Raw genomic sequence first — 264820 nt, 5'->3', positions numbered from 1 at the left:
AACATGTGTCAACTGAGTGTAAGTTATTGTGAAGGCTTCCAGTCAACATTAGGCTATCAGTAGTTAAGATTTTGGGGAGTGATATAGTTTGGATATTTTTCCCTGCAAAAATCTCATATTGAATTTTAATTCCCCACTGCTGTGAGGTGGCACCTAGTGGGAGGTGTTTAGATCATGGGGGAGGATTGATCCCTCATGGCTTGGTGCTGTCTTCGTGATAGTGAGTTCTTGAGAGATCTAGTCATTTAAAAGTGACCTCTCCCTGCCCCTCGCTCCTGCTTTCATCATGTGAAATACCTGCTCCTGCTTCACCTTCTGCCATGATTGAAGGCTCCCTGAGACTTCACCAGAAGCAGATCAGATGCCAGCATCATGCTTCCTGCAAAGCCTGCAGATCTGTGAGCCAATTAAACTTATTTTCTTTATAAATTACCTAGTCTCAGCTATTTCTTTATAGCAATGCAAGAAGGGACTAATACAGGGATTCAAAAGTTATACATGAATTTTCCAACTGCATGGGGGATAGGTACTCCAAACCCCCTGCACCATTCAAGGGTCAACTGTATTTGGAAACTATGGATATCTCTAGGTAGCGAAATTTGAAATATTTTTGTCTTGTTGCTTTTCTGCCCTTTCTGAAATTTCTGAGAACACAATGCTTTTTTAAATTAAAAATGTTTTTATGGTGCTTTTAATCTAAAAATGTAAAATGGGTAGACTTTGGCAGTAGAAGATATTTGTGAAAAGCAAGGGCTCACTATTTGCCTTGCCTACACAAATTGTCTTCCCCTGATTTCTGACAGGTTGCCAGTTCCTATGCCAGAATACCTTACTGGATTCTTCCGTATCATAAGAATCTAGCTCAGAATGTTTTAGGTGCAGGATATGTTTGGGCTAGAAGTGAGTCTTAGGTGAGAAAGACTAGAGAGAGAGAGAGAGTAGGAGCATTCTCCTACTTCTCACTGAGAAATGTGAATTGTCAGGTGCTCAAATGCAAAACATGTCATTATGTATTCACAAGTATGCCATTCTTCTTCCAGGAATGTGGAAGGGTTTAACTCCCACCCCCTCTGAAGTTAGGTGGACTATGTCACATGTTTTGGCTAATAAACTGTGAGCAGAAGTGCTATGTGTCAACCAGAGGTGGGAGTGAGTGTGAAGAGTCTGTGTGTAGTCTATTAAGTTCCCTTGCTGTGATCATCATGAATCTATGTGTTAAAATGGAGCTTTCATAGCCTTGATTTCTTAGTGACTTAGGATTGAAATCTCCTGTGATTCACCTTTAATATTTAGCATGGAGATAATTAAATTGGTTGTGTTAAAGTGCTATGTTTTAGAGGTTGTTTATCATCACATTACAGTCTAATTTTGTTGGATCAAAAAAAGCAAAAAATTAAAAAAGCAAAAAGTTAAAAAAGCAAAAATTATGATTTTTAGATATCATAACTGCAGACTTTCATTCACAAATCATTCACTGAATAATTGGTCTTTCAGGTGAATAGTTTGATTTATTTTTTAATGCAAATGGTTATCATACAGTGGTGAGTTAGGAAGAGATGCTAATCTTTAAAATCTCAGACATCAAATAGTTTATACTTTCAATATCCACCCCTTCTAGAGCAACAAGTGTCTAAGTTTTAACATTAGCATTCTCTGTGGGCCTTATTGTCACATGCAATTCACAAGACAATAGAAGTTGTTTCAGCAGCTTTTATACTCAGAGCTACCAACAGAGGTGTGGAGAACAGTCTGAATGCTTTGGTGCCACAGTCACAAAAGCCATCTACAAATGGGGCCACTGAGGATCTTTGAAACATTGACCTTGGAGAATGGATAATGCTTAGTGTTTTTATTTATTACTTCTTTACTTATTTTTAGTAAACTAATTAATTCATTTATGTTAAACTAGAAGGTTCCAAGTATGATTCTGTGACTCATGGTTTACCTGCTATCCTATTGTATTTCAGGTAAATTGTCACAAACTGCAAAGACTATTCTTTATTAATTTGTAAAGCATCTATTACTAAGGAATGTCATGCTCTTATAAAAAGGATAATTACGAAGCAACTTTCTAAGATTGGACACACTTTCCTTGGTATGTCTGATTTACTTTTTTTCTCTGCAGATTGATTTTTTTCCCATGTATAATATGATTTGGCTGTATCTCCCACCCAAATCTCATCTTGAATTGTAACTCCCACAATTCCCATGTGTCTTGGGAGAAACCTAGTGGGAGGTGATTGAATTATGAGGGTGGGTCTTTCCTGTGCTCTTCAGGAGAGTGAGTGAGTCTCATAAGCTCTGATGGTTTTAAAAATGGGGGTTTCCCTGCACAAGCTCTCTCTCATCTCTGCTGCCATGTAAGATGTGCCTTTCACCTTCTCCCATGATTGTGAGGTCTCTCCAGCCACATGGAACTGCAAATCTATCAACCTCTTTCTTTTGTAAATTGCCCAGTCTCAGGTATGTCTTTATCAGCAGCATGAAAACGGACTAATACATTAAACTGGTAACACAAATTGTGTGTTGCTGAAAAAATACCTGAAAATGTGGAAGTGACTTTGGAACTTGGTAACAGGCAGAGGTTGGAAGAGTTTGGGGGGTTGAGAAGAAGACAGGAAAATGTGGGAAAGTTTGGAACTTCCTATAGACTTGTTGAATGGCTTTGCCCAAAATGCTCATAGCAATATGAACAATAAAGTCCAGGCTGAGGTGGTCTCAGATGAAAATGAGGAACTTATTGGGAACTGGAGCAAAGGTGACTCTTGTTATGTTTCAGCAAAGAGACTGGTGGCATTTTGCCCCTGCCATAGACATATGTGGAACTTTGAAGTTGAGAGAGATGTTTTAGGGTATCTGGCAGAAGAAATTTCTAAGCAGCAAAGCATTCAAGAGGTAACCTGGGTGCTGTTAAAGGCATTCCATTTTATAAGGGAAGGAGAGCATAAAAGTTTGGAAAATTTGCAGCCCAACAATGTGATACAAAAGAAAATCCCATTTTCTGCAGAGAAATTCAAACTGGCTGCAGAAATTTGCATAAGTAATGAGGAGCCAAATGTTAATCCCCAAGACAATGGGAAAATGTCTCCAGGGCATATTAGAGACCTTTGCAGCAGCCCCTTTCATCAAAGGACTGGAGGTTTAGGAGGAAAAAATGGTTTCATGGGCTAGGCCCAGGGCCCCTCTGCTGTGTACAGTCTAGAGACTTGGTGCCTGCATCCCAGTTGCTCCAGCCATGACTAAAAGGGGCAAAGGTACAGCTCAGGCCATTGCTTCAGAGGTTGCAAGCCCCAAGCCTTGGTGGCTTACATGTGGTGTTGGTCCTGTGGGTGTGCAGAAGACAAGAATTGAGGTTTGGGAACCTTGCCTAGATTTCAGAGGATTTATGGAAACACTTGGATGTACAGGCAGAAGTTTGCTCCAGGGGCAGGGCACTCATGGATAACCTCTGCTAGGGCAGTGCAGAAGGGATATGTGGGGTTGGAGGTCCCACAGAGTCCCTACTGGAGCACCAACTAGTGGAGCTGTAAGAAGAAGGCCATGTCCTCCAGACCCCAGAATGGTAGATCCACTGACAGCTTGCACTGTGCACCTGGAAAAGCTGCAGACACTCAATGTCAGCCCATGAAAGCAGCCAGGAGAGGGGCTATAATGTACAAAGCCACAGGGATGGAGGTGCCTAAGGCCATGGGAACTGACCTCTTGCATCAGTGTGACCTGAATGTGAAACATGGAGTCAAAGGAGATCATTTTGGAGCTTTAAGATTTAACTGCCCCATTGAATTTTGGACTTGCATGAAGCCTGTAGCCCCTTTGTTTTGGCTAATTTCTCCCATTAAAAATGGTTGTATTTACCTAATGCCTGTACCCGCATTGTATCTAGGAAGTAACTAACTTGCTTTTGATTTTACAGGCTGATAGACAGAAGGGAATTGCCTTGTCTCAGATGAGACATTGAACTGTGGTCTTTTGAGTTCATGCTAAAATGAGTTAAGACTCTGGGAGACTGTTGGGAAGGCATGGTTGGTTTTGAAATGTGAGAACATGAGATTTAGGAGGGGCCAGGGGCAAAATAGTATGGTTTGGCTGTGTCCTCACCCAAATCTCATCCTGAATTGTAACTTCCACAATTCCCATGTGTCATGAGAGGAACCCAATAGGAGGTAATTAAATTATGGGGGTTGGTCTTTCCTGTGCTCTTATGAGAATTAATGAGTCTCACAAGCTCTGATGGTTTTAAAAATGGGAGTTTCCCTGCACAAGCCCTCTCTCTTCCCTGATGCCATGTAAGATATGCCTTTTACCTTCTTCCAAGATTGTGAGGCCTCTCCAGCCACATGGAACTGTAAATCCAGTAAACTTCTTTGTTTTGTAAATTGCCCAGTCTCAGGTATGTCTTTATTAGCAGTGTGAAAATGGATTAATACAATATATTAATAGTTATTCCAAAGTTCCAGAATTTATATGGCCTCAGTTTTGTTTTTTTCCTTATGTTTATAGTTTTATTGTAGCAAAAGGATACAAATCAGAATTAGCCAAAAGAAGCAATGTATAGGTCTAAGAGGCTCCCAGACATAAATCTTCTGGTGTCTTCTCCTCATGGAGTCAGAGATACATCACCCTCCTGGCACCCTCCTGCCTCCTGTGTAGCAATACACAGACTGTTACCATCCAGGGAAGCTTGCCAAAGCTTCATTGTTCAGAGTGTTTATTGAGGTTATATTATGTAGGCATGACTGATTGAATCACTGGCCAACATTGAACTCAGTCTCCAGGGCTCATCCTCTCCCTCATCAAGGTGATATCACATGGCTCAAATCTCCAACCCTCTAATCACATGTTTCATCTTTCTGGAGTAGCCACCTGTATCCTGAGTCATTTCATTGGCACAAACTATCTGGAAGCCCACCATAAGTCACCTCATCAGCATAAAGTATCAGAGCCCATTGTGAATAACAAAGACACGCTTATCACTTGGGAAATTTTAAGGACTACCTTCTAGAAACAGGGGACAAAATCCAGCCAAATTCTTTATTACGTATAATTCACATCACCTTTCCCTGTTCATCAATACTATTTCAGATCTTAATTCTTGGTAATGTCAATCACATACTTTTTCAACATTTTGATCTTTCAGTTCTTTGAATTTGTCTCCTTCAGTGATTTTGCCTTCCCACTTACCTTAATCATTAATTCCTATAGTCATAACTTAGATCTTGACTAATTACTATAACTTCTTCATAATTTCAATTTCATGCATCCCACTCTCTGACAATCACATGCTATATTTCCCTCTTTCTCCTCTAGTACCTGGACTCCAATAATTATAATTCTTTAACCCCATTAGGAACTTTAATCCATTGATCTTTCACCATTTCACTTCTCAACATCTTCATATCCTCTCTCCCTTCCTTACTTAGCTTAAATCAATTATAATTCCCCCTTGCACATTCCCTTGATACCATTTTGGCTTTCTTGATTCATTGTCCTTGCTGAGCCAAAGCCACATTCCTAGTTAAATCCAACCTTCCACTTGTTCCATGCCTGCACGCATGAAGCTGAATGTGGTTAGTAAAAAACACACAGTCCTACTAATGGGTTTCATTTTAACTCATGATCACAAACCTCAAGTGCAACCCTAATGCTGCCTAGTAACCATGCTATACATCCTTAGTCCAGGAATTGGGAGAACAAATGGATGATTATTTCACACTTCTTTTCATATCATACTTCTAATACTTTCCATTTCTTTCTCAGCTAAAGACTTTTCTTCCTACTTTACTGAAAAAGTTGAAGAGAACATCCATAGAATCCCATAGTCACATCTATAAGCATTTGCATTCATGTCCTCAGTTTTTACCACTGTAAGAGAGAAACTAGAATTACTTAATTCTAAAAACGCTTTCCTGAAAAGAGAAGCTTTGGCCACAATTACCTGGTCCAATTAATAGTGGCCCATGTGACCGTGTCACTGAACAACATATGGCTGATATGACCCATCTCTGAATGAGATGGAATATTCATTCTAAGAGAAGGAGGCTGACACAGTGCAATGTATATGCTTCAGATAGCAGTTGGAATACAGTATAGTAAGTTCTTTACTTAATGCTTCTCAAAGCTTTGTCTTCATCTTCAGCTCTCCTGAATTGGAATAACTCCAGTGTTCTACCCTAGGCATACATACTAAATTTGAGTGAAATTTCTTGAAGTGGAGTCTAAGAGTTTTTCTTGTAGCAAGTGCATTAATTGATTCCTCTATACAATAAAGTTTGCTCTATATAGTAAAACAGAGTTTGAAAGATTTCCAGTGGCAACCTTGAATCTACAAAAAGGATTTACTCATTCATGACTAGTTAACCAAACATTACATTAAAACAAATAATCTTCTAATTGTTTTGATTAATTAAAGCTTTATTGTAATATGTTTGGTTGATTGATTCTATTTTAAAGATTCTATTTGTACATTTTAGTCACACAGTGAGTGAGAATGAATATTTAATGACTGTTTTTTTATGAGCCAGGCATTATGCTAAGAGTGAAACAGTATAGAGTGAGCAATGTAGTCTAGAACTCAGGCATCCTTACTTTTAGTACAGTGCAATTTGTGTTGGTTTTGCCTATCTATGGTTTTTTTAATGTGTGTGTGCCTTTCATGCGGTTTTTAGTTCTAATATAATTAAAACTTCATTCAAATATTTTGATTTTATTATTTTCAGATTTTATTAGGGGTGTTTCTTTTTGTGGTATAGTAGAAAGATCACTAGCTTTGAGATCAACCTGAATGTGAATTCCATTTCTGCCACTTATTAGCTAAATGTCTCAGCAAATTTAGTAAGTTCTCTGAACCTCACCATTTTCTCATCTGTTAAAAGGGGATAATAATGCCTATATTATAAGGTAATTGTAAGGATGAAACAAATAAATGCTTACAGTCCTGTTTACTTTTTTTCTTATAACATTTTCAACTAATTTCAGTTTGTGTAGATTAATTTAATTTGACTAAAGGTATTTAAAATTTTCAAATTCCCATTTGCGTTTACATTTTTCTAATAGGCAGTTTGAATCAAAGAGGTGTTTTTCTGATTAATTGGCTGTCCTTTCTATTTGTAGCATGTAATATTGATTTATCTTCCTTTGTAAGGAAACACGTTTTAAACTTGCAAGGTAAGGAGCACTTCTTACTCAAACCATATCTCCTTCTGTAAGCAAGAGCTGTGGCACATGCTTCCAGAGGTGCAAAGAAGAGAGTTATAAGATATGAACTTTTTCCTCAGGTAACTTTGATTCACTGGCTGGGGAGATGATAAACAATTGGGAAGTTAAATAAAAACGGGATTTAAATAATATGCAAAGCAACTTTAGAAGAGCTGCTCCAGGTAGCACCTGAGTAATTGTCACACCACCATTAGCATGAATATCCGCTAATGCAACTCTCTAAAGAATGGTGAACCTTTGTGTGAAATAAAGGAATTCATCTGAGGCTGATACTGGAGCCCAGAATTACATTTTTCCCCCTCCTGTTTCCAGGGCAACCCGTGGAGGGCAAAGGAATACTGTCTCTAGTTATTTACCAATCTCTATTACAAGGTCATAAAACAGAAAACTGTACCTTCCTTCTTAATGTTGGAAATTATTCCTGAGAATAACATTGAAGTATGCAGTATTTAATCTTTATTTGTAATGGTCATACTAGGTAAAGAGAAAGAGGACTTAAACAATGAAGCAGATGAAATAATTCCTTTTTTTCCACTTATGGTATTAGAGCACATGATATAAAATAATGTGTATGCTTTGATACTAAACACCCTCCAGAAAAGGGTGAGGAAGCTGAATATGCTTACCCAGGTAAAGTAAAATCAAAAGTCAAGTAAAAGTTAAATTAATTAATTTTTTAGTCACCTAATTTGAATATGCCTGTTAATTTTTTGTGTTCTACCTTGCCACTAGTAATTTATTTTATTTTACATATTTCTCATCTTGTTTTTTTCACTTAGGTTTTGTGAGATTTGTATATGTGTGCTTGTATGAACTATATATCAACATTACCTATATAAAATCAAAGAAATATGAGGGAAGTCTAAAATATTAACATTAATTAATACAAGGGGTTGGGATTTGTAGGAGGATGAGAGAGAAAGGGAATTATTAACTTAAAAAAAGGTACTTTCTTGTTTGACATGTTAAAATAGATGCAGATTTTGTATAATTATTTTAAATTAAATAAAAGAAACAGTGAAAGAAAAGGGAATACAAAAACAAACGAAAGAAAATAATCTCATAGAATAAACTGGAGATTTTTTAAAGTAGACATCCTTACAAGGTAGAGTCCAGCCCCTTACAGATTGTGGCAGGTCCTAGGAGAATGCATTTGAAAATGATCTGAAAATTGGCCGGGCACGGTGGCTCAGCCTGTAATCCCAGCACTTTGGGAGGCCGAGGCGGGCGGATCACAAGGTCAGGAGATCGAGACCATCCTGTGAATGGTGAAACCCCGTCTCTACTAAAAATACAAAAAAACAAACAAACATAAATTAGCCGGGCGTGGTGGCGGGCGCCTGTGGTCCCAGCTACTCGGGAGGCTGAGGTGGGAGAATGCTGTGAACCTGGGAGGTGGAGCTTGCAGTGAGCCGAGATTGCACCACTGCACTCCAGCCTGGGTGACAGAGCGAGACTCCGTCTCAAAAAAAAAAAAGAAAAAAAAAAAGAAAATGATCTGAAAATTATCTCCAAGACATTTTGATTCATACACCCTTGCTATGCTTTCCCACTTAACCTTGCTATTCCCACCCTATGTCACAAGCTACTACTTACAGAAAATAAACCTTCTTGGTTAATTGATTAATATATCCTACTCCTTTATAACCTAGTAATAATATTTTATAACATTTTTCTTTTAAATTACTCTGATGCTGGTCACACATATAAGGGGTGTGTAACCATTGAAATCAGGGAACCTGTGTTCTATTCTTAGTTTAATATTTTTTTCTTTCTAAGAAGTTAATCCACATTTAAATTGTGTCTCTTCAAAAGGCAGTCTTGGTTGAGCCTTGGCTATGTGTTAGACTCTGAGGAAGATTTACAGAAGTGAAACATAAGGCTTGGTCACTGCCTTGCAGATGTCATGGGGAGATCAGACATCCAGTCTAAATCAGAATATCTGGCTTCAAACCTGGATCCCCTGTTATTACCTACCTGACTCTTTTTTCTAATCTCCAAAATGGATAAAATAATAGGTGTACTACAAACCTTATAAAGTTGTGATTTAGAACAAAAGGTGAAGAGGATAATATTAATAATAATAATAACAACAGTAATTTATTAAGCACTTAATGTGTAGAAGATACTTTGGTTAACATAAAATATCATATACAATATCTTAGGTAGTCCAAATATTATCTATGGAAGCAACACAATAATCTCATATACAAGTAATTATTATTTAGAAATTTTAAAGCACTACAAAATGTAGAGTGTAATTATTGTTGGTATTATATTAGAAAATCACAGAAAGGAAAACTATTTTCCTTGGGATTTAGAAATTTTGCCTTAGCAATTGAAAAACAAATCATGAAAGGCTAAGGTTTATAGAATATTCCAGATATATTGAGTAGTCTCATTAAAATATATATATATTTTACTAGGATATCAAACTGGTTTGCACATATTTAAATTTTAAATTTTAATAAAAAGTTTGAAGAGAACACACAAATCACTTTCACTCATACTCACTTCCTAAACTCCTGAAATCTTATATAATCATAGTATAATAATCAAAATCAGAAAATTAACATTAACCAAATACTAGTAATTAATTTACAGGCCTTATTAAAATCTCTCAGATTTTCCCATTAATGTTCTTTTGCTAGTCCAGGATCTAATTCTGAATCCTACTGATATGGTTTGGCTGTGTCCCCACCCAAATCTCATCTTGAATTGTAGTTTCCATAGTCCCAACATGTCATGGGAGGGACCCAGTGGGTTGTAATTGAATCATGGGGGCAGTTTACCCCATGCTATTCTTGTGATAGTGAGTAAGTTCTCATGAGATCTGACGGTTTTATAAGGACTCTCTGTTCAATTCTCATTCTTCTCCCTCCTGCCACCATGAGAAGAAGGACGTGTTCACTTAGAATAATGGCCATCAGCTGCATCCATGTTGCTGCAAACAACATGATTTTGTTCTTTTTTAAGGCTGCATAGTATTTCATGGTATATATGTACCACGTTTTCTTTATCCAGTACACTGCTGATGGGCATCTAGGTTGATTCCATGTCTTTGCTATTATGAATACAGCTGTGATGAACACAAAAGTGTATGTGTCTTTATGGTAGAATGATTTATTTTTCTTTGGGTATATACCCAGTGGTGGGAATGCTTGGTTGAATGGTAGTTCTGTTTTAAGTTCTTTGAGAAATCTCCAAACTGCTTTTCACAGTAGCTGAATTAATTTACATTCCCATCAGCAGTGTATGTGTTCCCTTTTCTCCAGAACCTCGCCAACACTTTTTTTTGTTTTGCTTTGTTTTTGTTTTTTTTTACTTTTTTTTCTTTTATTTTTTAGACAGGATCTCACTCTTTTGTCCAGGCTGGAGAGCAGTGGTGTGATCATGACTCACTGCAGCCTTCACCTCGTAGGCTCAAATGATCCTCTCATCTCAGTCTCCTGAGTAGCTGGAACTACAGGCCTGACCCACCATGCCGAGCTAATTTTTGTATTTTTCTGTAGAGTCAGGGTCTTCCCATGTTGCACAGGTTGTTCTCTAGCTCCTTTGCTCAAGCGACCCACCTGCCTCTGTCTCCCAAAGTGCTGGAATTACAGACATGAGCCACTGCACCTGGCTGACTTTTTAGTAATAACCATTCTGACTGGTGTGAGATGGTACCTCACTGTGGTTTTGATTTGCATTTCTCTAGTGAATTGTGATGTTGAGCATTTTTTCATATATTTGTTGGCCACATTTATGTCTTTTAAAAGAATTTTAGTAATTAGTTTTTGGAGTACAGATGGTTTTTGGTTACATGGATAAATTCTATAGTGATGAATTCTGAGATTCCAGTGCACCCGTCACTTGAGCAGTATACACTGTACCCCCCATATGTAGTCTTTATCCCTCACCCTTCCCACCCACTCCTCCCTGAGTCTTCAAAGTCCATTATATCACTCTGTATGTCTTTGCATTCTCATAGCTTAGCTCCCACTTATAAGTGAGAACATATGGTTTTTGGTTTTCAATTCTTGAGTTAGTTCACTTAGAATGGCCTCCTGCTCCATCCAAGTTTCTGCAAAAGACATTATTTTGCTCCTTTTTGTGGCTGAGTCATACTCCATATATATATGCCCACCACATTTTCTTTATCTATCATTGGTCGATGGGCACTTAGGCTGGTTCCATATGTTTGCAATTGTGAATTGTGCCGCTATAAACATGCATGTGCATGTGTCTTTTTCATATAATCACTTCTTTTCCTTTGAGTAGATACCCAGTAGTGAGATTGTTGGATCAAATGATAAATCTACTTTTAGCTCTTTAAGAACTCTCCATACTGTTTTCCATAGAGGTTGTACTAGTTTACATTCCCACCAGCAGTGTAAAAGTGTTTCCTTTTCCCCACATCCATGCCAACATCTATTGTTTTTTAACTTTTTAATTATGGCTACTCTTGCAGGAATAAGGTGGTACCTCATTGTGGCTTTAATTTGCGTTTCCCTGATGATTAGTGATGTTGAGCATCTTTTCATGCTTCTTGGCCATTTCTATATCTTCTTTTGAGAAATGTATATTCATGTCATTTTCCCACTTTTTAATGGGATTTTTTTTTCTTGCCGATGTGTTTGAGTTCCTTGCAGGTCCTGGATATTAGCCCATTGTTGAATACATAGTTTGCAAATATTTCCTTCCATTCTGTGGGTTGGCTGTTCACTCTGCTGATTTTTTGCTGTGCAGAAGCTTTTTCATTTAATTAGGTTCCATTTATTTATTTTTGTTTTTGTTGCATTTGCTTTTGGGGTCTCAGTATGTCTTCTTTGAGATGTGTCTGTTCTGGTCCTTTGCCCATTTTTTAATGGGGTTGTTTGTTCTTTGCTTGTTGAATTGTTTAAATTCCTTATAGATTTTGGATATTGGACCTTTGTTGGATGTATAGTTTGCAAATATTTTTTCTCATTCTGTAGGTTGTCTGTTTATTCTGTTGCTAGCTTCTTTTGCTGTGCAGAAGCTCTTTAGTTTAATTAGGACCCTTTTGTCAATTTTTGGTTTTGTTGCAATTGGTTTTGGGGCTTAGTCATAAATTATTTGCCACAGCCAATGACCAGAATGGTATTTTCTAGGTTTTCTTCTAGAGTTTTTATAGTTTTAGGTCTTACATTTAAGTCTTGAATCCATCTTGAGTTGATTTTTGTATATGGTGAAAGGAAGGGTTCCAGTTTCAATCTTTTGCATATGGCTAGCCAGTTATCCCATCACTATTTTATTGAATAGGGAATCCTTCCCCATTGTTTGTTATTGTTGACTTTGTTGAAGATCAGATGGTTGTAGGTGTGTGGCTTTAATTCTAGGTTCTCTAATCTGTTCCATCAGTCTATGTGTCTGTTTCTTTACCAGTGCCACGCTGATTTGGTTACTGTGCTTTCAATATTTTGAAATTATAAATAATTTTGCAATGAATAATCTTTTGCATATATGTTTCTCTTTTGTGGCAAGTGTATCTTCAGGGTAACTTCCTAAAAGTTGAATTGTTAGGTTAAAAGGTAAGTGCATATAGGTAAGTGCATATCTAGTTTTGTTAGGTATTGTCAAATATTTCTCCAAAAGGGTTGTACCAGTGATGTCTGAAAGTGCCTACCTCCCCAAAGCTTCACCAGCAGAATGCATTCTCACACTTTTAAAATGTTACTAATATTATTTTTGCAGATTTTAAGTTTAATTCTTCTAAATTTTATTGTTGTTAGACAAATACTTTGAGAATTCCTTACTTTTTAGGATCTCTCAGATAATTTCTTTGAGATTCTGTCAAGTTTTATTATTTTTTTGTCACAATCTTAAGGTTCTATCTATTCATTTACTCACTGACTATTCAAAATGTATATTTGAGGGCTATTTCCCATACAATGTGCTTGCCTTCAAGAAGCTTACTAACAGATAGGATAAGGTAAGCAAATAATTGGAGAATTATAACACAATGTAAAAAGTGCCTTATTATTTGAGAGGGAGTGGGCTGATGGAAATAAGTATAAAGTATTAAGGAAGCACAAAAGGGAAGTGTTTCCTCCTATTTGCAAGGGGTGTCCTGGGGGAAGCATTTTTTTTTTTTTCTGAGAAGATTTTTAATGGAATTAACCAGTGGAAAAAAGAAGAAAGGAGTAATTGGTGAGCTTTCCAGATACACACAACTCTGCATGTACAAGACCCTCAAGTGAAGGAAGAGAGAGACAAATACATTCTGGAACTGTCAAGGTTTAGTGTAACTGGTGTATAACATTCATGTATACACTCATAGATGTGGTGAAGTAAGAGAGAAGCAGAAGGAAATATGACCCAAGAAACATGTATAGAAACTTAAACTTCATCCAGAAGTCAAAAAGGCTTACTAAAAAGTTTTAAGCTGAGTAGTGTTATGATTAGAATTGTTATTGTGAGACTGACAATTCAGTGTTTCCAAGGAACTCAAGGTTTGTCCTCAAAGCATTAAACTACACTGTATATATAGAAATATGCTAAATCAAGTAGAAAAGTGTAGTGATGCTTAGGCCAATAATTGACAGTGATCTTAAGAAAGGTAGTCAGCAATCACAATAAAAAAAGAAGGGGGAATATCTTAGAGGTAGACTGTCTGTTTCAGTGGCTGAAAATGAATCTTTTTCAGAGAAAAGGAGCTGCTTTCGGTAGCTGAGATTTTTCAGTTGAATTTGAAGAACACTGGTAGTATATGTGTTGAGATCCAAAGCTGTCTATGCTTACACAGCTTAAAATTTACATTAATTCGATTTTACTGTTATGTTGCTTCATTAATGTGGTATTATTATTTCACTATCTTTATAAGCTTGATTTTATTATTTCAGAAAAGTTTTGCCCAGGGAGATAAAAGTTGCTGATAACTTTATCGTTCATTTCAAAAAGTTCCTGGAAGTCCATTTAAACATATATTAAACTACTAAAATTAAAGCAGCATTAAATAGCTGTTTACTAATCAAGGACTGCATTAAAACCCTTTTTTCAAAACCCTCCTCTCTCTCTGTCTACTAATACTAAAACATCTCAATCTTGACCCATCATAATCAAGCCCCCACATTCCACAGCAAGAGACCCACCTTAAACCAGATCCCCCAAATCCCATAAATACCCTATCTTTGCCCTTTCCTCTTCTGAGATACCATAAAGCTTCTTGTCAAGGTGGTGGCCTCTGTTACTGTGGCAAGCACAGTAACTCAGATCTGCTTTATCAACAGGTTAGTTTGATGGTGTTTGCAGGGAGTAAAATACCTATAAGATTCATTTCTTATTCCACCAACAAACGATGCATTTTGCATAAATGATAACCTATAGTTTGAAACCATAGGCCTAAATTAACAGTCCAAGAATATCTTAGTTAACTTTCTAAATTTGTCTCTTTCTTTCAATCTGACACATGGCATTTACAACCAGGGAGGCCTTGAGGAATGTCATTTGTGTGGTTCAGTCAAAATCATTGTTTTTCCAATTAGTGAATCTAGAAATGTATTATGGTTACAGGAATAAGTAAGTGAACTGTGTATCCCGGCCAATCAGCCTACATCAACCAAGAAAGACTTTTGAAAAAAGCTATATAGATTTTATGTAAATTTGGTATTTATGAGCACCAAACTTTTAGCACTGACATCTGCCTGAGAAGAAACTTCATTTACAGCAGTGGCAGAAATGAAGTTCACTGTGAACTAGTTTTGGATACCATATGCTTTAACAAGCTGAAGAGGAGGGGGGAAAGAGGCATTTTAAAAACAGATTTTTCTTGCTCTCACTGTGGATGATGTTGCATGACAACATTATGACATCATGGCTTACGCTATTTTACTTGCTGTTGCACCAATATAGCATCAAGGAGTGTAACAGCACCTTTGATGTAGAGTGCTTTCCTCCTATGGAACTTACAGCACTTCACAGGCATTTTCTTTCTAAACCTCACAACATCTCTCTAAGGTATTGCCAAACTGGAGACAAATTTCACAGTTTAATTATGTGGAACACATTGGTAAATATAGATGTGCCTTTTAGAAAGTTGCTTCAAAGTGTATTTTGCAGCTCACGAGACGTTTCTCAGGGTGTAAACCAGTGGTGTAATGTAAAGCTTTTGGCCCTCCCCCATGCGAGCTGGGAGGATAGACGTGCTTGGCATAACACTCACAGTGGCGCAAAAGGAAAGGAGGGTAATGCAGAAAAGGCAGGCTGACTATTTTGTTATGTGTCCTCCCCTTCTCTTCATGTCTCCAAGGCCAAACAGGGGTGCCTCCTATTCCTCCACCTCATTCTTTTCTTTTCAGCATCAAAAGTGAAAACTGAGTTATAAAACTTAATTTGTAATTAAGAGTCTGGTTAGATTGTTAGGACAGAACGAAAGAGTCCATTTAAAACACAAGGTCCGTTGATTGTAATCCCAGCAATCTAATCAGTATTTATAACATAGTTTTAATGGAAAAGGGGTTCTTATAAAATGGGAATGTAGAACATTGCAAACATGCCGTTGCCTGCCCTAATCTCTCCAGATCTACACAGTGAAAGGGAATGGGCTTATTCTCAGAATAATTCTCCCTCCCAAACCCCATCTTTTTCCTTCCAAGACCCTTACTTCTCCCAATTCCCTAGAAAAGATTACTTGATATGGAGCAGAGACCTGAATGTGAGTCCTAGTTGTGTCTTGTAATAGCTGTAGGAACACTGTCATTAAACCTCCCATAAATACAAATTCCCAGGTAAACCAGGATGTACACTCATCTGACATATACAGGAAACCTTTGGATGGGAAGTGCATGTGCCTAATTGTACATGGTATTGTGGATAGGGATGTTTGCACTGTAAGAATAAATGCAATTTATTAAAAAGCTTGCATTCTATGAATATCATTTATTGTCCACATACCTCTGGAATCTGTAATAGATACTTCCTATTTTCAAAACGATGTATAGCTTGCATTTCCCAAAATGTGATAATGTGGACAACTGGTGGTACATGAAACCACTTAAAGTGGTAGACAGCAAACATTAATTTTTTTAATCTATCAATCATGTTTAGTCTATAATTTTGAAAGTGAAAATTTTTGTTTTAAAATAAATTCACCTAGGTAAAATTTTGAATTGATTTAAAGAAAACAATTAAGCAGGCCAGGCACAGTGACTCACCCCTGTAATCCTGGAGGCCGAGGCGGGATGATCGCTTTAGCCCAGGAGTTTAAGACTAGCCTAGGCAACACAGCAAGACCCTGTCTTCTCAAAAAAAAAATAAAAACAAACAAACAAAACAACAACAAAACCCAGGTGTGGTGGTGCACACCTGTAGTCCCACTTACTTGGGAGGCTAAGGCAGGAGGACTACCTGAACCCAGGAATCAGAGGCTGCAGTCAGCTATAATTGTGCCACTGCACTCCTGTCTGGGTGACCTTGTCTCTTTAAAAACAAAAACAAAACAAAACAAAAAACAAAAAAAATTGAGCAAATCAAGCTATAATTGGATTATAGATGTATAAAGTTTGACCTGGAAGGACTGATATGTGGGAAGCCCTGCTTTATAAGACACAGCCAGAAAGAAAGAACACGCTACTTAATATTTGAATAAACCACACAATAACCTGTGACTTTCATTCAAGGAAAAGTGCTTTGCCAGGGTTGGAAATACAAAACTAATTGTGGCCCAAATTAGAGAAATAGAAAAGAAATAATTTCAGTTTGAGATTAGCCTCGGATACATTTCCTGGTAGGTCCTCGGACTCACCATAATTTTTGTATATTATTAATGTAAACTATATACGAAGAATTGACAAAAATGGGCAGAATTCTGTACATATGCCAGTTAATTCTTTGTGGGGACATTTTATGCATGCATGATTCTTTGAGAAACATGACGCAGGACAGAGAATGAGCTGGCCTTGTCTTAAGAATTTCAGAAATAAAGACTCCTCAAACTCTTTGAGTAGTTCATTTAATTCTGTGGTAATCAAAAAGTTCTTCTCGATTTCTGGCCCCAATCCCTTCTACTTTAAGTGCAATCTCTGAAGAAACAGAAAAATCGGGAAGGTTTTGCTATTCCACCTCTCCATATGTGGTTATAGAGACAATGACAGCAGTGGACATTCTAATCATCACCTTGCTTTGTTTACACTCAATTTTATTTTTGTTTGTGGTATCTGTCAATAAAAACATGAGCACTTCCTATTGTTTTTGTTTGCTTAAAAGGGGAGGTAATTTAAATAATGTATCAAGCTACTTGGTATGAATGATCAGAAGTGAGTCATTAGCAATTATATCCTTTCCTAAAACACATCAAAATATTTGAGGGATGGTCATTTACAGATATCTGTGTGCACTGGAGCTCAGAGTTTATAAAGGTTTGCAAGTATTTATGTATGATTTTATGTGTATTTTCAGAGTTATTTTTTCTTATGGAACTTTGAAAAATGAAGAGAATTAAGTTGTTTCTAAAAAGCCAAAGCAGCCTGCCATCTCTTTTTCTTTTCTGGGCTACGGTCCAATTTGCACAGCAGTTGCAAAGAAAAAGCAAACGCATCACTAGATTCAGCGAGAAATATTGTAACAGTATGTAATCTCTGTCAAGATAAAATTGCTTTGTGATTTACATTACAATAAATCCTGACCTTTACGTGCTGCAGACTAAGCTAATCTGTGAAGCACTTTATTTCAACATTGAATCAGCGAGTGCAGCTCAACCAAAGTGACTGTATTAGTCCCACTGTGGTGTGGTTAAAGAGCCTATATATATCGAAGCAGATTACAGAACATTGTTCTATGTGTACTATAATAAGTAGAATAATTGAAATATTCAGTCTGTTTCATCATTGTGAAATAATAGAATTATTTTAACCTCCCTTTTGTTTGCCTATTATGGGAATTGTAAGTAGCTACATTTAAATATCATTAGGGCCTGATTTAGATTGATTAGAATAAGGAAATTCAGAATTAAGGTTAAAATACCACATGACATTTCAGCCTTAATTCACTTCTTAGGGCTGTTATTTCTTTTCTTTTTTTAGTAAAATAGTTAAGATGTCACATGGAATTTCTCAGTAACAGCTTTGAATTTTTGGCTTTTTCCCTGCCCAAGCCAAGTCTTAGGCTCATCAATCATTGGAAAGTGGACTGTTCTCCAAGATATTATAAATTTAAAAAGTAACAAGAATTTATTGAATTTGGAAGATTTTTAGCCATCAATTCTTCAAATATTTTTTCTCTCCTCCCTTCTCTCAGTTTTCCTTCATGTATTAGACAACTTGACAGTGTCCCAGAGGTCACTGATACTTTTTTCTGTCTTTGTTTTTGCCTCTGTGCTTCCTTTGGATAGTTTTTATTGTTTCTTCAAATTCATTGATTTTTCTTTTTTTCCTCTGCAGTTCCCAATCTGCTGCTAAGACATATCTGGCATATTTTAAATCTCAGCTACTAAATTTTTCATGTCAAAAAAGTTTCATTTAAAAAAATTTCTTCCATTTGTCCCCTCTTTACATTCATGGTCACTAATTCCATCATCTCTGTTGTGCATGCAGCTTCTTGTGTCTGCTAATTATTGATTGGATACTGGACATTGTGATTTTGGTTTTGGGTGCTGGAAGTTTTGGTATTCCTTTAAATACTGTTGAATATTGTCCTGGAATGCAGTTAAGTTCCTAGGAATCAGTTAGATTCTTTTGAAGCTTGCTTTAAAATGTTGTTAGGTTGATCCAGAGCAGGGTTTAGTCTAGGGCTAATTTGGCCTCACTACTAAGCAGTACGCCCTTGAAGACCCTTCCTAATGCTTTGTGAATTATGTGGTCTTTCCACTCCGGCTGGTAGGAACACAGACTATTTCCAGCCCTGTAGGAACTGTGGGAATTGATTGGCCTAATGGTTTCTGCGGCTTCCTTATGTGGCCAGAGTTACTTTCTTCTCTTGCATGTACAGATCAGCAGTCAGCCAAAGATTTGAGGAGAACCCTCCACAGATCTTTGGAAATTTCTTTGTAGCTCTCTCCTCTCTGGTATTTTGATCACAAATTCTAGCTGTCTCAGCCTCCCTAAATTTCAACCTCTGTCTCTTCTACTCATGAGACCACAGGGCTTCTTTTTTCTGAGGACTGGAAACTATCTTCAGGTAGTAAGCTAGGGCAAATGATTCTTTCCAATATTTTTATAAAGTTTCTCATTGTTTAAGGAGGATGTCTCCCTGTTACTCTATCATGGTCAGAACTGATGTGTTAAATAACTAGAATTTAAAAGATAGTTTAAGGTTTTTATTTAACTATTTACTCAGCATTATTGCCAAGCAATGTGTCTGGAGACAGGAAAGTAATTGATAAGAAGGTTATTAAAACAAGTTAGGACACAATTAACTACAAAAATTTTTAATGCATATTGTCCAATCACAAAGCGATGTAATAATTGTAAAGCACATAGGGCACTGTAACCATGTCAGCTCCTTGAATCAGAATGTTGAATTTAGTCAGTTATATTTAACAAGGTGTTTTGTGTAGTGCTAGAGTGCTTTCCATTGTTTCTTACGGTAACTGTTGCTCTACTCTATTTTAAAGTTACATTGAGTGAGGTGAATAGTTTTAATTTTAGTAAGGCAAACTTTTTTTTGTCATTTTGTGTTTTTTTATTTTAGATTTTTCTAATAAATTTATAGAGTGCCTTGAGGGCAGCTCAATTTGCATTGTAGGGGGCCACCTAAGAAACTCACCTGGGACAGACCACACTGTTCTGCCTTGGAGCATTACGGCCTGAAAACAGATTTTGTTCCTGAGATACTTCACATTATAAATAGAGTTATCCTTGGGGCACCATATCAATGTATACTAGAGGGTCTTCTCATACATTTTGAGGGGAAAACAGCAGTTTCAATATCCCCAAGATGACAGAAAGTGTTCCTGATGCTAAAAGGATACTTTAGCATTTAGCCGAAAGATTAGTATTTTGAAAGGTCAGTTTTATAGTTCCAAACAATTTCAAAGTTAAAATATAGTGATTTTCTAGAATCATTTGCTTTACTGCCAAGAAAGAGTATGAAACTAATTGTTTAAAAGAAGATTATATTAAAATATTGATAAATTGATACAGATAATGTTACATACACACAAGCAATGTCTTTTGGGTTGCTATTTATTTTCTTATCAAATTTTAAAATACTGACAACTAATAGACAGTTATTACCTGGTTACTTAATAATATTTAAATTTTCTGTGGCCTAATCTTCAGATTAGGCACAAGAATATCTCATCAATCTTTTTTGATGTCAAGTAAGTCAACATATACCTCTAAAACAGCATTTTTATTTTTATTAGGAAGAAGCCTTGTTTTAGCTGGTGACACTTTCTGATGCTTTGAAGGTTTTGCTGTCCTCATGTCTGTCAGGCACTCCTCCACCTCTTTTCACACAAATGCTGACCCCACACATGCCTTGTAACTGTTGACATTTTCTCTGCATCTGGATCTGGGGGCTCAATGGGATGCCTCTTTTGTTTTAGACATTGATCTGTGGGTGTTTTTGCTTTACTATCATAATTGTCTTTTGTTTGTATGTTGAACTTTGGGAAAATTCAATACTACCCAACTGCCACCATTTTCTTCCCAGAATTTGCCCCTACCTTGACTTCTTAAAGCTTTCGAGATGGAAAAGGGACCAATCTTAGGGGCCTGCTGCAACCACCCAAGCGTAGAAATAAAGGAAAAATTCTGAGTCCCTTCAAGGGAAATTCCAGGCATCTAGCTAGCCCTGAGGAGTAAATGAATAACCCAATAAGTAAGAAGATAATAGTAACTTAAACAATAGTCATCCAACCAAGTCAGGGCCATAAGGTGTTTGGTTCCCCATAGAAACTAAAAGATAACATATTAACACACTTTCTTGATTTGTTTTTCAGAAACCAAGATCCCCATCGATGGAGAATGCTGACCACTGTCAGGTAGACCTCAGGCAAAAAGAAACTGAAGACTGAACTCAGGCTGTTTTAAATTTCTTCCCAAGGAGCCTGGAGACAGTCACACCTGCAGGCGACCAATCTTGCTAGACTCGTCACACTGACCCAGTCTGTTGTGACTTGCTCTCATGACTTGACTCTGGCATAGCACCACTTGATGATTAATAGTTTTCCTTATCTTAACAAATAAATGTTAACACCAAGCCTTAACATACCTTTCTGCTGACCCCAAGGTTTTAGACAAAGGCTTGTTCCCTTAGCCAGTTGCAAATCAGAGAATCTCTAAATCCACCTGGGACCTGTTAGCCCCTGCTTCAAGATATCCTCCCTTTGCAGAACAAGTCAATGTATAACCTCCACGTATTGATTTATGAGTTTGCCTATTACTTCTGTTTTCCTGAAATGTACCCCTGTCTTTAAAAACGCTTGTAAGCCACTGGGGAGGTTGGGTCTTAAGTGTTAGCTACCTGTTCTTCTTACTTGGTGCCCTGCAATAAATGTCCTTCTTTCTCTTCCTGCAAACCTTGGTGTTGGTATTTGGCTTTATTGTGCCAGGTGAGTGGATCCAAGTTTGGTTCAGCAACAGTTTTTTTCCTCATCTGTTAAAATAAAGAGAACTGAATGATTTCCTAATATCCCTTCCAACTGTAATATCTATTTGGACCTGACAAGACCCAAAATTGTGGAGGAAGAAGTACATGAAATATTACCTCACTATCATGTTTTCAGACCCTATATGTTTATGATTAAGTTGTTATCTGCTATATTATATTATATTTTGTCATCTGAGTCATTATTCATTCTAATATAAATTCACCCATCTATCCATCCATCCTAAGAACAAACACCCAACCACTATTATATACTAGCTTTGTTTCTTCAGGTACATATTCGATTTGCCATGCTATTTAAAACTATACATAATCACACTACAAATGTCATTACTAAGATATATGATCACCTAGGGAAACTTCATTGTTACTTGGAGGTGAAATATGAGTGTTATGGGATTTTTTTCTTGAGACAGGGTCTTACTCTGTTGCCCAAGCGGGAGTGCAGTGGTATGAACATGGCTCACTGCAGCCTTGACCTCTTGAGCTCAGGTGATTCTCCCACTACAGTCCTCTGAGTAGCTGGGACTACAGGTGCATGCCACCATGTCTGGCTAATTTGTTTATTTTTTGTAGAGATGGGATTTCACCATGTTGCCCAGGCGGGTCTCAAACCCCTGGGCTTAAGTAATCCTTCTGCCTTGGTCTCCCAAAATGTTGGGATTATAGGTGTGAGACACTGTGCTCAGCTAGGATTTTTTTTTTTTTTTTTTGATAAATGATTTCAGCTTTTTCTACGGAGGGTTTCTTGCCTGCCCCCATAATCCTGGATCACTCAGCATAATCAGCAAAGGATTGAGATTTCTCTACGATTTAGTTATCAGCTAAATAAAGCCAATAGACCTCATTATTTGACCAGTAGCCAGAGTATGAGCTTGGAAGAAGCTCATAAGTCCTATGGCAGGTCACTGGGGGGATATTACTTATAGGCAAGTAATATTTCAGAGTTGTCAAACAGTCTTGTATCAGGGTTTTCTAGAGGGACAGAACTAATAGGATATATGTATATATGAAAGGGAGTTTATTAAGGAGAATTGATTCACATGATCATAAGGTGAAGTCCTACGATAGGCTGTCTGCAAGTTGAGGAGCAAGGAAGCCAGTGGTGGATCAGTCCAAGTCCCAAACCTCAAAAATAGGGAAGCCGACAGTGCAGCCTTTGGTCTGTGGCCAATGGCCCAAGAGCCCCTGGCAAACCACTGGTGTAAGTCCAAGAGTCCAAAAGCTGAAGAACTTGGAGTCTAATGTTTGAAGGCAAGAAGCATCCAGCACAGGAGAAAGATGAAGGCTGGAAGACTCAGCAAGTCTTCTCTTCCATTTTCTTCTGCCTGCTTTATTCTAACTGCCCTGGCAGCTGATTAGATGGTGCCCCCCTAGGTTGAGGATGGGTCTGTCTCTCCGAGTCCACTGACTCAAATGTTAATCTCCTTTGGCAACACCCTTACAGACACACCAAGGAACAATACTTTGCATCCTTCAATCCAATCAAGTTGACACTCAATATTATTCATCACAAGCCTTATGCATGCAGCTGCCCACTCTGTACTATGAAGGCACTGCTCTGCTGAATAATTGTCAGAGAGACTCCAGCAAATGGAGGCGGAAGACACACTCAGGGAATATACAAGGCAATGCTTTCTTCCTTCGGAAAGATCCTGGGCCAACAAATATCAATCACCTACCTTTCACCACATTCCTTGAAATCATATAATTTATATAAGATGCATTTATAGAAAACCTACTGTGTATCAGTCATTTTCTTAGAGACTTTCTTTACCTTTTATTCTTAAGGTAAATTTTTCTTACAAAATTTATACTTACACATGCTTAACAAATCAAATAATGCTTCAAGACTCATAAAAAGCTAGCCCTTGTTTTATTTCTCTCTTCTCTTATTTTCTCCAATGGCTACTATTTAAAATTATTTGTAGCTGCTTATTTTAATGTTTGCTTTCATACACCTAAATAGAAGCTTATATTGCTATTTCTTCATTTGACAGTTTTAAATATTGTTTCTTGTATGTCCTGCTGTAGAAGATATGGTTTAGTTCTCTTATATTTGTATCTCTTTAACATATAGATATTTAGCCCCTTACTCATGCTTCCAAAAATTATATAATCATTTTTATTTAAATCAATGTTTATTTACATTGTTATGACTATATAACTATTACGTATAAATAATGAACCATACACTGTATTTCATTTCTGGTTATAGTATGCTTTCTCTAAAATTAAAAATTTCCTCTTTTTTTGCTTTTTACTTTTCTACATAGGTATCATTAATCCATCCCAATTCTTGAATAGAATTGGAATCCTGACAGTGTAGAAATCCCTTCTAGAGCCCTCTGTCTCCTGCTCTAATCCAGACTGGTTGCTCTTTATGCTCACCACACAGCTGTCATCTGAGATTTCCACTTAATTCCTGTTGGACCTTTCTACTGTGCTCCATTTCATGCTCATGCTTTTTCTGGCTTTTAAGTTCTTTTATTCTGCTTATGTTTTAGTTTGAATTATTTGTTTCTAAAGAGCTGTTTTCCAATTTATTATCCTTTCTCTCTTGCTAGTCTAGTCTATTGTTACACACATCTATTGATTTCTTAATCTCAGTTATTTTATTTTTCAGTTCTGGAATTTTCATTTGATGCCTTTTAAATATAGATTTCAGTTCTGATAAAATTCTTCATCTTGTCATTTTTTTCCCTTGAATATATTATTATAGCTATTTAAAATGTGAATTGATACCTCTAAGATCTGGACTATCTATCCATGGGGGGTGGGATTATATTTTTTATTTTTTTGTTTTTAGTCATTTTTTGTCATCCTGGCATGTCTGATAATTTTTTACTTAATGCTGGACATTGTAAGTTAAAAATTATAGAAACTCTGGATGATTTTATCTTTTTCAGAAAGAATTTTTTTTCCTCTGGTAGGCAGTTAGAAGATGTGAAAATCAGCAAATGCCCTGAGGAGAAAAACCACTGGTGAATATGAGGCTCGGACCAATGTATTTTCAATGTATTTTCCTTTTCTCTGCGATCCTGGCTCTCCAAGTCCTGGCTGCCTCAGATATTTCCAATGCCTTAAAATAGCTGTTTTCACCCAGCTTTTCTAATTGCTTTAGGTGGCAGGCTTAGGTGGAAAGATACATGATGGAAGTGGACCTTAATTGTTACTTCATATATGATGTTTTTATTTCTCCTTTCTCTGGAAAGTTTTAATATTTTTTCTTTATATTTATAGACAGCATACTAACTTTTCATGGTAGTGTATTTTGGTGTAGGCCCTTTCTCACTTATTAGATGAGAAATTCAACAGAACTTTTCAGTTTGGAAACCTGTGACTTTTGGGATTTGAAAATTTTTCTTGTATTAGTTTTTTAATGATTTGTGTCTCTCAATTGTTTATTTTTATTTTTTTGTTTTCTTTTTCTGCAATTCCTGACATTTTGACACAGCACCTCCTGGATGGATCCCTTAATTTGCTAACAGTTTTTTCCCTCATTTCAGTTTCTATGTCTTTTCCCTTTAGCCAGTTTATTCAGTCTATTAAGAGAAGAATCTTCCAATCTTATGCCTTAGGGGCTTAAGTTTGGCTACCAGTGTTTTGAGAGGTAAGTAGTGGATGGAGTTGGGAGAAAGGCTATTCAGAATGTAGACTTCCACTTTGTGCCCCTGTGTTCAACTGGGTACCTTGCCCATACATTCAGTTGTATCTTCTGTTCCTGAATGCAGAAGTCTCCTGGTTCATTCTCTGCAGATAGTAAACCTCAGTCTTCAGCACAGATGAAGGAAGGAGATCTCTCTAAAATTTTGTTTTAAGTCCCACTCTATCCCCATCCTTCAGGAATACTTCTGTTGTCAGTTTTTGAGACTTTCCAGGTTCTGTGGCACAATTAGATTGCAGACTTAGGTTTCAGCTTTCTCTGATATGTTATGACAATTACCCTTTATCCATTTGTTTTTCAGATTTTAAAATCATTGTCATCTTTTGTATTCTATATTCTCTCCCATTTTTGTTGTCCTTGTGGATTTACATTTAATTTTTTTCTTTTCCTTTTCTTTTTTAAAAAATCTAGAATTTTAGGGGAAGAAGCAGAGAACAGGTGTGTTCAATTCACCATACTTAACAGGAAGTTTTAGGTGCTTTATGTACATCACAAGAAATTTCCACAGCAGGTATTACAGATAAGGGAAATGCTGAAGTAACATAGTAAATGACAGAGTAAGAATTAAAAATCAGACTATCTGGCATTAAAACCCTCATTTTGGAATGACTTTTTTTAAACTGCAATTTCCAAGTTTTACTCACAGTATGAAAAAATTCAATATTTTCAAAACCAAGTGATTTATGAATTTAGGCATTTTTACAACATGCCATTACTTTCTTGATTGACTGGTATAAATTCTTATGTACTTATCACAGTATAATAAATTATACATTTTTGAAAACCTATTGTAATTTTACTCATATGTTTTTCATTGTAGCTTTTTGTCTTGTACTTGAAATTGCTAAAACCAAACTCTGGAGAAATTATTCCCTAGTTGAGGCCTTTCTCTATGTCATAATTATGTTTCCCAATAGATTATCTGTCTTTTACTTTACAGAGAATAAAGTTCCTTGCTTGAGGTTTGACATATTCTTTGCTAAAGTTAGAAAATTTACAGAAAGTTTCTTATTCTGTTTCCTTTGGGCTGTTCCAGAATTCCCTTTTGCTTCCTCTCTGCATATCTTTGACCCTATTTCTGGAGATCCATGAAAAAATTTTCCCCACATACTCACCATAAATTAATAATTTACTCTTATGAGAAACAATTTAGATTTGTGTGACAATAGTAAGAGCTTTTTCAAAAGATAATTTATACATTTTTCAACAAATGGAACATATAATGTTTGGAAAATTTCTGTAAGAAATATCCAACTAAAAATTGTGTTGGCTTGTACTTTCATATTTCTTCCTTTTTTTTGAGATGAGAGTCTCACTATGTTGCCCAGGCTGATCTTGAACTCCTGGGCTCAAGCAGTCTTCTTGCTTCAGCCTCCTTAGTAGCTGGGATTACAGGCACACACCACTGTGCCTGGCTATATGGTTTCATATTTCTATTAAAGAATGCAGAAGTCTTTGCTTATGGGAAAGTTTCACATGAGGAAATGGAGCTATGTTAGGCTATCTTCACTTTCAAACATCTTTGCCCCATGAGAGTTTTAAAGAAACATGTGTTCCCCCTTTGAAAGTGTCATCAACTTCAGGCAAAACCTTTCTTTGACCTCCCCCACCTCTTGCCTACTTTCAAGAGGTATGGTGGTTTATATCTGCTAAACATTTATAGGACAAGTATCCAGATAATCAGAGAGCTGAAACCAATGTAGAAGCATCAGATGTGTAATATTGTTTGGATTGAGAATAACTTAGGCCTCAGTCAAATTATTTCATTGGTCTTTTAGGTTTCTTGGTACTCTGAAACCTGTGCATTATTGTCTGTTTCAAAGGAATAAAAATGATTTTCTTTTGTTAAGTGTCCAGCAGAGTTTTTCACTATTTTTCAAATTTCTACTCCCTAGAAACTCTTTCACCCTATCAGATCAGAAACACTCCCTTGCTCTGAATCCCTACTGAGTGATTTGTGTGTTCAGTTTGCTCTATCTAGTTTTCCTATAAACTTGCACTTCATTTTTTTTTTGTGGTGATCCCTGAATGTTCCATGAAGTTCTGTATCCCTAGCTAGATTACAAGTTCTTACAGTTAATAAAAAAATGCCAAGCTGACATCATATAAAAATATTTTTAAAAAATATTGTTCTCCAGAAAACCAAACACTGCACGTTCTCACTCATAATTGAGAGTTGAACAACGAGAACACGTGTACACAGGGAGCGGACATTCACACACCGGGGCCTGTTGGGGGGTGGAGGGCTAGGGGAAGGACAGCATTAGAATACATACCTAATGCATGCAGGACTTAAAACCTAGGTGACAGGTTGATGGGTGCACTGAACCACCATGGTACATGAATACCTATGTAACAAACCTGCGTGTTCTGCACATGTATCTCAGAACTTAAATATAAAAAAATTTTTTCCCTTGAATATAGAAAATGTATGTTTTTGTTTTAATTTTATAGTGTGTGTTCTTTAGTGAAGGAACTGATGAAAGATCCCCATGTCTGCTCATGGTCAGCCATGAGTGGAGAGATAACAGGTGGCTGTCTGTCGGGAGTCTTATAAAATAGAAGAGTGACATTTAGGATATTCTCTCTGATATCTTATTGGTATACACAGACCAGAAGAAGATAAAAACTAACTAAATAAAAAGAAGCCATTTCAAAGTAGAGTAGTGAAATCCTAGGTAATTAAGTGATCAATTAGCAGAAAGAGGCATATTGAGGAATTTTCTAAGAAAGTTAGCAAAGGGAAATCTAGAAACCACAAAAGAATACATATATAGATGTATTATAAATCATGGTGACCTCTTCTACAATAAGGGCAGTTTCCAACAGGTAACTCTGGGTAAGAATTTAAAAATTGGTGTTAAAGCCAAGTGGAGAAAAATAAGCACGTAAGCAAGAATAGCTTTAAAATCACTCTGTTTCAAAGCCTTTTAAGGATAACAAAAGAGGAGCAAACGGGAATAAATCCCCGAAGGAAGAAAGGTACAAATATGATTAAAATTACAAATGTTAGAAAAAGAGGATCACAAATTAATGATATAATTTTTCCCTAAGTGTTGCAGAAAAAGAGATTTAAATCATTGGGAGGAATTCTCACTTTCTGATGTAGAAATTGCTTTTCTCTTTTAAATACATAAGTTCTGCAGAAATATAAGTTCTTGGCTCAAGCTTGGGTTTGCTTTCCCTTGCTTGTATGTCTTCCTCATGGCCTTTCATTTGGTCTGTGAGGAAAAAAACTCATCTGACCCTCTGCTGGCATGTGCGAGGACTTGATATTTTAGCCTAGCCTGCTGGGTGAGACATCAAACACTAAAATAGCAGCTAGTCACTCAGATGATTGAATAAGACATGGAGAGGTATGGTGCAAGCAAATGGTCACCAGTCCCTCCCATACAGCAGGATTCAATAAATAGTTGATGAAAGAATTAAACAAATGAATACAATTATAAATGCTGGAAGGAATTGTCCCAGAGTTGATGGGCACACCAAAACAGGTAATAAAAATAGCTATCATTTATCAAGTCCTTTTCACATGCCCAGCACTGTTCTGGGAATTTTTATATTTTCTTTAATTTGTAAATTAACTTCAGTAGCTAAATATTTTTTTCTCAATTTACTGATAAAGAAACCAAAGCTCAAAGATGTTAAGTGTCTACCCCACAATCTTCCAGCCAGTAACCAGTAGAATCAAGACTAAAATTCGAGTCCTTCTAACTGTAGAGCCTGAGCTGTCAGGCAATAAGATGCTACCTCTTCTCCTTGAACAAGACAAGTGAGGGCAGAACTTCTCTCCTGCTGCCTATAGAATGAACAAGCTTCTGCTGTAGCATGGTAGAGAGTTTGTTTGTTTTTCTCTGTCAGTGCTCTACCTGTCCAGTGGACATCTTCGTCTGCATGCACCATAGGTGATAGCGATTAAAAAGCCTAAAACAGAGCTCACTATCCTGCCTGCAAATCTTTTATTTTTGCTGCTGCTTCTTTTTTTCACCTCTATTATAGTTAATGGCAGCATGATCTACCCAGGAACCTATAAATTATTTTGGTCCCACAGACTCCACAGCCAACTTAGTCACTAAGTCCTGAGCTTTCACCTCTACAATATCTCTGGAGTCTGAACCCTCTTTCTATTCCTGCTTCTGATGCCTTTGTCAGGCACTCATTTTCCTCTCTTGTACTACTTCAAGAACCTTTTGATTTGTTTAATTGTCTCCCATCATTGCCATCTCCAATGCGACTTCTGCAATGCAGCTGGAGTCATTGCCCCAGTTAAAAAACTGCTGCCCTAGGGGAGAAATAAATCTCTTTTGCTTTCATGACCTCATTCACCATCTGTATGCTGAGAAATCACAAATTTATATCTCTAGTCAGATCTCTCTTCAGAGCTTCCACACTAATGTTTCCAACTCCATAAACAATACCAGCATCCACCCAATACCTCTGACTTTTTCACTCTAATACACACCAGTTGCAAATTCTGGCAGTTCTACATTCTGAATATCTCCCATTTCTGTCCATTTTTCTCCATTCCAGGTGTCTCTACTTTGGTCCAGTATTGAACTTCTGCAACAGATTGAGCAACTGAGGCAGCCATAACAATACCCTCCTAACTAGTCACTTTGTACCCATGTTTTCTCACTTTTAATTCATTTTCTTTCCACATATATTACATTTTGTCAACTTTAACATGCATTTTTTGTTTTCCACTTTAACTTTTCTAAAATTGGAATATGTCTTACAATTTATTTTGCATCCTGGTTTAATTAACAGTGTTTGCTTTAAATTAATCACACATAAAATAATGGTACATTTTATAATCAATGGCATCTTAGATTTGATGAAATACAATAATAGAAAAAACAGTCTTTCTGTATATGCTAATGCCCTACAAAGAACCTTCCAGAATTTCCCATTGTTTTTAAGATAAACTTCAACATCTTAACATGCCTATTAGGCTTTGCATGTTTGGTTCCTTGCTTACCTCTGTAGAATCATTTTGTTCTACTCTTCTAGTTATCTATCCTTCAGCCACATTCATCCAACAAATATTTATTGGGTGACTACTGTGTGCTAGGCACTATGATGATGTGTCAATGAGCCCAAGCAATGGACATAGCTACTGCCCTCAGTGCTGACCGGGTAGTAGTGTAGCAGGACAAGCTGCAGACAAAACCCCTCAGACACCGAGTTAAAGAAGGAAGGGCTTTATTCGGCCTGGAGCTTCAGCAAGACTCATGTCTCCAACAACTGAGCTACCTGAGTGAGCAATTCCTGTCCCTTTTAAGGGCTCACAACTCTAAGGGGGTCTGCGTGAGAGGGTTGTGATCGATTGAGCAAGCAAGGGGTAAGTGACTGGGGACTGCATGCACCAGTAATTAGAACAGAACGGAACAGGGCAGGGATTTTCACAGTGCTTTTCTACACAATGTCTGTGATCTATAGATAACATAACCAATTAGGTCAGGGGACGATCTTTAGATCTTTAAATACCAGGCCCAGGGCGTGGCGCCAGGCTGTCTGCTGGTGGATTTCATTTCTGCTTTTAGTTTTTACTTCTTTCTTTGGAGGCAGAAATTGGGCATAAGACAATATGAGGGGTGGTCTCCTCCCTTAGTAGAAGCTCTCCTGGCCTAGCTTGAATTACATGTTATTTCTTGGTTCAGGACCCTTAAGTATGCTAATCTCTCTCTCAGTCTCCCCTCTTTGCCTAGCTGATCCTTACCTCCTCCTCATCCCTCAGGGTTTATTTTACCTTGCCCTTTCCCCAGCTACCCCATGCAATGCCTTCATGGCTCCAGCACCTCTTTTCATGAAACTCACAGCACTTGTTTTCTTGGAGTCTGTCTTCATCTCCCCACTGTCAGGTCCATGAAGGCCAGGACTGCACCTGTCCAACTCATGGCTCTTGCCCCAACCCTTACTCCAATGCTTGGGCCACATTTGGGTCTCTCTAAATACTTATGGAGTATTTAGAGAGCTATTTTGAGAGCTACTTAGAGAGCTAAGTAATGGAATTGGAAACATAAATTCAAAATTGAGGTTTTGAATTCTGAGGTACTCTGAGTTTTCTACCACTCAAATGTATTATTAAACCAAAACAAAACACAACTAAAAGCCATCAATATATGGAATTACATGTGACGTTTTTGGTTGACAACTGAGGAGAGACAAAAGCATATTACCAATTTCAAACTGAGATGCACAGAAGTTGACATGAAATATGATAAATATTTTCTTTCTTGAAATAAGAGCTGTACTACTCTAGAGTTATAATTTTCATTACAAATCAATATATTGACCAACATTTGTACAACAGTTTTCGTACTTCATGGATTAGATCATATTCTTCCTCTGCTGGTTTTAAAGGCTTCCTCCTCCTTGGTCTGCCCTTTGTATTGCAGATAGGCTGCCTTTGTGCGTCATAGATGAGCTTAGCGGGTTATGTTTGTGAATTAGTTGTAGATTCACTTCTAAGACGTGAGTTACCCTAGTACTCCATACATAGCCTGCTGTTTTGCAAACATGAGTCCAGTTATATTCTGAGAAGGCAACTCAAAAAGCTCATTCGTGTCATGTTTTAAAATATAACATGTTTTCATTAGAGTTCGGAGGAATCTTTGCTTTCTTTTCTTTGCTCTAGATATAAATTTTTCTTCAATTATATATAACCTGGTTCATTATGGAATTGTATGCATCTTGTAATTGCCTCTACATTTATATTAGCATAATTTTTCTCCATGATAGCGAAGAAGAATTTGAGAAATAATAAAAAAACCCCTCAAATCCTTACCTTTAAAATGTTTCACAATAAGTACAGAAAGAACAACATTAGGCTTTCTAGTTACTGAATTTTAGCTCTCCTATTTTTAGCAACATCTCCCCAAATCCTTGGATGAAAGGGCTATAACATTTGAAGTATTACTACCACAACCTATAGCAACAAACTATTTCAACATAGGTATAATCAAAAGGGGAATTCTTATAACCATATTCATATTCAAAGATCTTGTGATATAAGCCAACCCCTGTGGGGGTATTGTTTTCAAACATAACAGGTTGACATTACATAATTATACACTGCTGGATATTGAAATATCGAAGAAGGAAAAAGTGCTTATGGTAGTACTCACAGCATGCTATTATGAGTATTCACATTACCCACACATCTTTAGAGCATTATTTCTAGTTACATATTACAGAATTTCGCAAAGATTTAGTGACTTATTTAATATCAATATTAGGTTTTGACATTGATGTCTTAGCAAGCACATGGAGGTGTGAACCTAAGACTCACTTCCACTCGGTAAAGGGGCTCTGAAGTGAACCTCTTCTCCATTGTTCTGTGTTCAGTTTGTTAAACAGACATTTCATATATGTATGTGTATCTAAATATTCAAAGTCCCATTCAATTATTCTTATAATTTGCACTTCCAATCTACTTAATTTTTTCCTTTATTGTTCTTTCCACATTTGATGATGACATTTTTCTTTTCTAAGATAAATTTTTCTCTTTTGGTCCCAATTACCATCTACTTCCATTTCCTGCTTCTTAATGTTACTTTCCTCCCATTTAATATCTGGATTGTAAGCAGCTTTTACCTTTCTCCATTTCAGAGGTCACGTTTCTAATCTTTCCATTTTTTCCCCTTACATGAACTTTTTGATCTATGTGGTGCACCATGAAATATAGTTTCATGGACATTTAGGCCCCAAATGCCATCTTTCCTGGAACTTTATCTAGTCTTTTTCTCAAGACTAGATAAGAGTTGATAATCCAGTCTCAAGACTAGATAAGACTTGATAATCCAGTCTCAAGACTAGATAAGACTTGAGAATCTTAAGTTTTTTTTTTTTCTGAGACTGATTCTCACTCTGTCACCCAGGCTGGAGTGCAGTGGCGCAATCTTGGCTCACTGCAAGCTCCGCCTCCCGAATTCATGCCATTCTCCTGCCTCAGCCTCCCAAGTCTCTTCTTTTTATTCTGTTATGTAGGTACAATCTAGTGGCTGCCTTTGGATTTCTTTCCTATCCATACCTCCCTTCTAAAATAGGTTACATATAACTGTAGGATATATCATTTCATATTTAATATGCTTAGCAATTTTGTTCTTTTCTTCTAATGTGACTTACTTATGGAGAATAAAGGAGAGACAGAAATCTAGAGCAAGAGACTGCAGGGCAAATATAATCTATATGGGAGGAAGCATTAAGGTGGCATAGAAAAATACTATTTCAGAGTAAATACTGGTAAAGCAACAAACTGGCAGCATGGTAGCCCATATAATGGCATAAAGAATAAGGGAACTACTCTGTTACCATCAATCAAAATCAACCAGTTAGTCAATCAACCAACCACACAATAACAGAATAGACTGTGACAATTAAGTGAGCTCAGATTTCAGTGGGTACATGGCCAATAAAGGTGAACCAAGACTTTTCATGATAGTTATGAGAGGATCGGAGGTCTAGGACTTTACTAGGCTACCCCTGATCATTAACTCTGTCATCTCTCCTTCTTAGATCTCTCTTGCTCTTTCTTTCTATTGGCATAAGCTAAGGCCCTAGATGCTAGGATGCAAGATGAAAATCTTTGACTGTCACTTCCTCAACCCTCTACCCAAGGAGCAGAGTCATGATCACAAGAGATTTCCAATAAAACTTTATAGATAGGAATGTAAAGTTGCAAAAGAAATTCAATTAACTTGGTTGGGTTGCTTGTTTGCTTTAAATAAATTATACATGGGGACTCCTTTCTAAGAGTACCTTTACTGGGCTTTAAAAACTTCTGTGGGTGTCATCTTGAGGTATACAACTGAAATCATTATCTTTCAACAGAAATAAAATTGGAAAAATCTTCTTATCACCAGAAAACTAGAAATACATGAAAATAGGCATCAAATAAAAATAAAATGTAAATACTCCGGAGATGTAATATGACTCTGCTTTATTCTCTTAAAATCTGCTCTTCACACCCTTTATGGCCTCTTTGGGGTGTTGGTGTTCATGAATAAAAATATTACTTTAAAAACAAAACAAAACTTTCTTTGCTCTAATTAGGCAAATTGAAAGCCTTCTGTTACAATTTATATTATTAAAATTTTGACATTTTCTAATGGTATAAAGCAAGTTCTATTTTTAACAAAGTCTTATATTAGAAACATGTTTTGAGGAGATTTACAAGTTCTAGTGATGCCTGAGTTTTTGTACTTATTACCTGATACCAAACATTATGGTGTAATAAAATAATTTTGGTAGTCCCTGCTTTCAGTTTAAGTAGTAATTGGCTTCTATATTGGTATGCATCCAGAATAATGCTACTTGTGATGGAAATGTAAAAAGATAATTATTAAAGTCACACACATAATAGAAATGGTCATTTCCTGGCAACAGAATCTTGACTGTAAAGTCGTCAAGCATGATTGTCCCATATGAAACGACTCGAAAGGATTCTAAAATCTGGGGATTCATGAACACCACGAAAATGTTCAGAATGACTGAAGCATATTTTGGAACAACTATAAAGGACACAGAATGAGTTCTGATCTCGATCTTCAGTTATTTCTCATTATAAACTGGTGATAATACTCAGAGTGTGACAAAGGGTAATTTCTCTGCTATAAGCCTGAATTATTTTTTCTTTCATAGTTTACTGGATTTAAAAAATCTTGCAGCATCTTTTCTAGCATATCTTTTTCTTGCATAGGACCTTTATTAAAATATTTGAAGTATGTAAGTTTATGCCAAATAAAGTCTTTTTTTGGAAATTTTGCTTTTTCCAAAATATCATCTAATGAATAAATTAGAATTAATTTTCTATTAAATTTTCTAAAAGTAATGGCTATTTTTTGCTGCAATTCTGTCTTACTCTATTCAAAGCATTTTGGGCCTGTGTTCACTCTGTAAATATTTATTGAGAACCTATGAGAAACAGGTATTATGCTAAAGACTATAGATATAACAGCGAAATAGAAACCATCCCAGCCCCAAGGGAACTTATAGGCTAGTGGGGAATCAAACAGAAAAGTAATTACCATATGCTAACGAGCTCAGATTGAGATAAAATGAAAGTGCTGTGGGAACACACAGGAAGGGCATCTAGTCTAGTCGTCTTCATAGATCAAAAAGGGCTTCTCAGGAGAAGGGACAGTGAAATTTAACCATGAAGGGTGAATAGGAGTCAGCCAGATCAGGTAGAGGCGAAGAGTGCAAAGATTCTTCCAGGAAGATGAAACAGCATGTACACTCTTAAACTGTCCAGGTTTTCTCTTCTTCATGAAAGAAGTACTAAAACTGATACCCTGAAATGCATGAAGCTTTCTCATTGCTGACATCCACTTAGTAACAGCAACTTGGACACATTGATGGACTAATCATTTGTATACAATACAATAAAGCAAACCTATGTCTGTGAGCTTACTTATATCTACCGAACAGGCCTACTCATTATTAAACTGTAGAAAATAAAAGAAAAATTGTAAGGAACATGATTGATAAGTTAGGATGGTGTTGGCTGCAAGTAACAATAACAACACAATCTAAATTGATGAAACAATTATGAAAGTCACTTCACATAATTGCCAGGAGTAAGGCAGTCTTCTTGTCATACAACAGCTGGGGCTAAGTCTTTAAAGCCCCAGGTTCTTTCTGCCTCTATGCTCTGCCGTATTCAGCATCAGCTTCATCCTATGCCTGCTTCCCCTTGCAGTTATCATTAGGGCCATTGGGACTATATGATTTCTTTTTATTTCTCATATTTTTCTTTCTTTTTGGAAAAATTGTATTTTCTTTTTAATTGACAAATAATAATTACATACATTTATGATGTATAAGGTGATGTTTTGATATATGCTTACATTCTAGAATGATTAAATTAAGCTAATAACATATCCATCACCTCACATATTTATCAAACTTTTCTGGTGAGGACATTTCAAATCTAATGCTTAGGCAATGTTGAGGTATATAGTCATTATTATTAAGTATGTCACCATTCCATGCAATAGATTACTAAGGCTTATTCCTCCTGTATAGCTAAAACTTTGTACCCTTTGATTAATATCTTCCCTTTCCCTATCCACCCACATCCCCCGGCCACTGATGCCTATCATTCATTCTATTCTCAACTTCTACGAGTTTGATTTTTTTATTTTCCATGTCTTAGTGAGATCATATTCACATCCAACAGGAGAGAGTGAGATCCCATACCTCAAGTATGAAATTAGATTGTTCCTTTCAGTCAGATTGGCATGACTTAGGTCATTTCCTACACTGGCCCAAAAGCAGTTTGAAGACTTACACAACGTTTTGTTTGCTCAATGGAGAGATAACACTTAGAGAGGGCAAGAGGTCGGAATATCCTCCCCTGAATTGTGGGGAAAAGGCATAGATACCTAAGGAAATCATCACTCTGTTGGGAAGGAGAAAGGAAAAATGGTTTTGGGAGGGGTAAGTAACAGTGTGAAGCCAAGTTGTTTGCCGTTTCTTCATATTCGTTAAATTCAAATGGAAAGCAATCTCCTGACTCAGAAAATAAAAAAAAAACCAAAAAACCCTTCCATATCATTGGGGATAAAAGGGCATAATTCTAATGGGTTCTAATTCTTTGAACTATGTGTGAATTAGTAAATAGAGATGAAGTAAATGTTGAGTTGTGGAGACCGCTGTCTTATTTTTCCTTCCCTTTACTTCCTGAATTATACTTATGAATTTCTACATTGGTTTCTGTGGTCCACATTTACCATAGAGTAGAAAGAAATTACAGGCATTTATTTAGCTGTAAAAGTATTTTTAGATGTTTTGTGGGCTGTGTATCAATTATCATGTAACATAGATTTAGGAAGGAATGTGCAAAATATATTTAGCAACTTTTGATAATATTTTAAGAGCATTTGATTCTGACACGTGCTATATAATTTATAGAGATGCAGGTTACATCATTAAAAGGTTACATATTGGGGCAATGACAAAAAACATTCTTAATAAAAATACCTTATTCTTGAAACATGGACTGAGAAATATTCCCTCAAAGGAAAAAATAGGTGATGATTGCTCAGGTTTTTCTTTTTAATTTATTTCTCTGTATTTTCTTCTTGTACTTCATATGCAAGTACAGTTTTGTGGCTTCTCATCATGACAAATAGATGATTGAACCAGAAGAAGTGAATGTCAATTGGATGATTGACCCTTATTTTTTATTCAGCACTATTCTTTCCCTCTGGCTACACAGGGTGGAGTGATGTGCTTGCCAGAGGCTGGACAAAGATAAACATATTCCCCTAAGGAAGTGGCAGAGTGCAACTGCATAAGCAAATGCAAAAGGTTTTTTTTCTAAGTTTCTTCAGGGCAACCTTTGATGGCCAGAACAGGAAATAAAATTAGTAGCTTAAATACTAGAAAATAATAATTTCTACCAAATATTTGCATAGTGACATATTTTTCTAAGTGTTTTTGTATACATTATTTCATATAATGGAGTAACCCTGTGATGAGGAAGGGCTGGTAATATTATAAGCATTTCACAGATTAGGAAATTAAAATGTATAGAGGTTATATGAATCTCAAGTAGAACAACCAGGCTTAGGAACTCAAACTTTTGGTTTGTTTCCGTGTGTGTGTGTGTGTGTGTGTGTGTTTGTTTTCTAGTAAAATATTTCACTTCATCTTTTTTAAAAAAGAGAACAATAAATACGAAAACAAAAAAAAAAAAAAAAGAAAAAGAGAGTTGAACAATAACAACGAAAACCCTGACATGTTAAACACACACAGTGATCAATTTCTAAAGAATAGATGTTTGCCGGATTAGGTGCTCTCCCAAGGTAGTAATTGTAAATTTGTAGAAATTGAATGACTTGGCTGGGCACAGTGGCTCACACCTGTAATCTCAGCACTTAGGGAGGCCGAGGTGGGTGGATCACTTGAGGTCAGGAGTTCGAGACCAGCCTGGCCAACATGGTGAAACCCTATCTCTACTAAAAATATAAAAATAACCCGGGCATGGTGGCACATGCCTATAATCCCGGTTACTCAGGAGGCTGAGGCAGGAGAATCGCTTGAACCTGGGAGGCAGAGCTTGCGGTGAGCCGAGATTGTGCCACTGCATACCAGCCTGGGCGACAGAGTGAGACTCCGTCTCAAAAAAAAAAAAAAAAAAAAATAAATAAATAAATTGAATGATTTGAAATATTTTTTAAAATATAGTATTTGCTTTTTTGCACTTTATTTCCTATCAGGCAGAAGTCTTACATACCCAGTGACAGTCTGTGTAATCTCCATCAAATGCATTTCTTATGCTTATTATTTCATACTCTTACCTAAGTCATTCCTCACATGGCAGTGTTTAGGGCTCATGTTACTTGCAAAGACTCTACTCAACGCCTCAGGCACCAGTGATGTGCCCTCTCACATTATTTAGAGGGAATCTGTTTTGGAAAGTAAGTTAAAGGGAAGGGGCTATCGCTGGGAGTCTTTGAAATCACATATGTCACATGGTGGTTACCCATTTCTGGAAGTTCCCTAGATACAATAAAAAATTTGATGATTGACACATAGTTGGCCCTCAATAAACAGCTCTAGATAGCTACTGAGGGTGCTGCTGGAGTGACTGTGTTATATGATTTTGTGCTTTCTGAATACAAAATAGATCTCTGAGTAAGGGATGCTTTTTGACAGCTGCTGATAACATCTGAGAGACAATTTAATTTGTCTTCAACTAAAGTAGCAGAAAATAAAAAAAGCAAACAGGCTACATTACTATCCCTGCTTATTTGATGAATATCAATAAATATGGATGAAACACCTGAAGGAGCACATGAATGCCTAGTTAGCAAATTTGCCAAATATTCAGACAATGGGTATACTACATGATTATGTTTGTGGAAAATAAAAAAGAAAGACACATAAATAGGCTAGTGAGAATGAAGATTCAGTGACAGCATCACACAATATTCATAAAGTATCTTTCATCTGAGTAGTTGAAAGCATTTTAAAAGTGTCCTTATGACACCCTTCTGGTGCTAGTAGGTGGTAAAGAAATATCAACTCCATTTAAATTAAAAAGGATGCTGAAATGGGAGTTGAAAAGTTAAGTGAACTGCTCATTGTCTTGGTTTCACATATGAGGCTGTGTCTATCTGTGGCAAATGTATTGTGTCATTTGCCCCAAACAATCTTTTTCCAGCTCTGTATAAATTATCTACCTGGCAAAAAGAAGACTGAAGCTGGGAGCAAAAATACACTTCTGTGGGTGTAATTGTATTCGTGGCCAAATAGAATTTGGACTTCTTCCATTAGCAGGAATGCCTGGTGGTAGTACTAACTTTAAAATCCTGAGTTGTCAACAAACAGAAGGAGCCCAGTTGAGCAAGATCAGAGAAGAAAAAATGGAGAGATGGGATAAATATGCAGGCACTTTCAAGGATTTAACCTAAGACTCTCCAAAGAGAGATGGATTTGTGGGAAGAGCCTTTCCTTGTGGCTGGGCTCATTTCTTTCCCTTTTCTTCCTCAACTATTATTCTTGCCCCCTTTTGCCCCTTGGCTTCTCCAGAAGTACCAGAAGTGAGTACTGGGAACAGCCAGAATCCAGAGTAAGTTTCTTCCCAGCCAAAGCTAGCAGTACTGACGGTGTTCCTTCTTCCTGTGGAGGACATTGAGCATTTCTCTGAAACACCTTGCAGCCTCATACTTCTCTTCATCTCGTATCTTGCTCACAACTGCCCCACCCTCGCTAATCCTTGACCTTGCACAAGTAATAAGCCAGGCATATTCCTGCCTCAGGGTCTTTCTACTTGCTGTTTCCTCTACTGGAAGTGTTCTTTTTACTGAAAGAATATTTTCATAGTATGTCTTCCCTTGCCTCTCAATATAGATTTAGAGTGACCAAAGATCCTATTTTGCCTGGGACTGAGGATTTCTAGGACGTGAGACTTTTCTGGGCAAATGAGGAGCCCTGGTCACCCTGTCTAAACAACAGCTCCTTCTACCTGGCTTGCCCCCCTTTACTTTTCCTCTCAGCATTGATCACGATCTAATATACTTTACATTTTACCTACCTATCTTTTTCAGTATCTGTCCCTGTGCCACCTCCTGCAATGTTATCTCCATGAGGGTGGGCGATTCTAAAAATTGTTTAAATTTGTTTTATTCGCTCTTGTGTCCCCAGTGTCCAGCATGGCTCAGGGCAGGAAATCAATAACAGATTTTTAAAACATAAATAAATAAATAAATAAGAACTTTAGAAAACATTAATTATATATGAAGAAACCATGTTGTGGGGTAGTATTTCCTGAAGTAGGTTATTGAATCCATAAAGTCTTAGTCAAGTGTAATTTGACTCTAAATATAAATGCATTATTTCCTAATGATGATGAGTTTCTCAGGAAATTTAAACAATGTTTTTGTTGGTATTTTAAAATCTAAGAGTTATTTATTTTAAAAATAAATGTTTGTAAAAATAAACTACTAGAATAGAATGTAGTATTATACTTTGATATCAAGTTGGTGGATAACTTGCGTGGGTTTGGGTCAACTGATTTTAATCTACTGGCATATACTTGTAAATGTAAATTTAATAGTTTTAATCCATGTAAATCTCTTATTTGCCCCCAAGAAAATGTAGGCATATGTTTAATCAACAAACATAACACATTTTCTATTAATATTCAGTTATTATTGACTGAATGAATAGCTGGATGACTTCAGAAGGCAAATATACAGAAAACCAAATCAATTATAATATCTTTGCTGGACAAGAAATCAGAAGTCAGGGGCTTCCAGATACTTAGGGTGACATTCTTGGGTGTCTGACTTTTATTAATCTTGGACCTAACCTGGGGAGCCTGACAGAGTTGTGTACTGTAATAGTAGACAGAGTTGTCTACTATTTGCAAGCATTTTAGTTGTCTCTCACATGTCCAAGTTGGTGGGGTGCTGTGGGTAGAACACTAGATTTCGGGGCAGAAGACCTGGGTCCTCATCTCTTCTCACAATTTAAGTCTCCATGTGGCCTTGGAAGATCACTTAACTTCTTAGAACCTGCACTTCTTAACCTGTGAAATGAGAATGTTAAAGGTTCACTCATATTACTACATTGCTGTAAACTCCAAATAGGAGTGCAGATGCTTTGAACAGCGTTAGGTTATATATTGGGTTCCTCTGGATAAACAGACCAATAGGATATACATATACATATATATGTATACAGATATATATATACACACACACACACATATATATGTATACAGATATAAACATATATGTATACAAATACACACACACATATAAACACACATATGTTAATACATATAGGAATTGGCTCACATGGTTATGGAGGTTGAAAAATCCCATCATATCGTTATCTGCCATCTGTAAGCTGAAGACCCAGGGAAGCTGGTGGTATAACTCAGAGTCTGAGTCTGAAGGCCTGAGAATCAGGGGAGCCCATGATGTAAAGCCCAGCTGCAAGGCGGAAGAAGAGATGAGATGTACCAGCTCAAACAGTGAGACAGATAAAATGAATAAATGCCTACTTCCTCTTCCTTATGTTCTACTGAGGTCCTCAACATATTACACAATGTCCACCTACATTGGGAAGGGCAAGATGCCTTATTCAGGCTATTGACTCAAATGCTAATCTCAACACATTTTGAACAGATTTCATAGAAAAGAATGCTAGGATAAGCCAGAGAAGAGAAGAGATCGGAAGCACCCAAAGTAAGTAAGTAGAGGGTTTGAGGCAGCTTGCTCAGCTGGGAACTGACTGAGAGCTGGGAGAGGCTCCTGCACATGAGGAAACAGTAAGAGAGAAAACCCTAGGGCTCCAAAATGGGGTTTTGTCATCTTGCCCAAGGGAGAAATCCTCGACCTACTAGGGAATGGGTCTGACATACAGAGCTGCCTAAAGATTGCACAGAGATGTTGCTCCAGAAAAGGCATCCACACAGAATCTTGTAGGTATCTGACCCTGGAGCATCTCAGCTGGGAGTCATTTTGATCCTAGAGACCGGGGGATCTACAGACGTGGCTGCTGCTGCTGCTGAGCTTCTCCAAAGAGGGAGAAGGGAGAACAAACATTCCCATTCACCCCTGGAAGGGTCCCTGCTGCCCTGCTGAAGGCTGCTGTTGAGACTGGGACATGAGTAGACCGTACTCCCCACAGCTTCTTGCCCACACTGTCTGCTTGGGAGGAACCCTGCCCTCCCTGGTCACAGGCCCAAGATGCCATTTTAAGAGTTTAATGCTGGGCTACATCCCACCCTCTGGCCAAGTTTGACTTGACATGGCTGCAGCCACCACCTGGTTGAGGTGAAACAAGGAAGCCAGGCTGTCCCTATGGGCTTCTGTAAGATTGAGACTCAAGAGAATCACACTCCCCACAGCTTCTTGCTCATGCTATTTGCCTGAGATGGGCCCTGCCCTCTCAGGTCACAAGCTGGCAGCTGGCACCATTTTGAGAGTTTAATGCTGGGCTGTGCCCCACACTTGGACTGAATTTGAGGCAATTAAGCTGTAGCTACCACCCAGCTCAGGGAGGGACAGAGAAGACAAAGCTCTCTTAAGCACTCTTAGGACAGTACACACTGCCATGCTACAGGTGTCTGTGGGACTGGGGACTAACTTGCCCAACACATTGTAGCTTCCAGCAACACCAACATGGACTTTTTGGGTCCCAGTGGGTTTCTCCACTGCCATCACCTACATGAAATACCAGTTGCCCAGAAGCCTGAGAACTCACACCACATACTGGGCCCACCACTCCCAGTACTGGGTTCTAAGAAAGCCACCTGGAAGCCTAAAATTCAGCCCTCCAGGACCCACTGACACCAGAGCCAGTGGAGGCTGACCTGAGGCCTAAAAACAGGCACAGTCAACCCACTGCTGCCACCACCAGGGCCTGAAGGCTGGTTCAGTTGGCATCCAAATCTTCAGCTAAACTTCATCACAACTTCAACTAATAACTGTACCCTAAGTCACCAAGGAAATCACACAGACCTTTGACTCTGTGTACTACTGAAGAAGTCATACAAAGATCACAGTACTTCAGGCACCCAAAATCAAAGCCAACGTATCTTAATCAACAACATACATACATCCTGAGGAAAAATTTCTCTCCTACAAAAGCAATTTTAAGAAAACAAAGATTTTGAGAGTTTAATGCTAGGCTGTGCCCCACCCAAAGACTGGAACAAAGATTGGGCATGGTGGCTCACACCTGTAATCCTAACACTTTGGGAGGCTGAGGTGGGTGGATCACTTGAGATCAGGAGTTTGATACCAGCCTTGCCTACATGGTGAAACCCTGTCTTTACTAAAAATACAAAAATTAGCTGGGTGTGGTGGCATGTGCCAGTAATCCCAGCTTCTTGGGAACCTGAGGCAGGAGAATTGCTTGAACCCAGGAGACAGAGGTTGAAATCATCAGAAGGACACAGGAAACATAAAAAGGCAGGCAAATATACCATCAAAAGAACAGAACAATTGTCATCAATAGATACCAATAAAAAAAATTCCTTGAAATGCCGGATAAATAATTCAAAATATTGATTTTAAATAAGTTCAATGAGATGCAAGAGAAATCTGAAAACCAATGCAAAGAAATCAGAAAATCAATCTAGGACATGAATGAGAAATTTACCAAGGAGATGAAGATCTTAAAAAAAAAGAAAAAACCCAAACAAGTGGAAACTCTGAAACTAAAAAATTCACTCAAGGAAATAAAAAAATACATTCTAAAGCTACAATAATGGACTAGACCAAGCAGAGGAAAGAATCTCAGACCTTGAAGACAGGACTTTTGAAATAATCCAGTCAGACAAAAATAATATAAAAAGGATTAGAAGAATGAACAAAGCCTTTGAGACATCTGAGACTATATAAAGCACCCAAACTTATGAATTAGTGGTGTTCTCAAGGGAAAGAGTGATTAGAAAACATATTTAAAGAAACAATCGATGAAAACTTCCCAAGTCTATCAAGAGAGACATTCAGATTCAGGAGGCCCAGTGATCCCCAAGGAAAGACATTGAAAAAAGACCCCACCACAACATATATTCAGAATGTCTAAAGTCAAAGTGAAAGAAAGAATTCTAAAATCAGTAGGAGAAAAGTGCCTAGTTACCTATAAGGGAAACCCCACCAGACTAACTGTGGACTTTTCAGCAGAAATCTTAGAGGCCAGAAGAAAATGGCATTTTTCAAGTGCTGAGAAAAACAATGTATCAACCAAGAATTTTGTATCCTGCCAGAAGAAATTTCATAAATAAAGGAGAAACAAAGTCTTTCTGAGATGAGCAAATGCTGAGGGAAATTGTCACTGCTAGACTGGGACTATAAGAAATACTCTAAATGATCTTAAACATGAAAACAAAAGTTTAGTATTCACCACCATGAAAACACATGGACATATAAAACTCACAGTTTGTATAAACCCATCACACAAAGGAGAAAGAGAAAGGAATCAAACAGCAACATGACAAAATTTCATCAAAACACAAAGGCAAAAAGAGAAAAAGAAAGAAAGAATTTATAAAACAACTTGAAAACAGTCAACAGTAAGGCAGGAAAAAAGTTTCACATATTAATATTACCCTTGAATATAAGTGGATTAAATACTGCACTTAAGAGACAGATTGGCAGAATGGATCAAGAAACATCATTTAACTATATGATGCCTACAAGAAATTCACCTTACCCATAAATACATATATACTGAAAGTAAAGAGGTGGAAAAAGAGATTCCACACAAATAGAAACCAAAAGCAAGCAAGAATAGCTATATCTATATCAAATAAAACAGATTTAAAATAAAGTATAAAAAGACAAAGAAGTTCATTATATAATAATAAATATATATGTACTCAACATCAGAGGACCCAAATTTACCAAACAAATATTACTAGATCTAAAGAAAGAGATAGATAGCAATACAACAACAGTAGGGGACTTTAACGCACCTCGCTCACAACACTAGACAGATCACTGAGACGGAAAATTAACAAAGGAACATTGGTTTTAAATTGGACTTTAGAATAAAATTTTTAAAAAAATCCAATTTGCCTCATGAGATAGAACAAATAAACTTGACAGACATTTACAGAACATTCTGCCCAACTATAGAATATACATTATTTTCAGCAGCACATGGAACATTCTCCAAGATAGAGCATATATTAGGCCACAATACAAGTCTCAACAGACATAAAAAAATCTAAATTATATCAAGTAACTTCTCATACCACAGTGGAATAAAGCTAGAAATAAATACTAAGAGGAACTTCTGAAACTATACAAATATAAGGAAATTAAATAACATGCCCCAGAATAATTGCTAGGTCAATGAAGACATTAAGATGGAAATTGAAAAATTTTTTGAAGTGAATAAAAATGAAAACATAATACTCCACAAAAGCTGTGGAATACAGCAAAAGCTGTAAGAGGGAAATTTATAGCATTAAATGCCTACATCAAAAAAGTAAAATGATCATGAATTAACTAACATTGCACCTTAAGGAACAGGGAAAAGAGAACAAACTAAACCCAAATTTATCAGAAGAAAAGAAATAAGGATCAGAGTAGAAGTAAATGAAATATAGACTCCCCCCACAAATCACAAAGCATCAATAAAATGAAAAGTTGGTTCTTCAAAAACCTAAGCAAAATTGATATGCCACTACTAGCTAGACTAACCAAGAAGAGAGAAGATCTAAATAAACATAATCAGAGATGAAAACGGAGACATTATAACTGATAACACAGAAATACAAAAGATCATCAGAGACTGTTTTGAACAACTATTCTTTCACAAACTAGAAAACTTAGAGGAAGTGACTAAATTTCTGGGAACACACAATTTCCTGAGATTGAACTAGGAAGAAATAGGACTCCAGAATGGGCCAATAATGAGTAATAATTTTAAATCAGTAACAAAAAAAACTTCCAAGAAAAAAAAGCCCATGACCAGATGGATTCATAGCTGAATTGTGGATACAAAGAAGAAACATATAAAGAACTAATACCAATCTTCCTGAAACTATTCCAAACATCAAAGAGGTGAGAATTCTTAACTCATTCCATGAGGCCCATATCATTATGATACCGAAACCAGACAAAGACACAACAACAAAAGAGCACTACAGACCAATAACCTGATGAACACAGATGCAAAAATCCTCAACAAAATACTAGCAAATCAAATCCAACAACACAGCAAAAAGATAATAAACCATGATCAGTTGGGATTTATCCCAGGGATGTAAGGATGGTTCAATATATGCAAGTCAATAAACGTGATATATTACTATTACATAAACAGAATTAAGTACAAAAACCCTATGATCATCTCGTTAGATGTAGAAAGAACCTTCAGTGAAATTCAGCAACTTTCATGATAAAACTCCTCAATAAACTAGGCATAGAAGCAACCTACTTCAACATAATAAAGGCCATCTATGAAAATCCCACAGCCAACATCATACTTAATGGGGAAAAGTTGAAAGCATTCCATCTAAGAACTGGAACATGACAAGAATGCCCAGTTTTACCACTCTTATAGTACTGAAAGTCCTTACCAGAGCAATCAGGCAAAAGAAATAAAAATAAAAGGCATCCAAATTGGAAAAGAAGTCAAATTATCCCTATTTGCTGATAATATGATCTTATATCTAGAAAACCCTGAAGACTTCACTAACAACCCTTAGATTTTAAAAATGAATTTAGTAAAGTTCCAGAAAACAAAATTTTCATACAGAAATCAGTAATGTTTCTGTTCACGAATAACAATCTAGCTGAGAACCAAGTCAAGAAGCAATCTCATTTACAATAGCCACACACAAAAAATAAACCGTATTTAACCAAGGAGGTGAAAGATCTCTAAAAGAAGAATTACAGGGAAAGGCCTACTGGCCTGGGCTGCTAGCGAGGCCATTGCAGCTCTGCCTTCATTCTTGGGCACTGCAGCTCTGCAGTTCCCCGGGGTGGAGCTCCCAGAGGGAGAGGCAGGCTGTCATTTCTGCTGCTCTGCAGCCATCACTCCAATTGCTCTCAGGCTCAGGAGGATGCGCAGTGACTAGGAACTATCTCGGACTCCAAGCACGGTGCAGCTGCCTTTCAGAAAAGTGGCCAGACTGTTTTTCACGTGGGTCATCACTTCTACTACTGCTCTCTGGATAAGGGGACCTGATAGAGGAAGGACTCCACCCACCCCCTGCCTGAGCTCTTGAGCTCTGCACTTCCCTGGGATGGAGCTCCCAGAAGAAGCAGGGAGGCTGCTATTTTTGCTGCCCACAGCTGTTGCTCCTCTATGCTTGGAAGGTAGCATCGCAGTTGCGGACAAATGCGAACCCCCATCACAGTGAAGGTGCTTTATGAAAAAGTGGCCAGACTGTTTTCCATATGGGTCCCCACCTCTGCTACTCTTCACTAGGCAGTCCCTCTCCACCTGGGACCTCAACACAATCACCCTACTCCCTGCTGAACACTTCAGTCAATGACCGCTCTGCATTTCTCTGAGGAGGAAATCACAGAGGCATCCCACAACCCCTTTGCAATTGTAGCTGTAGTACTTTTATTACTGCTCTGGGGCTGGCGAAGGAACAGAGAGCCTTGTCACTATGCTGGAACCTCCAGCACACCACATCCATTACATGGAGAGGAGCCCAGTGTCTCTTCCCTGTAAGCCTCCATCCCTGACTCTTCACCAAGCAGGACCCCCAGCTTAGGACTGCAGAGTAGCCACCCCAACCCTGGCTGACCATTCCCACTGTTAGTGGTTCTGTGTTTCCCTGGGGAGGGGCTCTGCGAGGCAACCAAAAACTCCTCTTCCACTGCCATGGCAGTGGTTCTGCCCCTGTTGCCTAAGGATTGGAGAAGAAACAAAGAGACTGAGGCCTTTACTCTCATTGCCAGCACAGCACAGTTGCCATACATAGAGGAGCCCTGTCTCTCCTCCCTGTGAGTCCTTACCTACCCACTCTTCACCAAGAGGGACCCACAGCTTGAGCCAGCAGGGCAGCAAACCCATTATCTGGCTGAACATCCTCAGTAGCAGCAGCTCTGTGTTTCTCTGAGGTGGAGCTCCCAGAAGCAACTGAAAGCCCCTCTGCCATTGCCACTGCAGTGGTACTACCCTTGGACTGGGAAAGGAGCAAAGACCCTAGTACTTTAGCCACACTTTCGGCAAGCCATGACCACCCAAAGGATAAGAGGTCAGTTTGTCTCCCTGATAAGCCCCTTGCCATCCTTGCTCATTACCAGGCAGGGCCACCTGACTGGGGCCTGCAATACAGCTGCCCCACCCTGGGCCAAATGCACTGACTGGCTGGAGCTCTGCATTTCTCTGGGGTGAATCTCAAAAGACAAGTGAAAGGCCCTCAGCCACAGTGACTGTCAAGGTCACATTCCTTGCTGCTCCAAGATGGGGAGGGAACATAAAGCCTGAGTTTGCACCATGGCTGTGGTGTGCAGCCCGGGAGTGCCAACCTGAGACCCACAGCCAGCACTCCAGTGGGAGAGGAGCCCACACTTTCAGAGCACTAAGAGGGAACATGGTTGCAATTGAGAAGAAATACAGAGGAGTCACGTGGCTGAGCAAGAGTCTACCTACTGGCCATTATGCTTAAACACCATCTGCTGGATCATGGCCCAAACATCAACACCAAAAATACTTTGCTAATATACATCCCCTGTGACACCAAGGACAAGAACTCAGCTACAAATAAAGATCTTGCACAAAGCCTCAGCCCTCTGAAAACATCCAGAAAAGAAGTCAGCTGACTGTACTCAAATTATACTACAGTGAAGGAACATCAGCTTACACAGATGAGAAAGAACCAGCACAAGAACTCTGGCAACTCAAAAAGACAGAGTGTTTTCTTTCCTCCAAATGACTGTACTAGTTCCTCAGCAAGGGTTCTTAACCAGGCTGAAATGGCAGAAATGACAGAAATAGAATTCAGAATATGGATAGGAATGAAGATTATTGAGATTCACGAGAAAGTTGAAACCCAATTCAAGGAATCCAAGGATTACAATAAAATAAATCAGGAGCTGATAGATGAATTGGCCATTATAAGAAAGGACCAAATTGATCTGACAGAGTTGACAAGGATACTACAAGAATTTTATAATGCAGTTGCAACTATTAACAGCAGAATAGACCAAGGTAAGGAAAGAATTTTGGAGCTTGGAGACTGGTTCTCTGAACTAACTCAGCCAGAGAAAAATAAAGAGAAAAGAATAAAAAAGAATGAACAAAACTTCTGAGAATTATGCAATTTTGAAAGGAGACCAAATCAACAAATCATTGGTATCCCTGGAAGAGATGGGTAGAGAGAAAGCCACTTGGAAAACATATTTCAGGATATCATCATGAAGACTTTCCCAGCCTCACTAGAGAGGCCAACATTCAAATTCAGGAAATGCTGAGAACCCCTGCAAGATACTACACAAAATGCCATCCCCAAGACACATAATTATCAGATTCCCCAAAGTCAAATGAAAGAAAAAATTGTTAAAGGCAGCTAGATAGAAGGAACAGGTCACCTACAAAGGGAACCCCATCAGGCTAACAGCAGATCTTTCAGCAGAAACCCAACAAGCCAGAAGATAATGGGGGCCTATATTCAGCATTCCTAACAAAAGGAATATTCAACCAAGAATTTCATGTGCAGTCAAACTAAGATTCATAAGTGAAGGAAATATAAGGTCCTTTTCAGACAAACAAATGCTGAGGGAATTCATTACATCATCATACCTCGCTTACAAGAAGTCCTGAAAGGAGTGGTAAATATGGAAAGGAAAGACTGTTACCAGCCCCTAAAAAAACAAAAACAAAAACAAAAACAAAAAACAAAAAAGAAAACACCTTAAGTAAACAGACCATTGACACTGTAAAGCAACCACATAAACAAGTCTCCATGATAACTAGCTAACAACCCAATGACAGGATCAAATCCACACATATCAATATTTACTTTGAATGCAATCGGGCTAAATGCTCCCATTAAAAGGCACAGAGTGGCAAGCTGGATAAAAAGCAAGAACCAATGGTATGCTGTCTCTACAAGACCCATCTCACATACAATGACCTTTATAGGCTCAAAGTAAAGGGATGGAGAAAAAAACTAGAAAGCAAAGGGGAAACAGAAAAAAGCAGGGGTTGCTATTCTAATTTCAAATAAAACAGACTTTAAATCAACAAAGATTAAAAAAAGACAAGAAGGGCATTCCATAATGGTAAAAGGTGTAATTCAACAAAAAAACGAACTATCCTAAATATATATGCACCCTACTTAGGAACACCCAGATTTATAAAGCAAATTCTTAGGACCTATGAAGAGACTTAAATTTCCACATAATAGTGGGAGACTTAAACATGCCACTGACAGTATTAGACAGATCATCGAGGCAGAAAATTGAGGCAGAAGATATTCAAGACCTGAACTCAACACTTGTACTAATAGATATCTACATTACTTTCCATCCCCCAAACAACAGAATATACATTCTTCTCATCACCATATGGCACATATTCTAAAATCAACCACAAAATTGGACACAAAACAATCCTCAGCAAATTAAAAAAACAAAAAAACTGAAATCATATCAACCAAACTCCCTGACCACAGGGCAATACAAATAGCAATCAATATTAATTAAATCACTCAAAACTATACAATTACATGAAAATTAAACAACCTGCTCTTACATGAGTAAACAATGAGTTTACTTTGTTATCAATGAAATTAGGCAGAAATCAAGAAATTCTTCAAAACTAATGAGAACGAAGATACAACATACAAGAACTCTGGGATACAGCTAAAGCAGTGTTTAGAGGGAAGTTTATAGTGCCAAATGCCCACATCAAAAAGTCAGATAGATCTCAAATTAATAACCTAACATTACACGTAGAAGAACTAAAGAAACAAGGGCAAACCAACCTCAAGGCTAGCAGAAGACAAGAAATAATCACAATCAAAGCTGAACTGAAGGGAACTGAGAAATCAAAAGCCATGCAAAAGATCATCAAATCCAGGAGTAGATTCTTTGAAAGAATAAATAAAATAGACCACCAGCTAGACTAATTTTGAGAAAAGAAGATCCAAATAAACACAATCAGAAATGACAAAAAGGACATTACCAGAGATCCCACAGAAATACAAAAAAACCTCAGAGACTACTATGAATACCTCTATGTGCACAAGCTAGAAAATCTAGAAAAAATGAATTAATTTCTGGAAACATATGACTTCTCAATATTGAGTAGAAAAAAAATCAAATCCTTGAACAGACTAATAATGAGCTCTGAAATTGAATCAGTAATAAATAGCCTACCAATCAAAAAAAGCCAAGGACCAGATAGATTCACAGCTGAATTCTGCCAGATGTACAAAGAAGAGCGGTACAATTCTTGTTGAAACTATTCCAAAAAATTAAGAAGGAGAGACTGCTCCCTAACTCACTCTATGAGGCCAGGATCATTCTGATACCAAAATCTGGCAGAGACACAACAAAGAAAGAACACTTCAAACCAATATCCTTAATGAACATAGATGTAAAAATATCCTTGATGAACATAGATGCAAAAATTATCAGCAAAATACTAGCAAACCAAATCCAGCAGCACATCAAAAAGTTAATTCACTACAATCTAGTAGGCTTGGTCCTTGGGATGCAAGGTTGGTTCAACATATGCAAATCAAAAAATGTGATTCTCCACATAAACAGAACTGAAATCAGAAACCACATGATCATCTCAATAAATGCAAAAAATACTTTGATAAAATTCAACACCCCTTCATGTTAAAAACCCTTAACAAAATAAGCACTGAACGAACAGACCTCAAAATAATGAGTTGTCTATGAGAAACCCATAGCCAACATCATACTGAATGGGCAAAAGCTGGAAGCATTCCCCTTGAAAACCAGACTAAGACAATGATGCCCACTCTTACCAGTTTGATTAAACATAGTATTAGCAGTCCTAGCCAGAGCAATCAGGCAAGTGAAAGAAAGAAAAGTCATTCAAATAGGAAGCGAAGATGTCAAATTATTTCCATTTGCAGACAATATGGTTCCATACCTAGAAAATCCTGTAGTCTCTGCCCAAAAGCTCCTAGATCTGATAAACAACTTCAACAAAGTTAAACAATACAAAATCAATGTATGAAAATCACTAGCATGTCTGTACACCAACAATGCCCAAGCTGAGATCCAAATCAAGAATGCAATCCCATTCACAATAGCCAGAAAAAGAATAAAAACCTAGGCACACAGCTAACCAGGGAAGTGAAAGATCTCTACAATAAGAATTACAAAACACTGCTCAAAGAAATCAGAGATAACAAACAAATGGAACAACATTCCATGAGCAGGGATAGGAAGAATCAATAGTGCTAAAATGGCCATAGTGCCCAAAGAAATTTACAGATTGAATGCCATTCGTATGAAACTACCAATGGTATTTCTTGCAGAATTAAAAAAATTATTTTAAAATTCTTATGGAATGAAAAACAAGAGCTCAAACAGCTAAGGCAAGCCTAAGCAAAAACAACAACAACAACAACAACAAAAACAAAACAAAGCAAGAAACAAAGCTGGAAATATCACATTACCTGACTTCAAACTATACTACAAGGCTACAGTAACCAAAACAGAATGGTACTGCAAAAACAGACATATAGACCAATGGAATAGAACAGAGTGAAAATAGCTGCACATCTACAAACATCTGATCTTAAAGCCAACAAAAACAAGCCAAAGGTAAAAGACTTACCATTCAATAAATGTAGATGAGATAACTGGCTAGCTATATTTAGAAGACTGAAGCAGGACCCCTTCCTCACATCACATACAAAAACAAATTCAAGATGGATTAAAGACTTAAATGTAAAATCTAAAACTGTAAAAGCCCTGGAAGATAACTTAGGGAATGCCATTCTGGACAGAGGCCCTGGCAAATATTTCATGATTAAGATGCCAAAAGTAATAGGAACAAAAACAAAAATTGGCAAGTATGACCTAATTAAACTAAAGAGCTTCTGCACAGCAATAGAAACTATCAACAAAGTAAACAGACAACCTACAGAATTGGAGAAAATTATTGCAAACAATGCATCTGACAAAAGGTCTAATATCTAGAATCTATAAGGAACTTAAATTAACAAGCAAAATACAAACAACCCCATTAAAAACTGGGCAAAGAACGTGAACAGACACTTCTCAAAAGAAGACATATGGAAAAAAGCTCAACACCACTGATCATCAGAGAAATGAAATCAAAACCATAATGAGACACCATCTCATACCAGTCAGAATGGGTATTACTAAAAGGTCAAAAAATAATAGATGCTAGTGAGGTTGGGTAGAAAAGGAAATATTTATACACTGCTGGTGGGGGTGTAAATTAGTTCTGCCATTGTGGAAAGCAGTGTTGTGATTCTTCAAAGAATTTAAAATGGAAGTACCATTCAACCCAGCAATCTCATTATTGGGTATATAACAAATATATATATTTCTACCATAAGGACTCATGCATGTGTATGTTCATCACAGTGCTATTCACAATAGCAAAGACATAGAATCAACCTAAATACCTGTCAATGGTGGATTGAATAAGGAAAATGTGGTACAAACACACCATGGAATACTATGCAGCCATAAAAAATAATAAGTTCATGTCCTTTACAGCAACATGGATGAAGCTGGAGGCCATTTTCCTAAGTAAACTAATGCAGGAACAGAAAACCAAATACTGCATATTCTCACATATAGGTAGGAGCTAAACATTGAGTACACATGGACACAAAGAAGGGAACAACAAACACTGGGCTCCTTTGAGGGCAGAGGGTGGAAGGAGGCAAAGGATCAAAAAACTACCTATCGGGTACTATGCTTATTACCTGGGTAATGAAATAATCTATACACCAAACCCCCAGGACATGCAATTTACCTATATAACAAACCTACGCTTGTATCCCTGAACCTACAATAAAAGTTTTTAAAAAATTAAGAAAAAGGAACCTAAGTTCTCTGTGCAATGTCTGTATCTCCAGTGATTGTGACACTAATTATTCAGTGGTAGTTGTTACATACTGGTGGTTGTTTTAAAAATTCTCATTTTTTTGGCTGGGCGTGGTGGCTCACACCTCTAATCCCAACTCTTTGGGAGGCCGAGGTGGGCGGAACACGAGGTCAGGAGTTCGAGACCACCCTGCCAATACGGTGAAACCCCGTCTCTACTAAAATTACAAAAATTAGCCAGGTGTGGTAGTGCACGCCTGTAGTCCCAGCTACTTGGGAGGCTGAGGCAGAAGAATCCCTTGATCCTGGGAGGTGGAGTTTGCAGTGAGCCGAGATCGCGCCACTGCACTCCAGCCTGGGCAACAGAGTGAGACTCCATCTCAAAAAAAAAAAAAAAAAAAATCTCATTTTTCAATATGGGGCCATTTTCAAGGAAGCAAGATTTTATACCATATGTAGAACACAAATAAAAGTTGCCATTTTTATAAGCAGGACAGGTATGACTTTTAGTTTGTAGACACTTTATTTTTTATATTAATTTGATTTTAAAATTAAAATATTAGGTTTTCTATTTAAAATGTGGATCACATGAAATCTTTGCCATCTTGAAGTAAACCATATATTTTCTTACTCAAATAACTATATTCCAGATTAGAATTTTTCACCCATTGATTTCTAAAGTACCAAAGCAGTACTTATTCTTAATATATATGTGCAAAGCAGAATTTCCCTGACCTATTGGCTTATGGCACACATGAGGTCAGATTAACACTGTTGCTCAAATTATGGTGGCTTTGAGCATGCATTCAAAGAGACTAAAGAACATAGAGTCTTATACTGAGAACACCTTAAAAGTCAGCTTTTCTGAAGATGACTTATCTCTTTCAAAAAGTTTGATGAATACAAATAACTTACTAGTTAAGAGCATGGAATCTGGAGCAGATTGTTTGGATTTGAATTCCAGCTCTATTGTTCACTTGCTATTCACCTTTAGCAAATTACTCATATGCTGTATGCCTCAGTTTTCTTATCTGTAAAATAGGGATAAGAACTGTAACTATCATATAGTGTTGTTGTGAGAGACAAATGAATTGATGTATGTAAAGCACTTACGCCAGTGCGTGGCACATAGAGGTGCTCTGTGTTAGCTGCCGTTGCTGTTATTATTCTTTTCCACCAGAATTCATGTGACTGCCTGAGTGTGCCTACTAGTTTTATAAATAACACATCTTGTATTGTTTTCAGCTGTCTGTTTCCACACTGCAGATAAACTTTCTGAGTCTAGTCTCCTTCCACTCATAATGCTTTCTCTGGTCTCAGATGGCTGACCTCCCTCAGCCTGCTAAGGGTTCTTCCATACTTTCTATTTGATCCCATGCATGGGCATAGATGCTTCCCTTAGTTTTCTACAATCTACCAGAGATCTAGCCCTTAGTTTTATGAAACTATTCTGAAGTCTCCTGGATAATACAAGATAAGAAAACAGAAATAATAACTTGAAATTAGAACTAGAGGAATTCTGAATTATAATAGAGACAACAAGAACAACGATACAACTCTCCACAGCCTTCAAAAAAACTAGAAGACCAAGAAAAATCCACAAACTGAATAAAATATAAGTTAGGGGAAGAACATTTGAAACAAGAAGAATAGCAGGGGGTTGACAAACAGTGTTGGATGATGGCAGGTGTTGTAGGAAAGAACTGGGAGTGAGATTTTCTAGCAGAGGCAGAGCACAAACAATGCCAGCAAATTTTCACCCCACCAAAGGAAGGGGCCCTCTGTAAGAACTGCTGTGGGTAGAACCAAGAACAAGGAGGGGAGAGCATTAGTGCTCAGAGAAGCAATGTGAACAATTGTAGACAGTGTAGAGAATAGGGTGGTAGTGAGAGATGATATTAAAGAAAATACTGGTTACAGAGCAATACAGTAGGAGATATATATTTCGTCTTTGTCCTAGTTCTTAGCACCTAGCTCCTAAAACCTCTGTAATCCCAAAAGTGATAAGAGTGTCTTTGTTTGCTAATGAGATGATTGGTAGCTGGGGACCCCTAGATATCATTATGGAGGGTAGTAACCAGAAAGACCAAGGCATGATTAGAGGGTCAGAACTTTCAGCCTCAACTCCTGACCTCTGGGGAGGAGAGAGAAGATGGAGGTTGAGCTAAGTATCAATGGCCAATGATTTGATCAATATGGCTACATAATGAAATCACCATAACCACCCCCCTTCCCCAGTGACAGGGTTTGGAGAGCTTCTGGGTTAGCGAACACACTGAAGTGCTGGGATAATGGATAATCCAGAGAGGGCAAGGAAAGTCTATGGACTCCCCAACCCATGCATACTTTGTCCTATGCATCCTTTCCAATTGGCTGTTTCTGAGCCTTATCCTTTATAATAAACTTGTAAAGTGTTTTTCTGAGTTCTGTGAGCCATTCTAGCAAGCTATTGAACCTGAGGGAGGGGTCATGGATACCCTGAATTTATAGTTATTTGGTCATATGTACAGGTGGCAAACCAGAACTTGTGACTGGCATCTGAAGTGAGGGTAGTCTTATGGGACTGAGCCCTTCACCTGCGTGGTCTGTGCTAACTCGTGGTAGTGTCACAATTAAATTGAATTATAGGACACCTAGTTGGTGTCCAGAGAGTGAGAGAATTGTTTGGTGTGAGAAAAAAATCCCCACACATTTGGTGTCAGAAATGTTTGAGTAAAAACAGCTCAGCTATCTAAGGCAGATTTCTTGAGCTAAGAAACTGAGAAAGCAACCTGTTATGGTTTGAATATTTTTGTCCTCTTGAAAATTTGTGTGAAACTTAATCCCCAATGCAACAGTATTGGGAAGTGTGGCCTTTGCAAGGTGAGTGAATCATGAGGATTTTATCCTCATGAATGGGATTAGGTGCCCTTTTAAAAGGGCTTGATGGAGAGAGTTTGTCCCCTTTTAACCTTCTGTTTTCTGCCATGTGAAAACACATCCTTCCTTCTCTTTGGAGGATGCAGCATTGAGGCACCATTCTGGAAGCAGGAAGTAGCCCTCGCCAGACAACCAAACCTTTTAGCACCTTGATTGTGGACTTGGAAGTGTCAAAACTGAGGAAGAAATTTTTATTCTTTACGAATTTCCAAGTTTCAAGTATTCTATAATAGTAGCACAAGTGAACTAAAACACAACCCTTACCTCTTTTCTCCCCTTTACCAGGTTCTTTTGATAATAGGTGAGCCAGGAAAAACTCATTCAGCTATGAACGAAAAAGTAAAAATGCTGAATTCAAATGAAGATGTTGTAAAATCATGAGAAAAATCAGAGCTCAGCAACAGGAGAAAACTCCCCAGAAAAACACTGCTAAGATTAGAAGAAAATCACAAACATTTTTATATTATAAAGGAAAGCTATATATATATATATATATATATATATATATATATATATATATATATTCACAGTTATAAAAATCATGGACTAGAAATAAAGGAACTCAAAAGAAGAGATGGCCAGAGAGTAGAAACATGAAACTGTGAATTGACAGAATTCAGGAAAGAAATGAAAGGAAAAGATAAAATTATTTCAGAAATGCAGATTAAATTACAAAAGGCACAAGTGACACCAGATATAAAAACACAATAATGACATGAGAAAGAAAATGGGAAAAAAGTAAAAAATAAAAAAATAAGAGACGGAAAAATGGACAAAGGAGATCCAGAAACATATAATTTAAGTTCTTAAGGAAGAAAAACAAAATAAAGTTACAGAACAAATATTTTAAACTACAATTCAAAGGAACATCCCTAAAATCACATAAGATTTGAATCTCTTGAAAAGGCATATCATATACCTAAGAAAACCAATCCAGAATCAATATTAAGATATAAACAAATAAAAGTATTGGACTTTAGAGAATAAAAAAAATTCTCTGGATAACTCCACAAGAACTCCAAGTTATGAGGAACAAAAACTAAGCTGCATCATACTTTTCGAAAGCAGTATTTAATGCCTACGGAACATTGTAGAGCCCTGTACTCAAGAAAAGAAGTCTGAGCCAAGCATTAGATACCCAGCCAGACACTCCTTTATGTGTACAGGTTTCAGATAATCTATGTACAACATGGAAGATCTTGAAGTTGCACTTTTTCCAACCAAAAGATGATTAAGGAAAGAAACGGCAAAAGAACCAATAATAAGCAACAGATAGACTTAAATATGTTATCAGTAGTAAGACAAAAGTAATAAGACAAAAGGATAAAAGTGACATAATTGTGTATAATTGTTAGATGCCTTGACAGTGTAAAAACTGAGGACTTGAGAAAAAAATGAAAGGAGAAGGAGAGATGGTAGAAAGTAGAATGAACTTGACTGGGCGCGGTGGCTCATGCTTGTAATCCCAGCACTTTGGGAAGATGAGGTGGGTGGATCACAGGAGGTCAGGAGTTCAAGACCAGCCTGACCACATGGTGAAACCCTGTCTCTACTAAAAATACAAAAATTAGCCAGGGATGGTGGTGGGTGCCTGTAATCCAAACTACTCGGGAGGCTGAGGCAGGAGAATTGCTTGAACCCAGGAGGCGGAGGTTGCAATCAGTGAGCTGAGATCGCACCATTGCCATCGCACTCCAGCCTGAGCAACATAGCAACTCCATCTAAAAAAAAAAAAAAGAAAAAAGTAGACTGAACTTAATAGTTGTCTCATAAGTAATAAGTGGAAGTAAAATAGGTAACAAATCAAGTAGCATAAGTGTAAGCATATGTAAGATTCCAAAAATAAACACTGTGAAAATAATTATTGATTAAAATTGGATAATGGAGAACATGAGGTGTAGGAAGGGAAGGAGAGGTTAGAATAAATAGAAAAATGGATCAAAGTGCCATCCTTTAAAATATCACCATGGCCAGATGTTTTCTAGATAATATTTCTATAAAATCATTAAAAGGCAGGTATTCTCAGTGCTTTTTAAGCTGTTCCAGTTAAAGAAAACACAGGACAAGGTACAGATTTATTTTATGAAGTGAGTATAACACTGATACCAAAACAAATTTTGTTGTTGTTTGTTTTGAGACGAGTTTCACTCTTGTTGCCCAGGCTGGAGTGCAGCGGCGCGATCTCGGCTCACTGCAACCTCCGCCTCTTGGGTTCAAGTGATTCACCTGCCTCAGCCTCCTGAGTAGCTGGGATTACAGACGCCTGCCACCACGCCTGGCTAATTTTTGTACTCATTTAATAGATACAGGATCTCGCCATGTTGGCCAGGCTGGTCTCGAACTCCTGACCTCAGGTGATCCGCCAGCTTCAGCCTCCCAATGCTAGGATTACAGGCTGAGCCACCGTTCCTGGCCTAATACCAAAACTATTAAAGCTCCATGAGATAAAAACTACAGATTGATCTCACTTCTAAATATTTATGCAATTATATTAAATAAAATATAAGCAAACAATATTCTACAGTTTATTAAAAAATAACACATCATAACCAAATGGGGGTTTATTCCAGCAAAGGAAGAATTGTTTTATATTAGTAAATTAATAGATTTAAGAGTAAAATTATATAATTATGTCTACGGATGCTGAAAAGACATTTGACATAATTCAATCTCCATTTTTAATTTATTAAAATTATAAATGAAAACTGATAGATTAACTATATATGTGTGTGTGTAGAAACATATATATAGCATATATACAAATACTTACACATGTACACAGATATGTGCATATTTGTGTCTCATTATCTCCAAAACAGCATACTACAAAATCAATAAGCACTGAAGGAATTCTCAATCAAGTCAGGAATAAGACAGTAACACTCATTTTCAGCATTACTATTTAAAATTATACTGGCAATGTTAGATAGCACAATTAGATAAGAGAAAAAAATTAAAATTATAAAAACAGAAAATGAAAAGGCAACCTATGAATAAATAACTAAAAAATCCCAAGAGAATCTATTAAAAACTATTACAAAGCTCAGAAAGGTCACAGGATTTGAAATTAACATACAGAAATAAATACCTAATAGACACAAAGTCAATAAGTTGGAAGATATCATTGAAGACAAGACCCTTTTCACAATAGAAAAAAAAGATTAAATACAGTACCTAGGTGAAACTTAAGAAATAGGAAAAGCTTATAAGCTTTTCTGTATATTTAAAGTAAATTCAAGTTGTTTCTTGTTACTAAAGAAAAATAAACAAGCAAGAAGTGTCCAAAACCCCAGCACTTTTTGTCTTGTTTCAGAAAAAAAAAAAAAAAAACCCTGTTGGCATTTTTATTCAAATTGCATGAAATTTATAAACCAATTTAGGGGCAGTATAATAATTAAGATTTTTGGTTTTTTTTTTTTTTTTTTTTCAGATGGAGTCTCACGCTGTCGCCCAGGCTGGAGTGCAGTGGCTCACTGCAAGCTCCGCCTCCCAGGTTCACACCATTCTCCTGCCTCAGCCTCCCGAGTAGCTGGGACTACAGGCGCCCGCCACTACGCCTGGCTAATTTTTTGTATTTTTAGTAGAGACGGGGTTTCACGTATTAGCCAGTATGGTCTCGATCTCCTGACCTCTTGATCTGCCTGCCTCAGCCTCCCAAAGTGCTGGGATTACAGGCGTGAGCCACTGCACCCGGCCTGTTTGTTTTTTTAGAGACAGATTCTTGCTCTGTTGCCCAGGCAGGAGTGAAGTGGCATAATCATCACTCACTGCAGCCTTCAACTCCTGGGCTCAAGCGATCCTCTTGCCTTAGCCTCCAAAGTTGCTGAGATTAGAGGTGCAAGCCACTGTATCTGGCCTGTGATGGTTAATTTTATGTGTCAACTTGACTGGGCTAAGGGATGCCCAGATAGCTGATAAAACATTATTTCTGGGTGTGTCTGTTATGATGTTACCAAAAGAGATTAGTATTTGAATTCGTAGACTGATCACAGAAGATGTCCCCTCACCAGTGTGGATGGACATCATCCAATCCACTGAGAGCCTCAATAGAACAAAAAGGCAGAAGGAGGGTGCATGCTCTCTTCTTGAGCAGGGATATCCATCTTCTGCCCTGGAATATCAAAGCTCCTGGTTTTCTAGACTTCAGACTCCAGGACTTATACAAGTGACTACCCCAGTTCTCAGGCCTTCAGCCTTCCACTGGGACTTCCACAGCTTCCCCAGTTCTCAGGCCTTTAGACTTGAATTGAATTACATCACTGGCCTTCTCCTTGTTATCTAGCTTGCATACAGCAGATTGTGGGCCTTCTTGGCCTCCATAATCTCATGAGCCGATTCTCATAATAATTTTATTATATCTATATCTTTATCTATCTATATATCCTACATATATAAATTCTCTATCTATCTATCTATCTATCATCTATCTAGCCTACATATATATGCGGAATTTATATATATAGGAATTTATATATATATAGGGAATTTATATATGTAGGATAGATAGATAAGTAAAGATATAGATATTCCCTATATATGATATAGATATTCCATACATTATATATATACACACACACATATATAAGGGGGATTTGGTTGCTCTGGAGAACTTTAATAGAAGGAGTGTACAAATCGTGAAAATTGAGAAGAAGTCAAGTAGTTTCCTCCCAAAAAATAAGCAAAGGGCATGAACAGACACAACCCAGAAACAGAAATACATGTGGTCTCAAATACACATGAGAAGATGCTCAACCTCACTCACAGCAAGTGAAAGGCAAGTTAAAATCACACCAAGGTGTCATTTTTCATCTATCAGGTTTGTAAAAACCCCAAATTTGATAATATATAATGTTGATAAGTCTATGAGAATGTTTCACACTGCTATGGGAGTGTAAAATGGTAGAATTTTATGGAGGAAATACGCAATATGCAATAACATAACAGGCAAGTTTTCATTCTTACCCAACAATTAGAGTCTTATAGATAAATCTGTACAAATCATTAGAATCTTTTTGTAGCTGTGAGAGAAAGTTCACTGTGTCAGCATATTCAGTCATGAGATTTGTCATTATATGGCACACAAATTAAGTTTTGTGAATCCTGTACACTAACGTGAAGCTGAAAACAGCAGTAGCCATTGTTGTTTCAACATCTTTGCCTCCACTAGGGCCTAGAGCACATGCAAACATTTAGGTTTCATCTTGAGCTGCTAATGGAGAAAGTGTTGAATGCCAAAAGGTGCCAGATACACCCTTTCTGCTTCATTTGTTTTTGCTGAGGGAAAATTAAACTTTGAGCAGGTGGATCTTGTAGTATCTTAAATGGAATGTTCTTTGCACTGCAGTTCAGAACTAAATTTAGTGAACTCACACACACACACACACGCAAATGAGAAATAGAAGGATAACTCGATAACTTTGTGCACACTTCATGCACATTTAGCCTACTTCCCAAGTGTGGGTGAAGCTGTCAGTGCCCTATCCACTTTCCCTTAGCACTCATCATTCTTGTGCACAAAGAATAATGGCCCCCGGCCTGCTGCCATAAATGTAGTTCAGCTTTTCGCACAGCCAGGAGCTCCTTTCAGTATGTCTTGATGCTCCAAGTTGCTGTGCTTGAAATACAAGGCCCAGTGTGTGCAGAGAAATTTTCACCATTCCAGTCATATGTGCTGTCTCAACCTGCCTCTCTCGTCCCTGTGGCTTCCCACTTCCACTTCTTTCTAGGGAAACTCCAGTCTTAGAACATTCCTGGTGTGTCCTTGCCCCAAATAATCACATCAGAACATAATAGCCCAACATTAGATTATTTTCAAAGTCTGGTTTATTGAATCTTAAATTATACCACGAGGGAGTTTCCTACAATACGCTGTAGTAAAAGGATTTTCAAACCTGGCTCTGCTTCAGAAGCACGCGTGGAGCTTTCTAAAAATATAGATGTAAGCCTCCATTCCCAGAGAGTCTGACTCCAGTTTGCTTTTATATCCTTCAAACCAGTATAATATCAGATATCTTTTCTGTAGTTCTAAGTCTTAGTTCCTAGTATTACATGAGCAATAATAATTAGACTTATCACACATCCTCGTCCATAAGGAAAGCAACAGTCAGCAAGTATGCTACCATGAAAACGCAAAGCTAAAAAAGGATATTTCTTAAAAGGAGAAAGTCCGCAGAGGTTGAACTCAGCCTTCTACATGATTTCAGTGAGCATTTTAGCTCTTTGGAGCCATAGGTTCCCAAACATGACTACTTAATATTTTATAACAAAATGACTCATTTTGCTATTTTTCCAAGGACAAAGGAAGAAGTGGTGTGTGATTTTCACATCTCAAAAGGCGTAAAGTGGCTTACAGTTTTGCAATGACAAATTTACAGATTTTCCTGTTACAAATATCCAAAGAACTTAGAGTCCGTGTAGCTCAAAGTACCCATACACCTTTTCTCCTAGCCATCCCAGGACAAAGAAAATGTCATGGTGCGATAACAGGGGTAGAGTTAAGCCAAGATGAAGAAAACCCTTCCCCATTACACAATCAACATCTTACCAACTTTGCCAAAAGTGACTCAAAACAAAAATAGGAATCAAATTTTTTAACGCTTGCAATCTTTAATAGGAGGAAGGAAAAGCAAGTAATATTGTCATTCACATTTGCTGCTGGCAGAATACTGCAAATTAAAAACAATCAAATGACTTTCTTAATGTTGAGGGCAAAGATTAAAAAAAGGAATACACATGATGAGAAATCTTACAAAATAAACTACTTCTGAAAAATTGAGAATATTTAAAAAGCCTTTTGGATTATCCTATAACCTGAAATTGAAGAAACGTTAATGACAAAAAGACTTGTTTTGTTATCTTTACCTCCACAATATCATGGTAAGCATTATAGACCAGTTAATCTCTACATAGTCTACTTATACCATAATTGATTTATTATGTGGTTATATTAGCTCAATTTCTTTTTATTTAGAAATTGATTAATCTCAATTTTTTTGTTTTTTAAAGTGTGTTTTATATTTTAAGTCTTTTATGTTAGAATCATTTTTTATTAAGATAATATTTTTTAAATAATTGAATATTTTAAATAATTTTTTATAATTTAAATTAGGCTTTCTAAAGTGTTACAAGTAGGCCACCGGCCACTGTGTCTTCTTTTGAGGCAGGGTCTCGGTCTATTGCCCAGGCTGGAGTGCAGTGGCGTGGTCTCAGCTCACTGTGACCTCTGCCTCCTGGGCTGAAGTGATCCTCCTGCCTCAGCCTCCCAAGTAGCTGGGACAACAGGTGTGTGCCACTGCAGCTGGCCAATTTTGGTATTTTTTTGTAGAGACAGAGTTTCACCATGTTGCCCAGGCTGGTCTTGAACTCTTGGACTCAAGTGATTCTCCTGCCTTGACCTCCCAAAATGCTGGGATTACAGGTGTGAGCCACCATGCCCGGCCGACCAGTGTATCTTAACTGGCTTGTTATGTTTCTGTGTTAGTCCACGGGCTAGACTTCAAAGAGTTTATCTCTCTCAGTTGAAAATTAAAAATCTATTTGGAAAAAGTTAGTCAAGTCTATCCCAGAACTTGTGTAAAAACTTGGGTAGTGGTGTCTCACATCATTGATGTACCTCTTTCATAATACCTTTGTGCTCTTCCATTTAGTTAATTTCCTTTCCTACTGGAAGCCAGTAAGAAAAGCATTTATGTCCAACAGAGACAGTACAAGACGAATTTATTCAATAGACAATTTTCTCCCTCCTCCCTCCCTCTCCTTCCCTTCTTTCATCTTTTACTTATTCATTTGTTCATTTATTTGTTCACCATACATAGTATCATAACTAAGGAAGAATACTTTGCTACTAGCCTATTCGTATTTGCCAGAAAGTTAGCAAATATTGACAGAAAGAGAAGGCATTTAAAAACAAATACGCATGCAACTTTGGATAACATTAATAAGGTATGTGTTTAAATGAAGCTTGTCTTCTCCAGAATATCTTATGATTTACTACCTCAGAGATAAACCTCATGTCACTAAGAAAACATCCAGATTCCACTGGGACTGAGTAACCATACTAGATTTCTGTTTCTTGCTTTGACTATTCTTAGAAATTTCATTAATGTTTAAGCTTTTAAAAATTTTACATTTCATAACAGTTAAAATCCAAATTCCAAGGTCATACCTGTAGAGAATTAATTGTTATCCTTTTTCTTGGGTGAAGAAATAAACTGGGACAAAGTGCACTGAAATATGGAATGTAATCTCTGGGTGGCAGCATGTATTCACCAGCAAAAAGTCCTTACTAACTAATGTTATTTCCATTTCTTTATGAATTGCTAAATTGGTGGGTCAGCATTATTCCATGGTGTAGAGTGTCTTGGTTATTTGACAACCCTCTTCACATACTTTTTGAACGGGTAATAAAATGTGAAATTGGTGATAACACAAATAACTGGAAATGCATATGACTGTACAACAAAATGCAAAGAAAATTGGTTGATTAATGCACCAATGTTAGTTTCTGAGACTTTCTCTAATGAAATTTTCTAACTTTAGTTACTCAAACATTCTTTTTTATGGTTTTGGAAATAGGCTCCAAGGTTATAAAAATTAACAATAATATTAACTTTAGGTATAATGGGTATGCCTCAATTCTGATTGAAAATTAAAACTCTTTGGAAAGAGGTACTAAAAACAATTAGTTAACATTTTCAGATATTAACGTAAAGTCCTATGATTATTAAAGTAATATAAAATGTCAAAAAATGTGATACTGAAAAGACCCTAGCATTATGGTTAATCCTAAAACCACTCTGAGATTTGAAAAAATGTGTTGTAACTGTTAAGGTGTGCAATTTTAGGCTGTGTTAGTTGAAGCATGGTGTTAGCCACGCTTATACACTTTAATAGGGACATTATCATATGAGAGTGTCAAAGAGAAACTGGGAAGGTATAGCGTCTGGAAAGTATGTTATAAGAAAACAACTGAAAAATCTTTGGTTTGGAACCAAAAACCTGGGTACGTGGAAGGAGTGTTTGAATATTTGAAAACCTATCATGTTGGGGGAAAAATAGACTTTTCTTTTTTTGGCTTCGGAATATTCGGTAGACAGCATGGGGCTGCTAACTGTTGAAACAGGGAAAAATTCTGATAACAATTAGATCCATTCAACAAGGAATGACTATTACTGTAACTCCTTATCACTGACTAAGGGCACTCAACGATAATCCAGATTGAATGATCATCTGTCAAGTGTTGTAGAAGAAATTCTATTACTAAAAGCCTCCTAGAGCCCTCTATTTCTTAAGTTTCTATATCTACTTTCAGATATTTAGTGACAGGCAAAATAATCAAGATGAGTGATTGCACTTTTACTTTTGCATTTGATTTTTTTTTTTTTTTTTTTTGCAGAGGAAGTCACTGTTTGGCACACTCAAATTGTTAAACAGGCTCTTTCATAATGTTTTAAAGTTGCAACTACTGATAGCCATCTGGTTATGAAACTAAATGTGTTAGACAAATGAAATAATAAATATCTATGATACCCTGTAGTCTGGATTTTAGGAAGGATCACTGACTTAATACTAAAAATCATGTACAGAAATGAATCATATTATAATAATAATTTGTTGCAACATGCTTCTGGCTTGTTTTTCACCAGAGTTTTTCATGCATCTGATACCTCACAAACACTTGGTTGAAATGACACTCAGATTATTAAGTCATGTTTATGCTTCTGCCAGTTATTTGGAGAGACTCCAATCTTCCCAAGTGTGTTTTCCCTAATTTGAAAAAGTGACTTCATTTTCAAATGAAGGATTTTTATGTGAATCACACTGTGGAATTATTTATCACTATAAGACAATATGTCTACATTACATTGATTTACTTTTATAATTAACATCTACAAATTAAATAGCAAATATAATGGGAGCTTATCATTTATGTTCATTGTTTTTTGTGTGTAATATTGGCTTATTTTTCATTTAGTCAACATTAAAAAGCAGTGGCCATTTTATTTAATTTTTTTCTTTTTTAGCAAGAGGGATAAAATGAAGGCAACAATAGTACTTGAATTTTTTTAGTTTTGTGTTGTTTTGTGTTATCATTGAGAAAGAAGGGTCCATATTGTCTTGAGAGAGAACCTAATATAGCTTTTATGTCCCCGACTACTATAGGTGCTTATTTTCAAAACAATTGAGAAATGATAGAAAAATACAGATACAACAAAAGGTTTTAGGGATTAGGTTAAAACTTTAAACAGAGGCCTTTAGGCATTCATTCTTGGACTGGATTGTATTCTCAGCAATTTATTTTAACCAGGGGCAATGGGCAGAGTTGCCCTTTATGCCACACTTTTATTCTCTATAGTAATAGGGCCTTTGGGTGAGGCCATCTACACATTCCATAATATAACTATTATTGACATAAATGGAGTGGAGCATACAAACTATCATTCATTGTTGAAGATCTTATGATGTTTGTCACTCACCCAGACTTCTTGTTTACAGTCTCTGTGGACACAGTTGGGGTTTTAGCATTAGTCTGACTGTATGTATTTTTCTTCCTCTAAATTGTAGTCATTCCCTTGTGAATTCAGTTCTACCCCTGAGGTTACATCTCTCATTTTACATTAGCAACACACCATTTCAAATATTTATATATTCAGGTTTTCAGCTGTCTAGGGAAAAATAGTGTATTATACACTTACCTCCTTTTTACCTGCTCTATTTTTTTATTTGAGTCCATAAATGCAGGCAGGATTGCTTTCCTTTTGCAATAAATGGAAGTAGGCATTAAAAAATATCATCCAAAAGATGAAACTTGGCCTGTTTAATTCATCGTAAATTTTGAGAAAGGCTTAAAAAGGACTGAATTAAAAACATTTTTTAACAGTCACATGATTCAAAATGAAAAACTATGAAACACTACACCATAAAAATCAGTCCTTCAGTTCTTATCTTGTACCTGCTCAGTTCCCAATCCCACAACGTAGCCACCATGAGGTTTTAAAATATGCCCTTACAGACTTTTTTCATGCATATATTTGCTATATAGATATTTTTCTTTACTATAAAACTGTCATTATATTATATATACTCTTGTATTTTTTAAAACTTAACAATATACTACTCAGATATTTTCATGATTATGTAGAGAAGCTTTTCATCCTTTTTTATAGCTACATAATATTTCATGTTTTGATGTGCTTATGACAACTGGTCTTCTGTTGATGAATATTTGTATTGTTTCCAGTTTTTCATTAATTCAGTGCACAATAAGTCACTTTATTTTTACATTTGTTCCACACTTGAATGATGATATCTATAGAAAAAATTCCATAGGAATTTTTAGGATTTTAAAAGCTTTGATTTTTTAAAAAAATCAAAATTAAAAAAAAATTTAGAATTTTAAAAGCTTTGATTTTCTTTTAAAGAATCAGGTTACTATTACTTCTTAAAGATTCTAAAAGATAGACACCATTCCCTTTTCCCTTTTTTAAACTTAGGCATGTGGAATCAAAAAGTTTTTTGTTCTTTTTCTAAATGCCTGCCCTAATCTGACACTTTTTTTTTTTTTCCTGTATCTGCATTAGGCACTGTGGGCCTCCCAAAGCAAAATCTAGCTGGGTCCAATTGAGTTTCTACGTTTTGAAAGTATCTTACTTGTCCAGAAAAGTACTTTTACAAACTGGCTCTCTGCTGCTACATGTCTCCTTGAATTACCATTTCATTGTTTAAGAACAGGTCCCTTCTAAGCATGAGAAAAGGAGTTCTTTATTCTTTTGCTAAATTGGTCAGCCAAAGAACAGCTTTTGGTGAATAAAAGATATTCTCATTTTAGCAAATGAAGGGGAAGTTCTATTCCCTTCAGTCCAATGCAAAATGTTGTTATTCCTTAAAAATGTTCTAAGTGCTCAAAGTGCTGGAAACTGTTCAGAACATACCACAGAACCCAGTTCCTCCCTACATTCAGAATGTTTACATTCTAAAAATGACAAGAGAGGGAAGGTTGGGAAGGTAGCTAGATCCGGAACAGATGGGCACATATGCCCTCTCTCCCTACCAAATGCAGTCCTATGGATGGCTCAACAGTTAATGTAGATTTCTCTTTACTAAGTTTTATAAGTAACTCTGCCGTGCACAGCCAAATGACTTGAAATGTGAAGATGTAATGCCTCTTTGCTGTGCCCTGCTGTTCAAATGTTCTCAGCTTTGACAATTTATCTTGCTGGAAAATGTCTTCAGAATGTCAGTCACTTCAGTTTTCATGCTTGCCATTTGCATGTTGCACACCTGCTGGTATCTTTGGTTGTGATCTATTGTTATTTTTCTGTGGGGGTGGGGAAGGTACAATATTGCTTTTGCAGACTTGGAGTTCAGTTTGAGTGCAGTTTGGAAATGATTCTTGTAAGCCTGGCTATTCTTATCACCATTAATATTATCTACAAATAAGGGTTTACTCAGTGCATGGTGAAATTTTAGTGCTACATTAGCCACTGGGGGGAGATAATTAGAAGTGAATGAAAAGACAGATTCCTTGTCTGTCCCAGAAGGATCAGGTCCCACAAATGATGATACACATAGATACATAGGCACACAGACTCACAAAGCAGTCCTCATAAACAATGTCATCTAGGCAAACATAGATGCAGATATTCCAATAACATTTAAATCAAAATATGTTAAGGGTGGTTGCCTCTGTTAAGGAGAGGGAGATGGGCCACATGAAGGGGAATAATAATCTGTGTTCTATATTCTTTTTTGTTTTTTTTTCAATGAGCGTATAATAACTTGCTTCAATGAACGTGTAATTACTTGGTTAATTAAAAATAAATAATTTAAAAACAGCAACAAAATAACTTTATATATAACATTTTATCAATTAAGATAATTGTGGCTGCAAGTAACAGAAAACTCATTTTAAAATTAGATGAAATAATAAAGCATTTTTTACTTGACATAGTAAAATCACAGAGTAAAATGATTTAAGGGCTGGATAATCCACTAGCTCATGATGTCATCAAGGTCTGTTTTTTTTTTCTCTTTCTGTGCTCTGCCATAAGAAGAGTTGTCCCCTCATGGTTACAATAATATTCAGAAGTTGGAAATGGGAAGAGAGTGCATCATTTCTCATGTTACAGTTTTCCCATATGTCTAAAATCTCAATTTCAGAAAATTTCAATCATACACCCTTCACCCAGCTTCAACAATTACAGATATTTGCCAATCTGTTTCATTTATTCCTTTTCTACACTTTTAAACATGATTATCTTAAAGTAAGTATTATATATTTTATCTACAAATATTTCAGCATGCATTTTAAGCACCTAAGGACTTTTAATTTAAATGTGATGCTGTTATCACATGTAATGAAAATAATAATTTCTTAAACTTATTTACACACTAATCTGTGTTCAATTTTTTTTCTAAAGAAAAAAATCCAAATAAGGTTCATACACTGCATTTGGTTGTTATGCTTCTCTAAACATCTTTTAATCTACAAGAGTCCTTCTCTCCTCATATTCTTGAAGAAACTAGTTTGTCCTGTAGTTTATCCTGTGTTCTGGATTTGGCTGGTTGCTTCCTTGCGATGATTTTAACCTAATTATCTCTCCTCATATTTCCAAACTAGAGATTTAAATATAGAGACTTGAATAGATTAAGATTCACTTTTGTTTTGTAAGAATATTTTACAAGTGATACTTTATACAGCCCCAAACTTCAAATTGGAGGACAGATACAGCCTTGTTGTTCTACTTTTAGTATACTAAAATTCATCTGTGGATTCAGAAGTTGTCAATAAGATCCATCCACTATAAAATTCCATCCACTATAAAGTTCCACATCAACTTTTGCATAATATTTTGACATCTATTGATGGTTGTTGCCTAGATTCACTGTTCTTTTAAGGGTTGCATTTTTTTAGTTGGTGTTCTTGAATAAAGAATAACTCTCAAAAACTATTTGGTTACTCAAAATACAGGAAAAAGAATAAATGCTTGATTCTTTCTCTTACCATTTTCTTCTTGCCTTTTTAAAAAATGACAAACCTTGCTCATCTATCCATCCACAGAGGTCTCCCCTTACTTCTTACAGGTGAGTCTTTTATTACATGCCCATTCCTAAAATAAGGAAAATGGAATTACCATAATTGGCTTGGACCAAACAAACCTAACTTCTTGGGGTTGGGTAGAAGGTGTCTTTTGGAAAGAACATGGCCAACTTAGATTTGAATGAATTTGAGTGCTTTAGTAATTAAGAGACAGAGAAATTGCTACTGAGTAGACAATGAAAATGCATGGTAGAACATTATTTTATCCAGATGTTACTGTTATCTCCTTGTCTTTTGATCATTACCAAATTAACTGAATTCATTCAAATAAACCTTACCTTTTACCTGCATGCTGAGTACTGTTTTTTTCTTTCTGTTTATTTTTATTTATTTTATCATTATTATTATTTTTTGAGATGGAATCTCCCTCTGTTGCCCAGTCTGGAGTGCAGTGGCGCCATCTTGGCTCACTGCTACCTCCAGCTCCTGGGTTCAAGCAATTCTCCTGCCTCAGCCTCCCGAGTAGCTGGGATTACAGGCGCCTGCCACCATGCCTGACTAATTTTTGTATTTTTAGTGGAGATAGAGTTTCACTATATTGGCTGGGCTGGTCTCGAACTCCTGACCTCAGGTGATCCACCTACCTCAGCCTCCCAAAGTGTTGGGATTACAGGCGTGAGGCACTGCGCCCAACCTCTTTCATTTTTTTGAGGCTTTATTTTTACATCTTAGCCAAATCCATTGCAACTCTTAATGGTACAGCTACCAACATGTGTTACTTGCTTCTGCTTCAATGGCTTGCTATTGCTCTATGAGCTCCTGGCCTGGCTCCTTCCTTGGGACAAATTTGAGTGCTGTATGCCACTGAGCTCTTGCTACCCAAGACACCTTGTTAGTATTTGAAATTTCTTTGTGACCTTTAAGCATAGAGGGACACTAGAAAGAAAATTTTTAGCATAGATGAGTCAAATTCCCAGATTATGGAATTTTGTCCCAAGTTAGCTATATTCTAGCCTCAAAGGGCTGGTGGCTTCACTACCAACTTAATGCCTTGCTAATTGCTTTGATTTTCTTTTCTACACAATATGAGAGTTATGTCTTGAATACCTAGGGTCAGATTCCTCATTGGTTTGCTCACATATCTGAAGTCATAAAAGATCAGACTAAGAACTGACTGTGAGGGCAATGGGTGACCAAGAAGAAAACTGGGTCGAACCAAAAGAAGTGCTCTATGTTGGTTTTCTGATAGATGAAACCATAGAATATAGTTTGGAGGAAAGCTAAGGTTATGGTCCAGAGAAACGGACATACATGTATACAAACTAAAAGGGTGAAAGGTGATTGTATAACCATAATTATGGAATCAATAATAGTTGCATACGAGGAGAGTTAGGAGAAAAATATCTAGCTAATTTTTATTGAGTATTTATGAAGTCCCAAGGCACATTCAAAACACTGTACATGCACTAACTTATGTAATAATATGCAACCCTGTGGGACAGGAATATTATTCCCATTTTTTCCAGATAAGAAAACTGAGAGACATAGAGAATAAATTACTTGCCCAGGGTCTCATAAAACTAGAAAGTAAATGGTGGAGCCAAGATTGTAATCTGAGCTTAAACCACTTGTGATATTTTAGCTGTACCCACAAAATATGGGGTAGAAACTGGCAACCAGGTCACTCAGGAAGCCAAGTCTCGACATTGTCTTGTGGTAGCATGAAACTTATATGTGCACCTGGAGGTGTGGAATCTTAATAAAAGACACTTTGCTTGGCTGAACGCCATCTGTTTAGGATGTGCTTTTCCTGATCTGGTTTCAGGTCTGCAGTGTATACTTCCTGTATATCTGACTGGCAGAACTATGATAATTGATGCATGAATATCCTCATCCTTCCTGGCTAGGGTTATGGGCTTATTTTTTTTTTTCTATAGAAGCATCTGACTTATTTCCAGCTAAGAAGAACCCCTCCTCTTCACACCCATAAGCAATAAGAAGCCCTGTGCTTTGAAGACTCATATTCTTATAATACTTTAGCTAAACAATTGTAAAAATCGTCTCATAAGCAGCTATGAGAATGTTCTCTTACAGGGTTCAGTAACAGAAACAATTAAAGTGTAACTTGTGAAAATAAGTGTGATTTTTTTTCCAGGTTACTCATCTCAGAAGAGTATCTTTTGCTTGCCCTTTGTCACTGGACACAGACACATGCTCTGGTAGACCTCTCTTCTTCCTTCCTCCAGCTTTGGGAAGTAAAATTTTACTTCTGGGGGGCAAAAAAGTAAAATTTTGTCTGCCCTGTTGGAACAGTCAGTCCACATGCTTTAACGCCAGATCCCGTGTCATGTAATTCCAAGGAACATCTTTCACACTGGTTCAGTCACAGACTAAATAGGAATTTGGCCCCTAGAGTTGTACAACATGGGGATTCTGTGTGGAGCCTTGGCCTAAAGTAGGCCAGCTAGACTCTACCTGAACTTTGAATCATGAAAGGAAAACCCATGAAAAAAATAGAACTTCATCATTTCTGGGGACCTTCCTAAGGTTTCTGAACATTAATTCTTGCTCTTGAGGTCTATGGTTGCCCTACTTCAATGTTTCCCAAGAATTGATTGTTCAGATTTTTAAAAAATCCTATGAACTATCCTGGCCGTGTGTGGTGGCTCACGCCTGTAATCCCAGCACTTTGGGAGGCCGAGGCGGGCGGATGATGAGGTCAGGAGATCAAGACCATCCTGGCTAACATGGTGAAACCCTGTCTTTACTAAAAATACAAAAAAATTAGCCGGGCTTGGTGGCGGGCGCCTGTAGTCCCAGCTACTCGGGAGGCTGAGGCAGGAGAATGGCGTGAACCCGGGAGGCGGAGCTTGCAGTGAGCCAAGATCGTGCCACTGCACTTCAGCCTGGATGACAGAGCAAGACTCCGTCTCAAAAAAGAAAAGAAAATCCTATGAACTATCCTATGCCTTCCAATAAATTACTTTTTATGCTTAAATTGGCCAGAGTTGGCTTCTCTTGCTTTCAACTGAAGAAACTTAACTGTATAACCTTTTGTATGAGTTTTATGGCTCACTTTTGAAATTTCTCCACATGTTGAACATGGCTTTGCAATGTTACTAAAGTAAATGTATCTTCACTTTTCATAAGCTCAGAACAATAAAACATTAGAAGGTATTTATAATGTTTGTAGATAGACATACTGTTATAAACATATATCATATACATAAACTTTTCCCTACAAAATGGCCATTTCATACAATTCAACTTATTATTATTATTATTTTTGAGACAGGGTCTTGCTCTGTCACCCAGGCTGGAGTGCAGTGGTGCGATCTCAGCTCACTGACCTCTCTGCAACCTCCACCTCCCAGGTTCAAGCGATTCTCCTGTCTCAGCCTCCTGAGTAGCTGGGATTATAGGCATGAGCCACCATGCCAGACTAATTTTGGTGTGTTGAATAGAGGCAGGGTTTCACCATGTTGGCGAGGCTGGTCTGGAACTCCCGACCTCAGGTGATCCACCCACCTCGGCCTCCCAAAGTGCTGGGATTACAGGTGTGAGCCACCTCGCCCAGCTGATTCAACTTATTAAACACACACACAAAAATTCATATTTTTCTTCTTTGCGTTTTTTCTTTCTGTACTCTCAGGGGCAATATGTGCTTGCCATAGAATAGATGAAAGTGAAGGCATGAAAATAATATCAAGAGGAGGAAAGTGTGAAGATAGAAGTTGGATTGGAAGACACTGAATGCTCAAAGAAGTAGCCAAACAAAGGGAAAGGGTGGCCTGGGCAACAAGGTGAAACCCCGTCTCTACAAAAAATATAAAAAATTAGCCAGGCATGGTGGCGTGTGCCTGTAGTCCCAGTTACTTGGGAGGCTGAGGTGAGATTGCCAAAATTTCAAGGCCTATTATTGATAATAACATGTGAGATTTGCTCTATTTACTGAGTGTCAATAATGAGCCAGGAACTAATTTAATCCTCCCAACAATCCTGTATGGTAGGTTTTATTATTCTGATTTTACAGATACGTGTGTAATCTGTAATTCAAAGAGTTTAAATAACTTTCCTAAATCCTTCTGCTAGTTAGCAGCTAAATATAACTGGAATCCAGGTCTTTGTTTTCACCCCTACCTCTCTCACCAGCAGCTCCCTGAACAGCTTTTCTTTTCATTCTCTTTCAATTTTCTCCGTACATGGCTCCTGAATGCCTCGTGTGTACAAGCTCTTTGCTTTTTTCTACTTGTCCCACACCCTCGTGATCTGCAGACAGTTAATCTTAACTTTTTCATTGCAAGGGAGAGAGATGCCTAGGAAGCAATGCTAGAATTTTTGGAACAAGGCAAAGAAACTAGAAGTTAATACATGAATGTTTGTTCGTATTGTATTTGCTTATGGATTAATCATCATCTATTACTGTTTGTTCCTATTGTGTTTACCTATGGATTTTTTCCCAATTCTAATTTTTACTGTTTTAAACTAATGAATGAGTTAAACATTTACCACTGCATAATTTGTACCTCAGTGTCTGTGTTTTCTATATATTTTGATGACTATTTTTGTTTATTCACTTTGAAGTGGTGAATAAATTAATGTTTCCATTCTGCATTTAACAACTTTTTTATAACCTCACGAAGTCTTTTGGTAACAGGCCATCCTACATCAAACCAAAGTGTCAAGTATTTATTAAGTGCAAATAAAAACGTGCTCACTCCTATAATAATTGTTACGAGGAAACAGAAGTCATAGAAGACTTGTTTCCTACTCTCATGAAGCTTGCAAGCCAGCTAGGATAATTAGTTAAGGGGAAAAAATAGTAAACAGTATGGGCCAATATACACTGAAGTATGAGATGGTTACTAGAAAAACTGTAAAAGTTTATAGAAGTGGGAGAATGATGGGGTTTGGGGTTGCCATGGGGAAGTGGGATTTCAGTTGGGTCCTTAAGGACATTATCACTTGGATGAACAGAGAAGAGATGAAACATTCCAGACCAGGGGAGCATGAGGAGAGGCAAAGAAACAGAAATGCATAATACCAGGGAATAATATAGATATACTAGATAGAAACCTTTCTATTTCTGTGCTTGTTGATTTAAGATTTGTTGCATGCCAACAATTGCCTTTCTATGCCATGTACATTTTGGTATCTGTCAATCACAGTTCTGTTGCATTTCATATGATATTTCTTATTTTAACTTGTTTTATTGTTGTATATGCTACTTACTTTAGACTTTATTATTTTACTTCATGGTAATGAAATAATACATAATTTTTTGTTCATAAATTGTTTCATGTGTATATCCCAGCACTTAGCTCAATACGGAACATATAATTGGTACACAGTTAATGCTATTGGTTGTATATGGGTATAGGAGTGTTAGTCTTAATCATTTAAAAAATTATTCTCTGAAGTCACCTCTTTTATATAATCCAAGCAGTATGAGAAAACAGGCTCAGGTGTATGGCACCATCCTAGAGATTGTAAGAGCAGATTGAAATATTTTTTCTCCTGTGTCTGCGAAGAAGAGGAAAGGTGAGAGCGAGAAAACATTCCATTACTTTAGAGAAAATGCCAGTGAGGATCTAAGTGTGAGAAGCTTTCCAAGTGATAGGAGGGCTCATGGCTTTGCTTCCCATTTGGTAACACTGCAGTGTTGTGACAAGATCCTAGATACTGTGGCAGACCTGTGGGTGGCCTCACTTGCAAGCATCTCAGAGACGTGCTCTCCTTGTACTAGGCCATGAAGTTAAATTTTGTTTGGAAACTGACTGGTTTATACGTCTCTTGGAAAGTAAGCATATTGCAGGTATTTATTTCCAGCACAACAGCGTCATTGGCTGTAACTAATAAATCCTTTACACTGAGACCAACTTTACTAAGTACTGGCATGGGTAGGAAATGCTCCTGGAGTGAAGACATTTCAAAGACATTTTAATACAGTGGCACCATGCAGAGGGCATTAATCTTTCTTGTGATTTCCTCTTATTGTAACAATGGAAAAGGCTTCTAATGTGCAAACCTCGTTAAATCAATCATCTTGGGAATTTACATGCACAGTGTGATAAGAGCAACAACTTTCTCTACCTTTAGGCAATTTTCCGTATGTTTTGAAGTTGGGATTTGGGGAAAATAAGCTCTTTGATGGATTTATGATTCAGCTTCAAATGTAATATTTGAATTCCACTTTATTAGCCAGAAGAAATAGAAAGCCCTAAACAGCTAATAAAGTATGTTTCATTTTTAGATAATATTTATTGTTTACACACTACTTTGGACACTCCCTTTATATCTTTAAGCTATAACTACACTGACGGAATATAATAGGAAATGTTTTCATTTGGAGCAAGGAGCTGTTTGTTCATTTCTTTATTTCTTTATAATTTTCTGCTATTTTTATTTAAGAATTTGACTGCTGTAAAAATTTGACTGCTGTTATTTGACAAAACAGTTTTATAAAGATGATTAGAAATGGTGAGGAAAATGTTTAAGACAAAGTGTCCTTAGAGTTACAGATTTTTGCCTCGATTTAACTTTTTCCTGTTTGTATATAGAAAAGTACATTGGAAAGGAACACTAACTTCCAGAATATTTTAAATTTGGACCTAAATGCACATAGGTTATGCCTACACAACTACAACATTAGCAGTGGCAGGTGGGAGTGACAAAGTTGTAGGAGGCACTGTTTTAATGCTAGATTAGGATCGGCCAGAGGAAATGCATAATTAAAACATTTGCTTTAAATCACTCTCTGCTGCTATATTAGGGAAAGAAATTGATTCAAAATGTTAACTTTGACTTGCTTTTATTAAATGCCATCCATTTTTACTTGGTGGCTGGAGTATGTCTGGGCATTTCACAGCTTGATGGATAGTATGGGAAGGTCTAAGAGTACACAGGAGTGCACTGGTACCATTGTTTACGAACAAGTATCTAAAGTATCTTAGAGTTAATTTGGTTAGTGTTTATATTGCTAGATCTCCAGTGAGCTCTGCCTGAACTATGTATTCCAGGAATATCTAGATTGGATCTATAGACTAAGTGGGGAACTCTTGCTCTGAACTCAAGAATTCCACAAATCAATATCATATTGAACCAATTTTTTCACTGCTTTCCTCTGTCCCTGGCTTAGTATTTTGGAAGTAATATTAACTCTTTCAGAGACATTGATGCTATATCTATAGCAAACAAGTGCTTTCTTTTTGTTTTTCGGTTTCTTTTCAGACCTAGAGCCAACAAGACAAGTGCTTTCTAATTGTGTTATACTGCCTTATGTTGCTCTATTGCAGTATGAATTGCACTCATAATGTAGCATTAAGATGTTGAAAACAGGAAGAAAAGAATTTACTGAAACAAAAGGACTGTATTATATTATAAAGGATTATATTCAAAATAAAATCCAGTTTAGTGTCAGAAAACTTTAAACATCAAGCCATCATATTTCAAAAGATATATTGTATATATGTTTGTATGTATATAAGCAAATGCATATATACGCACTGAAAACATTTTGCAAAAACTGAGATTATATTCTGTATTCTCAGAAAGGGGAGTGTAGAGTCATTTAAAATGTCATAATTGTGAGATTTCACATCTTAAAGGATCATGTATTCTGTAATCATCAAACATTTGTCAGACTCTTGTTTTCCCCAAAAACCATGGTTTGACTAAACCCTGTAGCCTTGAAAAAGAAGTATAACATTGTATTTCTGTGTGGCTAAAAGCTTACATGACGTCTAAGTAATCTTACATTATCTATTAGTTGACAACTTAGATCTCCCTGGCTCTGAGGAAAGTGACAACTGTGGGAGTGAAGTAAGCCATTGAGATAAGAGGTTATCTAAGATCTAACTGAAGAGTGGGCCTTTTTCAGATGTACTTTATTTGTAAAGGTGGTTTACATGTAGGTGGTATCATATGCATTTTTAAAAAAGAATACCATTTTCTTCTTCCTTCTCTTCCTCTTTTACACCTTTCTGTCCCTTATCATCTTGTCTCCCTTCCATAGGGTTTTGACCTAATACTTCCTGTAGGCTATTCTATGGCTTTCCTTGGCATCAAACCTTAATGAAAATTTCCTTGGTGACTGTCTACCTATGAACTTGAGTTACTCACAATGCAGCCTATCTTTCTTTGATATTCTTCTCTGGGGGAACTGAATGAGAAGGTCTCTATTCTCTAGTTCCTTGGCCTCTGTATAATTTTGAGATTTGAAAATTTGAACTGATGTTTACCTGATCACATTCAGGAAGCTGCACTAAGAGCTCTGGTTCTTTTAAGAAAGCTTCCAGAGATTATTAGATAAATGAGCAGAATATGTCCCTGAACACTGATGCTCTTATAATAATGTGACTAAAAAAGCAAAAAGCAGCAGTCCCCTCAGTGGCGAAAGGGCTGGTTTCTTTTCTCACCTGTGCAAAGAGCAACTACAAAGCAAGACCCCTACTGGGCGGAGGGGAAAGTACTCCAATGTAAAGTACTCTTATGTACAATTCAATTACAGATGAAGAGGAACGTGAACAACGTCAAACCTAGCAAGGAGTCGAGGGAAGAAGGCAAGGATTTAGTAAAGGCTTGGAGACAAATGTGTTACAGTATTTTTTATTATATTATATTATGTTATACTATATATTATACAGTCTTCATTATTATATTATTATCAATAAAATATTATATATCACATACAATCATTTTATACAATTAAATAAGTATTTTGCCAAAAAGTATTATGATAAAACTTTATATAAATAAATGGTGGCATTATTATTGTATTATTATTCCTTCCCTCATCACCAAGTGTGCTCCTCGTACAGGAAACTTTCAAATGTAATATAGAACATACTTGCTCCAAGCATATAATTCTGATTTAAAATAGAACCAGAACTAATTGTGTAAGAGTGTGTCAATGTACAACAATGGAATTTTAGATTTATTTTAAAAGTGGAGCACAATCTGTTAATAATGTGGTCTTATTTCCATTCTTCCCCTCTTCTGTGAGAGCAAAGGCCTTGGCACTCCATTCTTGGCTTACTCATTCCCACCCATTCTACTCCTGTCATCACACCGCATTGTTCTCACCACATCTCAGCTCCATATAAGGAAAGGCATGCCTTCACTCCCACCCTACTCTGTTTGCCTTGTCACCCTGGAATATGTGTTCTGCTCCCTGTTGCTTGTCTATTCTGGTGCTTTCCCTAGTGATTGATGCTGGCTTTCTGTATTAGTCTATTTGCATGCTGCTGATAAAGACATATCCAAGACTGGGAAGAAAAAGAAGTTTGAGGCTGGGTGCGGTGACTCACGCCTGTAATCCCAGCACTTTGGGAGGCTGAAGCGGGTGTATCACAAGGTCGGGAGTTCAAGACCAGCCTGGCCAACATGGTGAAACCCTGTCTCTACTAAAAATACAAAAATTAGCCCAGCATGGTGGCAGGCGCCTGTAATCCCAGCTACTCGGGAGGTGGAGGCAGAGAATTGCTTGAATTCGGGAGGTGGAGGTTGCAGTGAGACGAGATCACGCACTCCAGCCTAGGCGACACAGCAAGACTCAGTCTCAAAAAAAAAAAAAAAAGGGAAAAAGTTTTAATTGGACTTACAGTTCCACGTGGCAGGGGAGGCCTCAGAATCATGGCAGGAGGCAAAAGGCACTTCTTACATGGCAGCATCAAGAGAAAATGAGGAAGATGCAAAAGCAGAAACCCCTGATAAAACCATCAGATCTCGTGAGACTTATTCACTACCACCAGAACACTATGGGAGAAACTGCCCCCATAATTCAAATTATCTCCCACCAGGTCCCTCCCACAACACATGGGGATTATGGGAATACAATTCAAGATGAGATTTGGGTGGGGACACAGAGTCAAACCATATCACTTTCACACATTTGATCAGTATATACAATATTTTCCAGCATTCTCATGAACTCAATTTGGTATCCGTAAACTTCCTCCCTCCTTTGTGCCTTTAATCTTTCATACCATTTCCTTCATTAGGTTTTCCCATTTAGTTTTCAAATAAAACCAATTTAACTAGCAGATCTCCAGACAAATGGCTTAGGCTTGGAGTCCACCTTGTGTCTGCACCATGCTTGTCAGAATCTTGTGAGTGGCATTTCCAAACTCAGCTCTTGAGAAATTGATAATTGCCCTTGAATTGTTAAGAAGTTAAGCATCTTAATATTGTTGAATGACTTTGGACTGATTGATAAAGTTGGGTGTATGCTGCAAATGAGGGGTGGGAGTGCTTGGCAGTTCTCCAGAGAATGTTAGATATTGGGAAGAACACAGAAGGAAACTTGATACAATTCAGGAATTTGTAGAAGGGTTATGGAACAGTGTTGGGTCCTGAATATGGTTGAATGATGTTCAAAGTTGCTCCCTACCTGGAAGGAGCCAAGAAGAAGAAGAACTTGGTTAGGTGACGGGGACAGGATATCTTTTAGTGGCTGCTATTATATCTTTGAGTGAGGGAATCAAAGGTGACTAAGACCTATCCTTAAATAGCGAATATTGTTGTATTTTTCAAAGAACGAGTGCCATCAAAGAAGCAAAGCCAAATATAAACAACTACAGTTCAAAGCACAGTTTAAGTCCAAGTGGCTAAGCAAGAGAAGGAATCTTCACAAGGAGCCAAGATTATTAACAAGCATAAACCACAGTGAAGATGGCAGGAGGGGAGGGGTTAAAAAGGGATGAGATAGGAATGACTCCAGAGCTCACAATTGGATAGCTATTACTGTTTATTCATTTACTGTAAACTTGGAAGTTAAAAGCAATTGGAGAAAACTCAGGAAGTAGAAGTTTGTAGAAGCCAATCAACATGGTTATCTGACTTTTTTCAGAAGTCAGACTGTTAAACACTTCTGTTCAACAGGGCAGAGGAAATAGAAGAGAATAATTAGAAGTTTTAGGCTTTGGAATTGGCCTGGCAGATAGAGAGTTAAAAGGGTTGAAGTGGGGTAATTAAAGAGATTAGTGAACTAAAAAGACCATGCTTAAAAAATGAATTTCTGATTTGCTGGGAAGACTAGTTACTAGGAAACAATTGCCATGATGGAGCTAAATGAAGTAGGCTGCAGTAGTATAAATTCCTACCAAAGTTCTGATGAGATATTACTTCCTCTTATTTGGAATCAACTGTCCAAAAATCACATTCAAAATAACTTGCCCCTTTTCTTTGTTTATATTTTAAAATTTTATTTCTTCTTTTATGCTGTAAAGGAAGTTTGAAGCATTAACTTTTAATTTATCTATACAATGGAATATAGCTCTGTAAGAGGTTTGAAGATATGATACATGTGAGAAATGTACCTTCTACATTATTCATGTAACAAGCTGAGCTAGAAGAAATCTTACATTCTTGATCACTGTAGGACTAGAGCAAAAATGACTGGTTAGTCCAATTTGATGCTTGCCCGGTGACATCTCTGGGGGAGGTACATGAGTGAAAACCTGGAGCCATAAATGTATCACCACGTGGCTTTAAGGTGAACTACAGCAAATCAAACTTGCGGTTTCATGTTCAATTCAACCACAGCCTGTAGACCTGGATTATTTCAAATATAAATAAAGAAAATATGTGGTAAATTTCTAATCTGTGGGCTCATTGTAACTAGCTAATCTATATGATTCGGAAATAAAGTTTGGAGCTGAACTTTCTAGAAGCTAGTCTGTGTCAACTGAATATTTTCTGGATCCTGTCTCTACAATTTCTTACAATTTAAGCCTCCAGTCTACACAAGCAGCATAATTATATTTGGACCAGAAAGCATGGTATTCTTTTCTTGCAACAAACTTTCACACGTGAATTTTAGAGCTATGAAACTGTCTTCTTGTTGTTCTCAAAATGAGTATGAGCCATAAACAAATGGACAAACTACATGTCTAAAATGCCATTTCATGGACAAGTTTTAAAATTTACCATCTGCAGCCTACGTCTGAAGGGCAAATATTGCTTATGAAAATAATGATCTTTAGAGGTCTGTTTGGTCTCTACACATAGTGGAGTAATAGCCCTTAGGCTAGAAAGTGGTAAAGATGTTAACAGTTTAAGGTGGCCTTAAGTGGCAATGGACAAATTTGGACTAATATCTATTTGTGACTATTAAGAAATCCATGACTTTTATCCATCACACACACACAAGCACACAATCAGTGTCACCCAATTAAGAACGACTCCTCTTGTGTAACTAACTAAATTCCTTTGGCTACCAAGTCTATATTTTCTGCTTGATGCAGATATCTGGTCATTCCTTCCCAGGTGCCCGCTCTTTGTGTTTTCTACAGACTTTTCATCCTCAGTGGCCACCTGGTTTATATGCCTTTTGTTTGATTCTAGCTCCCATCTCCCTCGGTTCTGAATAGTTTTGCAGAGATCAGCATATTCTATTTCTTGCTGAATGCCTCTCTTTCTCTGAGTTACATTTTTTTTTGTACTCTCATTTAATCTTTTTCTTGCCTCTCTTCTAATTAACTCCATCGTTGCCTCCTTCATTATGCTTGTAATGAGGTCACCGAGGTGTTCCGAAATTTCTGCTTTTCCCATCTGCTTCAGGGTTCCAATTAGTTTCCTTTGGAAATCTGAAGTTTTGCTTAGTAGAAGCTTCCAATAAAGCTAACTCTAGGATGGCCTCTTTTCCTTCATCAGTTCAAATGAAAACTTTCAAGATTATACAGGCTCTCAATGGTGTAAAAGGCATCATTTTCTCTAGCATAGAAATGGAGTTAGAGACAACAACAGTTGAGCTACACAGAAAATTTAAATATCTTTTGAAAGAGTGTGAAGTCTGTTCTTCCAGATTGCAAGTAGATGCAGGTGAGAAATTTCAGAAAGACACTTTTATCCACACTTGGACGTGAAGGGTATGTAGCTAACACAACAAAATGAATTTTAAAGAAAATTTGCAAATAATATATTTTAAGGAAAAAGTTTTTAAACTTTAATATCGTGCTCCTAGAGCATCATTTTCATATAGAATTTTGCAACAGACCATTTTTTTTTAGCCACTGCTATGGACTGAATTGTGTCCTCCTCTAAATTCACATGTTGAAGCCCTAACCCCTAATGTGACTGTGTTTGGAGACAGGGACTGTAAACAGGTAATAAACGTTAAGTGAGGTCATAAAGGTGGGGCTCTAATCTGAGAGAATTTTTGTCTTTATAAGAAGAGGAAGATCGACCAGAGCTCTCTCTCTCTTCTCTAGGCATGTGCTCTGAGAAAAGGTCATCTGAGGACAAAGTACCCGTCTGCAAGCCAGGAAGAGAGCCCTTGCCAGAAACTAAACCCCGCTGGAAACTTGATTTTGCGCTTTCCAGCCTCTAGAACTGTAAGAAAATACATTTCTGTTGTTTACATCACCTAAACTGTGGCATTTTGTTATGGCAGCCTGAACAGACTAATACAGCCATTACAAGTAATTCTTTTATAAGAGAGAAGCACTTGTGTAGTTTGTAAAGCAGAACCTAAGTCTGCTTTATACAGTAAAATCTTACCTATATACAATAAGAACTTCCCTAAGTTAAGAAATATAGGAGAAAATGAAACCTTCATTTGTTGCTGGTGGGAAGATAAATTGGTATAGCCACTTTGAAAACAGTTTGGTATTTGCTCAAAATGTTAAACACAGAGTTACCGTATTACCCAGCAATTTTACTACTTGGCAGATAAGCAAAAGAAATGAAGGCATACAACCACACAAAACCTTGTATATGAATGTTTATAGCAGCATTATTCCTGATAGCCAAATAGTGGAAACAACCCAAATGTCTATCAAGTGATGAATGGATAAATAAAATATGGTATACCTACACAATGAAATATTATTTGGCTATAAAAATAAATAAAGTACTGGCATGCTACAACATGGATGATCCTTGAAAACATTATGCTAAGTGAAGGAAGCAAATCACAAAACTATATGTTGTATAATTCCATTTATATAAAATGCCTAGAATAGTCAAATCCATAGAGACAGAAAGTAGATTAGTGGTTGCCTGGAGCAAGGGAGTGCAATGTTGGGGGTGATTGCTAATTAAATGGTATGTAGAATCTCTTTCTGGGAAGATGAAAATGTTCTAGAATTTAGATTGTGGTGATTGTTGTACCATCCCGTGAACATACAAAAAACACTTTAAATGGGTGAACTGTATGATGTATGAATTATATTCCAATAAAGCAATTGAAGAACTGTACATATCCTTACATATACACATACACAGAAACATACAGCAAGAAAACATAAAATATCAATAAATGTTTCATATGTGTTTTCAGCTGAGTTTCTACTCACTTCTTTCGACATATATATATATATATATATATATATATATATAATTTTGTATACTGAATATAGTTTTCAATAACCAGAAAATAAATAAATATTATAAACAAAGTAAATGTTCTAAACTCTCCTGCCCTGGGCAAGGTTGTTCTCAGAGATTTCCCAACTAATAACAATGACAAGAACAACTCCTATCCACTCAAACTCTCTTCATCTATTGTTTACTATGTGCTGCTACCTGCTGGAAAGACAAGCTAAATAAAGTATATAAGCTCCTTGAGGATAGGGACTTTATTTTTATTCACTACTGTGAATAAAGAAAACTCTCAATTTGGTGAATGAATTAAAACCACAATGAGATACCATCTCACACCAGTCAGAATGGCTATTATTAAAAAATCAAAAAATAACAGATGCTGCTGAGACTGTGGAGAAAAGGGAATGTTCATACACTATTGATGGGAATTTAAATCAGTTCAGCCACTGTGAAAGGCAGTTTGGAGATTTCTCAAAGAATTTAAAATACAACTACCATTCGACCCAGCCATCCCATTACTGGGTATATACTCAAAGGAAAATCAATTGTTCTACAAAAAAGACATACACACTTGTATGTTCATCCCAGTGCTATTCACAATAGCACCTAAGTGCCCAATGATGGTGGATTGCATAAACAAAATGCCATACATACACCCCATGGAATATTACATAGTCATAAAAAGATAAAATTACGTCCTTTGCAGCAATATGGATCCAGGCTGGAGGCCATTATTCTAAGCAAAAATCACAGGGACAGCATGTTCTTATTTAGTGGGAGCTAAACATTGAGCACACATGGACATAAAGATGGAAACAACAGATACTGGGGACTACTGGGGTTGAGGGAGAGTGTGTGAAGGGTATGGGGTAAAAAACTACCTGTAGGGTACTATGTTCACTACTGGGTGACAAGATCATCTGTACTCCAAACCTTAGTGTCATGTAATATACCCATGTAACAAGTCTGCACTTGTATCCCATGAATTTAAAATGAAAGTTGAAATTATTTAAAACAAAAAAGAAAAAAGAGATGAATGAAGACATCACTGTATTTTCTTTCAGGCAGGTCACAATCTAGTGTGGTTGTGTGGAGTGCAAAAACAGGCAGTGGTTTACTAAGCATAGATACAGGGTGCTGTGGGAACATTTAGGAGAGACACAAAACCCAGGATAGGGTATTTAGGACAGGCATCTTTCGGAAGATAATTTTTTTTTTTTTTGAGACAGAGTTTCGCTCTTGTTGCCCAAGCTAGAGTGCAATGGCACAATCTAGGCTCACTGCAACCTCTGCCTCCTGGCTTCAAGTGATTCTCCTGCCTCAGCCTCCCGAGTAGCTGTGATTACAGGCATGCGCCACCATGCCCGGCTAATTTTGTATTTTTAGTAGAGACGGGGTTTCTCCATGTTGGTCAGACTGTCATTGAAATCCCGACCCCAGTTGATCCGCCCACCTTGGTCTCCCAAAGTGCTGGGATTACAGGCATGAGCCACTGTGCCCGGCCATGGAAGATAATTTCTCAGCTGAGTCCTGAAGAATGAATTGGTAGCAGGGAGGGAAGAAATTCTAGGCAGATAGAGTAGCCTATATCCTAAGACCCAAAGATGAGCTGGTGCATAGTCCACTCAAGGGATTTCAAAAGCTGTGGTTAAGTTTGGAGTGTTGAGTGAGTGTGGGTTGTAATGAGAGATGAGGTTGGAGGAATTTCAGAGGGTATAGATAATAAATCATAAAAAGCTCTACATGGAGTGATTTTATCTTAAGGCAATGTGAATCATTAGAAGGGTTTTATTTAGAAGGTGACTCTATTATGTTTGTACTTCTCTTGGTTTTGCAGACTATGCCATTTAAGTTCCTTTATTATGGTAGGTATTTACCTACAGGCTAGCCAGGACTAAGTTCAAAATAAAAAGAGAAGACTTTTTGGGTCTTTAATTAAAAATTCTTTTTTTTTTTTTTTGAGACAGAATCTCGATCTGTCACCCAGGCTGGAGTGCAGTGGCATGATCTTGGCTCACTGCAACCTCCACCTCCCCGGTTCAAGCTCTTCTCCCGCCTCACTCTCTTGAGTAGCTGGAATTATAGGTGTGTGCCACCACACCTGGCTAATTTTGGTATTTTTAATAGAAAGGGGGTTTCACCATATTGGCCAGGCTGGTCTTGAACTCCTAATCTCAAGTGATCCGCCCACCTCGGCCTCCCAAAGTGATTAGATGACAGGCGTAAGCCACCGTGCCCCGCTGTTAATTAGAAATTCTATTGCTTATGTGGCTCTCCCAGCTTCACTTCTTACACTGTTGATGAGGAAGTTGGGGTCCTAGTTGGGCCGGTGCTCTAGACTTGGTTGGCGGGAGCAGAGAGCTATGACTGTCAACGGAACTTCACTCTGGAGAGGTTTTACTGAAGGCTGTACTTTAAAGTGATCAGAGGCTCCAGCTGGTATTTCTAGCTCTCCCTAGATCTTCCACTGAGCAGATGCAGCCTCACCTTCCCCACTCAATATAGTTTTTGGTATTTTGGAGATCCTACCTGACAGGTGACTCCTTAGTTAAAGTTATAATTACTCTGGATGATATTTTAATTTTACCTGGCATTTTAAGCGCATAATATTTAAGCCATCTCTATCACTATCTTGGGTGGTAATGACGGTATTTTCTATGTATTTTGACTGGTATAAATAATGTCTGGCTTTTAACCTTATAAGCATTGTACACAATGAACCATATTCAAAGCCAAAATTATACACAACTAACCAGAGGTGGAATCATTAAATGCTTTCATGTGGGAAGGGAAGAATTCAGTGTAGAGAATGAGTTTGAAAGCAAGCTATTGGAGTGATCCATGTGAGGAACAATAGTGGCCTGACCTGACTTGGTAAGATGGCAGAAAAGTTGAAATGGCTAATGTATGAGCAAGTAGACATGGTAATGAATATGATGATAATAAGAATAGGGAACACTTACAAATAGCTTTGGTTTGTGCCAGGCAGTGTACTATGTTCCTTACCAAGGTTATCTTATTTTCTTTCTTTAATCCTCACAGCTGACTTTGTGAGTTACAGCTCTATCACTGATTTAGACACATCCCAACGTTGACTTGCATGGTGCTCTGACTCACCTTCTGAGCAATTTTAGCCATTGTCATACTGGTTTTCTATCAGTTCTGTCAACAGGCCTTGTTGTTTCTGACTTAGGGCCTTTGTGGATGCTGTGCTCTCTGTCTGGAATGCTCTGTACTCCCAGTCCCTCCAAACCCCAACTCATAGACATTTACCTAGTTAACATCTACTTTTAGATCTCAGATCAAATACTCCTTTCTCAGAGAGGCCTTCCTTGAGCCCCAAGTTCAGGTGAAGTCCAATTTTTTCATGATTTTATAATACTACACACATTTCTTTCCAATGATAATACCAGTCGTAAACTGATGTGTACTTAAGTGTTTAGTGGAATCATTGTTATTTCCTATACTAGGTTATAAAGTCCATGGGAATAGGAACTATGCTCAGATTTCAGTTTTATTTATTTATTTATTTAGAGACAGAGTCTCAGTCTGTTACCCCAGCTAGAGTGCAGTGCTGCAATTATAGCTCACTGAAACCTCAAACTCCTAAGTTCAAATGATCCTCCCACCTCAGCCTTCTGAGTAGCTGGGACTATTCGTATGCACCACCACACCTGGCTAATTTAAAATTTTTTTTCGAGACAGGGTCTCGTCATGTTGCCCAGGATGGTCTCGAACTCCTGGCCTCAAGCAATCCCCTCGCCTTGGTCTACCAAAGCTCTGGGAATTACAGGCATGATCTACCCTGCCTGGCTTATTTATTTTTAATCATCATGATATTTCCAGAATTTATCACATTGCATGGCATGCAGTAAGCATTCAATTAATGTTACTTGGATAGATTGTAAACTTGGAGACTTTCACTTTCCCTTATTTACTTTTCAAAATCTATTAGTTTACAATAGTTTCCTTATTGTACCTATGTCATCCCTTCACAACACTCAGAGTGGCCACAAGCACTCCAACAACTTATGCACTTTAGGCTGTCTCCAGAATGATGATACTCATCATATTTCTGTGACTTCCAACTTCTATCTGCCTCCTGGATTCACTCCTTTTCCTGTTACCAGCATTGCTCCAATGAGAACAAAGACTTTTAATTTTGCAGATTCATGATCAAACATGGAGATGTGTGCTTTTGAGTTGACCATTATTCAAGTCAAAACCTGGAGCAGTTATTTTTGAGCAAAAGGATGAGGAATGATCAAAGGCTTGGAATTTTTAGTGCAAATAAGGGTTGGTTCATGCATTTTAAAGGCATGACATTCATAATATCAGAGTGCAAGATGAAATTGCTAATGTAGAGAGCAGTACAAGAAGGTAGTAAGACTTTCGGCTTCAAAGGCAGGAGAAACCAGCAACTTGATCACTTTGTCTGCTTGAGAAAAAAAAAAGAGAGAGAGACAGAAAAGGAGACATTTTGAATTGGGTTTTCAAAAAGGCAAGAAATTACAAAATTGAACCCATTTTAAGATTTTCATTATGTAAAAAAATTGTATGTATATGTGAAAGGGAAATGACAAGGTGAAATAGTTTTTTCTTTGAAGGAAACAAGATTATAGGGTGAACTATTTCTTTATTTTGTTTTGATTTACATTTATATTGTCATACGACACATATATTTTTCAAGGAACTCCAAATCTTCTTTAAAGTTTCAAGGTATAATTTACAGAGTAGATCTACTATATGTGATGTTCCATGTTACATCATTTTAGTTAATCCCAACAATGACCCTGAGAGGAAGATGTTGAGCCGGAGGCAGGAGGAATTCTTGAGTCCAGGAGTTTGAGACAAGCCTGGGCAACATTGTGAGATCTCGTCTCTACAAAAAATAAAAAGTTAGCTGGGTGCAGTAGCACACACCTATAGTCTCAGCTACTTAGGGGGCTGAGGTGGGACAATTACTTGAGTCTGGGAGGCCAAGGCTGCAGTGAGCAGTGATCATGCCACCCACTCCAGCCTGGGTGACAGAGGAAGACCTTGTTCCAAAAACAAAACAAATGAAAAAAAAATGAAAGATAAAAAATTGCTTTAGAAGTTGAACAAGTTAAAAAAAAGAGATACTTTTTGTGTGTTGTAAGAGGTAGACCTAGGAGTTGAACCCTGCTTGATCTGATTCCAAGCTTAGTTTTAATCCATTGTCCTACTCTGCCTCTTTTCAGGGTAACGGGACACAGTCTTCTTAAAGAAGACTTTCCAAATTCCCTGAAACTGCTGAAAATATTTCTTCCTCTGCTGCTTTATTTAAATTAATGAGTTATTTCAATAAATAATTTATTTATTAATTATTGTTAAATATTAATATTTATTAAACATTTGGTGCACATATGCCAGTGATTGTTGTACTTTCTGCCTTTTTTTTTGTTGTTGTTGTTGTTGTTGAGATGGAATCTCACTCTTGTTGCTGTGCAGTGGCGTGATCTTAGTTCACTGCAACCTCCACCTCCCGGGTTCAAGCAATTCTCCTGCCTCAGCCTTGCAAGTAGCTAGGATTACAGGTGCCTGCCACCACGCCCAGCTAATTTTTATATTTTTGGTAGAGATGGGGTCTCACCATGTTGGTCAGGCTGGTCTCAAACTCCTGACCTCAGGTGATCTGCTCGGCTCGGCCTTTCAAAGTTCAGGGATTACAGGCGTGAACCACCGTGCCAGGCCATGTTGTAGTTTCTGAGTGAACAAGAGTGAATACAATGAATGAGGTCCTTACTCTTAGACTATTCTAGTAGAAGAAAGATAATAGATCTCAAATTAGCAAATAAGAAAGTTATGAGATCACAGTAAGTGATACTTAGAGAATGAATGTTGACTATCTGATTGTGATGACTTATTGGAGCCCAGAAGCTGCTTATTAAATAACATAATGGGAAGACCTCTCTGAGGAGCAAACGTTGAAGTTGGGATCCCAATGACAAGAATGATCCCAGCAGAAGAGCAAGTTTTTACCAAGGCCCTGTGGTAGAAACCAGAATATGTTCAAGTAATGGCAAGAGAAGACCAGTGTCACCAGCTCGTAAAAGATGCTAGAGAGAGACGCAGTTGGAAAAGTAGGATGTAGCCAGCTCATGAAGGGATTTGTAAGCCAGAGCAAGAAAAATGGATTTTAGTTTAATGGACATAGGAAGTCATTGGAGGATTTTAAGTGAAAAAATGTTATTCTTGCTGCTGTGTGGAAAATGGATTGTTGGGGAGCAAAAGAGTCGGGTCAGGGACATGAGTCAGAAGGCTATTGTGATATTCCCAGTGGGAGAAATGGCAGTGGTTTTGATGGGAGCAGTGGTTCTTAAATGAAAGTGTTCATGGGAATCACCAGAAGGGAGGGCTGAACAAGCTGATAGACCTGCTTCTTCCCCCTGGGGTCTGATTCAATACAAGTGGGATGGCGCCCATGTTCGCAGGTTGTGCTGATGCTGATTCTACAAAGGACAAAGGTGTTAGTAATGGAGATAAAAGGGGAAAGATTCAGGATGTATTTTAAAGTTGAGACTATAGAACTTGCCAATGGATTGAATTTAGGGAGTAAGAAAAGAAAAGAATCAACATTTAGAATTCTGGGGAAGTGCTAGAGGTGCTTTTTACTGAAATGAGGAGGTCTCAGGAAGGAACAGGTTTTGGTTGGAGAGGAGTAAGGGAAGAATCAAGATTTAATTGAATTAAGGGGAAATTATGAAGATGTTACATTTTATACATTTATACTGGATTGTATTAAGTAATTTTAGATGATTTATTAAGGTGATCTAATCTTTTCACTGAGGCAGTGGGGCTGGTACAGAGAACACAGCTAGCTTGAGCAGGTCCCAGTGAAGTGATGGAGGCCAGAATGGGGGCTGGAGCTAAAGAGGGCACATGGAGTCAGGAGTGGTAATAGGCACTTTCAGTCCCAGCTACCCTGGAGGCTGAGGTGGGAGAATTGTTTGAACCAAGGAGTTCAAAACCAGCCTGGGCAACATTAGTGAGACGCTGTCTATAAAAAAGTAATAATAAATAAAAATAAATAAATAAAATGAAGAAGGCACATGGGGGTGGTTGGAAGCTGTCTGCATGATTCAAGTCAGGTGGAGGAGTGAAGAGGAGTGACTGAATTAGAATGATGTCAGGAATAAATATGTAGGATTCTATACAATGGCATTATCTGATGTTTTTGTCTGGGACTTATGGGCTGCAATGTGGTTTGATGAACCAGGGCAGTTTACAGGATGAGTGGCAAGACATGAGCCTGGTTATTAATAATTACACATAATACTACTAACAACAACTAACCTTTATTGAGCGCATACACTTTTCTGGGCATTGCTGAGTGCTTTTCATAGGTTATCTAATTTAACTCTTACAATACCCCATGAGATAGGTGCCATTATTATTCCATTTTTATAATTCGGGAAACTGAGTCTGAGAGGATAACTTGCCTGAGGTCACATAGCTAGAAAAATTATAGAGCTGGGATTCATACTTTGTGCTGTTCAATATTTTAGAAAGTTTTTATCTGTACAAGTCTAAAACAGACATTTTGGGGGTACTAAAGAGCTCTTTTCTGCTTTGCTTACAAAATGTTTAATGTTAGGCTTTAGGCAAGAACATGCACCTCTGCCCCCCCGCCCCACTGCCCCTTTATAACATTAAAAAATCAAGATCCAGTAATTTTATCTGATAGCTCATGTTCCAGAATGTAATCTTTTATAAGCTTGAGGACTTTGCATGGTCTGTGTCTGAAAACAGTAACTTTTGCACATGATTAGCCTGAGTTTTTATTGCTATGTTTTATTTTAAGTGATAATAAATTAATTATATTCATGAAGGTGTTAAATTTGCTTGAGAGGATTTTTTTTTTTTTTTGCTTCCCAGAAAAGGGAAAATCCCCACCTTCTGGGATGTCAGTTTTTTTATCTGCTTCTCCTCCTTTCCCTTGCCTGACATCTTTAATCTCTTCTCCTATTTCTCAGACCTTCATCTTCCAAAATGATGTTTACTGGGAACATAGAGAACAAAAGATAGCCCAAACATACATCTCTAATGATAGGTGTGCCTTTATCTTCTGTACTCACTCTGACACTTCCCTGTGCTTATTCCACATCACTCTCCTGAACCTTGGCTGCTGGCATGATCCCTACACAGACAAGTGGGAGAATTAGACAGGCTCGCTTGGGGTACTAGAGAGATAAGAAAGATATTTTCTTAACACATTACATTTCATGGGATTTTTTTTTTTTCTGCCCAGAGAAGCGTTCTAGGGCTGTTCGCTCACTATTTTCCCCAAGTCTCTGAAAAAGTTATTCAATTGAAAACTTCAGAACCCGAACAAGGATGATAATACTGAGGACCCATCAACATATTATAGGCACTCTGAGGACAAGGAGATAGCTTTTATTAAAGAAATACATTTTCTATAGTACTATATTGTGCTATGTTGTCTTTTAGTAAGTATTATTCAACTTTTAAAATTTTGTAGAAACTGCTATTCTCACTGTGCAGCAAAGATCTACAATGTTTTATCCCTAGCTGGCTGGCCTTCATTTCTGCAGAAAGGTTTTTCAAAATACGCACTTTCATGCTTGTAATTTAAAAAATACTTTCCAAAAATCAGACTTTATTACATAAGCTTTGTGCTTTGAAGCAGTGTCATGGAAATATATACATAAATCATAATGTGTTTTGATTAGGCATTGATTTGAATTAAATGGAAAAGCAAGAAAATCCTGAGCTGACCTAGTAAATAAAAATATGATGTAATTGGGGTGCTTGGCAGAAATTCCTGTTCCTAAATGTTTCTTTAATAGTACTGATAGGTTACGACTATATTGGCATTAGCTGTTAGGAGTTGCTAATTTAAATGTAATCATGCCAGCAGTCAAGGTTCAGGAGAGTGACGTGAAATAAGCACAGGGAAGCGTCAGAGTGAGTACGGAGGATAAAGGCATGTGTATCATTAGAGATGCATGTTTGGGCTATCTTTTGTTCTCTTTCTATGTTCCCAATAAACATTTTGGAAGATGAAGGTCTGAGAAACAGGAGAAGAGATTAATCTCCTAATTTCCTGGAAGTAGCATCATGTTGTCACTAGTTAACAATTTATGTTGGAAATATTTGATATCTAGTTAAAAGTAATTGTTAATGAGAATGAGATCCAGGGAAGGTTGAAGCCAGAATTGGAATGGAATGGAAGGGCAGTTTTACGGAACTACTTTTTCATGGAGATGGACTGAAATGCGTGAGAGGAAAATACGAAGGCCTAACTGCCCCAGCTAGGCATGCCGAATCTCGCATTCTGAACCCTAACTCCACCAACGGATTTATTTGTTCAGTAAAACAAAGTAGGAAATTTGGCAGGAACTTCTGGTTAAGTATTTTGTCTGGGTCCTACACTTCTCTTGGTGCTACTGAGGCCCTCTCAGTTTTGAAGTTTATCTTGCTTAAAACCTCTGATGATAGGGAGGTGATAGGGATTTTAACTGTATTACATAACCGGCCTTTCTTCTTTGGCCAAAACAGTTTAACTTGGTTGGGGGGATGGAAAAGGGATGATTAATCTGAAACAAGGGCAGAAATGCGATGAGTTGGACCAATCAGATTCTCCTTTACTTATCTGAACTAAATGGAAAGAAGTAGGAGCTGAAGCTGAGAGGATGCTATGGTGTAAAGCTGGCACCATGGTGAGCCATAGGAAACCAAAGTGTTGAGGAAGCATACATTTTGAATAAGCAAAGGAGAGCAGTAATTATGACCACCTACCCCGGGAGAGGCTGATGTAGCCATTAAGTGGTTCTTTAAGCCTGTGGGTAATTTCACAGTAAACTTCCCTTCTCTTAAGAAGGCTCGTGTGAGCCTCTGTTGTAATCAAAGTAGCCCAACTAAAGTATTGCCTGAGTAATTTTTGCCTGGGATGACTTTGATGGTCAAATCCTGAAGTATGCCACCATTATGCCACCAAATTTCTAGAAGTAAGCAATTTCTAGATGTAGGATATAAGAAGCAGACAGCGCTATTTAAGAGGAATGAGGAATGTATTAAATTTGATGTGTTCAATGGCAATCTATTTTGAAAACCTCTCAGCCCATTTCAGTCTTCTCAGCCCACTTACTTCTCTGATCTAATCTTGTATGAAGATAAATTTTGAGACTATGCGTAGGTTTTTTTTTTTTTTTTTTAAGATGACTGCTTTTTACCTAGAGGGATGTTCATAAGTATAGGGAGATAACTATGGAATTATCTATAGGACTTGATCCCAGAAAGTAGATGTGAGTGAAATTTCACCCAGATTTACTTCACACACTACCATTCAATAACACCAGGGGCTACTCAAATTAAGTTTAAAACTTTTTTTTGGATTATTTTTAAAAGTATGTCCCATAGAAAAGTCTGCTATGGCAACATTTGACATGCCATCTATTCCTAACATTTTGGTTCCCACAAATGATTAGCTCTACCATAGAGTATGAAGAATAAATAAGAGCAAAAGATTATAAAATGAGACCATGTGTCCAAACATGCTATGTATGCCTTGGCAAACAGAATGCACATATTAAGACAAATCCCATCTAGCTTGCCAGATAACTGGGTCAAAGCTGGCACAAATAAGATTCCTGTTGGATAGAAAAGATAGGGAAGCTTTACAGTGGTCCCCTCGAAGTAGGGAGACTGTATAATTGATCATCCAGACTGAGACAGTTGAGAGTGGTAGGCACACTATTAATAATTACAGTAAGGTAATAGATGTAAAGTAAAAGTCTTCCAGGAAACTGATTAGATGGATACCCTAGAAGGAAGTCATTGATTATTTTCGCTTTAAAATTTCTTTTGTCTAATGGCCAAAGAGCTAAAAGTAGGTCCTGAACTTGGAAAGAATATTCTAAAATCCAGATTTCTTGAAAATGCCTACTGTTTAACACATTGGAGTTTTTATCTTTGGGACCATAACTGCCAAATTTTAAAAGAGTAAACTTGAGCATCGAGGCATTGCTGCAGAAATTTTACCCAACTTAAAGACAGTGCACCTTGTAGGACTGATGCAAGGAGTCTTACCTGCCAGGGTCGTTAGTTCTCTTGGCCAGGCACATCAACCCTGAAGGCTCTGGGCCAGGTCGTGTGTGCTAGAATTAGGTTTTTTTTTGGACTTGGGGTAAAATTTACATATAAAATTCACCATTTTAACCATTATAAAGCATACAATTCAGTGGCTTTTAGTACATGCACAATGCTGTGCAACCATCAGTACCGATGTTGGTACAGAACTTTTTTTTTTTTTTTTGAGACACGGTCGCACTCTGTCACCCAGGCTGCAATGCAATGGCACAGTCATGGTTTACTACAGTCTTGACCTCCTGGGCTCAAACAATCCTCTCTCCTCACTTCCGAAGTAGCTGGGACTACAGGTGCATGCCTCCACACCTGGCTATTTTTTTATTTTTATTTTTGTGGAATGGGGTCTTGCTATATTGCCCAGGCTGGCCTTGAACTCCTGGGTCCAAAAGTCCTCCCACCTCAGCCTCTCAAAGTGCTGGGATTATGGGCATGAACCACCACACCTGGCCTGCTTAATTGTTTTCTTTAAGTCAATTAAAACTTTTACCTAAGTAAATTTATTTTAAAACAAGTATTTTTCACTTCCAAAATTACAAATTTGACATGATAGATAAAAAAAATTAATGTTTGCTGTTTACCACTTAAAGTGGTTTCATGTACCACCAGTTGACCACATACCACATTTTGGTGCCACCAGGCCTGGTTACATTTTAAAATTTTTGTAGGTTGGTCTCAAACTTCTGGGCTCAAGCAATCCTCCCACTTTGGCCTCCTAAAGTGCTGGGATTATATAGGCATGAGCCATGGTGCCCAGCCCAGAAAATTTTTATTAACTTAAAAGGAAACCTCATATCCATTAAGCAATCACTCCCTAGTTCCTTCCTCTCCTTAGCCCCTGGCAACCACTGAACTGTTTGCTGTCTCTGTGGATTTGCCTATTCTGTGTATAACATATGAAAGAAATCATTCAATATGTGGCCTTTGTGTCTGACTTCTTCCCTTAGCATAATGCTTTCAGAGTTCATCCATGTTGTTTATCAATATTTCATTACTTTCTACAGGTGAATAATTGTATGGATATACCACATTTTGTTTATCCATTCATCTGTTGATGGGTATTTGGGTTGTTTCCACCTTTTGACACTTTTGAATAGTGCTGTTATGAACATTCATGTAAAAATTTTTGTTTCAAATCCTGTCTTCAATTCTTTGGGACATATCCCTAGGACTGCAATTGCTGGGTCATATGTTAAACTTTTTGAGGAACCATGGAATTAGTTTTATGAGCAGGATACCTTTAAGGGTATTCTCAAGGAGGTCGTGAAAGAGAGGCAGTTGTGGGTGTTTTATCGATGCTGAGAACCATTTCCTTAAAAGGTTGAGGCTCAGAGATTTTCTAACACTTGTTTGCCTACTCCTAAACTAGGCAGACTAAAGGAGGAAGCATTAACATCCAGCTCCTTACTCCACCAATGGATTTGTTTATTCAGTAAAACTAAGAAGGAAAATGGGCAGGAAGTTTTGTTAAGATTTTTCTCTGGGTCCTATATTTCTCTTAGTGCTACTGAGTCTCTCTCATTTCTGAAGTTTATCTTGAGTTTACTAATCTTCAACATTTACAAAAGCAGACATTACAGTATTTTTTATTTTGTATTTGCCAAATACTACTATTCCTCAGAAGCTGATTTTTCCATATCTTATGAATGTGTTATTTTCCTGTTTTTGATATGAAATTGCTAATTTAAAAAGAAACTACTTTAAAACATATGATATAAACACACTGCTTTTTTCTTTGTCTCCTACTATGCAATATTCCTATCTTTACGAAATTGTGTTTATTTTTTCCCACGAAATAGCTTATTTACTAGAAATAAATCCCTTCTTTGCATAGGAACAGAAGAACCACATGTCATTGGAAAGCTAGCAGATAGGAGTCTGTGATTCTGACTATTTTACCAATATTATTTCAGAAGTTTAAACAGAGGGTTGACTAGCTTCCAAATTAAATTGGAAATACTGTAATTTGCTTTGGTTTCTTTTGGATGAAGGGTCCAAGAAACAAGATGTATCCTGGGTGTTTTTTTTTTTTGCTTTTCAACTAATGAGTGGGCATGGAATACCTGGGGGAGTTATCCGTGCAATTGCCACCCATTATGTTAAATGGTGGTTTTTAATTGTTTCCTAGTTTCACAAAAATTTTCTGCCTTTTGGAATGTTCATTCAACAGATTTATTACTTATCAACAGAAAACATTCTATACATGTGTATACTTTTTAGCTCGTATATGATAAATTTCTTTGCTTAATTTAAATAGCTTTTTTGGGGGATGCATATATACAAAATATTGGAGCACATTAAAAAACACAATTTATAATCATGATTATACCAGGGCCAATTGATTATATTTCCATGCTCATTTATTACAGGACATCAGAGGAAAATATTCTTTACTTTATCCTCTATTCAGAGAATTTTATTTAAAATTTTTGTCTTTCCATTATTGTGACATTTATTTTGTGAAACAAATTAACTTCCCATTTATGCTCCCAAGTGATACACCTTTATTGATTAAATTAAAGAAATTCCAATTTTTCTTTATTTAATTTCAAACATTTCCTGTGTTATAAAACTGGCATGATCTATAAATATTAAAGTCAAGATCATAATTAATAAAATAATTAGAGGCAATGACAATGAGAGGAATGAACTAATGAGCAAGACTAGTGCAGGCAATGTTTCATGTAAAAGAAAATGTGCAACATGCACTAGAAACCTCACAGAAAGGTTATAGGTTGGCACTTTGATCAGATAATTAATCTTGATTATTTTAGAGACCCAGTGTGGTCTGATTGTATGTGTGTGTTTACTCTCCTATGTATATTTATATATACATTTTAAAATTCTACAGAATCAACAATAGAATGCAAATTGTAATTTGTTCAAGTTTTTTTCCCACCAGTTTTATTCAAACACTATCATTGTAAACCTTGAGGTCTGAACATAATACTTTGGTGTTAAATGTTGGAAAAAGGATGGTTAGCAAAGGAAAATCATCCTGACGTACCAGCCTCTTTGACTGGGAAAGAAATAAAAATAACCAAGAAGAGAGAACAGCAGCAGAGGGACAGCATCTGTTTTTAAGAGCTGCATCTCATGGACTCATTCATTAAAATCCCAGTGTGCCTAAGCTTGACTTCCATGAAGCTTTATTTTAACTGTGTTAGATTTGGAGTGGAGAGAAGAAAAGAGAGGGAGAGGTTGAGGGAGAGTGTCCCCATTATAAGTATTTCATCTGCTACTACATCAGATAATATCTACCATGGGAATTGTAAACTTTCAGGCATAGTGATATATTTTTGAACATCTGAGATACTACACACTGAAAACACCATGAAATAAAAATAATCTCTTCACACTTCCCAACTGGCTGTTTATCAACTTTTTCCTTTCCCACATTTGTGCATGAAGTGTCCCTTCGCAGCCAGAAACCCTGTGGTGTTTTTGGCTCTGATTTGGATAGTAACTTGCTTATTTTCAAAGTTAACGGCAGAAAGCAAAGAAAAATGTAGTCCATTAGTGTGTTACATTATGTAAAGAAAACAAGATTGCTAAATACTGCCATCCAGTATACTTTCCAAGCATTTATTTAAACCTTTTCATTTCAAATCAAACATCAAATCGAACAGCCCCCAAATATTAGAGTTAAAAAATGTGAAGTCTCTGGAGGTCTTAGAGGAACTCATCATTTATTTAAACTTTTTGTAAACCCATCCTCTATCCAGCAACCTCCAAGGGGAAACATATATATATATATATATATATATAAACATATACATATATATATACTTAACCACAGCAAATATTGAATATTGACTTTCCTGTTTTTCTTTCCTTTCCTCTCTCAAGGGAAGAAGTGTAGGGTTTAATTTTCTCTATGTGTGTATGAATATATGTGTGTGTGTTGCAAATTTAATAAGCAATGACAATAAAAGATGAGTAAAGTGGGTTGCTGGACAAAAATGGTATGTGATTCCACAACTTGCCTTGAGGTTCATCAGGTACAAGTTTTATAACAAAATCTGAGCAGAACATTTCAGTTTTGCGGAAGAGAGTGAAGCTAAATATATGCTGTCTGTCACTGGGCTATGAGGGATATGAAAGGGCTATTAAAGCAGATTTTTCCTCCTTAGGTAGAAGAGGCTCCTGCTAATATGCTATTTCAGAAGCAAAATTCAGTGCTAGTTTCTAGGCCAATAATTGCAAAAAATGTTTCATTTTTCTCAGTATAATTAATTTATGTACTCTTAGAATTAAAAGATATCTTCTCTCTGTTCATGTAAACCAAACAAATAATACCATATTTTCATGTACTAATTGTATATATAAAGGCAACTATGCACTTATTCTATGTATCTTTGTAAGTATATAGGAAATAGTTTAGACGAATACACCAGTAACTGGTAACAGTGCTTACCCTTGGGAACTGATTTGGATTTTCATTAGGGTGACCAACTGATAATTTAGAGTTCTTTGTAATGTTTGCTGTTTAATGCAAGTACATAAATGTGTCATTTGAGAAATCAAAAACTGGAATAATTTTAAAAGGAGTTTTTTTTTCCTAGGCTCTTGGCCTTAAATGGAATATCCAAGCTATTCAAGATAGCCTGTTATTTTTCACTCCAAGTTTTTGTTGATGGAGAGCTTCATTCCTAGTTACTCCTGTTTTCTAAACCCCAGGCTTGAATTTTTAAAAAATCTGTGAGTTAAATTAAGACAACCTATATATCTCTAAGCATTTCCCTTAATTCTGTTTTCTTTGTAAAAGATGAATATAAGTGAACAACGCAGGACATTGAGAAACATATCATGAAACGATAGGACGTTTCTGAAAATTTCTAAATAATAGCAACATTAAGGACAATTTCACCATCAGCATTCCTAATATCATGGATTTGTTTATGAAATAAAGTGTACGATCAAGAGTATCAACAATACTAGGGTTTTTTTTTGTATAAAGCATTTAGTTGTAAATATCATAATCCAAATGACTAGGTGTGCAGGTAAAAATGTAAAATGGATTGAGAGCTGTACAATGGGGTTTTCATTGTACATTTTATTGTACATTTCATCTGCACAGGTAGCAGTTACCTTCAGTAGTGGTATTTTTAAAACAGAAGAGACAACAACACAACAAAGTATTTATGTAATTGGGATAAAGCAGTCCCCAGGCTCTGCATGCAAGGACAGTCACACAGTTTTTCCTTTGCTAGGTTAAAGTAGGATTGGCTTAAGCCTCCACATGCCATGCTGGCCAGAAGTATAGTATTGCATACTTAGGGGGCCAGTCTGTTTCCAAGATTGTCTAAGAATTTAAGGGATTTTACAAACCCAGAGGAAGCCCTTCTCCAACAGTACTTCCAAGCACAGATGAGCCTTGTGTCAGCTTTGTGACTGGACTGCCATCAGTTAGTTTGCTTTTCACTGATGTGTTCTGCTGTTATTGAGCTCTGGCCTTCCTCCATCTGTTAGTCTATGCAGCAGAAAACTTTCCTGGGGCTCACTCAAGTGGTCCTTCAAAACAGGATGACTTCAATCCCTCAAAGGCAGGCATAGCTCTGGATATTCCTCAGTGCCTCCCCCTGCCCTCTCAATCACACACACACACACACAGTTCTTTTCCTTGGAGACTTGATTGCTGGGTACAATGCTCTTTCAGTGCACACTTATTGATAATCTCACAATTACCTGTCCATCTTTCCCTCCCATTAAATGAGAATATTTAATTTTTGCCTCAAGAGTTTAGTTGCTAGACCAGGCTTCATTTTTTTTTTTTAAAGAAATAAAAGAAATTAGGTCTTACTCTGCCATCCAGGCTGGAATACAGTGGCATGATCATATAGCTCACTGCAGCCCTGAAACTCATGGGCTCAAGTGATCTCATCTCAACCTCCCTATTAGCTAGGACTATAGGTGTGCAACACCATGCCTGGCTAATTAAATTTTTTTTTGTAGAGACAGGGTCTTGCTATGTTGCCCAGGCTGGTCTTGAACTCATGGCTTCAAGTGATCCTCCTGCCTCAGTCTCCAAAGCATTGGGATTACAGGCATGAACCACTGTGCCTAACATGATCCATTTTTTAAGAAAGGCCATTTCTGTTCTCTTGACTTATTCCCTAGCCTTCACTTATGTTTATGGGACAACTCTCAGTGCACCCCTAATTTCTATTTACTTGCTTGCCTGCTTTACTTACCATCCAGGCTCGCTGAATACCACTACCCTTGGTTGGTATGGCACAAAATGATATTTCTAATCTTTCTACTGTATTAGTAAACTGTTTAACATGATAAACTTCTTGAATTTCTAGTAATTGAGAATTTTAGGGTTTGGGTTCCATGAAACAAGTAATCACAAAGAAGACTATGTATTATTTAAATTTCATAACAAAATTTATGAAGAGTTTACTTATGTTGAAAAGGGTTATGTACAAAGGTAAAATTGAAAACCTTTCATCTTTTTGGGTATTAAATTTCTGATCATATTAGTAGAAAAAGAATCTCATTTATTGCAAACTTAATTTGTGCCACAAGGATCATTAGCTGTGATATCAGTGTGGCCACATCATAGTATGAGCAAATCATCACTTCCTTCTTTAGAAAAAAGTACAACAGTATAAAAATATGTTGGAAAAACAAAGGCTGTAGTTTTGGTTTACATATTCTAACAAGTTAAACCTGAAATATCGATATAATCTTAGAAACTCTAGTATGATAACCTCACAATAATTAAACATATTAAGGAGCAACAACTTTATATATATTTTGTAAATAACTTCTCCCAAGTTATATCAACACAGATTTATCAAAAGGATATTAGCATCAACTTAAACTTGATAATATTGCCCCTTTGCTGGTAGCTCTGTTTAGCTGACTGGGGTTTGTCTGGATAGCAATTAAGGCTCTCAGTTTAGAAAGCCTGATAAGGTTACCATCATTTCTAATAGCTATATTGTTTGGGCCATTGTTTTTGCCTATAGATAGTAATCCTCTTGCAAGGCTTAAACATTAATCTAATCTTCCCTTTATGCAGCCTCTAGGTCATCTTAGGTTGAATCTGTACTCATAATACTTTATTTGTGTCACAATATCCTATGACCCAAATCTTTCTTGAAAAGCTGCAAAATCCAAGAAATGGGGAAAATGGCAATATTATTAGTTGGCAATGGCACACATTTTCCTTTACAGAACTTTGAATTATGCCTTTTTAGCAGATTTATGATCACGCAGGGCACTGAGTCTTGCACAGCTGTGGTTTAACCTCAAGTACTTTTGTCACATTTTGTTTTTTTTTATAAAATGTGTTTCAATTCTGACATTTAGAAGATTGCAGCTTTGAAGAATTTGTGTGGACCTTCTGCAAGCATTTTATTTTGCTAATGAACTAAAATTGATCTCTGTAATTGAAAGATAATGATACTATTTGAGTGTAATGACTAAATACCAAGTGAAATTTTGCACAGATGAAATTCTACACAACCCTGGATATAATATGACTGCTTTATGTTAATTGTGAAATCACATTGTATAGCTTCTCTAAATTGTTTAATTACTAAAGTATAATAATAGATGAAATGAGCAGTGGGAAGGATGATAGACTGGACGCCTGCAGACTTGAGTTCCAATCTGGACATGTGAAACCTTGAGCAAGTCCCTTAATTTCCTTGGGACTCAGTTTTTACCTATAGACTTGGTAGAACAAGGTTATTTAAGGTCTCTTGCAGCTCTTCCATCTTTATGAATCTGAATCCCACCAAATTGATTTTTCATAGTCAGTAAAAAATCTGAACAAAGCTGAACTGTGAAATTTTTGACAAGCATTAACAGGATTGAACATGTTTTAGACGCTCAGTGTTCTGTAGGAGAAAAGAACAGTTAAGAACTACCCCCATCCCTAACCCACCCTATACATAACTGGTGTTTCTTTAAATTTGAAACTGCAATTTCCAGTTACTCTAAACTGGTTTTGTACTTCTTGTGGTAAGGACAGATAGAGAATGCTCCAACCTATCATTTCACAGGGCATGTTGCACTTTATAAACAGTAACGAACAGTGGGTTGGGTGGGAGATCTGGATCAGTTTGGGTGGTGTATAGTCCAGACTACACTAGATTTATCTTCGATACAGGCTCACAAATCTTACTGAGATTTTTTTCCCCCTGGGGAGTAAGAAAATAAGAGATGCAGAAAAACCCAACTGCTGGCAATACCAGGGAACCTGCTTTATTAAATTTTCCCCAGGGAGGTTCATTATTAAGCTCTGAAATATAAAATCTTACTATAAATGGCAGATGGGGACTTGTACTCTCTTTATTTGTAATATGCATATTTTACTAATTTCCTACTAAAATCAAACTTACCGATTCTCTCCCTCTCTCTCTCTCTCTCTCACACACACACACACACACACACACACACACACACACTTCTCTGTAGAATTTTGTGGGTGGACACGGAATATTAAATTGTACAGAGAATGTTCACATTCTCCTTGAAACAAAGATTAATGGAGGTTCTTACGTACCATTTGTATTGCCTTTGCATTTCTAGAGTCTATGTAAGATACCCGTGATGAAAACATCAGAGAGAAGATTTTAGAAACAGGTAAAACAGAGTTGCTGTTTTACCTGTTTACCAGAAAATATCTAGCTTTATTTTTACTGAGGGATAAAAATACTTTATGCACATACATTTGAAATGAAAAGGTATAAATAAAAATGCAGTTGTAGAACAGAAAACCTGAAATAATAGATTATAATTTATTTGCTTTAGTATTCACAGGAGGTTAGTTTTTAGCTGTTTACATTAATATTACGTTTTTTTTTGTCAGGTAACCTCTGAGTCACAATATTTGATCACACTTAACACTGTTTTTAAAGGACAGAATTTAGGGTTTTTTTTTTGTTTGTTTTTAATAAATAGTATTCTATTGTCCTGAAAAAAGAATGATGTTATCATAGGCTTTTGTTCTGAACAAACTAATTCCCTGTTTGCCACTCATAATTTTTTAAAAATTATGATTAAAACACTAAATAATTCAGTTTAATTTACACAGAGCGAAATACATTTTTTTTGCTATAATTCAGAAATGTCAAGCCATTAAAGGGTTTTCGTAGGCAGAACCTGAAAAAGAAATGAGAAAGGAAGCGCCTAGAATGGCAAAAGATGTTGGGATTAGGAGGCTATTAATGGAGGGCCTAGAAGAAATAACAGTGAACACAAAATGTTGGTTTAGGCATGAAGTAAGCCCAGGAACACACTGGATGCACCTGCAATCACAGCAAAACCTATGTTAGTTTTTCTGTGATTGGGTTGGCTTTTCTGAAAAACAGGGATAATGGTAGAAAAATAAGTATAAGGCAAAAGCACAGTAAAATCTGCTTGGAAACCATTTATATTTGAAAATTATTTTTAAATGAAAAGATTATTTTCTGTGAAAGTTTAAATAATATATTGAATCAGATTTTAATGTAATAACTTAGCAAAAAAAACCCAAAACAGGGATGTTACTTAGGGGAAGTCACCCTTAATGTTCAGGAAAAATGCCATTTAATTGATAGCATCAATTGAGATCAAGCCATAATATGAAATCAAATTTTTCTAGAAAACTGACAAAAGATAATTTACCTTAAAGTCTTATGTAAAAAGAAGTAATTATACTGTACTTCAATAAAAATGGGAGAAAAAACACAAGAACATCAAGGTTTATGTATATAATTAAAATCTTTTTTCACCATCAGTCATTTTCATTTTCCAAATTGATACTATTTTTAAAAAATTAAATATGTATATATATATTTGTATTTTGACGATCATCTTCATCACGGTCATTCTTTGAACCAGGAAAAAATGAAATTATATTACAACTGTGCGACCAGACTGCTGAACAGGTTTGTTGAATTCTGTGTTGTGGGCTTAAGAACCAGCACGTGCCCTGGCGAAGTTCCTCTTGAACATGCTCCTGTTCTTCTGAGTCGGTGATTCAGGCACGGATGAGTTCAAGTTCGTTTACACAGGGGCTCTTTCTTTCTGGCTCTTAGTATGTAAATTTGTGAATACTATATAGACAATGATGAATGGTACCTTGATTAATTAAGTCTGTGAATGCTATTTTATTTTAGAGACTAAAAGGGTAAACTTCTATGTTGTCTAAATGTTGTTGGCTAGTGGGGGAAGGGACCAGAAAACAAGGCCATCTTTCCTATATTTGGCTTCTAACTACACTCTGTTATGATTTAAAAAAACTGAAGCTCAGACATTATTTTATTTTTAGTGCCCCCAGATGCCTTAATCAGGGTGCCTTTTTGTTATTGTTTTTCTGCAAACTTCCAGACTTTTCATAATGTATTACCCGAACCCTCTATTAGAGAGATGACAACAAAGTAATGTGGCAAGTATTAGCCTGAGTTTGCTTTCTTCATCAAGAGAAAAGCTATTAGAAATAAAATGCCAGCAGTTTTTTCAAAAACTGGTTTAGAGACCGATAGTTCTCAAAGCATGGTCCCTGGACAAGCAAGCATAACATTGCCTAGAACTTGATAAAAATGCAAATCAGTAGGGCCTACTGAAGCCCTACGGAATCAGGAACCCTGGAAATATGCTCAGCAATCTGTGTTTTTACAGGCCCTCTGGGCTTGTGAGCTCAAGTTTGGGAAAGGATGTCTAGAGAGCAGGGTTCTTGTTTCAGTTCTGCCATTTTCTAACCATTAGGTCTTGGTAAATTCACTTAACTTTTCTGAACCTTTGGTTCTCCCATCCATAAAGTGGGAGATGATCAACAATGGCTCTTCCAGTTCTAACATTCTGTAAATCTGGGATTCTAATTACTTGGTGAAAGAAAATTCATTAGGGAAAAACAATGCCTAGACATCTGGCTACAGTGATAAATCTGATATTGCTCAGTTATATACAACTTCCACATGTTTAATGTACAGTACAGTGATCCTTCTCAATCCTCATTAATTCTGTGTCTTCCTTGTAGCTGTTACTGTAAAATAAAATGAGCCTGCTAAATAACTCAAGACCACTTCAATTGCAAATAAGTAGAATAGATAACAGTGATCTTACTTTTAATTGCTGAAGATGATATAAAGCATCAGTGATATTATAAAGTGTAATTCAAAAGTACACAACTTTCATTAGAAGACCTTCCTCCCAAATTCATCATAAGCCGAAATAATGCTCAGAAAGTATGTAATTAAGTCTATAAGCAGTAATAGAGTGATGTGACCCCTTTTTACATTCAGTAACATATTTAAAGTTAAAAAATGATAAACATAAATTTTACTAAAGATCTGCTGAAACACACTTCTAGTACTCTGATGGAGATTAGTTGGCTCAAATGGCCAAAGGGCAAATCTTTTACTGTAAGATTTTCTATTCTCCTAAAAGTAACTTTCGAAGTGCAACATGTTTTTCAATTCATTCAGAGGTATGTTACATGGTTTGGGAAGCTATAGCTTTACTGAAAAATGCTATATGTATGTTTTTGTTAGTATTAGATGTGAACATGAATATTTAGATCATATAAACTGGGATGCAGGTCTGCTCTAAGTGGCTATGAACCCTGGGTACTGAGAAGTGCAGGTGCTGACATCTTGTGTATTTTTGTAATGTTAATACTGCAGACAAATTAACCTTCTTCATCCCATTATTGTACTAATCTGAGTCATTATTTAAATGTAAAAAACATGCCAATTTTTAAAAGACACACCAATGATAAATCTGCTTTGACTAATGTGAAGTAACTGGACAGAAGATTCCTGATGTTAAAGAGAAAAATGCACACACAACACACCACACACATGTGACATGGGTATGATCTGACTTTCCTTGTCTGGGTCTGTTCATAATTTCATTCAATAGAGTTGAATACAATATACACTTGGTTGCTTTGTTTAAAAGCCTCTAGCCGTGTATGTTCTTGCTTTTTTCTTATACAATAGAATGCTAGTAATTGTAAGCTTGTTTATGATATTGTGGAAGCAATATGAATATGATAGTTTTTATTATTTTTGTAGCTTATATTCTTGGTTTATATAAATCAGGCAGCTATTTTAAAAAATATATTTGCAAGTGAGGTCTTGAAGAAGCTTCATATAAAATTATATGATGCATTTCAATTGAGGGTGACTCTTCAGTATTTTGAAGACAGTTATCATGTACTGTCACTTATAATAAATAATTGCAAATTGTTTTCTTTTGGCTTTAGGTGGACACCGAAATTCTTTGCCTGAAAACCTTTTAAAAATATGAAAACAAGACAAAAAATGGCTGGGTTTTCTTTTAGAGTGGCAATGTCATTTGTCCAGAAGGGGGAGCTCTCAGTCCGCATGCAGCGGAGCAAGGCAGACAGTCTGGTATCTTATCTGCTGCTTGGGAAATTGTCTGACAGGAAAATATCAACACAAACCATGCGATTTGCCGCTGGAGCACGCTGGACCTCATCTGCTTAAAAAGATGCACGGATATAGTCATCACAGTTCATAATTTAATAAACTGCTAAAAAAACCACACATTTTCATTTTAGCGACTTTGGTCTCACAACTAAATTCACATTGCTACAAAGACATTTGAATTTTGCACTAATATGTCATGAGCACTGCACCCATTGCAAATTAATGAGTCTCTGAATAGCACTGTGCATTTGTCATTTGAATTTATGCTAATGCAGTGAGGTCTCCTGGTGATGCTGATAGTCCATAGCAGCTGCTTGAACCACAAAATATATCGGCACTTCCCTTCTACTTTATATTGCTACCTCCTTTTTTGGCTTTTCTGGCCTGTCACTTAGGCAGAAATTCTGTAACTGGTTATTGATAGGGCTGCTAATTATCTGTGACTTTACACTATTGGCCTAACCCCCAACACTGAGAAGAAGTAATGGATCAGTGTTGAGAGAATTATGTACATCACATAGAGACAGTCTCAGACCAGGAGGTCAGGAGGAGTTCACTGAGAACCAATGGTATTTATAAAGGATGTTATATGTAAATTGGCAATATTTTTTCAGTGATATCATGTCATTTATATCAATAAATCAATCTAAGAAAGTGACTGTAATTTTTGTAACCGTAATGAACAGCATTTATATGTGTGTGCAAAAATAGAAGGGGGTCCTTTCATTTTTTTCCTTTTCTAGTCACATTGCAATCTGAAAAAATGATCATCAGGGATGCAGAGTCTTCATTATGGTTCTACAAACTGCCTGTTGGTCAAAGAGATGGGGTAACAAAGAATCCAGTGATGGGATTATTGGAGTAAGGGGAGGGAGAAGCGCAAATAACTATTTTTATGGGACAAGTTCATGACAAAGGGGTCCCAGTGTCTGTTGTTGTTTTCTTTCCCAAGTCTTAATTGTGAAATCAAATTTTTTTCTTAGATTAGTGCTTCCATTTGACATGCTTCTAGAAGTAAGAATGAGGTATGTAGAATTTATCCTAATGGATTCAGGAAATCAAATTTGGTGTTTAGAAATAAGGCAAAAATTAAGCAGAAAATTAAAAGCTAAAAACAAAAGTATACATCTGGATTATACATCTTATAGAAAACTGTTCCTGATTTTAAGAAATGCTTTTTCACCTAGGGCCAAATTTTTTTCTTTCAAATAAAAAATTTTAAAAGAGATAAACAAATATACATTCTGGTTAAAATGTAGCATGGTTAGCATTAATTTCCTAGGTTGTAAATGAAGCGGAGAAAAGAAAGAGTCAATTCCTGAAATACTTTGAGGAGAAAAACACATTCCAAGACTGATGTGTATAATTGTTAGTGATGTCAGGAAGTACAGAGTGTAAAAGTCAAAATGACCTGTTTATCTCCAGTAGTGCCCAAGAGCAAAAAGACTCATTTCTGAACAATGAAACTCACAAAAGAAAGAGGATTTTTTATCCTGACTCTACAGCCTAGTAAGCTGCTCAGAGCACAAGCAGAAGATGCAAACATTCCTTTTTATCTCTACCTGTTGGCCTCAACCTAAGGGTTAAAGGGCCACTCTAGAGAAAGAAACTTGACTGGGAAGGCAGCAAATAGATTCTTTACTACAGCTCCTCCGTTTTCCATCAAGGAGAGGAGACGTTTTCACTCTTCTTGGAAAAACTTTGAAATGTAAACTGTTTCGATTGATGGCTCCTTCTGGCCCTGGCAACTCTTTTTGGTAGCTGGTGCTCTTTCTGTAATACTTGTTAAAAACGACTCCGTAGCAAAGATGTTGTTTTTTATATGATTTTTTTTTAAGTCAGCGCATGTGTGCGTACAGACAGGCTCTCATCTTGCACGGCGGAGACTGGCAGGTGAACACCTACTCCTGTTGCCCTTATTCATTTGCAATACTTTATAAGATTAGTCTCTTTGAAAGCTGTTTTCAGTCTAAACTGTCAATCCTCTTCGAATGTGGTCCCTCTCACTGTGAATGACTTCTTAGAACTTGTGAGAACACTGTGGCCTGAAAGTCCCTTCCTAGCCCAGAGAGTCCTCCATGCGTCACTGATAACTTGCCCCTAAACTTTCTACAGTAAGGTTGCCTGGGGACAGCTTTAAAGAACCAGATACGCAGCTAAGGTATCATATGTTTAGAGCAGTCTTTATGTACACAATTTCTGCCACTACCCACATGATTTTAATCATACTATCTTAGGGTAGAAATTTCATTTTCATTCAGTTATCTATGAAATGACCTTGTGTACATAATTTTTAATATTCTTATAGTATTCTTAAGCTACATCCATTTGGAAAGAATTAAGGTGGTGAAATTGATCAATCTGCTTAAACCAATTGATTTAGATTGTGAAATCAGTCAAACTGCATAAACCAGTGTGAAAAATACCCATTTTAGTCTAAATGTTGATTGCTTATATTGATCTGCTAGACTTACTGTGGTTAAATTATTTCTTTGTTCTGTGCTAGTCAGGTTCATGAGTTATGTGTTCTTATTTGTTGCGGACTTATTTTTCTTTGTCTGATCATATTGAATGCATTATGCTACTCTTCTCTGTTTTGCTACTGTTGCTTTCCTGAAGGGGTATATTCCCTTGTATGCACCATGATGAGGAAAGCTCCGTGGTGACCTGTTTCCCAGTGAAGCCACCTTTTCCACTCTTAGTTCTCCCACTTGCCAGCTACTGTATCCACTCACAGCACACTCTGAGATAGTGAGGCTGCAAATCAATAAAGATTTGACTTATTAAGGGTTAAGCCAGGCACTGATTAAGTGTATGATCTTAAGTTCAAGAAGCCACACTGGCTGTAGTCCTCTTCAGCCAAATGGCTGCTCAGGTGCTTAGACGTAACTCTTTCCCTCCATTCCTATACATATACATGCATACATACGTATATATATATATATATATATATACACACACACACACACACACACACACACACACACACACGCACATATATACACATTCTCTCATATATTCTCATATATAAGAGTGTGTATATATATATATGATGGAATGTGTATATATGTATATATGCGCATATATATACATATATACACATTCCCTCATATATATGCACATATATATACATATAATGTGTATATATGTATATACATGTGTATATATACATCTACATACACAAAGTTAGACTGGAATTATACTCTGTTATTTTTAGTTTTTAAAATTACAGATAAATAAGAAACACTTGAGTAAAGTTATCAGAGAAGATTCTCAACACATGTTCAAATTATTTGCTGAAATATAGGTAAAGTTAATCCCCCCAAGTCAATATGAATTATTTAATTTCCCTCTATGGCACTAAAAATTTAAGTAACGATTTTATTTTATCTTAACATACAAGTACATATGTTCTTGGTGCGCTGTGATTCCTGTGAAGTATGTACAAGCCTTCCACCAAGGTCTCTGCCTTCAAGACACTTACAATCAAGTATAAAAACAACATCAGAAATAATATGAGGAATTAATATAACAATACATAAGTATAAAAAGTATAAACTATAAAATTTTTTGTATTAAAATGAAAAGCACTAGATAGTATTTACCTTTCAGAACTATATTCTTGATTTCTTATATACAATTCTTATATTTCTTTTTCAGAATATGTGAAAAACATTTAAATCAGAAAGTAAATGACAGGATGATTTGCAAGGTCAGTGCCTAGGTTCCTTTCCCCCACTCCTTTTTTCTTCTCCCTGGTCCTATCAGGGACTTAAGAGCTATCCTGAGATCCTATTTCCATTTCCAAGGCTAATGTTTGGGCCAAGTAGAAACCGAATGATGAGACCTTTTTGTAGACTCATGTGGAAGTCCTAGAATTACTGGCCTTTTTCAAGAAGTTTTCAGTACATTCCTGCCCTTACAAAACTTTTTTTCTTTATTACAATGAACTTAAGTTCACTGGAGAGAATTATGAAAATTCACTCTCAATAAGGCCTTAATATTAATTTGTAAGGTGAAAATAATTTATAAAAATTCATAAAGAATTAGATAATATCTAAGAATACTTCTAAGTAAAATTTCTCTTTTCTATGCTTCCAAATGATAGCATCATGAAGTTCCAATTTTGACTAATTTGGGGCCCTGGAGCATAATGCACAGATTTAAAAAATTCCTGAAAATGTTTAAATTGAAATATGTTTTGAGTTTGATTACAAAATTGTGGAAAGAAAAAAGTAATTCAACCCAGTAAGTTTTTTTTTTTTTTTTAGACAGAATCTCGCTCTATCACCCAGGCTAGGGTGCAGTGGTGCAATCTTGGCTCACTGCAACCTCTGCCTCCCGAGTTCAAATGATTCTCCTGCCTCAGCCTCCTGAGTAGGTGGGATAACAGGTCCCCGCCACCATGCCTGGCTAATTTTTGTATTTTTAGTAGAGACGGGGTTTCACCATGTTGGCCAGGCTGGTCTTGAGCTCCTGACTTTAAGTGATCCACCTGCCAAGGCCGCCCAAAGTGCTGGGATTACAGGCATGAACCACCATGCCTGGCCCCAGTAAGATTTTTATTTTAGGATGTGAAGACATAGGTAAGGAAGAGGCAATGGGGGTGAGGTGAGAGAGTGTGTGAATGAGAAATAATTTAGGAAGCAGAAGGGCGTAGAAGAAGGAGGGAAGTCGAGTATTTGAATCACTTCTCTTACGAGCCTCAATAAGTCTCTGGTATCATCTTCTAAGTTCTTTAACTGAGTTCTCTTTTACCGAATCACTCACCTTTCTGCTTCTTTCTGTTACAGACACAGGGATGTAAAATTAAAAAGCCTCTCGAGCTCCAAAGGTACAGAATGAGTTTGCACCATTCCAATTATGCATACTGTATGAGAAGAAAAGACATTTTAAAATCGTTGCACTTATGAGTGCACTGACAGAGAAATTATTGAAGTGTGGAAATTTGAGATTATCATCTAGCATTTATTTAAGGTTACTTGAGAGAGCTTTTAAAATCATAAATGAGAAAGGAAAATACTAAAATACTAAGAATATTATTTCAATAATGTCTGCATAATGTAATGATAGAACATTTATAGGGCCTGGTCTAATTCATATGGTGACATTCGAGTAAATTTTGACACTTTTTTTTTTTAAACCTAGAAGTGTTGCATATGAACTAAAACCCTGTAAGAGAATGCAACTGATCTTGGAGATATGGTCCATCACCCTTAATTTTTGGTTAGATGACTAGCAAACTTCAAATTCACAATCCTGGAAAGCCCATGCCACATCTCTCCCCTCCCCATGTTCCCTGTAGGGCCCAAATTAAGGGTATGGTCACAGCAGGGCAGGCACTTAGGAAGTACTTGCCAAGCAATTTCTTTTGCTAAAATATGATAATCGGCTTAGTAGGACTTGGTAGCTTAAAAAATTATAAACAGTATTGAAAAGATGTCTACATTTCTGCATCTTTCAAAAAAAAAGCCTTTAGAAATCTTATCTGGCACTATGAAAATAGACTCCACAGAAGATTCTTCTCCTTCCTCCTCCCACTCCCCAATTTAAATCAACTAATTAAGAAAGACTGTAACTAGAAGGGAATGATTAACTCATTAACTTAATCATTGTCATACTTGTGAATATGGACTTGTACCAGAGTTAAGAGGTTAATTAATTCAAATATATTGTCAAACTGCCTATGGTTTTCAAAGAGGCAAATTTTATATTCTATAGTTTATATGCTTAGAAGGCAGAACTCAGCTGTGATAAAGTTTGACATCAAAATAAGTTAGTGAAATTGTGCAGCAAATGGTAAGTAGAAAATAAAAATTCCTCTTTATTGCTGTTGCCAACATCCCTGCTACCTTCAATGCCACTGCCATCCATACTACTATTATCTTCACGTAGATTTTTATTTTTCATCTGGGTAGCTGGGAATTGACTTGCTTTGGCATAGGCTGTCTACCCAGAGGGAGTTCTCTAGAATTCTGTCTTTGGCCATCTTTTCTTTTTACTATTAATGTTTTCCAGCAATTTTATCTGTCTGTTACTTGCTAAGAACTAAAAATATGTCTTCAGCCCAGCTCTCTCAACCTGTTACCTACGCTGTTATCCATCAAATATAGCAGGCACCATGCTAGATACAGAGGATCCAGTGGTCAACAGAACAGGCGTAGCCCCCATCTTGGTGGCGCTTACAACCTGGGGAGAGGCAGTTAATAAATAACAGAAATAATGCATTGTGATTAGTATTCAGCATAGCACAGGAGACGGTGAGAGATTACCACTTCTCATTATGGGACTTGATTTAGATCAAGAAACTCCTCTGGGGAAGTAGCAATAATGTTAGAACCCAAAGAATGAGCAGGGGTAACCTGATGAAACGTTGGGAGGAAGAGAATTTCAGACAAAGACAATAGCACATGCAAATATTCTGAGACAGGAAAGAGTCTGGCAGCCTAAATAACTGAAAGAAGGCACATGTGCCTGCAGGATAGTGTGAGACAGTGGGTGATAGGAGATGAGGCTGGAGAGGAACACAGAAGAAGACTATGCAGAGACTTTGCTGGCCATAGGATTGAGGATTTTACTTTAAGAGAAATGCATATCCATCGATGGTTTTTAAGAAGGGGTGAAATAACCAGAGGTCTGTTTAAATAATATCATTCTAGCTCACTGTGAGAAATGTACTGGAGATGAGAGCATAATGGACACATGAGAACCCTGGTCTAGGTGAGAGAGGATAGAGCCTCAGAATAGAAGATGGAGATGGAGAGAATGACATAGATTCAAGATAGAATTTGGAGGTAGAATTAAAATTACTAGATCAGAGGCCTGTTGAACAATGTGTAGTAGGAAAGGGTTGGGAAAAAATCTCATTTGTCAGAGAATTCCCACCCCAGTAACTACCCACAAAATTACATAATAATTGGATGGGATAGAATATCTGGAGGGCTTCCACGTAGCGCAACTCCAGGGGGACCATCACAACCTTTCCACGCACTTGGTGTCTCCTGGAGTCATGCAATGCAATGGCATTGGGGATGTGGAATATTGAATTTCCTTTGTTTATAAAGATTATAAAGTAGGGTGTTGTATGGAAGACCCCCATGCATGCTTATGCTGGCTTGACTGGCTGGCTGGAGACTGGAACATATACACTGGCATACAATTATATCAGTCCCTAGGAAGGAGGCACCTTTTGCTAGTTTGTCTACCCCAAGCAGGACATTTAATAACTCACTCTCCAAAGAGTTGCTGTTGTGTAATAGGCATGCCTGAAGGAGAGATTATCTTCTATGTATGTGCTAGCAGTAGCTCTGTTTCCATTAGTCAGATATTTTACATGGGCCAAAAACACCTCATCAAACTACAAGATGATGACAGACAAGGCATTAGCAAAAATGTTTGTAAGTTGGGGATGACAGAAATCACAGGAAAATTATCTGTAGTACAAAGAAGGATCCAATTGTCAAGGTAGTAGATTCAGAGTCCAAAGCTCTGGCTATCTTTGAATATGGCAGTTATACTCACTTGAGTAAGTAGACTCTTTAAACAAGCCCCCAACATTATTACAGACTGCTTTCACCTAGGAATTCTGGATCACATGTCCCTAGTATCCACTCAAGTCTTCACAAGCGCTGATCATTTTTACCACCTGTAAGATACCTCTTCCTCTGCTAGCAGCAAATAAACCCAGAGAGATAAATAAAGAGAGAGAGAGAGAGAGAGAGAGAGAGAGGAAAGAGCAAACTCAGAGTATTTGTCTCTCTGCCTCCCCTTTCCCTTTGTTCTCCAAGTTTAAAAGGGATGAAAGTTTAGACACAAAATGCTGTTGTTTCTACTCTTCTACTCTTTTGATTTCTGAGTTTGGCCTCTGAGTAAAAAGCTAAGGAATCTTGATTAGATCTTTGAAATTCACAGTGATTCAAATCTCCAATTTAGGTCCCGACAATCCAAAGTAGAACAGAACATGTATTTTACCATGTAGTTGCTCCATCGACTGTCTTCATTACTGCAGTAAATGCACTACCATCAACCCAGTTGTCTAGGCCAGAAACCTGGACATTCTTACAGTCCCTCTGTCTGTTTCCCTCTCCTCATCTGACTGATCCCTTACACCTATGTCTTGAGTCCATCTTCTTTCCTCCATATCTATTGCCCAATGAAGACAAGTAAAATGATCTTTCTTAAATATATATATTTGATCACTTAATTCCCCTGCTTAAGATTCTTCAGTGATTTTTATTATCTTTAAATAAATCAAATTTATTGGCAAGTCAAAGTTTGTAATAATGACTGATGCCTCCCACCTACCTGTTTATTTTAATCTCCCATGATTCCCATTTCAGCTACCCTGAAATGCAGATTCTCATATATATTCTTCTCTTGCATGACTCTGGACTTTTCACATTATCTTCAATCTTCTGGATAACTCCAAGTCTTTCCTTGTGATTCAGATCAAACATTACCTTTCCTGATGAGTCTTCAAATAACCTCTGTCTTTGACTCAGTTACCACCTTCCTAGGTAGAGTTAGGGGCTTTTTCTTGCATTCTATGTTTGCCTCTACCAAAGAATTTTACTGTGTTGTCTCTATTGGATCATCTTTTTGTGTAGGTCGGGGATATAGAATAATGGTTAAGAATGGAGCATTGGAGTTGTGCAGATCTATTAATCAAATAGGTGATCAAGGCCAGCTTTGGTTTCTGTGTCTATTATGATAGATTATTGATTACAAAAATATAATGCAAGTAAAATGGATAACTGTGCCTGGTGCATAGTAAGTGTGTAATAAATGTTGTTTGCTGCTTTTCATGGTATTAGTAGAAATAGCTTTCTGTGTCCTTAGAAGATACTTAGTAAATGTTGGCTGGTTGAATAAATAAATCTATATCTAGAAAAGTTGGCTTGTAAAATCTTGAAGATAACTTGAATTTGTTATAAGAAAACTATCTGAAATTCAAAGCAGTTTGGATACCCAACCATTTTCACATTGTATTGCCAAGGACATGCATATGAAATATTCTGGATTTCATAACTTCCACTTGATTTTCAGGGTCAGGAAACAAAAACTGTGTTTATTTCATTTAAATTGTTGGTCTCACCTGACAATACTCTAATCACCATATAATTTTGAATAACATGAAGACTTTTGAAAAACATTTTTTAAGGTGTATGATTTTTCCTCTAGACTGAAGGTTCTATAACATGAATTCTCAAATATACAATTTCTACACAGAGCTTATTATTTATTTTTGTGTGTGAATCAGCTGATATTTGAAGGTTGTCTTTCTTTTCTCCTTAACTCTTCTTAACTCATACCTAATTAGAAAAGATTATATTTAGAAGAAAGTGTTTTCTTATCAATAGTCCGTATATCAATAATTAATGTAACTGTATCTTGTTTATGCACAGCAATACAAATCAATAAAGCAGGTTAGAGGTGTGAACAGCTCCTTAAATGTTTCTATATTGGAATTTTTAATGTGCTTTGATGTTATTCTTTGAATATTAAGTATAAATATTTGGATGTAGAAAAGACTTTGAGCCAAACAATGAAGTTATCCTGTAAACCACAGGACGGACTGCAAGTGTGCAAAGACCCATGCCTTGAGTGATTGAGACTTGGAAAACAGATTCTGAGGGTTGGAAGGGACCTTAGACATTGTTGAGTCCAGCTCTTTACAGAATGGGTGATTGTCTCTGAGAATCATGGGACTCTGTCCCATGGGTCATTGTCTATATCTTTTTGACTATTTCCAGTTTTGGATACCTCTAGCTCATGAGACCTCAGATAGCTCCAGTGAGCAGTTTAACTTCTTTTGAGCAAATCACTACTATCCCATAACTTCCATTTATTTGTCTCAGTTCTTCTCTGTGAATGTATTCAAAGTATTAATTTTACTTGATTATACATTGCTTAAAAAAATACTTTACATCAAAGATGGGTATTTTGTAGAGTAGAATATAACATTTCTACTAGAAATTCTGGAATTTCTAAGATAAAAATTAGGATTTCTTTGATGGGAGAAAATTAGGTAATTCTAAAAGTTTTCATCCCACTTCTTTGGGAGATAATTTTATTTTCTTAGGGAAGCAAACAATTGTTCAATTTGAGTGTGAAAAGATAGGCCCCAGGATGTGGTCTGGAAGGTGAGTCCTCTGCGTGAGGTGTTTTTTCTCAATAGCTTTCTAAGAGGGAGAGAGTAAAGGAGAAGTGATAGGGAAGAAAGAAAGCAGAAGGCAAGAGGTGAAGTGAGATGGCCAGAGGCCAGAGCCTGAAAAGAGAGTATGTACTATGGAAAAGAAATCTCTGTGAAGGTAATGGCAAAAGCGGTTAAGGAGTAGGGATATTGGGACTACATTTTTAGTTTTTTGTTTTTCATGATGCTTCCGTGTATTCCCGTCTACCTTCATACACATTCCACTTAACCTGCAGTTAAAATCTATTCCACACACTGCGTTTTATCTAGTAGTGCTTTTTATGATCAATATTTTGGAGAGAAATGATGAAAAAGAGGGCCACATTTTACAACTGGGTCAAGAGAGTGAGCAAGAGAGCAATAATACTACAGAGATCCTTGAAGATGTTTGGGGTTGGGGTTGACATTGGATTTTCTATTCACTATTTTGTGAGATGAGATCATTTTTAAAAATTTAAATCATTAAATGTAGGGGAGGGAAGCCCAAAAAGGGTGGAAGAGTTGAGGATACTTAGGCTATTAACACAGGGTCATGCTTTAAAAAACTGAAATCGTATGGTTGCAGCCAGCTACCCTTAATATATCTGGTTATGCTGTGGTGTGAAGTGGAGGGTTTATCTACCTGACTTCTCTTTACCGTTAATATTTTCTCTACTCTTCTGGTAGAAGCACTGCTTTTATTCTGTTGACATAACTCTTGAATATTGGTATTGAGAACCGACCTGAACGTAACACTCTAGATTTTTCTTTTTAACAAAACAATGCAGAGTGGGCAATTGTCTTGCTTATTTTTGACCCCTATACTTTAAATAACAAAGAATACAACCTAAATATTGCATTTTTTCTCAGCTCATGGCCTCATCTCTTGCATAGGTGTAAATCATTTGTTCAAATTGTAATCCCCTTGTTGGGTTGTTCTAACTAAAGAAGTCCTGTGGTGTAGGAGGAACACATTAAACTTGGAGTTGGGAGATCCTGCCTTGAATATTAGCTCTGCCAGTCATAACTATATAAATGATTGGGATGTCATATATTCTGAGTCTGAATTTCCTAATCTATAATATTCATATAAAAAATAATTCCCCTACATGCCTTGTGGACTTGTGGTGATTGTAAGATGTTATAATATGAAAATATCTTGTAAACTGTAATACTCCATACAAACATGAAATAATACCATTCTAATTATTTAATGAATATCTTTAAAGAAGTGGTGTGAGGCATAGGGGATAACAAAAGCACATTAGAGATGTTTTTGAAAACATTTATTTAAAATATAACCAGCTGGTCTTGGTATTATCCTCCTGGTGGTCATAACAGTAGTCTCCCTGGTGTGCCGTATTCTCTCAAATGTTTTAAATGTTTGCATGCAGCCATCCGTAGAGTGTCAAATGGTCTCTCTTTGACCAGAATAACAAAAACTCAAAGAAATGCATGACCATGAGGACACTGTGGCCTGTGAATGATTTATTGAGACTGGCAGCTCCCCAAAATGGTAACTGAGAGTAGCACTAAAGCCTTAAGTTTTGGTCACGTTCTCAGGTGAGAATGTGACCAAAAGAGAGGAATTGTTAAACAAAATTATGGGAGGCCATTTTTCTGGATTGAGCTCCTGCACTAGGCCCCAATAGACCAGACCAAACAAAAATGGAGTCTCTCATGCTAAATGCAGTGTAAACAAACTGAAACTTTAAGGAAGCATATAGATCTCAAAATACCATGTAGGTCTTCCTAAAAGCAGGAGACTCCATAATAATATGAAAGTCTCCTCCGTTCTAACACTTACAAGAAAGTAACCTGAAGTTACCAATCAGTTTTTTTCTATTGTTCTGTTTCCTTGTTCCCACCTTGCAAAACTGACAATTCTGTCTATTTCCCAGTGGGATTTGAGACCAAATAAGTCAATTTACAAAGGTGACAAAGTGATGTCAATGCCTAACGTTTTAGTCAATCCTGCAAAATTGAGATGTTGACCAAAACAGGATAATTGTCAAATTAAGTTTAACATAAAACTATCTCTGTACCTATTTTAAGTTCAGCCTAAAGGTTTCTGCATACATAGTAAACTGTAATCTAACTGGATGTGTAAATGACTGTAACTTACTTACTGTTGTACAATCACATAGTCTCAGCCAATCACAGGCAGCCAACTGTTCAAAGCAAGGTCAAATAAAGAAAATGCTGAGTTGTAACCAATCCAGTTGTTTCTGTACTTCACTTCTGTTTTCTGTATATCACTTTCCCATTTCTGTCTATAAATATTATCTGACCATGTGGCAGCCCTGGTGTCACTGTGAACCTATTCCAAATCTGGTGGCTGCTCTATTTGAGAATTGTTCTTTGCTCAATTAAACTCCATTAAATTTAATTTATCCAAAGTTTTTTCATTTTAATGAGCCATTGCCTAACACAAGGTTACAAAGATTTATTTACATGTTTTCATGTAGGGGTTTTATGGTTTTAGCTCAGGTTTGTTAAATAAAATTTATGAGAGGTCATGAGTCTGAACTGAGCTCCTGCATTAGGCCCAACAGAACAAACCAACATAGAGTTTCCAATGCTGAGACTCTATGTTATCAAGTCAAAATTAAGTCATCTATCTGGCCTTCCAAGAAATCAGGAGAAACAATAGCCAAATCCCTGTAACAAGCCAGTTTTAGCAGGCATGATAAGGAAGCCCTCTTTGCTTTAATTTTTAGAAGGAAAGCCACTTCATATTGACCAATTTGCTTTTTATTCTCTATTTCTGCTTTTCTCAGCCCCTTTCTGCCTATAAAGTCAAGCTTTCCTCTCTTCAGCTCATGAGAACACCTCATTCTATAAAATAGAATTCTAGAATCACAAATAAAAGCGAATTGAGACCTTTGAACTGAATTTGTTGCAATATTATCTTATGACATGTTCAAGTCTATGGGGTCTATGGGTATGGCTAATAGACCATGTTGTTCTTGGGAGTGAGGTAGATAGGCAGGCAATAATAGTATAGCTTCACTTACACACAAAATTAAATTAAGCTTGGGTGAACAGAGCTAATATCAATGGAAAATAATAACCCTTCACCCAGTTTCTAGAACGGAGCCATGTCTCATACTGAAGCCCATCAACTGAAGGGGATCCTGGGTCCTGAGAAAAGTATATTTCTTCCTTTGGTATATTCAGTGTAATTTCCTCCAATCCAATCCTAAAATTTGTGAGAGCAACTGTACCCTGAGAAAAGGGTGACCTGCCAGAGCTTTTGAGTGCTGTTAAATACAAGATCTGAGCCAACGCTGACACCAGGGCAGCTCAGACACGGTTATGGCTCTCCTGATAGAGTGGAGGTATACAAATGCTGGGTGATAAATGAAGTCCTGGCCCAAATTGTTTCACACTGGTTGCAGTGGGTCCACAAACCCAGTCTGTGGTCATTTTTCTGACCTACAGTCAAGATGAATATTCTTGGTAACTGACAGAAACCCACATTAGGCTCTAGACGATGAACAAAGAGCCATTATGGTAAGAGAGGACAACTGAAAGTCCTTAAAACTGCCTCAAGCCCAACCAAGATGGTAAATAGGAAGTAGTACCACATCCTAGGCAGAATGGTGAAGAGTGTGTCACTCTCAGAGACTTAAAGGTGATGGTCTCTATCACAGTTTCATTTAATTTACCAGTTAGGTCTTTGCAAAAATCAGATGGATTGTGTCAAATGTTAGTGGTCTAACATCACTTAAGCATGAGGTAATGCTGATCTCAACTGCTGTGGGTGATATGGAATCTTTACTAGAAGAGATCAACTTAGTCTTTGGCAGTTTTATGTAGCTATTATTTGGCAAATGCATTCTTTTCATCCGGAAGAAGGAGCAGAGTATTCCCTTGGCGCAGGCAGCGGTTCACATTCAAGGTCTTACTCAAGGACTAAGTTACCTTTTCTGCTTTGTGTCATGGTCTGAAGAGTCCTTGATCATCCTATTATTGAGCAGAGTATGATGTTGGCCCACTATATTGGTAATATCATGTTCCTTACACCTGGGAAGGAGGAAGTGCAAGTACTATGAATACCCTAGAGAAGGGGTCCAGACTACAACAATAAGGCATAAAAATTATTTTGAGTTGAAGGCATTTGAGTTCTTGAAATCTCTTTATCTGCCTAAAAGTAGAGCTTCCCAAAATACCTCAATTGTCATAAATCCTCACCCCTGGAACAACTGAGGAAGATTGACTCTGATTACCAAAGACAATGTCTCCAAACTACACCCAAGGAGACACAATCACAAAAACTATCATATCTTCCAATCTAGTCTCTATTTCGATTTCATAAGAGTCATTTGTTTTCCCATAATTCCCTTATCCCTCTCCTTCTTCATCTAATAAGATAGTATTTAAGTTCCAATTCTAACTGCTCCTTTGAGTTACATTTTTTTGTGAACTCCCATACGTACGTGTGTGATCAAAATCAGTTTTTTTTCTCTTAAAAAATAACCAGTTAGAAGAAATGGAGATAATATCTTTGACTTGTCAATGAAATCATTTTGCCTCTACAACTTTGTAACTCTCTCTGATTGAGTGAACCATCCAAAAGACTAATTTTCTGTACATTAATTCACATCTTCAATCAACTAACTTCTTCGGATAAATTGCATGTCCTTTTAAAACATTGGTGATTATGTCATACAATTTACTGCTTTAGCAAAGGAACTACTCAGAGTGGTGGGTAACTTTTTTTTTCTATGGGGAACCAATAATCATCAGCCAAGAAAAAAAAAGAGAGAAAGAAAAGACTTAACCCCCCCCCCAAAAAAAACCCCTCAAGCAGCTTAATATATTTTCTGAGAAACATACATATAAATGTCATAAATCATACAAAAATACAATTGTATATCATGTCCAGTGAAGAAATAAGAAACATTGAGACATTGAGGGAAAAGAGATATAGTAAGAAAGAGAGAAGACTTATTGGAGTAAGGGGTAAGAATAGGCCTTGAGAGGGAAGAGACGACAGAAAAAGGAAGGGTGGATGTAAGAACAGATTTTTTCTTCATTGTGTTTTAAATCCTTATGCTTTTTTGTTCTACTGCTTAAGCCTAACTTTCCTTTCCAAAAGCTCAAGAAACCATCTTTCTCCTATCTGACAGCTATCCAAAGCCATGACTGTTGTGTGGCTCCCAATACCTCTTTCTTAGTCACTCTACTGTTGTTAATAATCCATACCTCTTCCTCTCATCCTCTGCCCCGGCTGAAGGCCAAGCTTCTCCCAGTGCCCATACTGGGAACATGAGATACAGCACCTCCTTAAACCATCTCTCTTCTGGGGATGTATGTCTTGTTGCTTTTGCAGAGTTCATATTTCCTTCTTATACCATATATATATATATAATATATATATTTATATAATACATATATTATATATAATATGTATTTATATGTATATAAGGTATAAGAAGGAAATATGAATTTATATAAATGTAAGGGGTATAAATGCAAATTTGCTCCATGAATATATTGTGTAGTGGTGAAGTTTGAGCTTTTTGTGTATCCATCACCCAAATAATGTACATTGTACACATTAAGTAATTTCTCATCACCACATTCTCCTTCCCCCCTCACCCCTCTGAGTCTCCAGTATTTTTCATTCCACACTCTGTGTCCACGTTCACAGCCAGTCTTAGCTGGGCTTGGGACATACCTGCTCCTTTTCTGAGAATCTCAGAATGAAGTGTTGTACATGATGTAGGGACCTCAGCCATACAGTGAGAATTCTATTTAGGACATTTGCAAAAGTGGATAAGCTTATCAGTCAAGAAAGAGATGTTGGGTGGGCAATTACTAAGGAAGTTTGCCAGTGGCTTTAGTAAAATGAGGTTCATGACTGTTCAGTTTATTGTGAACAGTAAATAAATTCAGTTTATTTTCTGTATCCTTACCACCCCCTTGTCTATTTAAAACACAGCTTTGAGAGATAGAGAAAAAAGTGAAGCACCCTGGTTAATTTTAATGCAGGTAAGACCTTAAAGTGATTTCTTACCTTCTGTGGACTTTAAAGTCGACAATAATATGGCATGCACAGAATAACTCCCTAGATAATAAATCATTTTCCCATGAGATTGAAATTTCCAGAAAGCACAGTAAATGGCTTTTCACATCCTGTAGTCTGGAGTGAACTTCAGATGATGCCACCAAATTGGAGGGTTCATGCTACCTTAGTTGGGCCAAAACTCCAGTGAATGTCAATGGAGCCAGCACAGAGTCTACCTAGTCTAATACTTAGTGACTGCGTTTGACTGCCTCAGCAAGGCTGCTGTGTTGAAGCAGATTCCATTTGGAAATAGGCCAGATTCTTTGTGTCTCCTGGGGCTCTCTAGAATTTTATAGTGTATATTTATATTTGTATAATCAGCACATTTTCTAATTAAGTGGGAATTAGTGTGTTTTGCTAAGTATAGTTAAAATTATTGCACTTAAACATTGAACTAAAATATAGTAAAATATAACTTCTAAAATTGTGTGTAATGGTAATAATACATAGTGCTTACTGTGTATGAACACTCTTTTAAGTGCTTAACCTATGTTAGTTCATTTCATGCTCACAACTCTGTGAAGTTAATTTTTTAATTAACCTCAATATACATATTAGTATAATAAGCCAAAAAGAAGGTAAAAACTTTGCCAAATCACACAAAAATTCAAGATTATGCAAAAGCATATTTTTTTTCCTGGAAGCATCTGACACAATAAAATTCAACAGAAATTTATGTGGGCTGATATTTACAGGTGTTTTTGTAGGAAGAGGCAAAAAATCAGGAAATAGGTGAATGATTTAGAGGCTCCTTGAGTTGAGATTTAGTGACCAAGAAAGAAGGTTGGAAGACTCAGGTGGCAGTGTAGAAGGCAGAATAGAAATATAAAAGTGGAAAATTCAAGACAGAAGAAATATATCACTTGGAATTTTAGAGGGATAATCAGCAGCTAAAACAGTGAGTAAAGACGGAAAACATGAGGAAAAACAAGAAAAGTTAATTCAGAGAACTGTGTGGGCAGAGGAGAGTTCTGCTACTGATTCATACTTGAGTTTTTCAAAAAAGACAATTTTGATGTTCTATAGAACAATTGGTTGAAAAAGACTGGACTTTGCTGGTGCCCAAAGAGCACTAGTACAAATGATTCTTGCCTTGGGGAGGGGGGAGAAAAGGGATGAACTATTGAGGAACTTACCCAACCTATAAGACATGCACATGCATTTATATTGGCCATAAACATCACACATTTTAACCCATATCTCAAACCAAATGGAATTGTCTAAGAATGGGTAAGCAATCAATTGGATGCAAAAATAATACCTTTTTTAAAAAATGCCAACACTTTAAAATGCTCATAAGAATTTGATGGCCTATAATGTGTATATATTTTTTCCTTCAGAGCTATGGCTCAATCTTCTCAGAGCCAAAATTTTCTTTTTTTTTTTTCTTTTTTCTTTTTTTTTTGAGACAGAGTCTCGCACTGTCGCCCAGGCTGGAGTGCAGTGGCCCGATCTCAGCTCACTGCAAGCTCTGCCTCCCAGGTTCAAGCCATTTTCCTGCCTCAGCCTCCCTAGTAGCTGGGACTGAAGGCGCCCACCACAATGCCTGGCTAATTTTTTGTATTTTTAGTAGAGACGGGGTTTCACCATGTTAGTAAGGATGGTCTTGATCTCCTGACCTCGTGATCCACCCGCCTTGGCCTCCCAAAGTGCTGGGATTACAGGTGTGAGCCACCGTGCCCGGCCAAAATTTTCTTTTTCCAATATATATTTGCTAACATTACCTCCACTTTCCTGAAATAAACTCCACAGACAACATAAAATCAATAATGCTACCACTGTTATATAAAGGAAAACTAAATGAAAAGATTAATATTAAAATGATATGTATTTCCATATGTGAATGTTCTGGCAAACATTGTTTCACACATAGTGAGACAGTCAGATGCATGTCCCTATTTGAAGAATTCCTATGGATTTGATGGCACAACTGCAAACTGATACAGGTGTTTTATGCTAGAGCTCAAGTACCATACCTGGTGTTGCTGTCAGGGATGTGGTTTTCCAGAATAATGAACAACTTTGGGTAAACTTCCAAACAAAATAGAATACAATTTTCTGTCCTTTTCCACAGTAATTGCATTCCTGGAATATTATGGATATCAAAACTGCATAAAGCATACTTTGTGTTTATATGTAAAAAAGACTTAAATTGTAGTCTCTAGTTCATTATCTAATGAACGTCTAGCATGATATTCTCAAGTCAAGAGGAATACTGAATAATTTGTGGTGGTGCAAGGTGTCTAGCATTTCTGGGTCCCATCCACTAAATGCTCATAATAAATACCCTTCATCATTGTGTCAACAAAATAATTAAGTGCCTGATTCAGTATTGGGTACTCATAGTTTTTAGTCTATGAAAGCATTAAAAAATCAGGCTTTAATACCAGTAGTGTCTCAGGTTGATCGGAGTAGCATTTTCAGCTTATCAGTACTTTGCCTAGGCCATGAGAAAGCTATATAATGAAATATCCCAAAACAGAATGGCTCAAACAAAAATGATATGTTATTTTCCACAATCCAGTGAGTTAGTTGGTGAATTCATTCCTGTGATTGCCAGTTGACCAGAAGGCAGGGTGATAGCCAAAAATACTACCCACATTTTCAAATTTCCACCTGGCTAACTTATACTAATTCTTCAAATCATAGTTGATATATAATTTACCAAGGAAACATTTCCTGATTTCATAGACTAGATTGAATTTCCCTTGTAGGAGATTTTCATAGCATTCATTTCCTAGTGTTCACCATGTTTTTAGATGCTCAGTAGATGTTTTCACTGTCATACTATAAATTCTATGAGAACAGGTCCTGTGTTCTGTTCACCATTGTATTCTGATTGCCCTGTACCAAATAGTTAAAAATTGTTTTTGCGTTAAACTGCAATGAGTTGATTTGAAATTGAGCTTATTAATCAATTGCCAAAAACAGTGACCTAATCGTTTTAGAAAATGTTGGTATATTATTTAAAATGGTATTGTATCAATTTTAAAAAGTTACCCTTGGAAGATTAAGTGAAATGACTATTTCAGTCAACAGAATAATACCCGTATAATGTAAAGTACATTCACCCTTCAAAGAATTGTCACATCATTAAATTCTCCACTATTCTGCTAGATAATATTTAGAATATTCTTTGGATATGCATCCTTACCTTCTGGATTTCTAGTCACTTTCCATCTTATATTTCTTGGATATATTAAAACCCTGAATATTTTTCCCCTGGAGGATTTCTCCTCAGTTTTGAATCATCCTTGGTCTCATTGCAGCGTGCCCATCCCTTAATGGTTGATCCTTGGCCAGACTCTCATAACTCATAGTCACTCATAGTCTATTCGTGATCTTCCCAGATGAGAGTCTCTGTTTTCACCCACGTACCTAAGCCTATGTTTTGTCCTGAGCCCTAGGAGAGTCAGTGGCTTTCACAAAATTGGTAGAAAGAATGAATCTAGAACATGCCTTTCCGTATTTCCACTTTCCCAGTGTGGGCTCCTCAGGCAAGTGATATTGGTTTATTAACATCGATAATCCTTTAAAATGCCTTCTTATCACAAATTTCCGAGCCCTGTTATGGCTCTAGGACCACAATTTTGGATCCATCTGACTCTAGTTAATATAAAGTTTATTTCTTCTTAATTTCCTGTAATTCAGTTGACAGAGGCTTTATTGTACTATGATGTTGGCTTATCCAGTGCAATCTACTTGAATTAATAGTGGAGGTCTCCATCTGAAAAACAGGGGCCGGACTAGATTATTTCTAGAGCCCCTTGCAAATGCAGTATCAGAAATTCTTAAAGCCCTCTCACATTACTTCTTTTTGTACCTCTCATAAAAATTCCCTGAACTGCTGATGTCTTTCTGCCTCTACTTGATGCAGTACCAATTCTTATACAGGAAACTGGAACCTGAGAGAGTAAGGTGGGAGCAATGTAGGTAATTTTTTGATTTGCATGCCTGCATTATACATATGCTCAATCAGCCTCACAGTTTGAATAAGCAGTGGAAGCAATGCTATGTATGTGAGCTATTTTGAGACATTGAAAACATTGCATCTTTTTCAAAATTGGCCACGTCTTTTTTGATTCTCTTCCCACTCTGAACATAAAACAGGTGCACCAGTAATAGTTGGCACAAAGTGAAAAAGTTTTCACATTGAAGACTGATCATTTCTTGTAGTTCACTTTATCTTAGTCATCAGTGTTGATTCAGAGATATTAAGTATGGTAATAACTTGAAGCCAAATTAGTCAAGATTTGGCCAGCACTAACCAGGGTTTGCTTTAGCTGTGGGAGGAACTTGCAAAAGGCAATATTGATTATGTCTGGGATATGCCAATTATAATTTGACATTATGATTTCTGCTTTTTGTTTAACTTAGAAGCAGATTCTGCTTTGCTCTATTTGTGAAAGACAACTGGATGAGTAAAGATTACTACTTGCAAGGAGACTAGCAATTTATCCAAAATTGGAAACAGAGAAAACGGCATCTTCTTTTCACTCATTCTGACTCAAAATGGGTGTAGGTGAGAAATATTACTGAACAAAATTACCTAGGTAAAAAGAGACAGATGAAAAGAGTGAGAAAGCCAAGAGTGATTCTTGAGCTGAATTTTTTTTTTTTTTTAGATGGGGTTTCATTATGTTGGCCAGGCTGGTCTTGAACTCCCTACCTCAAGTGATCCACATGCCTCGCCTTCCAAAAGTGCAGGGGATTACAGGCGTGAGCCACTGCACTTGGCCTGACACTGAACTTTTAATTTTTTATTAATTTTTTTATTATACTTTAAGTTCTAGGGTACATGTGCACAACGTGCAGGTTTGTTACATATGTATACATGTGCCATGATGGTGTGCTGCCCCTATTAACTCGTCATTTACATTAGGTATATCTCCTAATGCTATCCCTCCTCCCTCCTCCCACCCCAAGACAGTCCCCAGTGTATGATGTTCCCTATCCTGTGTCCAAGTGTTCCCATTGTTCAGTTCCCACCTATGAGTGAGAACATGCGGTGTTTGTTTTTCTGTCCTTGGGATAGTTTCCTCAGAATGTAGGGACATATCCATGTCCCTACAAAGGATATGAACTCATCCTTTTTTATGGCTGCATAGTATTCCATGGTGTATATGTGCCACATTTTCTTAATCCAGTCTATCATTGATGGACATTTGGGTTGGTTCCAGGTGTTTGCTATTGTGAATAGTGCTGCAATAAACATACGTGCACACGTGTCTTTATAGCAGCATGATTTATAATCCTTTAGGTATATACCCAGTAATCAGATGGCTGGATCAAATGGTATTTCTAGTTCTAGATCCTTGAGGAGTCACCACACTGTCTTCCACAATGGTTGAACTAGTTTACAGTCCCACCAACAGTGTAAAAGTGTTCCTATTTCTCCACATCCTCACCAGCACCCATTGTTTCCTGACTTTTTAATGATCGCCATTCTAACTGGTGTGAGATGGTATCTCATTGTGGTTTTGATTTGCATTTCTCTGATGGCCAGTGATGATGAGCATTTTTTTCATGTGTCTGTTGGCTGTATAAATGTCTTCTTTTGAGAAGTGTCTGTTCATATCCTTCGCCCACTTTTTGATGGGGTTGTTTTTTTCTTGTAAATTTGTTTAAGTTATTTGTAGATTCTGGATATTAGCCCTTTGTCAGATGGGTAGATTGTAAAAATTTTCTCCCATTCTGTAAGTTGCCTGTTCATTCTGATGGTAGTTTCTTTTGCTGTGCAGAAGCTCTTTAGTTTAATTAGATCCCCTTTGTCAATTTTGGCTTTTGTTGCCATTGCTTTTGGTGTTTTAGTCATGAAGTACTTGCCCATGCCTATGTCCTCAATGGTATTGCCTAGGGTTTCTTCTAGGGATTTTATGGTTTTAGATCTAACATTTAACTCTTTAATCCATCTTGAATTACTTTTTGTATAAGGTGTAAGGAAGGGATCCAGTTTCAGCTTTCTACATAAGGCTAGCCAGTTTTCCCAGCACCATTTATTAAATAGGGAATCCTTCCCCCATTTCTTGTTTTTGCCAGGTTTGTCAAAGATCAGATGGTTGTAGATGTGTGGTAGTATTTCTGAGGGCTCTGTTCTGTTCCATTGGTCTATATCTCTGTTTTGGTACCAGTACCATGATGCTTTGGTTACTGTAGCCTTGTAGTATAGTTTGAAGTCAGGTAGTGTGATGCCTCCAGCTTTGTTCTTTCTGTTTAGGATTGCCTTGGCAATGTGGGCTCTTTTTTGGTTCCATGTGAACTTTAAAGTAGTTTTTTCCAATTCTGTGAAGAAAGTCATTGGTAGCTTGATGGGGATGGCATTGACTTTATAAATTACCTTGGGCGGTATGGCCATTTTCATGATATTGATTCTTCCTATCCAGGAGCATGGAATGTTCTTCCATTTGTTTGTGTGCTCTTTTATTTCATTGAGCAGTGGTTTGTAGTTCTCCTTGAAGAGGTCCTTCACATTCCTTGTAAGTTGTATTCCTAGGTATTTTATTCTCTTTGAAGCATTTGTGAATGGGAGTTCACTCATGATTTGGCTCTCTGTTTGTCTGTTATTGGTGTATAAGAATGCTTGTGATTTTTGAACATTGATTTTGTATCTTGAGACTTTGCTGAAGTTGCTTATCAGCTTAAGGAGATTTTGGGCTGGGACGATGGGGTTTTCTAAATATACAATCATGTCATCTGCAAACAGGGACAATTTGACTTCCTCTTTTGCTAATTGAATACCCTTTATTTCTTTCTCCTGCCTGATTGCCCTGACCAGAACTTCCAACACTATGTTGAATAGGAGTGGTGAGAGAGGGCATCCCTGTCTTATGCCAGTTTTCAAAGGGAATGCTTCCAGCTTTTGCCCGTTCAGTATGATATTGACTGTGGGTTTGTCATAAATAGCTCTTATTATTTTGCGATATGTTCCATCAATACCTAGTTTATGGAGAGTTTTTAGCATGAAGGGCTGTTGAATTTTGTCAAAGGCCTTTTCTGCATGTATTGAGATAATCATGTGGTTTTTGTCTTTAGTTCTGTTTATATGCTGGATTACGTTTATTGATTTGCATATGTTGAACCAGCCTTGCATCCTAGGGATGAAGCCAACTTGTTCATGGTGGATAAGCTTTTTGGTGCGCTGCTGGATTCAGTTTGCCAGTATTTTATTGAGGATTTTTGCATCGACGTTCATCAGGGATATTGGTCTAAAATTCTCTTTTTTTGTTGTGTGTCTGCCAGGAATCATGATGGTGCTGGCCTCATAAAATGAGTTAGGGAGTATTCTCTCTTTTTCTACTGATTGGAATAGTCTCAGAAGGAATCGTACCAACTCCTCTTTGTACCTCTGGTAGAATTTGGCTGTGAATCCGTCTGGTCCTGGACTTTTTTTGGTTGGTAGGCTATTAATTATTGCCTCAATTTCAGAGCCTGTTATTGGTCTATTCAGGGATTCAACTTCTTCCTGGTTTAGTCTTGGGAGGGTGTCTGTGTCCAGGAATTTACCCATTTCTTCTAGATTTTCTAGATTATTTGCGTAGAGTTGTTTATAATATATTCTGATGGCAGTTTATATTTCTGTGGGATCAGTGGTGATATCCCCTTTATCATTTTTTATTGCATCTATTTGATTCTTCTCTCTTTTCTTCTTTATTAGTCTTGCTAGCAGTCTATCAATTTTGTTGATCTTTTCAAAAAACCAGCTCCTGGATTCATTGATTTTTTGTGTCTCTGTCTCCTTCAGTTCTGCTCTGATCTTAGTTATTTCTTGCCTTCTGCTAGCTTTTGAATGTGTTTGCTCTTCCTTCTCTAGTTCTTTTAATTGTGATGTTAGGGTGTCAATTTTAGATATTTCCTGCTTTCTCTTGTGGGCATTTAGTGCTATAAATTTCCCTCTACACACTGCTTTAAATGTGTCCCAGAGATTCTGGTATGTTGTGTCTTTGTTCTCATTGGTTTCAAAGAACATCTTTATTTCTGCCTTCATTTCATTATGCACCCAGTAGTCATTCAGGAGCAGGTTGTTCAGTTTCCATGTAGTTGAGCAGTTTTGAGTGAGTTTCCTAATCCTGAGTGCTAGTTTGATTGCACTGTGGTCGGAGAGACAGTTTGTTATAATTTCTGGTCTTTTACATTTGCTGAGGAGTGCTTTACTTCCAACTATGTGGTCAATTTGGAATAGTGCGATGTGGTGCTGAGAAGAATGTATATTCTGTTGATTTGGGGTGCAGAGTTCTGTAGATGTCTATTAGGTCCACTTGGTGCAGAGCTGAGTTCAATTCCTGGATATCCCTGTTAACTTTGTGTCTCGTTCATCTGTCTAATGTTGACAGTGGGGTGTTAAAGTCTCCCATTATTATTGTGTGGGAGTCTAAGTCTCTTTGTAGGTCTCTAAGGACTTGCTTTATGAATCTGGGTGCTCCTGTATTGGGTGCATATATATTTAGGATAGTTAGCTTTTCTTGTTGAATTGATCCCTTTACCATTGTGTAATGGCATTCTTTGTCTCTTTTGATCTTTGTTGGTTTAAAGTCTGTTTATCAGAGACTAGGATTGCAACCCCTGCCTTTTTTTGTTTTCCATTTGCTTGGTAGATCTTCCTCCATCCCTTTATTTTGAGCCTATGTGTGTCTCTGCACCTGAGATGGGTCTCCTGAATACAGCACATTGATGGGTCTTGACTCTTTATCCAATTTGCCAGTCTGTGTCTTTTAATTGGAGCATTTAGCCCATTTACATTTAAGGTTAGTATTGTTATGTGTGAATTTGATCCCGTCATTATGATGCTAGCTGGTTATTTTGCTCGTTAGTTGATGCAGTTTATTCCTAGCATCGATGGTCTTTACCATTTGGCATGTTTTTGCAGTGGCTGGTACCAGTTGTTCCTTTCCATGTTTAGTGCTTCCTTCAGGAGCTATTGTAAGGCAGGCCTGGTGGTGACAAAATCTCAGCATTTGCTTGTCTGTAAAATATTTTCTTCTCATTCACTTATGAAGCTTAATTTGGCTGGATATGAAATTCTGGGTTGAAAATTCTTTTCTTCAAGAATGTTGAATGTTGGCCCCCACTCTCTTCTGGCTTGTAGAGTTTCTGCCAAGAGATCTGCTGTTAGTCTGATGGGCTTCCCTTTGTAGGTAACATGACCTTTCTCTCTGGCTGCCCTTAACATTTTTTCCTTCATTTTAACTTTGGTGAATCTGACAGTTATGTGTCTTGGAGTTGCTCTTCTCAAGGAGTATCTTTGTGGCATTCTCTGTATTTCCTACATTTGAATGTTGGCCTGATTTGCTAGGTTGGGGAAGTTCTCCTGGATAATATCCTGAAGAGTGTTTTCCAAGTTGGTTGCATTCTCCCCATCACTTTCAGGTATACCAATGAGACGTAGATTTGGTCTTTTCATATAGTCCCATATTTCTTGGAGGCTTTGCTCGTTTCTTTTACTCTTTTTTCTCTAAACTTCTCTTCTGGCTTCATTTCATTCATTTGATCTTCAATCACTGATTGATCGAACCAGCTACTGAAGTTTGTGCATGCATCACGTAGTTCTCGTGCCATGGATTTCAGCTCAGTCAGGCCATTTAAGGTCTTCTCTATGCTGTTTATTCTGGTTAGCCATTCGTCTAATCTTTTTTTAAGGTTTTTAGCTTCTTTGTGATGGGTTAGAACATCCTCCTTTAGCTCGGAGAAGTTTGTTATTACCGATCGTTCTTCTGTCAACTTGTCAAAGTCATTGTCCATCCAGCTGTGTTCCATTGCTGGCGAGGAGCTGCGTTCCTTTGGAGGAGAAGAGGAGCTCTGATTTTTAGAGTTCTCAGCTTTTCTGTTCTGGTTTCTCCCCATCTTTGTGGTTTTATCTACCTTTGGTCTTTGGTGATGGTGACATACAGATGGGGTTTTGTTGTGGAGGTCCTTTCTGTTGGTTAGTTTTCCTTCTAACAGTCAGGACCCTCAGCTGCAGGTCTGTTGGAGTTTGCTGGAGGTCCACTCCAGACCCTGTTTCCCTGGGTATCACTAGTGGAGGCTGCAGAACAGCAAATATTGCAGAACAGCAAATGTTGCTGCCTGATCCTTCCTCTGGAAGCTTTGTCTCCCAGCTGTATGAGGGGCATCCAGTTGTATGAGGTGTCAGTCGGCCCCTACTGGGAGATGTCTCCCAGTTAGGCTACTCGGGGGTCAGAGACCCACTTGAGGAAGCAGTCTGTCCATTCTCAGATCTCAAACTCTGTGCTAGGAGAACCACTACTCTCTTCAAAGCTGTCAGACAGGGATGTTTAAGTCTGCAGAAGTTTCTGCTGCCTTTTGTTCAGCTATCTGAAAGTTTTTTTGAGCTGAAAATTAAAGCAAAATATAAGTATTTGGAAGATTTTTAATAAGATTATAGTGATGAAAAAAGTAAAGAAAGTATGTCACTGAAAAAAAATAACTAGGAACTGAAAAGATGCAGAATGAGCTGATATGTAGGAAATGGATATTTTGGAGAAGGTACCACTTTGTGATCAATACAATGTACAGCCCACAACAGAGATGATATTCTGTCTGGGGTCATTGTGCTTTAATATGTATAACAGGAAGTTAAACAGGACTCTTCTCTCAGTTTTTGCGGAGATTTGAAGACATTCAGGGCTACACTCAAGAATGAATTGTGAGACTAATCTCTCATCTGAGAACCAAAGAGATGACTCTCAAACCCATGTTGAGGACCAAGAAAGTGGGGAGAGAGCCAGCCTTTTTGAGGAGAAATGTTGGAGAGAATGCTGAATGCTGTGGATACCCACCCCTGTGGGAAATATGGGTGTTGTTGGAAAGGTGTCTTCACCTCAAGTTTTGTGATAGGGATTCAGAGATTCAGAAGCTCACAGAGCTTGATGTACATTTCTTATAATCGGAGAACAGAGTGGACTTGTATCTGAGTCACATCTAAGTAAGTTAAAGCAGCCTTTTAGTGAAAAGTACTGCATTTGGAAAGTTTCTCTATGTGCTTCTTTTATGGGGCCGAAGATGCATGAATTGAAGCCATGGGAAAAATTCAGTGGGAATGTTAGCCTGGAGTCATTTAAACATGAGGTCCTGCAGAAGAAGCAGTTCTGTCTTATCTAAGAACCCCAGCGTAAGTGGCTAAGGGGTATAACACAGAGGTCAGGAGCACATAAGCATTAGGGCCAGCCAAGGTACGCACTGCCTTGGTCAAGGGAATTGCAGTTGGAGGTGTACAGCATGAAAATCTCCACCGAACCTACAAAAGCACCTATGAGAAAACAAGCCTCTTTAATTTTCTGCTGGGCCTAAAGATGATGGGACAGTTCATACAAGAAATAACTTTCCCATTTCTTTTATCTCTTCTTTATCTTGCCACATGTTTGGTCCTGGAAGTCTAAGAAATGAGCAGTTAAAGTAAGGGAAAAAGAAAAGTAAAGTGAGAGGAAGAAAGAGAAGAAATAGATCAGGTTTCATTCCTGAAGGCAGGTAGTTCGTTTGCTGCCAGCCTTAGCTGAAAGTAGTAAAACTTCTGTCTCAGCCTGTGATGTCAATTGTGAAGAAAATAAAAACCTTATATAAAAATAATAGAAATATATTGCAAGTCATAACCAGAGTTTTAAAAATTTTTAAATCTTCATAGTCAACATCATCATTATTATTTAACAACAGTCTTGACATAGAATAATTTAATATTCTTACATTTCATTTCTGTTTATAATTTTAGCAATGTGTTACATATGAAGGCAGAAATTTATTCTATATGTTGCTTCTCAAACCTTAAAAATTATTTTTGTTTTTATTAATGAAGAAAATATAGCACATATCTAGTGAATAATAGAGTTGGATTTTGGACAGGTCTAGCTGAATCCTAAATTTCCATTTGTAGAAATAGATAAAAGTGGGATTAAAAACCCCTGAAATGATTTCATGCAGTAGCCCATATTTTAATATTTTAACTTTGGTTGTTCACATTAGGCATACTTCCTCATCAATCTCAAATATATACCATACAATTTATTTTTGAAAGCCTAAATCTAATCACTTATAATGGAGTTATTAGTGATTTGATGATTAATTATAAAAACATAATATATTATTAACATATTAGTAAACAACATTGTTTATTAATAAAGTAAAAAATCTTAATTTTTTAAGACTACACATATTTTCCAATAAATGTAATAGGATTGTATGATCTATAAGAAATTCTATACTTAACTGTAACAATCACTGTTCCTGATTTTTTTCTGAGACTGAAATGTTCCTATTTTCCAAGTTAATGAAAGGAAGTAAAGAACGACTATTCTTTGGTCTTAGTCTCAAGTTGTAGACAAGTAACCAAAAAATGGGTTATTAACCCTTTCCAGACAACCAGCAGCAGTGTTGCTCTGGAACTCATGCTTCTGAAAGTTAACCAGTCGCCAAACTCCACAATGAAAGCCAATACCAATACACTCCTATTTCCAAAAATCAGCCAATCCCTGAACTTTATGCATTCCTTGAACCCAATACGAGATTGGACCTTTGCTTTGTTTGAGAGAGTGCATTTTGCACTATGTGAACCTGCACTAAATTCATCTGTTTCAGATATAGTTAAATGGTGGTTTCTTCCCTCAATACCTCTTTAGTCTTTTGTTAGGTGAGTGATGACTTCCAACTATCTATGACTAGAGGTATTGGTAAGGGACAAATAACCAAGAATTTATCTAAAAACCTGGTGAAAACCTCCATCTCTCTTTGCCTCTTAGTTCTCATCCCTCTCCTAAGGAGACCCAGAAAGACTTGTGGGAAAATAACTGAATAGACTAATTACAACTAAACCACACAAACTACTAAATGTTAAATATTCTTCGCCCATCCCCTTTTTTATCATTTTTCTATTACCCACTGATAATGGGCTGACATTATATAAGATCCAAGAGAATGGAAGTTTCCCCCTAACTTCAAAAAAGAATTTGTTAAAAATATGATTTCTTTTATTACATAAAACACATAAAACTTATGTAAATAAACATTTGGTTATTGATTTAACACTAATTTCATAAAGCCATGCAATTGATCTAAATTGCAATTTATGTTACAGAATATCCTTCTGCTTTGTATAATTACTAATGAGAAATTCTGGAATGTCATTCTAGTACTTTCCACCATCGGAGTAGCCTGGCTCCTGCTTGATGGAGAGTGTCTGGTTCATTAACAGTGGTCTGTAATGAGTACTTCGACATTGTGATTGTTCCTCTAGGGCTGCAAAATTCCTGGACCTGAAGAGCTAGGATGCTGACAGCATTTGGCATTGTATAATACCGCAAAACCATGCCCAAATCAAAACTACTGAGTTAAAATTTTTCTTAAGAATGAGGGAGTGAGATTGTCAATCCTTGTTGATTCCTATGAGGGTCTAGAAATAGAGCAGGCAGCATGAAATAAAGGCGTAAGTCTTGGTTGGGGAGTTTCTTCTTCAAAGAATATCTCCCTATGAACTGTAAGCTCAATACATTTAAGCATTTTTGAGTAGATAATGATTTCTTCTATAAGATCATGCTTCTAGCATATATACAATAGTGACTAGGTAAGATAAACTGAATGCTAATGGACAGTGGTATGCTGATGTCCCCTTTATTAGCTCATCAGAGTACATCGTTACATTTTCGGGACTTTTGCTACCTGGCTCACATCACTTTGGTAGCTTGAACTCTGCCATGATTGGGAATATTTACACCACAAAAATGGGCAAGTACTGAAAATTAATGACCCCCCACCATATCCTTTGTATTTAATTTTAGTTGTCTTTATTGGAAGGTACATTATGACACCAGTTCTTCTTTAGGAGGTATAGCAAAGAGACAGAATTCATATTTCTTTGTGGAATAAGGGTAACAGTGGACAGTTGTGTTTTCTGACTAAGTTGAAGTAGAATTGCTTACAAACTTAAAAGTGAGGTTTAAATGATTTAATACTGATCTGGGCTGTTTTCCTTTTTCTCTTCTTTTTGTGACTGCATAAACTATAGGTTCATTGGTACTAGAAGTGAGGCTTTAATGACTACGTCTTGATGAACTCACTCTTTCCCTGCATACCCTAGAGTCTTGGTTACTGTTACTAAATGTGAAATTCTGGGTCCTTGAGCAAACAAAGGGTTCTAGTACTTCAATTAATATATTTTCAGCAGAGATTGTCTCTCTTTTTTTTGTAGGCTAATCTCCTAGGAATGGATTCTAGGACGGCATCAGCATTGCCATAATAAATACGCATTTTATGATTACATCATTTGTGTCCTGTGTGATTTCTGAAAACTTTGGAGCCAGATTCAGTCCAGCTAGAACAGCAATACCTGAAAGAAAAACATACTTTAGTACTCTGTGGGAGGGGGTTTATGAGATTATGGTGGAGCTGGTGGTGTGGGAAGGCACTGACAGTACTTTGGAAGATTCATCTCCACAGAAACGTGGTCGGTTATTGATCAATGTTAAATAAAGTTAAATGACCATTTGGATGACCAGGGTTACATTTTTAAGGCCCTCTTTTTTTTCCTTTTGATCAATTACTGTATTCTGAGAATTATATTTTCAGAATACTAGGAGTTATATGTTTGGGGTTTTATCTCATTCACCATTTTAGTTTTCCTTGTTAATATAGCACATTGGTGCCCACCTTTAACTGCACATGAGAATCACCTGTGGAACTTAAAAAACAAATCTTGAGGCTTGGCCCTATTCCAGAACAGTGAAATTTGAGATCCCTTGAGAACCAGTGTACTGCAACGTCAACTCTTAATGGGGTCAAGATGTCTTTAGTTTGTTTCGTCATTTAAAGGGTTAATTTTTAGAGTGTTTTTCTAGCTATCACATATTCATATGGTTCTCCTTTCTTGTGTGTATGTGAAATATTTTTTTATCAGATGACACCTACTGGATAAGCTGTTGTTTTGTCCAGGACATCAGTTTTATAAGTTGTAAATCTGATAAGCGGTTGTACGTACCTTGTTTCCCTTGACATAAAAAAGAACCTATTGAGACATCAGCACATCTGGGGAAAACATGCTTTTAATATTTAGGTTGTTATTATTCAATTCGAATAACAAGAGATCAAACTTGATGTGTATCTTTAAAAAATACAGATGAATCCTTGTGGGTAATAATGAATCTGATTTTGAGAAGAAGGCAAACTAGGCAGACAGCCTTAAGGAGTTTTCCTTATTGCCATTTTATCACATGAAAGGAACTTTGAGGATATTAAAGCTTGACTCTTGTCTATTGACCGCATAAGACATAGAGCTCCTGTTAAACACAAACCCGGGTGCTTTGTTTTCATTTTTGTCCTGTTGGTTTATGTAACAGTTTGTTGATTAAAAAAAAAAATCCTCAAGACATGAGGTAAAATGAATGCCATGCTCTGGCAACTGGTATATACCAAATCAGAGGCAAATTCACATGAGAAAAGTGCTCGACAAAAATATTTCATCTAAGATATTTTCCAGCTGAGTTGCCTTCATGTTCTGTTCCCACCACATTCTCTGAATTGCACGGTGGAAAAGCTGAGACATTTAACTTATGCTCTGAAAGTACTGAGAACTTGGGCATAGAAAACCAGGTCATTTTTTTTATTGCTGTCTTTCTGCAAGACTTTATTTTTTTAATACTGTTTATGCAAGGGAAGGACAAATTTAGGAAGAATTTACTTTCTTTAAGCACTGTCAACTACCCTAGTTATATATTCCCACGCTGTATAACTTTGTACCTTGTTGTTATTGACAAGTTACATAGAACAAATGAAAATAACCTTTGTAGCCCTGATTTGGGTTTATGTATTTTGGAAGTGTAACAATAAACTAAGCCTAATATTGTAGGTAAGAAAACATTTATTAATAGCATATGTGCCGAATCAAGAGACAAATGTATTTTATTGAGAACACATTGCCTGAATTTTGGCTGTTATCAATGTTGATTATTTATTTCATGCCAACAATGTGTGCAGGTCTCTACGGTAAACGTAAAGTTTCTTTCTTAAATGCTTTCCATCGAAATTACGTATACAATAATTCAGCAGGACAATCCAGGCATGAAATGAACATGTTCCTGAATTCCTCTGTGTTTATATATTCTGTCTTCCTTTCTAATTTGGATCATGAACCATTTGGCAAGAACCATGCTTAATCTTATCGGCACTTATAGAATAGTAAGTGAAGTACATCTCTGCCAATTTATTGAAGAATTCCATTAGGAGACACAAAGCAATTTTACCAAAGAGATTGTATAGGATTTGAAGAAATCTGGACAGTTTTGGAAAACGACTGACATAGAAGAGTGATTGCTCATTTATGAAATATTTATTGACGACCAGTGATATGTAAGTCATCCTGGTAGACTCTACCAGACTCTGATAGGGGATATATGTGTAGTTTGTACTCCTAAGGAGCTCAGAGTCAAGTAGAGGAAATATACAAATAACAATAAGCAAGACAGCCAGACTAAGGCTAAGATTTACACTTATATTAATTAGTTACGTGACAGTAGGGAGATCATGTAGCCTTTCTGGTACTCAGTTTCCACTTCTTTAAAATGAAGGTATGGACTACTTTGTCTCCAAAACACGGCTTTGTTTCCAGCTCTTAAATAAATATTATTAAAAAGTGGGCACATTTATGTGATATACATTTCAATGCACTGAAAACACAGTTATTCTTTAGTAAGAAGTTAGCATCAAAAGCTGATAAAAATTTAGTGCATCAGTAAGACTGGAAAAGGCTGGCACAAGGATCAGAAGATGTGAGTGTTGGTAGAAAATCTCTACTATGGTTTTCTCTTTTCCTTTTCCTGCTGTGATCTTCTCTCAGATCCTTTCCTGGCTCTCTCCTTATCCCTCAGTTCTCTGCAAACAGCTTGCTTCTTGAGAGAATGCTCCCCTGACCAATCTATTCCCCAAAGTCTCCCTACCCACCTCTCTTTATCCTCACACCTTGCTTAATTTTTCCTCTTAGCTCTTACTATTATTTGCCATTGAAATATGTATTAGTTTATATAGGTAATTACCTGCCTCTCCCATGAGGCTGTAGCTCTGTTATGAGAGAAATTTTATTTATGTGGTTCATTGCTGTTTCACCAGCGTGTAGAACAGTGTCTGGTACATTGGAGTGAGAGCACTTTATAAATACATGCTGACAAAGAAAGTAAACTTCTTTATAATGACTTCAATTTTGAATAATACCCCTTCCACTTTTTCTACGACATCTATTTACTCACAGAAGTACTCCACTAACTAAATAGCTTACTCATTTGTGCTAGGCTTTGTAAATAAGATTTCAGTTTCCTCTCTCCCTCTCTCCGTCTGTCCCTCCCTCTCTCCGTCTGTCCCTCCCTCCCTCCTTCCTTTCCTTCCTTCCTTCCTCCCTTCCTTCTTTCCTTTTCTCCTTTTCTATTTTCCTTGCTTTTGAATTGTGGAAAGGAATTTTGAGTTAAGTAATAAAGAATGTGGAGCCCTTACTTTTCCTTAAATATCAAACTAGAAACCTTACAAGATTGAATTTTCTCATGAGTTTTGTTATTTCCAGCCTTTATCAAAACAGATATAAGGAAGAATTTTTGCAGATTGTTTTCCATTTTATTTTTAGGACAACCTGAACTTAAATGAAGATAAAATATATATCAAATACCAAAATTATATTTTTGGACATTATAAATTATTTGCGTCTGCTCAGGTCAAGCCAACAGATTTTACTTTTATTTTTGATGAATTCAAAATAAAGCATCCGTACAGTGAAAGCTGAACTGTAGCTAAATTTGGTTCACATCATGAATCATTAGAATCCTGAGACAGTCACATTGTCATCTGCTACAAAGTCGATGAGAGCAGTTACATAGGATGAGTTAACTATAAGTAGAATCTCCTTGGAATTCTGTAGGTGAAAAATGGTTTGTCTCTTTTTTGGGAAAAAGCACAGTTAGATTGCTTATAGCAAACTTCCATTTCCTCTAAAAAACACAAAAGAAGTCTAAACCAAATAAGTTAGTAGCTTATTTTAACCTAAATTATAAATTTATTGAAAAACTTAAATTATTTGAATGGAGTTAGAAAAAAAGAGAAGCAATCATAGTCATTTCATAAAGCATGTGTTTCTAGCACAATATAACTGTCATTGATTTATAGCTTATATTTTTGTTATATTGAGTTATATTTGTGTTTTTGCTTTTTATCAATTGTCAGTAGTATACCAAATTTACTACCAACTACAAAGAAATATTTATAGACATAAATTCAGATGTTCACATTTTGATTTTATGAATTAATATAATTATAAAAGAAAATACCTTAAACAGACAGAAATATCAGTTTTCATCTTTGGACGTAGGCATATTCTAACCTGTACTACCCTACACATGTGTTGCTGGTCTCTGCTCAAGACAAAAAAGCCATGGACAAAAACACTTTGTGTAATTTGGTACCATTTGCTACTTGACCCACTATTGTTTTAATGTGGCTCCTGGCAACGCAAGGCTTTGATGGGCTTTGTTCATGCTACAACTGGCTGCTATTAACATGAGAGAAAATAAAGGATTCCTGTTTCAAAAAATATGGGCTTCTTAATATTCACAGGCACAAGAAAGTCAATCAATATATAATATTTGTTTTGATCAGCATTAAACTTAGATATCATCCTTTTCAAAGCTGAGCAAATTAAATATAAATCTAGGTAGGTAGGTTTACACAACCAGAGTAATCATGTTTGTGCCAGGCAGTGATTGCATTTGTGGCTCTGTTCATTTTAAAACCAACGCATGGTTGAATTATCAATGGGACATTGGCCTAGCCTAGAATTTACAAAAGGAAAATTTGGCTCAGTGCCTCCTGGTTGCAGCAAAGGCAGATTTTATCAGTTTTTGGACTATTGGTAAGCACAGTAGAACAAGAATACTAAATAAGCCCTTCATTTTACTAGCTAATCACATTTTGAAAATTTGTACTTATTTGGCTGAGACCAGAGCAGCTCGACTTTGCTGGATATAGGCTGAGCCTAGGTTATCACCTGGCATGGCTACAGATTCCTCTGTACCCATCTGGGATAGATTCATAAACAACCCTTCTCAAGACATCTGCCACACTCACCCTTTGAGTTCCAAAGCATCAGCTTTTTCAAAAGTAAAGTACATAGTAGTAATTTGATACAAATCCAATTTATGTAAATTCATGCTTGGGATCTATAAAGAGTGTATCTGGTTTATTGAGGAATTTCAACCAAGTGTATTATTAACATTTAAAAATCCTTCCTTCAAGCATACTGTTAAGAATCTTTCCATCTGAGTTGCAGAGTCCTTAGACAATCCTAGGCAAATCCCATAACTTTCTGGGCAAATTCAGTTTAGTTCAGTTAAAATTTTCAACTCATTGGCTGATGTGAATTGTATCTCCATCCCTTCTTCCAGAGCAGGGTTGGCCAGAAATAAGGATGAGGGTGGGGTCTGTTTTTCATTCTTCTCACTCCAGAATGTTGGAAAGAATTGTCTCATACCGTGTGTCTTGAATGTCTTCTTTTCCTCTTTTGGCTGGGTCTAGATCCTCTGGCCTTGTGGGAAGGATGAGGGGAAAGGGCAGGTGTCCCTTAACTGGTTTTCAGTAAGTCATCACTGCTTTCTGACTTTCATTTTAGTGTCCTAGCATGGCAGGCATCTGAAGACTGGCAGTGGTTGGATGGCAGGAGCTAACTTGGTAGGGTTCTTTCAGCTGATCCTATCAGTAAGCCTTGAAGGAGCCTGTGTGTGTTCCCAGTGGTTAGTGAGTCACTTTAAAATGTGGAGGTATTGAATACCCCCTTTGCCTTAGCTTTGAGTCCTAGTTGCTCATTTTGGCATTACAGGGAAAACCAACATCTGCTAAAAATATCAATAAAATCTCACTTTATGTTCAAAATTTGAAGTAAAGGCTCCTCTTGAATTAAAACAACAATAACAACAACAAAAAAACTTCTGCCAAAAATTCCACAATTCAAATCTGGTAGGTCAAGTAGACCAAGTATTGAAAACAACTGTATTTTCCTTATTTCCAAATAGAGGTGACATTTGAGCTATAAAGAGTCACACTCCTATCCTTTGTAATTTGTGAATTGTGTGCGTTGAATCAGGCAAGGTTTTCATTAATCCTGTACATAAAATGTGACCACTGTATGTTTCTCAAGCATCATAAAAATTAGGGTGCAACAGAAGCAATATATTCTAGACATTCAATTCCCTGCATCATTTTATATAACTAGATTCCAAAGAGCATTTCAAATACACTAATTCACAAGTGGTGTGGCTGTAATGATTCTCTGACTCTAGCTTCAAAATGAATACTGTTATTGGTATGAATACTGTTATTGGTATAAATGTTAATTATTATCCACATATTTATTTATATAGTAATTTAGAAGAGAATTATTAGTTGTACTTGCTTATGTTTTGCTTTTGCCCATGTCATTTCAGGACTTTGAATAAGAGAGAGAATTTGATAAAAAAAAATAGATAGACTTGAATGAGACTTATAAGAGCAGAATTATATGGGGATTAATACTTACCCATGAGTAGAATATTTAAAGGAAGTGGTAAAATACTGGTGTGTAAGGAGGTTAGGAAACTGGTGTAAGAAGAATAAAGGTGAACTAGTGTGACACATTGGTAGGAAGAAGAGAGGATATGTAAGTCATATATCATATATACGCAAACGTATATGTGCATTTGTATGAGTGTGTTTTTCTGTATTTCATATTTCTGATTGTATTATGATTACACGGAAAGACCAGGACAACAAATATGTGTGGTATAAAAGAGTGTAGATTGTACTCTTTTGCTCCCTCAGTGTGGGAATTTGACTCCTCAGACTCTGTATGTGGGAGAGACGTGGACCTGTAGCCTCCCTCACTTGTTTACCCGTTAACCAAGCACTTAGCTATTCCTGTCACCCAAGCAGTTTTCGTTCTCCATGCTAGGTCTTTACGATGCTAAGATGAAGTTAATTTAGAGGTCAATAAAGTATCACCAGCCAGTTCACTATAATTCCCCTTCTCTTTTGAAAAGGCTATTCTGGCTACAGCTTCAGTTTTTCCTAACCTCACTTCTTCTCTGAGCCTCAGAGATTCCTAGTGACTTTTGTTGCTTTATGCATTTCTAAGAATGGAAAACTGATCATCTCTGACTTTCGCACCCCTGAGACAAGCTCAGAGGCACTGTGGGATCTCTGGAGTGTGGCAGGGAGGGGTGTGGGCAGGACTGAGCTTTCATTGGCCTGGCACCAGGCTGTAGGGCCAACCCAAAGGAGGGCGTGCAGGAATCCAGTCAGTGTGCAAGGGACTGTGTCCACTGGGCTTGATTTGGTTTGGCATCAGTTTCAAAGTGCTCACAATAATCTTTATGGCTGGGTGGGGGCACTCTGCTTCCAAGGAGCCCAGCCAGGACTTGGAAAAGAAAACGCTGCAGTCCAGATTCCAAACCAATAAGACTGAAATGGGCCCAGGAAAGCAAGGATGATCCTAGGGGGCAGGAAAGGAAGGGGAGATATAGTCAGTGTTGGGGGACTGTAGTTCAAAGGCAGCACAAGTGTTTGGGATTTCCCCCAGGAGTTTCTCACACCAAATTCAGTTCACAAGGATTAATATCTCTAAACTCCACTTCCCTGCTGAGGAAGTGATGCCTAAAACACTACCAAGCTTTGCTGGAACAGTCACAGGGCAGAGCTAGGGGTAGCAGAGACCCCTTTGTTTTTGTTCACAGTCAGGCCGGAAGCATTTTTAGAGGGCGTAGTTTAGTTGTGTGTGTGTGTATGTGTGTGTGTGTGTATGTATGGTGTGTATGTAACTTAAAAACAAAGTTTTTAAGGTTTTACATGGGTATTCTAATAACGTATACAATGCTTTATGAAAGAGACTGGGATATGTGGGGAAGTTCCATGGCACTGAATCCAGATAAGAGATTTAACTCCTTAAAGATTGAAACTCAGTGCCTTTACATAGAAAGTGGGAGTGAATTCAGAAGCATTTTCTGGTGGCTTCTTTTTTCCTTTTTAAAGGATGGTTTATTCCTGCCTTACAAATTTTAAAAAGTTGCAGAGGTTTGAATCTGTATTTTATTTATAGTTGATATCTACAGTTTTATTCTGAAATGCTTTGGCTCAGAGCTTGGAAAGGGGAGGATTTACAATTAAAAAATATACAGGAGTGAAAGCTATAAAGAAAACTCATGACAAAGGCACAAGCATTTGCATTTCATGTGTGTAAATGCCTCATAAAGTAATGAAACCCTTTATGGTATTTCCCCATATGAAACAGAAGTTGAAAGTTTCTAATCTGTCTCTAACTCTGCATTCTACAAAAATTTCATAAGGAACTTTTGGGTTTCTCTAAAAAGAGATGGAAGTATCTCTTTGGATCAGTTGTAATAGGAGGGAAAAATTAGTTAATTCTCTCTGTAGTGGTTGAAAACTGGAGGTTGCTGTAAGGACAAATGCATGCGAGTGCCATGCCAGGGCTGCTTGCAGAGAAACTCATATGCTTGGGTTCAGTGTTTGGCCTCAGGCCAAAGGCTGCAACTAACAGGAAAGTGTCAGCATCTCAATATAATTGCATGTCCCGGAGCCTATTATTGCACTAATAAAAATGCTTTTCAATAAATCTGAAAAAGGAAGAGGAAAAAAAAAACCAGGAAGAAAGAAATTGCCTGAAATGTTTTATTATATTTAATAAAATTCTCATTAATGGAAAGAGTAGCTTTCTGCTAAATAAATGTGCTTTAATTTTATTTTCTGATTAATTTGATTTGAAGGAAAATGTTAGTAATACTTTTTTTTCCAGTGTACTTTCTTAAAATTAGAGTAAAAGGCAAGTAGATATCATTGTGGGTGAATGTTTTTTGAAGGAGAAAAGGAGGCAGGAGGACCAGGGAACCAGAAGCCTAAGGTTTGGTTGGTAATTATGTCACTGATGGATTAGTGACTGGGAAAATGATTTAACCTTTCCATCCGCATATGTAAAATGTTAGTTTCATGCCTACAAAAATCTTTGACATACTAAGAATGTCAAAGGTATTTGCCATGTATACTATTATTTAAAATGGATGCAGTAGAGAGTATATTTACTCACTGACAGCTATCTTGATCACACCCAGTAGCACATCTGAGATATTTTTCTCTTATGTGTTTTTCAGATCAATAATGAATATTTGAGACATACTTATTTAAAAAAAAGCCACCTGAGTTTTCTCATAGGAATAAGCCCTAATAATTTCAGTGTATAAATGCAATCTATAAAGATTTTTTCTCTTATGCTTTCTATAAAACAAAGAAACACAAAAAAGAGAAATAATGATAACTAAATTTGTTGTTCATTTACAATAGACAATGTTCACAGTCATAAAAAGAAGGACAGGAGTGGAAATCTTTTTATAGTAAGCTTCTACCACGAACCAGATGGTTATTTACATTACCTTTTTTCTTAATGTTTAGGAAAATTTCTGACACACAGTAGGTACTCAACAAATACTAATATTTATTGGATGAATGAATGCTTCTTGTTTCTTTTCTTATTCTCAAAATAACCTTATAAAGCAAACCTTATCTACATTTTACAGAAGAGAGTGATGTGGAAAAGTCTAAATATTTGATTATGACCAGACAATTAACAAACGGAAGAGCCAGAATTTGGGCACTAATTTGTCTGTCTGTCTGGAAAAAAAAAACAAACAAACCTGACATCATGAGATCACCTGCTCACTTTGGACTCAAAGGATCTGGTTAGTGCCTTCTGTGCAAAAGCTATTCCTGAATGAACGCATGAGATGAAGGGAGGTGTTGAATGCCTCTCCTTGGAGGAGAAGCTAGTTGGCTGGCCTGGCTTGTGTTGGTCTTTTGGGACAGTGCCGAGCCACAAGAGCATTTCTTACACACAGTCGTGGATATGAGGAGCTGATGTATGAGAAAATGTCCATCATGGAAGCAAGGAAGGCTCAGGTAGGTGCTGTGAGTTGGGAAGCCAGGGAGGATAAAAGGAGAGAAGAGCAGGTGAGAGTAACATGGTTTGAGAGATGCTGGAGGGAGGCAACTGCTGCCCATGGCTGAGTTTTCCTGTGCTGACTACTACTAGCTTTGGTAATTGGTTGGGGGAAATAACGTTTTGGCCACAGTCAGTGGAATGCTGTCTAAGCCCAGTCCATCCTTCCTTGCCCTGCTTTGTACTGCCGCAGCTGGAACCAGTAAACATTTCTTCTTAGCTACCTGGCACAAAGTTAAGCTTTGTTGGTAAGAGGAGTGGAAGGACACTGTAGGAGAAAGGAGTTTGCCTCAGTCCTTTCAGCGTGTTTTTTCCTTCTTGTTCCTGCGGTGTATGGGAGCCAGTACCCAGGGATGCTCACTATTCTGCTTGTTTTGCCAGCACTTCAGTGGGGCAGTGTACCCCAAAGGGTGGCTTCTGGGTCAGTGTTGCCCATAGCACTGTTGATCTGATGAGACTCCCAGAGAGTCTCATCAGTGTACTCCAGCAGCTTCTCAGTGAGTTTCAGCAACACCTTAGCAAGTGGTTTCCCAGCGAGTCTTGTTAGAACCTCAATGGGCAGCTTCCCAGAGAATCTTATTGTTGCCTCAGAGAGCAGCTGCCTAGTGAGTTTTTTGGGCACCCCAACAGGCTGCTTCCAGCTAGCTCCTCAGCCATCTGGTGAGGTCTGACTCTAAGCCTTGGGGACAGCTCTCTTTCAAGATGATTCCCTCTTTGGATACCTTGTCTTAGCCTGGATGTTGTAGCTGATTCATTATCTGCTTTTGCCATGTTCTTTAAACTTTTCTTACCCCTTTGTAGTTAATCCTCTGCTACAAGTTAATAATTCTTTATATTAAATTTTCTCGTTTAAATTACTGGTGTGGTTTCTGTTTCCCTGCTGGACCCTAATCAATACACCAGATTGCCCTCAAAAACAGAGCCTAAGGCAAAGACCTATTGAGAATTGTTTATTTGGGAATGTAATTTTAGAGAGCAGAAGATGAGGACAAGGGAGTGAAACAGGAAGAAGGAAAAGCCAAGGTAAGAGTGAGTTATCAAGTCACACCAAAGAGGAACAGGTTTGTCAATCCCATGGGGCCTTCTGAGAAACTATATAAGATATCTCAGAACCAACTGATAGGGGGAAGAAGAGAGGAAGCCTTGGCTTCCTTCCCTCATTGTCTAAGGGGTTCAGAGTGAAGGCCTGTCAGATTGCATTCATGTGAAAGTGGGTGAAGCCTGCGTAGAACTGTTGCTACCACAGTAGTTAGCATAAGAAGTGAAGCTGATAGAATGTGAACTGGAGCATAAGTGTTCGGTGCAATTACCAAAATAAGAAATGGATCTTTAAAAATCTTTTTTCAACTATCTCATCATAAAAATTTGGCTACAATATCAGGGTCAGAAAATTAATTTGGTAACTAAAAACTTGTGTGAACTGCAATTTGGTTTCTTCATTTAAGATGCCTAGATAAGGCAGGAATGACAGTAATGGGAGATGTCTTGTATAAAACAAGCAAGGAACTAGGAAGTATGCAGTAATGTATATCATCTGCTTATGATACATTACAACATGCTATTATTGAAATTTACTAAAGGGAAACATTATATCTTACTAGGGCAAGAGGCCCAATAGTTCAAGAAATGGCATTTTCTCTGCCAAAGCAAAGAGGTCATAGATAACTATGGCAAGGAAGAGGGAACATTGTCAGAAATTCAGGAAATATCAAGAGGTAAGTCAAGTTGCTAACAATTTAGGATGCAAGTTAAAGTAAGCATCTCAGGATTTTGTTATTCTGTAGGTCTGGGACTGTGGATATGATTCAAGAGCAAAAACTACAGGTGAATTCTGACACTGATAGGGAAGTTGTGGGGGAATAATAATACCCTATATTCTGTTGCCTTTTCCTATAAACACCTCCCTATTTCCTCACATCCACTGTTCACTTTCCATCTCGACTCAGTAGGAGAGGGGTGAAGTTAGTATCTCCCTTGTACTTCCTCCGTGCCCCTTCCTGACCTCATGCCTGTAAGTTTCTCCGATCCTCATTATTTGAAGCCTGTGGTATTTGTTTGTAAGACAGGCTTTAACTTATGATTTCCATTTTCTAACCTATGAGCAAAATTTACAAGGTTTGTAGTTATTCTAAAAATATTTATACTTTTTGATTTACAAATATCCAAAAGTATTTTTATTTTAGAAAAATATTTTTTAAAGATTTATCATTTTTGAATTCCAGGAAGCTAGAGGTTTGTGTGAATCATGGAGAAAGAATATACACATTTCTGCAGAATGGTGAAATTTCCAAATAATGTAATAGTTGGGGTGGAGGGAAATTAGAAACTAATTTTGGAGACAGTAACAAGAATCAACATTGATTGAGAGGTCAGGCTTTGTGAAAATGCCTTTTCATTTTATCTGCATAGGAATGCTACCAGAAAGGTGCCAAAGAAACTAAGTGCAAAGGGGGCACAGGTAACATGCTCTAAGTCAAATAGATCACCCTGTCCTGGACTCCTATGTCCACAATCTTTTCTTGCTTCTGTGAAATCCTGTTGCACATTTTATATGTAGTATGTTTTTGGCCCTGTTGATATCCAGACTATACTGTCAAAATGTTTGTAAGCTCAGCCTCTTCTGTTAAACACAAGGAACCTTTTTTAATATCACTAGCGCCTAGTGATGCTAAAAGGATGACGAGTTGTGTGTGGAATGGGGAGAAGAGGATAGATTTGGTGTATTGATGCCAATTCTGTCACCAGCTGGAAACTTCAGGAAAGTCACTTAAGCTTTCTAAGTCTCAGCATCCTTAATTTGTAAATGAGCATAATACAACCTATCTGACAGGGTTGTGAGATGCTGTAACTCAGCAGTCTCCAAAGTGTGTTCTTTGGCATACCAATCTCAAAAGATGCTCCTCAGCAAGAAAACTCCTTGGTTAAATTATTGTGTGAAATATAATATGCTACATAAGCCCTTTAATGAGTCATGGTTAAAGTCAGCACATTCAGGAATCTGGAATGTCAGGCAAGGAAGAAGGCTGTTTACCTTTTAACTGAGTGTTTCTCATACATATCTGATTGACCATTCTATTACCAAACAAATATTAACATAGGTAGAAGAAGCACTGAGAAACGTGGCTGAATGACAGTAACACTTTGTGCCTGTGTTATGGTATACAGATTTTAGGATTTCATCATTGCGTTGAAAAGATTGTATGGCCACTAGGAACAGATGGAAATTTATTCAAAAATGTTAAGTAAAAAAGCAGCCAGGTGTGGTGGCTCATGCCTGTAATCCTGGTACTTTGGGAAGCTGAGGCAGGAGGATCTCTTGAGCCCAGGAGTTCAAGACCAGGCTGGGCAACATGGGAAGACCATGTTTCTACAAAAAATAAAAAAGTTAGCTGGGTATGGTGGCATGTCTCTATAGTCCCAGCTACTTGGAAGGCTGGGGTGGGAGAAGATCACCTGAGCCTGGGAGGTCAAGGCTGCAACAGCAAAGTGCAGAAAACTTTCATTTGCATTAAAAAGAAAAGATATATTTTCCTGTATTGTATAAAAGATTTTGAGCAGGATACAATAAACTATTAGTAATGGCTTTCTCTATGACACTGTCTGGAATGGAAGGGACTCATATACAGATATTTTTAATCTTTTGTACTATTTCATTTTGTTACTCTAAACATATTACTTGGCTAAAAACACACCTTAATTTTTGATGACTTGTGATAGATTAAAACTTTAAGAAAGCTTTACTAGTGGTAACAATTTGTTAATTATTTCTGGGAAAAGGAATTTTATGATCAGCAGGCCCGTTTTTACACTTGTTATGTGAGTTTGCCAGTTTGGTAATGTGTATAATAGTTTTGTACCTTGTTATGTGCAAGCTTCAATAAAGATGTCGATCTTTTAATTTAGAAGTCCGTTTCCAGATCTCCTACACTACAGAAACCAGTGCTAGAGACTTAGTAGTACTGACCTGTAGAATTAAGTTTCCAGTTGATTATTTGATCCAAAATCAACTTAATATATAATGCTATCTTCGAGACTCTTAAAATAATTTGCAAAAATGTTAGTAGTTGTACAAGATTTGCTATTTCCTGGCTTAAGAAGTTGAAATTACATTCAGGCTTAGAGGCTCACCAGGAAGATCACTCTGTGTAACTTCATACAGCTTCAAATCCAAAAGATTCAAAGTTTTACAAAATACATCCTATATATCAATTTCTTACAAGACGGAAGAGGTGGATTTGGATGTGCAGTGATCGATAATATAAACAGGAAAGAAAGAAAAAGCTTCTGTTCCTATTCACAACATAAGGAATGTAATTTGCAGTGTATTTCCAGTACATGAGATACTTAAAGCACATTTGGCAACACTTAGCAGTAAGTGGCAAATCATTGTTATGTCTTTCAGTACCCTACACACCCTCATCCTTCCGGTGTTGGGGCATTAGAACAGTTCTGTGGCTATATCTGTTCTGTAGGTCTTGCCAGTGTTTTGATTTGAATTTTGCCTTAAATCAACTGATCTGTTTTTAAAAACTTGTGCCTTGGGCATAAATGGAAGCTGCTAGTTTCATCTCTAGTAGGGGAAAAAAAGACACAAAAATGGCCTCTTGTTTTACAAGTATCTATCCATCCTTCCTTGGCCCAGCTCTTTGGTCTGATCTCCATTACTGATTTCCCAGTGGGCTCCACCCTCTGATCTCTAGCTAGAAAATTCACCATTTCTTAGTGGAGTGGATTTCCTGTTTGATATTCATCTAAAAATAAAGTCAGAAGGAAAGAAAGGAGAGGAAGTTAAGAAAGGTCAAAAAGAATACTCTTGGGGATATTTCTTGTTCCCAGAAGTGGCAGATTAGCATTTAAACCAACAATGGAGAAATCAGAACAGCAATTTCTTCAGGTACCTTTCTGTCTTCTTTCTTGTTCTTTTCCCAGTGCCTACAATTTGAGAACTTGTAGGCAACAAACAATGTTTTTTACCAACTTCAAACCATCACCACCCAAGAACAATGTGCTAAAAGCACCAAGTGGGAATATCAGTGATCAGTAAAAGAAAGTTTGTAGTTGGAAACAATTTGTTTTTTATTCCCTACATATGTGAACATTTGCTGAACAATTATACATCTCCATATTACAATAATGATTGTATTATTGTACAGTTATTGATATTAAACAATTTAAATAATTGAAAAGCAGAGATATGATACAGATAACCTTTATTAATTTGTTTTGCCATGTGTCAGGCACTGTTGGAAGCATTTTACACTTAACCATAATGTCAGCCCAATGAGATAGGTACTCTTAATATTACTTCCAGTTTAGAAGAGGAAAATGAGACAAAGGGAGGTCAAATAACTTGTCCACAGTCTCTCAGTTAGTGAGTGGTAGGCTAGGACTGGGTCCCATGCAATCTAGTTCTAGAACTAGTGCTGTTAACCATTATACAGCACAACATACCCTCTTCATGGGTTTAAAGAATTACAGGCATAACGCAGTATTATTTTAAATAAAATTTGCATATTTCTCATTAATTTTATATATTGTACCACATAATCTTAGAATAAAAAGAATTTAGCAGGAGGTTGCTGATAAAGGCTAATATTAATTGAGTGCCTGCTAAGTGCCAGGCTATTAATGTGCATGAAGAGGTGAGAATGGTTACTTTCCACATCCATTTGGATGCTTTGGTTGGCTTGAGGATGAGGGCACTTTCTCCATAAAGGGCTAGATGGTAAATATTTTAGGCTTTGTGGGCTGCATATGTTTTGTTCCTCCTCCTCCTCCTCCCGCTCCTCCTCCTCCCCCCCTCCTCTTCCCCACCTCTTCCTCCTCCTCCTCCTTCTCCTTCATCTTTTGCTCTTCCTATACCTTCTTTCATTTTCTTAAATTGTAGTAAAATACACATAAAATTCACCATCTTAACTATTTTTAAATATGCAGTTCAGTGGTACAAAATACATTCAAAATGTTATATAACCATCACCACTATCCATCTTCATAAGTCTTTTCATCTTGTAAAATTGAAACTCCATACCCATTAAACAATACTTCCCTTTTCCCTCATCTCCAAGACCCTGGAAACTACCATTCTATTTTCTGTCTCTATAACTCATTATTCTAAGGACCTCATATAAGTGGAATCATAAAGTATATTTCTTTTTGTGACTGGCTTATTTCACTTATCGTAATGTCCTCGAGGTTCATCTAGGCTGTAGCATAAGTCAGAATTTCATTACAGGGCTGAATAATATTCCATTTTACTTATAGATCACAGTTTGCTTACTCATTCATCTGTCCATGAACAGTTGGGCTGCTTCCACATGTTAGCTATAGTGAATAACACTGCTACTAACATAGGTGTACAAATATCTCTTCAAGACCTTGTTTTCAGTTCTTTTCAGTATATACCCAGAAGACGAATTTCTGGATCACATAGTAATTCTATTTTTAATTTTTTGAGGAACTGCCACACTGTTTCCCATAGCATCTGTAACATTTTATGTTCCTTTCAATGGTGCATGAGGGTTACGCTTTTTCTAAGACCTTGCCAATTATTGTTTTTTTTTTCTTTTTGATAATAGACTTCCTAATGAGTATGAATTGGTAATTCATTGTAGTTTTCATTTGCATTTCTCTAATGATGAGTGATGTTGAGTATCTTTTCATGTGCTTATTGACCATTTCATGTCTTTTTTTTTTTTTGAGAAATGCCTCTTCAAGTCCTTTGTCCATTTTTGAATCAGGGTTTTTTGTTGTTGTTGAGTTTAAGGATGTCTCTATATACTCTGGATATTAGCCCCTTATCATATATATGATTTGCAACTATTTTCTCCCATTTTGTGGTTTTCTTTTTTACTCTGTTGATATTGTCTTTTGATGCACAAAAATTTTAAATTTCAATGAAGTTAAGTTTGTCCATTGTTGTTTTTGTTGTCTGTGACTTTGGTGTCATATCCAAGAAATTGCTGTCAAATCCAGTGTTATAAAGCTTTTGCTCAGTTTTCTTCTAAGAATTTTCTAGCTTTAGGCCTTACATTTAGGTATTTGATCTATTTTAAGTTAATCTGGCTAACTAACCACAAGTAAATACAGTGTTAGGAGAGATCCAACTTCATTTTTTGCATGTGGATATCCAGTTTTATAAGCACTATTTGTGAAAAAACTGTCTTCCCTCTATTGAATGATCTTGTCACCTTTATATTTATAGGGTCTCATATATATAGCATTTGACTCATATATAATAAGAGTTTATTTCTGGGCTCTCTATTTTATTCTATTCTATTCATTTATATGTTTGTTTTTATGCCAGTACCACACTGTTTAGATTACTATAGTTTTGTAGTAAGTTTTGAAACCAGGACATGAGCGTGAGTCCTCAAGCTTTGTTCTTCTTTTAGAAGATTGTTTTGGCTATTCAAGGCCCTCTGAGATTCCACATGAATTTTAGAAAAGAGTTTTCTAATTCTGCAAAAATATCAGTGAAATTTTGATAGGGATTACATTGAATCTGTAGATTGCTTGGGTAGTATTGATAGCTTAACAATATTGTCCTCTGCCCCATGAACATGGCATGTATTTCCATTTATTTATGTCTTCTCTAATTTTTTAAGCAATATTTTGTAGTTTTTATTGTAAAAGTCTTTCACTTCATTGGTTAAATTAATTCCCAAGTATTTTACTCTTTTTGAAGCTATTGTAAATGGAATTTAAAAAATAATTTTCTTTTCAGATTATTTCTTGTTAGTATATAGAAATGCAACTGATTTTCATGTATTGACCTCGTATTCTTCTTTTCTGTATTCATTTATTCTGACAGCATTTTTGGGGGTGTGGAATTTTTATGGTTTTGTAAATATAAGATCACATGATGTGTCTTCAAAAAGTTCATAGAAAATGCACATGATGGAAAAACTACGCATGGTTTTCAAAATACTTTTCCACCAAAATAAACTACCTTGTTATAATGTGCCTGAACAGGCTCTAGTCTGAGGTGCTAAGGGGATAAGATAAATTTGTAAAAAGCTCCTATCAGAGCAACATGAATGCTGCTGAAATTGAAGCAAGAATAAATGTCAAATTTATGGTGAAACTTGGTTGGAAGAATGGTGAAATCACTGATGCTTTAGAAAAGTTTACAGGAACGGTGTCCCAAGGAAATTAGCAATTTACAAATGAACAACTAGTTTGAAGAAGAGACAAAATGATGTTCAAGAAGAAGCCTTCAGCGGCAGACCATCCACACCAATTTATGAGAAAAACAATTCATCTTGCCTTTGCCCTAATTGAAGAGGATACAGCAATAGCCAACTCCATGGAAATCTCAGTTGGTTCAGCTTACACAATTCTGACCCCCAAAATTATAGGTGAGCAACTTTCCACTTAATGGGTACCAAAACTGTTGCACTCAGATCAGCTGCAGACAAAAGCAGAGCTTTCAATGGAAATTTAAAATGTGTGGGATCAAGGTCTTGAAGGATTCCTTCAAATAATTATAACAGGAGGTGAAACATGACTTTCCCAGTATGATCCTGAAGACATAGCACAATCAAAACAATGACTTTCAAGAAATGGAAGTGATCCAGTTAAGGCAAAAGCAGGTCAGTCAAGAGCGAGGGCCATGACAATGTTTTTTGGGACTGTTTAAGGAATTTTGCTTGTTGACTTTCTGGAGGGTCAAAGAACAATAACATCTGCTTATTTTGAGAGTTTTTTTGGATAAGGTTAGCCAAAGATTAAGCAGAGAAACACCCAGGAAATCTTTATCAGAGAGTCCTTCATCATCACAACAATGCTTCTACTCATTCTTCTTATCAAACAAGGACAATTTTGTGAGAGTTTTGATAGGAAATCATGAGGCATCCACCTGACAGTCCTGATTTGGCCCCTTCTGACTTCTTTTTATGTCTTATTATTAATAAATCTTTAAAAGGCCTTTACTTTTCTCTAGTTAATAGTTGAAAAATGAAGGCATTTACATGGTTAAATTCCTTGGGCCCTCAGTGATATAAGGATGGACTAAATGGCTATTATTATCATTTACAAAAGTGACTTTTATTTGGTGGAGTTTATGTTGAGAAATACAGTTTATATTCCTTATTTTTATCTTTTAATTTCATTTTTTTTCCATGTGCTCTAAAAAGTCCTGTAGTACCATCTGTGGGCAGAGATAATCTCACTTCTTAATTTTTCCATTTGTATGTCTTTTATTTTATTTTCTTACCTAATTGCTCTGGCTGGAACTTTCAGTACTATGTTGGATAGAAGTGGTGAAGTTGAACATCTTTGCCTTGTTGCAGATCTTAGAGGAAAATCTTTCATTTTTTCACCATTGAGTATGATGTTTTTTGTGGAGTTTTCATACATAGCTTTCATTAGGTTTCATACATAGTTTTTATTATGTTTATTAATTTTCTTCTATTCCTAGTTTATTATTTTTATCATGAAATGCTGTTGAATTTTGTCAAATTCTTTTTCTGTATCAATTGAAATGATCATTTTTTCTTCATTTTGTTAATGTGATGTAGTATATTGATTGATTTTAGTATGTTGAACCATCCTTGCATCCCAGGAATAAATCCCACTTGGCATGACATATAATCCTTTTAACATGCTGCTGAATTCAGTTTGAACATATTTTGTTGAGAAGTTTTGCATCAGTGTTCATAAGGGATATTAGTCTACAGTGTTGTAGTCTCTTGGTCTGACTTTGGTATCAAAGTAATGCTGGCCTCATGAAATTAGTTAGGAAGTGTTCCTTCCTCTTCAGTTTTGTGGAATCCCCCAATTCTTCTTCCTTCCCACTTCCTTTTTGTGTCCTGATTGCAAATGACAGGGAACCTGGACCACTTTGTGATCCACACAGCTTCAGGTTTTCTCCAGCAGGCTTGAATACAACCAGAAGCCTAGAGTATTCCTAGGCACTAATAGAAGTATCTAGGATGTTGCCAAAAACACTGAAAGAAGCTAGTCTTGACCCTGAGCCAAATTCCTTAAACCCTCATATAAACTCCATATCCTGATCTCCATGCTTTGGACATATACTCAAGTAGAATACCCCTTTCCTCTCACTGTCTGCAGTGAAGATTGCTGCAGCTCTCTGTACATAAGTTCCCCTAATAAATGCTTTGAATTTATCAGCCTGGCATTTAATGCTTCTTTCTTTAGAATTCCAACTGGCCAAATTTTGGGGTGATCTGAGGCATGCCCTTGTGAGAACTTCCCCATCCTTGATTTTGGGGGAAATTCTAGTTGTTGATTGAGGGGGAAAATTTTTTGGACAAGTTTGAGAAGAGCTGGTATTAGTTTTTTAAAAAATGTTTGGTAGAATTCACTACTGTAAACATCAGGTTCAGGGTTTTTCTTTGTCAGGAGATTTTTGATTACTAATTCAATTTCCTTAGTAGTTACAGGTCTATTTATATGTTTTATTTCTTCATAATTTAGTCTTAGTAGGTTTTGTGTTGCCAGGAATTGGTCCATTTCATCTAGGTTATCCAATTTCCTGATGTACAGTTGTTTATAGTACTTTCTTATAAATCCTTTTTACTTTTGTAGAGTTGGTATTAACATTTACACTTTCATTTCTGGTTTTAGTAATTTGATCCTTCTCTCTTTTTCTTAGTCTATCTTTTTATATCTTTTCAAATAATCAACTTTTGGTTTCATTGGTTTTCTCTATTTTTTTTCTATTATCTATTTTAATTATCTCCGATCTAATCTTTTTTATTTTCTTCCTTTTGCTAGGTTTGAGCTTAGTTTGTTCGTCTTTTTCTAGTTTCTTTTTTTTTAAATTTTTTTTTATTATACTATAAGTTTTAGGGTACATGTGCACATTGCGCAGGTTAGTTACATATGTATACATGTGCCATGCTGGTGTGCTGCACCCACTAACTTGTCATCTAGCATTAGGTATATCTCCCAATGCTATCCCTCCCCCCCCCCACCCACCCCACAACAGTCCCCAGAGTGTGATGTTCCCCTTCCTGTGTCCATGTGATCTCATTGTTCAATTCCCACCTATGAGTGAGAATATGCGGTGTTTGGTTTTTTGTTCTTGCCATAGTTTACTGAGAATGATGATTTCCAATTTCATCCATGTCCCTACAAAGGACATGAACTGATCACTTTTTATGGCTGCATAGTATTCCATGGTGTATATGTGCCACATTTTCTTAATCCAGTCTATCATTGTTGGACATTTGGGTTGGTTCCAAGTCTTTGCTATTGTGAATAATGCCGCAATAAACATACGTGTGCATGTGTCTTTATAGCAGCATGATTTATAGTCCTTTGGGTATATACCCAGTAATGGGATGGCTGGGTCAAATGGTATTTCTAGTTCTAGATCCCTGAGGAATCGCCACACTGACTTCCACAATGGTTGAACTAGTTTACAGTACTAGTTTACAGTCCCTCCAACAGTGTAAAAGTGTTCCTATTTCTCCACATCCTCTCCAGCACCTGTTGTTTCCTGAATTTTTAATGATAGCCATTCTAACTGGTGTGAGATGGTATCTCACTGTGGTTTTGATTTGCATTTCTCTGATGGCCAGTGATGGTGAGCATTTTTTCATGTGTTTTTTGGCTGCATAAATGCCTTCTTTTGAGAAGTGTCTATTCATGTCCTTTGCCCACTTTTTGATGGGGTTGTTTGTTTTTTTCTTGTAAATTTGTTTGAGTTCATTGTAGATTCTGGATATCAGCCCTTTGTCAGATGAGTAGGTTGTGAAAATTTTCTCCCATTTTGTAGGTTGCCTGTTCACTCTGATGGTAGTTTCTTTTGCTGTACAGAAGCTCTTTAGTTTAATTAGATCCCATTTGTCAATTTTGTCTTTTGTTGCCATTGCTTTTGGTGTTTTAGACATGAAGTCCTTGCCCATGCCTATGTCCTGAATGGTAATGCCTAGGTTTTCTTCTAGGGTTTCTGTGGTTTTAGGTCTAACGTTTAAGTCTTTAATCCATCTTGAATTGATTTTTGTATAAGGTGTAAGGAAGGGATCCAGTTTCAGCTTTCTACATATGGCTAGCCAGTTTTCCCAGCACCATTTATTAAATAGGGAATCCTTTCCCTACTGCTTGTTTTTCTCAGGTTTGTCAAAGATCAGATAGTTGTAGATATGCGGCGTTATTTCTGAGGGCTCTGATCTGTTCCATTGATCTATATCTCTGTTTTGGTACCAGTACCATGCTGTTTTGGTTACTGTAGCCTTGTAGTATAGTTTGAAGTCAGGTAGTGTGATGCCTCCAGCTTTGTTCTTTTGGCTTAGGATTGACTTGGCGATGCAGGCTCTTTTTTGGTTCCACATGAACTTTAAAGTAGTTTTTTCCAATTCTGTGAAGAAAGTCATTGGTAGCTTGATGGGGATGGCATTGAATCTGTAAATTACCTTGGGCAGTATGGCCATTTTCACGATATTGATTCTTCCTACCCATGAGCATGGAATGTTCTTCCATTTGTTTGTATCCTCTTTTATTTCCTTGAGCAGTGGTTTGTAGTTCTCCTTGAAGAGGTCCTTCACATCCCTTGTAAGTTGGATTCCTAGGTATTTTATTCTCTTTGAAGCAATTGTGAATGGGAGTTCACTCATGATTTGGCTCTCTGTTTGTCTGTTGTTGGTGTATAGGAATGCTTGTGATTTTTGTACATTGATTTTGTATCCTGAGACTTTGCTGAAGTTGCTTATCAGCTTAAGGAGATTTTGGGCTGAGACAATGGGGTTTTCTAGATATACAATCATGTCGTCTGCAAACAGGGACAATTTGACTTCCTCTTTTCCTAATTGAATACCCTTTACTTCCTTCTCCCGCCTAATTGCCCTGGCCAGCACTTCCAACACTACGTTGAATAGGAGTGGTGAGAGAGGGCATCCCTGTCTTGTGCCAGTTTTCAAAGGGAATGCTTCCAGTTTTTGCCCATTCAGTATGATATTGGCTGTGGGTTTGTCATAGATAGCTCTTGTTATTTTGAAATATGTCCCATCAATAGCTAATTTATTGAGATTTTTTAGCATGAAGGGTTGTTGAATTTTGTCAAAGGCCTTTTCTGCATCTATTGAGATAATCATGTGGTTTTTGTCTTTGGCTCTGTTTATATGCTGGATTACATGTATTGATTTGCGTATATTGAACCAGCCTTGCATCCCAGGGATGAAGCCCACTTGATCATGGTGGATAAGCTTTTGGATGTGCTGCTGGATTCAGTTTGCCAGTATTTTATTGAGGATTTTTGCATCAATGTTCATCAAGGATATTGGTCTAAAATTCTCTTTTTTGGTTGTGTCTCTGCCCGGCTTTGGTATCAGAATGATGCTGGCCTCATAAAATGAGTTAGGGAGGATTCCCTCTTTTTCTATTGATTGGAATAGTTTCAGAAGGAATTGTACCAGTTCCTCCTTGTACCTCTGGTAGAATTCGGCTGTGAATCCATCTGGTCCTGGACTCTTTTTTGTTGGTAAGCTATTGATTATTGCCACAATTTCAGCTCCTGTTATTGGTCTATTCAGAGATTCAACTTCTTCCTTGTTTAGTCTTGGGAGAGTGTATGTGTCGAGGAATTTAACCATTTCTTCTAGATTTTCTAGTTTATTTGCGTAGAGGTGTTTGTAGTATTCTCTGATGGTAGTTTGTATTTCTGTGGGATTGGTGGTGATATCCCCTTTATCATTTTTTATTGCATCTATTTGATTCTTCTCTCTTTTTGTCTTTATTAGTCTTGCTAGTGGTCTATCAATTTTGTTGATCCTTTCAAAAAAACAGCTCCTGGATTCATTAACTTTTTGAAGGGTTTTTTGTGTCTCTATTTCCTTCAGTTCTGCTCTGATTTTAGTTATTTCTTGCCTTCTGCTCGCTTTTGAATGTGTTTGCTCTTGCTTTTCTAGTTCTTTTAATTGTGATGTCAATTTTGGATCTTTCCTGCTTTCTCTTGTGGGCATTTAGTGCTATAAATTTCCCTCTACACACTGCTTTGAATGCGTCCCAGAGATTCTGGTATGTTGTGTCTTTGTTCTCGTTGGTTTCAAAGAACATCTTTATTTCTGCCTTCATTTTGTTATGTACCCAGTAGTCATTCAGGAGCAGGTTGTTCAGTTTCCATGTAGTTGAGCGGTTTTGAGTGAGATTCTTTATCCTGAGTTCTAGTCTGATTGCACTGTGGTCTGAGAGATAGTTTGTTATAATTTCTGTTCTTTTACATTTGCTGAGGAGAGCTTTACTTCCAAGTAAGTGGTCAATTTTGGAATAGGTGTGGTGTGGTGCTGAAAAAAATGTATATTCTGTTGATTTGGGGTGGAGAGTTCTGTAGATGTCTATTAGGTCCGCTTGGTGCAGAGCTGAGTTCAATTCCTGGGTATCCTTGTTGACTTTCTGTCTTGTTGATCTGTCTAATGTTGACAGTGGGGTGTTAAAGTCTCCCATTATTAATGTGTGGGAGTCTAAGTATATTTGTAGGTCACTCAGGACTTGCTTTATGAATCTTCGTGCTCCTGTATTGGGTGCATATATATTTAGGATAGTTAGCTCTTCTTGTTGAATTGATCCCTTTACCATTATGTAATGGCCTTCTTTGTCTCTTTTGATCTTTGTTGGTTTAAATTCTGTTTTATCAGAGACTAGGATTGCAACCCCTGCCTTTTTTTGTTGTCCATTTGCTTGGTAGATCTTCCTCCATCCCTTTATTTTGAGCGTATGTGTGTCTCTGCACGTGAGATGGGCTTCCTGAATACAGCACACTGATGGGTCTTGACTCTTTATCCAATTTGCCAGTCTGTGTCTTTTAATTGGAGCATTTAGTCCATTTACATTTAAAATTAATAGTGTTATGTGTGAATTTGATCCTGTCATTATGATGTTAGCTGGTTATTTTGCTCGTTAGTTGATGCAGTTTCTTCCTAGTCTTGATGGTCTTTACATTTTGGCATGATTTTGCAGCGGCTGGTACCGGTTGTTCCTTTCCATGTTTAGCGCTTCCTTCAGGAGCTCTTTTAGGGCAGGCCTGGTGGTGACAAAAACTCTCAGCATTTGCTTGTCTGTAAAGTATTTTATTTCTCCTTCACTTATGAAGCTTAGTTTGGCTGGATATGAAATTCTGGGTTGAAAATTCTTTTCTTTAAGAATGTTGAATATTGGCCCCCACTCTCTTCTGGCTTGTAGGGTTTCTGCCGAGAGATCCACTGTTAGTCTGATGGGCTTCCCTTTGAGGGTAACCCGAACTTTCTCTCTGGCTGCCTTTAACATTTTTTCCTTCATTTCAACTTTGGTGAATCTGACAATTATGTGTCTTGGAGTTGCTCTTCTCGAGGAGTATCTTTGTGGCGCTCTCTGTATTTCCTGAATCTGAACGTTGGCCTGCCTTGCTAGATTGGGGAAATTCTCCTGGATAATATCCTGCAGAGTGTTTTCCAACTTGGTTCCATTCTCCCCATCACTTTCAGGTACACCAATCAGACGTAGATTTGGTCTTTTCACATAGTCCCATATTTCTTGGAGGCTTTGCTCGTTTCTTTTTATTCTTTTTTCTCTAAACTTTCCTTCTCACTTCATTTCATTCATTTCCTCTTCCATTGCTGATACCCTTTCTTCCAGTTGATCGCATCGGCTCCTGAGGCTTCTGCATTCTTCATGTAGTTCTCGAGTCTTGGTTTTCAGCTCCATCAGCTCCTTTAAGCACTTCTCTGTATTGGTTATTCTAGTTATACATTCTTCTAAATTTTTTTCAAAGTTTTCAACTTCTTTGCCTTTGGTTTGAATGTCCTCCCATAGCTCAGAGTAATTTGATCGTCTGAAGCCTTCTTCTCTCAGCTCGTCAAAGTCATTCTCTGTCCAGCTTTGTTCTGCTGCTGGTGAGGAGCTGCGTTCCTTTGGAGGAGGAGAGGCGCTCTGATTTTTAGAGTTTCCATTTCTTCTGTTCTGTTTTTTCCCCATCTTTGTGGTTTTATCTACTTTTGGTCTTTGATGATGGTGATGTACAGATGGGTTTTTGGTTTGGATGTCCTTTCTGTTTGTTAGTTTTCCTTCTAACAGACAGGACCCTCAGCTGCAGGTCTGTTGGAGTACCCTGCAGTGTGAGGTGTCAGTGTGCCCCTGCTGGAGGGTGCCTCCCAGTTAGGCTGCTCAGGGGTCAGGGGTCAGGGACCCACTTGAGGAGGCAGTCTGCCCGTTCTCAGATCTCCAGCTGCGTACTGGGAGAACCCCTGCTCTCTTCAAAGCTGTCAGACAGGGACATTTAAGTCTGCAGAGGTTACTGCTGTCTTTTTGTTTGTCTGTGCCCTGCCCCCAGAGGTGGAGCCTACAGAGGCAGGCAGGCCTCCTTGAGCTGTGGTGGGCTCCACCCAGTTCGAGCTTCCCGGCTGCTTTGTTTACCTCAGCAAGCCTGGGCAATGGCGGGCGCCCCTCCCCCAGCCTCGCTGCCGCCTTGCAGTTTGATCTCAGACTGCTGTGCTAGCAATCAGCGAGACTCCGTGGGCTAGGACCCTCCGAGCCAGGTGCAGGATATAATCTCATTGTGCGCCGCTTTTTTAAGTCCGTTGGAAAAGCGCAGTATTCGGGTGGGAGTGACCCGATTTTCCAGGTGCCGTCCATCACCCCTTTCTTTGACTCGGAAAGGGAACTCCCTGACCCCTTGCGCTTCCCGAGTGAGGCAATGCCTCGCCCTGCTTCGGCTCCGGCACGGTGCGCGCACCCACTGACCTGCGCCCACTGTTTGGCACTCCCTAGCGAGATGAACCCGATACCTCAGATGGAAATGCAGAAATCACCTGTCTTCTGCGTCGCTCAGGCTGGGAGCTGTAGATTGGAGCGGTTCCTATTCTGCCATCTTGGCTCCTCCCTATACTATCTTCTAGTTTCTTAAGTTGTAAAGGTAGGTTGTTTATTTGAAATCTTTGTTTTTTCAAATACAAGCATTTATAGGTATAAATTTTTCCCTCAGCACCACTTTTGCTGTAAATTTTGATGTAAGGTTTTTGTTTTTGCCATCTCTAGGTATTTTCTAATTTCCCTTCTGATTTCTTCTTTGATCCATTCTTGTTTAATAATGATTAACAACAATATTATGAGTTGAGTGCATTGTTTAATATCCAAAAATTTATGAATTTTTCTGTTTTACTTTTTATTGATTTCTAAGATTATCCTGCTGTGGTTGGAGAAGATTCTTTGTATATTATCAACCTTTAAAATATATTGAATCTTGGGCCAGGCACAGTGGCTCATGCCTGTAATCCCAGCACTTTGGGAGGCCAAGGTGGGCAGATCACCTGAGGTTGGGAGTTTGAGACCAGCCTGGCCAACATGAGGAAACACCGTCTCTACTAAAAATACAAAAATTAGCCAGGCAGGGTGGCAGGTGCCTGTAATCCCAGCTACGTGGGAGGCTGAGGCAGGTGAATTACTTGAACCCAGGAGGCGGAGGTTGCAGTGAGCTGAGTTTGCACCATTGCACTCCAGCCTGGGTAACAGAGTAAGACTCCATCTCAAGAAAAAAGAATTTTTTATATATATATATATGTATATATACATACACACACACACACACATATATGTATATATAAACTTAATTTGTGGCTTAACATATGGTCTATCCCAGAAAATGTTCCAGGTGCACTTGAGAAAAATGTGTATATTGTGGTTGTTGAGTGGAGTGTTCTGCATCTGTCTATTACATCTAGTTGGCTTATTTTATTGTTTAAGTTATTTCTTTTATTTACTTTTTTTCCTGGTTGTTCTATCCAGTCTTGAGAGTAAGTTATTAAAATATGTAGAACTTTATATCTCTCCTTTAAATTCTGTCAGTTTTTGCATCATATATTTTGAAAGCCTGTTATTAGGTGCATAAATGTTTATAATTGTTATATTTTCTTATTGTATTAAAACTTTTATTAATATATAATATTTTTGCTTTGTCTCATTTTGTCTATTTTGTCCAATATTAACATGGCCACATTTAGTCTCTTTTAGTTACTAGTTATATGAAGTATCTTTTCCCATCCTTTCACTTTCAGTCTCTTTTGTCTTAAGATCTAAAACGAGTGAGTCTTTTATAAACAGCATATAGTTTGATCATAAAAGTTTAGAAATTCTGTCAATCTGTCTTTTGTACGAAGAGTTTAATACATTTACATTTAACATTATTACTAATTAGAAGGGACTTATTTCTGTCATTTTGCTATTTGTTTTCACCATGCCATATATGTTTGTATCATATATTTCTGTCATTTGTTATATGTTTTCTACATGCCTTTTGGTTTTGTCCCTCACTTCCTGCATTATTGTCTTCTTTTCTGTTTAATTTTTTTTGTAGTAAAACATTTAAATTCTTATGTTTAAATTATTCTCTCATTTTCTTTTGTATATTCTGTATTTATTTCCTTCATGATTAACTTGGGGATTACATTTAATAGACTAAAGTTGTGATAGTCTAATTTGAATTTATATCAGTTTAACTTCATTCATATACAAAAACTCTGCTTCTTTACCACTCATGTTTCCCTCCCTTTTAGTTCTTGTCACCAAATTATATCTTTATACATTGTGTGCTCCAAAACATAGTTACTTATTTTAAATGCATTACTCTCTTAAAAAATGTAGAAAACAGAATGTGTAGTTGTTGCAAATAAAAGTTACAGTAATATTAGATGTTAGACTAATAATTTTTTTAAAAGTATGTCTTTTAAATATTGTTACTGTAGAGAACAAAAAGTGAAGTTACAAATCATTGTTGCAATAGTACTAGCTTTTATAATTTCTCATGTATTTATCTTTATTGAGATCTTTATTTCTTCATATGGCTTTGAGTTAATGTCTACTGGCCTTTCACTTCACCCTGTAGGACTCCCTTGAGCATCTCTTATAGCATAGGTCTAGTGGTAATGAACTCCCTTGGCTTTTTTTTATCTGGGAATGTTCTCATTATTCCCTCAATTTTGAAAGACAGTTTTGCCATATATGTAATTCTTGGCTGACAGTTTTTTCTTTTAGTACTTTGAAAGTGGTAGCCCACTGCCTCTGGCCTTCAAAGTTCCCCATAAGAAATCTGCTGGTTATCTTATTGGGCATCCCTTATATATGATCAATTGCTTCTCTCTTGCTACTTTCAAGATTATTTGTCTTTCAAAAGTTTGCTTATATGTGTCTTGATGTGGATCTTTTTGAGTTCACCATACTTGGAGTTTATTGAGCTTCTTGGATGTTTATATTCATATTTATGTCTTTCATCAAATTTGAGAAGTTTTTAACTATTATTTCTTCAAATATTTTCTCAGCTGTTTTCTTTCTCTCTTCCCCTGGGACTCCCACAATACATATGTTAGTCTGCTTAATGCTGTACTATAGGTTCCTTAGGCTCCGTTCACTTTTCCTCAATCTTTTTTCTTTCTGTTTGTCTGACTTAGTAATTTCATTGTCCTAGCCTTATGTTTACTGATTCCTTTTTCTGTCTGTTCAAATCTGCCTTTGAATACCTCTAGGGAAATTTTCATTTCAATTATTATAATATTCAGCTCCAGAATTTCTTTTTGTTTTTTTTTTAGGTTATTTAACTCTTCATTGATATTTCCATTTTGTTCACTCATCATTTTCTTGACTTTCTGCACATCTCCTTTAGTTTTTTGACTATCTTTATTGTTTTAAAGTGTTTGTCTAGTAAATCTGCCATTAGCCCCTTTTCAGGGACAGTTTCTGTTGATTGATTGATTTATTCTTTGAATGGGCCATATTTTCCTGTTTCTTTATGTGCCCATGATTTTTTGTAGAAAACTGGACATTTGAATCTAATAATGTGCTAACTCTTTAAATCAGATTCTCTTCCTTCTCTAGAGTTTGCCGTTTTTTTGTTAATTTTGTTAGTTTTATTTTTATTTTTATTTTTTGATTGTTGAAGGCAGTCTGTGTGCTAAGGATAAGCCTGAGGTGTGAACTTAAGGTCTTCTCAGGTCTTTTCTGAGTCTGTGCCTTTCCCTGGGCATGCATGGTCACCTTCTACTTCCCCCATATATGCAGTTGTTTTTGAATGTCCTGGTCCTTAATATCTGGCTCCCAAAAAAGGAAAAAGGGAAAAGTGAGAGGAGAGAAAGGGTGTTGGCCCTTTAAATCCCCTGGAAGTCCTTTCAGCTGGAGGATTGAAGGGCTTGTAGCAACTGGGGGAGATGCAATAATAATGGCCACCTACCCCTTTGTCTGCACCTCTGTAATAGAAGCAGCAATCAGTAATCAGAGCACAGATTCCTGATATTTGGAGGATGGGACACTTTTTGCTCACTCTGGCTCCTACAAGCTCTGTACTTGTTGATTCAGGAATAGGTACACAACTGCCTGCTGTGGGGCTGAGGGTGGGGGATTGGTACCTGCTACTGTGATAAGAGCTGAAACAGACCCAAATCAACAGCAATTTGTCTTCAAGCCTTATTCTGGAAGTTATAATTCTTCAATAGATTCTACAGTTCCAAACTAGTTATATTAGACAAATTCTGTCAATGCAATTGTTTTCCAGGTGGGGGAACAGATTTCTGGTGCTTCCTACTCTGTCATCTTTTTGAACTCTTCTCATGTCTTTCTACATCTTTTTAGAATTAAAAATAATTCTTTAGATTACAACAATACAAACTAGATTTGGCCTATAGGCCATAGTTTTTCCAGCTAGCCTCAAAAAATAATCTGAATTAGTTTGGTTATGTTGTGGAAAGGTAGAATGAGCTTCAGAGGGCAGTTCATCACAGTTGTTTCCATTTCTCTGAGACTTATGAGACCCTCTTTATATAAGATTTGTCCTCAGGCTTGTTGCTTCACTATTACAATGTGGCTTCATAGAGCAACCAGAGAGCCATACTTCCTTATGCATATTTGAGGGATGGTGTGGTGGGGAAAGAAAAAGTCTGTGTTTACAAACACAAAACACAAATCATAAGCATCACTGATTGGACAGTCTTAAGGTTTTACACATCTTAAACTGATTCCTGAGACTAGGAATTTATAAGTGTGATTGGCTTAGGCTTGAGTTGTGTGAACTTTTGAAGATTGTGTGGCAAGAGAGATGAAGTTACCTGTGGCTCGAGCTCATTATTCTGGAATGGACCCTGAGATTTTGCTTTTTTAATGAGTTTCCAGGTGATGTTGACAGTGGATGGCCTTTGGAACACACTTTGAGTAATAAGGCTTAACTAAACCTAAACAGCACGACTACTAAATATAAAAAAATTGATGGAATAAATATTGAGGAGATAATCACAATGCTAAAACTTTCTAGAAATATGTTTTCTGTAGCTGTTGAAAATAATACAAGGGCAATATGTGAATTAGGTGAGGTCTCTACCATCAGGATACGAATGATATCTATTGCCAAAGCTTTACATCAAAAGAAATTGTTCTTCATAATGAGGAAGAAAAATTTAGAATTGTCAGGCCAATCCTGGAGAAATGAATGGAAAGGCACATAGGGAGAGGAAACTAGGAAGAGAGACAAATATATGAACTACCTTATGTAATCACATTTTTACTTATGAATGCCTGTGAAAACTAAAAGAATATTGATTTTCATGTGGAGTGAAGCAGAGGTAATATCTGAGGAAGATAGAGGCACAAAGGCAAAGGATAACAATGTGTGTAATTGCCTCAAGAATTACTATAATTCTTAGGGGTGCCACTCAAAGAACTGGGGAGTTATCAGAAAGTTTATAGTCCAAAGAAAGCCATCCAATCTTTAACATTTGAGTTATATGCAGTATTTTATTTATTACCCCAGTGACATTGTAAGGTAGGTATTATTATCTGTTTTAAAATGAGAAAACCAAAGCTCTGAAATATTGAAAAACCTGTCCAGGGTTTCATAGAAAGCAGACTGGGGATTTGAACCCCAATTTGTCTAACCACAAAACCCATTTTCTTTTGGTTATACTAGTCATTAAAAAAATTGAACAAAACAAAACTTTAAAAAATGAAGTAGTGGATTTAGTGGTGGCTTGAGAATTTCTATATTGAAGAGATTTGGAGGCAACAACCTGTATGTTTTGGCCAAGGGACTTGTCTTGAGGCTGTGTTTGCATAGTAAGCATACTATTTCTACTTAGATTGTATAGTTACTTAAAATGTTTTTTTTGGGAGGATCTGTTAAAACCCTAACTCAGTTTTTCATGGTATCCCTGTGTGGGACCAATATTTAATAGAAATAAAATTCAATTTCTTTCTTGCTGTTTCTGAAGCATCTTGAAGAAACCATAAAAACCACTGAACTCTATGCTTCCTGTTATTTTTTACTGTATAAATGAAGAAACTGAGACCAGAAATTTAAAATGAATTGTCCAAGGTAACACACCAAGATAGAAGCAGTTATTCCAAGGACTATTCAATGCAAATGCTTAGAGAGAGACACATTTCTTCAGTTTGTGTTTACTGTGCAAATAAAAATTAAAACATTTGTCTCAAGTGTTGAAGTTCTTTGAGATTTGTAGAAAGTAGAATACTTGAGAATTAGAACTTACTTTCTCTATAGAAGCAGCATCATATGAAGCACATGACATGTATTTTTAGTTTCTAGTATAGTATATTTTATTTGTTTTTGTTTTATCTTTGTGTTTATTACATTATTATAATTTTGAAGGTTTGCATAGTTTTTAATCAAAAATGTTATTTTTTATTTTAAATATTTGATTTTATACAAATCCCATTTTTACTTATAACACATACTACATACAAAGGCCAAATTTTTGCCACCAAAATACATATCTGAATTTATGTTAAAATCAATGACAGATTAAAAGAAATTTACATAAGAATGTTTTTTCTCTTAATGTGCTACTTAAATCAAGTGACCAGTGTGTTACATTATTTTGATATCATAATTGTCAATTACATTGCTTTTAATAGGCAGTAGTTCCTTGTTATAAAAGTATCTTTAAAAAATATAGATGCATAAATTCATCTGAATTCAGTATTGACTCTGCCTCTTATTAGGCTTGTAGCCAAAATATGACTCAATAGGGTGAATACAGTAGCTGAAGTAATATAATAGCTTCACCCTTGGAAATCGTTTGGAGTAAAATGGTAACCACAAGGGCAAAGGGACATGTCTTAACAACAGTGCCTTTCATTGGTGCAGACGGTCAACTAAAGGACAACACACAGTGTTACAGGCTAGATGTGTAATTCTAATGGCTCAACTATTTGGCAGGAAGCATCATATACATAAAAATCATGAGACTAAAATAAAAAATATTCGTGGTACCCCAAATCTTGTCTCTAGATAGAAAAAGAAGACTATAGATTGACTGCAGACAGAGAGAGAGAGAGACAGAGAGAGAGAGAGAGATTGTAAGGTGATTTGGATTTCTGTAAGGTTATGCTAAATTATCTATTTTCCCCACAGTTTGTTTCCTTGAGTTCTGTTGCTCATTACTTCCCTTTCCCCACCTTTTCTAAAGAATACCTGAGTTTTTTAAATTCTTGAATTAGTGATTTGTATTTTTCATAATTGGGGAAAAGCTGCCCATTCATTTCCACCCCTCCCCTCTGTCCATGTATGTTAGAAACTACAATAAATAAGAGGACCTCATTTTCAGTAACACAAAATTTACTTACAGAATATAAGCACTTTTTATTTGAAGGTCTTATGTCCCAATGTTCATTTGTGTAATTCCCTAGTGATATAAGAACATAAATATAGGAGCATTTATTAAAGAGACGATGAGTCAGTGAATCTAGTGTGAAGAATGAGGTATAGATGAGCAGTTTAGAGTCTGGGTGATCTGTTTGATTTCTTCTGATGAATCAAGAGAAGTGGGAAGTGTGAATCTTAACATTAAGGACAGGATCCGAATCCAAGAACAGGGTGGTGGGGTGGTGGTTGACGTTTGAGGGGGAGCAACTGTTCATTATCAGAACATCTATCCAGGAAAGTAAAATCCAAAAAAAAGGTGGGGAAAAGGGAAATGTTTGAGAAGTCAGGAGTTCCAAGAGTATAGGATAATGGAGAGGATGAACAGGAGGGTTGGAGAATCATGAAGAGAAGTGGGCCTGTGGCTGGGACTGTGTGCGAGGTTAATATAATGGGCTGTAAACCGGGAGGACACCTTTTAGTCCAGTTCTTGTCATGTCCTGTGTACGTTGACCACATTTCCCTTTCCACTAACATTTAGCATTTTAATTTAGCTTTCACCTCTGTCAAAACTAAGTTACTAAACACCTTTATAATTTCATTCACTAATTTAAGTTGATTTTTGGTAGAAGAAGAACTCATTTTTCATTATAAATCACAAGACACGGTAGAAAGACAGAGGAAATCCTGAGTAAACAGAAATCTAGCAGGCAAACCCTAGGTCTATTTTTGCTTAAAGGAAGATTCATGTCATTTTTTATTACTTAGGGCAATATTTCTCAAAGTATGTCCAGTGGAACACTTGTGTACAATAAAAATTACTCATTTAAAATATGTAGACTTTTTAAAATTTAGGACTTCTTAGAACTATTATTATGCTAACATAACATTGTCATATTCAGTATTAAAACAATTTATTTTTTGATAATTTTCCTATCTTGAAGTTTATCAGAGGTATTAGAATCATGTTAACTGAATGTGGGAACATGAGGATAGAAAAACAAATATTTTCCAATTGATTTTGGTACTTCCTTTTTCCCTATTATTATTTCCAGGGGGATGCATCAGGACGATAATTCCAAGAGTTCAATGGTGAATTTCCTTGGCTTCCACTGAGGTAATAGTCGTGTTAGGTCACTCTGCGAAGAGGGACAATCTACTCTGATCAGACATCTGCAGAGCTTTAAAGGCTGTTGCAGCCAGAAAGCTCTCAAGAATTCTGAATCCTGGGGCTCCCAAGGTTCCACCTCTTTGGACCAACTGATCTTTCATTTTAGTTTATTTGTTAGAGACACTGGAAATGACCTTACCTCAGACTTCCTTTTCCATTCTCCTTTAGTAGGATCTTTGGATTTTCATCCTGAGAGATTAAATTTTTTAAAAATTATTTATTTATCTTTTATCCCATTAATAGACCAACACTAAAGCAGTAATGAAAAAGGAATTACTTTCTCCCCAAATTCACACTGCTAATTGGCTGACAAATGGTCCTCTGCTGGAGCATTTCCTCCAGAAGGGCCATCCCACCATGTATTCCAAATACATTTTGCTCTGTGAACTAACACTGTTAACAAGAAGCCTTTTTTTTTTGGTCCTTGAGAACAACAACGTAACACCTAATGATTGAATACAATTGAACGCCTTTGTTTTTAAAATGTGATAAAATAAGTTCTATTTTATACCTGACTTGATGGAAATCTAAATATTATTTCTTAGTAAAATTTAATCTATAACTTATAAATATGCATTTATTGACATATCCAAAAAACTGTAGTCACATACTACTTTAAAAATTGTATTTATTAGTGGGGAAGAAAGATAAGCCTCTACTTTTCCTTATTCCTTAAAAGTAAAGAATACCTTTAAGACTCTAACAGCTTTAATTTTATTAGTAGCTAAAAGAAATCTCGAGGAGAAGTGGATACTTTAAAAAAAAAAAGGAGCATAACAAAGGTGCTCATCTCTCTGAAACCTGTATTTTAGAAATGCCTAATGTTAGACATTAAAGGTTTGCATGTGCATCATCATATTTTATTGAAGTTGGTAATAATTTACTTATTATCTGCAATGGGTTTCTGAAAAATATTTCTCTTTCCATTAAGGATTTCATTTTCAGCATTTGCTTGTCAGTTAAATCCTCACATCATTAATGTAACTTCTCATCACAGGGAGAATTGAATATTCATGCATTGCTCAAATCACTGTTATTCTGGCCTGTTACTTTTTATTCTTTGTGAAAGTGGAGATTGTTAACCCATCACTTTACAGCTAAGGTTGTTACATTTTCTGAGACTGCTTTGGTTTGTAAATGTAACATTTTGTCATATTTCTACAGCAGGTAGTAATTTCAGCTTTTTCTCTTGACCAGGTCCAGGTAGGTCATTTAGCTGTTTGTTCTTTGTTAGCCACTTTATTAACTCTTTGGTAGTGTTCCAGACCCTGGATTCATGCTATTTCAACCCTTCATTCGGAGCGTTGCCTGCTTTTTTGCATGGTGAATAAAACTCTTGAATGATGATCATGCTCTCACGTGCCTGACCTATACCCAAGGAATTAGTTTTCTTGTCTGTGAGACACTCGAGGAGCATTTTTAGATGGCCAAACAGACTAGATGATCTTTTTTTTAAGCCCCTTTTTGCTATACGATTCTAGGATTCTATTTGTCTGTTGTTTTATCTCACTTGCAGTGAATCATCATTAATAAGACTAGCCTTCAAACCTTTTTTTTTTTTTTGAGGTCAGAAGCTACATTTTCCTTAATCTGTATTATGGCAGGATCAAGTCCCTCCTGGGTCCTGCTCCATTTCTGGGTCCCTGCATATATACATCTGCCTTCAGAGGCCAGGTTCAAATTAAACTAGGGCAGCAGAAAGAGACCTTATAATGCTGCCACAAAGTAAAAGAAGAAACAATGACTCTTTTTGCATAATAACTCACAGGAGAACTGATGACCTTTGGCATTTTAAAAGTCTGGTTGCCATTTAGCTGCTTGCTTCTAAAACATGATCATTGAAATCAGCTTTCCTTCCTCTTTCAGAAGGAAAAACAAAACAAAACAAAACAAAACAAAAAAACCCTAATGGGCCATTAACAAAACTTTCTAAAAGTCAATGAAACATTGGCAACTAGTCTAAAGCAGAGTAGAAGGAGATAAAAGTAGAATGACAGTGGGAAGCAAATTGGATTCAGAGACTACGGGACCTATCAGGAAGGAGTGGGGAAGAGGTTCTGGGGAAATCAGAGGATGTAGTGGCTGTAAATCTGCTGTGCTTGTTTAGAAGGGAGTGTGGCTGGACAGAGCTGAATGTGGTATAGAACACCAAAAGTGGATACTATGTTGGATTACAGTGCATGACTTGAGCCTGAATATGCTCGGGAAATTTATGAAGGTTATTGCTTGGTTAATGGTAAGGAATTATTTTGTCAATGGATTGTACAATTTTGCTTTTCTATGAAGGTTTAATAGGAGAGTTACGTTGTTAATATGCAATTAGTATTCATCTAAGAGATGTTTGTTCTAAAAAAAAAAACCTAGTGTCAATGATGAATGTCAGGTTTCATAATGTAATCTTCTAGAAGGTAAGGAGAGAGTATATTCTATAGGATGTTTATGAGACTCAGTTAATCCAATTCTGCCTTTGCATTACTCCTTGATAGCACACACATCGTTTCAGGCCACACTTAGCCATTTCATGGTTGATTTACTATCAGAGAGTTACTTGAGGAAGCCACAGGGCAAGAGAGAACCTAATTAATATTAAACATCAACAATAATTTGGGCTTGTTTTCAGAAGTTGCCTGATAAAGGAACATGCTAGCTCTGGGTTATCAGTATAAATTAATGGTGGCTTCTTGTGCTCCTGGCCAGAATCATTATAAACTGTTTAACATACAAATTATTATGGAAAGTATTTTTCATACAGTAGAGCTCAACTCATTCATTTCACTAGTCTAAGGATCCAATAATTTTCAGACCAACCTCAACAATCTCTCTCTACTCTCACTAAAATTTATTAATAGCAGAGAGCTGTCACGAAATCACTTATTGCAAAGACTTAATTACTTCTACAAAAGACGCTAGGGTGCTATTGTTTGTCTTTATTATCAAATAATTTAATAAAAAATTAAAATGCAAGTCTATTTATCAGGAAGAGAAGTACACTTCTTTGTACTATGACATCTTAGCAGTCTGTCAGATCCATACGCGTAGAGAGTACTCACACCGGCTAATTTGCTTTGGATTTATTAAGGCTCCTCACCAGTATGATGCTAAAACTTTAGAACACTTAAGTACAAGAGGAATTCTACACGTTACTAGGAACATATAGCAAAAGTAGAAAGAATGGCAAATGTCTTTATGGTTAAAACAAGTATAAGATTTTTAATTGTGTCTAATTTTTATGTCCCCACCCTCCATAAAAATCTAATAAAATTCCTTACCAAATTTAGTTAATATAACAAAACAGACTGAAATAAAGTTTATAAATGGCAAAGTATAATAAATGTTTTATACAAATGAGGATTTAACTATCTGAGGAGAAAAAAAAGCAACAGGCCAGAACAACAGTGATTTGAATTAGGCATGAATATTCAATTCTGCCTATGATGAGAAGTTACATCAGTAATGTGAGATTTTTATTGACCAGCAAATGCTGAAAATAAAATCATTAATGGAAAGAGAAGTATTTTTCAGAAACCCATTACAGATAATAAGTAATTTATCACCAATTTCAATAACACATGATTTCTGTATGGCGGCTAATTCATTATATGCAACTTGAGATTTGGTTGAACAATAGTATTTCTATGTAATTCAATTCAGCAATTCACAATTTGAGTGCCTACTATGTGATCCTTTGAATTTCTGTGGTATCAGCTGTAATACCTCCTTTTTAATCTATGATTTTATTTATTTGAGTCTTTTTTATGTTAGTCTGGCTAAAGGTTTGTCAACTTTGTTTAACTTTTCAAAAAAATGACTTTTTGTTTCATTGATCTTTTGTATTGTTTTCTTCATTTCAATTTCATTGATTTCTTCTCCGATCTTTATTATTTCTTTTCTTCTACTAATTTTGTGTTTGTTTTTTTCTTGCTTTTCCAGTTCTTTAAGATGCATGATTAGATTATTTAGTTGAAGTTTTTCTTCTTTTTTGATGCAGGCATTTATAAGTATAAACTTTCCTCTTAGTACTGCTTTTGCTGTATCTCATAGGTTTTGGTATGTTGTGTTTACATTATCATTTGTTTCAAGAAATTTTTCAACTTCCTTTTTAATTTCTTCATGGACTCACTGGTCATTCAGAAGTATGTTGTTTAATTTCCATGTATTTATACAGTTTCCAAAATTCCTCTTGTTACTGATTTCCAGTTTAATTCCTGATGTTATTTCATTTTTTTGAATGCTGTAAGATTCATTTTGTGAGCTAACATGTGGTCTGTCCTTGAGAATTACTCATGTGCTGAGGAAAAGAATGTATATTCTGCAGTAATTGGATGAAATGTTCTGTAAATATCTATTAGGTCCATTTGGTCTACAGTGACAATTAAGTCCGATGTTTCTTTGTTGATTTTCTGTCTGGAAGATCTGTCCAATGCTGAAAGTGGGATGTTGAAGTCCCCAGCTATGATTATACTGGGGACTATCTTTCTCTTTAACTTTAATAATATTTGCTTTATATATCTGGGTGCTCCAGTGTTGGGCACATATATATTTAAATTGTTGTATCCTCTTGCTGAATTGACCCCTTTATCATTATATAGTGGCCTTCTTTGTCTCTTTGTTTTTCTCTTGAATCTATTTTGTCTGATATAAGTATAGCTACTCCTGCTCTTTTTTGGTTTCCATTGACTTGGAATATCTTTTTCCATTCCTTTATTTTCAGACTGCATGTTTCTTTATAGACAATGTGTGTTTCTTATAGGCAAATGATAATTGTGTCTTGTTTTTTAATGCATTCAACTACTCTGTGTCTTTTGAATGGAGAGTTTAGTCCATTTACATTCAATGTTATTGTTGATAAGTAAGGACTTACTCCTGCCATTCATCCTTTGTTTCCTGGTTGTTTTGTGGTCTTCTGTTCCCTCTTTCTTTCCTTCCTGTCTTCCTTTAGTGAAGGTGATTTTCACTGGTGATATGATTTAGTTTCTTGCTCTTTATTTGTTTATGTATCTATTGTATGTTTGTTTTTTGGTTTGAAACTACCATGAGGCTTGCAAATACTATCCTATTACCCATTATTTTAAGCTGACAACAATTTAACACTGTTATAAACAAACAAACAGGAGAACTCTACAACTTAACTTTGTCTCCCCGCTTTTTAGCTTTCTGTTGTTTCTGTTTATACCTTATTGTACTATGTCTTGAAAAATTGTGGTGGTTATTATTTTTTATTGGTTCATTGTTTAGTCTTCCAACTTAAGGTAAGAATGCTTTATACACCACAGTTAGAGTGTTATAATATTATATGTCTTACTGTGTACTTACTATTAGCAGTGCGTTTTCTACCTTCAGATGATTTCACACTGTTCATTAACAATGAGCACTCCCTTACTGAAGTACTTCCTTTAGCATTTATTGTAGCATAGGTCTGGTGTTCATGAAATCCTTCAGCTTTTGTTTGTCTGGAAAAGTTTTTATTTCTCCTTCATGTTTGAAGGGTATCTTTGCTGGGTATATTATTCTAGGGTAAAGGTTTTTTTCTTTCAGAACATTAAATAATGCCATGCCTCTCTCTCCTGGCCAGGTTTCCACTGAAAAGTCTGCTGCCAGACTTACTGAAGCTCCACTGTATTTGTTTTTTCTCTTTTGCTGCTTTTAGGATCCTTTCTTTACCCTTGAACTTTGGGAATTTGATTATTAAATGCCTTTAGGTAGTCTTTTTGGGTTAAATCTGCTTGGTGTCCTACAACTTTCTTGTATTTGGATATTGATATCTTTCTTCAGGTTTGGGAAGTTCTCTGTCATTTTCCCATTGAATAAACTCTCTACCCCTATCTCTTTCTCTACCTCCTCTTTAAGGCCAATAACTCTTAGATTTTGCCCTTTTTAGGCTATTTTCTAGATCCTGTAGGTGTGCTTCACTGTTTTTTGTTCTTTCTTCTCCTCTGATTGTGAATTTTCAAATAGTGATTGTGTATTTTTAAATAGCCTGTCTTCAAGCTCAGTAATTCCCTCTTCTGCTTAATCAATTCTGCTATTAAAACACTCTGAAATGTTCTTCAGTATGTCAATTGCATTTTTAAGTTACAGGATTTCTGCTTGATTCTTTTCAATTATGTCAATCTCTGTGTTAAATTCACCTGATAGAATTTTGAATTCATTTTGTGTTATCTTGAATTTCTTTGAGTTTCCTTAAGACAGTTATTTTGAATTCTCTATCTGAAAGGTAATATATCTCTGTTTCTCCAGGATTGGTCCCTGGTGCCTTATTGAGTTCATTTAGTGAGGTCATATTTTCTAAGATGGTCTTGATACTTGTAGATGTTCGTCTGTGTCTTGGCATTGAAGAATTAGATATTTATTGTAGTCTTTTCGGTCTGGACTTGTTTGTATTGGTCCCTCTTGGGAAGGCTTTCCAGATATTCAAAAGAACTTGGGTGTTGTCATCTAAGCTGTATCTGCTTTAGGGGACACCCCAAACCCAGTAACACTGTGACTCTTGCACACTCATAGAGGTATTGCCTTGATGATCTTGGACAAGATCTGGAAGAATTCTCTGGATTACCAGGAGGAGGCTTGGGTTCTCCTCCCTTATGTCCTTCTAAACAGAATCTCTGTCTCTCTGTTCTGAGCCACCTAGAGCTGGGGGTGGAGTGACATGAGCCCCTCTGTGGCCACCGCCTCTATGACTGCACTGGGTCAGACCTGAAGCTAGCACAGCACTGGGTCTCACCCAAGGCCTGCTGTCACCACTCCCTGGCTACTGCCTAAGTTTGCTGAAGGCCCTGGGTCTCTACAATCAGCAGGCAGCAAAGCCAGCCAGGTGTGTGTCATTCCCTTCAGGGAGGTGAGTTCCCACAGGCAATGATTGAGTTTAGAGGTGCTGTCTGGGATTCAAGGCCTAGAGTAAAAAAACCATAGAAATCAATCTAATGTTCTAAGAATGTACTGCGGATAGGCTGGCACCCAAACCACAAGATGCAGTCCTTTCCACTTTTCTCTCCCCTTTCCAAAGGCAAAGGCAAAGAGCCCCACCCCATGGCCACTGCCACTATAAGCCCATGGGGAATACTGCCAGACTACTGCCAATGTTCCCTTAAGGTTCACAGGCTCTTCATTCAGCTTGTGGTGAATGCTGCCTGCCTGGGACTCATGTTTTAGGGCAGTAGGCTCTCTTTTGGTCCAGGACAGGTCCAGAATTGCCATCCAAGAGCTAAGTCTTGGAATCCAGACCCCAAAAGTCTGCTTGGTGCTCTACTGCCTGGGGCTGACCAGGTACCTAAAGTGCAACACAAAGTCTCCTTTACTTTTCCCTCCACTTTTCTCAAGCAGAAGAATTCTTGACCTATAGCCACCACAGGTGGGAATGTGCTTAGTCTTACCTGAAGCCAGCAAGTCTCAGGCTCACTCAACGTTCAGACCCTGAACGTTGTACCTGGGAATTGCTGCTGGCTATTTAGGGCCCAGGGGCTTTCAGTTAGCAGGTGATGAATTCTGTCAGGTCTGGGCCCTTCCCTTTAAGGTGGCAGGTTTTTTTTCTGGGCCAGGGTGTGTCTAGAAATGTCCTCTAGGAACTAGGGCCTGGAAAGGGGGCCTCACGTCTCTGACCAGTGCCCTACTCTGCTGTGGCAGAGCCGGTATTCAAGATGCAAGACAAAGTTCTCCTTACTCTTCCCTCTCTTATCCTCAAGGAGTCTCTTTTGGAGCTGTGAGCTATGCAGCCCGAGCTTAGGGGAGGAGTGATATCAGCACTCCGTTAGCTGCCCTAAGCTGTTGTGTCAGTAGGTTGCATGCTCCCTCAGTCCACTGGCTCTGGGTGCATTTCAGCACTAGGTCTTGCCTAGGAGTTATAGTCCTTGTGGCCTATACTTCCCTTCCAATTTTTTTGAGGCCCAGAAGCACTTTCGCTTGTAGTGGCGAGGCTTGCAGGAACTCAAGTTCCAACCACTGGGGTTGGCAATTCCCCTCTGGCTAGGGCTGGTTTAAGTGCTCTCTCCATGGGCAGGCATCAGCTGAGATTGGTCCAGTTTTACTTTCTGCTATAACAAGGCAGCACTGAGTTCAGTGCCTCACAATTGCTGCACTCTCCCTCTCCCCAGCACACAGAATTGCTCTCTGCACCATGTTGCTGCTGCCAGGGCATGAGAAAAGGGTGGAAGGACTGTTTCTCCTACCTCTTTAGTGCCTCTTTCAGTGATATGAATTTAAAACCAGGTATGGTGAGTGCTTACCTGATTTTTGATTCTTATTGAAGGTGCTTTTTTTTTGTTTAGATAGTTGTTAAATTGGCGTCCTTGTGGGGAGACTGATTTGTAGAGCCTTCTATTCCACCATCTTGCTCTGCCCCTTCAAGGATTAGTCTTTTACAAGTCTATAAGGCACATCTTGTGTCATCTGGCGTCTCTCACTCCTAACTTATTCAAAGTAAATAAATATTAATTAATTGCTTCTGTGTGGGAATGATGTTAGGAGCAAGATATGTAAAAACAAGTGAGACATGGCCCTTGCCCTTCCTTATCTCAAAGACTACATCATGCCTTTTTATTTGTTGTCAGATGTGGAAAACAGGGCAAGACTCTCCTGAGTAAACTAACAACCTGCTTAAACTGTGTTAACATGGAGATGAACCCTGAAAAGTGCTCTGTTGCTGAGTCCTGCTGCAGGGGACTCACATTTGCTAGTGCAGAGGTTTCCTATGGTCAACACATTTATATAACTTGCATCTTTCAGAGCAGATGGTGCCACAGACTCTTAGAGTCAGTTTGTGCCAGTTAATGCATCCTGAGCATTTCAGCAGTTCAAGACATCAGCTACATGGTGAGGCCTTTGGAAATCTGATCTTTCTCAATGGCACTATCCACAGTGTAATAAAAGAGTGTTCTGAAGCCTGAGAGGAATTTATGGCAGCAGTAATTTGGTGCGGCAGGAACTTATGATGTTATCTCACATCAGAGAGTTACACTGCTAGTTTCCTGGTACCATTTTTCCCTTCTCCCATGTTGATTCTAAACATTGCTCTGTTTTTATTGTTATTTTGGTTGTAAAGGATTAGAAAATGTTATAGTAAAATGTTCTAGGAACTATTGAAGACTGAAAGCTCTTGGTATGATGCCTGGTCCTTTATAGTATTAAACAATCAGTGTACAGAAACAAAAAAAAAGGATGTCTGTGCAATTTTGTTAGATATGAAAAGACCCCTTAGGAGACAAATTGGAGAATCAATGCTGCCTCTCTTTTAATAATATGACAAAGAGCTAATTCAGCTTCTTTAACAGAAACTCAAATAAGCACAATCCTTTCAAAAAGCCTTTATATTCAATGCAAAGAAAACGTGTCTTCAAATCCTAAGAGTTCGGCTTCCACTGCTTTCAATGGGAGCTGTACGTTGAGAGCCAAGGGCTAATTTTGGTCGATGTATTTTCCCAATAAGTTCTCTTGGGTGATCATTTTAGCTTCAGCAAAGTGTTTCCTCTAGCTATTAGAGACAGTGTTTAAAAGTTTAAAGCAATGCGAATAGGCCGAAATCTAAATCAATATTCTGTAGAACAAATAAAGAGAAAAGAGATTTAGGCGGCAAGCTCATGGAATGTGCTCCAGTTCCCTGGTAGGCAGATCAAGGCGATTTCAGTAACAACTTAAAAATAAAAGAGCTAAAAAAACAGACGTTAACAAAACTATTCTCCCCCCTCAGTGAGAAATGACTGGTTTGGTTTTCAGATCAAGACATTGGGGTCATGAAGAGAAATACCATCGTGTAGTGTCAAATAAGAACTGAAGGGCATAAAGGATTCAGATCAATAGGCAGGAGCTTATTTATCTTTCTCAATGCCAATTATTTTAACAGAGTTTTTACTGACTTTGTTTAGCTTTCAGGTATATTACTTTTGTTCATGGAGTAGTTTATATGGAAACTACATAGTATGAATTCTGTGTTTTCTTCTCTTCTCTACCTCTCCTTCTTCCTTTCAACTCCCTTCTCAGAAGTCCTCTTACAAATAACCTTTGTGGGGAGGACAGCTTCCCTGCCCATCTCCAGGGTTCTGAGGATTGCAAGTTATCTTTTGCCCTTTGAGAACCCTGAGTGATTCTACCTTTAAACTGATGACTGAAAGGAAATATTACATTGAAAGGACATGCAAAAGCAAGTTCATCACAGGCTCAGGTTATCATGACCTTTTATTTCTCTGTAACAACAATTTGAGATGTCATGGTAGACAAATCGTAGGAAAGCATAAGACCTTCAATATTTAAAAAAAGAGGACTTGGCATAAGATGGTTTAATTGCTCAGATGCCAAATGCATTTTATTATGGGGAAAGTTTACCATTTAAGAATATCCCATGATAACTGCAGCAATAATAAAAATAAGTAGAATTTGTAGAGTGATTTATATTCCAGGGCATATCCAGAGCATATTTTTCCATGGTCTCATGGACATCTAAAGCACTTTATAAAAAAATTCCCAAGTTTTTTTTTTCCTATTTCTTTTTTTTTTCTTTCAGATAGAGTCTCGCTCTGGCACTCAGGCTGGAGTTCAGTGGTGCGATCTTGGCTCACTGCAACCTCTGCCTCCCGGGTTCAAGTGATTCTCCTGCCTCAGCCTCCTGAGTAGCTGGGATTACAGGCACCTGCCACCACGCCCGACTAATTTTTGTACTTTTTTTTTTTTTTTTTTTAGTAGGGATGGGGTTTCACCATTCAGGTGAGTCTGGTCTCGAGCTCCTGACCTCAGGTGATCCTGGTCTCGAGCTCCTGACCTCAGGTGATCCGCCCTCCTCGGCCTCCCAAAGTGCTGGGATTACAGGCCTGAGTCACCGGGAACACCCCAAGTTTTTTTTTTTTCAAGTTATGTTCCCTATAGGTAAGTACAAAAGTCCGAAGAAATAATCTTTTAAAAAAGTTGAAAAAGAAATATATAATGAAGAAAAACTAGCAAAGTCTGAGTTACAAAGTAATAAAATATGAGAATTTTTTTATGTTATATATATTTTGCCACAATAAAAATAATGAAAAAAAATGCAGTAAGTTGGCCTTAAGTTACAGAGGATATACCATGGTACTATCTCAGAAGATTAATCCTTCTTGAATAAGTAAGGATTACTGAGTCATTAAAAGGTGTTCCACATTCCAATTCCACTCCCCTTTCTATTATCTTCTCCTGTGGAAACTGTGAGAATTTCTTGAGTTTCTTGACACTATTTCAAGATATTAATACTTTGCTCAATGAGAAAATGCATGTGAAAGTGCTTAACACTGTGAGTTTTTTTAATGCTAGATGATATCTTGTATCAGTCTTGGAATGCAAATCTAGTAATTTTTAAAGCTTTTAACTTGTGTGTGTGTGTTTCCTCTCAGATTTGTGTATTGTGTTTGGAGTTATGGAGGCTATATAAAAGTATAAAATTTCATCCTTGTCCTAGAGAAGTTTGTTACTATGATAGGAATGAAGATCTATACACAAATGAAAACTTAAGTTACAAGATAGTGTATGTCTGGAGCAGTAAAATTTTAGTAAGGAAATCAGAGGAATTCTTCCTGTGGGTCTGGAATGAGGCCTATATAGAGGATGCTGGAAGAATATTTTGGTAGAAGAAGAGGAGAAAGCACTGTTACAGGGGTGGGGTAAGGGGGCAGAAGTAATAGTAACAGGGAAAGGAGGAGGTAGACACCACCAGTTGAGATGTGGAGGCAATATTAATGAATGTGAACTTGATAGATAGGACTTGATTAACCCAACTGATTAGCTTGACAGTGAGAGACAGGACTAGCTGGAGTTCCTAGGCCGACTAGAATTCTTAAGCCTAGCTGGGGAAGGTGACTGCACCCACCTTTGAACATGGGGCTCGTAACTCAGCTCACACTTGACCAATCAGGTGGTAAATAGGGCTCACTAAAATATCAGTTAGGCTAAAAGCAGGAGGTAAAGAAATAGTCAAATCATCTATCATCTGAGAGCACAGGGGGAGGGACAATGATTGGGATATAAACCCCAGGCATTCGAGCCAGGAGTGGGCAACCTCCTTTGGGTCCCCTCCCATTGTATGGGAGCTCTGTTTTCACTCTATTAAATCCTGCAACTGCATAATCTTCTGGTCCTTGTTTGTTTTGGCTCGAGCTGACCTTTCACTGGCCGTCCACCACTGCTGAACGCCGTCATCACAGACCCGCTTTCCACCCCTCTGGATCCAGCAGGGTGTCTGCTGCGTTTCTGATCCAGTGAGGCACCCATTGCCACTCCCGTTTGGGTTAGATGCTCACCATTGTTCCTGCGTGGCTAAGTGCCTGGGTTTGTCCTAATTGAGCTGAACACTAGTTGCTGGGTTCCACGGTTCTCTTCCTTGACCCACGGCTTCTAATAGAGCTATAACACTCACCGCATGGCCCAAGGTTCCATTCCTTGGAATCCGTGAGGCCAAGAACCCCAGGTCAGAGAACAAAAAGCTTGCTGCCATCTTGGGAACGGCCACCACCATCTTTGGAGCGGCCCGCCACCATCTTGGGTGCTCTAAGAACAAAGACCCTGACTAACAACAGGACAGAAAGGTTTGTGTTAAGGGGCTAATGAGAGCCATGGTTGAAAAGGAGATACTGGCACATTTCTAGAAAGAACACTAAACTATGGAGTTTGAAAATTCTTTGGCAAGATAAACAACTAAGGTTTCTGAAAAGAAACATGACTCTGAATAAACATTTTAGACAAATAAATTGGGCAGAAATATCCAGAATTGGGGGTACAACTATTATCAGAGAGAGCAATTAGGAGGTGGCTGCAGGAATCCAAGCAGGACGTGGTAAAGGCCTAGACTTTTCCCAGCATTGTACAAAACCCACATATTTCTGTGTCTTGGGAACACAAAATTTCCTGATGTTCCCTGAGAGTCCATCAGTCTGTTACTTTAAACCAAATGGATCACTTAGAAATGTATCATAGGTACTGTGGATGTATCTATGTTGTTAACTAAAGAAATGAAGCTGTTGCCCAGGGGCGGTGGCTCACACCTGTAATCCCAGCACTTTGGAAGGCTGAGGCGGGTGGATCCCCTGAGGTCAGAAGTTCAAGACCAGCCTCACCTGCATGGTGAAACCCTGTCTCTACTAAAAATCCAAAAAAAAAAAAAAAAAAAAATTAGCTGGGCATGGTGGTGCATGCCTGTAATCCCAGCTACTCAGGAGGCTGAGGCAGGAGAATCACTTGAACCAGGGAGGCAGAGGTTGCAGTGAGCTGAGATGGCACCATTGCGTTCCATCCTGGGCAACAAGAGCAAAACACCGTCTTAAGGAAAAAATACAATGTTATGTAGCCCAAGTTAACTAAAAGTAGAATTATGCAAACTCAGAATGGCAGATTCACAATGTATATAATCCTTTTATATTTTAAGAAAAAATTACTACCTTATCTAGGAGGGAAGAGATTTTTACTTCAAAGTTTTGGGAGTCTCCAGGCTTGCCTTGGTTTCATCCTTTTGCTTTCCCCCAGGCCTTGGCTCTTCAGAGATTAGTGTGGAGTTCCTATTGCCTACCTCCTAAATTCCTTCCCAGAGCTGCTTGTCCGTGAATGAAGACTTCACGTTGCGGTTCTTGAGAACATACAGGTGCAGCCAGTCAATGTCCTGGCTTACAACTTGGTTAACTAGCGACAAATTGCTTCTTGTTCAGTTCACGGGGCTGTTTTTCTGTTTGTTTGTTTGTTTGTTTTTACAAGGCATTATTACAGAATAGAGGAGTTAGACAGGATCTATGGCTTTTCTAAATATTGGCAAGGTCAAATTCTACTGAAGTTCAGGATTTGAAGCAATTTGTGTGTATTTTCATTTTGGTATGAGTCATATTCTCTACAGCTCTATTTTCTGTGGTACTTACTGTTCTTAAAAGTCTCTTTAAGTTAAGACGTTGTTTAGGAGTGTTAGAGCTGACTATGGCATTACATGCTGTATTCATTGTTTACTGACTAGACTTCATAACTGTGGTAAAAATAAACATGATACCTCTCAGCTTATTTCCATCCATCTAGTATTTTCATGAATGGCTTCCCGTAATTGTGTAACCCCCTTTAAAAAATGTATGAAGAAGAAAGAGAAGGAGGAGGAAGAAAAGGAGCAGGAGAAGGAGGAGGAAGAAGAGGAGGAAGAGGAGGAGGAAGGAAAGAGGAGGAGGAGGAGAAGAAGAAGAGGAGGAGGAGGAGAAGAGAAGGAGGAGGAGAAAAGGAGGAGGAGAAGGAGAAGAGGAGGGAGGAAGAGAAGGGGGAGGAGGAGGAGAGGGGGGAAGGGAGGAGAAGAAAGAAGAAAAAGAATCAGTCTCACTTATGAACTACATAACATAATTTTTAGAAGGCTGAATGGCAACTTCCAATTACTGAGAAGTGTAATAATTGCCTTAGTAGCACCCTAAACATAGTTATTTTTCTTTCACAACTACAGTTTTCTTTCCCATTCTTTAATTTGAAAACAGTCATTTTTATACTCATTTATATATCTAAAATGGGTAAAATTTTAGACGTCATAGGTAAAAAACATGCTTTAATTTTTCTAATTAAGATGGAGGAACTGGGCCAGGCGTGGTGGCTCACACCTGTAATCCCATCACTTTGGGAGGCCAAGGCTGGTGGATCAAGAGGTCAGGACCAATATGGTGAAAAACCCCGTCTCTACTGAAAATACGAAAATTAGCTGGGAGTGGTGGTGGCGCGCACCTGTAGTCCCAAGTACTATGGAGGCTGAGGCAGGAGAATCGCTTGAACCCAGGAGGCGGAGGTTGTAGCGAGCCAAGATCGTGCCACTGCACTCCAGCCTGGGCGACAGAGCCAGACACCGTCTCAAAAAAAAAAAAAAAAAAAAGATGGAGGAACTGATTTCTGGCCATGTTGGCTTCAACTTTACTTCATAAATTAACCAGTAGGTGTTGCTATGCTAGCACTAATGTTGATTCCACAAAAGTTAACTGGTCAGTTTGTGGTGAGTGGGTTCCCAAACAATTCTAATTTGTGTATTCCTCTTCGAAGACCGAAACCCTGCCACCAAATACTGAAGGCCTGATGGGATTATTTTGGGTGCAAAATAAGTTTTTAAATAAAGAGGACCTTCTATTCTCCTGTGTCAACTCACAATACTGGGAAATAATTTCAATGGCTTCCCAGTAGTTAAGATATTTTGGCCTTTGGAGAAGCAAGCAATGATCAATTTGTACAAGTAGGAAAAAAAGCCCCATTTTTATCTGCTTCACTCTTTTTTTCCTATCTGCACTTCATTCACAATACATATTATTATCACCCCAGTATCCCAAACCCACGTTAAAAAGAAGTGAAGGTCTCTCTGCCTGGCATAAGCTTCCAGGCATAGATAACCTTTGAAATGTTTTCGTTTGTCAGACAAACAAGTAAATTCACACAGGACTCACAGCTTAACTCTTCACAACATACCTCAGCATCTCAAGTGTGTTTACATTGAAAAGTGTTCTCATAATCCTTTGTGTAGGCAGAAACAAACGATTTCCTTGTTTAACCTCTATAACCCTTCCGCCTGTACTAATCATTCGGCAGAAACAGCAGACACTACTACTTCTGTTTTTGACTTCAATTTGCTAAGCAAAGCCCCAAAACTTAGAAGAGTGAAATATTTGTGATTTCTATGTTCAAAGATGAGGTTCTTAAAATTAAAAAAATCTGATAATTGAGTTTTAGGCAATAAGCCAAACACTTCAGTGTGTGCTTTGATGAAAAAAATAAATGCAGTTTGTATACATTCTACTGATTTTGCATCTCAAGTTTCCTCACTTGTACCAAGCATGTGAAACTGATAATCTAAAACTGTCAGAGTTGCTTTTTTTTTTTTTTTTTTAACTTGCTAAACACAGCAGAAACCTATACACTTCAGGATGAAAACTAGCACTTTGATCTAACAACACTGTTTAAAGAATGTTAGTGTGTATTTTGGTACAGAGCGAAAGGAATGACATTGGGTGAAGGAAAGAAGAAAGGATAAAGCTCTAGAAGGAGATGAGAAGGAAGGCGGGAGAAATGTGAAGAATGAATGAGAATGTGAACTTGTTATATTTTTTTTCACAGTTGCATCTATTCAGTAATGTGAAGCAATAACAGTTTATTGAGCCTTTAACAGCTAGGGCTGAATCCTATGAGCCAAAGAGAATGTGGATTTTTCTGTAAATTGTTCCTTGCACATTTAAACATAATCTTTAATAAAACAGTGAAGTACTTCTGTTGTAGAACTCTCTAAGCACTTTCTAAATGGCAAAACAATAAAGCATCTTGAAGAGTAGGGTTGAGAGCAAAGTAAAAAAACCTAAACATTTTCCAGTTATTTTATAATGAATTTTCATTGATTTTTATAATCATATGACTTGCAATGTGTGATCTTTTCCCCTTGCCCCTTTGCCTTCCTCCTTCTTTCCTTCATGCTTCCTTTTCTCTGTATTTCTCAGTGGTGTCATCTGCGGGCAGCTTCTGTGTATGTTAGATAGCTGACTGTGAGATTACAATAGGTGAAGGAAAAACATCTAAACAGTTTTTCTCCCTATAGAGTTTCATTATTGAAATGCTCTGAAGTCATGGGTGGTGAGTGCGAAAATGTAGAGATGTAGATTGGTTGGTAATCCACTCAATGTTTGTAGTAACCAGAGCTGTAGCATTCTAATCATTCCCTGTACCATCCCTTGGAAGCTGGGTTTAATTCAGCTAAATGGTCCATGGTATGGACTTCACTCCCCTTCAATTAGATTTCTCCCCTCTGGCGAATTCTTAATCAGAATTTCCTACTATTTAGTCACTAAATTAAACCTGTAAATTGTCAGTAACTTCATATAATGTAATGATATATCCATAAGCACTGAAATTACTTAGAGTATTGTGTATAACGAACATTCTAACGTAATAGTAACACAGTTAAGCTTTGGTATGGTGAAATAATCTTGTTAGATATAGCAATAAAGCACAAAGGATCGCTTATCTTTGCTTTTGAGAAAATATATAAAAGATAGATGCTTTTTTCAAGAAAGTGTGGATTTAAAAGGAGTTAGGTGTAAAACCCTCACTCAAATAATAAATAATTATATTTATGAACTGATTGCTTAATATGTACCAGATGTTTTGCTAAAGATTTTACATACCTTATTTCATTTAATATTCACAACAATTTAATGAGGGTAGGTACTGCTATTACTCACTTTTTAAATATCAGAAAACTGAGACTTAGAAAGATTAAGTAACTTGCCCAAGGTCACACAACTAACTAGTGCTGGAGCTGGGATTCAAATTCAGGTATGTTTGACTCCAGGATTTGGGCTCTCTACACAGTTATGGAAATATAATCAGCATATATTTATACACTGAGTTTTATTATTTTTACTTTATTTTGTATAAAGTGTTCATCTTGAAATGTGATCAAACCAAAGTGATAATTGAAAGTTCAGCATATTTATTGAGTTTCTCAGACAAGACTTCCTGCCCTGCAGGCATTTGTACTGGCAAGTCAAGCACTGCCACTAGAAATTGTGAAATAGTAAGTCAATAAAATATAAGACTATGAGAGATCAGAGTAGATAGGGGTAGTGAGGGAAGGCTTCCTGAAAGAGGTGAGCCTGAACCAGATCCTGCACAAATATAGAGGTGTGTGAGTTTTACTAAAATGGCTAGGTAGAAGAGCATGAAAATGTTGTCGAGGGTGAATAAATTGCTCTCAGGAAAAAGTGAAGCAAATACAGTAGCTCAGTATTTCTTAACCATGGTTGCCATTAGAATCATCCCAAATGCTTTTAAAAAGTACAGATGCCTAGGCCTCATCTTTGACCAATTATATAAAAATCTTTGGTAGAGGGACTTGGGTAATGGCATTTTTAAAAAGCTCTCCAGGGAATTCTAATGTGCAGCTGGTGCTGAGAATCACTGATAAAGCTGTATTGGTGCATTTGTATTGGGGTCAAGTAGGAAATAAAATTGAATGGGCAGTATGCAGCCACAAAAGACAGCAAGATTCTGATGTTAGACTTGATGGTATAGGCATGTGGGTATAACCGGAGATTTCTGAGCAAGAGAGGTCAATTCAATTCAGCTAACAAGAACTGAACATTTATGTGTAAGGTATCATAAAGGGACATGAAAGGATGAACAAAAATCTGGTCTCTGCCCTTTAAAGTTTCATAAATATAGTAGGAGGTATATGGATAGGTGTATTAAAGCACACCCATGTTAAAGACTATAATAGAAAATCAGAAATGCTCTGAGATTACTTACAGAGGCTCTATTTCTGGTTGTGAATAGCTGAGGATTCCAAAAAGGAGATAGCTATCATTTGAATTTTGACCAAAAGTAAAGTGATTTTTGAGAAAGACATGAGAAGATCATTCTTAGTACAGAAAGTGATTGATTTCGGAGACTCAGAATTTATGTGGGTGAGGGCAGGCTAGGGGACCTAGGAAAGGAGCCAGGTAAAAAGTGGAGAGAACACAGAGAAGGAAAACTTGAGGCCAGAGTGCTAAAATGGCCATCTGAAGGTCAAGGCGTGATCCCCCAAACACTCCATATGATGAATCCAATTATCATCCTGAAAAAGACTGTTTATGTTGCTCATGAAGAGGTAAAGTGTAGCTTAAGGTCAGATGTGGAGAAAATAGTAAGAGAGGGAAGCGCCTCCCATAGCAGGATTTGCCTAGTGATGAATGAGAAATGTAGCTGTTGCACCTAAAAGGATTATATTAAACTTGGCTTGCACTGTCATGACTGTGTTACTCTTTCTCCACCTGTCCAGCTGCTGATATCTTACCACTCTTTAAATTCCTTTTCTGCTAAGCTTTTCTTTGAGCCTTTTTAGGATGACTTAATTTGAACTTTCCTTTTCATCATGATAAACACTATTTAAAATGTCAGTTCCAACATTTATTAAGTTTTATTAGTGTGTGAGTATGTGTGGTTCTGCCTTAGATCGTTTCTTTCTTGAGGGAAGAACCATTTCACAGACAGTTAATACAATGCAGACACCGGTGTATGGAATGCTGAGTAGAATGGCTTGTCTGGACCATAGAATATAAAATATTTTTTAAAAAACTAAAACTATGATATTTTAAAATAATTTACTGAGCTTGTATGCACCAAATGGATTCAAATTTATCTCTTCCATAAGCCTGTGAGGTAGACAGTATTGTCTCTGTTTTTCAGATGAGAAATCCAAAGCTTAGAGAAGCTAAATAATTTGCTCTAGGTCATATAATTAGTTGCCTTTACAGTAATGGTTCTCAGGCTTTATGAAGCATCAGAATCATCTGGAAGGCCCGGCTTGATTCAACATTATGGGATGGGCCCAAGAATTTATTATTTGACAAGTTACCACTCAGGTAACTTAGATGCTGCTAGTCTGAGGACCACAGTTTGATAATGATTGCCTAGAGACTGGTTTGATTTGTTGCCCAGAAATCAGCTGGTGTTGGCAGCCACCATGCTGATCTTGATCACGGAGAGCCCTGAATACTAATTTGGCTAATTTATTGTAATTCCAGTTCAGAAGTGAGAGGAATGAATGATGGTTGTGCTTTATGACTCTGGGAGAAAAATGAATTTGGTGGACGTACTAGACCAGATGTATTGGAGTAGGGGAGATACTGAAAGTTGCATCTCTCCCTCTGTGGCAACTTGCACAGTCCAGCCCTTCAGACCTTCCTAAAACACTGCTCTCATCAAGGTGTTACTCAGGCATCTACAAAGGCTTCCAACCCACTGCTGGCCTCAGTGGCCTGGCCCCACCCTTCCTTTCGTCCGTGTTTTGCTGTGACACTGATGCTCTGATCAGGCCTGGCTTTTCACCAGACATAAGTCTGATATGGTGCTTTTGCTATGTTAGTTCTTCTTGATTCTTTTGATGTGTACTCTCACCCTCTCAGGGTTGCCAAATCCTATTCACCCTGCTAAGTTCTCTATTTTAAAAAGGCTTAAAATACAAAGTTAATATTCACATGTTAAAAAAAAAGTAATAGTACAGAAAAGCTGAAAAGAAAACCAAACTCTCCTGTGGTCCCTTCTCCGCAGGCCTACTGCTCAGAGGAAAGACTCTTTAACCCTTAAAAGCCATTCAACTATGCTGCTATTTTTTGATGGATCAATTTTAGAAATGATTTACTTACTGCCCTGAAGATAAGGATACAGGCCTCTTACACTCCCCATTTCTCCTATCATCTCTATGTAATAGTACTATATTTAATCAAATCCATTTTTATTATGACTACATGAATATTGCTCTTTCTAGATCTAAGTAAGGTACCATTCTCATTTTATTGTCTTCTACAGATTTTTTTTTTTACAGAAGTTTCAAATGTTTCTCTTCTTGCCATAGCTTCCTTCTAGTAACTTTCCACTTGTTATTCAAACCCTTTACCATATTAGGCATTTTCTTCTAAATTTTTATTTCTTCTAAAAAAAATGGGATACGTGTGCAGAACGTGCAGGTTTGTTACATAGGTATATGTGTGCCATGGTGGTTTGCTGCACCTATTGACCTGTCCCCTAAGTTCCTTCCCTTCACCCCCCACACCCCCCAAGAGGCCCTGGTGTGTGTTGTTTCCCTCTCTGTGTCCATGTATTCTCATTGTGCAACTCCCACTTATGCAGTGTTTGGTTTTCTGTTCCTTTATTAGTTTGCTGAAGATGATGGCTTCCAGCTTCACCCATGTCTCTGCAAAGGACATGATCTCATTCCTTTTTATGGCTGCATAGTATTCCGTGGTGTGTATGTACCACATTTTCTTTATCCAGTCTATCATTGATGGACATTTGGGTTGGTTCCATGTCTTTGCTATTGTAAATAGTGCTGCAATAAACATATGTGTGCATGTGTCTTTATAGTAGAAATATTTCTATTCCTTTGGGTATATACCCAGTAATGGGATTGCTAGGTCAAATGGTGTTTCTTGTTCTAGATCCTTGGGAATCACCATACTATCTTCCACAATGGTTGAACTAATTTACATTCCCACCAACGGTGTAAAAGTGTTCCTATTTCTCTACATCCTTGCCAGCATCTATTGTTTCTTGACTTTTTTTTTTATTATTATACTTTAAGTTTTAGGGTACATGTGCACATTGTGCAGGTTAGTTACATATGTATACTTGTGCCATGCTGGTGCGCTGCACCCACTAACTCGTCATCTAGCATTAGGTATATCTCCCAATGCTATCCCTCTCCCCTCCCCCCACCCCACCACAGTCCCCAGAGTGTGATATTCCCCTTCCTGTGTCCATGTGATCTCATTGTTCAATTCCCACCTATGAGTGAGAATATGCGGTGTTTGGTTTTTTGTTCTTGCCATAGTTTACTGAGAATGATGATTTCCAATTTCATCCATGTCCCTACAAAGGACATGAACTGATCACTTTTTATGCCTGCATAGTATTCCATGGTGTATATGTGCCACATTTTCTTAATCCAGTCTATCATTGTAGGCATTATCATTCAGGACATAGGCATGGGCAAGGACTTCATGTCCAAAACACCAAAAGCAATGGCAACAAAAGACAAAATTGACAAATGGGATCCAATTAAACTAAAGAGCTTCTGCACAGCAAAAGAAACTACCATCAGAGTGAACAGGCAACCTACAAAATGGAAGAAAATTTTCTTGACATTTTAATAATCGCCATCCTGACTGGCATGAGATGGTATCTCATTGTGGTTTGGATTTGCATTTCTCTGATGGTCAGTGATGCTGAGCTTTTTTCATGTGTTTTTTGGCCACATAAATGTCTTCTTTTAAGAAGTGTGTGTTCATATCCTTTGCCCACTTTTTGATGGGGTTGTTTTTTCTTATAAATTTAAGTTCCTTGTAAATTCTTAGACCTTTGTCAGATGGGTAGATTGCAAAAATCTTTTCCCATTTTGGAGGTTGCGTGTTCACTGTGGTGATAGTTTCTTTTGCTGTGCAGAAGCTCTTTAGTTTAATTAGATCTAATTTGTCAATTTTGGCTTTTGTTGCAATTGCTTTTGGCATTTTTGTTACAAAGTACTTGCCCATGCCTATGTCCTGAATGGTATTGCCTAGGTTTTCTCCTAGGGTTTTTATGGTTTTGGGTTTTACATTTAAGTCTTTAATCCATCTTGAATTAATTTTTGCCTAAGATGTAAAGAAGGGGTCCAGTTTCTGTTTTCTGCATATGGCTAGCCAGTTTTTGCAGCACCATTCACTGAATAGGAGATCCCATCCCCATTGCTTGTTTTTGTCAGGTTTGTTGAAGATCAGATGGTTGTAGATGTGTGGTGTTATTTCTGAGGTCTTTGTTCTGCTCCATTGGTCTATATGTCTGTTTTGGTACCAGTACCATGCTCTTTTGGTTACTATAGCCTTGTAGTATAGTTTGAAGTAAGGTAGCATGATGCCTCCAGCTTTGTTCTTTTTGCTTAGGGCTGTCTTGGTTATACAGGGTCTTCTTTGAATCTGTATGAAATTTAAAATAGTTTTTTCTAATTCTGTGAAGAATGTCAATGGTAGTTTGATGGGAATAGCATTGAATCTGTAAATTACCTTGGGCAGTATGGCCATTTTCATGATATTGATTCTTCCTATCCATGAGGATAAAATGTTTTTCCATTTGTTTGCATTGTCTCTTATTTCCTGAGCAGTGATTTGTAGTTCTCCTTGAAGAGATCCTTCACGTCCCTTGTTAGCTGTACTCCCAACTATTTCATTCTCTTTATAGTGATTGTGAATGGGAACTCATTCATGATTTGGCTCTCTCCTTGTCTATTGTTGGTAAAAAAGAATGCTTGTGATTTTTGCACATTGATTTTGTATCCTGAGACTTTGCTGAAGTTGCTTATCAGCTTAAGGAGTTTTGGGGCTGAGACGATGGGGTTTCTCCAAATAAAATCATATTGTCTGCAAATAGAGACAATTTGACTTCCTTTCTTCCTATTTGAATACCGTTTATTTCCTTCACTTGCCTGATTACCCTGGCCAGAACTTCCAATGCTATGTTGAATAGGAGTGATGAGAGAGGGCATCCTTGTCTTGTACTGGTTTTCCAAGGGAATGCTTCCAGCTTTTGCCCATTCAATATGATATTGGCTGTGGGTTTGTCATAAATAGCTCTTGTTATTTTAAGACATGCTCCATCAATACCTAGTTTATTGAGAGTTTTTTACATGAAGGGATGTTGAATTTAATCAAAGACATTTTAGCATCTATTGAGATAATCATGTGGTTTTTGTCTTTGGTTCTGTTTATGTGATGGATTATGTGTATTGATTTGTATATATTGAACCAGCCTTGCATCCCAGGGATGAAGCCAACTTGTTCGTGGTGGGTAAGTTTTTTTTTTTTTGGTGGGGAGGGGAGATGGAGTCTCATTTTGTCGCCTAGTCTGGAGTGCAGTGGCACGATCTCAGCTCACTGCAATCTCCGCCTCCTGGGTTCATGCCATTCTTCTGCCTCAGCCTCCCAAGTAGCTGGGATTACAGGTGCCCGCCACCATGCCCGGCTAATTTTTTGTATTTTTAGTAGAGACGGGGTTTCACCATGTTGGCCAGGCTGGTCTCGATCTCCTGACCTCATGATCCGCCCACCTCGGCCTCCCAAAGTGCTGGGATTACAGGCGTGAGCCACTGCATCCAGCCATGGTGGTGGATAAGTTTTTTGATGTGCTACTGGATTTGGTTTTGTTGAGGATTTTCTCATCAATGTTCATCAGGGATATTGGCCTGGAGTTTTCTTTTATGTTGTGTCTCTTCCTCGTTTTGGTATCAGGATGATGCTGGCCTCATAAAATGAGTTAGGAGGAGTCCTTCTTTTTCAATTGTTTGGAATAGTTCCAGAAGGAATGGTACCAGCTCCTCTTTGAACCTCTGATAGAATTTGGCTGTGAATCCTTCTAGTCCTGGACTTTTTTTGGTTGGTAGGCTATTAACTACTGACTCAATTTCAGAACTTGTTATGGGTCTATTCAGGGATTCAACTTCTTTCTGGTTTAGTCTTAGTAGGGTGTATATGTCTTGGAATTTATCAATTTCTTCTAGATTTTCTAGTTTATTTGCATAGAAATGTTTATAGTATTCTCTGAAGGTAGTTGGCATTTCTGTGGGGTCAGTGATAATATTCCCTTTATCATTTTCTATTGCGTCTATTTGATTCTTGTCTCTTTTCTTCATTAGTCTAGCTAGAGGTCTATTTTGCTAAATTTTTCAAAAAACCAGCTGCTGGATTCATTTTTGTTTTTGTTTTTGTTTTTTTTTTTTTTTTTTTTTTTTGGAGGGTTTTTCCTGTCTCTATCTCCTTCAATACTTCTCTGATCTTAGTAACTATTTCTTGTTCTGCTATCTTTTTGATTAGTTTTCTCTTCCCTCTCTAGCACTTTTAATTGTGATATTAGGGTGTCAATTTGAGATCTCTCTAGCTTTCCAATGTGGGCATTTAGTGCTATAAATTTCCCTCATAACACTGCTTTAGCTATGTCCCAGATACTCTGGTACATTGTCTCTTTTTTTTCATTGGTTTCAAATAACTTTCATAGCTTCCTTCTAGTAACTCTCCACTTATTTTTCAAACCCTTTACCATATCAGGCATTTAAAAAAAAGTTTTTGAAATGTTTTCTCCTGGTGTCCTCATTACTTATTTTTCATCTTTTTGTTCCTATGTGGGAGAGTGATTAACAAGCTTGCTATAATGTAGTAAGCTTAGAATAAGAAATATCTCCTTGGTTGAGTCAACTGTTTCTTTTTTGGTGTAATTTTTTGGCTTATTTTTGGCTTACTCGCATCTTTTGCTGGATCACATTCCCAGATAACTTCCTAAGAAAAGGTGTGTGTGAGGAAAATTGTACGAGTTCTTACCTGTCTGAGTATGTCTTTATATTTAAACATATTATTTATAGTTTAGTTAAATTCTAAAGATATAAACATTGAAAAGTGTTTTCCCTCAGAAATTTGAGGCATTGCTTCAATTTTCACTCTTTAATATTCTATGTTGTTGAGAAGCAGCATTCTGAATTCAAATTTCTGTGTAAGAGTACTGGATATTGCTTCATGGAGGGAAATTTTAGCGTCTCTTCTTTTTTATGACATTCTGAAATATCACTAGAACATGCCATGGTATGATGATTTTCATTCATTCAATAATAATTCTATTCTTTTAGTGGGGTGTTGGGAGCTAGAGACCAATCTCAAAAACTTTGGAAATTTTATTTGTACTTTTTTTTAAACAACTTCTTTCTTTCCATTTGTTCTGTTCTTTCTTTTGTCAGATGGTGAACCTCCAGTACCACAGTGTTATATTTTATAAAATTTCTGTCAGACTTTCCATCTCATATTTTTTTTCTCTCTTTTTGTTTAATCTTTTGGGAGATTCATATATTTTATCTTTTAACTCTTTTTAATTTCACTTATATTTTTTAATTTGCCAGAGGCCTTTCTTATTATCACTTCTTTTTTTTTCATAGCACCATGCTTCTGTGTAATAGATGCAATATAATTGTTAAAGAATTTTAAAAAATGTTTACAGTTTTAATTGTCTTTGGGGTTGTATATTCTTTTTGATTCTTATTATTCTTTTTGTCTTTTTCTTGCATCTTGAATGTTTTCCTCAAGTCTGATAATCTTGTCTATACTTAAAAATAAGACCTCAAAAAGTTAAATGGGAAATCTATGTTTTTGGATGTGGCTCATGGACTGGAAGGTATTGTCTTACAGTTATTATGTGAAGAGCTGACACTCATGCTAGAAAAGCCCTATGGATCAGAATGTGGTCTTTCTCTAGGCTCATTCAGGTTCCTATAAAGGAAGAGCATTCATTCTCTTTCCAAGGACAGATACCTGGTTTCTAGAGTTTTCTCTAGCACATGGCAGGTAAGTCCAGAGTTTCGAGGGCTAACCGACCTCTTTATTAGATGCATTCTCCTTGAAAACTTTCTAATCTGTGGTTTCATCTACATAGTTATCATTCCTCTATTTTAAGATTTTCAACAATTTTGTTAAAATTTTTTGTCTGCCAATGGCCCCTCTCCAGATTCTATTCTGGGCGCCTTGGGCAGTGTAGGTGGAATCTTTGTGGGACATTCTGTCAGTGTAATTTGGACATTGTTCTCGACTAAGTAGCACTTGTTATAGGTTCATAGCTTTTCATCTCTTTACTTTTATTTTAGTGAGGTTTTGGAAAAAGCACAAGTACATTCTTCTGTATATTCCTCATCTGTAGCTCAAACTTAAAGCTTAATTTAATACTGAATTTCTCTATAAAACTTTCCTTTCTTAACTTCTTTATCCACTCTGATAGAGCTCTCCTCAAAATCTTTATTGTATTAAAATCAATCTTCTCATTATACTACTTATAATTCTTTAACTATTTTCTCTATGTTATTTCTAAGATTTTCAGTCTAATCATGGCTTATACTTTGTTTGAATTTCTCCAGCATGAGTAATTATACTGGATAAGTAGTGGATTTCTTGAAAGTAATTGTTGATTGATTGTATTCAGGAAATGAAGGAGAAAAAAGATAACACATGACTGATAGAAGCCTTGCTATTTGGTAAAATGATGGCAACATTGGCAGAGATAGAGAAGTGGGAAAGGAAAGCCAGTGAGTTAATGTAGTGGATATTTGTCAGACCTTTTTATTTGTATAGAATCCTTGGATACCCTTTCTAGTTTGAGGATATTTCTTACCTTCTTAGTCTCCAGGGCTGAGGATAGTAATTCATTTTCCCAGCCTTCCTCATAGGTATGACAGAGTCATGACTGAGCTATTACCAATCAGATGGCCCTCAGTGAGACTTCAGTTCAGAAGTAAGCAATGGGAAAAAGTAGGCACAATGATTAACTCATTTCTGGTGAAGGTGGTGGCTGAGACCCTGCCCTTCTGGGGCAGCAGTAGAACAATTTCTGATGTCCTGTGCTGAGTGCCCTGGGCAGTGTGGCTGTGGTTTTTGCTGGACAGTCTCCGAGAGTGGTTTGGGCATTAGTCTTGACCAAGTAGCCACCAAACCTGACTCTTAGGTCATCCTGAAGACTCAGTATACATTCATTCTTTAAGCATTTTTTTTATGTCTGTTTACATTTAAGAACCATGAATGATTGAATGATAAAGCAAACAAGAAAAAGAATGCATATATGAGATGAAATACAGAATAAGACAAAAGTAAATCTCATAGTTTTTTTTTCTGAAACATGTAAACATGTGTAAAAAATAATCCAAGAAAAATAGGTCTCTGCCAAAAAAGTAGAACCAAAAATAAGAGGATAATAGACGGGTAGGTTTAATATCAACCATAGCTAAGGAAAGGAAAGGAAACGTAGCTTCCCATTTTAAAGTACAGTGGAAATGGAAGGAACCAGGAGTACTTCTCTGATTTGGTTCTGGGGTAGACGGTGCTATAGGGCCATCCTGAGGAAAGTCTGTTCAACATCATGAGTGTAGAAAATGAGAGAACAAAAATTAGAGGGATTTTTGTTGTTGCTTTTCTGTTATAAATATTTTTATCCAAGCCTGAATATTTGAGAACTCTTTGGAGACTAAGCATATTACTTCTTCCTCAAATACTTGTCAGGTTAACGTTGTTAGTACATATGTAATTGCTTATTGACATTTCTTCATTTGTTCCCCCACTTATTTGGCACTGCATAAAAGACACCATGCTCTGAGGGAAGGTAAATGCCTGTTTGCCTGCTACTATGAGTGAGTTGGCCTGAATTAAAGCAGACAAGGAAATAGATTGCTTGGATTGGAACTTCTGTTTTTACTATTGTCCAGGCAGGCTTGGTTAACCCAGAAAGAGAGAGCAAGACAAGAAAGTTGATGTACATGTATGTAGGAGAATATGTCAGAGGAATATATTAGATGAGGCATAGGAATGGGAGTATATGTAAGGTAAAGAAATTTGTTTAGTTTTAAACATGTTGGGATTTCATGGGTTGAGGCAATAAAGTGTAATTGGGACAATGAAACTGAAGCTTGGGTGGAAGTTTATGCCCAGAGACAAATGAAAATCACTTACAAAAGACAGTCAGTGAAGCTGGAACAACTGATGCTATTTCAAAAGGAGAGAGTACAAAGGCAGAGCAGAGGACCTGGTACTGAGCATTGGAGGAAACCTCTATTAAGGGGTATTGAAAGCGGATCAGCCCAGAAAAAGAATGAAATAATCAGAACAGTAGGATGAGAAGAAGAATGGTGTGTTTCCATGGAAATCATAAGAAGTTCAAGGAGATTCTTTAAAACGGTCCAATGTTATAAAACTGTGAAGATCTTCAAGCACTGTGCTTTGTATTCTAATCTGCCTATTTCATGACACATGGATGAGGCTCAATAAATGTTTGCTGAGTGTGTAAATAGTCTAGGAACATAAGAAATGGGAAAATAGAGTGATTATCTTTTAAGTGAAATTGTAGTAGATTGGGATGAAGCAGACACAGGTTTAGGGATTTAAGGAGAGAATGAGAATATAGGCATAGAAACAGTTGTCCTAGACCACACTGAGAAATTTGGGTAGGGAAAGTGATGCATAAAACAAATCTTATCAGAGGAACAGAAGAATCCAGTTAAGAGATATTATAAATTCAAATAGACCTTTGAGTGACTAAGGGTCCAAAGGAAGAAGCCAGTGGACAGATAGGAATTTAAAATATTGCAAAGAAACTATTATATAAGGAAAATACATGTATCAAAACTTTTCTATCTGGGAAATTATAGAAACAGCATTTACAGATGTACTTCTTTGGATACAATGCCAGAAACATATTTCAGATTGGTCTACTTCCAGTCATAGTAAAGTTCAGAACCTTAAACCACTGGATTTTGCAACTTCAACAGCCTCATCTTCCTTATTTTGCAGAACAGAGCCCATGAACTAAGTTTGATATTAAAGACAAGTTTAGTTCAAGAATTGGCAAAAATAAGGATTAGCCAAAGTTAAAGTTACTTTCAGTTTGGTTTACTAATGAACTGAACGATGCAAAAGATATACACAAAATTCTGGGCACAAGAGTAGATGCAACTTATTGATGCTCCCTTTGCTTTTATTAGTTGAGGTACAGCTTAACAAAGTAGCCCTCATCCACAGTGTGTTAACAGTGATTGAAGTTTATTTCTCTCATGGAAGAGTATATAGATGAATGATCCAAGGCTGTCAGGAAAGCTTTATCACCCAAGGTTGTTTACCCAAGGTTGCTAAAATTATCATCACTTCTTAGCCATCAACAGGGGGACAGAGAAAATTCAAGGCAAACCATCTGCATAAAGGTGCATTGGAAGTTGTACACATCCTTTCCACTCACATCCTGTGAGACCAAACTTCGTCATATGAGTACACCTAGCTACAAGAGAGGCTGAGAAATGTAGTCTGTAGCTGAGCATCCATTGCTGTTACCGAATTTTTATTCTTCACAGTCCTCAATTAACATTGCTGCTCCAAAGCATTAGTTAGGTATTTCAGATGAGAGAACTGAGGCAAAGAAAAAGACAAGCAAGATGAATACTTGCTGAAACATCACGAAATACTGAATACATATGAGAGAGATTAAGTACAGATTTACAGAGGTGTCTATTTAAAATGACAATTCTATTTGGGTGTCTGTTTAAGTTTCTACCATGCAGCATTTTCAGCCAGTTTGTGTCTGTTGTCTCTGGTCAATTAAAATTATTCAGCATCAAAATCCTAGCTCTAGGACCAAAAAGAAAAAAAAAAGAACCTAAGAAGCATTCACTGATAGTCTGATTCTGAACAACCGCTTTGCCTCTGGTCTATTCATGCATATTTCAATTGGCATTAATATAAAGTACCAAGTGGGCTCTCTTCTACATGAAATCCTTGTTCTCAACTTGGCAGCAATCCTGGCACTAGGTTCTAAATCGTCATTCTGGGATGGTAAATCAGCAATCCTCAGCTGATGGGTCTAACAATGAGATTGCTGGAGGCAGGTGGTGTTGTAAGGCCTAATTCTGTTGGCATTAAGTGACCATTCATATTTGCTGCAGGAGCAGTAAATTGCACTGTTTTAAAACAGGAAGTCTGAGTTAAAAGCTGTGCAAAACCATTATACTGTAGCCAGCACTCCAGGCTCTTCTAATTAGGTCATTTGGAAAAAGATGACCTTTTAGTTTCTGTGCCTCTTTGCTGGGGACACATGTTTCTAATTATCAATTGTATTTTACTTCACTAAAGCTGTTGACAAGCTGAGCATTTTTTGTGTGCATGTATGAGTGTGTGTGTGTGTATACACACTTTGTGAAGTTAATAACATTTTTGTGTTCTAGTATTCTACAAATAGAAGATGAAAACAATGTGTGCAGTAATTTTATTGTCAGAGCAACCAAAAATTCTAAGGACTTGAATGAAGAACACACTAAGGGACATTTCTGATGTTCCTGGTGCTTTAGGCCAACTTGACTTTAACTTTGTCTGAAGTCACTGTATCAATATTTATTCTGTTTAGATCTGGCAAGTGGGTGTGTAAGACAAAATGGAGAAATGGACTTTGGTTCACACTGTTATTGGAAAAATAACTGCAGGTCATGCTTGACATTCTGTCCAGGACCAAAACCAAAAATCTCATGATGCTCTTTTAAGGCTCACTTGTCCTTCTGCATGCTGTTTTTGGAATGCTTACAAATGCAAACAAATACTGTCTTCTAATAACCACTTATTCCAAAAGAAGCTCAGAAATAAAGGGACAATATGAGTATCTATGGTTCTAATATATAGTCTATATTTTAGGAGATAGTCTAGGAAGTGAGGCATTCCCTAAGGCTGGCTTCTCCACTGACTTTCCTTTCTGTTTCAGGGACAGTTTCTCAATGTGCTATCGTTTTTCATCAGAAATCATAAAATCACAGAGCTGGCAGGCCTTTGAGAAGGCTTCTAGCTCACAGTCTGCCTTGAGGCCTTTCTGAACTCAAACTCTCCTGGAACATAATGCTCTACTCTTAACAATCTCTCACAAGGGAAAGTTGACAAGGAATGATGGTACTATCTAAATGTTTAATATATGAATTACTCTGGCAGTTAGAAGAAAATGTATGGAGGATGATTTGAAGTTTATTATGAAATTGCTAATAATTTATTCAACTCAATTTTCCCTTAGAAGTTCTATGGTAGGTAATGATGGTTCTCTCATAGAGCATTTCAAAGTCTGGAAGGAGCTGGCAGTCATTGTATGACAGAGGGCTGGCAACACGCCAAGGTGCCCTGCAGTGGGGCCCTGAATGGCATATCCTGGGCCAGTTTCAAGTGAAGCTAAAAGGTGGGTGAAGAGTTTCTTAATTTGGGCACTCTCTAAAGTCTGAGAGTTTTCTGCTTCTCTGGTGATCCTAGAACAATTGACTTCTCATTTTCTTTATTCTTACACTCGGTTGGCAGCTATTTACTTTTGAGAGATTAATCAGCAATTAAAGTATCTGTTGCTACTCCTGTAGAAAAGAGGGCATATGAACAGATGGTGGGGTTGAGACATGGAAGTTCCAGGAAACACTTCCTCTTATCACGCAAATAGCTAGTTATAGTTTTATTCATGATGTGGCCATGAGAATGCACCTTGCTGACCTCCCAGTATAAGGACTGTAACTGACCTTGGCTGTTGCACTCTGAATCTATGGCTCCGTTTACTTTGAGGCCACTCTTCCTAAGGGCTTTGCCAATTAAGGGCTCAACCAGTGACTAGACCATGCAAGGATACTAAAGCATTTCATTCCTGGGAGATGCCAGATTCTTCTGACAGCCAACTTGACTCAATAACTTCCCTGCTGCTTTGCAGAACCTCCCATATGCTGTTGGGTGCTCTAGGAAGCTTCTGCCCCACCTTATTTCCCCCTATGCCACTCTCAGGTTGTGGTATCTCACTGCTCTCCCAGTCTGCCCTGGCTTCCTTCACACTTTTACCTACTTCCTCTAAAGACATCCTTGACTAGGTAATTCTTATTTCCTCAGACACAGTGAACACTAGGCCGTGGTGCTTTATAAAACTTTCTTTGAAGGCTTGCGGGTGTTAGAGAATAACAGTGTGAAAAGGGAAAACTTACAGCTGGATGAAATCCCACCAATTCCAGATGCCATCTGCCATGCTCAACATGGGGAGCACCATTTTGACTGGCTTTATTTAGCCTCTTGCCTACTGTGACATTGCTGAGCGTTATTTTATCTCCCTCTTTAGAAGAGAATTCCCTCAAATCAGTCCTTCCTGGAAATCTGGGACACTTCTTGACTCTTTCTTCCTTTCTCACTCAACGAATTTAAGAATTTAATAGGAAGTTAATATCATACCAGTCTCTGCAGAGACGCTGTTCACAAAGCCATCAGTAGGGCTTAGAGTCTGAAATTACCTATTTCAAAATAAGATCTTGACTTTTCTTTTGCATAAGTCAAAGGATTATTAAAGTGATTTCCCTCAAACAAGAAGCAATCTGGCATTTTTTTTTTGGACAGGGTCTCTCTCTGTTGTCCAGGTTGAAGTGCAGTGGCATGATCTCGGCTCACTGTAGCCTTGACCTCATAGGATTAAGCAATTCTCCCACCTCAGCCTCCACAAGGTGTGTACCACCACACCTGACTAATTATTTTTATTTTTTTGTAGAGACAAGGGTTTCACTATCTTGCCCTGGCTGAACTCAAACTCTTGGGCTCAAGTGATCCTCCTGCCTTGGCCTCCAAAAACTCTGATTACAGGTGTGAGCCACTGCACCTGGCCAAGCATTCTTGCCTTGAAATGTTGTATTGCTTTTACTTCTGGGACAGAGTTTCTCAAATTTGACACTACTAACATTTTGGACCTAGTAAATTCTTTGTTGTAGGAGATTGTCCTGTTTATTGTAGGATGTTTACCAGCATGCCAATACTACTATCCCAGTCAAGTCAGCCCCAAATGTCTTCAGACCTTGGCAAATGTCCCCTGGGGGCAGATTCACCCTTAGTTGAGAACTGCTGCCCTAGAGCAATAGGCACAAACTGAAGGCAACTTTTTAAATAACATTTTGCCTCTATAGGGATGAGCAGCTGAATTGCACATTTGAATGGTATTGTTAACCAAAAGGATAAAGTCTAAGGAAGACTGTGTGTGTGTGTGTGTGTGTTTGTGTGTGTGTGTGTGTGTATGCGGCAATCTACCTCTATTAATGCCAGGAAAAGTGAACTTATTTACCATCTGAATAATATTGTTGACTAATGCAGAAAAAACACTGAAAATTTCACACTTTACTAAACATGCCACTCTGCTAAAACATTTAAGTGTGTATAGGACTATATATTATCTCCAAAGGTAACAGAAATCTCCTGTTTTTATCTTTACTTTATTTATGATAAGACATTTGCTTATATGCTATAGGCACTTGGCTTTTCAAGGTCTCATTCCCTGGGTGTGTCTAGGATGCCTGTGCTCCATGGCATCTTTGTGATGCAGGCTATTTACCTGGAGGATAGCTTATACCTGTGGGGCTGAGGGCAAGGTCTGTAGCTGACATTCCTCTGGTTATGCATGACACATTACTTCTGTCTGATTCTTTGTACAATTCCCACCACCTGGCCCTGGTTGATGTTTCAGCCTTGCTGGTGAAGCAGTCTGTTTGCTAGAGTGGCTAATTGTGGTTATCTCAGTTTTGGCCTTCATTTGAGTATGACTCCAAGAGGCACACAATTTGAGGGGTGACTCTTGTGGTAGATGGGTGGAGATGAAGCTCTCTGTACCTTCTATGCTCATTGTAGATTAGACCTGGAAAACTTCTGAAAGTTGATGATCTAAGAATTGGGAAAGATACAAAGATCTTAGTTACCATGTGGGTCTCTCCTGAAGAATTTCATTCTTTGGTTTATACATATACCCTCCATGGTATGACATTTTGATCAAATGAAAGATCTAAGAAATACACAATGAAGCAATTGCAGGATGATGTAAAATGGAATAGGGCTAAACATCAGAATACATGGCAAGCACAGCAATTGCTGTCAGAATTCACAGAAGTGGGTTATTGTTGAGGGTAAATTTGATATGGGAAGTGTTCCAGGAGTCTTTGGGACTTGGGTTAGGCTTTGAAGGTTGGACAGGATTTACATTGACAGACAGAAGAATTTGTGCATCACAGACACTGGGTGCACGTGTGTTTAAATAGTGTGAGCAAAACCTCAGAGATAGAGCCAGCTTGGAATGTTGCTGGGGGGTGTACTTGACGGGGATGGAGGACTTTAGGGAGAGGATGGGGGACAAATTTGGACAGGTAGAATGGGGACCATCCTGGGGCATTTATTTTGAGAGCTTTTGGAAATTTCAAACAAACTTTTCTTCTGTATCTGCAATAACAGCATAACCGACAAAATCTGATGTAGGGTGGTACTCACTGTTCTCAAAACAAGTTTCACCAAAAGAGCATTGCAGGAAAAAAATCTGTTTACTGAGAGAGCAAGGAAACCAAAGTGTATTTGTGAGAGCTATGTCCTCTGAAAGTGAGCAAGGACTTGTGCAAAAATAAAAGTAGCTCTTCTTTGTGAGTGATGTGCATAAAAAATGAGTTACTAAGAAACCTGAGTTAATGCTTGTGGACATTGAATGGCATGGACTTACATGGCTCAGAGCATCTCACAATGCTGAGCAATTGGCAATGTCTGCATCAGAAACTGGCCACACTTACAAGAGGTAGGACTCGACTATTGACTTTTACAAACTATTGATCTTAAATTATCATAGGCTGATTTTATAGATACAAAGAATGTTGGCAAGGGTGCTTCTAGAGTTTCAGATTATCTTAACTATATATAATTAGCTCTGAAAGACTGTGAGTGAGGGTGGGTTATGATTTTTAAGTCCTTTTCTTTTTTAAAAAATCTGGTTGCTTTTCATCTGCTTTGAATTCTCCCACTTGAAAATTTAGGTTCATAAAATTCCAAAAGAGACTGAAAAAGCTAAGTTTCAATTAAAAAAAGAAAACATAAATGTTACTTCCAAACTTTACCTAAGATATTGCTTTTAAGAATGATCTGGCACTAAACTGACTGCAGAAGGTTATTTATTCAAACCCTGCCTTGTTCCAAAGATAGCTATTAAGGCATTGTTCATCACTGGGGAACCTTCTTGGAGGCACACACACACACACACACACACACACACACACACACACACACTTTTTTCTCCAATAGCTCATTATATTTAATGACCCCCAACATGGAGATAATTTATTAGATTATAAAGATTGAAAGCTGGAAAATTTGGGGGGAAAGGCAAACTTTATCTATTTTTTATCTTTCTATGGTGAGAAGTTGGGAAAGAAAGGAAGGCAGAATATTTGTTGCATCTCTGTCTGTGAACAGTGATGATTTGGTAGCAAGGTCAGCTACCTCATTGCCGGCATCCTTAGTCAACAGTGAAGAGGCAATGGCTGGTTCTCACATGAGGATGGCTGTCTCCCTTATGTTGTTGAGAATACCAGAAGAATCATTACTGCACATGCTTAGGTGTGTGTGGCCAAAAGAGCTCTGGCCTTGGATCAGCCAACCTGGGCTGCATTCCCTAGCTGTGTGACCTTGGATGAGTCACATAGATTCTCTGTGCCTCAGTTTCTCTTCTCTTCACTGAGGCTGCTTCTCTCAGAGGCCCCTTCTCTACTGGAATGCCTTATTTTATCCACTAAATCTGTGCTTCTGAAATTCTTTGAAATCTCCTCTTTCATCTTAAAAACTAATAAAATTTTGTACTCATTTGTGTATGTTTGAATATAAAAATAACATTTTAAATTAACAGTGAGTCCGGTGGATGCTCTGGTAACATGTGCCTCCCCTATCCTGTGGCTTCTCTAATCCCCTGGCATAGAACAGCATAACCCTGAAGGCACTTCAGTTTGAGGATCAGGGGATTAAGCATGGTGAGGTAATCGCTGATTTTATCAATCAGAATAGGGTGGGTTAAACTGTGTTAAGAAATAATTCCAAGAGTTCAGTGGCTTAAAATAACAAAGGCTTGTTTCTTCTTCATATTAAATCGCCCCCACTGGTCATTTGGAGAGCTTGGCTTCTTTCACTCAGGACCTTTGCAGAGCAAGTCTCTGTCTCTGTTTTCGTCATGATCTGTGATGAGCAAGGTAGGACAATGGAGACGCAGTGGCTCATTCTCTGGCTCTTAAGTCACTCACATTTCATTGGCTAAAACAAGCCAAGGCTATCCCTAATTGCGATGAAGAATAGGAGAATGCAATTCTATAAAGTTCCAGAAGATGGAGAGCCAGAAAAATTTGGTGAACAGTACTAATAACTACCACATCAGCTGAGGTCAAGAATAGGGTAGAAAGAGGTGCCTTGAACGCAGGGTTGTCTTGGAGGTGTCATCTGAAGATGACCAACTACCCCTGAGTCTCTTCACAAAGGGAACACACACAATGAACTCATGGCTAATTTGTGTTTCCCTTTACTATTCACACACACTTTGTGTCACAGTATCTTTCTCCAAAGACAGTATGGGATTCTGGATTACATTAGAATCACATGCTAGTCCTGCTTCCCTGAGATCACTTCTGGAAACTACCTTGATTGGAGTTCTGGATTTTTTAGAATCTTTTGGCTGCACCTCACAGACAGTTTCCTGCTCGGCTTTCTCTCACACCTGGTGAAGCACAGCTATTGTCTCTAAGTTCCACTGGTTTACAAAGCTGCCTTATCTTCAACTTCTTAGGAGGTGCTTCATTATCAAACAAAGAGGACAGACCCCTTCTTTTGATGCTAATGTTGTTATCAGGAAGGAGACAAGGTAGCTGTACAGGAGAGAGGGCCCTGAAAACACACACAACCGCTTTAGGGGCTCACTGTAGCCAGTCTGCGTAGAATCTTTTCAGTTGCCCTGGGTCTCTAACTCTGCTTTTGTTATAGTCAAGTGCTGTAACAGTTCTGTACTTCTTCCCTCCATCTGCAGCATGTCTGGTGACCATTAGGGAACATTTTCTGCATTTATCTTTTGTAACAGAGTGCCAGGCACTACAGAAAATCTGAGGTAAACTAAATTATTTCTATTTTTTGAGGCTTCTGGAGTATTAAAATAAGTAATACCAAAAGAGCATCATAGAAACTGATGAATTTTAAGTTGTTGGATGAAATGCTTCTTTTAAAAACTCTTGCCAGTACGTCTATGAAAATTGAGGTATAACCTTATTTGGAGATGTCATCAAAAATCTAAATTTGAGGCCTGTTTTAAATATGAGGCTTATGCCAAATGGTCCTCTTGGGTCCCCCTTCCTCACTCTTCCTGTGATAGGTCCTGAAAGTAAGTGTAAGACGTTCTGTTTGCCCTTGAGACACTCAAAATCTATTTGGGGAGTCAGTATTAAAAATATAATACAGAGGCTAATACAGGTAAGTATATAATAAAGTGCTAAGTTGGCAGCAGATACTACAGGTATTTTTAAGAGCTCAGAGAAAGGAGGGATTACTGTGGCTAGTTGAGTCAGGAGTAGTTTTGTGGAAGAGATGGGGAAATTGATACAGGACAAAAGGATTTTAGGAACAATACCACCAACAAAAGATGTTGACTTCCTTCTATCAATTTACATTCAAATAAAACTGGCTCTACTTTATGAGTTTCCACTTGTTGGTCCAGTCTCCATTCTCAGCCTGGATCAGAACTTTTCTGAATCCTATATAATTTAAGCCCTGTGTTGCTAATCTTTTGAATTAAGTTAATATGTGAACCACTAGCCACCAGGGATGCAGATTTGAGAGCAAACAATGGACTCTGCTCCCTCTTTCCTTTGAGGCCAGGAGGGAGCTAATAGCTTTCCTTGCTGGGCATGCAGAACCAGGAGGGGGATGAGCAGCATGGATGCTGAGTTGATGCAGGCAAGCCTTCTGGAAGGGCTTCTGAAGCTGCCCTGTCTTTGAAGTGAGTGAGAATACCTCACGTGGAGCTATCCCGAGGATTGACAGGACCAGACCCACAAAATTTTCTAGCTGTAGTGGGGCCGTGAGCATCCCCTACAGCTTCCCCTTTGGACAGCAGAAGCCTTGAGAGCACACCCCATGGAGCCACCAAGTCTGCAAGAGCAGCGGGGAGCAGTTACCACCAATTGAATTCTACTCCCTGCTGTGGTGCTGAGTGGAGGGGGCTTCTCATCAGATGGAACTTTCATTCCTTCTAAGAGGATATATATATATGTATAGTTTTTCCTCTTAAAACCAAAGTTGGAATATTTATTTGAAAATGAATTCCTAGACTCTGGTTTTAGTTAAAAATTTCCATAGGGAACAATAGAACTATAGTACATTTCTAATTTAAAACTTTGCATTGTTGATGAAGTTTTGAAAATAGCAGAAGTAGGCAACCCAAACATCTGTTACTTTAATTTTTTTTCCTCCCTCAACTTGTAGCAAACTTGTGGCACTAGTCTTGGAATGTGGGCACTGTCTCTGATCAGTATTTTAGGGAGTTTTGGAATGCACAAGAAAATATAGATAAGATTCTTTGCTTAAAATTTATAATGCATTGCAGATTGCACTGTGGGTTTCTGAAACAACGAAAAGTCATGGTGGGTTTTAAAGCAGTTTAGAGGAATAGCTCAGATCTTTGATGCAGGGCACTTAAATTAATGCTAGTCACAACATAAAGCTCAAGTTCAAAATTTATGTCTCCCTCTGATTACCACACATCAACCTACTTGAAATGGAGATGAAATTGCATTTCTCTGGGGGAAACATGGTGCTATTTTGATGATCAAATGTATTGGGAACAGAGGTTCTTGTTAGCCACGTTGTGTGTGGTGTGGGGAAGTTTCAGGCAACTTGGCGCTGGACCAGTGGGTGGAGGTGGAGCAGGGTGGCCATTACAATTAGAGCCTCTGGTGAGGAAGAGGGGGCGCCAAACTCTTAGTTTTCATTGAGCTGGGTTACAGAATGCACTAGCTGCCTGGGCCATGGCTTCTGTGTCACTGGGAACAGGCAGCTCACTGTGTAGGTCCAGGAAATCTGCAGCGTCACAGCTTATCCTTCTAGAGGAAGCATTGGTCAAGGATTTACATTCTGGAATAAAGCCCTGTATTTCACCATTATTATTATTGTTATTACTATTTTCTGGCAAAAACTTCTTAAAATGAATGTGAAATTGAGATGATCATTATGTAACCAAAGTGCTATCGCAATATAACCTGCCAAGAAGTTATCATTCTGCTCAAAATATTAAAGGTCATTTTCATCCCCTTTTAAAATGTCCTTCTGACCCTGCCACCCTGCGTTGGGCAGGCTGCAGCCTGGCAGGTATAGGGCTGGGAGGCCACACCGAGATGGTAGTGTTCTTTGATCACCTGCCATGAGGTACTGGGCAGATCTAGTTGGGAATGAAAGATGACCAGGTAAGCTGGCTTGGTCTGGCACTATTTCTAAAGGAGAAGCTATAGAGGTATTGGTGTTTGCAGTTAGATGGCTCCTGCCAAGATGCTTTCTGTGCTGACTAGGTTCACTTCTTTTCAGGGCTCTGTCTCTTGGGCAGACCTTTAGGTCTTAAGCAGACAAGTCTGCTTGGCTCCTTCAGCTTCACAATGGGCCCTGTTTTTTCACAGTGAGACATTTTCTCTTGATAAAGTGAGTGTTGATCTTCCTGGGAAGAGCAATGGAGGGAATGTAGGTTCTAATAGGTTCTGGACATTCTTCCCACTTCAAAAAAATGAACTTCTTTTTCTCAATTCCTAGGGCCTGGAGTTTTTTCCTATGTACTTCTCTTATGAAATAATAAGCTTCCAATAGGTGTGCATTATATTTCTAAGGCAGAATTAAAAACCAGATATCTATTAGTTTGGAAATCCAGGGTCTGGCTGTTATAATGACTAACCTGTTTTTATCTCTGCAGAAATTACTGTTTAATATTATATCATGTTGAATTTTTCCCAATGGTAATCTTATGATGGCTGCAGCTACCTGTTAACTTCAACAAGCACACTGGCCTGGAGACTACATGATGGTGTATCAGTAATGGTAAGAGCATCCTTTTCCCTAGTATTACTAGGTAAGTTGCTACCTACCTGAGAAGCATCTTATATATGGATTACTAATTTAGTTCCTTATTTCTGGCTATAAAAGGCAATTGAAATATAGGCTTGCCAGAGATTAAGGAGAAAAGTTAATGGCCAGCCTCTACTTTTTCTTACTTTAGAAGTGAAAACAGTGGTTATTACTATTATTAATTACAACCAAAACAACCACAAATTTAAGCAGCCTTCCAGACAACTTAAGGAGTATTTTTAAATAATCAATTTTACTTTAAAATGTTTAATTAAAAAGTTTAGAGAAGAATTTCCAATTTTGGTCATTGCTCTTAAACAGTGATGTGACACAGTTTATCTTTTCTGCCTTTCCCTCCATGTCCTCTCCTAAGAGCAGGTGCCTCTCCATCATTGCCCATCAAAGACATTTCTGATGCTCCAGAAGGATACCCTTGAGGTCATCCTGTTCTCACCTCCAATATTCATTATGATCTCTAACATCACTATATACAACATTTTTGTATATATAGAATAATTTCTGGTGCCTTCATGTGGTTGGGGGTTTCTTTACATGAATATTTGCTCTTTATCCTTAGGCCTTCCTCTTGGCTTTGCTTTTGCAGATATATTCACACATATGATTATACTCATGTAAAATACACATGCCTATATGCATACAATTGTGTACAAATTAATGTACATGACTCTCAGTAAAATTTTGTTGAATCAATTAATAAACGTACACACACATGTGCTTGTGTGTAAAGGGTGGTTTGTTTTGCTTGTACTCTATAGATGAAGGCACTGAGAATAGTTTTCTTTTGTCCCTGAAGTTTTTATTGTATAGCTTCAAAGATTTTCCTTGCTGGATAATTTCTTTTAAGAAATTTTGATGAAAATGTGCACAGCAATTTTGACTTACTTGTAGGTGGAAAGAAGAATAATTTTTACACTTTGAAGCAATTTTGGATTTTTTCACACGTGGATAATTCTCTGAGCTTTCAAAGCAAACATTTCAAAATTTCCTTTTCTTCAGATTGAACTGGTTGAAAGTAATATTATAATGTTTGTGCCTTGCTTTTTATAATTACTTATATATGTACACTTATATTTATGTAATTAATGTTACTATACATTTCTAATTGCTAATTAGTTGCTTACTTTTTCAGTGCATTTTAAAATGCTCTGAAATCTATTCATCTATATATCTATCCTAGGGACAAAGGTAATATTCTTTTCATTTTTGAATCTCTGGGAAATTTATTTATTTGCTTTTAGCAGTGGAAAGAATTTTATTTTTTGTCTAAGTAGGCATTTATTTTGAGGTAAATATAAAACATAAAATTTTCCCCAAAGTCTATTTTCATATTACCTTTTAACTATGTGCTAGTAATGGGTACAGGGTTACTGTCACCCTCACCCCATCCATTTTACCCTAGAATGGTTGGCATTATGTGGAATTGGTCCTCTATGCAGGTGAAAGCCTGCCCATGAAGTTTACAATAGCTATGAAGCCCTATGGAGGGAATTAAAAATTCTCTCCCTTTGAAAGTGGAACATCCTCCACCAACTGGTAAAAATAAGCCTTTTTTTTTGTATTGGAAGAACTTCAGGGATTCTGAAAACTAGGAGGAAAACATACCACACAGTCTGCGAATACTGTGTTTAGGAAGGTTTGACAACAGAGGGAAAAAAGCCTGTTTCAGGACTCTCAGGCTGGGAGGTAGCTGTTTTAGTGGGGCTATTGAAATCTGAAATGACCTCTTTTTATATCTTGAAGAACTAAATCTACTGCAAAAAGGTAAGATTTTCAAGTTGTAATAATAAAGACTAAATTTTAACTTATGAGGTCTTTCAGTATACTAACTCAACTCTAATTCGATATTATTAGTAAACTGGATAATAGTTTAGAGTATACTGAATAAAAAAATGTAGTAAACAGGCAAAATATTGTTATGACATGAATCTCATGTATTGTATTCCCCTTCCTTCTCTGTATAGGATTTACAACTGCAAACATCTCAAGCAGCAGTGCCACATCCCTGCTACCTCCCTGCTTGTGCGTGTGTCCCTACATTATCCAAAATAGGGGTGGGCTAATGACGATTGCAGGCTAACTCCAGCCTACCACTTGCTTCTATAAATAAAGTCTTATTGTACACAAACATAGCCATTTATTTAAGCACTGTTTGTGGCTGCTTTTCTGTTAAACATCAGGGTCGAGTAGATGAGACAGAGAGCATGTGGTTTGCAAAGCTAAAAATATCCTTGCCCTTGTAGAAAAAGTTTGCCAACCCCTGACCTCAGATATTAATTTTCTTCAATTGATATGAATTTGCTTCACTGATGGTATCATAGAAAACTGTGATGTGTATTCCTTCTCCTGTGACTTATCTCTTTCTTTTGATAGGAAAACTAAAAGCAAAACAAGGAGACCTAAAAAATGGGGCTGGGGGAACTCCCAAAACAAAAACAACTAAAAATCCTTAAAAAATTTAAGAAGTGCTGATCAGAATCATGAAATAGGCCCATTAAAATATACTGATATTATTGAAAAATGATATTTTTGCCCAACAACATAATAAGAAAAGAATACTTAGAACACTTACATTCTCTTTCTAACTTTGCCATTCTTCAACTCAGAGATCAGCAAACCTTTCTGGTAGAGGACAAGATAGTAAATATTTTAGGCTTTGTAGGCTATATTTATTTTGTTTTATATACGACAAGTGGTGGGCCACATTTGGTGAGCAGGCCCATAATTTAACTACCTCTTCTCTAACTCAGTGGTCTTGATAGACCACAGCTTATACAGGCTGCATTTTCAGAACACTGAAATCAACATGCCTTTCGAGTTTTAATGATTTTCTATCTTGTGTGAATCAAAACCAATGTTGATAAAATCCACTACATTTTCCATGGATTGTTTTCTTACCATGTGGAAAACAGAGTCAGAACAATACAGGGGAGACAGCATTTCCTGCTGTATAAGTTTCTATTGCTGGGTAATAAATGACTTCCAAATGTAGAAGTGTAAAAACAACAAATATTTAATTTTACTCTAGTTTTGTGGGTCAGAAATTCAGGAAGAGGCTGGTTGGCCATCTTCACTTTGTGTTTCTCATTTGGTTGTAGTTAGGTGTCAGCTAGGGCTGTGGCCATTTGAAGCCTGGCATAGGCTGGTGGCCGGCAGTTGATGCTGGCTGTCAAATGGGAGCTTAGCTGGGACAGTTGGTTGGAGTGCCTATACATGGCCTCTTCATCAGGGAGGTCTTAGGGTAGGCAGACTCTTCAGATGGTGCCTGGCTTACCCCCGTGTGAACATTCTTAGAGAATAAGGTGGAAGTTGCATAACCTATTCTGATCTAGCCCAGGAAGCCTGTGCTCTGTAAGTCAAGAAGTCACAAGTTTGCCCACATTCAAGGGGAGGAGAGATAGACCCTACCTCCCAATGGAAGGGCTGTGAAATCATCTGGGGCCATATTTTAAAATTACCACACCCAGCTTTGGTGATTTTAAGTTTATAACTCAAACATGGATTTAAGAGAATTTTAAAATTCAATATTATATAATTGTACCAGCTATTGTATAATTAACCAAGATTATTAAGGGCAAGACATCATAACTAAGATCATCTCAGATATCCAATTAAACTGATAAAAAGAACAAAATAGGCTGATTTTCCAAGAAAGTAAAATAGTTGTAAGATTTCAAAAAGATCTGTTACCAAGTTTTTGTCTTAATGGGGTCACATATTTATCCCTTCTGACAGAATAACATTCATTCAGGTATAAATCAGATCTGAGTTAGTGAAAAACTTGGTTATGGAGTATATTAAGAAAAATGAATTTGTTATTTTTAAGTAACTAAAGTAGGCCATGAAAGGCATTACTAAGCAGAAGAAACCATCCATTTTTATATTCTTGCTGAGAATTTACTATATGCCGGGCACTATTCTCCATGCAGAGGGTATAGCAGTGAATAAAAGAGACAATAATCCTTCTTCTCAGAGAGACTAATTGGTTTTCCCCTCTCAGGGAAACAGATATTAAACAAAAGCCACTTCTAAGTCACACCCTGAGAAGTATTGTGAAGAAGAATAAAACAGGGCGAGGAGGATACAGAGTGGCTGAGACATTAAGGATGGAATGTTATTTTAAATAACATAACCAGGGAAGGTGGCATTTGAGCTGAGAAGAAGAGTGGGCAGACAAGCCATGTGGCATTCTGGGGGAAGTGCATTTCAGGTAGGTGCAGAGCTTATGTGAAATGCCCATGTAACTAGGGTGGAAGGACCAACTGGCAGAGTGGTAAAAGATGAGGTTAGGGAAGATGTGATGGTAGTGGGGGTGTGGGTGGGGGTAGCTCATGTGGGTCTTTTTGGCCACAAGGAGTCTGAATTTTATTGAGTGAAAGAGGAAGTCATTAGAATTTCTATTAGAGGAGTGAAATAATCTGACTTAAAAAAACAAATCACTCTGGTCTCTATGTAAATAATAGCCTGTTTTTTGGCAGCGGGGGGAAGGTGGAGTAGGCAAGAATGGAGTCAGGAGAACCAGTTAGGAGACTTTTGTACTATTCTAGGCACAAAATGTTTGTAGGTTGGAATAGAGTGCTAGCAGTAGCAGTAATTAGAAAAAATAAAGAGATTGTACCCATTTTACAGATGAGTAAATGGACGTTTAGAAATTTTAATCAATAAGTTTCCAAGTGGTGAACTGGTATTCAAATCTAGATATAATTTCACAGATCAACTTCAGCAATGTGGATTTTCACATATTTAAAATTAATAAATTCCAAATAGATGATATTTTATTGTACTTTTAGTGAATTGGGTTAAATTAAAAGTGGTTGGCCATGGTCCTGCTTTGTAGACATTTTCTCTGAACATAGTTCCTCTTCATGGTCTCCATGTAGAAAACATTTAAAATCCAGTAAATTGAATAAAATTTAAATTACATCATCATTGTTTATATCATTTCTATGGAAAAATGAAGGAATGACTGCAGACATAAAACCCATAAACTGCATACAAACATTCAGCATAATCATGATGAACAAGGTTTAACAGTTAATCTAAGAACTGCTGTCGTCAGTTTGGGGAATTGATAAGTGATCAATAATATATTAGAAACTTTTTTTTCCAGGTTCAATAACAAGAGTATTGACAGTCATTTTGGGAGGAATTTGGAAGCGAATCTAAGAGGTCCATACTTTCCATTGAAAAGTGGACATTAGTAGAACTATTCATTATGATACTTTAGGCATTCTGGAGCATCTCCTGTGATTAGCTCTTTCTTCCTTTGGGCAAGGGGTGGGACGGAGACTCTTTTCTTCTATTCTTGGTACAGTGCTTACAAAATGTTTATTGGAGAAGAAATTGATTCCTTTATCATCAAGTTCACGAACTCTTTATTTTATTCACCATGTTTACCTTCTTTGTGAGCTCTCTGAGTTACTTACATGGTGGTTTACTTGTGTCTCTAAAACCTCGCTGTTCCTTGATTTATAGGTTACATTGTACCTTTTCTCTTCCACATGATGGAGATCTTCAAAGTAAGCATCTTTCAAAGCAGTGACAAGCAAAATACAGCTGGAAGATCAGTAACTCCCTGTTAAGCAGCTTTGCTTGCTGTCATTGTTGACTGCCAGGGAGTGGTGATCCATGTCAGTCACTAAAATGACACCTTGGCAAGACTAAAGTCTGCTCCTGGAATTTTTGTGTATGGAAACAATTTTAAGGTAATGAGATTTTCATATATTTCTAGCACCTTTCACAGGGTCTGGAACATAGTAGGTACCCAGCAAATATTTATTAATGTTAATTATAAAATCATATTTTGAAAGCTGTACTAACACATGGTAGGTAGATTTGTTGCAGATTGGAGCAATGCAAGAATTTCTTGTCAATCCTAAAGTTTATTAATAGTAGAATAAATAACCCTCCAAGCAGGCAGAGTCATTTAGTGAGACCCAATGAATTGATATAAACTTATATTTTTAAGCCATCAAAGTAAGAAGAGATTAAGACTAACGTTTACTTATTAAGTTAATTTCCTAATCATTCTTATAAGAACTTAATGAGTGACAAACTGACACTGGATATAAATTTATGATTTCCCAAAATAACATTTGATTGGTTTGAGTGATGTCTTACATCAAGTAATCATAGTTAATTTTTGCTTCTGGAGAGATTTGACTTTACCAGTCTATCATGTCATCAGATGTATTTCAAGAATGATTTCTTTGTCTGTTGATACAGAGTTAAAGGATTCCTATGGATATTCTTGAATCTATAACTTGTATTTTTATTGGGGCAGATGGGACAAATTCTGAATAGTGGCAAAAGATTCCATCTTCATTTGAAATGTACTGCAAACATCAAAAGAATGATTTCACATTAAAAATATTTTTGTCATAAATCAAGGGCAAAGATAGGATTTTTTCCCACACACTTATAGTTGACAATAGTGCAAGAAGCAATAGGTCACTTATTTTAAGTTCAAATAAAAGCCAATAAATGCTGCACCTTTGAAAGATTATAGTTCTGTTACCAGTCACTGCCCTAACAGTCAAAGCTCCAACAACACCAACAACACAATCATGAATGTCACAATGATAATTGAAAATAGGGATAATCCTTACCAGTTAGAAATAACTTGGGTAACATATAGAAATGGAAAGGTTAGGCTGGGTGAAGAAAAGAATGTTCCCTCTATTCTAGCACTTGCTGCTAGAGATGACATGAAGAATCTGGCTGTCTCTTGACCCAGATTCCCATTTTTCCTCCTGGACCAGGCACAGTGCAGGCCTTTCTCAGGTCTCTACCCTTCTCTGGAGCAGTGGTGGATGCTTATTTTAAGAGCTACTGTGGTTCCCCACTTTGCCTTTGAGATCTGGTGGTTATGACATCACACTCGTTCTCAAACCCTGGCTGCGCACTGGAAGCACCCAGGAGCTTTTGTAAACTCCCCATATCCCAGCTCCATCTTCAAAGATTCTGAGTTTATTGGCCCTGAGTGTGACTCAGGTTTTGTCATTTTTGGAGAGTTCCCCAGATACTTTTAGGTGCAATTGGAATTGAGAACCACTGGCCTAATCAAGTTTAGAAGAAGGAAGAGAGCACAAACTTTGAGTTTTGCCTAAGTTCTCATCCTCGATTTTGTTTTCCCACAGGTTCCTTGGAGTCTCAGAAAAACCCAGTGAATCCAGTCTCAAGTGAACCCAGTGATGGTGATTCATGGTTCCTGATTCTTTTCTAAACTGCTTTCTCAATTCTCTTTGTTCATAATCTTTCCCAGGCAGGAAACTCAAAAGAGAGGTCAGAGAAGGACAAGAATCCTCATGCTATTTGGCATCTTATTGTAAGACGTGGTGGAATATGTTCAGCAAGTAAATTTGGCAGAATTGAAGAGTAAAGGATTGGCATATCAAAATGCATATACAAAAAAATTAATCAAAGCAAACAACTTCATTCATAGTGTTACAGTAAACAAGTTTTAGTATGGAATTTTAAAAGTCTTAGATTCAGGTTGTGGCTTCACTATTTCCAGGAGCATGACTAGTTTGATTTATGTACCCACTCTGAGCTTTAGTTTTCTTATCCGTAATATAGAAACAATATCTGCTGTACTTTTCTTTTTTTATTATTATACTTTAAGTACTAGGGTACATGTGCACAATGTGCAGGTTTGTTACATATGTATACATGTGCCATGTTGGTGTGCTGCACCCATTAACTCCTCATTTATATTAGGTATATCTCCTAATGCTATCCCTCCCCCCTCCCCCCACCCCACGGTAGGCCCCGGTGTGTGATGTTCCCCTTACTGTGTCCAAGTGTTCTCATTGTTCAGTTCCCACCTATGAGTGAGAACATGCAGTGTTTTGTTTTTTGTCCTTGCGATAGTTTGCTGTGAATGATGGTTTCCAGCTTCATCCATGTCCTACAAAGGACATGAACTCATCATTTTTTGTGGCTGCATAGTATTCCATGGTGTATAGGTGCCACATTTTCTTAATCCAGTCTATCATTGATGGACATTTGGGTTGGTTCCAAGTCTTTGCTATTGTGAATAGTGCCACAATGAACATATGTGTGCATGTGTCTTTATAGCAGCATGATTTATAATCCTTTGGGTATATACCCAGTAATGCGATGGCTGGTTCAAATGGTATTTCCAGTTCTAGATCCTTGAGGATTCACCACACTGTCTTCCACAATGGTTGAACTAGTTTACAGTCCCACCAACAGTGTAAAAGTGTTCCTATTTCTCCACATCCTCTCCAGCACCTGTTGTTTCCTGACTTTTTAATGATCACCATTCTAACTGGTGTGAGATGGTATTTCATTGTGCTTTTGATTTGCATTTCTCTGATGGCCAGTGATGATGAGCATTTTTTCCTGTGTCTGTTGGCTGCATAAATGTCTTCTTTTGAGAAGTATCTGTTCATATCCTTTGCCCACTTTTTGATGGGGTTGTTTGTTTTTTTCTTGTAAATTTGTTTGAGTTCTTTGTAGATTCTGGATATTAGCCCTTTGTCAGATGAGTAGATTGCAAAACGTTTCTCCCATTCTGTAGGTTGCCTGTTCACTCTGATGGTAGTTTCTTTTGCTGTGCAGAAGCTCTTTAGTTTAATTAGATCCCATTTGTCAATTGTGGCTTTTGTTGCCATTGCTTTTGGTGTTTTAGACATGAAGTCCTTGCCCATGCCTATGTCCTGAATGGTATTGCCTAGGTTTTCTTCTAGGGTTTTTATGGTTTTAGGTCTAACATTTAAGTCTTTAATCCATCTTGAATTACTTTTTGTATAAGGTGTAAAGAAGGTATCCAGTTTCAGCTTTCTACATATGGCTAGCCAGTTTTCCAAGCATCATTTATTAAATAGGGAATCCTTTCCCCATTTCTTGCTTTTGCCAGGTTTGTCAAAGACCAGATGGTTGTAGATGTGTGGTATTATTTCTGAGGGTTCTGTTCTGTTCCATTGGTCTATATCTCTGTTTTGGTACCAGTACCATGCTGTTTTGGTTACTGTGGTCTTGTAGTATAGTTTGAAGTCAGGTAGCATGATGCCTCCAGCTTTGTTCTTTTGGCTTAGGATTGACTTGGCAATGCGGGCTCTTTTTTGGTTCCATATGAACTTTAAAGTAGTTTTTTCCAATTCTGTGAAGAAAGTCATTGGTAGCTTGATGGGGATGGCATTGAATCTATAGATTACCTTGGGTAGTATGGCCATTTTCACGATATTGGTTCTTCCTATCCAGGAACATGGAGTGTTCTTCCATTTGTTTGTGTCCTCTTTTATTTCATTGAGCAGTGGTTTGTAGTTCTCCTTGAAGAGGTCCTTCACATCCCTTGTAAGTTGGATTCCTAGGTATTTTATTCTCTCTGAAGCAATTGTGAATGGGAATTCACTCATGATTTGGCTCTCTGTGTGTCTGTTATTGGTGTATAGGAATGCTTGTGATTTTTGCACTTTGATTTTGTATCCTGAGACTTTGCTGAAGTTGCTTATCAGCTAAAGGAGATTTTGGGCTGAGGTGATGAGGTTTTCTAAATATACAATCATGTCATCTGCAAACAGGGACAATTTGACTTCCTCTTTTCCTCATTGAATACCCTTCATTTCTTTCTCCTGTCTGATTGCCCTTTCAACACTATGTTGAATAGGAGTGGTGAGAGAGGGCATCCCTGTCTTGGGCCAGTTTTCAAAGGGAATGCCTCCAGTTTTTGCCCATTCAATATGATATTGGCTGTGGGTTTGTCATAAATAGCTCTTATTATTTTGAGATACGTCCCATCAATACCTAATTTATTGAGAGTTTTTAGCATGAAGCGCTGTTGAATTTTGTCAAAGGCCTTTTCTGCATCTATTGAGATAATCATGTGGTTTTTGTCTTTGGTTCTGTTTACATGCTGGATTACATTTACTGATTTGCTCATGTTGAACCAGCCTTGCATCCCAGGGATGAAGCCCACTTGATCATGGTGGATAAGCTTTTAATGTGCTGCTGTATTTGGTTTGCCAGTATTTTATTGAGGATTTTTGCGTCAATGTTCATCAGGGATATTGGTCTAAAATTCTCTTTTTTTGTTGTGTGTCTGCCAGGCTTTGGTATCAGGATGATGCTGGCCTCATAAAATGAGTTAGGGAGGATTTCCTCTTTTTCTATTGATTGGAGTATTTTCAGAAAGAATGGTACCAGCTCCTCCTTGTACCTCTGGTAGAATTCGGCTGTGAATACATCTGGTCCTGGACTTCTTTTGGTTGGTAGGCTATTAATTATTGCCTCAATTTCAGAGCCTGTTGTTGGTCTATTCAGGGATTCAACTTCTTCCTGGTTTAGTCTTGGGAGGGTGTATGTGTCCAGGAATTTATCCATTTCTTCTAGATTTTCTAGTTTATTTGTGTAGAGGTGATTCTCTGATGGTAGTTTGTATTTCTGTGATATTGGTGGTGATATCCTCTTTATCATTTTTTATTGCATCTGTTTGATTCTTCTCTCTTTTTTCTTCTTTATTAGTCTTGCTAGCAGCCTATCAATTTTGTTGATCTTTTCAAAAAGTCAGCTCCTGGATTCATTGATTTTTTGAAGGGTTTTCATGTCTCTGTGTCCTTCAGTTCTGCTCTGATCTTAGTTATTTCTTGCCTTCTGCTAGCTTTTGAATGTGTTTGCTCTTGCTTCTCTAGTTCTTTTAATTGTGATGTTAGGGTGTCAATTTTAGATATTTCCTGCTTTCTCTTGTGGGCATTTAGTGCTATAAATTTCCCTCTACACACTGCTTTAAATGTGTCCCAGAAATTCTGGTATGTTGTGTCTTTGTTCTCATTGGTTTCAAAGAACATCTTTATTTCTGCCTTCATTTTGTTATATACCCAGTAGTCATTCAGGAGCACGTTGTTCAGTTTCCATGTAGTTGAGTGGTTTTGAGTGAGTTTCTTAATCCTGAGTTCTAGTTTGATTGCACTGTGGTCTGAGAGACAGTTTGTTATACTTTCTGTTCTTTTAGATTTGCTGAGGAGTGCTTTACTTCCAACTATGTGGTCAATTTTGGAATAGTGCGATGTGGTGCTGAGAAGAATGTATATTCTGTTGATTTGGGGTGCAGAGTTCTGTAGATGTCTATTAGGTCCACTTGGTGCAGAGCTGAGTTCAATTCTTGGATATCCTTGTTAACTTTCTGTCTCGTTGATCTGTCTAATGTTGACAGTGGGGTGTTAAAGTCTCCCATTATTAATGTGTGGGAGTCTAAGTATATTTGTAGGTCACTCAGGACTTGCTTTATGAATCTTGGTGCTCCTGTATTGGGTGCATATATATTTAGGATAGTTAGCTCTTCTTGTTGAATTGATCCCTTTACCATTATGTAATGGCCTTCTTTGTCTCTTTTGATCTTTGTTGGTTTAAATTCTGTTTTATCAGAGACTAGGATTGCAACCCCTGCCCTTTTCTGTTTTCCATTTGCTTGGTAGATCTTCCTCCATCCCTTTATTTTGAGCCTATGTGTGTCTCTGCACCTGAGATGGGTCTCCTAAATACAGCACACTGATGGGTCTTGACTCTTTATCCAATTTGCCAGTCTGTGTCTTTTAATTGGAGGATTTAGCCCATTTATATTTAAGGTTAATATTGTTATGTGTGAATTTGATCCTGTCATTATGATGTTAGCTGGTTATTTTGCTCGTTAGTTGATGCAGTTTCTTCCTAGCCTCTATGGTCTTTACAATTTGGCATGTTTTTGCAGTGGCTTGTACTGGTTTTTTCTTTCCATGTTTAGTGCTTCCTTCAGGAGCTCTTTTAGGGCAGGCCTGGTGGTGACAAAATCTCTCAGCTTGTGTGTAAAGTATTTTATTTCTCCTTTACTTATGAAGCTTAGTTTGGCTGGATAAGAAATTCTGGGTTGAAAGTTCTTTTCTTTAAGAATGTTGAATATTGGCCCCCACTCTTTTCTGGCTTGTAGAGTTTCTGCCAAGAGATCTGCTGTTAGTCTGATGGGCTTCCCTTTGTGGGTAACCTGTCCTTTTCTCTGGCTACCCTTAACATTTTTTCCTTCATTCCAACTTTGGTGAATCTGACAATTATGTGTCTTGGAGTTGCTCTTCTCGAGGAGTATCTTTGTGGCGTTCTCTGTATTTCCTGAAGTTGAATATTGGCCTGCCTTGCTAGATTGGGGAATTTGTCTTGGATAATATCCTGAAGAGTGTTTTCCAACTTGGTTCCATTCTCCCCATCACTTTCAGGTACACCAATCAGACGTCGATTTGGTCTTTTCACACTGTCCCATATTTCTTGGAGACTTTTTCATTTCTTTTTACTCTTTTTTCTCTAAACTTCTCTTCTCACTTCACTTCATTCATTTCATCTTCCATGACTGATACCCTTTCTTTCAGTTGATCGAATTGGCTATGGAAGCTTGTGGATTCATCACGTAGTTCTCGTGCCATGGTTTTCAGCTCCGTCAGGTAATTTAAGGACTTCTCTACACTGGTTATTCTAGTTAGCCATTTGTCTAATATTTTTTCAAGGTTTTTAGCTTCTTTGTGATGGGTTCAAACTTCCTCCTTTAGCTCGGAGAAGTTTGATTGTCTGAAGCCTTCGTCTCTCCACTCGTCAAAGTCTTTCTCTGTCCAGCTTTGTTCTGTTGCTGGCAAGGAGCTGCGTTCCTTTGGCAGGGGAGAGGCGCTCTGATTTTTAGAATTTTCGGCTTTTCTGCTCTGTTTTTTCCCCATCTTTGTGGTTTTATCTACCTTTAGTCTTTGATGCTGGTGACGTACAGATGGCGTTTTGGTGTGGATGTCCTTTCTGTTTGTTAGTTTTCCTTCTAACAGTCAGGACCCTCAGCTGCAGGTCTGTTGGAGTTTGTTGGAGGTCCACTCCAGACCCTGTTTGCCCGGGTATCAGCAGCAGAGGCTGCAGACCAGCAAATATTGCAGAACAACAAATGTTGCTGCCTGATCTTTCCTCTGGAAGCTTCATCTCAGAGGGTTACCCAGCTGTGGGAGGTGTCAGTGTGCCCCTACTGGGTGGTGCCTCCCTGTTAGGCTACTCCAGGGTCAGGAACTCACTTGAGGAAGCAGTCTGACCATTCTCAGATCTCAAACTCCATGCTGGGAGAACCACTACTCTCTTCAAAGCTGTCAGACAGGGATGTTTAAGTCTGCAGAGGTTTCTGCTGCCTTTTGTTTGGCTATGCCCTGTCCCCAGAGGTGGAGTCTACAGAGGCAGGCAGGCCTCCTTGAGCTATGGTGAGCTCCACCCAGTTCGAGCTTCCTGGCTTCTTTGTTTACCTACTCAAGCCTCAGCAATGGCGGGCGCCCCTCCCCCAGCCTCGCTGCTGCCTTGCAGTTTGATCTCAGACTGCTGTGCTAGCAATGAGTGAGGCTCCGTGAGCATGGGACCCTTGTAGCCAGGCACGGGATATAATCTCTTGGTGTGCAGTTTGCTAAGTCCGTTGGAAAAGCACAGTATTAGGGTGGGAGTGACCCAATTTTCCAGGTGCCATCTGTCACAGCTTCCCTTGGCTGGGAAAGGGAATTCCCTGACCCCTTGTGCTTCCCAGGTGAGGCGATGACTCGCCCTGCTTTGGCTCATGCTCGGTGGGCTGCACCCACTATCCTGCACCCACTGTCTGACAAGCCCCATTGAGATTAACCTGGTACCTCAGTTGGAAATGCAGAAATCACCCATCATCTGCGTCACTCACACTGGGAGTTGTAGACTACAGCTGTTCCTATTTGGCCATCTTGGAGACGCCCCATGCTGTACTTTTCATATGTGATTGTTGTAAGATTAAATTAAATTATACAATTAAATTATAAATTATGAAAGTGAATTATGAGATTAAATTAAATTATAAAAGTTTACAAAACACTTTATATTATATGTGATATACAAATATTGTTATTATGGAATGAACTGCTTTATTATGTGTTTATGTGAACACAATTCATGGTTCACTTTTTCCATAAAGCAAAAATTCTGAGGAAACAATGCTTATACAAATGTAATTAAATCAATGTGTTAGAGTCTTCAATCTGCTGGGTGGGATGCTTCTTTTATAAACCTGGATGTTTCAACCTTATATGGGATATGATTGGTTACTGCTTTTGAAAATCAAAGTTTCATATTATTTTCTCATCACTTAAACTTGTATTTAAGGGGCTTATTACAATATCTGTTGTGCCAATTGTAGCCATTAAGAGAAAAACAACAACAAATCTATAGGACTAGAAACATTTGTAATTTTGTTAAGTTGTGGAAGAAGCCTTAGTTTTGTCTTAAGTTGTAGTATTTCAGTGAGTTCAGGCTGCGGTAACAAATTACCATAGACCGGGTGACTTAAACACAAATATTTATTTATTTATTGACACCGAGTCTCACTCTGTCGCCCAGGCTGGAGTGCAGTGGCATGATCTCGGCTCACTTCAAGCTCTGCCTTCCGGGTTCCCACCATTCTCCTGCCTCAGCCTCCCAAGTAGCTGGGACTACAGGTGCCTGCCACCATGCCCAGCTAATTTTTTTGGATTTTTAGTAGTGATGGGGTTTCTCCATGTTAGCCAGGATGGTCTTGATCTCCTGACCTCGTGATCAGCCCCCCTCGGCCTCCCAAAGTCCTGGGATTACAGGCAAACAAACATTTATTTATCATAATTCTGGAGGTTGAGAAGTCCAGGATCAGAGTGCCATCATGACTGGGCTCTGGTGAGGGCCTACATTCAGGTTGCAGATGGCTGACTTTGACTTGTATCTTCACATGGCAGAAAGAGAGCAAGCTAGTTCTCGGTCCTCTTCTTCTAAGTGCACTAATTGCTTTCATGAGGGGTCCACCCTCACCACCTAATCCCTTCCCAAAGACCCCACCTCAATGTAATAATTATTGTAATGAATAATAATTGTTGTAATTAATATTTACATTGTAATAATTATTACAGTGAGGTGCGGTCTTTGGGAAATGATTAGGTCATGAGAGTGGAGCCCTCATGAATGGAATGAGTGCATTTAAGGATTATCACATAAGAATTTTGGAGGAACATAAACATTGAGTTCATAAGTGGCTATCAGAAAAGGAGTTCTTGCTAATGTTACCATTTGCTGAGTTAATGATAAGTGTCAGGGCCCAATCTTAGTGTTTCAGATACTCACCTCATTTAGGCCCACAAAATTTCTGTGTCAATTAGTGTATTAGTCTGTTCTCACACTGCTGTAAGAAATGCCTGAGACTGGGTAATTTATAAAGGAAAGAGGTTTAATTGACTCAAAGTTTCACATGGTTGCGGAGGCCTCGGGAAACTTACAATCATGGAAGAATGCAAAGGAGAAGCAAGTACCTTCTTTACAAGGCAGCAGGAGAGAGAGTGAGTGTGTGCATGAGGAACTGTCAAACACTTATCAAACCATCAGATCTCATGAGAACACACTCACTATCACAAGAAAAGCATGGGGGAAACCGGCCGTATGATCCAATCAACTCCCACCAGGTCCCACCCTCCACACGTGGGGATTATGAGGATTACAATTTGAGATGAAATTTGGGTGGGGACACAGAGCCAAACTGCATCAATTAGGTGCTATTACTACATCAATTTTCTTTTTCTGAAAACAAACCAAAAACTGAGGCACAGAGAGGCTGTTATTTTCCCCTTAAATCTAAACAGTGTGACTCACATCCTTTGCTTTTAACCACTGAACTCTACTGTTTTCAAGAAGTCACTGTTGTAAGGGTTTACAGGCATGTTAATTTTGCAGGATATGGTGAAAGGAGCTTGGAAGGGGGTAGGAATGAAAGCCTAGGCTTTCTTTCAGAAATACTTATCTTGACTGAATGCATGAAGTCACGTATGTATGGCTGTGTGGAGAATAGGGCTGCATATAATAGCTGAAGAAATTGTTCTCATAAGACACTCTGTGGATTATTGGTGCTCCATTGCCCTGCTCCAAGTGATAGAGTGTGACATTCTTGGATTTTTGAGAGCATCAGAAGGCATCGTCATAAGCTAGGACATGGGCATTCTCAGCAGTAGTAGTGACAGTGGTCTCTTGGAGGCATAGACAGGGGATATATGTCAGGGCTCCAGGCAGGAGAGGAAGAACGTGATGGATGCCTTGAGGCAGTTTTCCCTTGATCATGTGTAAAGGGAGTATTCTTTTTGGAGTTCCCAGAGGAGACCTGTGAGGACACTTTGCATTAAAAAGGGAGACACATAGTAGACAAGTGATTCCTGAGGATGTTACCTCATCTAGTACCTGAAGGCTGGAGTGCCTGTATAACAACAGCAAAAAAAATAAAGATAGCTAACTTTCCATATGCTCTTCTAAATGCTTTCCTTATGTACAATTGTCTTAATTTCAAAGCAGTTCAGTGAGCTAGAGAGCTACATAGTATTAATACCTGTTTTACTGATAAGAATCTCAGAAATAAATAACTCACTCAGGTTCACACAAGTTAGTCAGTGCAAGGAGAGACTGAAATCAGGTCTTTCTGATTCCAGCGCCCATACCATATATTACACTTTGTTTTTTTCAAACAAACAAACAAACAACAAACAAACACACACACACACACTGGCTGTGGAGGGTGTTCTATATATACCTTTTGCTTTGAACTACCATGAGTGTTGGAAGTAGATGAATGTCATCCAAGCAAGAATGCCAAGAGCATGAACACAGGGTTGGATTAATTAATAAAAAAGACACAGCTGGGGCTTCTTGTTTGCTATTGCTCATAGTTTCTTGGACTAATCCTGTGACCTGTAGAAACTGTTAGTTGTTTAGGAACCATAAGTGAAATTAATTACCATTAAATGCAGATTAAGTCAGAAAACAGCTTTGAGTAAAGGGATTTTAATTGTTTGCTTTGCACTAGAAAGACCAGCATTGATCAGCAATTCTAAATTATCATCACAAATATCATAGAAGTGGGTCCCTAATCCTGTTACAGGACACCTTAATTCAAGATTAAATTTTGGTTAGAATGCAGTAACAGTTTCTGCCTCATTATATAAAGTAGATAAATATTGAAATATTGAGAGCCAAATATCTACAAGAAGAGAGAATAATAATAGGGCAAAAGGGATTCAGTGATTAGAATACTAAGTTATAACATAACATGGCACACCACACCACATCATTTATTCCTAGGATATATGGGGCCTGACTCACTTATCAGCCTCAGAAATTGTCTTCTTTCGATGTCAAAGTCTTATTGACTCCCAGTTACAGGCCTGGCCCAACAACCAGGCACTCACCATAAGGTCACCTATGTGGCCTGTTTATCTTTGACTTTAAGATCAAGTTATCATTTAAACTTTTTTCTCATTCTTGTCACTTGGTCATGCTCTGTCTTTCAGCTCCGGTCCCTTAATGCTGATATTTTCCTCTGTGGCAGAATCTTGGCTTGACAATCTGATAAGGATTGCAGTCCCTTTTCTTGAATAACTTGAATCTGTTTCAAAACTCCAACCCAGTTACTGGGAATTCACTCAGGGTTCTTTGTTGCTGACTATCTTTCCATACAGACACATGACCATCTTTAGCTCCTGGACCTTGGCAGCCACCAGCATGAAGGGGTTACTTGTCATTACAGTGGTTCTCAAACTTTAACTTTTACCAAAATCACTTGATAAACTTTTACAATTCAGTACTCTGGACTCCACCTCAAGAGATTCTAATTCAGCCAGGCTGGGTTGGAGCCTACAAATCTGCACATTTAGCAGCTCTGCAAGGTGGGACTCTGCAGGTGGGTGGAGGACCACAGCTGTGTGGAGAAACACTGCTCCACTGGCTGTTGCCATGGGAAGACTCTGCTAATATCAAACTTCCTGTTCTAGCAGATGGGTCACTCTTCTTCAAGGTCTAATCGCTTTGTAGTACTCTAGTTGTCTCCCAGGTCTCATTTTATATGTCTTCCCCTTCAGAATGCCTTCTGTGGCCTTCCAGGATGGTTAGATGCCTCCTCTGTGTGTGAATGTAGCTTCCTGTCCTCATCTCTGCCTAGCACATATTTCACTGTATTTCTCTATTCACTTTTTAATATACCTACCAGGCTATGACCTCTAAGGGGAGGGTTACATATTGTTCACCTCTGAATTCTCACTGCAGCATAGTACCAGGCACAGAGGAGGAGGTCAATAAGTATTTATCAAATAGCAAGGTCTAAATGGTTTCAGGTAGTGGCTGGGTCCCAGTCAACCTTGTTCGACTGAGTTCACTGGACTACTTCAGAGTCCCAGTTTAGACTGCTTTAAGGATGCTGGTCTAGACAAGTGTCTGGGATGTGAAAATGCTGAGTTAGTTAAGGACACAGTCCAGCCCAACCTGTCTGTTGATTGCTGGACTATGACAGGACTTCCCGCACGGGTTCTCAAGTAAGGATATGCCTCATGTAACAATAAGAAACCCAGCCCATGTGATTTCTTACAATTCAGAATATTCTAATTGTCAATGTGAGATAATACATTCTGGACATAAGGCATTTCACATTTGAGAAAATGAGAAGCCCTCATTTTGATTCTGAGGTGGACTCAGTGTTTTGAGATGATTGCTGATAAACTTCAGAAAGCAGCAGTTTCCTCATTTATAAAGAGCTCTTCTAATTGTAGTATGACTCTGATTCCATGTCCCTGAAAACCTTAAATTGTAGAATCATTGCATACTAATCCTGGAATGGACTTTTGAGATTATCATTTTATAGATGAGTAAAGTTGCATCAGATATTTATTCAGTGTCTTTAGTGTGCGAGAAAACAAAATAAAACAAAACCAAAAATCACTCCAAGACTGGAGACTGTCACACACTTAGGCTCTCATAGCTGCTTAGTTTTATGTTTCAGCTGCATCCCAGATCTCATGATCTCCATGAGAATCCGGCTCTGTCTGGAAATTTCCACGCTTCAGTGGAATCATGGAGACCACAGTCCATACCTATCTGACTCAGTCCTGTACCGCAGCCGTATTATTTCACCCTCCACTGGATCGTCATGATTTCTTTTTATAATGCATTATTTTTTCCTCAAGGTCTTGTCTTATTTTAATAGTTGGCCTGTTGAGTGTGTATACTTCATGGCTAATTATCTTATTACTTATTTAAGACACATATCTGGAATTGGCAATAAGGGAACATTTAAGTGGCGCTTAAGAAGGAAATGGAGGGTAGTTGAGAATGGCCATACTTAGGCAGTTAGATGTTTTTTGGCTTGTGTTTTATGAGCATAGATTTTATGTTTTTGTATATCCCCTAAAATATAATTAAACTATTGCCAACTGCTGATGATTTTCTCTAATGGAAGAGAGCCGAGGTTTGGGTAATGTAAAATGGAGGATAGTCCAAAAATTATTAATATTTGATATTTGAGTGGTTTTTGCTCATTTTTTTTTCCAGCAAAACTTTGCTAAGCATCTGTTATGTGTCAAACACTGTGCTAGGCACTGGAGACATTTGTATTTATCTGAATATAAATATGGAAGCTGATATAAAATGTCATCTTAAACAAAATATTAGGGGTATAATTTGGAGTAGAGAAGCTATTGAGTTTTGTCATTCTATATTTTACTCTACACAGAAGTTTACTCTTGCTGAGGACTGGATTTTTTTTTTTTTTAGGTTAAGATAAGATTTATTTTCTTTCAAATTGTTCCTGGAAGAATCCTTCTTGATTAGCTGTTGTCCTTTTTATGCAAGTTGCATAGAGGGACTTGAGATGTCATTGGGGCTGTCATTAAGTATTAAATAGATTAAATGCTAGTTGTTGATGTTATTTCTGAGATAGAACCCAAGCAAATATTTAGATACAAGTGTTCTGAATATATTAGGTAGAAAATTCTGCTTTTGACAAACCATATTGTCTGGTCAGGTGATTAAAATTGAACTGTACCATTATGGGGAAGTGTGAAAAAGATTTAATGATGCTGCATTAGTTAGTGCACTCTTAGACTAAGAATGCAGTCACACACAAACCAATAAATGGTATTAGGTAACTTTCTTTTGCCTCTCAAAGCTGATATTTCTAAATGGTTACAGTAAGAATATCATATGTCTTACGCTTTTAATCATTCCAGAACTGATGACAATTAGTCAGTTTTCTTGAAGATGAAGCACAGAGGATCAAATATTCAAAGACTAAATAAAATAACTAAAATGCAAAAGTATTATCTAAAATCTAAAAGTAAAGGAAAATGTAAAGGACCTATATATTAATTAAAGTTAGAACACATAAGTAGAAACCTAGAAAGCATTTTTCTTAAAGGGATACACATGCATACACAACAAACACACACACTTTTTAGATGATAAAGAAGAGTGAGAGGTGGTAAAGCTTCATTCCAATTGTGATGGTTAACATTGAGTGTCAACTTGATTGGATTAAAGGATGCAAACTATTGCTTCTGGTGTTTCTGTGAGGGTGTTGTCAAAGGAGATTAACATTTGAGTCAGTGACTGGGAAAGGCAGACCCACCCTCAATCTGAGTGGGCACCATCTAATCAGCTACCAGTGTGGCCAGAATAAAAGCAGCCAGAAGAATGTGAAAACACTAGACTGGCTTAGCCTCCCAGCCTACGTCTTTCTCTCATGCTGGATGCTTCCTGCCCTCAAACATTGGACTCTTGGGATTTGGACTGGCTTCCTTGCTCCTCAGCTTGCAGACAGCCTACTGTGGGACCTCAGTTTGTGAACATGTGAGTTAATACTCCCTAATAAACTCCCCTTTATATATAAATCTATCCTATTAGTTCTGTCCCTCTAGAGAACCCTGACTAATACAGATTTTGGTACCAGGAGTGGTTCTAGAGGAACAGAATATTAAGGATGGAGTTCTTTCATTGGTAAAGTTTCATTCCAATCTACCCAGTTTACCTTCTTCACTGGACAGACCCAGCGATTAGGTAAAGCCTACAGTTGTCTAATGTCATTTAAAGGACATCCACAAGATCCTCCTGCTTATTGTATTTTTCCAGCCATTATTTTTGTACTAAGACATCATCTTCATATGTCATGTATTATTAGTTAATATATCAAATATATCTGCATATTATATGATATATGAAATATATCATCTGTTTCATCATCTCCATCAAAATATATTTTTTATATTTCAAAATATAAATATAAATATAAATATAAAAAGTATATAAATATAAATATAAAAATAAATATAAAAGTGACATGCAGAGCATACTAAACGTGTAACAGAAAGTCTTTTATTAATTCTGTAGCTCAGCATATAGACTAAGACATGGGATTTTGGAAAGATGAGCAAGTTTGAATGTGAGCTGATGGGGCAGTGGATAATGGATGCAGCCCTAGAAGAGACAAATGAGGGCATTGAGGATATGGGACTGTTCAGGAAGACTTGGCCAGATGGAGCTCCATGAGTGGCTTCTCCACTCTGGATAGTAATCTGTCTGTAGGGAGCCAGGCCTTGGTCCAGGGATCTGGTAGTGCTGTCACTGTGTGCTCTCTCACTCTTATTAAGTGGGACATTTAAAATTGCAAAGAAAATAGTTCTACCTGCCTTATGTAGCTGCTTTGAAGATTAATGAGGTAATGCTTAAAAGTGCTGGGGATGAAAGGTTCAATATAAATGTTTGTGCACTCTGCCAAGAAGAGTTCTCTTTTCAGCTGGTGTTTTAAAAATAAATGTAAACACCTAGTGTTCTTGGTGCCTTTATCCTATTATCAGGGAGCTACCACATTGGCAATTGGACAAAGCACTGGTATTTGATCCTCTTTGATGTTTGTTTTTACTGTTTCCCTGGGACATTCTCCACAAGGATGAGCCATGTAATTTTGGGTCTGTCATTTTACATAGAAGTCAAGTCAGAGAACAAGTGTCCAATCCAGGAGCCACAGGCAAGGCTAGGTGACACACTGATGCTCAAGACCCCAACCCTTAGGATCCCAGCAAAGCAAACATAGACACTTCAGCACGAATATTTGTAGATTTAGAAAGAACCTAATTTAATTTTCACAAATGTGAATCTGGGGTAATTTTCAAGAATATAAACAATCACTCATGGTGTGCTGGTCTTCTTTTGAATGATGTGTTGGGGCTGGGAGTGAGGGGCCTATAGAGCTCTGAGGGCCTCTGAGGGTCATAACTCTTCGCTGGCCAGGAGAAATAGTAGCTGAGAGCCACTGAGTGGCTCTTCTTGTAGCTGTAGGAGGAGGAAGTCAGTAACGTAAGTCGGGACGATTTCCTGAGTGTAATCTGTAATTTTTTCTTGCCTTCCTCCATGTCAGAGTTCTATGCTTGATCTGTAATTGGGTGCCCAAAAAGCAAATCCAGAACTGAATCGCCAACTTTCATTTTATTCTGCAACAGGACCTGATGGGACAGCAATGGTGTCACTGGGGGATTGCAAGAGGATCAGCAACTTTCTAGGGAGACTATAACAGATGGGAAAGACCTAGACCATCTTCTTATTTCACTGGGCTATATTAAGCAGAGACGAGGGGAGTGAAAAAAGAATACAACCATAAAAAAGGATGAGTTCATGTCTTTCGCAGGGACATGGATGAAGCTGGAAACCATCATTCTCAGCAAACTAGCACAAGAACAGAAAACCAAACACCGCATGTTCTCAATCATAAGTGGGAGCTGAACAATAAGAACACATGGACACAGGGAGGGGAACATCACACATCGGGGTCTGTCAGGGGGTGGGGGGCTAGGGGAGGGATAGCATTAGGAGAAATAGCTAATGTGGATGATGGTTTGATGGGAGCAGCAAACCGCCATGGCATGCGTATACCTATGTAACAAAACTGCATGTTTGCACATGTATCCCAGAACTTAAAGTATTAAAAAAAAAAAAAACAAAGAATGGGGAAGGGGATCATCATTTCTACAAAGCTGGGAAAAAGTAGTGAAATATCGTAAGAGGAAAGAAGCAGGACTTCTAGACAAAATAGTTAAAAGCAAATCTATTTCTTCTTCTGTCCTCAAGGTGTGACCTGTTTTCTCTACCCCTTGTATTTCTCCTCCCAAATACAGTTGATGGTGGTGGCAGCCCATCTGGAATGGCCACTGCAAAGATGCCAGTTACAGCAGGGGAGGCGTGGCTAGGTCTGTGCACTCCATGGAGCCAGTGGGGGCTGGGAACAGGTGGGAGCCCCGCCCCCTACCTAGTTGGCAGGGTGGGAGCCCCGAGGACCGGGGTGCAACTGCAACCACCTAGCTGTGACTCCAGAGCTGGGCATCTCTGTGCTCTTGGGGGCCCAGGAAGCCCCTTGCCCCTGCTGCAGGCTTGAAAGTGCCTGCTCCCACTGCCTGGCCTCTCCCCACTCCCAGCACCCGCTCTGGGGTGTTGCAAAGTTGTGGCTGAGCCTGGGAGCTGTCTTGACCTGACTAGGTGTGCACGTGCTCGGGGTGGGGCTAACATGCCAGCCCCCTGCTGCCTTGGCCCCCTCCAGACTTTGGGAGTTGACGAGCACAGGAGGGAGGCTGAGTGGGGGCTGAGGGCAGGTCGGCACAGACTTGCAAGTGCCCCTCGGCATGAACAGCCTGGCACCTTGGACATGTTGGTGGTGGCAGGAGGCAGATGGGCTCCTGGGTGGAAAGGGGCAGGTCCCCAGTGAAACCCCAACTTCAAGCCAAGGAGGGCCTGAGGCCTGGAGTCCAGGCTGTCAGTTCCAGGTGGAGTCCACAGCCTGGAATGAGAACTTATGGTGCTTTCTCCAGGCCAGCCCATGGCTGCCCATAGACCAATTAGTACACACTGCCTCCCTTCTGAGCCCATAAAAATCCTGGTCCCAGATAGACTCACACAGAAGTTGGGACTACCAGCTGCAGAAAGGAGCTACCCACTGTAGGTCTCCTCTCCACTGAGAGCTGGACATTGGTCCGGATGACCACTGCATGTCTCCTGTCTGCTGGGAGCAGGACACTCATCTGGACAACCTGTTTGCACAAAGGAGCTTCTTTGTGGGTCTTCTGAGAGCTGTTCTGTTGCTCAGTGAAGGTCCTCTTCACCTTGCTTACCCTCCAGTTGTCCATGTACCTCATTCTTCCTGGATGCAGGATGAGGATGAGAACTCAGGATCTGCCAAATAGCGGGATTGAAAGAGCTGTAACACCAACAGATCTGAAACACCCCCCTCTGCCCCGTGCTCACCACATTGTGGGTGACCAAAAGGAGAAAATAGCTGTGGCCCTTTGGGGAGCCTAGACCTAGGGGCTCACCAGAGCCAGGGCTGTGACACCCTCTTTGGGGCTCTGTGGTTCCTGGCATCTCCAAGCTTCCAGCAGCTGCAGCCTTGCATGGAGCTGGCACCTGTGCCAGTGTCTGAAGCTGCCTGCCCCGCCACAGCAGTTGGCATGTCTGGCTGTGTGCAGTGGCTGACCCTGTGCTCACTCGTCCACACACCCCTCTCCACTCTGTGCCTGGTTTACCCTTCGCAGGTGTGGGATCTTGGCCAGTAGTGCAAGCTGAGCGCAGCCTGCTGGGCTGAGTGGGCATAACAAGCCCAGCAGACACAAGCAACTCTCAGCAGAAGGTGCTGCCGGCTGGCGAAGCAACACCACAAGGATCCTGTGACACAGTCATGAACTGCTTAATGACATTTTGGTCAATGATGGACTGCAAATACAACAGTGTCCCATAAGATTACAATGGAGATGAAAAATTCCCATCACCTAGTAACACTGAAGCCGTGGTAATGTTGTAGTGCAACACTTGATCTTTTCTGTGCTTAGATATGTTTAGATACACAAATATTTACTATTGTGTTACAATTGGCTACAGCATTAAGTGTAGTAACATGGTTTGTAGCCTAGGAGCAATAGGCTATACCATATCACCTAGGTGTGTAGTAGGCTATGCCATCTAGATTCGTGTATGATGTTTACACAATAAAATAGCCTAATGATACATTTCTCAGAATGTATCAGGTTGTTAAGCAATGCATGACTGTATTGGACTTTGCATTTAAAAATAGAATACTAGAAATAATACACCGGAAATATTTCCAGAAGGAAGCTTCTAAACCTCTTTGTCTTTGCAGGTTCCTAGAAAACAAATATATTTAACTACATTAGTAAAGATACACTGTAATTCTAAGCCCTTGGGTTCAGAATGGGATAAAGAATTCTTCAGAACATGAAAAAAGATACAGGGGGAGGTTAAACATGGTAAGGGTTTTCTAATGCTGGGGTTCTTTGGAGAAGGAAAAGTGGATCTATAACTTTTCTAGGAAGCAAAACCAAAAGGCCAGAACCACCTTTCCTTTTATTCTTGCCGGTCTGCAGAAACCTGTGCTTGCCCACAGAAAGAAACTCAGAAACACTTGGGCCTATAAACACTGGCATCCCAACTGTACTAAATCTCTGCCCAGCTATTTTGGGTAGGCTAGAGGAAAAATAGCAGACTGCAAAGGAGGAAGCTTGGGGACCCGCCAAGGCCATGACGTACAGTTTTCCAAGCAAAGGTTATGGCTGAATCAGAAAAAGCATGTCTGAGTCAGGCTCAGATACAAGGCTTCCTCTTCTCAAGTTCCTCTGCTTATCTCATGGGCAGAGAAGGCTGGAGTTCACAGTGACTCTCCACCTCTCAAAGGTGATCCGACAGGTCACCACACAACATTGTGTTGAACTTTCATGAACCTAGAAGGAGGTGCTGGTTGGAGGTATTCTCTGTATCGTTTTTGTTTTATTTTGCCATTTGCCCAACAAACCACCCATTTACCTTTTTTAATGAAGCCAAAGATTCCCAGTGGAGAAATAATTAGAACCACTGTCATTTTTCTAAAGTCATTTGATGTTTCAACAGCTCCAATGAGTGGCTGCACAGCAGTATTATTCACACTACTCTTAGCTTGGAAAAATAAAGAAACTTTGAAAAAGAGTATTTTTCTTATGTTAGGTTCTTCTTAGTTTCTGGATCCAATAGCTGGGCAAGTGATTTATTTTTCTTTTATCAGATGTGGATGGAATTGGTAGCAGGGTCATCTACTGGATAGTGAATAAAATAACTCAGGAAAAAAGTCACTGCATTCCAAACTTACATGTAAATAAATCAAGTGAATTCTGTCTTTTTTCTTCTTGTTTCTTGTGGGAAGGATCCAGGTAACCTCTGTCAAAATCTCAGTTTTTCAGAAAAATGGCTTTCTATCTTAAATGGCCAGGTAACTCTTGGACAAATGATTTAAATAATGGATCAGTTTTAAGTATAAGTATCTTAGGACTATGCTGCTTCTTTGTCCAGGCTCAGTAAGTTCAAACATGCTCAGTAATGATGTGAATGCTCAACTTGAAATCACACAACTAATGTTTTAAAATGTGAACTTTTTTCATAAAGAAGGACTATATTTTAAAAACAATTGTATTAGTCAGCTCATGCTGCCAAGACAAATACCATAGACTCAGTGGCTTAAACAACGGACATTTATTTCTCACAGTTCTGGAGGCAAGGTGTCAGCTGATTTGGTTCCTGGTGAGGGCTCTCTATCTGGCTTCCAGACGGCTGCTTTCTCTATCTCTTCATATGACAGACAGAGAGAGAGAGAGAGAGAGAGGGAGAGAGAGAGAATGAGAGAGAGAGAAAGAGAAAGAGAGAGAGAGATCTGGTGTTTCTTTCTTACAATTATACAAGTTTTATCAGATCAGGGCTCTACCTTTATGACCTCATTTAACCTTAATAACCTCCTTAAAGGACCTATCTCCAGTATAATCTAATGGGAGGTTAGGGTTTCAACATATGAATTTTTGCAGGGCACAATTCAGTCCCTAACACCAATTGTGGGTAGTATGAAACCGTTTGCCTTACCAGTAAGTCTTGACTTAAGAAACAGATCAGTGAAGGGCCACACAGAAGTAAACAGCAACTTTGTTTTGACATTTTCTTTTGTGGGAGAAGAAACATAGATGTATAAAAAGGTACCTCCTTCTCCCATATCCATTTTAAATTAAGAACAAGGGATATATAATGGAGTCACCATTTTAAGAACTTACTTCAACTGCATATTTAGTTTGATTTAGAAAAAGGGAGTAAGGAACTAGGCACAGTGGCTCATGCCTGTAATCCCAGCACTTTGGGAGGCTAATGCAGGTGGACTGCTTCAGCTCAGGAGTTTGAGACCAGCCTGGGTAACATGGTGAAACTCTGTCTCCACAAAAAACAAAAAACGAAAAACCTCCAAAATTAGCCAGACACAGTGGAGTGTGCCTGTAGTCCCAGCTGCTCAGGAGGCTGAGGCAGGAGGATCACTTGAGCCTGGGAGATTGAGGCTGCAGTGAGCCATAATCATGCCACTGCACTTCAGCCTGGACAACAGAGTATGACCTAATCCAAAAAAAAAAAAAAAAAAAAAAGAAGAAGAAAAGAAAAGAAAGAAAAAAGAAATGGGGAGTGAGGGAGAGTGAGAGAGTGAGAGAAGAGAAATGTTGAAAAAGAAAGAGAAATAAATGGAGACAAAGATAGTCTTAAAGAAGGAAAGCCACACGCTAGAGAGGAGAGGCCCGTGCAGAAGAGTAGATGATTGAGGGACATGGAAAGATTGACCCATGAGTGGTGAGGTCGGAGGAGCAGCCACCTGTGGTTGTCTAGCAAATGGGTTAGTAGAGGCTCTGGCAACAAGTATATGGATTTGAAACCTGCCTGATCTCACCAGTTATTCACTGTATGGCCTTCAGCAAATTAAGGCCTGAACTCAATTTGGTAATTATAATACTTATCTCATGATCTTATGATAAGGATTACATGAGATAATTCTTAATGCCTGACACATAGTAAGAGCTCAATAAATGTTGGCTACTATTATTACCACTTGTCCCCCTTTGACAAGTGCTATGTAGCTGTTGTTGATAGCTCCTCACGTGGAGATCACACCCAGGTTATTTTGTCAGGATCTGGAATTTGTTTCCCATGCTGATTATGGACTCTGAGTTTTTTTTCATAGGATGTTACTCTAGGCATCTTAATTTGATGTAGACTCTCCCCTACACCAGATTGTAGCTATTATAGATGGTATTCCTGACGGTAAGATTTTGACTTATTGAGGCTTATTATAGTTGAGGCCTAATGAAGATCTCTTAGTGGATATGTATCATTTGATATATCCATTCATGCATTTAAGAGAAATGAGAATTGGCCGTTGGACTTAAAGTACTTCAAGTCTATTTGTGTTAAACATGATTTGGGTAAATCCCATATTTTTGAATCTAATTTCCCCTTTATTAAAAAGATATTTAAAATGTTTGTAAAATATGATTCACTGAGTGAGTGGAAGTTCTGAAAGTTCTTGTTTATCTTCCATTTTTGCTTTTTTAAAATTCCAGGTTCCTGTGTTCTAGAGACAGGCAGTTTCATTGGGGATTTCAACTTGTCACCAGAAGCAGGAAGTATCAGAAAGCTTGTGATGTGACCTGCTTTTGTGAAATTTGCAGTTTGGCTTGACAGATGAGGATGCTAGAAAAAGGGTCAGCTAAGACAGACTTGAGAGATGCTTGTTACTTTGCCTGGCATCCCCAAGACTGCAGTCCTGATCATGTGGCCCTGCATGTGTGTCAGAATTTGTGAGAAGTGTATAGGCAAATGGAGGCATGACAACAAAACCCTGGTTCTTTTATAACCCCTCGTTCCTTCTTACTTTCTGTTCTCATTCTTACTTTCTCATGTTTCCTCTTTTTCTTGGCCTTCTTTTCTGCTGCATTTCAAAGAACAAGGCCTGTTTGGATTGTAACACTAGTTCTGAGAAGAGACTCATAACAGGCAGTGGAGAGAAGGTATGCAGAGGAACAGAGCAATGAAAAGGAAGCTATTCCAGTGCACATAAAACCAAAACTATGCTCTCTGTTACATTCTGTCTCTATTGAGGGTTTTTATAGCAGATCCTTTGGAGTTTTATTTTACATGGTGATCTCTCTCTCTTTCTCTTTGACTTTTAAATTTATACCCTCTCTCTGCTATTGGCCCTACTAGAAATTGCATATTCATACACTATTACCATGTCTGCATGAATAAACAGATTCCAAACCTCTGTTGTCTGATATATTACACCAGGAATCTCATCATCTGAGGTAAGACTCAGATGATGGGGTGGTTGTGGCAGGATGGGGGACTTGGGGATACACTTAGCAAAAGTTATGGGAAGGCAGAGGGGAAAGGTTGGATTGCACAGCACCACTATTTCCCTTGAGAACTAGTCACCCCCATTATAACTATTTGCATTCTCCGCAAAGCCTCCATTTCTCCCTTTCTGCTTTTCTAATTTTCTCAGCTGCTCTGCTGCTGGGATTGGTCTGACTGCAGATCTCTGGGTTGCGGTTCTGGGCCTGTGTGCTTCTTGTGTAGTGTGCCTCTTTAGACTGACTTTGCAGCTCTTCACTCAGGGATGTGGCTGGCATACTTTCTTTTCTATTAGTATACTGTTCAATTAGTGTTGTGTGACAGGCCATGATAGTGTCTACAGCCTCGCTGGGGAGTGGCAGAAGAAACCTGCTTTTTGTCTGGTGACCCTACAGGGACTTCTCCATCAGGATTTGAATCTCTGATGCACAACTCACTGCATCTCATTCTCTGCTAATTTGCATCTTAAGCGAAGCATCTTACTTTCTAGTCATCCATATTTATGATCTATCACAGTACATGGGTGACTCTTTTCAGTGCAATTTTCCAATGCCATTAGTTTCTGTATTCCAAATTAGGGCCACCATGATAAATAGGCAAATAATTTAGCAGATTTCAAATAAGGATTAGATAAACAGCGGTAAATAAGAAAAAGATAATAATTGTACCTAGGCCAACTTAGAGAAAAATATGCACATTTGATGTCAACATCTGATTACCTTAAATATAGTAATAAAATGTGCCTTAATATTTGTATAATATTTTAAAATATACCAAACATTTTCACATGCATTTTTCATGTGTTCCCATCTAAAAATCTGTGAAGCTGGCAGAATGGGAATATAGGTGACAAGACTATTAAAAAAAGGCTTATCAAAAAGTTACAGAGTAGAGCTGAAACCCTAACCTTCTGTCTTAGACCTGTACTCTTGGCACTATAATATGTTGTTTGATAGAGTAATTTTAGATGCAATAAAGGTTTAGACAATTTAGTTCAATTCAACAAAAAACAACTGAAGCTCCATGGTAGGAATTGTGTTAGGTTCCAGGAACACAAAGATGAAAAAGAACTGAACCTTTATATTTGCGTGGTTTACTAATTTCTGCACCAATATACATACATGCTCAGTGATTAGCCTGGGCTTGTATGGTCTGGATACATGACTTAGCATCACCTCTCTTCAACAGCATTCTAGGACAGAGCTAGCTCCCATGTGAGAAATGAGGCTCTATTCTCTTTTAAACCAAAGAGATCTTGCATCCCAGGCCACACTTGCTATTCTCAGCTTAGTAGAAATAGCTCTTTCCATATGTCATGAAGGTGAATCCTAAGATTTGGAAGGTATTGTGGCCACCTTGATGTCCTGTGTCAGATGTGTCAGGATGGATGCACTTAACCTGTTCAACTTTGTCATGGCTTCACTAGGAAGTGTGTCTCCTAGTGAAGGAGAGTGAACGAGACAGAGTTTGGATGGGTTGCAAGTGGAAGAGGTTGAAGGGATCTATGGTTTGATTGGCCGTAAGAGATACTGTATTATCCTTGATCATCTCTTATTAGAAGGTTCTCCTCGACCTTGAGAAGTATATTTCTTGTTACCTTATTGTAGTGACCATCTGATTTCTCTCCTTTCTTGCTTGGATGATTTAGTCTGTACTTCTAACTCCTTTTTTTTGTTGTTGTTAACCCTAATTCTTTCTTGTTAGCAAAAAATATGGCTTTCCCCTCTCCTCCTTCCTTACCTTCTCAAGGGTACAAATGACCTAATTGCTCAAAAAATACCAATATTTTTTCTGTTCTCATCTTCTTTGATATTACCATAATAGAAGACAGAAATTACCAGAACTTCTTTCTTAAAACTATTCTTTTCTTGGCTGAGACTCACAAATTCTCTATCCTTCAAGTTTTTCTTTTCTCCACCTCACTATTCTTATTTCTCCTGTGGGCCCCTGGAGGTAGATGCCACATATTCACTAGAGTGTTTGTCCTCTAACTGGATAATTATATTTATGTTCACTGGTTCAATAACCAACTATGTGACAATCTTTCACAGATCAGGAAAGCCATTAAATCACTTTAGACAGAGGATTAGCAACTTGCTAAAAAATATCTGTATTAAAAATTTCCACAAATCCCCGTATTAAAAAACAAAGCAAAAAAAAAAAACAACCTGTTATTGTTATCTTTTCTGACCTAAACCTGTTCTTACTCTTGTATTTTCTGTTTTAATGTCATTACCATCCACCCCATGTTGCAAATGAGTCAACTTTGACTTCTTTCTCATATTCCAAATGCAATAATTTACTAAAACTAATTTAATTCATAGGTGTCTCTCAAAGCCCTCTTTATCATCCCTAGTTTTACTGTTCTACTAGGGGCCTTCATCACTGTGCCCTTAGATTATTGTAACAGCCTCTAACTACCCTGTAATTTACTTGTTACTTTTCATGCAGACATGACTTTGTTTCCAAGTAGTTAGCATGCTTGTGAAAACATCTTGTGTCTTCTTGTGTGTGTTTTTTTCTTTTTTCTTTTGAAGACTAAGTCTTGAACATCTGTGCTCAAGCAATCCTTCTGCCTCTACCTCTGGAGTCACTGGTACTACAGGTGCACACTGCCATGTCTGGCAAAAGTGTGGAAGTGTGCCATGTCTGTGCACACTTCCATATTTTCTGTGGTAACTAGGAAACTAGGACAGTTCCTTGTGCATAGTAGAGACTCAGTAAATATTTGTTTATTGATTAAAAAAATCTCAGTTGGCTTTCCTTTAATTTAAGAATGGCCTAGAGGCAAGCTGGATCTTTCCAGGAAGAATACATATTGAATTATTCTTTCTTCTGTCTTATGAAACCTTTTGCCATAAAAAGCTAGGCCTGCTCTCGTCTCATCAGTGTGGTGGGGAAATGCTCATTTACTGGGCATCTCCAGTGGATTTTAGTACTAACTTTTTGAATTGGGCTGTAGTATTAAGCAAATATCAATTTGCATTATAGATATGTTCTACTTCTATGTGAAATCTTCTTTGAGATGTAAATATTCATATTTATTGAGATTTACATATTCAAAGGAAATTGCATTATGAGTATGCAATGCATTATGGGTGTGTGATGCTTCCATGTGAGATGTAAATGTTCAAATATAATCTAGTTTTTACTGAAGAAAAATGTTTCTTGGCACTATGGAGAGATCAGGAGTATCTTTGTGATAACAGGTCGTTGCAGTGAGGTTAGGTACAGTGGAAACTTCTTTTATGTGAGAATCAGGTTCTTAAATGAACAAGAGGGGCAAAAATTGCATAGGGCCAAAATAACACTAAAATTCCCTTAAGAAGTTGTTACATGGGACATGGATATAACCTATTGTTTCGCTGAGCCCCAAATATTGATATTTTACTCCAAGTGTTTAAAATAATTGCTCTTTCCTTAGTTGAGAAGCAGATGACTGGCTAGCTTTTGCTTACAAGACACACTAGAGCAAAAATGCATACTGTTAAACATCAGAATTATACTCAGCATGATGGGATGCTCAGATTATGGGAGGCCTACATGAACTGTGATGATCAAGAGGACAGGAAGCCATATCTCCCCTTTCTGCACCCTAGTCTACTATATGTGCCCATTGAGTGCAAAAGTAAGGAAAATTGCCTGCCCTACTTAATTTTTATATAGTTGGAAATGCATATTGGTAATTTTGCATAAATGAAATGAGCTTAGTATACAAGCTATTGACCATGCAATCATTTATGCATACAATATACTTTGAGCATCCTGACAATGTTTCTGCCTGATTCATTTTCAGAACACTTCTAACACCTGAAACAACTTTTAGCAATGAATCTTGAAGATGAGACATAAAATTTAGGTTATTCCAGAAATTAAAGATCACATGGTCTTTATTTAATTTTTTAACAGAGAGGGATGTGTTACAGTGTCCTTTCAGGGCCTTGGTCACATTAACAAAGGCATAAAATGTTATATTCTCTGAATTACATTGGCCCTATCAAGTTCAAAAAGGTATAACTATTGAATTTACTTTCATTGTACAGCACGATATCTTCTGGAATAATGTAATTCACTGTTAAATCATAGGTATATTTTGCCTCAGATTTCTGAATATGTGTAAATAAGTTTCTGGGACTCCTACAGATTCAACAGTCTCTATTAAAAATTGCGAATATAAGATGCATTATAATCATCTAAGTAACGTTTTAACCTGGTCAAAATTTTATAAAGTAAATGGGTGTGAGGTTCAGCAGGATCAAAGGTAATTAATGTTTTCCAGCAGTAAGTGTAATAAATACTTGCTTGTTAAGTCAATTATATCCAGACAAAACTTGAATATGAAGTAAGGGTGTACTATAAGAAACTGTAAATAGCATTTATGTGATAGATCCACTAATTTGCCACTTGTTATTCCAGCAAGATTTGAAAAATTAGATAGCTGAAGTTGTTGTAAGGAACACAATTTACTGCAGAGATGCCTCAGGAGAAAACTTTAGACCTCAACTTTGCCTGTTGATTTTTGCTAAGTAGTCATCAGGGTCTGTTTTGAAACAATTTGTGATTATTCACACAAAAACAATAGTTGTATAGAAAAATTTGAAACAAACATTGTGCTTATTAGTACTGTAATGCTATTTGGTTAAAGTCTGAAAGTAGTTGCTACAGAATATCAGTGGTATTGGCCTAAAATACAAGTATAATAGGAAAATTGGAGGAAGAAATGACAGCATTCCCCGTTGAACTGAAATTTAATGAGGATGGTGGAAAGATGTAACTGTGCGTTCTACCTGACTCAACTTTTAATTTAACTGGAATCTATAATATGTGCTCTAAAAGTTATTGGTACTTAGTAAAAATAAGTTACAATTCTTGCTTCCTCCCATTTACTTGGGGTTAAAAAAAGTAATCAAGCCAAAATTGGAAAAATAAAAACTTTACTATCTGGTCCATACTTTTGTATTCACATAGCCAGGAATTTTTAAGATGAGGGATTCAATTTATTTAAAAGTTAGTTATGGTCGATTTAATAACACCCAAAGATAAAAATTCATAGGATTTATTTCATTGATTGTGGGCCCTCTTGGAAGTGTAATATGTAGTACTCTTATTTGGCATTCAGATACCTTGGTTTTCTGGTCTATGGATATTTTCAACTTTTGACATTTATTGATAAAGAAATTGAAAGTGTGTGTGGAAGATGAGAAAATATCTCATGATTATAAGTAATTGAGTTCTCTTTCAAGTTTGATTTTGTCCCAAATGCTTAATTTATGTGTGCATGTATGCATTTCTTCACTATCTTACTAATTTACTTATTTACTGACTTGTTTTTGGTGACTAGGCTTAGTTCTCAATTAACACAAGCTCCCCTTTTCACCTGGGAACTGTTTAAAGTAGGCTTCATGAAATACTGTAGTCAATGCTCAGCATGAGTAGAATAATTTTCCACCTGGAAGTGTGCAGAAAAACATTCTAAAATCGTGTATAGTTTTAAATGATAAAAATCCAACACATTTCTGGAGGAATGGATCTGTCTGTGATGAGAGAATGCTTGGAGAGCTCTGTCTTTTAAGTTAAAAGTTTCATAGAAACATGCTCTTTCTTGCCTTGTGTTTCTCTGCCCCTCCTTCAAAGCTCCCGGTGTCACGTAGTAGGTAAGAGCTTGAACTGACATCAGGTAGACATGGCTTCAGGTTCTGCCTCTTTCCCCCACTAGTCATGGGACTCTGAGCAAACACTCTCTCTGGTGAAAATGTAGGTTGATAATAGAGGGGTGATGATAATAGCTCCAATTTTCCAGGGTTGCTGTGGGGACTACAAGAGCTAATGTTGGTAAAGCATTTAGCACAAACAATGCATGTAGTAAAAGCATAATCACAATTCCTTCCGTGATCAGGACCAAGGCTCCTACTTGTCTCAGCTTCATTTACCCAGCCTTTATCTGTATCCCAGAAAGAATCAATTCCACATCTCTCAGTTTGCATAATGTAGGCCGAGAAAAATCTATCCTCCACACATTTTTCTTTCATTTTCCCCCTCAATATCACATCCTTTATCTGAGCCCTAATTTTTCCTTGCCCAGTTGATAATGTTAAATAACTCAGGTGATGACGATGAGGAGGAGGAGGTGAAGGAGGATAAGAGCAACTCACAGTTTTTTAACACTTATGATGTGCCAGGAACTGTATTAAGCATTTTGCCTGCATAATATTATTTAATCGTCAAAAAATCTTGATATAAAAAGTATTAATATTGGCTGGGCACCGTGGCTCACGCTTGTAATCCCAGCACTTTGTGAGGCTGAGGTGGGCAGATGATGAGGTCAAGAGATCGGGACCATCCTGGCTACCATGGTGAAACCTCGTCTCTACTAAAAATACAAAAATTAGCTGGGTGTGGTGGTGCACGCCTGTAGTCCCAGCTACTCGGGAGGCTGAGGGAGGAGAATTGCTTGAACCTGGGAGGTGGAGGTTGCTGTGAGCCAAGATCATGCCACTTCACTCCAGCCTGGTGACAGAGCAAGACTCTGTCTCAAAAAAAGTATTAATATCTTTATGATAAATGAATCATATATTTAGAGGGGTTAATAAGCAATTTTGTTTTACTTTTATGAAAAAAACTTCAGGCTCTGCAATATTGGTTACTACGTAACACAGACATTGGAAATGAGATTGGTATTTACATTTTTCTAAGACCAATTCCAGAAATCCACTTCTGAATAAAAGTAATAACAATAATATCAGCAATTAACTGTATTCAGTGCTTATGTCATGCTCTGTATTAAAAACTTCAAGTGTTATTTCTTAATTCTATGACATTAGGTAGGGGTTTAAAATTATCTCCATTTTACACAGGAGGAAACTGCAGGTAAGCACCTTGTCAAAGGTTATGGAGGTATTTGACCCTGGGTAATCTGATTTCACTCATCACCACTCTACTGCCCTGTCCCCAGTGTGTGTCATGATATGGATATATAATGGATTGTGTTGTCTATCTTCTTCCTAGCACTAAGCAAAATTTCAACAACTGTCAGAAATTTTTTTTTCATTTCTTCTTTCTGAGGTTTTGCAATTCCTGTTTTCAATGATCAGTATAATCAGTATACTTTCACACTCTTTGCCAATCACAACTCTTTCATTCTTCCCTATGTAACTTGGTACAATTTGAGTCCTGTTGACTTCAGTCAGTCTTTATGGACTGACAAGAAAAGGAATGATATGGCCTGTAACTCTCATTACCAATTGTCCTGTGGCCAAATCCATACACTGAAGTCTGCATGTTTTTAATTTTCACTTTTGTGCAAGGTCAGGTGCATATTTGCTTCTTTGTCTGCATTACTCCTTTTGTAAATTCTGAGTTCAACAAAGGGTAGGAAACAAGTTTCTTCTTGGTTCCTCTGTGAAGTGTGGTGCATGCACTCATAGAGCTCAGTAAATAGATTTTCATGATTTTATATACCTAAAAAGAGCATAAATATTAATGAAAACTGCTTTAACAATTTAAACCTGCATAGGCCATCTGCGTTTTGTCTGTGTACAACTCTGCATACTAAGTGTTAATTTTTAGATTCTATCTTACTCTGGAGGCATAGTAGAAATTATTAGTTTGAGAATCGCAACCCTGATAATTAGCTCAGAGATTCTGAATCAGGATGTATGCTGCAAAAAAAAAAAAGTGATTTTTTGGAGCATTTGGCCCTAAGGGGTTGGATAACCAGCTGTCTCAGATTTTATACCTGCCAACATCTGGTTCGGTCAATAGGTACTAGGAAAGGTAACAGAGCAGAAGGGCGTTCTCCTAACTTTATCTTGACCTCTGGAGAGTAGGACAAGGCCTTGAATCTCTTCTGGGAAGTGTTGGAAAAATATAGAATGATTTATATTGTATATTTGCAAAATGATTTAAAAGCATTTTTTAAAGCTCTTGCTCTCAACTTTATTTGAAGTGAATTTATATGTTATCCCTATTTTATAAAGTTTAGTAAGGTGAAAAAATGTCATTTATTTGCTTTGGTATCCAAATGAGTTAACAGCAGACTAGAACAAATACTCATATGCTTTGGAGGGCCATTCTGTTTTTTTCAGTTTCTATGTCATCTTATTTCAAAGGCAAATAAAACCAAAAGGGGAGGATAATGAAGAAGAAAAATAGTTGAGTGACTAAAGAGAAAAAGGTTAAAAAACAGAGAGGATTATTTATATACTTTTCATCTTTTTGAATCTCAAATGTGCATTGGTTCTGTAGCGGTTTAAAATTTTATTCACAGTCTGCTTAGATGTTTAAAGAAAACATTACTTCTTTATTCTATAACTGGTATAATTTTGCTCACTAAAATTTCCCCATCCTGTGCTAAATGTGCTATGTAATAGAGGCTTTAAAAATCCACCTAACCTGTAACTTTAAATTTATGGGTTTGGGGTACTTCTGACTCCTCCAGTTTAATTGGCCTCTTGAGCAGTCCACAGACTAATCTCTTTCTCCCAAAATAGCACCTGGGCTCAGGAGAAATATTGATAATCTCAGGGCACTGGTGTGGGAGAGGGGTACCCTGGATTTTGTGCTGGTCTTGGCTGCTGAGTAACTATGTTGATCTCAGGTGAGTATTGGCTGGCCTCTGCTGAGGCATGGCTGGTTGATAATGTATGGGGTGTCCTGGTCTCCCACTGTTGTAGTTCAGAACTGGTATACCTCGTGGTCTATTTTCATGGCCTGGGTTTTGTACTTCTCAAGAGACTTCCCTCACTTTCTAATGAGTTCCATCCTAGCTTCCCCTAGTTCTGGAGAATGTATAGGGAGAGGCTGGGCCTCCTATTTTCCATTTGCCCTTCCTATGCTATGGGCATGTCCTCCAGCTGGACATTCAGTTACCTTCTATTCCTGCCCCACGGCACAAAGAAGCTGCTAAGTCCCTTCTGCACCACATAGAAGAGGACAGCTTCCAAGTATTAGCTCAGGTTCTTTGTCTGCCCTTCACCAGTATTCTGCTTTGGTAACTCCCAAGTCAATTGTGGTGGTGGAATTGCTGCAAAGCCATCTCCTCCTAGAGTTCCAAATGAGAAGTGGGGCCAAGTCTTTTTGTTTTTGGTATTCTCCTCAAGATATCGAAGACAGCTTCTTTCTCCAGTGCCTTGGGCACTGACGTCAAGACATGAATTTCATTTGGTTCTTCTATCTACTTCTTCACACAATTTAACACCCAAAGCAGCCAGTCTTTCCTCATTCTCTTCTCTGCAAGAAATTTCTTCCGTTTCATAGCCTCCTTTCGTTTACTTCAGCCTCATAGTATCAGACAAAGAAAAACTTAAAATCATAATGTATTAGAAAATTATAAAAAAACTGAAATCATGATATGTTACAAAAATGTACACCACTGGCCCCAGAAAGAGCAGCAATAGAGGTTGAAAGGTATTTAACAACTGAGCACTTGATTACCATGACTTGAAAATGTCTTTCCAATTTTTAGTATACGTGCTGCCAAAGCGAGCACCATGACTTGAAAATAAAGGAAGAGAATGAAGTCTGATTTCACTGGTTTACTTACTTGCTATTTGTGTTGTGTTCCAGCATAAAAATTTCATTGAGGGATCAATGCATTGTTGGAAACATTTGTGCTCAGTGTGTCTATAGAAATACTACCATCTTGTAGTTGGACCTGTGGATTCTAACCTTGACTCTATCACTTTAAGTAGCTTACTTAACCTAACATAAACTTATTTCTTCATCTCTAAAATGGAATACTAATTGCTCTTTGTATATTGTATGGTTTCTGTGAAAATTAAAATTAAAATATGAACAATATATATGAAAATGCTCTGGAAGAAAACAACTCTAGTGGGGATAAAGTACTCACTTATTATGAGCACTTGGACAACTTGGGGGTAGAACTAAAAGTTTTTGACACCATTGCCAAGATTCTCATTCTTCCTATCCTCATGCATTTATGCCTGACTGTGTCCCAGGTTGTTCCTTCATGATTCTTCATTTATTTGCATCTATAACTAATTTGCATTTCTAAATAGAAAGATAGTCATTTGTTTACAATTTGTTGTCTAAAAAAATTTAATCCTGTATATTACTTGATGGATATAGCAGGACATGTAGGGTTCTAGAACATACTACCTGCTCATTATAAAACTTGTCAGCATCATAAATGAGTCACTGGGGAATAAGCTGTAAAATTTTTGATGGGTTCTAGTGTGTGCCTCATAATGGAATATATATTTATAAAATAGGTTTACATGTTTAATAATACCATAACTATATTTATATATGTATATATAATTCATACATATGCACAAAATACATACAGCAAACATATACATATGTATATGTAATTTTAAAGAGTTGGTACAATATGAAAATTCAAGCTCATGAGTGCTCTAAGTTGTGGGCCTATTTTCCTAAGTAAGTGAAATAGATAAGCTATACATAAATTACCTTTTGGCAGAAATTTTTATTTCCTGTGTCATTGAGGGGTCTTCATACTCATTCTTTAAGTCAGTTCTGATTTGAAGGTTTGCCAAAATAAATCCTTACTAGTCACAAGAAACTTTATACTTAGCTGACCTCTGTAATACTAGCTTTTGGAGGCTCCTAATTTCCAAACCAAAAAATTTTGCATAATATTTGCAGATAGAATCAGTTTGTGTAATGAGAAGGGGAAATCGAAGAGAAAGACAGTTCCAGTTAGATTGGTATAATGATAAGATGCATGAACTTTTTTTCTTTCTTAATGTTAATATCTGTTTCCACAAATCACTGAAGAATATACCTTGGTTGAAAGCAATGTTATAGGATAAATATTTCATTTAAATATCTGCTATAACGTAAAATCTACAGTATGCTTCTGAGTAGGCTTATTTTCAACGAATGAAAATAGTCTTAAAAATGAAGATTCTTTCAGATATATACATTCTTTCTGAAATGAAGACATTAATCTGGACATTAATTTTACAAGTACATCCAGTAAAATAAACTATAATTTCTCTTATTTTGTTGTTATATTTCTCTAAAAAGAAAGAATATATTACTCCAAGACAACAATATTATAAAAAGTAAGAGAAAAAATAAAATGCAGTCAAGATACATTTTGCAAATATTAAGGAAATTATACATATACTCTGTCATAAAAAAGAGGTCACAGACATGAGTTTCAGACTCAGAATTCCTGACATAGATCCTTTTGAATTTATAGCAATTTGGCATTATATTATAATGAAGGAGATTTGGTTTCAAAGGACTTGAAAATCTCTTTTACACTAGTCTTCCAAATGTGAGTTTTTTGGACAGGAAAAGAACTTTACTTAATTTTGAAAAGTCATGGAAAACACAAAGACAACATAATATCCAAAATGAATTATCAGCCTTCAAACTTAAAGTTTCTCTTTGAAATTGAATCCAAAAGCAAGTTACATATTGGTTGCATAATTTTTATCTAGGGGACTTCTTTTAGATTTTTTGTATCCCTGAACAAGCATAATTCCAAGATTTATTGAGATTAATAGTAAAGGTAAATATTTACTGAGTGTCTGCAACGGGAGAGATGTTGAAATCTAGTATGTCTTAATATTTAGTTAAAGGGATTTCTTTTTCATCAGGGTAAATAAGGCCTATTTCCTATTACTGAGAAATATAGCAGCCTCATGGGTTGAATTGGGAAAAATGCCAGTTATGCACATATGTTCAGCTACCTTTAGGGCATCTTACACATTTCACAATTCTTCTTGATTTCTTTTGGCCAGTTTCTTGTCTTTTTTTTTGGATTACATAACTTCTTCTTTGGTATTTTCTAACCAAAAAGATATGTATTTCTTAGGCCTGTTCTTCTCAAATATTGGCCTAATTTTAAAGTTATGTGAAGTATTCATAGAACAAACATATTCAGCTTTATACAAGACAGTTTCTTTGGCAAAGATTCTTTCTTTCCCTTTTTCTCTCTCCCTCTCTCCTTATTTGGACCTGTTGCTCCTCCCATTTGGAATCCTCCCTACATCACCCCCTACTTCACGGCACCCCATGTTGAAGGTAGTATAATCTATATTTTATTATTTAAGTACTTGTTCTGCAATTCAAAATTTGTCAACCTTTGAGACTTTTTAAAATAATAAATGGGAAATCAATATTAAAAGCATATTGTCTACTTATAAAAAGTAAAATACATTAAAAAGTAACTTTCAACATTCTTTTGAATACTTTCTGGAGCACCATTAAACCATGTCTAAATATTGTTCTACTCTATGGCATGGGTGGATATTGGTTTCATCAAATGCCTGAGACTTGTCAGCTCAGAAAGCAGTGAGGTCAAACTGATACACTGTGACTGCCTATAGTATAGTTATGCAAAAGTCAAAGTCTTTTACCTTGATTGCTTCTGAAAGAATTATTCAGAAAAAATACATTTAGAATAAAAAAGTTTCCATGTGGCTTTTAAAAATAATTTCATGGCTCATAATAGTTGTATAAAGTGGCTTCTGCATTGGTGATTCAAGTCAACTTTCCCCTTACTTCCCCACATCCACCCAGCCCCATCATCTTTAACTTTAATAATATATATAATTACATTAGATAATTTTTTGCCTAAGAAAATCATGAAATCTTTCTTTCAGGTTTCATCAAACCTGTCCTAATGAATTGTTAATTTCCAAAGAAATTTGATTTCTTTTTTTTTTTTTTTTTGAGATGGAGTCTCGCACCATTGCCCGGGCTGGAGTGCAGTGGCGTGATCTCGGCTCACTCCAAACTCCGTCCCCTAGGTTCAAGCAATTCTCGTGCCTCAGCCTCCTGAGTAGCTGGGATTACAGGCACCCACCACCACGCCCAGCAAATTTTTTTGTATTTTTAGTAGAGATGGGGTTTCACTATGTTGGCCAGGTTGGTCTTGAACTCCTGACCTTGTGATCCGCCTGCCTTGGCCTCCCAAAGTGCTGGGATTACAGGCATAAGCCACTGTGCCTGACCCAAAGAAATTTGATTTTGAAAAACAGTAATAGAAGCTTCAACACAGAAGTACAGCACGATGTGGGACATTTTGGTACTAGCTACTCATGTGTTTTAACTGAAGTGTAGGGCATGGATGACAGAGAGAGAGAGATACAATGTCTAAAAACAACATCATCACAAAAAATTTAGTTTTGTGCTATATGAAAATGTTTGGATTCTCTTCTGAAAGTCATAGAGATCTACTGGAGGATTTTAAATGGGTGGGCGTGGGTCATGACATAATTGGATTTGCATTTTAGGAAGGTCCTTCTGGCTTCAGTTATGAAATATCAGGGAGATCTCTTAGGAAGCTGTGTTAGTAATCTAGGTTAAAGGCAGTCATGGCCTGATCCAAGGAGTGGTTGTGGGAAAGGAACGGAGAAAAGCTACAATACAGACGTCAAACCTTCAGAGCTTGGAGTTGGGATTGAAAGTAAGGATGCGTTTGCTATAGGTTTAATTGTGGATGCGTTCTCTAGTCTTAACATTTGAGTTTCTAACTTGCTTCAGAAGCCTCACCTCTATATTGTTAAAAAGTAACTTTCAACATTCTTTTCAAATCTATCTTGTGTTCCAATTCTGGTATTCTATATTGTATATTGATTTATATGAGACATCTACCTCAGTTAATTAGAGTACAGAGTTAGAGAAAAACAAAGGGGAGAATTTACTCTTTATTTTTATTATTATTTTTTGGAGATGGAGTCTCACTCTGTGCCCAGGCTGGAGTGCAGTGGCACGATCTCGGCTCATTGCAACCTCCACCTCTTGGGCTCAAGCAATTCTCTCACCTCAGCCTCCCGAGTAGCTGGGATTACAGGCGCATGCTACCACACCTGGCTAAGTTTTGTATTTTAGTAGTTACAGGGTTCCATCATGTTGGCCAGGCTGGTCTCGAACTCCTGACATCAGGTGATCTGCCTGCCTCGGCCTCCCAAAGTGCTGAGATTACAGGCGTGAGCCACCATGTCTGGCTGCGAATTTACTCTTTATAAGAACAAGTTAGTTTTATACAGACTTGTATAAGAATTAGAGTGGTTGCAATACTCTATGGTTACAACCACTCTAATTGTTAGAGGGTATGTCACCAAAAACTAACATTCTCTGGGCCATAGATTGGGCTGGGCAACAGATGTGCTAAGGGCCCAGTATAAACATATCACCAACATGAAAATAAATGCACTAAACCAAACTATTTCCTAATACTGGGGACTGACAAGGAGTCAGTAGTGTTAACATTCATTGCCTCAAATTGAACTTTGATGTACTCTTTGTATTTGCATACGTACACTAGAAATCTACTGTCAGAATTCCACCCCACAACAGATTTCTATGCAAATTAAGTTCAATTAGAAAAGAGCAGATGGTCAAAGTATTTTGTACTCTCTAGACTTTGGATAATTTCTTGTTTGGTAGTCCAGAACTGTCTAGGGGGATGTGGGGAAGTCAGAAACCCTGTGGGATCTGGGGACTACCACCGGACTTCACTGTGGAGAAAACTGTTAGCCCTGCTTAGTATTAAAAAGGGCCTACAGAAGCACTTTCCTATGATGCGTTGGAATTGATATAGTTTCCTGACTGAGCAGACAATGTCTTTAGGAAAGGACCGTAGCTTACTCAGTTAGGCTTCCCTTGCAGCCTTCCTCTATGTCAGAAGCATTGTAGCAGCTTTCTCCTAGGGAATGAAAAAATTCAGATCTTGTTTTCCTAATGGCTAGAAGCAATTGGTGAGAGTACAGGGGGCAAAAATGGCATCAACATTGGTTGTCCAAGATAACAGTGGTGGCCTTGGGGCTGTTTTTGGATGTGAAGCATTGATCAAGTTTGCGTTGGGGGTTAGAATTAATGAAGGAGAAAGTGGCTCTCCTAGAAGAAGCTGCAGAATAACTTTGGAGGAGCCTGTGTTCAAGACAGTTTATCTATAGTGTTGAAAACAGAAACTAGAATGGCAAGGCAATGAGAGGGCATGGCGGGTGACTGGAGTATCTTCAACTAGGAGATTAATGTCTTGTCTTCCTTGAGCAATTGCAGGCAATTGAGCATCAACAGAGACCATGAGAGCAGGAAAAGGAGATAACCATGTGAATTATTTTATTAGCTCTAATTGCTCCAAGATTTTCTTTTATTACTCTAATTTACCCTTAAATCTAAATGTAAACATTGAGGCAGTGCTCATTGTTATGGTTTTGTTAGATTTATGAAATGTCCATGAAGTGCTTATATCTATGCTGGCTTGAATAGTAGGTAGAAGCAGTTTTTAAGCAAATCACTGGAAATTGCAGGAAAATATTGCAATATGTCAAATGATTTAAGTTGTCAGTAAGGATCAGGGATTAGTTCAGTTACTGACTTTCATGCTTCGTTTTCTTTTTTTGCCAAATAATACCAGAAAACAGAGGTTAGCTATTACTCTTACTTTAATATTTCGCTTCTTGATTGAAATTGACATTTTAATGTGGACCACAAAGTGTATAAAATACAGCCATAGTCTTCTTTCTTAAAACAAAAAGAGATTATATAAAATAAAATTTAGACCATGCACTTGTCTCCATTTTTTTTACATTCTGATGCTGGCAGTAAAGAGTCTGTATGTATTTTTTATAGAAGATAGTTTTAGTAATGCCTATTTAGACTGCTGGAATACATTCATTTAAAAATTATTTTTGAAAGGTCTACTGCATGCCAGGCACTGTCTTGGTGGTCCGAGCACATTATTGAATAAAAACCACAAGGATCTCTTTTCTAGAATTTACATTTTTAGTAGGGGGAGGAAGACAATGAATAGTCAAGTAATAAATAAGTAACTTATAGTATCTTAGAAGGTGATGAGTGTTATGGATTTAAAAAATGTATAGGAGGGTCAGGGGAAAGAAGTGATAACTTTGAGTTCAGTTTTGGCTTCACTGAGATGGTATTTGAACAAAATCTTGAGGAAGTTAGGAATATAGCTATGAAGATATCTGGGGTAAGAATGTTCCAGAAACGGGGCAGCCCATGCAAATTTGTATTAGAGGAACAGCAGGGAGCCAAAGGGTCTCACTATGTCCAGCATGCTTTGTTAGGCTTCTGACAGTGTGGGAAGTTATGGCTGTTTCTGTCATTCAATAAATTCATAGAAAATGCCTGCTTATCCCCAAACACTCTGCTAGGCTTTTGAGACAACATGTTTACTGACCTCTCAGAGCTTACAGTCTCTCAGGGAAAGTATGCATTAAACACATAAAACCAAAATTATAACTGTGTAAAGTTTTCCAAAGAGTTAGGATGCCACAGAGAAATATGACAGGAAAATTTAACCTGACCTGGTAATCAGCATTGATTTTCTGACTTTCTGGTGAGAGGTAAAGAATGAAGAGTGAGTTGGGCTAAGAAGTGAGTGTCACTTTCCAGGTAGAAGAACTAACATGTCCGGGAGGGATTGAAGTAGTAAAGAGGCGAGGAAGTTTATAACACTAGAAAAAGGCCAGTGTTGCTTGGGCACAGAGAAGAGGAAAAGTGGCTTGAGTTGAGGCTGGGGCCAGAAAAATGCAAGTCCTTAGGCCACCTTGAAGAGTTTGGATAATGTCCACAAGGCCAAAAGAAGCCATTGAATGAGTTGTGCAGAGGCTTTAGCAAAACAGAAAGAGCAGCTAACTGGGAATCAGTGGACCTGGATTCTAGTGCTGGCTGTGATACTAATGTGCTTCGTTACTTGGGTAAGTGAATAAAACTTCTCAGCCTGACTTTTTTTAAAAATTCACATTATATATATATATATATATTTTTTTTTTCATATTTATTTTTATATTTGTATCCATTAGATTGCTTTGTCTCTTAAGCCCTGTAATAGGTTGAATTGTGTTGTCCAGAAAGATGTGTTGAAGTCCTAACCCCTAATAACTTAGAATGGGATCTTATTTGGAAATAAGGTCAGTACAGATATAACTGGTTAAAATTAGGTCATACAGAGTAGGGTGGGCCCTTAATCCAATATGAATGATTTCCTTATAAGGAGGGACAGATTTGAAGGCACACAGAAGAAAGTCATCCATGTGAAGACAGGCAGAGATTGGAGTGATACAGTTACAGGCCAAGGAATGCCAAAGATTGGCAGCTTAACTAATTACATCTGCAAAGACCCTGTTTCCAAATAAGGTCACATTCACAGGTACCAAGGACGAGGACTTGAACATATTTTTTTGGAGGAAGACAATTCAATCTGCTATACCACCTATTGCGCCTATTCTCTAAACAATTGTCTATACTCATTGTTTTGTCTTCCTTACCATCCCATTTATTCCTGGATAAACTGGTTTTCAGTTCCACCATTGTAAAAATTGCTATGACAAAAGCTACCAATCATCCATACTCTAATTGCCACATCCTTCAGATAATTTTCAATCCTCATCATACTTAACTTCTAAGGCATATTTGGATCTGTTGACCATTTCTTTCTTCTTAGAGCTTCTTCTTCCCTTAGTTTCTAACCCAAATTCATCATTTTCTCATGCTTCTCTATTTTTAAAATTTTCTTTGTGCTATTTTCTTTCTCTCCCAGCTCTTTAAGCACCAGGTTTTCCAAGGGTCCTGCATGCTTTTTCTGGTTCATTCATCCATCCCTGTGTCCTCATTCACTGCATGTAAGTTGATGACTCTCAAGTTTGCTTCTTCAGCCAAGTCCAACCTGAGCTCCAAATTATATCAAAGTGTCTACTGGACACCTCTGGTCAACATAACTAAAACAAAACTTATTGTCTTTATCTCCTAACCTATTATGCTTACATTACTCTTTATCTTATGAATAGCATCACTTTTCACCCATTTATCAGAATAGGATACGTGTAAGTTTAGTTCAATCTCTTTGTCCCTGTCATTTCTCACAATCATTTAATCATCAACCCTCTCATCCCTTTCCATCTCCACTACAGTGGCTTTGGTTCTTAGAACATAGCTGCTCTCCCCCTTCCCAGCTTTGTACCTTCTTAATCTACTCCCCACTTTACCGTGAAGGGATTTTTCTTAACAAGAACCCCATGATGTATATCTTCTGTCTAACTTTAACCCCTCAAATTGTTTAAACTTTATTCCTTAAGCAAGCAGTAAAATGCAGTTCAAATGGTTAGGGTGTCCTTGGTCAGCCATCAGAATATAGCCTAGCCTGTTTTTCACCTGCCAGCCTCTAGATGATGCTTTCCTTATTTCCAGATGGCTGCAGTTTCCCAAATGCACCAGGTGGCTTTCACAGCACTGTCTTTGTTTATCCTCAAGCTCCTTCTCCAATCTAAACATCTTTCACTTTCCTTCAAATCTAACCTCTAGCATTATACTTTCTATGAGTTTTCTCTGATTGTCCCAATTCCCCCCCACCCCCCACTCTCCTTTGGAATGTTCTGTCATACCATCTATGATGCTCTATGAATTTAGTGTTTATACATCTGTTTCTTCTTCTACACTTCAAACACCTTGAGGAACAAGACTATCATTTCTTCTTTTTATTTCCAGGACCTAGAATGGTGCCTTCCTATAATTAGTGCTTAATGAATATTCTTTGAAAGCATAGCATATACAATCCCAGGTACTGCATTTTTAAAAGTAGCACAGTGATTTTAGGATTTTGATTTCTGTATATACCAGATTATTTCTCTGCTTTATCCAAAAAAGGGCAATTTTACAGAACATTCAGGAAAGAGAAAAGTATCCAGCTGACTATGAAAACATTTCTTAGAGCAATAGACAATGAAATACCATACACTGAAGTTTTGTCGTGGTCTGCATTTCAATATGCTTTGTAGTTAATCACTTTTGCTTTAAAAATTCTACATTGATTAGAAGGTCATCACACAACTCTGTCAGTAGACACCTTAGGAAGGAATATATTTCTTTAAGACAACCATGGCTGGTGAATGAGTATCTATTGTCTCTAATGGAAAGGACATAGCAACTTCGCCTTGTTATCATAGTGGAGGACATAGAAATAGCAACTTTAAGCAGTAAGCAGTAAGACCTGCTTGAAGAGAGCATGTCAATAGAGGTTTCCTCTGTAGCAAGGAAGCTGCTCCCAGCTTGTTCTGAATGCTTAGTGCTTTATTATGTTGTTTCTGGATGGCTTTTCTCTTTTCTTTTCTCACTCCTTGGGCCCCTCCTCTAGGGCTCAGTAACACGGTAAAGATGCTTTTTGACAGACAAGAGATAATCTTACACTTGACTTCCAATATCAAGGCATTTTAACTGGCACACTTTATATTGAATAATTCATGGTATTCAAGCTTTACTTCACTCCACAAAGAAAGTGCTTTCTCTTAGCAGCCACAGTAGATATGAGCAGCTAATTCATTATTTAAAGAGATTAAGTATTAGCAACTGGTACTGGCTCTTCAGAGCTCCCTTTATTCCCTTTGCTCCTGTTATCCCCAGCCTCTCAGCTGCCTAGAACAGTTTTTAGATTGATTTTACCATATTTAAGTCTTTTTTAAAAACAGATCTACCCAAAAACCTCACTATTTTCAGAGCTTCTTTGTCCTATTTTAAAAACGTAAAGCAATGTCTGTTAGAACGGAATCTCTGCAGGCTCACGGGAATACATACAATTGCAACACGTTTTGCTTTCAGTTAAGAAAATGTGGCAGGTGGGAGGAATGTAAGAAATCCGAGTTTGCTCAAATTTACAGACCACTTGCTGCAATAGGCCAAGGAAAGCTTGGGCGTTTTAAACAGGTGGTAAAAGTGGATGAAGCCTCAACTTTCAAGTATTGTTACTCTGAAAGGAAAAGTCCCCATGGAGAACTGTCCTCTATATTTTCAGAGAAAAAGAGAGAAGAAAGTGTTTGAAATGTGTTTCTCTTTTGTCGACATATCCTCAGGTTGGATCTCATTCAACAAAAATTTTCAGTCTTTCATTTCCAGTTAAGAAGAGAGAGGAAAGTTTGCCAAAAGGTTATGAGGTTTCACTTCCTGTAGACCTTGCCAGAGGGTAACATAACAACGTAATCAGGTTTGGAATGGTGAAATCGTGATATATATGTATGAAACTTCTTGAAAAAAGTGACTGAGTCTAAGGAAATATATTTCTAGGATATGAGATAAAAGAAAACGTTGGACATCATGTTGCTTAAAGCAGTAATAAATATTTTTCTTAATTTACATTTTAGATTAGGTTTAGTCTTTTCATTCTTTTTTTTTTTTAAGGGTTATCCTATTCTAAGAGGTTTCTCATGATTTCAACTTTCATTTTAGATTTGGGGGTACATGTACAGGTTTATTACCTGAGTATATTGTGTGATGCTGACATCTGAGGTATGAATGATCCTGTCACCCAGGTAGTGAGCATAGTACCCAATGAGTAGTTTTCCAACAAACATTCCTTTCAGTCCTCCCACCCCCTTAGTGGTCCCCACTATTGTTGCCATATTTATGTCTATGTGTACCCAAAGTTTAGCTCCTACTTATAAGTGAGAGCATGTGGCCTTTGATTTTTTTTCCGTCCCTACATTAATTCAATTAGGATAATGTCTTCTAGCTTCATCCATGTTGCTGCAAAGGACATGATTTGGTTTTTTAATGGCTGCATAATATTCGATGGTGTATATGTTCCACATTTTCTTTTTCCAATTTGCCACTGATGAGCAGGTAGCTTGATTCCATGTCTTTGCTATTGTGAATAGTGCTGCGATGAACATATGAGTGCCTTTTTGGCAGAATGATTTATTTTCCTTTGGATATACACCCAGTAACGGGATTACTAGGTAGAATGGTAATTCTGTTTTAAGTTCTTTGAGAAATCTCCAAACTGCTTTCCACAGGGGCTGAACTAATTTACACTCCCAGCAATGTAAGTAGTCTCCTTTCTTTACATCCTTGCCAGCATCTGTTGTTGTATGATTTTTAATAATAGCCATTATGATTGGTGTAGACAGTATCTCAGTGTGGTTCTGATTTGTGTTTCTCTGATAATTAGTGATGTGGAGCATTTTTTATAGTGTCTGTTCATGTCTTTTGCCCACTTTTTAATGGAGTTATTTGTTTCTTTGCTTGTTGAATAGTTTCATTTCTTTGTAGATTCTGGATATTAGATCTTTGTCAGATGCATAGTTTGTAAATATTTTCTGCCATTCTGTAGGTTGTCTGTTTACGCTGCAGATGGTTTCTTTTGCCATGCAGAAGCTCCTTAGTTTAACTAGGTCCCACTAGTCAATTTTTGTATTTGTTACCATTGCTTTTGAGGACTTAATCATAAATTGTTTCCCTATGCCAATGTCCAGAACTGTATATCCTAGGTCCTCTTCTAGGATTCTTATAGTTGGAGATCTTATGTTTAAATATTTAATCCATCTTGAGTTAATTTTTATTTATTGTGAAAGATAGAAGACCATTTTCATTCTTTTGAAGATGGCTAACCTGCTATTCTGGCACAATTTATTGAATAGGGAGTCCTTTCCCAATTGCTTATTTTTATTGATGTTGTCGGAGATCAAATGGCTGTAGGTGTGTGGCCTTATTTCTGGGTTCTCTAACCTGTTCCATTGGTCTATGTATTTGTTTTTGTACCAGCACCATGCTGTTTTTGTTATTGTAGCCTTATAGGATAGTTTGAAATTGAGTAATGTGATGCCTCTGGCTTTGGTCTTTTTGGTTAGGCTTCAGCTATTTGGGCCATTTTTTTTGTTCTATATAAATTTTAGAATGGGAAATCTGTGA

The 264820-nt window shown here is 37.6% G+C and overlaps 1 long non-coding RNA gene across 1 annotated transcript, besides 4 other annotated features; it reads left to right on the top strand.

Annotated features, from left to right (window-relative positions):
• Window positions 35545–35614: an enhancer, noted in NCBI's record as "active region_22776". NCBI's record gives its function as "activates an Ori minimal core promoter by ATAC-STARR-seq in GM12878 lymphoblastoid cells {active_cell/tissue: GM12878}" and the evidence as "EXISTENCE:reporter gene assay evidence [ECO:0000049][PMID:35858748]".
• Window positions 80402–80696: a silencer, noted in NCBI's record as "tiled region #5802; HepG2 Repressive non-DNase unmatched - State 23:Low". NCBI's record gives its function as "represses a minimal TATA promoter and a strong SV40 promoter by Sharpr-MPRA in HepG2 cells {active_cell/tissue: HepG2}" and the evidence as "EXISTENCE:reporter gene assay evidence [ECO:0000049][PMID:27701403]".
• LINC01339 (long intergenic non-protein coding RNA 1339) lies at window positions 84557–216289 on the top strand. Its single transcript, NR_120601.1, has 6 exons — window positions 84557–84732; window positions 112909–112960; window positions 114042–114082; window positions 174100–174161; window positions 214039–214099; window positions 216109–216289. It is a non-coding gene; the product is annotated as a long intergenic non-protein coding RNA 1339 (long non-coding RNA).
• Window positions 165334–165950: an enhancer, noted in NCBI's record as "H3K27ac-H3K4me1 hESC enhancer chr5:89504495-89505111 (GRCh37/hg19 assembly coordinates)". NCBI's record gives its function as "activates a minimal SCP1, AML or CMV promoter by ChIP-STARR-seq in primed H9 embryonic stem cells {active_cell/tissue: H9 hESC(primed)}" and the evidence as "EXISTENCE:reporter gene assay evidence [ECO:0000049][PMID:30033119]".
• Window positions 219685–219885: a silencer, noted in NCBI's record as "peak5346 fragment used in MPRA reporter construct". NCBI's record gives its function as "represses an SCP1 promoter by STARR-seq MPRAs in K562 erythroleukemia cells {active_cell/tissue: K562}" and the evidence as "EXISTENCE:reporter gene assay evidence [ECO:0000049][PMID:32103011]".

Source organism: Homo sapiens, chromosome 5 (genome assembly GCF_000001405.40).
Source record: "Homo sapiens chromosome 5, GRCh38.p14 Primary Assembly".
Lineage (NCBI taxonomy): Eukaryota > Metazoa > Chordata > Mammalia > Primates > Hominidae > Homo > Homo sapiens.
Note: the sequence above shows the minus strand (reverse complement) of the source record. Positions and strands in the feature narration are given on the sequence as shown.